At 40.4% G+C, this 284,197-nt stretch overlaps 3 protein-coding genes, 1 long non-coding RNA gene and 1 other non-coding gene across 8 annotated transcripts; 4 read left to right on the forward strand and 1 right to left on the reverse strand.

Moving 5' to 3' along the window:
- The first annotated feature begins 84,671 nt into the window (after positions 1 to 84,671).
- Positions 84,672 to 170,747, forward strand: LOC110072807 (bifunctional heparan sulfate N-deacetylase/N-sulfotransferase 3). Of its 2 annotated transcripts, none has more exons than XM_073001718.2 (14): positions 84,672 to 84,809; positions 89,936 to 91,069; positions 122,950 to 123,037; positions 126,569 to 126,723; positions 129,202 to 129,387; positions 130,456 to 130,584; positions 148,718 to 148,900; positions 150,802 to 150,898; positions 151,454 to 151,577; positions 155,078 to 155,252; positions 156,717 to 156,887; positions 157,889 to 157,998; positions 166,645 to 166,747; positions 167,830 to 170,747. In XM_073001718.2, exons 2-14 carry the CDS (start codon positions 90,086 to 90,088, stop codon positions 167,947 to 167,949), a joined length of 2,625 nt encoding a protein of 874 aa, XP_072857819.2. In that variant the 5' UTR covers positions 84,672 to 84,809; positions 89,936 to 90,085; the 3' UTR covers positions 167,950 to 170,747. The 2 variants fall into 2 exon arrangements, with proteins under 2 accessions (XP_072857819.2, XP_078232756.1); XM_078376630.1 differs by lacking the exon at positions 84,672 to 84,809 and adding an exon at positions 85,003 to 85,146.
- Positions 170,748 to 178,147: 7,400 nt separating this feature from the next.
- LOC110072808 (uncharacterized) lies at positions 178,148 to 182,061 on the forward strand. Its single transcript, XR_002299440.3, has 2 exons — positions 178,148 to 178,472; positions 179,385 to 182,061. It is a non-coding gene; the product is annotated as an uncharacterized LOC110072808 (long non-coding RNA).
- LOC140707931 (small nucleolar RNA SNORA24) lies at positions 178,716 to 178,852 on the forward strand. Its single transcript, XR_012088060.1, has one exon. It is a non-coding gene; the product is annotated as a small nucleolar RNA SNORA24 (small nucleolar RNA).
- Positions 182,062 to 184,511: 2,450 nt separating the features above from the next.
- On the reverse strand, positions 184,512 to 240,504 carry PRSS12 (serine protease 12). Of its 3 annotated transcripts, none has more exons than XM_073001715.2 (13): positions 240,019 to 240,504; positions 227,442 to 227,580; positions 221,112 to 221,290; positions 215,722 to 215,872; positions 212,080 to 212,258; positions 211,193 to 211,334; positions 209,307 to 209,503; positions 203,717 to 203,858; positions 194,427 to 194,617; positions 194,157 to 194,235; positions 190,656 to 190,778; positions 189,079 to 189,359; positions 184,512 to 186,313 (listed from the first exon to the last, which is right to left on the reverse strand). In XM_073001715.2, the coding sequence occupies exons 1-13, from the start codon at positions 240,437 to 240,439 to the stop codon at positions 186,006 to 186,008; spliced, it is 2,532 nt and encodes an 843-aa protein (XP_072857816.2). In that variant the 5' UTR covers positions 240,440 to 240,504; the 3' UTR covers positions 184,512 to 186,005. The 3 variants fall into 3 exon arrangements, with proteins under 3 accessions (XP_072857816.2, XP_072857817.2, XP_072857815.2); XM_073001716.2 differs by having other exon boundaries at positions 184,512 to 186,309; positions 194,412 to 194,617; positions 240,019 to 240,502; XM_073001714.2 differs by having other exon boundaries at positions 194,412 to 194,617; positions 240,019 to 240,502.
- Positions 240,505 to 263,060: 22,556 nt separating this feature from the next.
- On the forward strand, positions 263,061 to 281,026 carry METTL14 (methyltransferase 14, N6-adenosine-methyltransferase non-catalytic subunit). Its single transcript, XM_020781442.3, has 11 exons — positions 263,061 to 263,215; positions 266,781 to 266,869; positions 267,363 to 267,456; positions 268,788 to 268,868; positions 269,346 to 269,433; positions 269,821 to 269,911; positions 270,725 to 270,866; positions 272,018 to 272,110; positions 274,205 to 274,321; positions 276,966 to 277,176; positions 278,183 to 281,026. Exons 1-11 carry the CDS (start codon positions 263,150 to 263,152, stop codon positions 278,488 to 278,490), a joined length of 1,380 nt encoding a protein of 459 aa, XP_020637101.1. The 5' UTR covers positions 263,061 to 263,149; the 3' UTR covers positions 278,491 to 281,026.
- Positions 281,027 to 284,197: the final 3,171 nt, after the last annotated feature.

The raw sequence follows: 284,197 nt of genomic DNA on the forward strand, positions 1-284,197 counted from the left end.
AAGCTCAGTATTTTGACTTGGGTATTTGTGACACTATTTTTCCTCTGCTACCAATAACCTTGCAGTAGTGATGTCACTTGTTTATCTGCCACACATCTGATCAATAAACTTCTGGAGAAGGCAGAAGCCAGACAGCACTGTGCTTTCTACAGAAGATTAGCTGAGCTGAAATGTCTGACAGCTCTGTGTCAGCTTTTCACAGTTACCAAATGAAACATTATTCCATTCCCTTCACACACTCAAAAGGAAGTGAAAGAGATAGTAAGACTCCTAGACATTTAAGTCACAGCTATTCATTAGACATATATATATATATATTCTAATTTTGTGAGATCGAACCTTTTTTACAAGAAGATCACGTTTAGTTATTATAGCTTCATGATTAACTCTTTCCTTGCTTTGCCATGCCTCAGGTTTCACACCATTGTTCACTCAAAAACGTATGAGACAATACTATTGTCAGTAAACGATTTATTGATAAAGAGGCATCTTCCTTGTATATCCACAATTGAGGGAAGGGGAACACACTTTGCATTAGCTAGGGCTGACTCAAGATATTTTGTTGCCCAAGGTGCAGTTGACACAAATGCTGACACTTACTGACCAAAACCCAGATGCATGACACTCAAAAGTCAAGTTATTTTGGCATCTGAGGGAGAAGAACCTTGAAAGTAAAGACATAACAAGTATACAATTAAGTAATTAAGCCGCCTAGAGTGGTCGAAATGACTAGATAGGCGGGGTATAAATACAATAAATAAATAAATAAATAAATAAATAAATAAATAAATAAATAAATAAATAAGTAAGTAAGTAAGTAAGTAAGTAAGTAAGTAAGTAAGTAAGTAAGTAAGTAAGTAAGTAAGTAAGTAAGTAAGTAAGTAAGTAAGTAAGTAAGTAAGTAAGTAAGTAACCATTTATTGCCTTTTCGTGACATCCGCGATCTGCCTGAGGTAGCTGCCTTACTCTTTTCAGAGTAATGAATTTCTGGTAAAAATCCTTTTTTCCTATGCAGAAGAAGTACAGAGATCCACAGAGAAGAATAGCTACAAATTCCCCGGAGTCCACCCTTTTTTCATTAACAAGCACTTAATGTCTCAGCAACTTACTTTGTAGAAGAAAGAACAATGTTCTTGTTCTTCTATTATGTATACATAAACATAATAAATAAATCATTCAACAAGAATTAAACAAACATTACATCCTATAAAAATGTTACAAAAGCATATTTAACTATTAAAATATGATGAAGACCACCCATAATGGAGCTTCAACATGTCTTAATGCAACTGTGATATCAGTGCTTGCACATAGCCACAAAAGACTACTACCCCATTTTCTGTCAAGCACTTTCATAATAACTATTTTGCATATAATTACTATAATAACTATTTTGCATATTATTATTTTGCATAATAACTATTATTGCATATATGTGCAACAATATTTTCCTTGTGCAACAATATTTCTTTGACATCTTACTAAACATTCTCCTGGAACTTTATTTTTTTAAAGACCATTTAAAAAGAATGGATTTTTTAAAATATCACTTTTGTCATAACATGCATCACAAGAGTGCCCCTATAATATTGTGTAGCAGAGCAAATAAGCATTCAAAAAGATAATTATAAAAATGAGGGCAGCCTGAACAAAACAAAAAATATAACTTTGGAACTGGAATTCAGATCAGCATTAAATTTGGGGAGGATTAGGCAAAGGGTTTCTGAGTTGTGATTTTTTTTTTAAAAAAGTATAACCATTTTGCCAACCTGTTGAGAAATAGGTGCCCCAAATGACCCCACAGATTTAAAATAGCTCATACAATTTGAAAATACCTCTCTTGCTTATCTTGAACACCCTTTTTTTTTAATTTGGAAAGAATCCAGGCTGCAGGGCCCTAAATGCTGGTCTTCAAAAAAAAGGACTTTCAAATGGGAGAACTAGTGATTTTGTTGTAACACTGAGTATGTGTGATACAAACTTGCCAGGCTTGCGCACATTCCCAGTTGGAAAAAAAGATGCCAAACTTTATCTAGTAAATGGCAGCCTGAATATTGACAACACCCATGTCAGCAGTCAAGAGGGTCTACAGGATACCTTTGTGTGCTCACTACAAAGAGACTTGAAGCAGGGGAAATCCCAGAACCTGACGTCTTTTTTATTAGTTAACCACTTTTTACCCAAATGCAAAGCAATTTTCAAGGCTGCTTTTCAGTAAGTAAGTATCTATCCATTACTTGGAAAATTAAGCGCTGTGGTGAAAGCTCTGCTTGGGGAGGTAACTGATCAGTCGCACTCATGAGTGAACTGGCATCTGATCTGATTGCAGATGTATATGGAGAAGAGTGGTTTTGACTTCACATTTCAGATCTTCGATTTTGCAGAAGCAGAAGGTCTTTCTGCTTTTGTCACATCTGCATCAGGATGCAAGGAACCTTCTTTCTCTTTGCTGAAGCACGGTATCAGCTGAACTTGATCTTTCCTGCTGCTCTGTTTTTGGATCTATTGCTCCCATTGCTTAAAACACAAGATGATGGTTCATAAATTCTGGTAATAAGGAAGAGACTGAGAGAACAACTAACAAAAGTTGCTGTTCCATTCATCTTGATGTAGAGCAGAAAATTAGCAAATATAGAAAGATGAGGGTGTTGAACTTAAATCAACATATTTTTTTCAATCCAAAAGAGGCAGCCCATCAGAGGGCTAATTAAAGTCATTTCACTTCTTCCCAGTTTCATGTAAATCCCCAGTAAGAGTCATTTCGCCAAAAAAAAAAAAAAAACCACTCACACTGCATACACCTGAAAGTGATTTAAAATGAGGTTAGGCAACAAGGATCCGTACCTTTCCTGTAGCCTTCTCTCAAACTCTGGGCTATCCTGTGCTCCACTCTTGAATATAAAAGAACATCAGCCCCAAAGAAACATGGCTGAGACTTCTTTCCCAATACAGATGGATGGGTGTGCTATGCCTGAGGTTGTGTGCAACAGAAGCACTCCAAATTTACGCAGATTCCTTGGAGATTAACAAGCCAATAGCTATACTTGATGGGACGTGGTGGCGCTGTGGTCTAAACCGCAGAAGCCTGTGCTGCAGGGTCAGAAGACCAAGCAGTCGTAAGATCGAATCCACGCAACGGAGTGAGCGCCCGTCACTTGTCCCAGCTCCCGCCAACCTAGCGGTTTGAAAGCATGCAAATGCAAGTAGATAAATAGGGACCACCTCGGTGGGAAGGTAACAGCATTCCGTGTCTAAGTCGCACTGGCCATGTGACCACAGAAGATTATCTTCGGACAAAACGCTGGCTCTACGGCTTGGAAACGGGGATGAGCACCGCCCCCTAGAGTCAAACACGACTGGACAAAAATTGTCAAGGGGAACCTTTACCTTTACCTTTACCTAACTATGCTTGAGTGCACACAGGTAATCTGAAAGACACATGTCTTCTAGGCATTTTGATTATTTTGTGCCTTCTGTCATGAGTTCAGCCGAAGATCTGGAACCTGAGGGGTTAACAACAGCTGAGGAGAATGCTGAGCAGTTAGAAGCACAGACAGCTGAATCACCACCAGATTCTCCTCTCCCAGTAGCCAGGGTTACTAGACTTTGGCAAAGACTTATGATGCAAAGGTCAGAGGATCGCTTGAATGCTGCCCACAGAAACATCAGGTCAGCTAGTCCTGAGTTTTAACAGGATGAAAGGCTTCCAGGAGCTCAATGACTGTTTTGCTATATAATCAGCTCCCAGATGGCTGGGAAGCTCGTGGAAACGACAAGTCAATATTCTGACTCGCATCTATGCTCCTTACTACCTTGAACCTTGTTCTCTAGGCCCCAGGCTTTGGACTCTGACTCTGGACTACGTTGTGTGATTTGGCTTTGGACCTTGACCTCGGATTACGGTTTGTGATTTGGCTTTGGCATTTTGGTATTGGCTCTGCATCCCCTGAGCTTATTGGACTTTGCTGTTGAAACCCCTGGGAATGTGACATCTTCAAGCACAAAATACTTACAGGGTATCCTGTAGACTACCTTGACTGCTGACATTGGTTTCATTAACATTCAGACTGCCTTTGCTCTGTAAAAAGTGACATCCTTTTTCCTGCTGGCTACAAGGGCATGATATTGTGCAACAATATTAGGTTTTTCCCAGTGTTTTGAATCATGGATACAGAAGCACAATATTCCACAATCATAAAATTGAGATTTTTTTTGAAGAACTGAATTGAAAATAAAGCTTCTGTTCTAACTTCTTAAGGACTATCTATAAAGAAAAAGATATAAATGGAATCTTAGCTGTTAGTTTTCTGTTTTTGAAGGCTTGCCTGTAAAACACTACGTGCAATAATGGGATAGATGTGTTCTATTTTCATATCTTTGTCATTATTCAGTGTTTATAATATATTGCTGTGCCAGTCTCTTTGGAGATTTCTTCTGTGGAGAACTGCAGAGAAGATGTCAATCAAATAAAAATATTTTTGTTATAGTAAGATGCAACTTTAACTCTTTCAGACACTGGTCCAACAGGGAAACCAGTACAAAAATCCCATTAGAAAGGTTTTGTAAAAAACACTTCTGCAGCAAGATAGTGATATAAAGCCCATAATAATTCCACGTTCTAAATCAAGTCAGATTTTCATGCAATCTAGACCCCAAGTCATGGTTTGGAGGTAACAAGTCAAAATACCAATTTTTTGTTTTTAAAGGCAGGGAAATAAGAGAAATTAAAATGTATATTAGGCAGCCTAACTGTTAGAAATATAAACTGCACCTAGCAGCCTATCATGCCTCACAGAACTGGAAGTGCAGACACACCAATTTGCTCCTTAATCAGAGAAAACCAATAGGAAGTCAAGTAATCATTTTTTTAAAACAAATGTTATTTCCAAGAATGACCATAACAAAGTGCTAAATCTAATCTTAGTTAGAACCGAAACACCCATTGAATTCAAAGGGACTTACATTAGTGTTGACTAAAAGGACCCACCCATGTCAGTGTTTTTTATGTGCCAGGGATGTTGGCAAGTCTTTGTGTCCAAGTTCTGAGCCCCAACCCTTGAGTCTGAGTCCTTATGAAAAAGTGATTAATTTTTTAAAAAAGTTTTTTTTAATTAAAAAGCTTTAAAGTTCCATCTCCTCCTCCCAACCAGTCCTTCTTTTCTCTCCTCCCTCTTTTAGCCCTCCGGTGGAGCCCAAAGGACTTTCTTTGCCCAAAGGGGCCCAATGAGGAGACAAAGGAGGAAAGCGAGCCTTTCACCTGCAAAACTCTGGAACACCTTTATAATTAGCACACTTCATAAAACTCAGCAAGCAAGCAACCATTCTGATCTCTACATTTTTTGCCTCATACATGAAGCATGTGTGGGGCATGCCGGGACATTTAGGCTGAGGAGGTGTGACGGCAAAGGGTAGCCAGTGGCTGGGAGGTGAGCTGGCAGCTCCAGAGTGAGGTAAATAAACAGCCACAGAGAAGTGGGTGGAAAGAATGAAAACAAAGAAATAAGGAGAGTGGCTTTGGTTTTGTGTTTGAAGGCCGAGAACCTGAGGAAAAAATAGATAGGTGGGCAGACTGACAAAAGTCCTGTCTCTATTATAATAATAGGTCTCCATTAAAATAAAAGGGACTTGACAATGCAACTTGGAAACATTATTCCGAGTCGCAAGTCTAGTCCATGTCTTTTTTAAAAAAAGTTTGAGTGAGGTCCTAGTTGAGTCACCAGTGCAAATTAAGTCTGACTTTACAGTGAGTCACAAGTTGCAAGTGACCATCCCTCTTATGTGCCATCCAACTTGTGGTGACTCGATGAATTAATTATCCTAAAATGGTATATCTCTAACAGCCCTGTTCAGATCTTGAAAATCAAAGGCTGTAGCTTCTTTTACAGAATCAATCCATCTCATGTTAAATCTTAATGTTTCCCCGTTGCCTTCAACATTTCCTTCAGATTCATTTTAGTGTGTCTGCAATGACTGGGATTTACACTGAAATCCTATATCTACCAACTACTGAATTTAGCAAGATTTGCTTTCAAATACACATGCACTGGATTACACTGCCAAGATCTTAAAATTTTGAATTGCGACATTAACACACCATTACCAAATAGTATGCAATTATTTATGATGAAATGGAACAGTTTCAAGTCACATCTTACTGAGTAATTGTAATATTTTCCTCTTGCAATAGGCCATACACAAAAGCTTATTTTTACCTAAATCTTCTGTATTACCCTATAATTAAATGGAAAATTATTTTCCTTGGTTAAAAGAAACAAAGCTGTTTTGGAAAAATAATTCACCTGCAGTTACAAGAATCAAAATGAAAGGTTGCAATCATTTATATTATCCTACTCTTTCCAAAAATAGATAAAATACTTATGTGTCTTGACCTTAATGGAGTTATACCTGGGGTGAAAACCATTGTGTTTGAAAATAATCAAGTTTCTTTGTAGAAATGTTGATACAGTTTGTGACTTCTCCTACACTTGCATTACCATTCTATTTGAAGCAACATCTGAACTAGTTAAAGTCTACTAAGCTTCCATCCATACAACATACTTTGATTAAATACATTATTTGTACTGTTACTGTTAATATTAGCTAGTTAAACATCGGTCATATTCTCTGATTGTATTCATCAACCCAAATACCAGCTGAGCAGTCTAATATAAAGCATGGACTTTCTTTATTGCATGTCTCTTAATCATACAATTAGGCTAGGAGTCAAAGAACAGTACAGCATTTTCTGCATGACCACGCGACGTGGAAAAGCACTGTCCCCAGGCTGTGGGGCAACTCCTTCTGAAACTAGGGGAAGCTTCAAAAACAGTTTACAACACTGTGGCATCACAGCCGCCGGCACAAAGAATAAATGAAAAATCCTATGGAAGGTGCTAAATACTTGATCAAGCCTGAAGTAGCCATTTAGATTTCAGCCTTAATCTCTATGGAGTCAAAAATCCTTTGATATTCCTCTTCAAGCCAGTTAGTCCTGTCTATGTGCTTCTAGGGGGCTTCATGTAAGAGGTTTCTGAATTCCGGTTTGACCACATCGGACTCAATGGGTAAGCAACTGCTGTGTCTATCTAAACTTAGATCTCATTGAAATAAAAGCACCAGACTTCCGGCTTGACGTCGCGACGAGACAGCAGCAGGAGGACAGAGCTCTGTCCCCTGGGCTGAATTCTGACCCGTTTTGGGACACCGTAGGGTGTCGGAACCACCCTGGAGGGGTGGTGAACTGGGGGAGAAAGCCTGTTGATCACGGGGGGCGGTGGCCACCCCGGTTCGATCCAGGAAACTCCCTAATCAGCCAATGGGCAGAAATAAGCAGCTTCGGCTAGCTTCCAAGTCGCTGGCAGCCGTCTGAGAGAAGCAAGGAACAGCACCTGGCATCGCTGCTTTTCCATCGGGTGAGAATTCTTTTGCAACTAATTGCCTACATACCCCTACATATGGAAAAAAAGAATTGCTATCTTATCTCAGTAACTTTTTAAAGCGGCAGAAAATCTGGTGAGAGGGATAGCTGAAGAAAGTAACTTTTTTAAACTATACTTTAAGAATATTTACAACCTGGCGTTATAAGCTTAAGAGACCTTCCTGCAAATTAAGTGTGGACATTGTTTTGTCTATCTAAAGTGTTTGGAATGATTCCCAGAAGAGGTGGCCTTGGACATTCTGTTGTTGCTTAAGGCTGAAAAACTGTTTATCTCCTCGTGAGCTTCTCTTTGCATTTGGCCGGAATTAACCCTAAAGTGAACTTTTCAAAAACTGTTCCTTGGGTCGAATTTGGTTCAACTCTACATAGCCAAAGTGGAACTCCTGAAATGACTCTGGAAATCTGGAATATCTGTTTATAAGCATCTAGGCAGCAGAAACAGAATGGCACAACAAGGACAATTTTGGAATGAAGAAAAATTTATGCTTCAACAAATATTAACGACCGTGACATCTCATTATGAAGAGGCAAATTTTTTCCAATCAACATCAGAAGGACTATAGTCCACAAGCAACTGAAAACAACAAGGAAGGAAATGGGAGTATCACAGATGATGTATGCCAAACCAAGCAGCAGCTTGAGAAACTTAATCTAGGAGAAACATCATTCTTGGACCAGAGGAGAGTACCAAGGGAAGACAAAGGGAAAAAAACAGCAAAATTAACCAAAAAAAGCCTGGAAGACTCATTGAAGATAGACCAAGTACAAAAAATGGACATAAATCAGATCTACAAAATGGTTTTAGATGACATGAAAGATGACAGCATGTTTAGAGATATAGCAGGGAATGAAAAAAGAGGAACCAGAGAGGGAATTACCTAGAAAGATGAAAAAAGGGAAAACAAGGAAGGGCCCCTTAATATTGGAAACATGTTTATATTTATCATTTGGATCTGTAAAAGGGTATATTCTATATATTAAAAGGAGAACTAAATTGGAATAAGGGAGCCCGGATCAGGGTAAAGATGTAATATGGTGACTTTTTATTTTAGGCAGACTAAACTAGATATAAAGCTGGGTCATGGATCTGGAACCACTTTCAATAAGAATGTTATTAGAAGATCTTGAGAACTTTATATAATATGAGAGTAATATTATGATAGTAGCTATACTATATACTAAAATCTGTACAGTGGGGTCTTGACTTGAGAACTTAATCTGTATTGGAAGGCGGTTCTCAAGTCAAAAAGTTCTCAGGTCAAATCTGCATTTCCCATAGGAATGCATTGAAAACCATTTGATCCGTATCTGCTTTTTTCCTTCCATAGAAACTAATGGGAAGCTGCTATTCTGCCTTCGACCTCTAGAGGGGGATATTTTGTTTCTTTTTTTCTTAGGTCAAGAAAGGTTCAGGGAAGGCAGGGAAAATACAGTCCAGGCAGTACAGTACCAGGCAGTCTGAAGACTGTCTCCCAATCCACTCTCTAAATGCTGGGAGGAGTGAGGAAGCAGACAGGCACCCTTTTCACTGGCCAACAGTTAACGGAAAGTTCACATTTTGCACTTTCCCTGCCTCCCACGTGGTTTTTTTCAGTTCTTAACTCAAATCTAAGTACTTAAGTCAAGTCAATATTTTCCTACGAGAGTGGTTCTTAAGTCAAAATGTTCTTAACTCAGGCCGTTCTTAAGTCAAGACCCCATTGTATATGAATGGTTTGAAAGAAGGTCGGAATTTGGGGGGGATAATCGAGAAGACACTGAGATGTAAAAAACAAATAATTGTAAGCAAGTATGTAACATGATGTGTGATAAGCACAAACAATGTAGATAGATTGGAAAATTAATTAAAAATGTTTTTTTTTAAAAAGAAATAAAAGCACCACACACACACGCACACTGTATTTGCCTTTCCTGTATATGTCACTATAATTTCCATTCCTTGTAATTCAAGCATGGATTTGAAAATGGCTGCTTTCATTTTATTCTCCTGTTGTTTTGTTTTAAGTTGTTACTCAGTTAATCTTGTTTTATAATGTTGAAATCTGTAAACTGCCCAGAGTGGTCTTAGTTGCCAGAATAATTAATTAAATATTGTTCAGTCCTGTTTTCATCAAATGGTCACTTGTTGGTGTAAGCCTTAAGGCAGAGAATGAGAACAGGATATATAGAGAGAGATGGATGCATGAATTTGAAAGGAAAGATCCCTCTGAGAGTTCCCACAGAAAGTATTTGTCATTCTCTGATGTCAGAGATTTGATGTCAGGAGGGGTAAAAAGGAGAAAAGAAGACAGATTGGAGACAGATTGGGGGAAAGGAGACAGATTTGCACAAGCAAATCAAGACAGGCTTCACATCTCCCATTCCTAGCTACAAACATCAACGTGAGGGAAAATGTCCCAGACAACATGAATACTTAACATCTCATTGCCTGCAATGGGAGAGGACTATGTCAAACTTTTCCTCGTCCTGCGCAAGAGGGAGAGAAGGGTGATGTTCCTTCATGGTTTCTGCCATGTCATCATGATGCCAACAAAGTGTCAGACTTGTTGGAGGCTTTGGTGCTGAAGTATTCCAGATCTAAAGGCAAAACTGCCCTGTCTAAGCAATGAGACCACTTTGAGTGGTTGAGATTAATAGTTCAATAGTTAATTTATCATCAAGCTGCTGTTGCTGTTGTGGTTAACCCTGGCTCTTCTGTTTGCCCTCTCTCCATCATCCTTGTGTCTGTCATTATCCTGTGAGTTTCTTCCGGTAGGGATCCCTCCTCTTATTTTTGTAAAGTGCCAAGTACACAGAAGATAGTGTATTAGCATGTAGCTAAGGCAAGCCAGCCTCAGAACAGCAAAATGGCAGAACAATTAAAAGCTTATTTCAGACTAGATGCCACCATAAATGCTCATTTAGAAATTCAGGCAAGGACAGAAAGCTAATTATTTTTACAATTGCTTTTGGCCATCTTTCCTCAATATGAAATAATTTAATCAATACATTTTAGAATCAGTGTTTGCTGGGCATTCTGGTCTTGAGCCAGTTGGACTATGCACAAATCTGTTTTCAAATAATGACATCCATAGTCAGTTGAACCACAATAAGTGGATTTATGCTGTTTTAATCAGGTTCAACCCAGTGTACCCGATTCATTCATTTATGTTGTGGGACTAAAAAAAAGAATTAATGCATCAGGCATAATCCAGCAAAAGTTAAACAGTATTATATTGATTTTTGTTTTAAAAGGTGTTGGTCTTTCCCACTGAAATCCATGAGATTTTAAAATACATAGTTTTAGCCCCATGTACTTTATGCAGTTATGCTGTAGAACATCCTAAGAGAAAAGGTTTGGTGCCCCAAACTGTTAAGTCCCATGGGCAGTTTCACAATTTTTCTAATACTATACACTTCTAAGATCATTTTGGCTAATCTTAATACAGGATTAATAGTATGAAATGTGAAATTTCACAAAATTATCCACAGTATTCATTTTATTTAAAGCTACATTGTTTCATTTAATTAGTCCCTGCTGCTGTATACTATCTTTAAACAAGATCTAAAGATAATTAATTCCACCTGATGCTACTAATATACACATTGAATTGTTTACACTGAGATGGGAAGTAATGTATGTTGTACCATGGGAAATGAATTTCGATGTATACTCTTCTCTTGCCAAGAAGTATATAACAAAGTGGAGCATTACGTACTTCAGTAGAGAATGTTCATTTGGTTCTTTCCCCACATTCATGTGGTTCATCTCACTAAGAAATTAAAAAAAAAACAGATCAAATGACAAAATTAGTTAATTTTAATCAAATGGTTAGCTGAAATTATTGGGTTTTAGACTTTCAGCTACACATTAGCATCTTCTCTTAGGGGGTGCAAAATAGTATCTTCCTTTATTATATGACTTTTGTAGTATTTGATTTGCAAATGATTGTGCATAGTATGAATAATAAAGGAATATTATAGACTATATGAAGTCTTGTCCCCTTTTATAGGCTAAATAATATAAAATCCACCCAGATTTTCAGATCAGTTTGTTGGATAATCTAATCTGTTTTTTCTGTGTGGCAAGTAGTAGAAACAACAGGAGAAACACATACACATAGTCATCTATTTGTCATCAAAAGGATTAAGCAAATTCACTGCATGTGAACAAATCCCCAGGTCACTAAATCTTTAGTCTACAGATCCCTACAATAGCACTCAAGGAGAGCACAGAGCTCTAAACATGGATTTCTCATCCTTCCCCTTGTAGAAAATGCCCATGTCTTTCATCTATGTTATATTGAGGAAGGTGAAAAGAGCGAAAATGAGGGGCCTAAACCTTGTTCCATAAGATCCAGACTATTAATGGTCCATATTCTCAACACAAGGACACACTTAGACCACCCCTGCAGTTGGTTTAAATCAGGAATTGGCAACATGCTGCTTACAGCTGCACAAAACTCACCTGCCCACTTTTGCAGCCTCCTTCACCCTCATTGATGGCAAATTCAGCAGTCCAGCAGGAGCAAAATCTTTATATTTTCAGTCTAAACCAGGGGTGTCCAACCTTTCACCTTCCCTGGGCCACATTAGAAGATGAAAATTTGGTTTGGGCTGCATATAAATTTGGTTTGGGCCACATGGGGGGGCAGCCCTGCTTACCGAGAGCTGCGAACTCAGGCAGCAGAGGCTGCCAGCTTCAACTCCGGTGGCTTTATGGGGCCGGGAGGAGGTCCACCTATTGATGGGGATGGCGCAATGCAGTCACGCAGCCCCCCTCTCCCTCCCCTCCCACTCCCTCCCTCTCCCCCCCCCCCCCCCCGTTGTGATGTGCCCCGGCCGCATTCTGGCCGCAAGCGCCGGCAGGGTAACTTGAAACTTTGGAATTTCTTTAAAAATAAAAAATTGCACTGGGCCACATTATAAGCCGACCTGGGCCGCATGCGGCCCTCAGGCTGCAGGTTGGACAAGCCTGGTCTAAACAATATTTAGTGGCAGCATGTGCTTTCTTGTAAAGGAGAATCACATTCCCTCAAGCCTCTCTAACTATTGTGTAATTTGGTCTTGGCAGCATACTCTGGTGGTGGGAAAGACTGCAAGTTCTAGGGAGTAATGAAAATTGACGTTTGAACTGGCCAGGTGCATATGCCCCTCACTGAAATGTGTATGCCCCTGTCCTGCCATTGGGAGTAAAATACACAAACATACCTCCCAAAAAACAGGGTCCAAATTAAAGTTCAGGTACCAATGAACACTATTCTGTCAAAGACTTTTGAGTGCCAATACATGAAGTTAAAAATGTTTAAATATAAACAGGATTGTTTATATTTAATTCTTTCAAGCAAGGTTCACCATCAAAGCATGAGCTTTACATGTAAAGGATCTCACATTCTCTTCAGGGAGGGCCAGGAGAAACTGAAATCCTGGAAAGGGCCAGTTAGCGTAGACAGTACTGAACGCGAAGGATGGATGGCTTGAATCAGTTTCTTATGTTCCATAATTCAGTAGTCCTTATTTCAAGCTAGCTATAAGCCCCTCAAAATTGACAGCTGATGAAGGGACAGGGGTAGGCGAGCGGCTCATTTTCACAACTTCCCCTGCTTCACCAGCTTCCTAGACTTGATTCAGTTTCTGTGTGGAATGCATCTCAAAACATGGCAATGAAAAAACAATTGGGTCTCCAGTGGTATGTAGCAAAAAGAAGAAAAATAACATGCCTAATGATGAAAGGGAGGATTCTTTCCATTGACTTTGCACTGAAAAACATTTGAGGAAGAGCTACTATGGCAAGTGACAAACGTGGAAATATCAGCAAGGACAAAATTTCCCAACACCACAACATTTGCAGTGTATTAGAAGCAGTGGAAATATTTGTTCACCGCTCTTTCTTTTTCAATGTATGCATTCTCTTTGCGGATTTGGGAACCAGACTGAAAGAGATCTTCATCATGAATTCCTAAATTATTTCCTCTGAAGAAGGACATGGTTTGATTTGGCCAGAACACATTCAACAATTTAAAAAGCATTATAAGCTTCTTCTTTTTTCAATGACCCAGATCCTAGACTGTCCTTCATATTTGTGTCCAGTAGATGTTTCCAGTCTTTTGGCCTTTAATTTGTAATACCTTTGATCTGGCATTGAAAGTACTGAAAGTAACAAGTTAACATAGTAGTTTTTTAAAAAAAAATCCACTTCAACACCTTAACATCATCAGGTCCTTTCATGAGGAAATGAAGGGCACTGTAGTTTTTGAGGGCTCAACATCAGATCCCTTTGACATCCGAAGCGGAGTGAAACAGGGCTTTGTCCTCACGCCAAGTCTGTTTGGGATCTTTTTTGCTGTTATGCTGAAGCATGCCTTTGGAACTGCAGCAGAAGGTGTCTATCTCCACACTAGATTAGATGGAACACTCTTTAATCTCTTTAGACTGAGAGCGAAGACCAAAGTCCAGCTGAAATGCATGTGGGACTTCCTCTTCACTTATAATGCAGCTGTTGTTGCCCATTCTGCTAAAGAGCTCCAACAGCTCATGAATCTCCCTAGATGTCGAGCTGGATAAATGCATTGGCAAAGCAGCCACCATGTTCTCTAGACTCATAAAGAGAGTATGTCTTAATAAGAAGCTGACGGCATGTACCAAGATCCAGGTCTATAGAGCCTGGGTCCCGAGTATACTCCTGTACTGCAGTGAGTCCTGGACCCTTTGTGCATGGCGGGAGAGGAAGCTGAACATGTTCCATATGTGTTGTCTCCGACACATTTTTTGCATCACCTACTTTTTTTTTTCCTTTTTTATATATTTATTTAGGAACAGGGATAAAGGGTACAAAAAGAAAGAGGGGATAGAGAAGGAAAAATGGTTTTGGGGGATAGGAGAGCATAAAGTATAACATCATCCAATCAATTCATATTACTAATACATATCAACTTTTTGCTTTTTCACAGTTTGATTACCCTCCTGCTTTTATCTTATCATTTAATTTTAATTTTATTCTATGTTATTCCAACATTGTCTGGTAGCTGCTGCCATTTATACAATACATCCCATCGTTCAGTTTCTTTTTGAATTGAACAGTCTTTCAGCCCATCTGACAAAATATCCATTTTTTTCACTTCCCATATTTTCACCATAAGATTGTCTGGTTTCAGTATCTCTGCCTCCTTAAGATTTTTGTCATAATGCTTTTTAATTTTGGAAGCTGCATGGGTCACTGGATAACACCCTACTGCATTCATATTACCTGGTGTCATGTCTAATACAGACGATTCTAAAGTTTGTACAACTTCATTTAAGTTTTGTTTGGCATCTACTGTCCCCTCTTTCGTCCCTTTCATCAAATCTTCTATTTTGCTAAGACCTGCATTCACTCACTGGAACCCTGTTAATATTAGCCTTTGTATATTAATCTGCCATTCCTTTTCTATTTCTTGCACCACTATTCCAGAACTTTGGGATTGAACAGACCAAGTCTCCATTTGTTCTTTTGAATTTTTGGGGTCCATCTCAGGCTTTGGGGTTTGTATAAATACCACAATAATCACCCCCTAGAAATCCTTCCACAGTTTCCACAATTTTATCAACAATTCAAACCCCTCATCATAATCCTCCCCTTAGATCTCCCTCCAATCTTTATCCAAATATTGTAATATAAAAATCAACTTTTAGCCCAGCAAATACAATATCAAATAGAACCGTGACGCAGTTATTTCTTCTTCTCCTGGGTTCAGCAAGCTTCTGTTATTAGACACACGTGGTCTGCAGTCCGACAAACAAAACAACAATCATAAAGTCACAAACTGTCCAGTAGATTGTCCTTGGAGCTCGTCTTGTGATCTTCATTAACCCCTTAATGCTCCTTAGTCCAGTCGGCCACGTCAGCTCCTTCTCCCGAAAACCACCAGATTCTATTATTTATAGTTCCCAAAGTCCAGAGAAGGCAAAGAGTAACGTATCCCAGCCACACTGCATCCACCGAAGTCTCTTAAATCCAGTCAGACGGTGTTGCTGTCTGGGATTCTTTTCCAGAAACATAAGATTTATTTTTCCATCTCAGACTCTCGGCTTTAGAATCAGCCTGGTGTTTTAAGAGTTCACTTGGAGAAGCTTAGTTTCGCTTTTGAGTCAGACTGATAAGATAAACCCGCCGCTGCATTTATTCTTTCAGCCAAATATTTTCATTCTTATTTTTTGCATCACCTACTGTAGCAGGCCCAAGTTCCAAATAGAGTAGTCCTGAAACAAGCTGGAATTTTTAGCATGTATACATTACTGAAACAGCAACGTCTACCTTGGCTCGGGCATGTTGTAAGAATGGCTGATGGTCGGATTCCAAAAGATCTCCTGTATAGCGAATTAGTGCAGGGAAATTGCCCCAGAGGGAGACCACAGTTGCGATACAAGGATATTTGCAAGCGGGATCTGAAGGCCTTAGGAATGGACCTCAACAGATGGGAAACCTTGGCATCTGAGCGTTCAGCCTGGAGGCAGGTGGTGCAGCATGGCCTCTCCCAATTTGAGGAGACACTTGTTCAGCAGGTCGAGGCAAAGAGGAAGTCCTGAAACCAGCACAATCAGGGAGCTGGACAGGGGACAGATTGTATTTGTCTTCAGTGTGGAAGGGATGGTCACTCTCGAATTGGCCTTCTCTGCCACACTAGACACTGTTACAAGTCCTCTATTCAGAGCATGTTACCATAGTCTCTCGAGACTGAAGGATGCCTACTACTAACATAGTAGTTACCTGCAAGGAATTACCTGTGAAAGACAACAGGGCTATAACAGAGCAACATTTCCAAAGTAACAAATAGTGCTTTTGTGCAGCAAGTGATATATTTTAGCTACTTTTACAGTTATTTTTAAAAGCTATTATTAGGTATTTTAGCGTCATTTTGACAAGAATTTTTCAAGATTTTGTAAACAATCCATTGCATTGTTTATGGAGGGTATCAGGGTAGGTAGCCATGGAAAGAAGAGCAAAGATACAACCAATCAGCAGCAAAACTTAATTATGCAAGTTGTTAGATGTTAGTTACCATATTGCAGGGAAGCTTTCCCCACCTTGGCACTTTCCAGGTATTCTGGGCTAAAAATCCCACCACCCCTAGCAACCAATCAGCTTGTGGGTTTTGTAGGGATCCAGAAGATGCCAGGTTGGTGAAGTCAGCATGGACTCTCAGAGCACTTTAAAGGACAACAGAATGTGCAATAGTGTTGGTCAAAGTAGCATATGTTATTCCTCTATCATCATATGACTTTATTTTCAACATTAACAATGTAACAGCAACGTAATGTTTTAAAATAGATGTGTTAATTCTCCATCCAACATTAAACCAATAGATTATATTTTTCAGTTCAACATCAAGCCTTTTCTACTACGTCTCCAGATCCTGGTCCTTGATGCAGAAATAGCTTAAAAAGCAAAGCATCCAAGCCTGGAACACTATTATTATATTCCATCTGTTTTAAGGGTAAAAATACCATGGACAGTGAACATACACTGAGCTTATACTGTAAATCAGTTCTGAAATATAAAAATCAGTGAAGCTCTACAGGAAATGTTTACAAGAGTGTTCTATAAAGCAGTAACACAAGAGACATAACAGGTAGATGATGATTAAGTAGTTGCTATCAACAATAAGGAAAATTGCAAAGAAGCAGCACCTTTATTTCCTACTGACAGGAACAAGAACACAGGCATTTCTGGTTTTCCTGTGAAAGAGAGAGAGAGAGGATATGAGCACGTTTAGTTGCTTTGTCAGGCCATTCACAGATTCTTTACCACCTGGAACATATGGTATGTCCATATTTACCTTTAACATGTGTGTGTGATAGATAGATAGATAGATAGATAGATAGATAGATAGATAGATAGATAGATAGATAGATAGATAGATAGATAGATAGATAGATAGATAGATAGATAGATAGATAGATAGATAGATAGATAGATAGATAGATGGGTGGGGGGTGGGGGGTGGACTGGTGGACTGGTGGACGGACTGACTGACTGACTGACTGACTGTGGATAGCCTTCCACTGATCTTTATCACATTGGCTAAAATCTTGTTGCTTAGTGTAGTAAGTCACAACTAAAGTTGGTGCTTGAATCGATGGGGATTTTGTGAGTCAACTCCTCTGTAAATTCCATTGAATCAGTGGGCCTACCTAACTATGATTTACTACACTAAGCAGGACAATTTCAGCCATTGTGTTCCTAGTTGTGGCCAAATCATCTCTGATGATCAACTTTCTAGTGATGAGCTTCTCCACACTTAGTTAGGCTGCTCCTTGGAAGGCAGACATGGAGCCTGCTGAAAGGGCTATACTCATATGAATATTTGCATATGAATATTTCATGTCTCGAGACAGCAATGCTTGCATTCTGAAAATGAGTACTTCAGTTTAAACTTTTAATCTCATTCCTTCATTTTCAGAAATTATCTTGGGGATTGATATGTGACTCTGTTACTCCTATCTTTGTGGTAAAATCCATATTTCCCCTACTCAGCTATAGAAGTCTTACTGTTCACCATAAAATTATAGATGTAAGTCTCAGTGAGGTATAATTTGGAGGAGGTATGGATACACTGCAAAACATTATTGTGTGGAATGCTTCTGATCAGTCTGCCATTGAGAAAGCCCTTCTGTTAGGAAATTCAATTCCCTTAAGCGACAATTATCAGTCTGTAGCCATCATGCACACCTGTTCTCACTGGATCATTTACAGGGTGAGGAAAGATTTCCTCCTTTGGATATTGTCCCTAAACATTTTTCTTCTTATACAAACCTTGGTGTTTCCCTTGCTTTCCCTCACTACTAGCTTCATGCTGACTTTATAGCCACAGCAGCCCAGCATATGATGATGTATAAAGCCCTAAACAGTTTTTGACCTTGTTATATAGCAGATTGCTTTCTCCCACCTAGATCTACTTGAATCACTCGATATAGCCAGTAAAGATGGCTGAGGGGCCTAACGCTGAGGGAGGCCCAGAAAGAAAGAACAAGAAACCAGACCTTCTCGGCAGTGGCCCCTCGACTTTGGAACAGACTTCCATCAGAGATCTGCCTGGCTCCCACGCTGGGTGTTTTTAAGAGCCAACTGAAGACCTGGCTCTTTAGGCAAGCCTTCCCCCATGTCACTTCCTGATTTTTATTTTTATTTCCTCTCTCGATCCTGATTTCTGTCTTTCCATCTTGAATGTTACCAATATTGCTGTTTAAATTGTTCCTTTTAATTATGGTTTTTATGATATTTTATTGTAAGCCACCCAGAGTAGACGTTGTCTAAATGGGCAGGGTATAAATTCAATAAATAAATAAATAACTGGGCAAATACTTTCAAAACCTGGCAATCCACACTGATGGTTAAATCCAGGAATACACCCACAGTGAGAATTTTCAAGAGGAATGCAAAGCAATAAGTCACAACAGTCCATTCAAAATCCCAACCCAGGCAGCCAGTCAATAAGGGAAAGCTTGACTGAAGAAGAAGGTCTTTGCCTGCTTATGAAAGGACAGCAAAGATGGGGCAAGTCTGGCTTCCAGTGGGAGGGAGTTCCAAAGGCTGAGGGCATCTTTGAAAAACAGCTGCATGTTTGATTGTGCAGGGATGGTGTTAAAATACTGTGTTTCAAACACTTGGGATTTTTTTAATTGGCTCCTTATACTATCTTTTTGATGGCAAGGACAAGAAAAATTGTCCAAAAGAGGCAAAAAGAGAGAGAGAGACCCCCAAAGGGTCAAAGGCTGCATTGTGTTACTGTGTCCGTCTTTATTCAATTATTAACTTTCATTTTTTTCCCCTAGCTCTGAAAAAAAGTTCGTTTTCATGCAGATGCTGGAAGATAACTTTTTGGAGTGCAGCCAAGAATCCTATCAGAAGGTCAACATGGGGAGTTAACAATCAGAGGGATTGGTGACAGGTGGCACATTTATAGGACACTAATAAAAATTATATATTTAAAAGCATATAAAATGCAAGCTTCTGTGGGTAAATCACATGATAAGAGGGACTGCTGATATCATCTTCAGGACAGCCAATCCTGAGGGTGCTGCTGCCTTGGGAACCCAACCCCATTCTCCTGGGTCTTTGTGACCTCACAGGGGCCCCACCTCTCTGCTGGCAAATAAAAGGGGCTTGCTGGGCTGGGCAGGAGACCAGAGTGGAGGCCAGTGGCCAGAGGGCAGCTCAGCAGAGAGAGTTGCAGTGGTCACTGCAGGCGACCCAGCCCTTCCGCCCAAGGCAAGTTCTGAACTTGCTAAGTGGGCTTGCGAGTTAACAGCTCGATGCTGGTGGAAATCCATGGCTTGAAGCTGGCTGATGTTGGCAATGGACCGGGGGGAAGTCAGTGGACGTTGGCAGACAGAAGCTGGTGGAATCTGTCTGCAGAAGCTGGCTGATGTCGCAAGGCGGAAGCTGGCAGAGGTTGGCAGATGAAGCCGGTGGAAGTTAGCCTCCAGAAACCAGCTGGGGGAAGCTTGGTGGATATTGGTGGATGGAAGCCCGGGCATGTTTGTGAATGGCTGGTGGGAGTGAATGTGTGTGTGTGTCGGGGTGGCTGGCTGGTGTGTGTGTGTGTGTGTGTGTGTGTGTGTGTGTGTGTGTGTGTGGGTGGGTGGGTGGGTGGGAGGGTGGGTGGGTGGGTGTGGGTGTGTGGGTGTGGGGGTGTGTGTGAGAGAGAGAGAAGAGAAGAGAAGAAAAAAAGAAGCAGAAGCAACTGATATAACATCAGGCTTATTAGGGAGGCAACTAACCATCACACAGAACTCTATAGGTGTTTCATGACCTCACAGGAGCTGCATGTCATCCAGGACCTGAACCAGAGAGAGAATGGTCTGGCTGGCATTCCATGGGGATGTCACTGGTGGATATGTGTGTGTGTGTGTGTGTGTGTGTGTGTGTGTGTGTGTGTCTGTGTCTGTGTCTGTGTCTGTGTGTCTGTGTGTGTGTGTGTATGAGAGAGAGAGTGACCCAAGCATTCGGGAGCTGGTGGAGGCTGGCTTCAGAAGCGGAGTGGAAGAGATGAACGGGTGGATATTCCTGGTGGAAGCCAGTGGATGTTGGCAGGCGGAACTTCGGGATGAAGTTGCCGGAACATTGGTTGGTGGATACGCCTGGGTTGAACCCAGTTGACGGCAGTGGACGAGCTTGCCCCTTAGTTGTTGTTTCTCTCTCTCTCTTGCAGGGCCAGAAGCTTCCTCTTCCCCAGGGGGATGCGAGGGACCAGAAGGCAGGTGTCCTGCTGGACCTGAGCTGAGCTGTCTCCACTGAGGACTGGGATACCCGTTTAGCCTCTTTTCAAAAACCAATAAAAGCATTTTTGTGGAATGGTTTTGAAGTGTTGTCTTGTTTGTCAGGGGCTTTCATTGGAGCATCTTCCCCATCCCCTCATTATATCTGGGGCCCAATGCCATGGGATGGGTCTCTGTGAGGTCATGGTGTGGGGCCTTGTGATGTCACAAGAGGCAGGAGCCTTTTCAACAGTGGGAACGCAATGTGTCTGCAGGTGTGAAGGAGTGGGAGAGGCACTGTTGGTCCCCTATACAACTTCCTAAATATATTACAGTATGTGTCCAACGCATGCAGGAAGCCAGTGAGCCCTGGTTGGAGTTGTGTACCCAAACACTATGACCACCCCATAACAATAAATGAGACTCGTTCCTTCCCTTCCACCTCAGCTCCTACTATTTGTCTGCCTGGCCTGGAGATTCAGGGAAGCACAACCACCTCCTGGCACTGCAGCTCACTCTCTGGCAAGCCTCATCTTCATCAACACCATGAGCGCTCCATGGACAGTTCCCTGCAGAGTACAAATGGGGAGAAAATATGCCACTTCAAAGACGTTTACAGTCCAAACTCTCACGCCAGTGCCACAAGTGAGGAAATGGAGATGGGAAACAATTTGCATGGGCAAATCAGTTGTGCAGGGGTGAGTGCATGGACGGGGGGCGGCAAGTCTGTCTCCGTGGCCCAGTTTGGCTCAGGCCACGGACCAGCACCGGGCCGCAGACCAGAGATTGGGGAACTCTGCTCTACAAAACACTGTGATGTTCACTGGTAGATACATTGGTGTGTGAAGGCATTCTTGAAATTACAGCCTGTGATAACCACTGCCCAAGACCAACCAGAGTAGTACAATCTAGAATAAATCTTACGTCAAGTGTGCCATGCATGCAAACCAAAAGCAGAGCATCAGAGAGAAGTGGCATCTGTCTGACAAAGGAGTATTTTTAAAAGAATCATATCTTGTTATGCAAGCAGCACAGAATAGCTGGCTTGCAATTAAACACCAGGGAAATAAAGTGTAACAGCAAGCTTCATTTTCAGTACAGACGTCAGTCATAACTTTTTGCTGGGAAAGCTAGCAGATATCTGCAGTCAACCTGGAAGAAAAATATTGGGGAAAGCTGTGTGGAGTGCCACACACCGTGAAGAACTGGAAAATGTGAGGCGACACATGCCTGCTTTTTCTGTGTCATTCCAAGGGGTCACTGAGTTGGCAATTGTAGAGCAGTAGTCAGCTGTGGTGCCCTAATTATGTGAGACTGGATAGAAGTGATAACATTCCTGGGTGGTTGCTGGGTGCCCGGTGAGAGCATTCGTTGCACCTGGACTAGCCTTTTATTATTTTATCCATGGGCAAGAGAAGCAGCCAGCATCACATCATTGTCTTGGGGAAAGACACATTTTAGATGCTGAAGTAGATGACATTTTGTTGGCTCAGACTCAGACAGTACCATTGTTACCTCTTCCCTTCCTGTTTTTACCTTTTAGGTTTCCTCTTCATACAGAGTGTTGGGTGGAGAGGGGGGTGTTGCATGACTTTGTCTGCCTTTGGTGCCAGATTCCTGCTGCAGATGTCAAAGGCCAACTCTCTGCTGTATGGGGCTTCTTTGCAGCATGAAAACAAACTGAGTTTACTGATTACAAATTAGATGTGTATAGTATGAGGCTTATTACAAGATATCATTTTAAATTATTATTTCTGGTAACACAAGATACTTCTTTCAGATTCAGACATTGCTAAAAGTACTGATTTCAGTTCTACCCCCAGTGATGTTCTGCTCACATAAAGAGCAATCCCAGATAGAGGCAATGTATTTTCCCATAGCTCCATCCACATCCAGATAATATGTAAAAATTACACAGGCTGCAAGACAGAGCAAAAAAATATTTTTAAAATTGCTGCCTTCTTGTTTGTTAGTGAAGGTCTCCCCTCAATGCAAGTTCCTTGTATTTAAGGATTACTATAACTGGTAGGACAGCTTTGTTGCATGCACTAACACTGGGTATCAGTGGAAGGGTCTTTTGCAGCCTAATGTGATTTCCAGTAAGTTTACTCATAGAATTCATTTTTGGCCTCTGGCATTTGAGGCAACCGCTCCCTCCCCATTTCCTGTGTGTCTACTTGTTTCCATTGTCTTTGCTATTGATTACCTTATTCTTCCTTCAACCTCCAACCAAGCAACAGGTATGGGAAGCTCTTCCTCATGGTGGAGACTTCATTTCCCCCTTTTTTATTCTACTGGCTGTAACCACAAATTGTAATCGTAAGTAAAGATATTCTTTTCTACTATAAATGCCTATAGAGTACTTTAACATAGCAAACTGTTTGTTTGTGTGGCAAAGAAACCAAAGGGGCGGGTAGGGGTTAAGCCTGATCGGATCTCTCCACATTTTTCTCTGTGTTGCTGTTGTGTGTGGGTTTTTTAAATCCCATACTTTGCTAGCTAAAAAGAATAACTAACATTCCCCAATATCTTTAGCTTACCATAAAGGGTGTCCAGATTCAGTGGTCAATATAAAGTATCTACTTGTGCAATGATGGAATAATGGCAATGACAGAATTATTCAAAAATACCAATGATATCCTAGTTTGGGAGGGGAACTATACTAGTTTATATAATTTTCAAGAACATTTACTGCTCTAAAACATCTGCCATAAATAGCAGGAAACAATAAATATATTCCTAAACTCATAAGGAAAATCCCAAGATTCAAGTAGGACATATTTCTAAACAGAGATGTAAATATTCCTCACTAAATGACTTGTTCTCAGATGAGACAATCTGCTTCAATGCATGAAAGCAGTCAGGTCTCATCTATACTGCTCATTTTGGAGCAGGCTGGTGTGGGCTACATAAGGTCACTTGGAGTCAGGTGGAGGTGCCATATCTGGTACAATCCTTGCATCCAAACAAGTTATCACAGCTCAAGCAATTCATTTGGGTCTCACTTCTTCTGTTTCGTGTCTTAAATCACTGGTTCTTAACCTTGGGTTACTCAGGAGTTTTGGACTGCAACTCCCAGAAGCCTTCACCACCAGCTGTTCTGACTGGGGTTTCTGGGAGTTGCAGTTCAAAAGCATCCGAGTAACAAAGGTTAAGAACCACTGTCTTAAATGACTGGTTTAGAGACTGCCTCATCTGCAGGCAGTTTCTTGATCAGACCTTTAGAAAAGGAAAGAATATATATATTTATAAGTGACACAGCACATCAGTGATGGTGTACCTGGAAAAAAAAAGTTACTTCCCCTGACCCTCAGCCAAGGAACAGAGGAACTGCTGATAACTGGAAGCAGCTCCATTTTGAATTATTAAGCTACTTCGCGATACTAACAATTCAAAATGGAAGGAGCCTTGACAGCTAGAAGGCTCCTTTTGGTCCATTCCCAGCATTCACACATGCTAAAATATGGACCAAACTAGAGCTATCCTATCCGCACTGAGAAAGCAGAAGCCCCTGAAATGGACTCAAGAAAGGGATGCTCTGGAGGCAGTTTGGTTCACTCCAGTGATTTATATTGTACAATCGCCAGAAAAAAAGCAAGCCAAACCATTCCTACAACAGACCAAACAGCAATGCAAATGCCCTTCAGAGCACCCTCTAAGTCAAGGAGTCATTAATGTCTGTGAGAGTTTTCACCTCTAGCTTGAAAAAAGATGAAGCAGTGCTTGTTTTTTTTTTTTATTGAAGCTTCTGTATTTTGCACAAAAATATATGTACAAAACAAGAATTTTCCCTCTGCAAAGCTAAGCACACACAGAGTAATCACTGAAGGAATGACTAATCGATCAAAACTGCAAATAAGCTATCCATTTAAAAGTGAATGCAAAAAGGCTGCAGCTATTCTAGTTTTCGGGGCCAGTGGAGAAAATATTGCCATCTTTCAGACAGGAGAACAATGTTTTTATTTCTCATTTTCATATACAAGGACAATACGAATGATGATTTACACTGCTGCTTCTAAGTAGGATGTATTGAGGCTTAGGGCATGTCTATTTAGGCAGGATTCTTCTGATGGCGGGAGGAAATGCAGTCTTGTGAATCCATTCTCACAACTGCTGCTAACTGCTTCAAATACTAAATGAGACATTAGTAATACTATGACTAAGCTCATTTAACACAGTTAGCACAGTTTGGTCATTTGTTATTGTTAAATGAGACCAAAAGATCCTAAGCAAATAATAACCAAGTGTGTATATTCTTTCAACCAGTTAGAGTTGTCTTTGACTCATATTAGGAGGAACACTGAGACATCTTTATTTGTATTCCAGCTGAAATGATACATTTCTGATGGGCCATCACAGCCACCACACCATCTGCTTTCTCCAGGCTATTTGTTCCAGCTCTTCTCTATCTCTTTTCTATTCCATCTTTAAAAATAAATGTTTCTGTCATGGACTTGATCATTCTGCAGATTATTTTTGGGGACTGCCTGTGTGTCGGACCTTAGAAATGATCTGACTGCAAGCCAGGCCTGCACAGCCTATGATCCAGAAAGCCAAAGCTGTCCCCTTCTGGGACGTATCATGAAATGTCAACGATGTTTTTAAATTCCAGCTACAACAGAGGAGACACAAGTACCGAAGGCATATGGAATCAGTGCAGTATACAGACCAGTTGTGTTAAAAATGCATTCATTTAGCTTATTTAGTGGCCAAACCATATTGAATATTTATACATCTGCAAGAGGTACTGTAAACGTTGTCACAGGTAAAAAGGGCTGACAAGATGCTGGACCATGACAATGCCATGGATGAAAAATAAACAGCGGCATTGTCAATTTTCTGAGGAAAAAACACAATGAAACACCCTAAATATAATATTGAATGAGAAAAAAAATACTTGAATCCTTGTAAATTGAGTTTCTGTGGTCATAAAGACTGATGTCAGCAAGGTAGATATTGTGAGGTCCTCAAAATTAGCCACCTTCTGGAAGGCAGCTCTGCTATCCAGCATGCAGTATCTGGCTTGAGGAAGCATTTGCAAATGAGGAGGAGGTGGTGAGACATGTTTTTGGATGTACAATGTATGGTGCATTGAAGCCAGGACAGAACTTTATGGGCTTTAAGTCAACTGTGTTCTGGCAGCTGAAAAATAGGGCATTGTGCTGCTTACAGCCTGTTGGTCTTAGGAGCAACTGCATTTTGACCTAGTCAGGGCCCAATAAGGTTTAGGGCTGGCACATAATGAGAAGACCAGGTTCTCTGGATAATACTGTACAATAATGCTAGGAAAGGTTGAAGGCAACACAAAAAGAGGAAGACCAAATATACAATGCATTGCCTCCCTAAAGGAAGCAACTGGGATCGGCTTTGGGCTGCAGATGTTTATCTGCGGCCTGAGGGCAACTATTTGGGTTCTGATTCACTCATGTATGGAATTACACAGGACAGTTGATTCCAGAATGTTTCAGGCAGTACAAATGAACAACAGAGTACATATATTTGTTCATTCCTTCTCTCATTGTGGGAAAACATTTCAGAATCCCAGGATGCTGTGTCCACTGACTTTAAGGTGTCCATTCTAGAGCATAAACACTTCAAACTGAGGGACTGCTGAGCTACAATTCATGAACAGTTTCGGTTCTGTCTGATGAGATTAGATTCAGTTCTGCTTTAGTTCTGAATATGGATAAAGTGATCTGTGACAATCATCTTTCTATCCAGTGCCCCTGTATCACGTGGCTCCAATCTCAGGGACACTGGCAGCTTTTCCCCCAAGCACATGGAAACCACAGTACTGGTGGCTCAGCCACAAGTCTGTTTTCTTTTCTTTTTCTTTTTTAAGCAGATAGCCCTTGTGCTACCTTATTAAATAAATATGTTGCTCCTCAACACACATTAGTATCCAAATTTTTCCTCCTAGCTTGATCAAATAACTGGAAGTGAGGGAAGGATTTTGCATTATTCTAAGTGGAAACACTGCTCATGGAGATAATCCTGGGGGAAAAGGGGGAAAAAATGACAGATGCTGAGGCTACTTCAAAGAGTCAAAGTCCATTCCAGCCACCTGGTTATTAAACTCTTAGTCTTCCCATTTGTCTCTTTCCAGCTGTCAAGAAAATACACCCACAGAGAGAAGAATTCAGGCCATCTTCTTTGTAAAAATATAGAGCTTGCAAATTGGCAAGGATAGCCATTCCTCTGGTGGCATGGACCCCATAATTGTGTACAAGACGGCAAATTGCAAGTATCAGAAAAGCTAATGGCAATGAAAGGTTCAGAATCCCTGCAGTAAGACAAGCTGAATTCAATCACTTCCCTGAGGAAAGGATGGGATGTCTGCAACCCAACAATAAACCATATCCCCAAAAAATGACTACTTCTTACCAGTCACTGCCTAGAAGACCAATAGCAGAAGCTTTTCACATTCAGGCGGAAAAATATTTATGAGATTCAGCACCCAGGCTTAACTCTTTGAGGTTTTCAATAGTAAAGCTCCAGGTTCAGATTTCTGTTTATTCAGCCATGTTGCTGTTCAATTAAGGTAAGGATGAGCAATTTACACATGTCTAGGAGCTGTATCAAAATTAAAAGACGTCTGCTTCTTGGGAAGAAAGTGATGACAAACCTAGACAGCATCTTCAAAAGCAGAGACATCACCTTGCCAACAAAGGTCTACATAGTCAAAGCTATGGTTTTTCCAGTAGCAATGTATGGAAGTAAGAGCTGGACCATAAAGAAGGCTGACCGCCAAAGAATTGATGCTTTTGAATTGTGGTGTTGGAGGAGACTCTTGAGAGTCCCCTGGATTACAAAGAGAACACACCTATCCATTTTGAAGGAAATCAACCCTGAGTGCTCACTGGAAGGACAGATCCTGAAGCTGAGGCTCCAGTACTTTGGCCATCTCATGAGAAATGACTCCCTGGAAAAGATATTGGGAAAGTGTGAAGGCAAGAGGAGAAGGAGACGACAGAGGATGAGATGGTTGGACAGTCTCATTGAAACTACCAACATGAATTTGACCCAACTTGGGGAGGCAGTGGGAGACAGGAGGGCCTGGCGTGCTCTGGTCCATGGGGTCACGAAGAGTCAGAAATGACTTAACAACTAAACAACAACAACAAGGGCTGCATATACCCTTTCCTGACCTAAAGGCTACACCCATTTCCATGCCCTTTACTGGGGGTAATTTTTTCTTCTGAAAAAGAGATGGGGATATTGCACTAAAACTCACCTTCTGCCCTCTAGTGGCCAAACGTCAAACAAATAAAAACATTTGGTGCAGAGAAACTGGGCCTCTGGTGCAGAGAAAATTGCCCCATACCATAAATGGTACAAAAATATTGTTTCAGACCCACCTCTCTTTTTCAAATAAATGTGGGTGCTGGGTTGACCTGGGGTTCTGAGTTGGCCAGCCCTAAATGAGGGCTATCACCACTTCTTTTCTTCATGTGGCAAGATATTCTTCTCCATGCTTATAACTATTGTACATGGTGGAAGCAAATGGGGTTGAGGATTATATTTCCTTTTATTTTTGGAAAATACTACGATTCATACATTTCTTTATGTTAAAAGATCAAATGCAGGAGAAAACAAATCTGACAAGATTTTTTTCACTTCTGGTTGTGTGGGATGGTGGAAGCTCCTGAATTTCATTGTCCAAGCCTTAGTCAACACAAGCCAAATTCACTGCAATTAAAAGTATTCTAAATCTATAATCTATAATTGGTTGAATTATCAATCCAAAGAGAAACTGCATCCAAGAAATCATAAGACTGAGGCTCAGAAGGGCAGCAATGAAGGAATTAGAAAAGATTGCCAAGTGTAAGGATGTGCCATTGGAGACCAAGACCAAGATTATCCACACTCTTGTATTTTCAATCACCACATATGGGTGTGAAAACTGCACAGTAAAGGTGAGAGGGAAAAATTACTCATTTGTCATATGATACAGAAGGAGAGCTTTGCAGATATTCTGGACTGCTAGAAAGATGAACAAGTGGGTCAGACAGTGTGATGTGGCTACAAAAAAGAGCAAATGTTGTTTTAGGCTGCATTAACAGACGAATAGTCTCCAAATCCCGCAATGTACTAATTCCCCTCTATTTGGCACTGGTTAGGCCTCATCTTATGTATTGTGTTCAGTTCTGGACACCGCACTTCAAAAAGGATGCGTACAAAATGGAACAAGTTCAGAGGAGGGCAACAAGGATGATCAGGGGGTGGTAGAAACCAACGACAATGACAACGAACCTCTAGTCAAAGTGTAAGGTAGCGCTAAGTTTTCCAGACAGAAGCATGATTGAGATATATTATTTTTATAACAGCCCATTTTCTCTGAGGAAAAAAAAGTCTCATTAACCTTAATACTGTACTTTTTAGAAGAAGTGGTTTTGTGTATTCCTTTCTTGAATAAGCATTTTCCGAGGTGCAGGACTTAAAAGTTCAGCTATCAGGCAAGTCCATTTGAGCCATGGTAGATATCGATCCAATTGATTTAACATTTAATCATTTTTAAAAGTATGTATTTTGAGTAAATTGTAGGAAAAATGTTAAACAAACCCTTCTGCCTAAGTGGAATCCAAATGTTACATCACACCCAGAGTGGAAGGATAAGGATGCTGGACAGGAAAGGTTGATCTTTAAAAGTCTAGGGGCCACACACACCTATCCCTGGACCCATTCTCCCATAATGCCCACTCAATTATTTTCCCAATTATTTTCCCTTTATATAGCTATCCCTCCCTTTACTCCCTATAAACCTAATGTTTAAAATTTAGCTAAGGGAAAATTGCAAGAGGCCCTGCAGTGCTGGATTCACCACATAATATGGTCAAACTGCTCACTATGAGTTAAAAAAATGAGTCAGCAATAGCCATGAAACTTTGGGACTTTAACAATACTGCTGATTCACTCAGTGGCTTGGTTGGGAGTGATTCCCCACTTTGCCTCCTTGACAGGGACTGAACTTGATCCATAGGATCCCTTCCAGTTCTGAAGTTCTAAGATCAATATTAAAGTATATAATTTTCTGAACTATCCACAAGAACTTGGTGGACAGTTTAAGGAAGACGAATGATCATTGGGAGCAAGCTGTCTATTGTTTGCTTGATTATTTTAGTGGTCTAATAAAGGTATCACCTGGTCCTGCATTTGTATTTTTTGGAGACCACACAGCCTTTTTCTGATTTGTTCCCTTTTTTTAAAAAAAAACCCTCCCCCCCCCAAAAAAAATCAACTGTTTTCAAAAAATGTTGAAAATAGGATATGGGTCCTGGGGGCCAGGGCTACTGTGACCTGCATTTGAAGTCTTGGGGGCTTGCAACATATTATCCAACTTTAATCTAGATAAATAGCTAAAAGAATCCTTAGGTCCCCCTTTTATGCTATTTTAGTGACACAAGCATGGGGAGCTTGCACCATGTCTGCCCATATGACCCAAGTCTGATGACATTGCCTGATGTAGGTTATGTTGCAACCCCCTCCCCAACACTACTGCTGCCTTCATCCCTGGGCTACAAGGTTTCAGTTTCTTCAGACAGACAGCCATCTTTCTGGCAATTCAATCCCATCAACACCCTCTCCAATACAGATCCGAAGGAGGGAACCTTTCCATTCCTTTATCTCTTTCCCCTAGACGTGCTGTCCCCCTGAAACGACAGGTGATAGGAATATTCCCCACTCTCCAGGTCATTATGCAGGCTCTGTGGTCTCTCTGGGAGAAATGTTCTAATTTAGTCCTATCTTTAGCAGGTTTTCATGTCCAAGTTTGGGAAGACCCCAAGAAGCTCAAGACAGGTTCCTTGTCTCAGTGTGTATGCATGTGTGCCATATCCATCCATGTACACTGTACAATATGGTGTCTGCTCAGTGGAGAACAGTGGGTAGTTCAAAGCCTGCCTTAGTTGGAAAGTCTGTTGATTAGTTAAACGTGTGTTGTGGAGGATCAGGAGACAGAAATGATCGAACCTGAGGCTGAATGTGGGACATTTTCAGGGACATTCCTCAGGAGGAAGCGGTGAGTTACACCCTGGATGTATAGGGAGAGACAATTTAACCATAAAATTTATCTTCTCTACTTACCCTGTTTTTCCTAAAATACGACTGTCGACTCTGCTGTCGCCATGCGAAGTTTCTTTGCCGTTCCCCCCCCCCCCCGGGATAGTGCGAGATGCGCTATTCTCAGTTTACCTCGAAGGAGGGGGAGCATCCTTAAAAGGACACTACCCCATGTGTTCAGCTTCTTTCAAGACTTGTGTCCTGCCCGCCCGCCCTATATCCAGTGTGAGTCTGACTGGTTGTCTGATTGGGGGCCGGATAGGAATTTTTGTCCTGCTACTCATTTGGCAATATAGTTGCAGGGATTTTTTGCCTATTCCACACTGGTATGGAAGTTAATCAGTCCCACTGTTATTGTGTTAACTTTAGGTCATATGGTGGGTAGTATGGAAGGAAACTGAATTGGTGAGTGCCCATTGAGTCCAAGCAGTGCATAGCAGGTCTGAATGTCTGGTGCTGCAGATCGTGAGGTTACAGTGCTGGGAGGAATGGCCTGCTGGGGTCCTCCCCAGGCTGAGGGCTGCCAAATCAGGGGGCTCGCAGGCCCGGGGGGGTTGATATTTCACCGGCCAGGGTCATGCTGTCCTAAGGACTGCATGACAACAGGGCATGGGACTCGCCCATATAGGATGGTGAAGGGGTCCTGTGAGACCTTCAGCACCAATCCTGATTCTGCATTGCTGCAGGCCCCTGGTTTTGAAGCCTTAAGTTTAAGGCATGTTAATTAATAAAGTGTGGCCCTGTTTATATCCACCACCTGCATCTCGCATCATTATTCCGGGGTGGGAGGGCAAAGGGTTTTATATTAATTTTTGCTCCAAAAAAGCACATTAGGACTTATTTTCAGGGGATGTTTTATATTTTTCTTGTACAACAATCTACATTTATACAATCTACATTTATTCACATACAGTCATGTCTTTTTCTGGTTGCTGCACAATGGTGGAGGGCGGGGTTTCACTTAACTGGCGTTTATTTTTGGGGTAGGGCTTATATTACAAGCATCCTGAAAGATCATAGTAGGGCTTATTTTCGAGGAAACAGGGAAGTAATGTTATATGTTATGAAGCATTTTTAATGCCCAACATCAGAAATATTTCAAGTTTCATTTGGCAGAAAATCCATAGATTACAGTCGTTTCTAAAGCAGAATCATATAGGTATGTATCCAGTGCATTGCTTATTCTCTCTCCTCTGGTTTCTTGAGATTTCTCAGAGAGTGCTGCATGATAGGGACAGATGGGAACCTTATTTAAATCAAGAAAGCGTGAATGCCACATGCTGAGCTAGACAGAACAATTGAAGAGGTTGGTTTCCTTCACATGAATTTTATTTAATGCAAACTTAAGTTTACAAAACTTGTGAATAGCATAAATGCTTGATAGGACAGGCTCAGAAATACCTGGACTTCTCAGCTATAAGGGTCGCCTGGCTTGTGAGGATGTTTAAAAAAATGTAGCCAGAAAAGATAAGCTTTTTCAAAAGCTATCCAAGAAGACATTAACATTCTGTTATTTATTGGTGTCATTATGAGAGTCCTGTACCATCCCCAAAGGAGCTGGCGCGAGTGCGGGATCTGTCATGGTTGCCAAGAAAAAGGGGGCAGAAGGATTATCCTTGAAAGCAGTCAAAGGATAGAATAGTTTTTACCAACTCATCGCTGAAGTTGCCATGGGTACCGTCTAAGAGCCTGGGTTTAAATGTCAGTTTCCCCCATGCTTTACTGTCCTTTTTAACCATTCATCGCTGCTGTATCCTTCAATTATTTTCTCTCCCTTTTTTTTTGTTATTATTCACAATATGTCTAAATTCATCTTCCATTCTCTTTCTGCTCTTTTTTCCAGTTTCCTACTTTTATGCTTGCTTTCTGAGAAGTGTAGAGAGAAAGAGCTGCTTCCTGGCAAATTGGCATCAATCATCATGTTCTCTTTTTGTTAAAAAGGGGTGGAGCATGGCAACACACTTTGAAATATCCTTTTGAAATCAGTAGCGAACTAGCAATGAGATCAGCCCTTCCCATGATGGAAAATGACATCGTCAAGAGTAAAACATACTATGTCCTGAACAATGACAGGCATTGCAGTGAACATAATTCAGGCTGCTTTTTTTCACAGTATTTGATATGAGGACATGCTCACATTTATTTTCTAGAGGGAGGAAACAGCAATGAGGAAATGGCCTATTACTTTGGCTATAGCTTGGCAGGGGGTGGGGAGCCATTTACAGAAGGCATGCATTTGTTGTCAGGTAGATACACTGGGCATCAATTAAATTAATGTATCAGTCAAGTCAGGATAAAAAGATTAAAAGGCTCACTTTAGAGAAAACTCTCCCCCCTTCCCTACCGATCCCATGTAACAGCACTTAGCTGGCATGAGACAGCTGGCACCTGTCTGGACTTTGTCAGATTAATTTATTGAGGGGAGGCGGCATTTAGTAGGTCTCCTTTGTGTAAGCCTAACCAAAACTCAGCTGTCCTAAACAAGGAAGGGTGGACAGAGTGATAGGTGGGTAAAAAGGTAGAAGAGAGAGAAATGTTGTGTTTGTAATTTTGCAATCTTGTGTTTGCCTTTTAGAGTCTGATGTTAATAGCTTACCATATACTGCTGGATAGTTCAGTGGTTTAAGTATCTGGCTGCGGAGTTAGAAATTGTGACTTTGATTCCCCACTGTACCTCCTTAACAGGGGCTAGACTTGATGATCCATAGGGTTCCTTCCAGCTCTGCAGTTCTAAGATGATGATGATGATGATATAAATGAATACTAATAGCCTATAAAAAAACCACCTACAATGTTACAATGTCTCAGCCCTATTGATCCTATAAATCTCTTGACTATCCCCCACTGATGCCTAAAAGGATCCTAGAAATATTCCTAGAGAGTCAAAATTCCGTTTTCTGGGATGGATGAACAATCCTTGTGTAATGTCTAGCCTAGAACACAAGAGGAACACTATTTTGATGGGCAAAAAACTCATTCCAGCCTTATTACATGTTAGTTTCAAATGGTTTGGCTTTCCATTATAATGCTGATTATTCAAATTACCAGATTTGCACTCATTTATTTAAAGATCTATAGTCTAAGCATGCACTACTTTCATGTTCAATGAAGTTTACTTCTAGGAAAAGTTTTCAAGACAGCATGTATGTAATAATGCAAACTGATACAGATTTACTCATCATAAATAAAACCCACAGTGTTCTTACTCTTAAGTGCACGTTCCTTTGTCAGCTTGCTTATTACATATATAATCTGTCATATCTCCAAACATTTTATTTATTTTTCTGTAAACATTTTCTTTTTTCAGTAAAATGCATGTTTCTGGAAATGTTCAATGTATAGAGAGAGAGGCTGAAATGCAAAGATGTCATTCTACAGCCACATATATGGGAGTAAATCCCATTGGATATTTTGTGGTTTACATCTAAGGTATCCACGGAGGTGCACTGTTAGAATCTTTTTAATCAAAGAAATTGACTCTGTTACATAAACAGCTGCATTAGGCTGCACTATGACTTGGTCTCTGCTTACTGTAAGTGTTGTTTTTACAGGTCATTTCCAACATATGGTGTGGTGACCCTATGAATGAATGACCTCCATAAGGTCTAGTCATTGAAAGCTCTGCTAAGGTCTTGCAAACAAAGTATTAATAATGAATTAAGGTTGCAATGTTATATCCACTTATCTTAGGGTACTTATTTGCAGTGAATTTATTGGAACTTATTTTTGAGTAGACATATAAGGGGCTGTGCCCTAATTGATGTTAACGTTCACTTCAGTCACAATAATGCAATTTAAAAAGTAAGGGGACATTCTATCTCCTTTCAGTCATCTGGATGTGAGTACAGTAATTGCTAACTCTTTTTTTTTTCAGACAGGAGAAAGACAATACTTCTGGAGAAATTTTCCCAAATCCTACTCTTTGCTACAGGTTATGGGATCACACACACAATATCAGGAGAATTGCTGACCGACAGAGATTTGCTGTATGGAGAGATGACAGAAGCCATCAAACAGGAAGTGACCACCAATGTCCAACATGAATTCAAAAGGGAAATCTGCAAGCAGTTCAGATGCAAATTTTGATGACCTTATTTCACAACAGAGATGACACCCATGAACAAAGCTTTCTTCACATAGCCCTGATCCAGTGCAAAATTCTGAGGCCCTTGCCTAACACAGAGAGAGATTTTTCATATGCGCTAAAAGTGAATTCCAGGTCTTGAACACATGGCTTTCTTCTCCTCCCCCCTCTTCTGTAACTCCTAGACCGATCATGTATCTGGCTGAGGAGCCAGAGGCTGGGAGTTTGATTCCCTACCTCATTGACAGGAACTGAATTCGATGATCCATAAGGTCTCTTCCAGCTCTGCAGTTCCAAGATTATTAGTATTATTATTATAGGATACAATTGGCATATTATACATATTCTGATGTGAAGATTGCTCTGTTATGGTTACATGCATACTTCACTGAGACAAAGGACAGAAGCAAGCCTGCTATTACTTTACTGTACTCAGAACTCTCGTTATGAGAGTCCTGATACACATACATTTGACCACATATACACAGATTGATTCTTTGGCTTTTACTTTCCTAGAACTTGTCACTTATTATTTATTTTAACTGTAAAATCTTTACAGTTGCAGTTTTCTATTTTTATTGAGGTTGTTAGCACAACCACACTTTCTATGAGCAGACTTGCTGAGGGTGAGGTAGAGAACTAGAAAGGAAGAATGGACTCAAACCCACTCCATGTCAAGCATCTCACCTCTCAACTCCTTATTTTGACAGACACTCTGTCCTCGCACAAGTAAGCCACAGATCACGTTTACTGGGGATTCTAGGATATGTAGTTTTAAAAACCCATTCCAAGCTCTTGTAAGTGGCTGCCTCTTCCTCTGCTAATCCTGACATATTTCTGTAACAGGGAGGCCAATACAAGAACAAGGACAAAGGAAAGGTAACCTAAACCAATGGGAATACATGCTGAAAGATTTGTCTGTTCTATTCAGAGCTGCTTGATTGCATTTCACATCCGTATTTTTTCCTGTTGACAAGCAAAGCTTGAAAGTAATAAGTGCTGCATGAATTAAATACATCACACTTGACTGCTTGAATGCTGGTGGAGCTTCAAACCAATCTGGGTTCTATCAATGTGCCACAATTGATTTCCCTACCTTGACAGAAAATGGCTGAAAAACAAATTATGAAAGGAGGGACTAATAAAAGTTAATTTTCATATTACATCTCTTTCTCATGCAGCAAAAACAATGCCAGACTTGTAAACAAGGTTTTGCACTTGTACCCTATTGACAAAATTAAAACACTGATCTTTACTTTCACTCGGAAGACTACACATGCATTATCCAAAAAGAGATGTACCAAACCAGTGTGCTCCATTTTTACGTGGGCCCCTAGCAGAATGTAGCTATTCTCTTCGTTGAAAATGGTACTTACTGTTTCATTTTGGTGTATTTTCTAACTAAATCTTTTTATTCATTGCTGAATATTTCCTGTGGAGTTATGAGGTTGGGGTAGAGGAGGTTGCACAGATTCTGTGGTTCTCATGCTGGGTGTTCCTTGGCAGCCTGAGGTTTTTCAAATGTATGTCAGAGGCTCCCTGGTGACAGAAGCAGTAACAACAGGCCAGCGTCCTACAGCGTGTCTGCCATTACAAGCTTCCTCCTGCAAAGTACAGCCATTAAAGAGTGTCCAGGGATTCTATGATCAGGGTTTGAAGTAGTTGTTCTGAGAATCCCATAGCTAGTGAGGGTGGTGGGTGGATTCTGGGAGATGTAGTCTAAAAACAAACTTTTACAAGCTTTGTCTACAATGCACTCCTGCACATAGTAGTAGACACTTAATATAAATGAGCAGGGTTGATTCTGCCATTAGCCTGAGTGAAGTGGTTAGCCAAGGTGGGAAAGTGCTGGGAGGGGCAAATTTCCATCCACATCCACCACCTTCCCCGGGATGAGCCTTTCTGCTTCTGGATGGAAGAGGAAGAAAGAATTGAGCTGCCATCATCCTGTTCTATGCTAAAGAGCAGAGGGGGAGGAAGAAGCAGAAGATGATAATGAGCTGCCCAGTTGTCAGCAATGACAGCAACAAGGAGGTGGGTGGTTATCTACCTACAGGTGGAGAGAAGAGGGAGGTGGTAGCTATGCAGGATATTCCTCATGTCATAGGTCAGCTCTATATATAGGCAGATGGGCCTGTCCACACTGAAATTTGATGCAATCTGACCAGTGCTTAAAGGGTCAAAATCTACAATGCAATCTATATTTACTCTTAGTACCCAACTGTGAAAGGAGAAGAGCTAGTTTGCATCTCAATGAATCATCCTAAAAAAATAATGCATGCCCTAGCCCTATGCCAGAACGATACAGGCCAGTTCTTAAAGGGGAAGGATGGATCATTTAAAGAAGAAACTCTAGTGGATGAGATCCTTTTTTCCATGCCAAACTGTGCTATTATCACCTTTCTGTTCCAGCACGGCCTTTTCCTACATGGGCTTAAAAAAAATAAAAATGTCCTCTCTTACAGAAGAGAATTGAGGAACTGAAAAATAATCAAGCATATATTAAAGCAGCAAAAATGCACTGCACCACTTAAAAAAAAAAAGACAAATGGAAAACTTCCTTCCAGAGATTTTTGTTTGCTTTTCTTTTAAAGGTCCAGTTGCAAGCCTGCCTGATTCAGCTGCAGTTAGGTTCTTCACCAAAGCTGTTAAAGAAAAGCAAACAGAAGCTTCCAAGATAAAGTTTTCAATTTGTCTTTTTTTCCCTTTCAAGTGGTGCAGAGCATATTCACTGCCGTAATACACACTTTTTTTAAAAAATCACTTCCTCAGCCGCTTAAGGAAATTGAGGAAGTGATTATTTGGCCATATCCTGAATTGGCTGTCTTACTGAGTCACTTCACAAAACTGGCAAATTAGAGGAAGGCTCACTTTTGGTCCGACTACAGTGATTGCATCATGTGACTGCTGTCAAAAGGAGCTAACCAACCCGTTCCTGCAATGATCCAAACAGCAGGTTAAATGCTCAGCTGACTACACCTATAGAAATATAAATTATTAACTGGTTCATTCTCATGTATAATAGAAGAAAATGTGTACACACGTGCGCGCTGCACACACACACATCTTTTCACAATATGTGAGATGATTCTGGAGAAAATTGAACATTTGCAATACTAAATTTTTGCACAATTAGGTAAAAATGAAAACAGAGATACAGTAGCTGCTTTTTTTTTTTTTTTTTTTGCTGCATGAACTTTTAAAAAGGCAAACAGTGAGATAGGTTCTTTGCACTTTTGAGATGAATCAGCTTATATTTTTGCCCTTGCTTGGTGTATGTATGCTTAGCTTCAGAAAAGGACACCGGGTACCTCTGTCACAAACTGGGCAAATCACCTCCTGCAAAAGTGCTTGGCATTTCTCTCCAATGCTGAGGGTGCAGGTTAAGGAACCTTTGACAGACTGCCTTGTGTGGTTGAGAAAGATTGTCTGATCCATAAATGAGAGACTGGAGAGGTTTCCTCACATCCTTCATCTCAAGGCTGCTAAGGCCTATTAAGAGCAAACAATATTGTTTCTAGATTGACCAGTGATTATACTGCAGCACTAAAACTTCAGAATCAAGTGCAAATATCACTCAGTTCACTGGTGCTCAATCCCAAGTAAACATGCTGAGAACTTCAGTCTTCGATCTGGTTTTGATTCATATGTTATATCACAGAGTGTGGAAATTGTAGATCTCCAGATGTCACTGAATTCTAACTCCCATCAGCACAGATAGTGTGACCAAAGGTGAGGTATGACAAAGGATATGCTCCAATAACACCTGGACAGGTTTCCCACACCTATTTTATCAAATATTCTTCTGAGGCAAGGACTTCACATGACATAGCTATTAGCACAGGATTACACAGCTCAACATTACACACACTGAGTTCTTAGCTATAGAATGCTACACCAAAATTAACTAGGTATTCTTCCCCATGAGGTCAATTAGACATGGTTAAACATGCAGATGCTCTGTTCTAAAGAGGTTCCAGGCAGGAAAGGTTTGGCAGTAAAGGGAAACCTTTGCTTGCATATGATTTGTGTACCACTGTTTTAAAAAGTATAAATTCAAAATGTCACCTCTCAATCATTATAACAATATGTCATTCTTCCCAGTGGATGTTTTTATGGAATACATAATTTATCGTTGGCTTCCAATAATTCTTTAGTAGACAAGCAGAAAATAAAATAGAAAAATTCTAGAAGCAGTGAGGCGTCCTGTCGATCAGGGGAAAACAGCATATATATTGTGTTTCAGAATGAAACTACAGTTTTCCCCAACACAATGGAACAGTGGGAAAAGCTGTATATAGCATAACACTGCACGCTATATATCAGCTTTTCCCACTGAAGGGAGAAAAACTAGGCTGAAGACATCTGCACTATATAGATGGCATCGCAAAAAGATGTCCTTCTGAAGTTTTTATTGCCAAAACATAAACAGGATAACAAAAATGTACACTGTCTGTCATTGGAATGTAAAGAGACAAGGCCATATAATGAGAACTGCAATGCTAACATCGCTGATAAACCCAGGTTTTATCAGCGCAACAATTAATTGCCTCACCCCATGAAGGAGCGAGACTTCTCTCAGTCTCTCGAGAGGCTGAAAAGAGCAGGAAGATTACCTCAGGTTTAAAAGGGGGAGTCCTCCTGACTAACCGTCTCTTCTTTCTCAGGCACCCGCCCGGCTTATAATACAATGTAATTCAGTTGCGAGACAAGGTATCATGGAAAATTTACTGACAGGAAGAATGAGATTTAATCACTTCACAATGCTGGTGCAACTGTTGCTAAAGCCAGGTAGCTTCACCGTAAGGGAAGGAGATATCTGTCAAGACTGTAAGCAAGTGAATCACTGCCAAGCTGTTCTTGCCTCCTGACAACAGACGATTCTCAAAAACCATTTATTTCATTTGTGTACCTTCTGATCTGATGTGGCATTGCTTCTGTGAACTCTCTGGTTTGCCAATGGCCACAAAAGGACCTTGGAAAAGTCCTAGAATTAAAATGCCATGCCTAAGTATACATTACCGTTCTCTCTCACACACAAGGGGTTTTGCCAATCAAAAAGCCACCCTCTCAGATTTATGAAAGCTGTTGCACAGTTTAACTACCAACATCACATCAAAAAGTTAGCCATTATTTTTGGGAGTGGCAAAAGCTGGAGAATTTCTCCAGCACAAAACAGAACATCTTTGTCAAGTGAAATGTTCAAAAACCAGGGGAAGGGCAGACTAATAATAGTCCATCAAGAACAAAGGTGTCTCCTGGATAGCCATGTTTATTTTATTTATTGTGTATGTTAAACCTTGCTTTCCTCTATTGAGCTCTAAGAGTTGCTTTTGCAATGAATCTATCAGGAGATCCACTTGAATGAGTGACAGGCCCAAGATTACCTAGTGGTTCAATACGATTCAATAGGCATTAGCCCCAGTCTAACACTCTAACCACTGCACCGCATTGGTCTTTGGTATGATCTAGAAACTCTGCATGTACATTTGTAAGTTCAAAGGCCTAATTTATAATATCCTTTTCTTTCAAAAGCTGAATTAAAAAGTAGGATGTACAACTCCTCATATATATGGACAGATAGCAGCCTTTTCAAAGCAGTGCCGTCCGGAACGTTCCACTACAACTTCCATTAGCCACACCCAGCACAGCACAGTCAATGGCCAATAGTCAGAGGTGCTATCGTCCACAATATCTGGAGAGCATCACCTTGGTAAAGGGGGACATAAAAGTATTTATGATACATAGGCCACCATCGTATAGAGATAATTATCATCAGCATTAATGTCTGAACCATCCAGAGAAGACCCTCCCTTTATAGGGAGTAAGGCAGCTGCCTCAGGTAACAAGTAGTGAGGGGTGTAAAATGGATAGCTGTATGTGCAGTGTGTAGTGGGAGAAGTTGTCCTGTTGTCAGTAATAAAATTTGACTGCCAGTCTGGTCAGTGGAGTGTCATCTTGTCTTTTGCCTTAGGCAGCATGTGTTTCAGATTGGCATTGTGCTATAACCATCCTTTGGAAAACATATAAATATTTAGTTCTTGTTATTACTATGTGAGACATAAGGGGTTTCTTCTGTTTCTTTGCAGACATGGCCAGAAGTTGACTTCATTTTAAATTGCCTCCTACTTAATACTCACCCTCTACATCCTGGAAATAAACACAAAGACACAGAAAGCTTTTAGGAAGGAGGGCATAGGCTGGGTGACTAGAGGGGTCATTTAGATTACTGAGCTTCTCCTTATTGAGATGGGAACACTGTTCCCCTCCTCCTTCCTAAGAAAGGATTATGAGGGATTGCTTGTTTTTCTCAGTGCTGTGAACTTGGCAGATGCTATAAAAGTGCTAAACATTATCAGGACAAGTGTTCCCCCTCCTCTCCCCACAATCTGTAGTATTCTCCATTGCAAAATGGGTAATTGGGTTCCTTCTTAGTGCCATTAGATAAGAAATGTTTCACTTCAGTTCATCAGACAAAAGATTAAGAGTCGTTGTTACACTGAGGGAATAAAAATGTATGCGGTAGAGGAAGTGAATAATAGACAATGTAAAACTGTCATTCCCAACTAAAACCTGTTAACGTACACAAAGATGTTTCTAGTCATGTAACCCATTCCCCTTTTCTTTATAGTTATACTCCCAGTTTAACAGACAGTGAAACACTGCTTCATGTCAGACAAAAGAGTATAAACTGGCCCATTAATTGTAGCTCCAATTTATAGCAGACTGTGTTGGGAGTTTTCACATCTATTGTTTCTCTGCCTAGCTCTTCCATGACTCACTGCAAAGACTTGGAAAGTCATCTATATGTGACTATTCTCATTTTTCATAGAATCATAGAATAATGAAGTTGGAAAGGGCCTATAAGGTCATCAAGTCCAACCCCTTGCTTTAATACTTTTTACTGCCAGCGTTACCTTCTCAGTTACATAGACTTTAATGCATCTGATGTTTTCTTCTCATGCAGTTCCCCAGCCACCAAATCCAAGACAGTATATATTCATGCTAAACTTGGTAAACAGCCATTTTGATAGGGCCACAGACACAGCCCTGTCTCTCTACGCAATTGTGCTGTAGGGTGAGCACCAACCATTATACCTTGAAATTCAACACAGAATGACTATCCAGATGTCTTTCAGCAAAAGAGACATATGCAGGAAAGCAATTATCCTGAAGACCTCTAGCCTTGTGGTAAAATTTGGAATGGGGGAAGTTTAATTTTAAAAATTAAGATTCCGTTTCTCAGCATTTATTGCCTTCAAAGTGATATTATAAGAGAACAAGCAGAACATCAGAACTGAAGAAGCATGCATAAAGAAATCCACAACCATAAGCAGTAAGTCAACCTCTATTGGGCCATATATTGTGCCCTTCGAAAAAAAATACCTTAAGTCAGGATGAAACCAAATATGACATTGGGGATAGTTAAGTCTCCCCATATTTTTAAAGAAATTCAGAAGTTGTTTTAATTATACTAACTCTTCATGAAGTGGGCATTTCCCCTGTTCTTGCCTCCCTTAGGTGCTATGGAAAGAAAACATGTAGATGTATTGTGTCTATAAGCCTGCATGGAGGATTTGGGAAGTTATCATCTCCAAAAATAACTTTCTTGAGCTCTGTCTTCTACAGATGGTTTTTAAAAATTAGAACAAATTTCCCCTGGTTATGTGTAATTTTGCCCTTGTTTCGGAGGAAATGCTTTCAGGATGAAAGGGAAGTCATGATCTTTCTGCCGCCCCTTTTAAGTCATAGAAATTTATCCTTCCAAAGTCTTCAAAGAACACTCTCCATGAGACAAATAATACCACTACTTTCCTTTGCACTATCCAAAAGATATTTTTTTTATCTCAACAACTGTAAATGGAAGGAATATCAGTTCTTCATTGTCGTTTTTAATGTGCCATCAAGTAAACTTCAAATTATGGTGACTCAGAATCTCCTATTATTGACTCTTGCAAACTCACACTATGGGTTGTTTTATTGAGTTAAATATGGGCTAGAATTCTACAAATGCTTGCTTAAAGTTCCCGCAAGTGTTTATGCTGTGCAATATCAAAGTGATTTTACGGTGGCTTTTCTGCATCCATTTGTGCAAGGATGCAGTGCAATCTTTTATTCGCTGGAAGTTTCACTGTGTTCAGTAGGAATTAATTCCAGAAATGTACAGTATATATGATTGGGGCCTGATATTCTGCTTTCTCACACATCACTATGACATAAAGTATAAAGCACCCCATCCACAAGTGGAAGACATTTTCCACATGCAGAAATATATTTTGTTTTCAGCTCATGAGATCTGGACTAATAGCTGTGAAAAATAATAAGAATTCACAATACAAATGTGCTTGTTTCAATAAAAATTGGAATTTTTCTTTGAATGACTGATGGAAAGAAAACATATTTTATTATTTTTACATTGAAGGAGACAGGAGTACATTTTCTTATGATTCCTTTGAGTTCACCCATTGTGGATTTAAAAAAAAAAACATATGAATAGAGAAATAATTAAGAATAATAGTGGCCTCAAGCACAGTGCTGCTTATTAATGCATTCATTTCACACTCCTGGTTTCAAGATGAGCAATCATTTCTTTTTGTACTCTGGCAAAGCTCTTCTCCCACCCTCTTTTCCATCTATAGAACAGAAGGCCTTTTTTTCCATGGTAATCTAGAGTTCATCTCTACAGTAATGCAATTCATTTGCAGATGTTATCACATAGCACAAACCAACATGCCAAGATTGTGTGGAATATCGGATGTCTCGTTTTTTACCAATTGCAGCATATTCAGATGGGACAAAATTTATGATCCCATTGGTCACATTTGGCTCAGCAAGAGGGAGAGCAGGGTCAGGATTTATTAGGATTTATGTCTGTTCTGCACTGGAAAAATCCAATAAAACCACTTCTGCTTAGGAAGTCTTCAAGTTTCTTCCAAAAACAAATTGGAAAGAAAAATACTTCCCTGATGAAGCTTTTCTGCTGGGATGGGGGGCGGCGCAGAAGTGTTAATTAAAAGCTTAATTAGTAGCTTCTGACTGGGACTGTGATGAGAAACTGAACTGGAAAATGCCAAAAAAACTGCTAAAATCTGCCTTCCCAGAACAGATTTTTTTTTAAAAAATACAGCCTTCAGGATAGGACAGCAAAGTGCACAAACTGAAGGATTTTGTCACTGACCATATGGAATTAAGGCTTACATTGTATGGATGGAGGATCAGTGATGAAATAGGTACTCTATAAAAAACAAGTATTCCATCTGGATGAGCTCTTGATCCCTCCAAAACAACCTGAAACTGAATCAGAAAGTGAATTAAAGATGCAGACAAACTTTCATCTCAGGTGATTCCATGAGAAGCAGAAGAACAGTGTTCATTAAAGTTTTCCTTTACTTTTGTTTTTTCCGTTGTTTTTGAATACATACTGGCCTTCAAGATATCATATGCTCCCTATATGACAGGGCTATCTGGTGACTTCACTCACTTAACAACTTTCCATGTTTTGGAGGGCATGTGTCAACAGCAAAAGGCCTATCTCCCCTTACTATTAAGAATTCTGCAAAGCCTTTGCTTTAGAGAGAGATGCCCACCATGGCAACAGATGCTTCATGGAACAGCTATGTACAGTATTATTGAAGGACATGAGCATACTTCATAGCCTGCCCTGCACCCCATGATCTAACCTGTTCTCTGATGCAGGACAAGACTTGGTTCCATCACTAGATTCTGCTGACAGTCTGAATGGCTTCTGGAACGGCATGAGCATCATCTTGTCCCTTGTCCCATAAAAATGTTTTGCATCACCTCTGGTTCTAAATGGAGCAGGGAGTCTATACAGGTTCAGTAGGCTCCCTATTGCAAATCTTCAGTATCTGGCTTGAGAAGGCCATTGATAAGGGATCATGATGGAGCAGGTGAGGAAGGGCTGATGCAGCTATGTATCTCTCCTCTTTCCCCTCATGCAAGAGGGAATATATTAGTAGGATGCCAGACCAGGACAAAAGAAAGTCAAGTGAAGATAATTATGGTTGTGGTCATTTTATTATATGATTACCTGGGGTGTGGGGGAAAGATTCTAAATGGATCGCCCTGCGAGAGAATAGCAATTCTCTAATTTGATGAGGTTATACCTTAGTGAGAGACGAAGTCTCAGGATGTAGAAAGTAGAAACAAGCTCTTTATTCTGCAATTCTTTAAATGAGTCATTAAAATCTCTGGCTCAACATGTTTCATCAAAGCCTTCTTTAGGAGCTGAGCATAACACAAAGTCACTCATTAGATACTGAATCATCCACATTTTCTTTTTTTAAAATTATATACAGTGGTACCTCGCATAGCGAGCGCACAGTTTAACGACGAATCCGCATAGCGATGTCGCTTTTGCGATTGCAAAAGCAAACACATTGCGATGTTTACATAGGCAAAAACTTGCATTGCGATGATCGGTAAGCGTTTTGCTTACCAATCTGCGCATTGCGATGTTCTAAAAACAGCTGATCAGCGGTTCCAAAATGGCCCCTGGAAGAAAAAATGGCCACCCGCTCCGTTTTCGCTCCCTGCCCTCGCTTACTGAGGTGGCGAAAATGGTGGCCTTATGGAGGATTCCTGCTTAGCAGTGCGTTTATCCCCCAAAGGAACGCATTAAACAGTTTAATGCGTTCCTGTGGGGTTTTCCCCCTGCATAGCAACGTTTCCGGATAGCGACGATTTATCCGGAACGGATTATCGTTGCTATGCGGGGCACCACTGTATACGTATACACCTGGCTTAGGACTGCCTAGTCATTTATTTCTTAAATTACTGAGATGTTCACCCATTCATACTTCAAGAGGTCTAGAGGTTTTTCCTATGTACAGTTTATTACATGGACACTTTATAGCATAGATTATTTCCTTGGTATTATAGTTAGTGAAATCCCTCAGGGTGTAAACTTTTTTGTTCTGTGGATCTACAAATTCTGACATGTACCTTGTATTACTGCAATAAACACAACACTCACATGGATGATGTCCATGGATGATGGGGGAACAGGTAAAACACTGGGAAATAGTGATGGTGTAGTATTTTTCTACTCACTTCTAACCAACATACTGTTAGCAGTTTAAAATCACAGCAGAATATTTTCTCCTTACTACGGTTTGGACCAGAGAGTAAGGCACACAGGAAGACACCAGGAATAAGTGCAGATAATATTTACTTGCTGTACATATTTACATAGTGCTCACAGGAACATAAACATAGGCATTCAGCAGTCAGATGGCCAGAACATAAGCATGACAGTCAAAATAGAACTGCAAAGAACACACTAACCAGCCTCTTAATTTATACTGCCTCCAACCATTCAAATTAGTGGTTCATCTCATGTTAGTTAATTCCACACAGCTGTGTCCTTCTTGTCACGTAGGCAGTGACTAAATAACTCTACCTGCACTAAGCAATTGTTAAATTACATTTCTTCTTCTTAAAGACCTAACATATATCTCTTAGATTTTTAGTCTTTTTAAAGGATATCTGTATTCCCTCTTCAAACCTCTCTAGATCTTCTAGAATGTTCCAGTGCCTTTTTATGCATTTGGTCAGCTGATCTGTTACATGGTCATATGTCAGTATACAGTTTACATGGTTCATAGGTAATTGAGGAGATTGCTGTGCCTCGTCCTGGTAGCCTTAACAAGACTATTTTCTATGACCTCATCTGGATAGCCCCTATCTTTTAGTTGGTCTTTCAGCATCTGGGATTCCTGCTCACAGTCCTCTCTCATAGTGCAATTTCTTTTTATTCCCAGAAATTGGCCATAAGGGAGATGCTGACGCAGAGGTCTAGGTTGGAAGCTATGAAACCTCAGGTAAGTATTGCAGTCTGTTGGTTTTCTATATAAACTAGTGTATAATTTCCCAGGCTCTTTTTTGATGGTGAGATCTAAAAAGTATATTTCATTAAAGTTGCATTTGGTATCAAAGCTGATGTTTTTAATGTGTACAGTATCTAGCCACCCACAAAAGAATATCAATGAGCTCTCTGAACCCCTCCAAATCATAATGTCATCAATATATCTGAACCATTTGATCAATTTTCCTTCATAAAAATGTGTTTCAGAATACATCCTATCTTCATATGACTCGATATATAGGCTGGCCAATTCTGGAGCCATCGCACGTCCCATAGCTACTCCTTTTATCTGCCAATAGAATTTGTTGTTAAATTTAAAATAGCTCCTTTTCATGGCTATCTCTGTGAGGGAATGTAGAAAATAGGTGGGAGAATCTTTTTCTGTTCTCCTGTCTAACATAGTCCTAAGAACATCTAAAGCTTCTTCCTGAGGTATATTGGTGTATAGAGATTTTACATCCAAAGTAACCAAGATGTCCCTATTTTTTATTATGAGTCACTGTAATTTATTAACTACATCTCTGGAATCTTGAACATATGAGCGAATCTTGGGTATGAATGGTTTCGAAAAGTGATCAATAAATTTGGATAAGGGTTCAAGGAGCCAGCAACCACTCTGTCACTTCCTTAATGGTTGAGCCTTCTCCACTGACATTAGGGAAGAAGGATGGAATAATGGTGAAAGGCATCATATCACAAATCACCTGGTTTTGATTTTTTTTCCAACCCAAACCATAACCTTACTTTCCCCTCTCTTTCCTTTTTATCTAGACATGAATGCTATACAGTGGCGCCTCGCAAGATGAATTTGATTCGTTCTGCGGTTAATGTTGTCTTGCAAAAATTTGTCTTGCGAAATGCGTTTTCCCATAGGAATGCATTGAAATCTAATTAATGCATTCCTATGGGCAAAAAAGTCAAAACAAAGTCAAATTTTGTTTACAAAGGGTTTATTAAGTGATCTTTAAAGCCATACATATTGTGCAGATGAATTTAAAAACTCAATCAAAAAACTTTAACTTTTTAAACATTATAGAAAAATATTTAAAAATCAGCAAACATGAGGCAGTAACAAAAAACGGAAAAATTCATCTTGCAAAGCACAGCCATAGAAACATTAGTCTTGTGAGTCATCAACCCCATTGCCAAAACCATTTGTCTTGCAAGTTTTTTGTCCTGCAAGGCATTTGTCTTGCGAGGCACCACTGTATTATTATTTCCCTGTCTGTAGTGGCAACTGTAGTAGGAAATACTTCCATCTTCATTCACACAAGTTCCTGGTTCCACATGGAAAATATTTCAGTTCCCACTGCACCTGCTCTAATACTTGGTGGGCTTGTAATTCATACAGACTGAGCCTGGGATATATGTACCACAGAGCAAAAACGTATAGTGGGAAGCCCTTCTCAGCAGGTGAAAGAAGCAAACTGCCCACATAAATATCACTTCATGATTGCTCTCATATTTTTCCTATTAAAAATTGGAATTTCAAATTGTTAATCATTCTCTTCCTTCTCGGAGCAGTCCTCAAAAATCAACTCTAATGCTCTTCATTTTGTTTCCCACATAATCAGCCATGAAAGAAACCTGCATAATAGATCCATGTTTGATACTTCCGTCTGATGTAGAACATTGTTCTCTTAATCATGGGTGAGGCATATACCCTTTTCATTCAGGAAGAGCTTTCCAAGAGGAGGCAGTTTTGAACACAAAAGCAGTAGGAAGAGGAACACCTAATCCTTTCTAATAATTATTACTGTAAATTTGGCTGCTTGAGATTCCAGTAAGAGGTGAATCTTATAAATTAATAGTATTATTTAAAAAAAAATCTATTATCAAGCCTACGACAAAATCATTTTTATTCTCTCAGCTTTTCAGTTAAGATATCCAGCTAATCACTTCAAAATGTTGAGTAGGAAGCTTTCCAAGCAGGTAGAACAAGGAGGTTGTAGGTAAGGTGATGAAAAACCACTTTGAACTACTATGCACCATTATATACATATATACCAATCACCAATTTTGATCTTGTCAGTATCTCAGTAACAAATTTTAAACAGTTTAAGATCCCCCCCCATGTCCAAAAAAGAGACAAGAATCAAACGTTGACCCCTAACACCTCATTAATGGACTGAAAATCTAGAGAAATCAATATAGGGTTTGTGTTTTTTTGCTTCATTCTACCACCCTCACTTCTCCTCTCATTCTCACACAGTTACACGGACACATCTATTTTGATAGATGTGCCTTTAAAGGGGAAATGCCAGCTTCACACGCATCTGATGGAGAGACATTCTGCTTCACACTCATTTAAGTGAAGCAATTTTCTGTTTGGGCAAGGTAAAAAAAACTCCACAAAGCATATGCCCTGGAGCACATGAAAAAGCACAATTCAGCTTTTGGCTTTTAAAATCAGTTTTGCTTTCTTTGCATAAGAATGAGGTGTGGGCTTGCTGTGTTCTAAATGCACATTCATTATAGAACAAGAACAGACTTTTGCACTGGATTCTTTTTTGTGGCTGCCCTTTCCCATGCATGAATCTCAGTTCTATGGAAAGCATGGTGGGAAAGGGACTTGATAGACTAGGTTCAAGTTAAATTGGCTTTTCTAATTATTTGAATCACGACATTTATATGTATCTTCATGAGCCAAAGAGTCAGTGCTGAAGGAGCAATGAAACATGCATTTTCAAGATGGGGCAGATAGTGTTCCAAAGCCCATTATTACAAAAGTTAGCATTTGCTGCATATGCTATAAGGGGAAAAAGTATAAACAGCGCAGAGTATTTGGCATCTTAAAAATAAAAAAAAAATTATGTGGCACAAGATTTCCTCGACTACAGCTCACTTTTGATGAATAAAATGTTAGTAGACATTTATACACAGGGTAAAATGACAAGATGATGGCGGAGAACAGAAATGGGAAAAGTACAAGCATGGAAGGAGATCTGAACAGTGGCCATTTTACAAACAGTGGTTTGGAAGTGAGAAGGATCTCTTAGCAGAGATAAAAGATTTGCAGGTGGGTTGTGATCAAAAGCCTTAGTCCAGTCCAAGGTAACTTTGTGCCACTCTGTCCCTCTCTCGGCCTTATAGAGATGTTATGAGGATTCAGTGCAAAGAAGGAAACTCATACAATAAATAAGGCAGAGTTTTAAATTCTTGACTGAGTGACGTAGGTGGATGTTAGTAATAAGAAAGGCTAAAGGGAGCAGTAATGCAAAAACACAAAGAGCCTAAAGGCAGATTTACAGGCCAAATCACAGAAGTCTATATGTTTATAGCTGGCAAAAGTCTTCTAGGTTAATCATAGCTGATATTATCCCAATAAAAGGTTAATACCAGAATGCAATCAGATAGTCATTAAGAATCATTTCAAAATTCATCTGGGTATCTCAAATGTTGTCTTTGTTGCAATAATTTCAGGAAACTTCCAAAGCTTGTATTTGTTTTCAAATTTTATTTTTATGTAGTTTCTAGGTTCCATAAGCATAGCATTATTTCAGAACTTCCAAATATCTTACAGCTCTAGAAAACATTAAGTACATAATTGTAGTACCGTATTTTTCGCTCCATAAGACGCACCGGACGTTAAGACGCACTTAATTTTTAAATACCAAAAATTAAAATAAAATAAAAATATATAAACAGAGCAAGTCCCACACTGGGACTGCCAAAAAAATCACCAAAAAACAAAGCAACATAGAAACATGCCCCCCAGCCCAAATCTACCCTCAAAAACCCACCCAGAACATTTTTTAAAAAGTAAAAAGCAGCAACTAAATTTTAAATACCAAAAAATAAAGTAAAAATAAATAAACAGAGCAAGTCCCATGCTGGGACTGCAAAAAAATCACAAAAAAACAAAGCAACATAGAAACATGCCCCCCAGCCCAAATCTACCCTCAAAAACCCACCCAGAACATTTTTTAAAAAGTAAAAAGCAGCAACTAAATTTTAAATACCAAAAAATAAAGTAAAAATAAATAAACAGAGCAAGTCCCATGCTGGGACTGCAAAAAAATCACAAAAAAACAAAGCAACATAGAAACATGCCCCCCAGCCCAAATCTACCCTCAAAAACCCACCCAGAACATTTTTTAAAAAGTAAAAAGCAGCAACTAAATTTTAAATACCAAAAAATAAAGTAAAAATAAATAAACAGAGCAAGTCCCATGCTGGGACTGCAAAAAAATCACAAAAAAACAAAGCAACATAGAAACATGCCCCCCAGCCCAAATCTACCCTCAAAAACCCACCCAGAACATTTTTTAAAAAGTAAAAAACAGCAACTAATTTTTAAATACTAAAAAATAAAGTAAAAATAAATAAACAGAGCAAGTCCCATGCTGGGACTGCAAAAATATTAACAAAACACAAAGCAACATAGAAACATACCCCCAGCCCAAATCTACCCTCCAAAACCCACACAGAACATTTTAAAAAAATTTTAAAAAGTAAAAAGCAGCACCTTATGGTCGAAAGCCTCCTGGAGGTCCTCAGAAGCCAGCGGTGGTGGTGGTGGTGGACCCCCCAAGGGGCCTGCTGAGGCCTCCGGAGGCCTGTGGAGCCAGCGATGGTCACTGGAGGAGGCCCCCGCGGGGCCTGCTGAGGCCTCCGGAGGCCTGTGGAGCCAGCGATGGTCGCTGGGGGAGGCCCCCGCGGGGCCTGCTGAGGCCTCCGGAGGCCTGTGGAGCCAGCGATGGTCGCTGGGGGAGGCCCCCGCGGGGCCTGCTGAGGCCTCCGGAGGCCTGTGGAGCCAGCGATGGTCGCTGGGGGAGGCCCCCGCGGGGCCTGCTGAGGCCTCCGGAGGCCTGTGGAGCCAGCGATGGTCGCTGGGGGAGGCCCCCGCGGGGCCTGCTGAGGCCTCCGGAGGCCTGGGGAGCCAGCGATGGTCGCTGGGGGAGGCCCCCGCGGGGCCTGCTGAGGCCTCCGGAGGCCTGGGGAGCCAGCGATGGTCGCTGGGGGAGGCCCCCGCGGGGCCTGCTGAGGCCTCCGGAGGCCTGTGGAGCCAGCGATGGTCGCTGGGGGAGGCCCCCGCGGGGCCTGCTGAGGCCTCCGGAGGCCTGGGGAGCCAGCGATGGTCGCTGGGGGAGGCCCCCGCGGGGCCTGCTGAGGCCTCCGGAGGCCTGGGGAGCCAGCGATGGTCGCTGGGGGAGGCCCCCGCGGGGCCTGCTGAGGCCTCCGGAGGCCTGGGGAGCCAGCGATGGTCGCTGGGGGAGGCCCCCGCGGGGCCTGCTGAGGCCTCCGGAGGCCTGGGGAGCCAGCGATGGTCGCTGGGGGAGGCCCCCGCGGGGCCTGCTGAGGCCTCTGGAGGCCTGGGCAGCCAGCGATGGTGGCATGGAGGGGACAGTATTCGCTCCATAAGACGCACGCACGTTTCCCACCAGTTTTTTTGGGAGAGAAAGTGCGTCTTATGGTGCAAAAAATACGGTATATTGCATATGAAAACAGAACTTAAATTGTAGGCTAGTATGGATGGAGGCTCGTTACATTGTACAGGAGGCAGCAATAAAAACCATCCCAAAGAAAAGGAAATACAAGAAAGCAAAATGGCTGTCCAATGAGGCCTTACAAATAGCAGAGAAGAGAAGGGAAACAAAATGCAAGACAGAGAGGGAAAGTTACAGATAATTGAATGCAGACTTCCAAAGAATACCAAGGAGAGACATGAGGACTTTCTTAAATGAACAGTGAACCGAAATAGAGGAAAATAATAGAAAGGGAAAAAGCAGAGATCTGTTCAAGAAAATTGGAGATATTAAAGGAACATTTTGTGCAAAGATGGACATGATAAAGGACAAAAAAGGGAGGAGGGACCTAAAAGAAGCAGAAGACATCAAGAAGAGGTGGCAAGAACACACAGAGGAATTATACCAGAAAGATTTGGATATCCCAGACAACCCAGATAATGTGGTTGCTGACCTTGAGCCAGACATCCTGGAGAGTGAAATCAAGTTGGCCTTAGAAAGCATGGCAAACAACAAGGCCAGTTGAGGTGATGGCATTCCAGTGGAACTCTTTAAAGTCTTAAAAGATGGTGCTGTTAAGGTGCTACACTCAATATGCCAGCAAGTTTGGAAAACTCAACAGTGGCCAGAGGACTGGAAAAGATCAGTCTACATCCCAATCCCAAAGAAAGGCAGTGCCAAAGAATGCTCCAACTACCGTACAATTGCACTCATTTCACACGCTAGCAAGGTTATGCTCAAAATCATCCAAGGTAGGCTTCAGCAGTATGTGGACCGAGAACTCCCAGAAGTACAAGCTGGATTCCGAAGAGGCAGAGGAACTCGAGACCAAATTGCTAACTTGCGCTGGATTATGGAGAAAGCCAGAGAGTTCCAGAAAAATATCTACTTCTGCTTCATTGACTATGCGAAAGCCTTTGACTGTGTGGACCACAGCAAACTATGGCAAGTTCTTAAAGAAATGGGAGTGCCTGACCACTTTATCTGTCTCCTGAGAAACCTATATGTGGGACAGGAAGCAACAGTTAGAACTGGTCATGGAACAACTGAGTGGTTCAAAATAGGGAAAGGAGTACGGCAAGGCTGTATATTGTCCCCCAGCTTATTTAACTTATATGCAGAATACATCATGCGGAAGGCTGGACTGGAAGAAACCCAAGCCGGAATTAAGATTGCCGGAAGAAATATCAACAACCTCCGATATGCAGATGATACCACTCTGATGGCAGAAAGTGAGGAGGAATTAAAGAACCTTGTAATGAGAGTGAAAGAGGAGAGTGCAAAAAACGGTCTGAAACTCAACATCAAAAAAACTAAGATCATGGCCACTGGTCCCATCACCTCCTGGGAAATAGAAGGGGAAGATATGGAGGCAGTGTCAAATTTTATCTTCCTGGGCTCCATGATCACTGCAGATGGAGACAGCAGCCCTGAAATCAAAAGGCGCCTTCTTCTTGGGAGGAAAGCGATGACAAATCTGGACAGCATCTTGAAAAGCAGAGACATCACCTTGCCAACAAAAGTCCGTACAGTTGCACTCATTTCACACACTAGCAAGGTTATGCTCAAAATCCTCCAAGGCAGGCTTCAGCAGTATGTGGACTGAGAACTCGCAGAAATACAAGCTGGGTTTCAAAGGGGCAGAGGAACTAGAGACCAAATTGCTAATATGTGCTGGATTATGGAGAAAGCCAGAGAGGTCCAGAAAAACATCTACGTCTGCTTCATTGAGTATGCAAAAGCCTTTGACTGTATGGACCACAGCAAACTATGGCAAGTCCTTAAAGAAATGGAAGTGCCTCACCACCTTATATATCTCCTGAGAAATCTATACGGACAGGAAGCAACAGTTAGAACTGGATATGGAACAACTGATTGGTTCAAAATTGGGAAAGTTGTATGACAAGGCTGTATATTGTGCCCCTGCTTATTTAACTTTTATACCGAATACATCATGCAAAACACTGGACTGGAGGAATCCCAAGCCAGAATTAAGATTGATGGAAGAAATATCAACAACCTCCGATATGCAGATGATACCACTCTGATGGCAGAAAGTGAGGAGGAATCAAAGAAAATCTTAATGAGGGTCAAAGAGGAGAGCGCAAAAATGATCTGAAGCTCAACATCAAAAAAAAACTAAGATCATGGCCACTGGTCCCACCTCCTCCTGGGAAATAGAAGGGGAAGATATGGAGGAAGTGACAGATTTTACTTTCTTGGGCTTCATAATCACTGCAGATGGTAACAGCAGCCACAAAATTAAAAGACGCCTGCTTCTTGGGAGGAAAGCGACGACAAACCTCGACAGCATCTTAAAAAGCAGAGACATCACCTTGCCGACAAAAGTTCACATAGTCAAAGCTAGGGATTTTCCTGTAGTGATGTATGGAAGTGGGAGCTGGACTATAAAGAAAGCTGTCTGCCAGAGAATTGATGCCTTTGAATTGTGGTGCTGGAGGAGACTCTTGAGAGTCCCCTGGACTGCAAAGAGAACAAACCTATCCATTTTGAAGGAAATCAACCCCGAGTGCTCACTGGAAGGACAAATCCTGAAGCTGAGGCTCCAATACTTTGGCCATCCCATGAGAAGAGAAGACTCTCTGGAAAAGACCCTGATGTTGGGAAAGTGTGAGGGCAAGAGGAGAAGGGGACGACAGAGGATGAGATGGTTGGACAGTGTCATTGAAGCTACCAACATGAATTTGACCCAACTCTGGGTCAAATTTCTTTCACCTCTGTGCATATCAGCCACTAGCCATCCTTTTAGTTTTAATCTAGTTGTGTCATTAGTGACAGCATTATTTGTATTTGCCCGTTGCTTTTCCCTAGTAGCTGACTGAGTGCTTTCTGACCCAAGAGTCTCATCTTCCAGCACCATCTCTTGTTTCATTTCATATTGTCTTATCATATGATTTTTCAAAGTAAGAAAGGGTCAGCAGTGGTTTTATCATTCTGTTATTCTGTACAGTATGAAGAAAAGTTTGCTTGAATGTCACTGCTGTTGTCTGTGAAAGATACCTCTCTAGCGTCAACCTTCAGCTACCACTGCTGCCTTCCAGATGTTTTTCCACTCTCATCACCGTTGGAACCAAGGTTCCCTCTGAGCTGGGCACATGTGCAGCCATGCAACTCCACGTCCCTCTGCACAGCTCTCTTTCTTCTTCACACAGCAATCACATTCAACTAGTTTGTTCAACATGTTCAACCCTGTGTGAAGGTGAGGGGTGGAGTTGCGCATGCACACAGGGGTGAAGTCATGTGCAAGAGAGACAGAGCCCCACCCAGCGGGACCAAACATTAGAGGCTACTTTGATTGGAACTATCCATTCTCCTGATGTGGGCATTACCCAGAAGAGGGTGGATACATCTTAGTCTGGTGCCCCAGTTGTGAACATTCCAACTTGGGTCACCCTGCTAGGCTTGTAATTGAAATCTAGCTTCCTGACAGCCTTGTTGGGTTTTCTGACATACACAACACCTTTCACCATGTTAAAGTGTGCAAGAATAGGGTACCTATGATAATACTATGATAAACTTCATATGTTTGTATTTGCTTTTCAGAGATTACCAATGTGGACTAATGATTCCCAGAACTTTTTGCCACTGGCCATGTTAGCTGTGAGACTAGGAAACTCTATTGAGAACATAATAGAACAAAATAACTTCTACAGTACAAATGTCTGTGTGTATTTGTGTGTCTGTGCATATACACACACTTGTCTGTGTTAACAACTGGAAAATAGTTATTTTGTTTTGGTTCTAAAGCCAGGAATAGCAGTGACAGGATTGGGGAAAAGAGAGAGATTAGGTTATGTTTCTCATCTGAAATCATGCACATGGCTATCTAAACTGAGTCCCTAGTAAGATCATTAAGACCAGAATTTAGAATTACCCTGTTTCACTACTGGAAGAGTCCACAGAATACTTAAATAGCTGAGAATAAGGTGTGTTAAACTAAGCATATTTATTTCTTAGTAAACTAGTGCAGAGTTTTGATAGAAATCTTTCCCTCTCACGACACAAAGGTATTCAATATTCTGTTATGTTTTGTGGCAGTTCATGTGTTGATATTAAAACTACAGAAAATTCACTGGTTTCTGAATATTTCTGCATAGGCAAATTGATTCAAAGGCCAGTGCACTACTAAGAAAATAATCTCTCAGGTTAAGCCAAGGCATTTCTAACAAATAAACCTAATTAGTTTTGCCTATTAATCCCTACTGTTAATATCTCAATAAATCAACTTGTTATATGGGAGTTTTGCTGCTAATAGCTCTGTTAAGCTTCTTACCTAACCCACTGTAATCTCTGGACCTGACCTAAACCCAAATAAAGCTTTGCAGTGCCCCTATGCTGCTGTGATGTTGTTTTTACTCTCCTTTGTTCTAACAAAACATCAGTGCCTTATGAACATTCTTCTCCCAGACTATTACATACTATATGCTTTACTGCTCAACAGCTTTGATAGGACTTTTTGCCTTGTAAGGAGATGTTCCCTTAATTCTTTTTCTGATACCTGTGCATATCCAGATATAATTTGACCTGATTATTTTCTCCCAAAGTCTCCCACAGTTAGTGAAAAACACAGCATGTTGAAGATATGAACAAATAGGCTTTGAATTCTACTATCTGTTCCTCTTATTGTTTTCCTTCATTGCTGCTTAAATCTCTCAAGGATGTTTTGCATGGCTTGATCCTGAGAAAGAAAGTTTTCAGTTCTCACAAAAGATTTATAACAACCTGTAATATTCTGGTGGTGTGTTTCACTGAGACCTACGATGGCCGTATGAAGAATAACTGTTAGGTGAAGAAGACATCTTATTCCTCTTCTAAATAGGAAGAGATCAGATTTGCATATGAGGAGCAAAGAAAAGGACAAGTGTATAATTTACATGGCTTGTGACCAAATAATTTTGGGATGTGACATTCCCCTTGACCCATCCTGGTCCACAAACTGCCCCTCAGGTAAGCCCTCCTAAAAACCTAACCTGGAAACAGCATCTGTTGAGGTATTGATGCTGTAAATCTCACCTTATCTTCAATGTGTAATACAGTACATCTATAAATCAGGGTGAGAATCATGAAGACTGTTGGAAAGCCAGAAATGGGTCTATTTTATAGAGAGAGCAGAGGGGAGTTGGCTTGATCCAAAACATTCAATTCCCGATGTGAGCATATGTGTCAATGTTACATGTGGACAGATTCTCCAGGCTGAGGAGCCTAGGGAAACTGTCCCATCACTCTCTGTGTAGGACTGGTGAGGAAACAGTCAAGTGGCCTTGCCATTGCTCATCAACCCCAGTCAGAATGGCAGTTTGCTATAGATATTGGACCCTAGTGTTTGAGATCAAAATGTTACTCACCATGTTTTCTAATTTCAACCAGGGACAAAAAGCAACTGCAAACTCATGTGCTCATGTTGTGAAAATTGTAGTCTATTCCTTTAAAGAGCTTGTTCTTCAGTTGCCTTAGGACTTTGCAAATTACCTTGAATAATAGAAATTGATTTATAAATTGTTTTTCCTTCTTGATTTGATCTGACCAGCGGTAGATCTCCAATCTGGTGCGGAGAAATGTCTCATTGTCCTTTGTTCCTTTCTAAACAAAGAAATCTGGAAGTTTAAGTCAATGTGATCCTGCTGTGAATAGTGCAGTAGTAGTAGAAGAAGAAAGGCAATTTCCAATTCCAAATTAACTGTGCCTATAAATCTTAGAGCTTTTATTTTAACACAGCAAGAGAGCCAATCCAAGGAGAAAGAAAAAAACAATAAATATCACTCCATGTCAGTGTTAAGATTTCTGACAAACTCATTTCTCATTGCTGATTTGTACATTTTATCCATATAATTAGTTCTTTGAATACATATATAATAACTCAGGTAATACCTGTACCATCACAGAAATGAAATCTCTAATGAAACTAATAGTGACAGGCTCTACACACCCAAAAGGAATACCAATGTACATTTCATTCTAGATTAATAAATACAATGGGATGCTCTTCTTGAATGCATAAATGGGATAAATTCCTCATCTGAGGGGTGGAAGTTGAACTTCCAAAAATAGCATCTAGGAAGAAAATGGAGATTCTTAAATGCTTATTTTTTAAAAAAAAAAATTAAAATGCTGTGTCTAAATTCTGCAAGACAGATGTCTCCATAATCTCAAAACTATTACTTCACCCATTCACCCCAAAATTGTTATGGTTCATCAGGTATGAAAGAAGGGCATTCTAAACATGTTCAGAGGCATTGTTATTTCCAATACTTTTGAGGGATTGAATAGTGGCACTGGGGAAAAAATCTGAAGGGCAATTGTGTGTCTGAATTTCTGCAGTTCTCAAATTTGGAGAAAGATGGGCACTACTAATAATCATGCCATGAAGAATTATTGAAATGTTATTGTTCCTGATTAGGGTGGTGTCACATACAGCACTGATGGTACCTGTCTGTCATGGGTTTGGAGGGAAAGTTCCATCCTATGGGGAGTGGAAGGCGGGACATCAGGGGGGAGGAGCTGTACTGTATATATATTTGGAGCTTGTGTGGAGAAGAAGAGTTGGAGTCTGTGTGTCAGACTGAGTACAACTGTGTGTCAGTTAGTACATACCTGATAGGTTCAGGTTTCTTTCTAGGTAGCCAGAACTGATAGGTTCAGGGTCTGTGCGTTACCTTAAAGGGTTCAGTGGGAACCAAGCTGTTGTATGTGCGTGATTGGGGTTATGCCACGTTCCAGTTTTATATTTACCTGATCCTTTTATTTACCCTGTTTGTTGTTTCAATAAACCTTGTTCTTTTATTTATTAAAATCCATTCCTGGTCTGTGTGACTCCTTACAGGGAATGGTTGGTGGCAGCATAATTACAGGGTGGCATACTCCAGTAGGTCTGGGGTTGTCACATTGATTGGTGTCCAGCGTGTGGGATACGACTGTTCCAGTTGTCCAGTGGTCCAGCAAAGCCTTGGCAAGTGTGCCCAGAGCAAGGGGGGTCTAGTCAGGGAAAATCTGAGGGCGCGTAGGTAATCTTCTAGGCTTACCTCACGGGGAGGTAGGCTAGTGGAAGAACGTGCAAAACTCAGGTTGGGGGACTAGATTAGGGAGCTCTGAGGCAACCCGTTTTGGCGGGAAAGGGCTGAGGCAAAGCTGCGTGTAGTAACAGTGATCTAGCCTGTCTGCTGAGAGGCCTAGCAGAGGGGGTGGATTCTGCCTGGCAACAGTTGCAAGTTGGTGCTGAAGGAACAGCAGCAGTCTATAGAAGGCTGTTTCTGAGGCAAAAGGAAAAAAGTCGTCGTTTTATTTTGAGGCTTGACTTTTGAAAGCAGCCTGTTCTGGGGGGGGATTATGCCCTTGACTCGAAGCCAGATGGCAGAAATGGGGGAAGTGAGAGAACCACAGGGAGAACAAGGTTCTGAGGAGGAATTTGGCTCAGTGCAGGATGAGAGCACAGGAGAACTGACCTCAGAACTCAGAAAAATGCTCCTAACCCAACAGCATGAACTGAGGGTGAGGGAGATGGAGGAAAGGGAAAGAGAGAAACAGAGACAATTTGAAATGGAAAAGGAAGAGAAACAGGAAAGGGAAAGGGAGAGGCAAAGACAATTTGAAATGGACAGAGAGAGAGAGAGAATGGAAAAAGAAGAAAGATTGGAGAGAGAGAGAATGGCGTTTGAGTTAAGAAAATTGGAACTGATGAATCAGAACAATAATAACAATAGAGATTCTGAGGTGGGCCCATTGTCTAAAACTGACTTGAAGAAATTCCCTGTGTACCACAAGGGAGATTGCCCTGAGGTGTTCTTTTCCCTCGTGGAAAGAGCATTTGTGGACTTCTCAGTAAGGGAAACTGAGAAGATGACCATTATGCGATCTTTAATCAGTGGCAGCCTGGCAGAAATCTATGCAGAGATGCCAGTGGAACTGCTGAAGGACTTCGCTGAGTTTAAAAAACTGGTGTTTGCCCGACATGGGATAAATGCGGAACAGCTGAGGCAAAGATTCAGGTCACTCACAAAAAAACCAGAGCAGACTTTTACCCAAGTGGGGGCCCAACTGGTGAGGTTGCTAGAGAAATGGCTGTCTCAGGAGGGGACAGAGACCTTCCAGCAGCTCAAAGACCTGATAGCGCTGGAACAATTTTATTCAGTCCTGCATGGGGAACTAAAGTTCCATGTGAGGGAGAGGAAACCTAAATCGGTGACAGAAGCGGCAGAGATCGCAGATTTTATTTCCCAAATAAGGAAGCCCTTAGGTGCTGAGGGGAAAACTGTGGGTAAGCCCAAAGAAACCTACAGCAGGTACTCTCAGGGACCAGGGAAAAACCAGTAAGGGGGAGGGGCCCATGTTGAAGGGAAGCCCTCAGACATGAAACCACCAAGACCTCAGATTTTGGAGGGAAAACCAAAACCAGATGAGAAAGACTCCAAGTACAGCAGAAAATGTTATTTCTGTCAAGGAAAGGGCCATCTAATCTCAGAGTGTGAGAAATTAAAGCAGTTAAAGGGAAATTTGCCTCGTGATTCGAGTGGAACCAAGCCAAAAGCTGTGTTCTGTGTCCAGACAGAGCAAAGCTCCTTGCCACTGAGGGAGCCTGTTGCCATGGCGACTCACTCTGGACCTGTTACATCTGCTGATCAGGCTGAGGAAAATGGTCCTCTTGTGGAGGTCAAGCGCTGCTTACTAGTTAGGACAGATTCGCAATTGTTTGAGACCGCAGGGGTGGACGTGGGAATACTTGACCATCAGTATAGGGGGCTAAGGGATACTTGTTCCCAGGTGACCCTGTGCCACCCAGACATTATTCCTAGGAAGCATATAATCCCAAATGAGAGCCTGAAGGTGGCAGGGATTGAGGGGCAGGTGATCTCACTGCCAGTAGCTGAGGTACCTGTGAGCTTTCAAGGCTGGAGGGGAGTTTGGCGGCTAGCGATTTCATCGACTCTGCCAGCAGCCGTGCTCGTGGGAAATGACCTGGCTGAACATGTGAAACGGGTGCTAGTGATTACACGCTCACAAGCTACCCCGGGGACAGTTCAGGGGGGTACTGAAGAGGCCGAGGTTGAAGCAGATGAGGGTAGTCCCGAAGCCGTGGTAGAAACCTTAGCCACGGACAGCAAATTTGGCCAAGAGCAAAAGGCAGACGCCACTCTCCGAAAGTGTTTTGAAAAGGTGACAGACACCCAGCTAACACCTGAAACCCCAGCGAGATTTCGTGAGAAAAAGGGAATTTTATATAGAGAGACCCTGATGAATATCTCAAAAGGGGGAGATGGGATCAGAAGTCAGCTAGTTGTACCTGAAAAGTATCGCCCCATGATCTTACAAAGGGGGCACTCTGACATGTTTGCTGCGCACTTAGGGGTGAACAAAACACAGCAGAGAATCACACAAAATTTTTACTGGCCTGAAATAGGGAAGCAGATCAAGGAGTTCTGTAAACAATGTGATGTGTGTCAGAGGCAGGGGAATAACCGTGACAGGACCAAAGCGAAGTTGTGCCCTTTGCCTGTGATTGACACCCCGTTCAAATGTATAGGAGTGGATATTGTGGGACCTTTGCCCAAGGCCACAAAGAGGGGGAACCGGTTCATTCTCACCATTGTGGACCATGCCACGAGGTACCCCGAAGCCATACCCTTGACTAATATCGAAACTAACACAGTGGCAGATGCCTTGGTGGGGTATATGTCCAGGATAGGATTTGCCTCAGAAATAATCACAGATTTGGGCACATCGTTTACATCAAAGCTCATGAAACGGTTATGGCAAATCTGTGGAATTAAACACAAGGAAACCACTGCCTATCACCCCGAAAGTAATGGGTTAACAGAGAAGTTCAATGGGACTCTGATGCGCATGATTAGGGCTTACTTGGCAGAGAATCCAAACAATTGGGACCAGAAGCTGGAATCCCTTTTGTTTGCTTATCGATCAGTGCCACAAGCCAGTACCGGGTTCAGTCCGTTTGAACTTTTGTTTGGGAGAAAAGTAAGAGGTCCACTTGATTTAATCAAACAAAATTGGGAGCAGATCACCCAGGATGACCCACAAGATGTTGTGACGTACATAGACACTTTAATGACTGACCTGAAGAGAAACCTAGAGCTAGCAGCAGAAAACCGGCAAGCTCAGAAGGTCAGACAGAAAACCTGGTATGACCAGAAAGCCAGGGAGAGGCACTTTAACCCAGGGGAGGAAGTGCTTTGGCTTAGGCCCTGCAAAGAGAACAAACTGCAGCTCAAATAGGCAGGACCATACAGGGTCATTTCCAAGATGTCAGATCTGAACTACCTTATAGATCACCTGAAACACCTGGAGATAGTGCTGCAGAGGTTACGTGCAGCAGGGCTAACAGTAAAGGCAAGCAAGTGTCAGCTGGGTAGCCCAGAAATAAAATACTTGGGTCACATAGTAGGGGGAGGAGTGATCAAACCCCTAGAGGCCAAGATAGAAGCCGTTCGTGATTGGCCCAGACCCAACACCAAGAAAAAAGTCAAATCATTTCTTGGGTTGGTGGGCTACTACCGAAAGTTCATTCCGAGGTTTAGCGAGATGGCGACTCCGCTGACCGATCTGACGCGGAAGAAGACTGATGACCGCATCCCGTGGACCAGCGACTGTGAGGAGGCGTTCCAGAGGTTGAAGGAGGCGCTCATCCATTATCCAGTGCTGCGTGCTCCCGACTTCGACCGGGAGTTCATCATCTACACCGATGCGTCTAACAGCGGGGTAGGAGCAGTTCTTTGCCAGGAGGATGAAAATGGGGACCAGCATCCAGTGTCCTACCTGAGTAGGAAACTCCAGAAAGGTGAGAGACATTTGGCAACCGTGGAAAAGGAGTGCCTGGCCATAGTATACGCGATTCAGAAGGCCAAACCTTACATCTGGGGAAGACATTTTGTTCTGTGCACTGACCACTCACCACTGCAGTGGTTAAAGACAATGAAAACCCATAATAGTAAACTTATGAGGTGGGCTTTAAACCTGCAAGATTTTGACTTTGAAGTGAAGGTGGTCAGAGGGTCAATGAACTGTGTTGCTGACGCCTTGTCAAGAAGACCCGACGAGTGAAGACGGCGAAGAAACCATGGACTATGTATATTTTGGTGACCAAAAGTTAAATGTACCTGTTTATTGAACAGGCTTGGATTGTATTAATAAAGGTAACTTAATGTATTGAAATTTTAATGTTTAAATGCATAAGTGATATGTTTGACCTAGAGTGAGTAAGTATGGGTTATGGGATTGTGTTATAATGTATAAATGTTTATGTGTTTTGATCATGGTTGTTTTTTTGGAGAAAAGCACTTTAGCTTTTCCCCTGCAAAACAACTTATAAAGAGGGGAGGTGTCACATACAGCACTGATGGTACCTGTCTGTCATGGGTTTGGAGGGAAAGTTCCATCCTATGGGGAGTGGAAGGCGGGACATCAGGGGGGAGGAGCTGTACTGTATATATATTTGGAGCTTGTGTGGAGAAGAAGAGTTGGAGTCTGTGTGTCAGACTGAGTACAACTGTGTGTCAGTTAGTACATACCTGATAGGTTCAGGTTTCTTTCTAGGTAGCCAGAACTGATAGTTTCAGGGTCTGTGCGTTACCTTAAAGGGTTCAGTGGGAACCAAGCTGTTGTATGTGCGTGATTGGGGTTATGCCACGTTCCAGTTTTATATTTACCTGATCCTTTTATTTACCCTGTTTGTTGTTTCAATAAACCTTGTTCTTTTATTTATTAAAATCCATTCCTGGTCTGTGTGACTCCTTACAGGGAATGGTTGGTGGCAGCATAATTACAGGGTGGCATACTCCAGTAGGTCTGGGGTTGTCACAGGTGGGAATGGAAATAATTATTTAATAATTTTAGCTGTTACCTCTTTAACCTGCAGCCAAACCTACTGTTGTGGATTTTACTCTAGGAGGCTTCTTGACCAGTCTTTTCAGGCAAATAATTTAAATATATATATTTGTAACTGATGTTAGCAAATTAGAGTGGCTTGCTTCTTAAACCACTTCTTAATATTGGCAAATTGAAAGAGGAAAGCTTGCTTGGGATTGGTCCCCAAGATCTCACGGGCTGGAACCAATCCTAATCAGAATGATTCTACCTGCACCAGAAAAGCAGAAGCCCTTTGACAGGGGCCAGAAAGGTGCAGATAGGAATGCTCTGGGTAGGGGGGGGGCTGATTCTCTCTAGCAAAGACCTCATCTGATTGCCATCTTTAAGAGTGCACCAGACTTTCCCTGCAGTGTTACAAATAGTGGACTAAACAGCCCACGTAGTCAGCTTCTTTAAGTTGCATGACTCTTTCTTAGTTTGCTAGAAACTTATGACATGCTCTTTGGTCACAAGGAGAAAAGTCTAATTGAGTTTTCTTCTGTGTGGTAGGGGGGCTGCATGCTCTGAAGATTAACTTGTTTCTAACTTTTAAATTAATCCAGTTCCAGTGTAGTCTAAAAGTTACATGCCAAGAAAGCCAAACCAAGCTGAGCAGAACATTCCTATAAGGGTATCTACTGCACCTCAGAGAATTTGTTTGTATATCAGATTGTGAGTCATTTCATGCTTATTTCAGGCTCACTGCAACATGCTTCCCAGAAAGCAAATCAAACTGAAAAATTCAGAAAATGCCAAGGTTGGCTGGTATTGTAGCTCAGCACAAATAACTAAAAAACAAAAACAAAAAACCAAACATACCTGGGAAACAGTGCAGCTGAGAGCACAAGGGATGGGTCTGTATGACAAGCACTGGGCAAAAAGAAATCTAAAGTACTGTAGTAGAGAAATGAAGCAGACTTCACAGATGTTTGTTGTGGCTATTTGCCATTCCCCATTTTCAAAGGAATTCTGAATCTCTGCATGCACTTACTTGTTTATCTGGGGTCCCAGAATAACTTGCAAAATATATATATATATATATTTGTAATTAAACTCAATAAAATACTTCTAATTCTGGAGGGGACTCCAAAGATCATCATGTCCACCCCCTGCCTGTGCAAGAAATTCACAGCCGAAGCATCCCTGATAGGTGGCCATCAAACCTCTGCTCAAACATTTCCTGTGAAGGAAAGTTCATTACTTCCCAAAGCAGGTGATTCATTATCAAATGGCTCTCACTGTTAGTAAGTTCTTCCTAATCAAGGCTCCCTCTAAGCCAAGCATGTGGGTGGGTGGGCATGACTGCACTTCCCTCCACGCAGCTCTCTTCCTCCTCTGCTCAACAATCACATTCCCGTTGGTTCCGGTTGTGACAGGACCCTGTGCAGGGGGGGGGGTTGGAGTCACTCGTGCAGGCAGGGGTGAAGTCCTGCACGTGAGCGGTGGAGCCCCGCCCAATAGTGCTGAAAATTAGAGGGTATGTTGTTTGAAACAATATAACCTGAAACAATCCTACCCTCTTGAACCAGAAAAAATAGGCCTTCTTCATCTTCCATATGTCAATTCTTCAGATACCGGAAGATGGCTATCCTATAATGTCTCTCATTCTGTTCCCCAGGCTAAACCTGCCAGGTTTCCTCAAGCTTTCCTCATAAGACATGGTGTTCAAAATTCGTACAATTTGGGTTGCCCTCTTTTGGACACATGCCAGCTTTTCAGTATTCTTCAACTGTGGCATCCAGAACTGACCACAATACTCTGGATCAGCCATTCTCAACCTTTTTTGGCCATGGCTATAAAAATAATTTTGGGCTCCATGTTCACTGCAGATGGTGACAGCAGCCACTAAATTAAAAGATGCCTGCTTCTTGGGAGGAAAGCGGTGACGAACCTAGACAGCATCTCAAAAAGCAGAGATATCACCTTGCCAACAAAGGTCCGCATAGTCAGAGCTATGGTTTTTCCAGCAGCAATGTATGGAAGTGAGAGCTGGACCATAAAGAAGGCTGACCGCCAAAGAATGGATGCTTTTGAATTGTGGTGCTGGAGGAGACTCTTGAGAGTCCCCTGGACTGCAAAGAGAACACACCTATCCATTTTGAAGGAAATCAACCCTGAGTACTCATTGGAAGGACGGATCCTGAAGCTGAGGCTCCAATACTTTGGCCATCTCATGAGAAGAAAAGACTCCCTGGAAAAGACCCTGATGTTGGGAAAGTGTGAAGGCAAGAGGAGAAGGGGACGACAGAGGATGAGATGGTTGGACAGTGTCACTGAAGCTACCAACAGGAATTTGACCCAACTCTGGGAGGTAGTGGAACACAGGAGGGCCTGGAGTGCTCTGGTCCATGGGATCACGAAGAGTCGGACATGACTAAACGGCTAAATAACAACAACATAAAAACAATAAGAAACAAATACAGATTGAATCAGGATTGTATAAGCTATGCAAACACAGAGAGAGGGAAATGACCAAAATCCTGCTGAGTTTTTCTGCCAGTGTTAACACAACAGATGTATATCTCAGTAGCAAATTGATGCAAGTTAAGAAATTAGTGAAGGCTCTTGGTATAAGCTTCAGTGCAGGCAGCGCTGGTTTCCACCTTCACAACATGGCTGTCTGTTGGGCGGCTGTTTCACTAATGTCTGGCTCTGAGGGTCAATAGTATTTGGGTAGGGTGGCCAAGGCAACAAAATAAATAAATTATCTATATGCCATGGCAAAAATCATTTCTTTGACATCACTTCCACGACCCTTAGAGTCAGGCATTATTCAAATAGTTGCCATGTCCATGCTGTCAACATGGCAATTCAATGAATGTAAACTCCAGCTTCTTCTTCCTCTATGTTAGTGTTGCACGCTGAGGGCAGCAGTAGCAGTGACATGGGGTGGGCGCAATTTGTGTTTCCATCTTGGACAGCATCAGCCCCAGTCTTGACAGTGACCCACATCCTTAGATACCCATATTCACCAAGTAACAGAAAATCCATTTTATGTGAAAGAAGCTGATTTTCTCTGGGACATGTTTAACCAGATGTCTCAAATAACCGGCAAACATAATGAGATGCTGCCGATCAAGGATAAAAAAAATTGCAGAATGACTCCATTTAACAAATACCAAAGCCATGATAATAATGATAACGAATCTTTGGAGTTTTTCCCCTGAAGTTTCTCAAAACTCCCAGGAAACTTCTATTTTCAACTCACCCTTACGTACTTCTTCTTTCCTAAAGAATTAGCGAATTGACATTCCTTGAGGAAAAAGAAATAACCTGAGGACTTGTGTTTCTCTCAAATCAAAAGGGTATAAATATATATACAAGGCCATTATAACATTGCATTTATGCCCTACTCTGAATGCACTATGAGTCCAGATTGCCCCAGAATTCCCCCATTCAAATTATCCAGAAAAGATCTCTGCTAATCAGTTGTCTTGCGCTGACACATACATTTAATTCCTAACTGGTCTAGTAGTACGCACTAGCTTATATCAGTTACCTGGGCAGGGCACCTGGAGCCCATTGGCCATATCCCTTCATGGCCGTATCCCCTTCCCCATGAACTGCTGGAAAACTTTGCAGAGCCGAAGGTTGGGAGTTCGATTCCCTACTGTGCTTTTTGCAGAGGTGCTGGACTGGATGAACCAGAAGGTCCCTTCCAGCTCTGCAGTTCTAAGATGATGGTACAGTTATGTGCCCGCACTTTTTAAAATAAGTTTTCCTTATTCTAAAAGGTTGAAGTGCCTCCTGAAAATTCAGTTTCTGGCAGTAAAAGCTTAAGATTCAAAATGCTAGAATGCTTGATCTATCTTTTTTGCCTTTAGTCATAATAGAATGAAGCCCCCTGAAAAACCTAAAATGTGATTAATCTGTTCATCAGGGAAAGAAAATTAACTTTTGCTCCCCTGCTCTCACTCTCTTTCACACACAACCTGCATCTACTTGCATTAGTGACATTTCACTAGCATTTACATCTCTCTATGGCTTCCGCTGATTGTTGTTAGCCCAGTAAAAAAGCTTGTAATGTTTTACACCATTGCTCCCAGAAAAGCTTGTTTCTCACTTCAGACATTGTGCTCAAGAGAAGGAATAGTTTAACTCCAGTCACAACAGTGTTTGTGATCATACTTGCTTGCCTTTAGCTTTTTTAACCACTCTATATGATGTCATAGCTGGTGGGATAGTTTAGTGCGTTTAGTACCTGGAGAGCCAGAGGTTACGAATTTGATAATTGGAGTCTTTGTAACCTTGCACACTGCCTCAGTAGGTTTGACTGGAAGGGATCTTTCTGGGATAGGGTGACTGTCAATCTATTGAGCACTAAGCAATTGTTCCTCCCTCCCTCTGAATTCAAAGACTACCTTGCCTCTCTGCTCTTAGAGTCTTCCCTCTCTTTAGTCTGTTGGAAGCATGTAGTGAATCTGTAGAGGCAAAAATCAGTCAACCATGTTTTTTTCCTTTTGCTGTTGATCTGTAAGTAAATGAAGTGTTTTCTATTCTTTCTAATATTGTCACGGATTGAGTTATTGAGACTGTAAATGCCAGTTGATAAGGGAAAAGGGGTGGACTAATCTGAAGAACTTGAAGCTATTCTGCTCTGTGAATCCCTGCACTTCTGTTGTGCAAACAGAAGAATTTAACCAAAATTCAAAACTCTGTGACATTTGATTCTCCACTGTGCCTCACAGGAGAAAGGGCTAGCCTATACTGTATGGCCTTGGGCAACCTCATAGTCTGAGAGCTCCTACAGAAGAAGAAAATGGTAAGGCACTTTTGAGTACTTGAACCCTGAAATGGCTAGCTATAACTCAGAAATGATTTGACAACATGTTGTTGTTGTTGTTTTTGTTATACAGTGCCATGGTTTCTTGATATTTAAACAACCAGAACAAATGTATAATTGCAACCAGTGGCCAGGGAACTGGGAAGAAGGGTTATGCTTCTTCTCCTCTGCAGTTCCCTGCACTCCCAAAATCTTCAAGAGGACTGGAATACCTTCTGGAGTTTGTTTTCAGGCATCACAGAGACTGTGAGAGGATCATGAAAAAGGTTTAATCAGACCAATGGCTGTCCGGGGAGGTGACATCAGGAGTATGCAAACACCAGGGTGAGCTGCAGCAGACCCCCTAAGGCCTAAGTGACTCTGGAAGTGGGCAGAAGTCCACTCCTGGTTTTGTAAGTCTTCATTTGCAGGGGCAAAACAACATCATGGGGCTGTGCTCTGTTTTGAAAGAAAATTCCTCTTTCTTGAGGCTCCCAGGAGTGTCAATTAGTTTTGCCTTAGCAGTGGGAGAGGGACTGCATGTCACCCAGAGGCTGTGCAATACCCACCTCTGTTTTGATGTAAAATGCTAAGACCCCAGGCTGCACATGTCCGTGGCACATGGCATAAAGATAGCTCTGGCCACTGAAATTAGCTGTTGGTTCTGAAACCAGGTGCCCTTTTCCTCTTGCTTTCACATCAGATTTGGCCTTGTGACAGTGCTACAAGTATGAAACCTCTCCAGAGAGACCAGTCAGGCTGACATGCTTTGTAACATTAGACATTAAATTGGAAATAGCTTTTGTTTGCTCTGTCAAATGACAAATGCAGGATTTGCTATTTGGTTAGTGATGTTGTTTTCAGTACAAGGTTTCATTGAACTGTTTTAAAATGAAGTTCAATATTTCATCCACATACTGCATTTAATATCAAAGTTGAGAGGCAGTCAGGAGATTTTAAAACAGGTGAATGAGGAAGGATCAGTGCAGGACCACACAGTTCAAACAATTGTACTGAATATAAAGATGGAAAAGGAGAACTCTTTCTTGAAGAAAAAGCCAGAGTGACATTGAGAACATGAGAAATCATCCCTTAGGATTTTGACTTCCTCCATCGAATAATTTTTAAGACCAAAGCAATAAACAGAACTCAGTGAAACCTAGGGTTTGTAAAGAGAGAAGAAAGAAGGTAATTTAATAAAATAACAATCTTCTGCCATCAATACTGACTTATGGAGAACCTTTTCAGAGGTTTCTAGATAGAGAATACTCAGAAGTGGTTTACCATTCCCTTTGCCTGGGGACATCTTGGGACTGTGTGCTTATCCAAGGCCACAGAGGCTGGCTCTTCTACCTGGAGTCACATCGGGGAATCAAACTCTCTATCTCTGGCTCTGTAGTCAGACATCTAACTCACTGAACTATCCCTCCAACACATTCCAACATAAGGTTGCCATTTTAATAATAATACTGATAATAGTAACAATGGCTGGAAAAATAAGACGGGAAAATCACTAATATGAGAAACACTGAAACATGTATTTTCTTTACCTACGAGTTAGTTGGAGAGGGAGGGACATTTGGCATTCAGATTCAAACCAAGTTGAACAACAGAGGCAAAACAGAAATTCCCAAAATGTATATGCTCCACAAAATATCACCAGCAAGAGATCAGCTATTAGATTTTTGTGCGGTAATCAAAGAATATCTATTACAACATTGTGTTTTATGGGCAATGTAAAAGGCACCCTGCACACTTAGTTAAGTTTTGAAAACCAGTAACGTGCAAAATGTTTATCGTATAACTCTATTTCATATATTCCTTTTCTTTTTCATTAAATAAGTGTGGACACCCTCTTACAGATGTTGATGGACTCCCCATCAGTTCTAGCCAGCACAGCTAATGGTGTGTGAGATTGGGAGCTGCAGGTCAGTAACATCTAGGGAGCCACTGTTGCCTATAACTACTCTACATTTTCATGGGAATGCGAGCCAATGACTTCCATTACCTTTAGAGTACTTTGGAATACTTTTTGAATACTCCAACAGGAGGGACATTTCCAGATTGTCTAAAACCTTGTGCCAGAGCTTTCTATGAGAAGCACATACATGGATCAGGGTAAGCAAAATATAGTCCTTCAGATATTGTTGGACTGCAATTTCCCAGCACTCCTTGTCATTGGATTTACTGACTATAGTAGGCCTTCTCAGTGATAGCTCCATGTTTTTGAAACTCACTTTCATCTGAGGTTCATCAGGCCTCCTCCCGCCAGGCCTTGCACAAGTTAGTTAAGGCAGCGCTCTTTAAAGAAGCCTTTAGTAATAATCTTCCCTTACAGCAGTTTTCTGTTGACCCTTATTTGCACCATCTATTTCAGTTGTCACCACATGGCTTCATTGTTGCCCTTTTATTATTATTATTTATTTATTATTATTATTATTATTATTATTATTATTATTATTAGTAGTAGTAGTAGTAGTAGTAGTAGTAGTAGTAGTAGTAGTAGTAGTAGTAGTATTTTGCCAGTTAGGATGGTGCCTCGAGTTTTAACTTTGTTGCAAACACCCAGGACAGTGGCTCCTTCTGAATGGGTTAAATAAATAAATAAATAAATAAATGAATGAATGAATGAATGAATGAATGAATGAATGAATGAATGGCTGATGGGTGTGAGCATCCAGGAGCATCTAGAGGGCATACTTTGCCCGTTGCAAATGTAAACAGAATTTATCACTGCTACCGAAATGCTAACAATTCTAGCTGGCGCTGCAATCCTATGTATAATTTCTTGGTACCAAGCAATGCCAATGTAGCTTGTGTTACATCTGAGTAAACACCCATAAAAACAGGCTATGCAATGAAGTCCAAGTTCTAACACTTACATGTGTGTTTGCAAAACAGTACTTGCAAGTATTTTCTTTTCATTTGCAGTTGTTTGGATCACAACCTCTGTATTTAGAATCATGCCCTTCTTGTAATAAAAACTGGCTGGTTAGATTAGGGGTTATTATAAGTATCCTACTGGCAAGGCTGTGGTTAGACTGTGTCAGCAATAACAGTACTGCCATTATATACATTTTTTTCCTTCACAGCTTCATATTGTAGCTCTAAAAATTTCTTGTGGGCTGGAACATGATGCAACACACCTTTACCGAAATCAAATTTATTTATTTATTTATTTGCTGAAAACAAAGCAAAAGTAATCAGTCTTTTTAATATCTCTTTTGCTAATTTTGGTTCTTTTTGTAATTATTTTGTAACTCAACATGTAGCTTTGATTTTAATATAATGTTAGCACATGCCCAAGTCCTTTGTTTCCTTCCCTTAAATACTCTTTTCAACATATAACAAAATAAAGCCCTTAAGAACAGGATTTGTGGTTTCTTTTGTGACCAAGTACAACAGCAACAAAACAAAACAAAAAATCCCTCAACCCTACAATTTTTTTTGGCATATTTCTGTTCCTGGAACTAGAAAGACAAGGCCAGCAAGCCAGCAACATGAAATTATATCAAACTGAATGCTCAATTAATCCATGGTGGATAATCTTTGCACCTTCAAATAATTTGGACCACAACTCTTAAAATACAGGGGTGAGCAAAAGTGTGCCCATGGATGTATGCAGCCCCTCCAAGAGGCAAGGGGTGGCTCCCCCCTAAAAAAAAAAACCTGGAGAAATTGCTCCATACATGCACTGGTGGTGTCAGGGGCATTTTGGGTATTATCTGTTTTTTTTAATCACGGTCTGGAGGCCCTTCCAAGGCTCACAAGTGGGTTTGTGTAGCCCCTGGAACTCTGGACATTGCCCACCCCTGCTGAAAAGAGAACTGTAGACCAAAATATCTAGAACACTACTGGTTCCCCATTCCTGCAACAAACACTGCAACAGTATTTCTAGTGTTCCCAAGCTTCCATACTGGTATACGGAAAGATATGCTAACTTAATTGGGTAATGTTATCTGGTGATCTTAAAGCCTTGATTGATCCTGGAGAAATGTAATGACTGTTTCCGCTTTGCACAGTATTTTTTTCCAAATAAACTGACTGGAAGTGTCTCCTCCTCTTTCATCATTTGAAAAGAGGGAGAAAACGGACTGTGTCCATAGACCAGAAGATGTAGCTTTGCTGATGTAGATTTTCTGATTTTATTGTTAAGTCAACTTTCTGAATCTTATTGCCAGGAGGGAGAACACACATCCATACCCAAGAGATCAAGAAATGAGAGGTAACTAGAAGAACTTTCTAAACAGTCTTAGTGCTGCTGTGCTTCGCAAGACTCATAGATAACAGGCAGGGAACTGTTTCCTGCCCATAGGGCTAACTACAAGTTGGAAAATATATAGAGGAGAAGAAGAGAATCGATCTCCCAACTTCTTCCTAGACTCCTGAATTATCCAGCAGTTCGTGTATTGCAGCAGCTTATGAAAGTCACCCAGTTGCCAATTTGATGCTTCAAAAGTGAATGTGAATTAAACCATCTTGGGGGAGGGAAAGCAGTACCAAACATCACCAGCCTATTTTGGCTCACGTACATTGACGATAAGATTAAAAATAAAATGTTATTCTTCACACATCATTTTCATACAATATATTTTATTTCCCTTGCTGATTGTATAGGATTGGAGAAGCTATTTGTTTTCAAATAATGATTACATGCATATGCTTTTGTAGAACTGCTTGTTGGAAATATATTAACATATCTGTGTCACTTAAAGAGATTGAAAACATCTGATTTATGACAGCGATAAATTGCTGTAGTATTTTAAGGGGAAAAAATGGAAACCTAATGCATTCAGAGTCTTCAAAATGCAGTCACACAGATAACATCCCAAAGTGGTGTGGTTTCTACTTAGATGGGCCAGGTCCTTTAATAGAGTGTAGCAGGAAGTAGATTTATGTTTTTTTATTAATTGGAATGTAAAGGTTGAAAATGATTCTAACAAAGAACTATTGCATGCTTATAAGACATGAATACTAACTGAATATCAAGAAGGCTGATCTTTAACATGAAACTTTGCAAAACTTCCCAAGAAAATAGCCCACTGTATTTTATAGCATGCCTGTATGAGACCACAGAGTGAGAGAAAACTGTCATCACAAGTTCAAACAAGTGAGTCTCCTTTTTAACACCCATGCATCAAAGTTGTCTACCATCTTGACTGCAATGTACATTTATATGTAATATAAACATGGAACATTAAAAACAGAAGTAAAACATAGGCATAACAAGAGCATCCATGAAGACCATCTAAAGGAGACTTTTTGGGTACTTGACAAGAGCCTAAAAAGCAAACAGAAAGGGGGCACATTACATACTAGTTCATCATCTAAATGACACATACCTTTTACCAGCATATGGTCTGTGAGAAATGGGAAGAAGAGAGGTTTCTCCACTCTGGAAGTGAGGGCTATAAGATCCATACTTAAAGAGGAAGATGAAACATGTGGTTACCCATTTCATAGTGTAGCAGAATAACAGTGGCTGGCTGGCAGTGGAGAGGGTGTCTCTACACTGATTTATATTTCCAGTTAAGGAGGAGGGGAATGCTGATCTGCTTGGAATCAACTGCAAGATGATATATCAGGAAACATGGCAAAGGTTTACAACAAACTACAATATGATAGGAGTTCATAGTCGAAGGTCAGGTAACTCTTTATCTGGATTTCCCCAGTATCTGTCTAATAAATTCCAAGGGCATACAGTAGCAACAGAAAAATGTTACAATCAACCCTTCTGATCTGGACAGATGTTAACAAACAGATCTTTCCTGAACAGAAAAACATCTCACTCAGCCTTCACCAACAGCTTCCAGATGCATTGGATTACAGCTCTCATTATCATCCTCAAGCAGCATGTTCACTCTGCTTTCACCAGGCAGATGTTTCTGACACATATAGACTGAAATCCAATAGTAAGCTGCAAGTAAATTAGGCCCTACACTCCTTGCAACTTACTAGCATTTCAGCAAATGATTAAAACATCTATCTATCTATCTATCTATCTATCTATCTATCTATCTATCTATCTATCTATCTATCTATCTATCTATCTATCTATCTATCTATCTGCCTGCCTGCCTGCCTGCCTGCCTGCCTGCCTGCCTGCCTGCCTGCCTGCCTGCCTGCCTGCCTGCCTGCCTGCCTGCCTGCCTGCCTGCCTGCCTGCCTGCCTGCCTGCCTGCCTGCCTGCCTGCCTGCCTGCCTGCCTGCCTGCCTGCCTGCCTGCCTGCCTGCCTGCCTGCCTGCCTGCCTGCCTGCCTGCCTACATGGATGGATGGATGGATGGATGGATGGATGGATGGATGGATGGATGGATGGATGGATGGATGGATGGATGGATGGATGGATGGATGGATGGATGGATGGATGGATGGATGGATGGATGGACAGACCAGAACTTTCTCAGTTTCATGGCACAGCCTGAACCCTCATTGAAATAGAGCAAAACTAGGGGTGTTCTCCAAGACCGCTTGCAACTGGTGAGCCTCCACTCTCTTAATCAGTTTACCCATTGGCAATAGAATTATAGTTACCAAGTTGGCCTTTTTAATAATGGACTGTTTCCTTCAAGCAGGAGGGCATATATTCCCCCCGCAAGGAGGGGTTTATGATGTGAGTGGCCATTTAATCGTCACCTTATTGGCTGATTTTACAAGCCAGGAGGGGCACAGATCTGATCAAGATGGCCTTGGAGCATGCAAGCACATCATCAGGTATCACAAGCTGAAACTGATCCAATATAACCAGGCAAAACAAGATATCTCGATATGACTTATCACCATTATGACAGTGTCAAGATCCCTGTGGGTGACCACAATCTTAGTATGGAAAAGGGCTGAGGAATGCTGATATGTAGAAACATCTGGTTGACATGCAGGTCCTGGATGACATGCAGCTCCTGTGAGGTCATGAAACACCTATAGAGTTCTGTCTGATGGTTAGTTGCCTCCCTAATAAGCCTGATGTTAATAAGCTGCTTCTGCTTCTTTTTCTTTTCTTTTCTTCTCTCTCTCTTGCTCTCTCTTTTTGACAGATTGAACAGCATTGCAATACCCGCTGAACATTTTTATCACAGCCAGATTAACATCCGAGGGAACTTCCTCTCAGATGCTCTCTAGTCTACGCCTCGCTTGCTTCAAGGTTTGCAACTCATATGTGAGCAAGTGAAATAAGTGACCCTTGAAATGGAAAAGGCATTTACATGTGAGGGAGTCAACTGCCTGAGTCACCAGTGAGTACCATTTGGCAACCTGGACTTTGACACCATTGCCAATCAGCTCAGCTGTAAACCCACCCAATATATCTCAGAATCCAATCAGACTCAAGAGCCTCTGTGGCAGCACCATCCTGCTAGGTCCTGTCTCCCTCTGAGGAGAGGTTGCCATTGAAAGGCCAGATTTTTGCAGGTAGTAATCTGACTATGACAAGGTAGAAGATGCTAACCCAGTCATCCTCAGATCTTCCTTGCCTCAGCCAGCCAGAAATATCAGGTCTGGCTGATATCCATCCGGTCATGGATGTCATGGTATCTATGAAGTCTGAGGCTGGACCAGCAGCCAATGTGCCTCTGCATGTATGTTGAAGTCCCCCAGGAGTACAAGCAGTGCAGTGGAGACAAAGTCCATCATCCTTGGCAGGGACAACACTGGGTCTAAGCTCTGGCTCTTCAAACCAAGCTCTCATTCAGAATAAAACACATTCCTTTTGCACTGTCAGAAAGTAGTCAGTTTTAGGTGCCATATTTAAAATGGCTGCTTTGTATATATAGAGAGCTGCATGACTATAGCTATGTTTCCAAAAACAGCTTTCTCTTTTCTTTTAAGATAACTCATTTTCCAAAAACAAAAATATATTCTTGCTTGTGAAAACACAGTTAAAGTGCAACCCAGGACTTTGCCAAATGCACAGAACATGCGGGCAACAAGAAAGGAAAGTTTTGAGAGATTTTTCAAATTGTTGCTTATTAAGCTATCAAGAAGCTTTTCAGAAGTTTTTAAGCAAAAAAAGTGTAGTTCTTTTTCTTCTCTTTTTACTATTTCTCCACAAAATACTTCCACAGTCCTTTACAGCTTTTTTTTTAAAAAAGATAGTATTCTCCTAATTAAATACTGTCTCCTTAAGCATAACAAAGCTGTTGACTGAGAGCACAGTGTTTCCACTTCTCTTTAATCCCCTCTCTTTGCTACAAGCTGCATTTCTCCAACCAATTTCAGTTTTGCGAAGGACCTTTCAATCACATTGACATAAATTCAAAGTATCTCACTAAAATTAATACATTCTGAACTTCTACTGCAACATATTGAATATGTATCGACTCACGAAGCCCCCTGAAACTTAGAGATTTGGTATAATGGGTAAAAGGGTAGAGAGGATTTTTTTTTCAAGCAAGTAACTCTCTTCTGGTGCATCCAGAACAAAAGGAATTTATTCTGAAATCTTACCATTGATTATAGCAGGGCATATATGTGAGTAAATCTCTTCTCTGTTGTTTTAGACAGCAGGACTCAAATGAATACTTCACATTACAGGACAAGGATTTTGAAAGAACAGTCATAAGAACTAATTGATGACACTAACTATTGGAGTGGACTACCTCAGATTAGAGTATGCGAAGAGCATTACAGGAATCCTAGTGCCAAAATACAATTTAAATGGTGAATTTGAAGTCCACGTAAAGGATAAATTTGCATTAGCATTACTAAACTCAACTGGTCATGAACCAGAAGAACTGTGGATTGAAACTAGAGACATTATTAGGGAAGAATATAAAAAGACAGTTTTAGTAGTGAAAAGAAAAGCTGAATGATGGAAGAAACACTTAAAATTATCAGGGACAGACAAGAAGCAAAAGTAAAGGGTGACAAAAGTAGGACCAGAATCCTGAATGCAGCATTTCAGCAACTGTCATGTAGAGACAAAGAGAACTATTATAATGGACAGTGCAAAGAAATAGGAGAGAACAACAAAAGAGGAAAAACAAGAGAAGAGATAAAAGGATGACAGACTGCTTTGAAGAGGAATCCTAAAATGAAGAACCTGAAGTTCTAGAAACGGAAAACTGTTCGGAAAGCATCTGGAAGAAATAAATCACCAGGAGAAGACAGAATCTTTCAAAATCCTAACAAATACAGTATATGCCAACAAATATGGAAAACAAAGCAATGTTCTACAGACTGGAGATGGTTCCATATACCATTCAGTCTCCAAGAAAGAAGACACCAAGCAAAGCCTTTGACTATGTGGATCATGAGAAGCTACAGGTTGTTCTGAAAGAAATGGGTATGCCTTAGCACTTGAGTGTCCTGATACGTAATGTCTATTGTGGACAAGAGGTTACTGTTGGGATAGAATACTGAGAGAAAGAAGGGCTTCCTATAGGCAAGGGTGTCAGATGTGGGTGCATTTTATCTCCTATCTTGTTCAATATGTATGTATATTATACTGCTGCTATTTCTTGTTTCAGTGTATTTTATTATGACAGAGAAATAAAGATAAATAGAAAGGGTGGCTGAAAGCTTTGGTTAAAGAGCTGGTCATGTTGTTTTCCATATTGTTCCATATTTGTTAGCTAACACAGAATAAAAGGTTATTATGCTGAGATTAGCTTTTATATTGGATTCTGACCTTCATATATCATTTTATGAGACATTTTCAGTGTACAGAAGAAAATTGTTTTGAAAGTCAACTAGGATGGGTCCTGATTATCCAGAAGTCCTAGTAGTATCTGGGAGTCCACCATTATTAATTGGAAATAGGGGAAATTACAGTACAAGGAGTACAAAGGGAGGAAATGGAGAATTGTTTAAGGTGTAAAGATTAAGTTTTGGTTATTGGCTAAAATCCTGTTGCTTAGCATTGTAAGTTGCTACTAGAGTAGACCCATTGAATCAGAGGAGATTTGGAAGGTCATATTCTCAGTATATTCCATTGCAACAGGATTCCAGTCAATGATTTATAGTAAAGCCGGAAGATGATTTATTGACAAGCAGGTTTTCATCTATTGTGCACTGTGTCTTCAAAAGGTAATCCCCAAATACTCTTATGCTGATAGACATTGTAAGAGAAAAAGAAGGGAATGTTTTCATTTTGAGTGGTGAACTTACAGGTAGAGTCTTCACTGTCCCCAAAGGCTACAAAGATATGCCTGATCAATTAAATGTAATGTTTAATACAATAACAGGTTGCTCTGTGCTCTCTGAGATCTTCATTTATGACACCATTGTGTAGCACTGTTTCAGATATTCAAAAGTATCAAGATTTTATCACTGCAAAGTGCATCTACATGTAGAATTAGGCATGTGTATATGTATTTAAAACATACATGTATGTATATACATACATGAATATCCATCCATCCTTCTACACAAATGTTTGTGCATTTGTGCACACATTAACACAATAAAGGAGCAACAGCCTTACTGCAATTTTGAAGTTATTGACATCTAAAGCTAGCTCAATGACTTGTTTTTAAAATGATATAATGATTCTTGCAAAAGAAAGCAGAGATACAGCATGTACTTGCATTAAACACATTTGTGTTTTGTGTTTCATGCGGGTTTGTGCTGGATGCTCAATATGGATTTGGCCCTAGAGGCAGGCACTCATCTTTGGGACCGAGGATTCATCTCCCAGAGTCTGAGGAGCCTTCAAGTAGCTCCCGAGAAATGCAACTATTTTTGAAAATGAAATGTTGAGAATATGAAACAAAAGCAGGGGAAGAGAAACAGCCCATGTATTTTCCATCCATTTTCCATTGATCTCAACGATAAGAAAGTGTAGGAAGATGGATAGCCTCTGAAACTGCTTGTAGAAAACATAACAGAACAAATCTTCAGATAATACAGATATGAAATGAAGTGGAGCATAATAAAGGGAAGGGGGAGCCAATGTTTAAAATAGCAGCATGATACATCTTGACCTCTTTTGTACTTTTGGTTGCTTATTAACAATCCTTGGAGAATGAGTGTTTCAACAATGCAGTTGCCTCTCAGTGCCATGAATGTTTCCAAATCTAAATCAAGTATTATCATCACTATAAAGAGAGAGAGAGAGAGAGAGAGAGAACAGCTCTTGCTTCACCCCTTAGCCTCAATGTGAGAGTAATGAATATGAACTGTAGAGAATCAGCTTAGTATTTTGAGTGCAACACGGTTCTGAGCTTGTACAGATAATATGTCTTCACAGTGTGTAACATTCCTGTCCTTTACATAAGCATGATGCACACTTTTGATTTAGTCTTCCCACTACAGTATATTTTTGCAGGATTGAATGAGTTAGCCTTCAGCATTATTGGCCAGCTACTGGGGACTCAGCAAGACTCAAAACTGAGGCTGACTCTAAATCTACCATTTCTGGTGCCTGGAAATATGTATTTATATTCTGCGTTTCTCTGGTATCAAGAGCACCCGAGGTAATTCCTGTCACCTTGACAAGCACATTTAATGGAATACTAGAGAGGGCCTTCCCAATGGCTGATCCCTGGTTACAGATCTCTCTTACTTGGACTAGGCTGGCCCTCTCTCTGTTGCCCTTCCATCCCCAGCAAAGACATCCTTATTCACTCGGCATTCAGCAACAGACTGGCTGCTGGGAAAGAGACTTTTAGTAGATTGGTTTTGTACTCTTTATTTAAACTGAGATGTTTTGGAATTGTGTTTCATTTTTAAAATGTTTTGCTATCGTAATTTAGTTAATTGTGTTTTGACATCACAGCTTTTTTGTTTATTTCTGTCCCTAAATACTTTAGTCTATTCCTGTATCTCATCTTGCAGAACTGAACACCATATCAAGGCTGTACTTTGCCTCGACTCATAAGACTGGAGTACCCACTAAGCAAAAGGGCCAATTATTGGAGTTATCGGGACACAGTAGAGGTTGGTGACTCTGATTTCTGGGGGTCAGTGAACTATATTCTGAGTTTTAGAGTGATGTTCACCAGAGCTGCCTGAGGTGCTGAACCTGGTTTAAGGGTGGGTTACAGCGTTCCGTGTCTAAATCACACTGGCCATGTGATCACGGAAAGATTGTCTTCGGACAAACGCTGGCTCTATGGCTTGAAGAGCGGGACGAGCGCCGCCCCCTAGAGTCGGACACGACTGGACAAAAATTGTCAAGGGGAACCTTTACCTTTACCTTTTTCAGCTTGTAAAGACAAAACTGTTATGCTACCCAGTTTCATAATGCCCAGCCTGATGAAGAGTTCTGCAGGACTCAAAAGCTACTTCTCATTTGCAAGATTTTAGTGGTCAGATAAAGGTGCTTCCCATCCATGTTTAGAGATTGTGTATAAGAGCTACACAGCTTTTTAAATGTTTTTAATTTTTAATTTTAAAGGACACTGTGGTCCTGTGTGAGTTTATGCAGAAGGTGGCACACTTAGAAGTAGAGACCCCACCTGGGGCCGGATCGTCCACTCACACATCCGCCACTGCCGCTCGCTCTGCTCATCCTTCCAATCACTCCTGAGTGTTGTTCTCTTCCCAGTTGTCTAGCCACTCCTGGCAGAGGGAGGGAGGACAAGTCTCCCTGCAAGGTTGCCAAGCAGCTAGCCCAGCAGCACTCCGGAGCAATTGGAAGGAAGAGAGGGGCTACCACCACAGCCAGACGTGTGAGTGGACCCTCGTTAACTCCAGCTGTGCAGGGATATTCATATATGAATAGGAATACCTCCATCTCTACTTAGCAGTCAAATAGCCCCATTAAATTCAGCAGCACTGCCTTTTGTTGGGAGACCACAACAGTGAGACTGTGCTGTATGGATAGCCTGCTAGGGCTATTCAATAGTCAACTAGGGCAGTACCTACAACTGTGCAAGGACATTTAACATCAATCGAAAAGGGTTGCACTAAGAAAGGACTCCATCCTCCTCCAGCCACTGAGTAATACCCCTAATTTGGCTGCAACTGACTGTGTCTTGCCTAGTGTGTAAACTAAATTTTATCTGTCTGATATGGAGTTTGCCACATTTTTATGTGCTTTTGTTTTCAGTTTAAAAAGAGCTTAAATATGAGGCAATGAGGGGATGCTGAGTGACTGCCAGCTGTTTGGTTACACACACACACACACACACACACACACACACACACACACACACACACACACACACACACACACACACATACTTGAAAACCTGTCATACAGAGGAGGGGTAAAATCTGTTCTTGGTCGCCCCAGAGGGCAGGACATGTAATAATGGGCTCAAGTTATAGGTAGCCAGATTTAGGCTGAATATCAGGAAAAACATTCAAATCTTGGATGTTACCTGTCTTACCTTTCACTTACTTGGCATTTAGTAACAGCACTTTGAACCTAGGTGGTTGTCATCAAGGCTATCCAGAATATTTGATCTGGGAGACAATTTGGTGCAGGCAACCAGCACTCCATTTTGTACTCCCATAACATTGTTGATGTCTACCAACTTTGTATCTGCCCCTGCCCTCTTTAATTGTAATGGCTGTTTCCTCCCCCTCCCCCATCTACCCTCCTTTGAAAAACACATCCCTTCTCCACAGGTAAAGACCTCACAACAGCAGATAAAGACAGTGCCCATGGATCTCTGATGACATGGTTTAGCCATATCTGCATGTGTTTCTACTTATATTGAGTCATCCTTCCCTTTAAAGAGCTGTTACACGTCATTCTGGACCATCAGTAAACTCCTTGTTTAGCTGGAAGACAGCAGCCTCTAGCACCCTGAGCTTCCAACTGCCATCATGGCTGCAGAGTGGGAGGACAATGTCACAAATGTGTAGTAAAGTGTTAATTGCTCACTTGGTCCTTTTTTCTGTTTTTATTGCTAAGGAGTGAGAGTACAGTGGACCCTTGACTTACAGACGGCTTGACTTACAGACTTTTTGAGTTACAGACTTCTCTGGCCGCAAAATTTAGGTTTGACTTACAGCCTGAGAATTTACTTACAGACCAGAAAAAAACCAAAATGGAACAAAAACGGCCTGTTATGGGATTAATCGGTTTTCAATGCACTGTAGGTCAATGGAGACTTGACCTACAGACTTTTTGACTTGAGAACCGCCTTCCAATACGGATTAAGTTCTCAAGTCAAGACCCCACTGTAGCTTGCAGGATTTTCTCTTAGGAACACTGAAATAACATGACTGGCCTTGGAAAATATACAACTTGATTAGAGGAAATGATGGCTAAGGGAGGAAGGGGGAGGAAATTAAGAGATAAGCCAGTTACTGCTCTGCCTCAGGCAGCAAAATGCTTTGGGCCAGCCCCAGCAATTAAACACAAGAAAATGAGTAAGAATATGCATGAGGTTAAATTATTGGCCCATAACATTATGCTGCCTGGGGCAAAGGGCAAGATGGCATTCTCCCTACTCTGTATACTAAACTCAACCAGACTGGTCCTTGACGCTTGCTTCGAAAATGCTGCTGAAACAGGTGGTTAGTTTGGAAGGCTAAGATCAAGCTGTCTGGAATATATTATTCCTTCAACAGTGGAGAATGCATGGGAGGGCTCAGAAGGAACAGCTGGGGGGAGTAGGAAACTCCACATCATGAGTTGCCCCAGGCAATCACCTCATTAGGCCTAATGGTTGGGCCAACCCTGAGTTTAGATAGGAAGACTAGGACAGAAGAGGCCAGAGAACTAAGACAGCAAGAACCTATTATCTACGTTTAGTGCAACTCTTGTTAACTTACATGCACAAACAGGGCAATTTGCTCCGCCTAGTTAAGAACAGCTTCGATCCGAAAACACGCTGAAGCTTGTGATAAACCAGGTAAATAATTTCCTGAAAAGATTAATCTTGGCAATAGATTAATCATTGCAAACGCCGGTCCCCACTCGACTCCACGCGATTCCTGTGCTCGGGGGAATCAACCTGATTTGTTTTTTTGTTTCCTCTGTTAATTTTTCGAGACGGCGGCTGCGGCGGGATCAAGGCAGCAGCCACAATTTTAAAACACGGCAACACGGCGGAGCTGCTCGCTCGCTCGCTCGCTCGCTCTAGGGCAGGCAGTCCAAGCGCTGTGCGATCCTGCGCGAGTTTACGCAGAAGGGGGGGCACCGTTAGGGGAGGAGGCGCCCCCTTTAGATCCAGGGGGCCATGCCTTTCGGTGGGAGGCGGAAAGTGCGATAAAACGGAGCCGTCGGCAAAGATCGGCTCTCGGGAGAGCCTCGCAAGGCATGGCAGCATTTTTAAAAAAAGCCGAGGCGAGCCCCGTTTGTCATTTTTGCAAATACTCCGCTTGCGGGACTGCACAATTCTCAGCAACCGTAGGAAGCAACCTGGTACACCCCGAGGCATCCCTCTCCGAAGAGTTCCGACCCGTCTCCAGCTCAGCCTCCACCCGAACACTCCTGATTGGCCAGAGGAGGAGGGGCCCCCGACGAATGGGGAGGCAGCTCGGCTAGCGGCGTCCCTCCCCTCGGCTTCTCAAGTGGAAGCAAGCGCCACAGCATCCTCCCGTCCGGGCAGGCCCGTGGAAAGGGGGGTGGCGGCGGCGGCGGCGAGGGCGCTTCTCCTTCTCGCCGGGGGTCTCAGCTTGGGACGCTTGCGCTGCTACTGTGCTTTCACCGCCCCACCCGCCGCTTCTCTCCTTCCCGCCCTTTCAACCCCCCCCCTTTGAGGGACACAGAGGGACCCTGGCGAGGGAAGCTCCTTCGAGGTCCCTTCCGAAAGTCACCTGGCGCGAGGTAGCCCTGGCGGGCTTCTTGGCTCGCTGGCCGGCTGGCCTCGCCTCCCTCTCCGGGGGTGACTGAGAAGAGCCAAGGGAGGCGGGGGAGAGAGAGGGGAGGGAAAGGGGAGAGCAAGCAGCCGCTGCCTCCTTCTGCCTTTGGGGCAGCGACACGGTCCGGCCAGTCGCCCCGGAGAAGGGGAGAGAGAGAAAGAGAGAGAGACCTCGGCGAGCGAGAGGCGGCGGCGGCGGCTTGAGAGAAGCGCCCAAGTTGGGCGTGTGGCGAGAGCTGGTGGGGACGCGGGTGTGGGCCGGAGGCCGCCGAAGGTCGCGCCGGCGTGCGGGAGACACCATGGTTTTTCTGCAGAGCTTCCTCAGGTAAAGAAGACCGCGCGGGGCGCGGCGACGGGCGGCACTTTCCCCCTCGACGCGCGCAGCCGGCGAGGCTCAACTCCTGACCCGGGCTTTCCCTGCCTGCCTCCCCAAAGGAAACTTCTGCGAGGCTGACGGGGTCGCACGCGCAACTGGGAACCGGGAGGAAACCTCTCTCTGCGCCCCCCCCCCAACATATACACACTCACTCACTCACTCCCTCACTCCCCGCTTCCCTCGTTATCGTGTCTGCTCCGCGCTTGACTGGTGATGATGCATCCTGGGCACTTCTGGGAAGGCGAGTTGCGCGCGGGTTGATTGTGCTGATCGTCCCGAGGATCGGGTGAGCCGAGGAAAGATTTCTTTCTAGCAACAAACGCATCCCTCACCTCTTTTTTTTTTTTTTTTTTTTTTTTGCGGATGTGGGTGAGGGTGCATCCTGACGGTTTGGCGCTTGCAATGGTATTATTTAAATTTTATTAGCTTAGTTAACATCTGTCTTTCTGAGTTTGGTACCCAAGCGAGTCTTCCTGCCTCCTGGAGGAGGTTTTCGACGAGACGTGGTTGCCCTCTAGTGTTCTGGGATACGGAAGGCTGCTGCTTTGTGGCGCCAGTCAAAACTCGAAATATAATTGGGAAGCAGCTCGTATTTGTCACTGGTGTTACTCTTAGTTGGGATGGAAAAGAAGAAGAAGAACAAAAAGACGGTGGTTGTAGTTGTTAAAGCTACATGTATTGACTGTTCTCTTCATTTGAAAAAGTTGAGGGATGAGAAGTTGTGGGTCTGTATGTGATTGTAAGGAACGTAGAATTAAAATATGGACTGGGAAATAGTACATATTCAAACTTGGGGAATAGGTACTAGAAATATAAGATACAGTACATTAAAGTGAGCAGAAAGAAGTCAGGTGTGTCCCTCTCTTCATCCAGCATTTCTTAGTTCATGTTATACCGTTTTTCCACCCAAACAAGACAGAGTCTTATATTAATTTTTGCTCCAAAAATGCATTAGGGCTTATTTTCAGGGGATGCTTTATTTTTTCCATGTACAACAATCTACATTTATTCAAGTGGAGTCATGTCATCTTCTGGTGGCTGCACAATGGTGGAGGGTGGGGTTTCACTTAACTGGGGCTTATTTTTGGGGTAGGGCTTATATTATGAGCATCCTGAAAAGTCATACTAGGATTTATTTTCAGGTTAGGTCTTATTTTCTGGGAAATAGTGTATATGACAAGAATAATGAAGTGTTATTAAAATAAATTTAAAAAGTTAAAAATCAGATTGAAATATGGAGGAGGGGAGAGGATGGATATGTAGTTTCCTAGACTGCAGAACTGTGCCCTGTACCTGGAAATAAGCCCAGCTGAACTCAATAGAACTTATTTCTAAGTAGACAAACAAGATTACACTGATCGCTTTGTGTTTTCACTATGTTTCAGCATTTGTATTTGTGGAATGAATAAGTTGATTTCATATTAACAGGTAGATTTTATTTGGTATCCTTCAGGGAAAAAAAACTATATTAAAGGTGGAACAGTATTTCAAGAAATATAACATTTTTGCTTTTGAACCCAACAAGTTGAACTTGTTGGGTTCAAAATGGCAAACAATAATTTAAAAAAAACTTTAAATAAATTCTGTCCTCCCACTCATGTTTTCCAGTGCCTAGTATACAGGTATTTATAAATAAACAAGAAAATGTAATTATTTTCTTCAACAGTTAAGTATTTGAATGTGGACTGATTATTAAGCTGAAGTCAAGAATTGTTACTTCCAGGCAAGTCCCAAGATGTTTGATGGGGATCACTGTTTCCATTGACTTAAAGCTAGGCCAATGCTCATTTTTTGATGTATTAAAATTAAATATACATTTATTTGTTTATTTTATTTATTGATTGATTGATTTGATTTGATTTGATTTGTATCCCACCCATCTGGTCTATACGACCACTCTGTTTATATATTTGTCTATATCTTTCTCTCATACCTTTCTATCTCCTAAATATTTAAGAGAAAGTATTATAGACTCAAGGCTGCTCATATAATCCTGTAAAAATATGGGATATAAATTTACAGCATGCCACTGTGCTAATGCAGCAGCTCAAACTGTAAAATGTCTCATTTCACATTACCACTGCTTCAGAAATCCAAAAATGGCAAATCTTGTGACCATAAATGCATATCTTTTGGGGTATTTTTTAAGAGTACGGATATGTAGAAGTGCCTCATTTTGTGACATCCCTCGTCCCCTTTTAGCAACACTCCCACCTGATCCTCCTCTGGATCCATGATGGTAATTGGCTGTCTCCAGTTCACTGTCAAGACCCCATTGGTGCAAATGAGGAAACATAAACTGAAGTCCAGGTTATAGATTGATTGGTACTGGCAGGACAGAAGGCTGCCAACAGAGGTCTACAGAGCTAGTCATTATTTTAATTTTATTTTCCCCTCTTTTTTCCAGACTCCAGAAGAAAGGTTCTATTGACTTCCCAAGGCAGTCAAAGGGGAGGGAGAGTCATTAAAAGACTAAGGGACCAATTGTCCTTAATTCATTCATAAGACATGAGCAGGGAGACTGCTGTTTTATACTTTCTGTGCATCCCATCCTACCTTGGTCCTGTATATTGGATCTCAAATCAGTGATACTGTGGTCACAAGACTTCGAAGATTTAATCAATAATTTTTGCAGTTGGAAAGACAAGGAAGGTATCAGATATAATATCCACAAATATGTCACTTAAACACTTTTTTGTTGTGTTATGTTTGCCTACTTTAGGCCAGAACTCAAGTAACATCTCACTTGTTTAAGCATGATTTTAACATGTTTTATAGATAATGTAAATACTGCCTCTTCAGGTTGATGGAATGGTGTAAATACTGCATTTACCATGATCTTTTCGTAACATGAAATCCCCCATGTCCTGTACTTTTAAACCATGATTAATGCTTATAAGCAACTATGCATGCTTATAGTTCTTTGTAGGAAGAAAGAAGGTGAATAGTTTCAGTTATGGGCTGGGTTAGTAGCCATAATCAGAAGGCTTGTCTTTCTACCATCCTAGCCAATAACTGAAATTGTTGGGCTTGTTTCCAAGGAAGAGCTTGAGGACTGGAAACCTACTGACCATTTTAAAGATGATAAGTTGGGGATAGAGAAGTGTGTGTTTGTTTTGGAAAGTGCTCTTAAGGAAAGAACTATATACAAGGATATCAGATCATTGGACTGTATTTATAAGGAGACACTCAAGTAGCAATTAAAAATTAGTATTGCTTTAATTGTAGTTAATAATTGGTTTTGAAGCAGAATTTGAACAATGTGCAGGAACTGGCTTGATGAAAAGAATAAGAAACCTGCGTTGGTATCATCATCATGTGCTCTCCAGTCAATTCTACTTAGGATGACCCTTTTCAGGGTTTTCCAGGTAGCAAATACTCTACCTGGAAAACCTTTTTCTGGGGATATCTTGGGAATACCATTCATTCCCCTCCTCTGTTTGACCATATTGCATGTTCTAGCCCCATTTTGTTATTGCCAGTGCTTCTGTAGGAAACTAAACCCCTGGAAATTGTGTACAAGGAGCTATGTATAGCCAGAAGGAATAAGGAGAGTTGAGGAGTCTTTAAAACAGCACCTTTGTGGCTGTGTATATGTAACTCTGGCATCAGAAATGGCTGAGTATAACTCACTAAGCTGCTATTTTCAGTCTGCCAAGCATTGGCATAAACTGGGTTGTGTTTAACAAACAGCACCCACTAATAGAAGAGCACCATTTAGCAGAATTTTTCTTCCCTACCACAAACTCCTTGTGCCACCCCATGTCTGCTCCTGAGTGCTGAGGGACCTGCCCCCCAGCCAGATTCGGAGAGGTGTGGGGCCAAAGAGAGGAAAAGTTCCAGTGTGCAAGTAGAAGCCTGCTTGTGCAAAGCAGAATATATTCTTGTGTTTGTTTATTTGTCTGGAAGGGTGTAAATATACAGGTAGATGACACATTGACGATACAGCTAAGGCCAATACAATACCAAGCTATTCCCCCTGTAGTGCCACATGTCCATAGTGCAGAAGGATGCACACACTTCCTAAGGCTGATGTTTGAACATCTACTGCTTTAAATTAAAGTAACATTTTTGTCTCTAGTATTCAAAAATGCACATTTTGTCTGTGCAGGAAAGATACTGGCTGGTTGGAGAGCTTGATACCATCACCTCTGAGGAACTACATGAGTGCTATAGCAATACCTGTTGTACTTGTAGGGGTTACTGAAATGTATTGAATTCAGTGTTACTGAAATTCACTTATGATTTGTTTCCCTATGGAAGGTTTAGTCTGTGACTCAGCAGGTACAAAATTCTTTCTCAAAATAAGTTAGACTGGTTCCATCTGTCTTGGCTTTGGTGTGGGAAAGTGCAGTAATTTTTTTTAATTTTGTTTGGCTCTCGGTGGGGCTTGAATGTGTTAACTTATTTAGCCTCGTGACGCAGTGGTTAAACTGCTGTACTGCAGCCAAAACTGTGCTCACGACCTGGGGTTCAATCCCAGGTAGCGGCTCAAGGTTGACTCAGCCTTCTATCCTTCTAAGGTCAGTAAAATGAGTACCCAGCTCGCTGGGGGGGGCAATGTGTAGCCTGCATAATTAACTTGTAAAGCGCTCAGAGAGTGCTTGAAGTGCTATGGGGTGGTATATGAGCAGCACGCTTTGCTTTTTGCTTTAATCTGTTTATAATTTCCCTTGAAATTATGTTCTGTAACTAAAATTGTAGTGATGTCATTGGTTTTAATGTTTTTGTATACTATCTTAATGGGCAATGCTAAGGTCAAATGGTAGTCTCCAAATGCTTTCTTATAAATAAAATAAGATAAGTAGATTATATAGATTTCTGGTTTGAATTATGGTTTGGAAGGAATTAAATTAACCTATGTATCCCTCAGACCCTTTTGTGATTTTCCGCTATAATTATTCTCAACCATCTTTTTATTTTTCTATTATGTATCTCATTTTTCTTTGGCTATGTTTCACCCTTTGAGTTTTAGTTCATATTAAAAAAGTTTGTCATTTGCTAGATTAGATGCTGTCATATATTAACATAGGAATGAAAATCTCAACTCTCTTTTTTTTCTTTTTTTTTCCTAGCATGTATTTTCTGTGAGTTGTGCTGAGGATAGATTTACACGCTGCAATGGTGACATAAACAGCTACGCTGGACTGGAATAAATTTTGAAACATCTCTCTTTAATATAAATGTTGCTGCCATTGGAAACCATATAAGGCATTACTTACAACATGACTTTTATTGTGAAGCTTCATAGACATTTTCAGAGAACAGTTATACTGCTGGCTACCTTTTGTACGGTGAGCATAGTTATTTCAGCATACTATTTGTACAGCGGCTACAAACAGGAGAATGAACTTTCCGAGATCTCTTCAGAAGTGGAATGTGGAGATCTTCCAGTCCTACTGCCCTACAAGTTAGCACCATGGAGGACCATGAAACCCATTGATCCCCTAAGAACAGATCCTGTGGTTCTGGTTTTTGTGGAAAGCCAGTACTCAGCACTTGGACAAGACATAATCATGATTTTGGAGTCCAGCAGATTCCAGTATCATATAGAAATTGCTTCTGGGAAAGGTGACCTTCCTGTGCTTATAGATAAAAACAGAGGCAAATATGTTCTCATCATATATGAAAATATATTTAAGTATCTGAATATGGATTCTTGGAATCGAGGCCTTCTACATAAGTACTGTGGAGAATATGGTGTAGGGATGATTGGGTTCCATAAAAGCAGTGAAAACAATTTGCAGACTGTCCAGTTAAAAGGTTTTCCTTTCTATATCCATAGCAGTGTGAATGTTAAAGACTGTTGCATCAATCCTCATTCTCCTCTGCTCCATTTGACTAAATCATCTAAATTTGATAAAGGCCCTTTACCTGGCAATGACTGGACTGTTTTCCACATAAATCATTCAGCCTACCAACCTGTTATATTTGCAAAAGTAAAAGCTCCTGAAAACCTCCCTCCACCTGTAATTAAAAATGCAGTCCATGCAACTGTCATTCATGACTTGGGACTTCAAGATGGGATTCAACGTGTTCTTTTTGGCAACAATTTGAACTTCTGGCTACACAAGCTCATATTTATAGACGCTATTTCATTCTTGACTGGGAAGAGGCTCATGTTGTCCTTGGATAGATACATTCTTGTTGATATAGATGACATCTTCGTTGGCAAGGAGGGAACAAGGATGAAGGCCAATGATGTTCAGGTAAAACGTGTGAAAAAATTTCTCCCTTATTATGTTGGTGTTGTTGAAATTTCAAGAGCAGATTCTAACTTTTAACATGATATTGTGGAGTTGCAATGAAAAAGTGCCATTGTCTTTCATTAGAACAAATTATGGCAAATATAATTTCTTGAAACAGAATTGCTGTCTTAGGCAGCTCTATCCAGAAGACAAATACAGTATTTGGCCTAACTCCAATTGTTAGTCTCAGCCACAGTAGACCTATTAAATAAATGGGAACATTAACTTAAGAAGTCATTCAGCACATCTGTTCAAGCTGGAACTAACAATAGAATGTAGCCTTTGATCCTAAGTCAGTTTGGATGAAATCTCTACTCACATTTTTTTCCACACCATGCACAATGTTAGACATTTCTATCATGTATCTCTCATTTTCTCCCTTTTTGTTTCCCTATTTTTAAAAACTTACTAACAGCTCAGTGAAGGGTGAAATCTAGATTTCTCATGTTCCAGTTCAACATTCTAACCACTACTTGACACTGATTTTCCCAGTGTATAATACTCTGACACACATTTGACATTTTCCACATATAGGGAGAACTATTTGGAGGTCTTAACTATCCCTTTTTATTTTAACCACTGGGGATAATTTGGTGACGGCTGCAAATGGGACCATCTCAAAGCACTGTGGGAAAGTCTTGGTATACATATTCCATAGTTATACAGATGAACTTGTCTCACAGAGGTAAAGGGATGGGACTTTCAGGAAAAAAGAACTCTTCAGTCCTATAATTTGGTAGGAACCCTCCAGGCTGAATTATGAGACTGGAAGCCATGATATAACAGGAGGCATGCCATTGCAGTACCATTTCTTCATGCACTTTGCAAAGTGCCCCTGTGCACCTTTGCCAGTTGTGAGAATTCCCAGTGACTAGCAAGGGTCCATGAGATAATTAGTTCCAATGCAGGCTGCCTACTCTATCCCGCCCCCAATACTGATCCCAACCATTACATTGTTCTAGGCATAATATCTCTCTTTCCTTCTGTATGTCTTGTTCACTGTTTCTAAGGATCAGTGTATGCATTGTTTTGTGAGAGCAACAGGGGTGATGTAGTAATTGCTACAAACTGAAGACTACCTTTAGCAATTCCATAATGCACACACAATGCAACAGTCACATGCATCCTGAAAGCACAGAAGGAAGACTTTAATCAGCTGCAGTTTGTCACTTCTGATGACATCATACCTATTGTGCAAGTGAACCCCATGCAACAGGATTTCGGCCAGTGCATCACTGCATTTTACACATCCTATATTTTTAAATTAGCATGCTTTATTTTGCAAATTTTTTATAAGAAAGTCAACATGGGCTTCAATTGCAAGTATGATTATGCAAATCCTAAGGTCTGCCACAACCATGCTACTGGAACACTAATGTGATTTCAGTTTCTAATGGCAAGGTATCTGTAATGTATATTATGACCCTAAGGATGGTGGGCTTGGCATGCAAGGAATTCATTTTAAAGAAAATGTCCTGAGTGCTACTAGATAACCTGTTAAGTCATACTGTTACATTGTTATAGTTTTGCTTCTTTATCTAATTTATGCCTCCATTGTTTTGTAAACATTTTTAGAGATGGTTGCTGTGTTGTTGATTTTTATTGCAAAAAGTTTTGCAAAGAAAACCCTGTACAGTACATTTTCTTATTTTCAAATATGTTGATAAATTTAGTGACAAGTTGAAAGGTTTTAAACAGAATGAGAATACATTTAGGTATAATAGGAATTATGCAAACATACAGTATGCTCAGATTGACTCTAATCCTTGACAGAAATCTCCTCAGCAGAAAACTGCAGATCTTTATGTAAAACTTTCTGAATCCATGTTACAGTTTTACTACCTTAAAAGCCAGGCAAGAGAGACATCTATTATAACCATTTTTAAAGCCATATAGTCCATATCAGCATTCAGATCTGTGGGCACATTTCCACAAATATAATTACTTCCTTAGCCTGGTCATTTCAGCAGCATTAAGGAGAGTCACTTCTTTTGAACTACAGCTTCCAGAACTGCCAACATCATGGCGACCTGAGCATATTGGAAGTTGCAGTCCAAAAGCTAACTTATGCTACAGTACTTAGATATCAGTGGGAGTTTTAAACTTGTGGATAAAATCCTGTTGCGTAGCTCTGCCTGTGCAAGATGAATTATATCATACTTTGTTGTTGCTTAGTCGTTAAGTCGCGTCCGACTCTTTGTGACCCCATGGACCAGAACAAGTGGGCCCTCCTGTCTTCCACTGCCTCCCGGAGTTGGGTCAAATTCATGTTGGTCACTTCCATGACTCGTCCTCTGTCGTCCCATTCTTCTCTTGCTTTTCCCAACATCAGGGTCTTTTCCAGAGAGTCTTCTCTTCTCATGAGATGGCCAAAGTCTTGGAGCCTCAGCTTCAGGATCTGTCCTTCCAGTGAGCACTCAGGGTTGATTTCCTTCAAAATGGATAGGTTTGTTCTCCTTGCAGTCCAGGGGATTCTCAAGAGTCTCATCCAGCACCACAATTTAAAATCAATTCTTTGGCGGTCAGCTTTCTTTATGGTCCTGCTCAAACTTCCATACATCGCTACTGGAAAAACCATAGCTTTGACTATGCGGAACTTTGTTGGCAAGATGATGTCTCTGCTTTTTAAGGTGCTGTTGAGGTTTGTCATTGCTTTCCTCCCAAGAAGCAGGCATCTTTTAATTTGTGGATGCTGTCACCACCTGCAGTGATCATGAAGCCCAATAAGGTAAAATCTCTCACTATGTCCATATCTTCCCCTTCTATTTGTCAGGAGGTGGTGGGACCAGTGGCCATGATCTTAGTTTTTTTGATGTTGAGCTTCAGACCATATTTTTGTGCTCTCCTCTTTCACCCTCATTAAGAGGCTTCCTTAATTCCTCCTCACTTTCTGCCATCAGAGTGGTATCATCTGCATATCTGAGGTTGTTGATATTTCTTCCAGCAGTCTTAATTCTGGCTTGGGATTCATCCAGTCCTGCCTTTTGCATGATGTATTCTGCATATAAGTTATCCAGTTCTAATTGTTGCTTCCTATCCCACATATATATTTCTCAGGAGGTAGATAAGGTGGTCAGGCAATCCCATTTCTTTAAGAACTTGCCATAGTTTGTTGTGGTGCACACAATCAAAGGCTTTTTTGTAGTCAATGAAGCAGAAGTATTGTAGATGTTTTTTCTGGAACTCTCTGGCTTTCTCTGTAATCCAGTGCATGTTAGCAATTTGGTCTCTAGTTTCTTTGCCCCTTTGAAATCCAGCTTGTATTTCTGAGAGTTCTTGGTCTACATACTGCTGAAGTCTACCTTGTAGAATTTTGAGCATAACCTTGCTAGCATGTGAAATGAGTGCAATTGTACGGTATATATCATACTGGTGCTGGTTAAAGGTTGCTTTATTTATTTATTTCAAGGTATACATAGCTCGCATGCAATGAAGCAAAGTCATGTGCACCCCAAAAATGAAAAAGAAAGTTTTCAGATAGCAATAATTTGCTGCTAATGATGACATCATTTTCATCACATAGGCGTAATCTGGCAAGTGGAATTTTGGCCTTTTTTACTTTCTGCTATTTGGAATCAACAGCCTATAAACATGTTTAACTAGCTTATAGTTCATCTTAAGCCTGAATAATGGGCTATATGGTTGCCATTTCCATGTGATAAGGCAGACTTCTCTGGTCCGGTGCCTCCACCAGATGTGTTGGACTGCAAATGTGGGTAGCTCATGACCAGTGCACACAGTGCTCCTCCAAAACATTTTGGGCCGAGTTGCCGTCACTTCTGAGTCCACAAGCCATCCCTGACTCCAACTCCAATGATCCCACAGCCATTTGGAGGGTAGCTAGTTGGAGAAGGCTGTAGCAAGGGCTCTAACACTGCATGGGTAACTCTTGAAAACACGAACTGATAGGAGATTTTATTTGCAGTTATCCTGCCTTCTTCATTGTGAGAATTTATCACACAAACCACCAAACTATGTGGATGGGTGGTTGGTGTTTAAGTTTTTGATTTATTAGACAAGAAGCTGGTTGGGATTTATGTCATGCTGAATAAATAAAAGATAGATCTCTGGTTTGTTTACCAGCTGCCATTTGCAGGCAAAGCCAATCATGGACAGTAAAGCAGCTTGCACACTGATCTGAGCACAATAAGACAGAAATTTCAGATTTTCAGCTGGAAGGCAAATTTAAACAACTTCTTTAGTTCCATTGATTTCAATGTGAGGCATTTAAGCACATGCTCAGCTTCTGCCTGTGAATGCAGCAAACCTTTAAATACTGACATCTTTGTCTGCATCATAGCCAGGATTTGTAGGAAATGGAAGGATTCCCACTAGGTTTAAACAGTAGATTAAGTACTTACATCTACTTTTTACCGTATATTTTAAAAATCAAAGTTACACCTATATTCAATATGCGGGTTTAGCCATTTGTTCTTTTCATAGGTCTGTATTAAAACTCATTCTGTTATGAAGAAGAAAATGGCATGAAGATGTACTTGTGTAGGAAGCACTCAGATCTATTATATATGTAAAGCAAAAAAATGCCTACTATAATTTCAAAACTATCATTAACTTGAATTATTAATCTAAAATCACCTCTTCCACCCTCTTCACAATCTCTTTTGTAAAGCAAAGTATTCAACAGTTATTGTTGCACAGTATATGTAATGTCAATACAATTGAGGGGTTTTTTTACTTATAGCATGCATCGTTAAAACCTGTGATTACTAAGCAAACTAGCATCCAGGGACATAGTATTACCCCCCCCCCCCACTCTTTACAGATTTTACAGTCTCAGCTATTGAAAATACTTGTTGATATTCCATGCAGAGATAATTCAAATAATAAAATCCTATTAAATTCTTAAACCACATTCAAATGTTATAAGCAATCCTTGGGTCATTCATTTTACTAACAGATTTCTCTTAACAAAAGAAGAAAGGATGAAGACGGTAAAAATAGATTTCTTCAAAAGGTGTGCTTGTTCACACAAATCCATGATTTACTTCTGTTGGAGGAAAATGTGTGTGCATGTGCAGACACACAAATGTACATACAATCCATGAGGGGTGAGCATCACTTGTATTGCTAAAGCATTTAATTTATGACTCACCAATAATAATGACACCTTCATTGTCATTCATGACTCATCCAGAAGCTTTTTCATTGTCATTGGTGAGTCATCCAGAAGCTTTTTTCTGCTATCCATTAACTTTCAGGAACAGGGTAGATAGAGTGTGGCCTAGGGACCCAAATGCATCCCCAGCCCCCAGCCCACCCCAAAATTAAACAAATCTTTTAAATTATTTTTTCGAAAAGTTCCTTTGTGCACTCTAGGGGATATTTGAGGCATGTTTGCTATGTTTGGGCTGATCCCCAAACACTCTTGGGACTTCCACACCTTTTTTTTATTTTTTAAAAATTCACCATTAGAGAGGATTTTTCAATGTGGATATGCATGACCATTAGATGTCTGGAGGTTACTCACGCCTGTTCCAGGGATACAGGGAGGCCCTCATAGAGTCTTCAAAGGGAAGTAAAAATAGAATATTTTAAGTCATCTCCCAGCCTACTGGCCTCCACATGTTTTCAACTCCAGCAGGACCAGGAGTGAAGGAGGCTCTAAGGAGACCTCTGTGTTGTTGTTGTTTAGTCATTTAGTCATGTCCAACTCTTCGTGACCCCATGGACCAGAGCACGCCAGGCCCTCCTGTCTTCCACTGCCTCTGTAGCTTGGGGCTATTTGAAGAACCATACCTCCCAGTATGAGTTTCCTTGGGTATTGCTATCTGTGTGGGAGGCCTTTATTTTGATTTCTTGCCATTAGAAACATATTTGGACAGAAGATACAAGAGGGCAAAATAGAGGAACTTTAGGTAGGTGATTCCAGGCTGCAGAACGCCCATGAAAGGTATTTATTTCCCCTCTCAACTGTCTTTCCATCAGAAATCAGTGATCTATATTGGCATTTAAATGGGCTGCTGAGAGAGGAACTTTCAGTGGGAGATGCAGCATTTTTCTACTTTCCTGGTTGGGTTTTTCAAGGCTTTTATGTAGCTATAAATCAGTTGTCTTTTCAATATTGTATGTTGAATTTCATGTTAATATTGTGCTGTCAGTTTTGGTTGTTTTGGAATAGTTTTGTAAAGTGCTTTGAGAGAAAAGCGTGGGAGAAATGAAACAAATAAATATAATATATTTGAAATAAATAAAATTTCTGGAGGACTCCAGGTTGGGAAATCAGGCTAAGCTCAGTTCTTAGCCTTCCAGATATTTTAGATTTCAGAGTCTTTGACAATTGCCCATGGCAGCTGGTGTTTCTTAGAACTGAAATCTAAAACACTTGGAGGACTAGAAATTTGAAATATTTTGGTCTAGGTTATCCTTATGTCAAGCAAAGGAGTTATAGTACCACATCATGTCTAGAATCCTACAGATGTTTGCACAAGGTTTGTGTAACTTACTGTGGCTAATTGATGATGTGCTGGCGAACATCTCCATTGTACACTCAGGCATGTTACCAAGACATGCCCTGGCACCTCAACAACTTTCCCATGGCAAGTTATACAAACCTTATATGAACACCAGTAGGTTTGTGGCCATCAAGTAGTTTATCAGTCTGGTTGTTTCTAGGCTGGATGCGTGAACATGGTTAAATAGGTATCCCATGGATATACTAAATGTATCCATCTCTGTGTCCAGTTAGAGATCATAAAAAGTATTCTTGTGGAATGGTTGAGGACTTTCAATTAATATACTTTTCCTGTGTGCTTTCGAGATGAACTTGGGCGAATCCTCTAATATGCTGAAATACGCTAGAGACCCATTCAGAAGGTTGCTGCAACTAGAGTGTGCTTTTGCTAATCCTGAATGAGCAGTCAAGAGTTTCAGGTGCATTTTCTCCCAGCTATCCCTCCCTAGTGCATGAAAGGAAAAATGAAGACTGTTGATTTCACTTGAAGAAAACAGAACATAATGCAGAATTATGTAGAAACCTGAGGAAATGTACCTAGCTCTAACCACAGTTACTTAAAACCAATGTAAAGGATATGGTCTGATAATCTGAACAGGGTCAATGTGCATTGTTCCATTCACTAACACATGAACTAATATTTGTAACAACTAATACAGTCAAAATTATCACAAGTGATGTATTAAAAAAATAAGTTGGGCATTAGGAAGGCAAATATGTTTGTCCAGTTAAGGAAGAGACAAAAGGTGTAATAAGGCACATTACTTCAAAGAAAAGTTTTCACCATTTAAAAGAAATTTTTTAGATATTAAATTTTAGCCTGGAGTGAAATTATGAAAAAATAGAAGCAGCCATTTAAATAACTGTTATGCTACACAGTGAAATCTGAGCAAAAATCTCTTTAAACCTTAATTTATTCAAAGCTAATGCATTCCACTAAAGATGTTAGCAATGTCAGAAGCAATGCATCTTCATTATTATTAATAAAGAAGGAGTTGTCCTCAGCAGTATAATGACACACTGAGTGAATAGAATAACCTGAATGTAAATTAACTGAGAAATCTGGTATTGAGAGCCATATTTGCATATTAATATCATTATGCTACATAGTATGATTGTTCTACTCAGTATATCACTTGCCTCAAATGAAAATGAACTGCTTGACAGGAAGGCTGCACGTGATCGGTACCTTTGCCTTTTTTGTTTTACAATAGTACAGAGAGGATGTGTCTATCAATAACTGCAAGTCATGATAGCTATTTGTTATTGCCACCTCTAGGATTAGAGAAGACAGTCCTTTCAGGGTCAAATTGTACAGTATAGGTAGCGTGTCTGAAATAATGTCAATATTCCAAGGAGATAATTACACCATACTTTTATGCTTGAACAATTCTACTTGCACACAAAGCCTGTATTTACTTTTCTGATGACCAGTCACAAACCACAGCAAGCTAATTTGCAAACTACAGTATGTGTAAAAAGTTCATGTTGTGACAATCAGATGTCTTTCAGCACTTAAGAAATTCTGGAGCCCATTCTTTATCTGTCTCCCTGGATAAAATGTCTCTTGCAGCTGCCTCTTCTGATTAGAGTGTAAGAAATATTGGTAATTTATATTCTATCATTTATCTAGCCTGCCATGACAAGCATTTCAAAATTGATCTGAGTGTCTAAGCATTATTATTTTCTTTGTTGCAATAATTCCAGGCAATTTCAACATGAATTTCTACAAGTTTTATTTCTACTTAGCTTCTAGGTTCCATGTTTCAAAAACAGAAAGTTCAAAATATATTGAAGACAGTATTTCTGTTCTGAGAAAACTAGGCAGAAATACTAAAAATCCAAGTCTTACAGTTATGTAAGACTGTAGGCACATAAGTTAAAATACAGGAACATTGAACTTAAGCTATAAGTACACACTATTTTCCTGTTTCTTGTGTGTAAACTGGATTAACAAAACAAAAGAGCAGTGTCAAAGAAATGTTATTATTTCAATGACCTTGCTCACTGGAGCCAATTCATTGTTTTTAAAACACTCATAGTAAACAGAATTTTCATGCCACAAGTTTAGAAGTTTTGTGCAGTTTTAGGGCAATTTTCTATACCCTCCATAACTATTCTAATACTCTTCAACAGACAAGATATCAAACTTTGGCAAGGTAATAGCTACAAAATACTTCAGTGAGCATGTGTAGCCAGATTTTGGGAGGGAGGGGGAAATCCTATACGTATAAAATAAGGAACTTTAAGGTACTTTATCTTCTAAGTAACAGGATGGATCAAATTCAGATTTTAACAAGCTTGTAGTAGGAATAATTTCTTTCTAAGGAAATAGTGATAGGCATTTGAAAAATAACTACTGAACTTGCTACAAGTGAACAAAAATGGTATCAAGATGTGTTAATAGTGCGGTGGGAGTGTTTTAAATCAAAAAATAGATCTTTAAAGTACTTCTTCAACTTTCTCCTAAGATGGCACAGAGTAAGCCCACACTGCTCCTGTAAATCTCTAATAAACACCAGAAGACAATGATTTTTTTTTATTCTCCATAAAATGTACACTTACAAAAAGAGCTACAGTATAGTGCAGAGCTTGCCACCAACAGGAGTATTAGTATTCATTGGAGCCCAAGGATCAGTGTATGGACTCCTTCAGAGTAATTGGCCAGTGCTAAAGTCTCTCAAGTGCAATAGAAACATCAAGAACACTTGGATCTGAATGGGTTACATTTGCTGCACTTCTGTGTTTCCAATAGTGTAATATATCATCAGCAAAATAATCTGACAGCCAGAACTCAAAGAGTGAAGCCTTCTGTTGCTTTCCACTGTTTAGTGGGAAGCAAGAGAAAGCTATATCCTATTATAATTATAAATATGTACTGTAAGTGACTGTTTTGAGATGCTATTTGTTGTGTTTGGCACATAAACTAAATTAAAGTACTGTAGTTGGCTTGTTCATTTCATTTTTAGATTTAGGTTTGACAGAGTTACACTAGCATGTATATTGTGTGTTAATCCTTCTTCCCCCTACCATTAAAAAGAAAAGAAAAATGGCTGCAGTTCTCTTATTTTCTTGGGAGTAATCACCACCCAATCAGGTTTACTGCTTAGTAGATGCAAATAACAGGATCACTATCACAAGATCACAACTAAGGATGATTTTATTCTGTTATTGATTATGACAGAGAACAGATCTGTACTGTAATACCAAACATTTATCGAATATTGTATTTACAAGGTAATGCTCGAACGTCATGCTAAGTTGTGGTTCAGCAAAGTAAAAGACCATGCCTCTTTTGGGGTTTTCCATGTCCCCCCACTTTCCCTTGTGATCTTCTTGCATGACAAAAGAAAGGAGTTTACAAGCTTTGTTCTAACCTGATAAATTCTAGTTTGCATTAATTCTGATTAGTTCCAAGCAAATGAACTCCACATCATGGTTTCTGAAGCTGGTTTATAAACCAGCCATCATAAGTGGCATGTGATCCAAACGGAGGGAATATCTCAACTTAAAATTTTGGGGTGATCCCCCGCCTGCTTTAACCAAAAGCTGCCCATGGTAAACATAGGCAAAGTTAACTGTAGTTCTGGGTTCAGGCTACATAGCAAGCTATGGTCACTTCCAAACTCCTCTGTCTAGTGATACAAGAGGAAAGAAGTGGAGGAATATGTGATCCTGAGAGAAGCCATCTTACTCATGGTGCACTAAACCAATGCCCAGATGCAGAGCTTGTGTTACAACAACTGGGTTGTCTGCTCAGCAGAACCTGCATAATGGCAACTGATTTACAGAACCCAGAAAATGCATCCTGGGTTTTGACATGGTTGTTTTCAATTTATAAGTTTGACTGCACAGTTTACTTCTAGTTCTTAAAGTTTACACAATAAAAACACCCTGTTTCTATGTAAATTGACTGTCATCTGCACATGGAAATTCAGCGTTTTTGACAGATTTTATGTTTCATTTCATTTGTTTTAGCTATAGGCTATAACAAAGTTACCGATAAATGAAACCATTAATGAAACAGAATGGATGCAGCTGTGAAACAAAAGGAGAGGCAACAGAAAGATCCAAGATTATATTATTGTTTTTAGTATCTAGGTTGGACATTGCCATCAAATGTAGCCCAAAGCAAAATTTCAAAGTGAATTTGGAGGTTTCTATTTCTTCAAAGCATTACAGAATTTTTGAAGGAAACGTGCAGTCCCATAAGGCTAATGCAATTTCTCAGGAGGGTTCCACAGGTTCCTAATATAAATTATTTCTTTTCAAGCAAACCCAAGTTCAGAAGGAGAAACAATAAGCAAATTATATTACTGTAGAACATATTTTGATGCTGCTTATCTCCAGCAGCCTCACTGTTATTTTAACTTTGAAATGCTCTTTTTGGTTATTCAGTGTCTTATTCAGCAAAGTGAAAAAACAGAAATGGGCATTGGAGGGTGTCTCTAGTAAACACGGCAAATAACTGTATTTCAGATCCAGTGCTGATCCCATCCAATTAATTTTCTGTTCATTCAGCATTCATTGGCAGGGGAGAACATTATTCCTTCTTCCTTTGTCCTGTTTCAAAACTGTGTCTGGTAATATTGTTTCAGCAGCAATTTTGATAACTCTTGCTCTCTTTGGGTATTGCCTTACATACCAGTAAGAAACGAGTGCCCTTTGAAGTTACATTCCATTTATCTTACTGTTAGTGACACGTCCATCCTTGATGATGGCTGATGATGAGCCTCAAGAGAATTCAGGGCCTGTCTTCATGCAGAGACATAAGGGGAAGGAATTGATTTGTTTGCTTTTTTCACCTGTGGCAAATAGTCCAAGTGCTGCTTCTTGAGCACTTTTCTATTTAGGAATAAATAGTAGCCATTCAGTTTATATGGGAGAAAATAAAGGGGAGTAATGAGAGTGCCACTGAGATTGGAAGGTTAAATCTTGTCTCCCACTGCTGGTAGCCTGAATCTCTTGGAAATGTTTTTCCATCCCCTGGTCTTTCTAAGCAAACAAATAAAGTATGAAAATAATGTGAAATGCATCCATCTTAACATTGTCTAGACAGTCTCCTTGTTGTAGCTAAGACATGGGTGATAAAGCAATTTCGTTCAGCTTATCTTCATCCTCAGGGCTTAGGCAATGCTGCAGTCTGCCTTCTTGTTTTGAACTTCTTGTTTTGATGTCTGAATCCTAGACCCTTTGCAACACTCTTTCCTAATTCCAGTTTCTGATTTCTAGTTTTCCAAGCATTTTCTCTCTTGCTTGCCAACTTCATTTAGTTATACTATTTCATGGTTTCTTCCAGTCTCCTAACAAGGATGGGAGAGTTTTGTTAAATTTTTAGTTGCTCTGCTAATGAGCCTGGTTCAACACTATTATCCTGTGCCTACATTTCAGTTCCATGGACTCACCTGTTCTGCACCCAAAATTTGGAACCCCCTATCAAGAACAGCCGCAGAACTGGGGTGGACCCTTGTGATTCTCCAGATGCTCATACTACAATGCCCATTAGGCCTTATCGGTATGGCCAGTTTTTAAGGATGATGGAAGTTGGCAGCCATACAATATCTGGACTGCTCTCTTGCTTGAAACAGACAGGCACCACTGAACAGAAAATGGCTGAGAAAATTCTTTTTCTTCGCAGTGTTTTTGGAATTGATACACATGTATTTAATGAAGCTTTCCTCCCGCTGTGAATAGCATATGGAAAGAGGGGAAATTGTAATTGAGGCTACAGTGAGGACAATGGATTAAAGCTTTATCTCACACCAAGGTCCTAGTCAGGGCAAGACTGTTTTTTTTTCCTCCTGGACTTCCCTTTACTATTTAACTCCTCCATGTCCCCGAAGCTAGCCCCCAGGTGAATTGGAGGAGACTTTCCCATTATTGGTGTCAAAGTAAAAACAAATTGAAGATACTGCTGATAAAAGTACATGGAATAAGGAGAGGGCAACCTCTTGTGCTCTTCTGTTTCTCAGATTTCTTGGGATGGCCCTGCTAAAGAACAAATATATTTAAGATTGTCAGTGTACAGTGCCATGGCAACCTCCCCTTTGCATGTGTGAAAGAGTGTTAATTATTTGCATTTAGTTTATCATTTTATCTGTTATGTTTATGAGTTGCCCTATAATACTCTTTGGGGTAACATATCAGCTGTAAATAACCACTGTGAATAAATTCATGTAATTTGGTGCATTCTAATATTTGAAAACTACTAAACCAAGACTGAAGAGACAACTTGGGGTGCTCTCACACCCTTAAACCTGGCTGCCTTGGGTTTAGGCTAAAATATCTGCTACTGACTGTTTTTTGATCCCTGTGAACTCCGTAGGAAACCTAAGAGTAAACACATTCTTTTTGTGCTGCAAGAATCACACATCATCATCATATTTGAATGGCAGAGCTGGAAGGGAACCTATGGATCATTGAGTCTCGGCCAGTGGTCAGGGAACAGAGGTAAATTACCCCAAATGGGATAAAAATGAAAATCCTAGGGGTAATGAAGACACAACCCTAATCCCCTTCCCTTCTTCTCCTCCAATTCTTCCTCCTCTGCCCAGACGGGTGTCGCTGGCCGTTTGATTGCCCCCTTCCTGCCCCCTTCTCCAGCCCAGCTGCAACCGAACCACAGTGGATGGTGCCCGGTGATGGGCCCCAGCCGGTGGCATAGGGCAGCCGAGGCGGCAGCGACACCAGCCATGGTGGAGGGCAAGGCCAAGAGCAGCCTCTCCTTCCAGCGCCTGGAGAGGTGGATCATGGTGGAGGGGGGCAAGCGTGGCCACGACAGCAGCCCGGGCTAGGCTCAGCCTCCCTGTGCCAGGATGCCACCCCCGCCACCCCATTCCCCATCCCTGTCCCCAGAAGAGCCTGTCAGGTGGCAGTGGCACTCACCTGGCCGCACGGCTTCCTTCGGTGGTGCCTCCGCGCCAGCCGGCTGGGCCTGGCAGAGCCTCTTGCCCTCATTGCAGCAGCTGTCGCGGTGCTTCGATGGCCAGGCTGGCAGAAGCCCCGACGCCAAGGCCTGATGCAGTCGCCCCGGCGAGCAGCCGCCAGTGCTGGTGCTGGAGGTGGTGTCAGGCATCCCCAGCAGGCGAGCCACCTGCTGCTCTTCAACGGCCCCCCAGGAGCCACCCGCCAGTGGAGAAGGGGAGCCACCCCATGGTGCCAGGGACTGAGTGCTGCCCCACCAGGCAGAGGAGAAGGTGGCAGCAGCGGCCCCGGCATGGGCGGTGAGGTTGCGGCGGCGGCACTTGACTAGCCATGCGTGACCAAGATCCTTCCTCTCAAATCAAGGGGGTAATGTCAGTGTATATAAATTGGGGGGGGGGGGGAGAAGGTAAAAAAGTTCCCTGACCCCTGGTCTAGACCCTGTCAAGGAGGCACAGTGGGGAATCAGACTCCCAACCTCTGGCTCCGCAGTCAGATGCCTAAGCTACAGAGCTATCCAGAAGTTCATAATTCTTATTTGAGCCCTGAGAGACATAATGACATTTGTTAACGAATTCACATTTTACAGCAGTATGCTTTAGTTGCACTCTGGAACTTGGCTACACAAGGCAGCTGTAAGGTCAACAGTGACACGTCTAAAGGAATTGAAATGCTACTCCACTGTTGTTTTATTATCTCATTTTAATGTCCAAAGTAGCCATTCATTATCTTACATTGCTCCTTTCATGTCTGACAACTTAAAGTGCTGAAGTATATTGGAACAGCTTTTCCCAAACTGTTGCCACCCAGATCAATGGACTACAACTTCCTTCATCCCTCACCTGCCATAGCCAATAATGGTTGGAAATGGTGGGTGTTGGATATCTGCAAAGGTGCAAATTGGAGAAAGCTGAGCTGCTGGTGGAAATATTATTATATCCATATTGCAGCGTGGGTGAGTGGATAGTTTTGTAGTTTTGTACAACCAGTTTAGTGTGTGTACTGAAGTACAATCTTTGTGGAGTGAGAAGGCAAATATAAAGATAGCCATTACCTTTATTGGGTTATTTTTTTTCAGTGTGGAAAAAAAATACCAAACCTGAAAGCTGTTTGGTTGTTTATCAGTTTAGTATTGCGCGTGAAGATATTGTTTCTGAACTGCCTGCATTATTCTTTGCTGCACCTTAGAAAAGGTACCTGAATTTATCCAGTAACAAGTAAATGTTTTTACTGTTGTAGTTGTTTTTCATTTTTCTAATGATATCTCTAAACTATAAAATGAAATTGAATTTCAGCTACTTCAAATGTTTTATGGCCTGAAGAGCAGATGGACAGACATACAAGAAGATTGTTTTTGAGATTCTAGTTTTCTCTGCATTATCCTTTGGAAACAATGGAGATTAAAATCTGTAAACCATGCTTTGTCATAGTTTTATAAAGTGATATATCACATTTTATGGTCCTCCTTGATATTTTAAGCTCTTTGCAATTGAACGCTCTTGTATTAAGTTGTGCTGCAGTCTATTTGCTCACAAATGTAAGTTTGGTGTCAAAGCTAGGACATTGTTCCAACTGGCCCAGGTCTTTGGATTCTGGTGAAACCTATAAGAACTAAGTACCATGCGGGCATTGGTCCAGAAAACTAGATGGATAAAGGCTCATGTAAGAAAATCCAAATGAAAGGCAGAAACATAGACTAAAGCAGGTTCTGTCTGGAATGCTAACTGGCATTTGGCATTTTGCAGTTGCCTCCTCCATTGATTCAATAGGGCCTGCTTTAGTTGCAGTTCTGTGTTCTTTCATCTATTCCATTTCATTCCTCAGATTAAGGCCTTGTTGTTCAACTGGTGTGTTATTCTACAGATCACTTGCAGTACCACCAGTATTCCACAGGCTAGAAGTCAGAAGCCATGGTTCCAGGCATGCACCACGACAGAGTTGCAACTACCATAGACCTATTTGAATCAATGACATTTACCAAGGGCTTGACTCACCAAATCCCCACTGATTCTGTGGGCTTATTCTACTGCAATTTACTCTGCTAAGCAACAGGATTCCAGTCAATATGCAGCTGCTATGGCTTTCCATCTTTAACAGTTTTCTTGATATAAGAAAAAAATCAGGGAAAAATCAGTGAATATAGGAAGGTTGCAAGTGGAAGGGGCCTACAGTAGTTCAACTGTGCTAAGCAACAGAATTTCAGCCATTGTCTTTTCTTTAATAGGGCTAAGAACCACATAACTCTATAGTACAGATGTGGTCTTTTTCTCTTTTTTTAAAAGATTGTTTCACAATGTAGAGATTGTCATTTATTTTTATGTATATTTTTATATGCCTTTGAGTTATGATGGCCCTATAGGTGAGTGGCCTCCAAATGTCCTATAATTAACTAATAATCCCTAATAATAGACTAGTAATAGTCACATTCAAATGATCATATATTGGCATTCAAGGAAGAAAGCCAGAAACCATCCTATCAACTACTTTCCTGATTTTGTTTTGTTTTGTTGTTGTATAAATGGGAAGTGATGCCTAACAGATTGTAAGAATATATGAAACAATGGAACTTGATTTAGTATCCTGGTTTGTTCCAAAACTGTTAAACCGGGTTTCTCAGTTCAGATGAAACAGGAAACTACAGTCCTTGTGTGTTGTTATTAATCATCTAATATTAATACAATAATAAAAGGGGGAAAGAGAAGGAAATAATGTGAGTTTGCAACTCCTATGAAATATTGATTTAACCCAAAGGGGTGGACTAAGAAAGAGCAGAGCTGTGAGTAAGAGATTCAAATCAGAAAGAGTCGGAGAGCTGAAGACTCCAGAGTCACTGTTGCCACAGACTGCTAATACCTTTGCCAATTTGGTCTAGACAGGTTTTGAAGACTCTGCATGTGGAGCAGATTCTTCAGTGTTATGAATTGAGGAAGATATCTTTGATTTTTCTGTTCTGACTTGAATTCAAAAGAAAATGCAATTCTACATACAGTTTATGTTCTGATGCTGTTGTCTAGGACTTGTTTGCACAAATTGTTGCATTTTATATAAACAAAATGCTCATGTCGTCTGTTATACAACTTTGAATAAGAAGGGATTTATTTTGTGAAATTGTGTTTACAAGGTTCATCATCATCATCATCATCATCATTATTTATTTATTTATTTATTTATTTATTTATTTATTTATTTATTTATTTATATGCCGCCCACACTACCCAGAGGTCTCTGGGCGGCTTACAACAATTAAAATTCAATACAGTAAAAGATAAAATAATTTAAAAATAATTAAAATACAATTAAAATACACTGGTGCCTCGCACAACGGGTGCACCGTAGAGCAATGAATTCACTCTACAAGGCCGGTTTTGCGATCGCAAATGCGATCGCATACCGATGCCTGCATAGAGCGAAAATCGCAGAGCGAAGGTCGGTAAGAGGTTCGCTTACCGACCTTCGCTTTGCGACCTGCCGATCAGCTGTTCGGCGGGTCCAAAATGGCCGCCGGAAGCTCCAAAATGGCCGTGCGCAGCGTTTTCGCGCCCTCATTAAGCGAGGGGAGGGCGCGAAAATGGCTGCTGGCCATTGGAAAAGCATCGCTGTACAGTGAGTAAAGCTGCTATTGGAACGCATTAAACTAAGTTTAATGCATTCCAGTGGCTTTTTCCTTCCTGTACAGCGATGTTTTCACACAGCGAGGGTTAATCCGGAACGGATTAACCCTCACTGTGCAAGGCACCACTGTACAATTAAAATTGCCATCGGACCCACAGCTAATATTATTTCAATTAAAAGCCGGGAGGGCATTCCATAGTCTGGGGGCAGCTGCCGAAAAGGCCCTTCGTCTACAAGCCGTCCCTCTTACTTCCTTAAGGGACAGCTCTTTCAAAAGGGCCCCCTGGCTAGATCTTAACTGCCGGGTAGGTTCATATGGAAGGAGGCAGTCCTTCAGGTATCCAGGGCCCAAGCCGTTTAGGGCTTTATATGTCAAAACAAGCACTTATATGTCAAAACAAGCATATTGAAGTAAACAAATAGCCCCATAGAACTTTAAAATGTTAGAAGTCCACAGTGGTATTTGCTATGCCATCATGACAGAAAAATATTGTTAAATGAAGTTTTGCAGGACTGTTTGTCAATTCACATGAGACAAAGCAGGAAAGGGACACAACCGTTTATTCAATTCACTATGTGTGTCTTTTTTTTTTTAAGTCAGTGTTTGTAAACACTTTTTTGCTCAGTATTTTCCATTTTATTAAAATTAGTAATCTATTTTCCCATCAGAATTACTTTGTTACTTGGTTTTCTTTCCTGTGCCACCAAAGAATTGGTGGGGGAAAGAAGCCAGGAGACTTCCAAGGAGGATTTTTTGCTTTTGTTTTGTGTATTTATAAAGAGGTGCCTTTTTCACTTATAGTATAACTGTTAGGTTGATATAGCTGTTAAGTTGTCATTCAGTTCCTCTGTATGGTAAAAGGCAGCTCCCACAGTTCCAGTATTCTGTCCCATCTGTGCGTTTACTTGCTCTGAAGTGTTTGTGAGTGTTATAACCCAATTAATTCTCCATATTTTAAAAATAACTAGAATATGTTTGGATGATATGTGAACCAAATATCAGTCTGTGTTAATATTTCAGAGTCTTTTGCTTTTTAATTAAGCTAGAGTCATTTTGATTTCATCTTTATCCTGAAACTCAAATTAAGCTGTGATATACTGTCAAGATTTTGCAAACACTGATAGCCATCTAATGCATGCAGTGTTGTTCGTTTGGGATTTGAGAAATTAGCATAAAAGGCCTAACTGGTTAATACTTTAGTTGGAGGATGCAGAACCATAATACAGCGTAGATTAACAGTAGTGGATTTTTTTCCAAATTCATTAAGTAGAAGATCAGATTAAGTTATTAATTTTAAATGGCATGTGTTACTGTGGTAGATGCTATTCCCTGGAGGTATTTTGCTGTCTGCTTCTTTTATAGTTCAAGTTGTTTGGGGGGGATTCAATAAAATTTAAATAAATAAAATGCTATGATGGAATCAGTTTATGCGAAAATACCTTGGGAAGAGGCTAGTTTATTCCAAAAGGAATTATGCAAATATATTTGCACCCTGTAGAACAGAGGTCCCCAACACCCGGTCCATGGCCTGGTGCTGGTCCGTGGCCTGAGCCAAACTGGGCCGTGGAGACAGACTTCCTGCCCCCCCTGCATGCACTCACACCTGCACAGCTCATTTGTGCATGATGTGCACACCCATGTGAGCACCGTGCCGCCATTTGTGAATACGCACAAGCGTGCACACACCCCATGTGCACGAATGAGCAAGCATGCATAAACATCGACCACCATTTTTCCATGCACACGCTCAATCGCAGTCACTCATTTGCACTAGCCCATGAGCTTGGGGGTGCCCCGCCTTCCCCAGCAAGTCCGGGGGTGAAAAAGGTTGGGGACCCCTACCATAGGGGATTGGTTTTATGATCCAAATAGGTTTGGCTCCTGTGCGAAATCAGTGCAGGAAGCAACTGTTGTTTTTGGATGCAATTGTTTGAACACTGCTTTGTGAAATCTTCTGGAGGTCTCTTGACCATCGGACCGGACCTTGATGGAAGTCATTCATGACCATTGTTGTTGAAGAATGCATAGCATGGTCTCTGGGTCCCTCAGTTGACCAGTTCTGGTGATGCAGGTAAAAATACATATTCTTGGATTTTATTTTTATTTCTTGACCATGCTAGGTATAGTGGTCATGATTATCCAGAGTTTTCAGCATCTGTGAGGGGGGGGGTTGTAACCATTCCCCTGCAGATACAGGGGTCCTACTGTGCTTTCTGACTCAGAAATGCTACTTCTATATTGTGTTATGCATACCCATACAAATTGCTTCCTTACCAAAATGCTGATATCAAGTCACAGCCAGCTGAACTCACACATCTACTCACACAAGTAGGAGAATACACTATAAGGAGCTGAAATAACCAAAGCCTCCCAATGTAATAATAATATAGGCATATTCAGAGTTAATACCTCTGGAGTAGAGCATTAATGATTTTGTTCTCTTTGTCACCTCAAAAGATGATGCACATGATTGTGGAATTCATAGAATCATAAAATAATTGAACTGGAATGAGTGTATAAGGCCATGGGGTCCAACCCCCTGCTCAGTGATGTAATCCAAATCAAAGCATATCTGACACACAGTTGTCCAATTTTCTCTTGAATGCCTCCAATATGGGAGCACTCATCACCTGTCAAGGTAATTGGTTCCATTGTTGTACTGCCTTCACCACCAGCTGTCCTGACTGGGGTTTCTGGGAGTTGCAGTTCAAAAGCTTCCAAGTAACAAAGGTTAAGAACCACTGTATAGGGGACCAACGGTGCCTCTCCCACTCCTTCACACCTGCAGACACATTACGTTCCCACTGTTGAAGAGGCTCCTGCCTCTTGTGACATCACAAGGCCCCACACCATGACCTCACAGAGACCCATCCCTCGCATTGGACGCCAGATATAATGAGGGGATGGGGAAGATGCTCCAATGAAAGCCCCTGACAAACAAGACAACACTTCAGAACCATTCCACAAAAATACTTTTATTGGTTTTTGAAAAGAGACTAAGCGGGTATCCCGATCCTCAGTGGAGACAGCCCAGCTCAGCTCTAGCAGGACGCCTGCCTTCTGTTTCCTTGCATCCCCCTGGGGAAGAGGAAGCTTCTTGCCCTGCAAGAGAGAGAAAAAAACAACAACTAAGGGGCAAGCTTGTCCACTGCCATCAACCGGCTTCAACCAGTTGTCCAATGTTCTGGCAACTTCATCCCAAAGTACTGCCTGCCAACATCCACTGGCTTCCACCAGGAATATCCACCTGTTCATCTCTTCCACTCCGCTTCTGAAGCCAGCCTCCGCCAGCTCCTGAATGCTTGGGTCACACACACACCTTGGCGACATCCCCATGGAATGCCAGCCAGCTCATTCACACACACATTCACACACACATACACACAGCAGCAGCCAGCCACCCCGACACACACACACGTTCACTCCACCAGCCATTCACACACGCACCTGGGCTTCCATCCACCAATATCCACCAAGCTTCCCTCAGCTGGTTCCTGGAGGCTAACTTCCACCGGCTTCATCCGCCAACCTCTGCCGGCCTCCGCCTTATGGCCTCAGCCAGGTTCCACAGGCAGATTCCACCAGCTTCTGTTTGCCAACATCCACCGGTCCATCTCTGACATCAGCCAGCTTCAAGCCATGGATTTCCGCCAGTCTTGAGCTGTTAACTCGCAAGCCCACTTAGCAAGTTCAGAACTTGCCTTGGGCAGAAGGGCTGGGTCCCCTGCAGCGACCACTGCCACGCTCTTTGCCAGGCTGCCCTCTGGCCACTGGCCTCCCTTCTGGTCTCCTGCCCTGCCCAGCAAACCCCTTTTATCTGCCAGCAGAGAGGTGGGGCCCCTGTGAGATCACAAAGACCCAGGAGTAAAGGGGTTGGGTTCCCAAGGCAGCAGCAACTTCGGGATTGGATGTCCTGAAGATGATGTCAACAGTCTCTCTTATCATGTGATTTACCCACAGAAGCTGGTCTGTGGCCTGAGTCGAACTAGGCCGTGGAGATGGACTTCCCATTGATTTCAGCAGACTTCCACTCCATGTGTACTATAGCTGATAAAATGACATTCAAAACTAACTTACACCATGGCTGTTTGTCTGCTATTAGAATTTGATTTTTTCTGTTGACAGGAACTCCCATCAAAACTCAATAGAAGTAATGCAGCCTCTATTGCTGTGATTGTGGTCTCGGAATTGCAGTCTAAAAAAGAAAATCTACACAGCTCCAGTTGAAATCTTAAATCGAGCCTGTGTAATGTACAAAACTAATTCAATTTTTCTAACATACTGTGTCCTAGTTTTACTCCCACCCTTTTTTCCCAGACAGCAGCCCACATCCACACCCAAAAAAGGAAGGTCCCCACAGAGGTTTAGGAGGTTGTTTCCATATGGAAATTTGGTGGATTACATTCAGTTGGTTAACTTTGTGAGTCTGAAATAAATTGAATAGCTATTTATTTCCATCTTAAATCCAATATCATTGGAATGTATGTGGACAAGGAAATTAGATGATCTGGGTGCTTATTTCTTCTCTAGTTTTAATTGGCCAGATGTGGGGAGGGTTACCTTTAATTAAAAGAAATTGGCGGTTTGCATCTCTTTTAACATCAGGGAAATGAAATCATCTAAGGTGGTGAAGCAGCACCCAAGATCTAGTAACAGGAAAGTAGATAAAATCCTGAGGACAGCATTGTTAATTGCATTGCTTTATTCAGTGAAATTGAAAAGAGATAACTTGAAAGCTCTGGCCTGTGTTGCTGTAATTAGCCCCTTTCCTCTGGCTTTTTCTGTCATATATTTCACATTTTTGGTTGTGCAAACGAACGAATTGGGGAGATGAAAGCATCATGTCAAGATATAAGCCGAAATAATTTGGCAATCAAAACCAAATGCTATGTATGTGCTAAGAATGCCAAGAGGAAGCATTACTTCCAAACGATCTGTTTTAAGATATAAATTCTCTGGGCTTTAAATAAATGTATCCATAATTTATTCTAATAACAGTAATGATCATGAAGCTTAGCAATGGCATATGCTGATCATTTAAAAAAAATCCTACACTTCATTACTCCCTTTTGTCACAAATATATCCATCAATCTTGAACAAATATTGGATTCAGTATTTCCAAAACCTGTTTAAAGTCCATTTGTACTAGATGCTACTCTGTATGCAAATCTTTGTAAATAATCTGATCTGCACCAGTGAATATGTCACATGGCTAGCATCAAAGAAGAAGAAGAAGAAACTGTTGGAGTTTTCTTTGCAGTCTCACAACAAAATGCTATATGTAGTATCAGTGACTGGGAGGGACTTTCAGCACTAACCAATAGTTCCTTCCAGCTTTCAAAAAGAGCTCAACCTCTCTACTGAGTGGTCTATCCCTCACTTCATTGGTTTGTGGAAATTGTTTGTTGTTTATCTGTTTGTTTGTTTATTTGGCTGCTAGTATGTGTGAAGTAAAAAAAAAGAAGTATGCACAATTCTAATTTCAACCAGTTATAAGTAACTATAAGTCTGTGAGGAAGAAAACTCGTGCTGAGGTACTGAGATTTTAAGTGTCAGCTAATGAAAAGGGGGTGGGGTGGGGACTCTGGAGAACTTGTTGCTATTCTGCTCTGTCTATCTTTGTACTCCTACTGTGTAGCAAGAGGGAGACATTGAGAGAGAGGGAGAGAGAGAGAATTTTTACTAGAAATTCAAAACTCTACAACAATACCAGAAGTTGCACCAGAGATTCATAAACAGTCTTCCAGTATTTTTATTTTAATGAGATACAGCAGAAACAGCAGTAAAAAAAAATAGTGGGAAGGGAACTGTTTTTTGACAATTTTCCACTTAATAATGCTATCTCTAAACTGCAGCACTCCATACAATAGAAAAAATAGGAATTCCTAAAATGCATATAATCTCCCTATGCAGCTCTCCAGTGCTAATGAATTTGTGCATTAATTTATTAATTTATCTTGTACATAATTCCTTTCTTTAAAGCTCCTTCCTCAGCCCCACGCTGAGTGGGAATGGCAAGGTTCATTTATAAAGCTTTCCTTCTCTTGGTCAAACCACAATATGGATAAAGTGACTTTTCTGCTTTTAAAACAATGTTGCTCCTCACTGGGTGGAAAAGGGATTCCCGTTTCAAGGTACCTTTTAGATCCCTCACTGTGCCCTGTCACAGAGAGACTGCAGAATAGCGTAAACCCAAAGCCTTCCTTCCCCTTCCTTGCTGGGAAACATCTGGTATGTGCAGTGAAAGTAAAGCCACTGAGGCATCCCTGATATGTATAAGCAGGAATTAAGTTTTCTTGTATACTGTATAAGAAAAGGTACAACACATTTCCAAAGTCATTCTGTGGCAGAATGTAAATACAGAACACCTTCCTTGGAGATAGCAACATGAGAAAACAGGTGCAAACATATTATGAGTTAGGAAACACATCAATAGGGCAATCAACACATTTTCTCTGATGTGACTAATTCTGCTCTTCAGATTACTTACTCCCACGAGTGTCCTCCTTCCTTAAGGCCCCTTACCATGACTAAGGACAGCATGGTAGCCCTATGCTCTTCTTTCTCTGGCTAAATAGCCAAAGCTGCTCCTACTATAAATGCCCTTCAGTCTCTGATTAACTAGACCCTTTTCATCACTTTCTTTGGGTCATCAGCTGTGTGATGATCTCTGTGATCCAGAAACAGTAGTAAAGGTAAAGCATAAGCATAAGCTATCATTGGTCAAGTCTGTGAGGAAGGAAACCATCACATTTATTAGTTTACAAAAGCAAGGTTAACACAAGCAAAGTGAAACATACAAAACATAGTCAAAAGAAAAAGAGGTAATCTCACTATGTACAGTATTCTGTAAGCTACTTTAAACTATAACCTTGGAGTCATTTGAAGGGTAATGTACCTATATAGGTATGTCAGACAAAAGCCTTCTAGATAAAATGGAGAAATGGCTAGGCATATGCACAAGAGAAGCTTTCATATTTTTTTGTTTTGGCTTCTTTCTAGGGGCTCATGTTTTTCATATATACGCTAACATGGGAAGAAATACAAAAAAGAAAAAGAAAACCGAGCCCTTCTCTCCAATACAAAGAAAAGCAAGCAAAGGCAAAAATTACTATCAAAACCCAAACAAAAGAACTAGTCATACGGAGAGATTTCTCTCCTTCCTATGACTTAATGCCTTTTCTTTTCTTGTTTGAGTTCAGTAGACAGGAAGCAAAAATGATCCAACTAAAGAAAAGACTAAAGAGGGGAGGAAATCCCCAGAGAAATGGGGGGGGGTTTAAAAAATAATTCTAAGAAGACAGACTGCCTGTCAGTAGAAGCAAAAATAATACAGAAAAAGGGAGATTCTCAAAAAAATTAAGACAAAAGGCAAAAAAGGAAAGGGTCAAGATGAGGCCACAGAGACATACAGGCTGCACAATATCGAAGAGGGAATGCCACAGGAGTTCACACATGCGCAGGAAGAAAACTGTAGCAAAGTACATTCTTCACTGGGTTTCAACAAATCCAGCTCCTTTTATAGCCTCCTATAATAATTCCTATTCCCCTGGACGCCCTAACTGACTGCTAACAGCAGCCGTTGCAACACTATTGGATGAGAAATTTCATGGGCCATTTGACAGAGTGAAAGAATGATTAAAAGAAAGAGGAAAACATGGAGAAAAAACCAATGTACTTCTCTTTTGTTGATACAAAGCATTCTTGCTTAAAAGGTTCTCATTCAGCAATTGATGAAATAAGTGTCATGGAAAAGAGCCCATTTCATGTTTTCCTCTTCATTTAAATATTGCTAGATATGGTAGAAAGTAATTTTGGGGACCTATAAGAATAATTACAGATCCTTAACTATAGGCAAAACTGCACCTATTAAGAAGAACTAAAACACGTGGTGGCGCTGTGGGCTAAACCGCAGAAGCCTGTGCTGCAGGGTCAGAAGACCAGCAGTCATAAGATCGAATCCACACAACAGAGTGAGCTCCCGTCACTTTGTCCCAGCTCCTTGCCAACCTAGCAGTTCGAAAGCATGCAAATGCGAGTAGATAAATAGGTACCACCACGGTGGGAAGGTAAAACGGCGTTCCCTAGTCATGCTGGCCACGTGACAATGGAAACTGTCTTCGGACAAGTGCTGGCTCTACAGCTTGAAAATGGGATGAGCACCACCCTCTAAAGTAGGATACGAATGGACTGAAAATGTCAAGGGGAACCTGTACCTTTTAAACACAGCTTTCAAAACTGGCAGTATCTAAGAATCCAACAAAATGGTCTTAATTGATTCCTTTTCTGCAGATGTTTTCCCCGAGTAATCTATGCACCCAGGTAGTTGGGACTCGTTAGCCTTGGAAGGCAGACCATTTAGAAGAAGAAAAACTCTGATTTCAAACTTCCAGTGCCTTGTGGCTATATCCACCGATGGAAAAAGCTTCAGGAGTCAACCTCAAGGCAAAATCCGGAGCCGGAGTCCTGGAGGCAGTTTGTGTCATTTTGGCAATTCCTGCAACATCGCTGGAACCAGTTGTATTGGCTCTTGCCTTTCCATTGGACTATTTCAGTGGCACGGAAAGGGGCAATTTTCTGCTTGGGTAATAGTCTATCCTCCATATTATTTTATCTAGGCTTTGTGCTCTGGAGAGGACACTCCAGCTTTGCATACAGCGTCGAAATAACATGCGTCTTTGCTCGATTGGCGTAGAGCATGATGCCAGGAGCTACTTCCGATGGTGGGAATATGGTCATTGCATCTCACTAGGTAGCTACCACCTGCCTTAAGCTGGGCAGCCCCCAGCCAGTAAGGTGCAGCCTTGCCACCATCTGTTAACCTCACGGGGTGCATGGGGTTTAGGGTGAAACCCGAAAAGCAGATTGATAACCCTGCACCATGCAACAAACATAAGAAAACTTCTGCCCTAAAGGTGGGCACCTGGAATGTTCGGACAATGACCCCTGGCTTTTCTGATGACCTGCAGGAAATAGGCAACGCGTGCAAGAAAGCTGTCATCAACATGGAACTAGTAGGCTACAGATGGACATTGTTGCCCTGCAAGATATGAGATTGCCAGACTCGGGTTCTGTCAAAGAAAAAAAATCTCATTCTTCTGGCAGGGAAAACCATTGAATGAGTCCCGGGAATATGGTGTTGGCTTTGTGGTTAGAAATATTCTGCTGAGATCCATTGTTCCACCTACTGCGGGGAGTGAAAGAATTCTGTCTCTGCAGCTCCACTCATGAGCAGGACCAGTCACCCTCATTCGTGCATATGCACCAGCACTGTCATCTACAACAGAAGTCAAAGGCAAATTCTATGACGATCTGGCAGCTACTATCAAAAATCCCAGAGAGAGCGCCGCTGTTCATTCCCTGAGACTTTAACACTAGAGTTGATGCTGATCACAATTCTTGGCCCACGTGTCTAGGTTGTTTTGGCATTGGGAAGATGAACAAAAACCACCAATGTTTCCTGCAGTTTTGCTGTTATTATGGTCTTTGTGTCAGCAACACGTTCTTTAATACGAAGCTTCAACACAGAGTCTCTTGAAGACATCCAAGATTGAAGCATTGGCATCAGCTCGATTTGATCCTCACTAGATGCTCTAGCCCTCCTAGTATCATGATCACACACAGTTATCAGGATGCTGATTGCGATACTGATTACTCCCTGGTGTGTAGCAGAGTAAAACTGTGAATAAAGAGATTGTATCACATGAAAAAGGAAGGGAGACCACGTGTTGACATCAGCAAGACTCGCAATCAGAGAGAAGTAGAGAAATTTGTCCAAGTGCTTGAGGTAACTCTTCCAGGCCCAGCTGTTGCAAAAGCACCTGAATGACGGGAACATTTCAAGAATGCTATTTATAACACTATCTTGTCCACACTTGGCAAGAAGACCAAAAAGACGGCAGACTGGTTCGAAGCCCATTTGGAGGAGTTGATGCCAGCCCTTGAGGAAAAGAGGAGAGCTCTAGGAGCATACAAAGCCTGTCTTAGTGGGTACAACTTGCAGGTCCTTCAAGTTGCTCACAGCAGAGTCCAACAGACTGCCAGGAGATGCTCCAATGACTATTGGCTTCAGCTCTGCTCTCAGATACAGATAGCAGCAGACACAGGTAGCATCAAGGGAATGTATGATGGCATCAAGCAGGCATTAGGCCCAATACAAAAGAAATGTGCTCCTTTTAAGTCTGCTACAGGTGTGATCGTCCAGGACTGAGTACAGCAGATGGAACACTGGGTGCAGGACTACTCTGAGCTATATTCTGGAGAGAGTGTAGTAACCGAAGAAGCATTAAATAATATTGAGAGCCTGCCTGTCTTGGAAGAGTTGGACAGCGAACCAACTTTAGCAGAAATAAAAGCGGCCTTGGATTCCTTCGCCTCCAGCAAGGCACCTGGGAAGGATAACATACCTGTTGCAGTGCTGAAGTGCTGTAAAGAGATCATCACCATTGAGCTGTATGAAATCTTTTGTTTTTGCTGGAGGGAAGGTGGAGTACCACAGGACATGAAGGATGCAAACATCATTACATTGTACAAGAACAAAGGCCACAGGGGCATCTACAATAACTATTGTGGCATCTCTCTTCTCAGCGTTGTAGGGAAGCTGCTTGCCCATGTTGTGCTGAAGAGGCTCCAGGTGCTTGCAGAAAGAGTCTATCCAGAATCACAGTGTGGATTTTGAGCTAATAAATCCACCATTGACATGGTATTTTCCCTCAGACAGTTGCAGGAGAAATGTAGGGAACAACGACAGCCACTGTATTCTCAAAGGCTTTCACAGCCGGGATCTGATGGTTGTTGTGGGTTTTTCGTGCTCTTTGGCCATGTTCTGAAGGTTGTTCTTCCTGATGTTTTGCCAGTCTCTGTGGCCGGCATCTTCAGAGGACTCTTTGTGACTTTCATAAATCTTACAAAGGCCTTTGATTTGGTTAGCAGGGATGGCCTTTTAAAATACTTCCCAAGATTGGATGTCCACCTTGACTCCTTAACATCATCAGGTCCTTTCATGAGGAAATGAAGGGCACTGTAGTTTTTGATGGCTCAACAGCAAATCCCTTTGACATCCGAAGCGGAGTGAAACAGGGCTGTGTCCTCATGCTGACTCTGTTTGGCATCTTTTTTGCTGTCATGCTGAAGCACGCTTTTGGAACTGCAACAGAAGGTGTCTATCTCTGGACTAGATCAGATGGAAAGCCCTTTAATCTCTCTAGATTGAGAGCGAAGACCAAAGTCCATCTGAAATGCATGTTGAGCTTCCTCTTTGCCAATGATGCAGCCATTGTTGCCCATTCTGCTGAAGACCTCCAACAACTCATGAATTGCTTTAGCAATGCCTGCCAAGACTTTGGACTAACAATCAGCCTGAAGAAAACACAAGTCATGAGCAAAGGCATGGACTCACCTTCCTCTATTACCATCTCTACAAAAGAATTGGCGGTTGTTCATGACTTTGGGTACCTTGGCTCTCCATCTAGATGTCAAGCTGAATAAATGCATTGGCAAAGCAGCTACCATGTTATCTAGAATCACAAAGAGAGTATGGCTTAATAAGAAGCTGTTGGCATATACCAAGATCCAGGTCTAGAGAGCCTGTGTCCTGAGCACATTCCTGTACTGCAGTGAGTCCTAGACCCTTTGTGCACGGCAAGAGAGGAAGCTGAACACATTCCATATGCGTTGTCTCTTACGCATTTTTGGTATCACCTGGCAGGACAAAATTCCAAATAGAGTAGTCCTAGAATGAGCAGAATTTTTGGCATGTATACATTACTAAAACAGCAACATCTACGTTGACTTGGCCATGTCATGAGAATGGCTGACAGTCGGATGCCAAAAAATCTCCTTTATGGAGAATTAGTGCAGGGAAATCATCCCAGAGGGAGATCACAGCTGCGATTCAAGGATATCTGCAAGTGGGATCTGAAGGCCTTAGGAATGGACCTCAACAGATGGGAAACATTGACATCTGAGCGTTCAGCCTGGAGGCAGGCGGTGCATCATGGCCTCTCCCAATTTGAAGATATCCTTGTCCAGCAGGCCGAGGCAAAGAGGAAGTCACAAAAGCAGCAAAATCAGGGAGCTGAACAGGGGACAGATTGTATTTGTCTCCAGTGCGAAAGGGATTGTCACTCCCGCATTGGCCTTCTCAGCCACACTAGATGCTGTTCCAAGACCTCTGTTTCGATCATGTTACCATAGTCTCTTGAGACTGAAGGATGCCTACAGGTCTGCAGATGCATTTCATATTTTGCTGCGTTTTATATAACCCTTTATGTGAAGCTTTCTAAATCAGTAATACATACTGTATAGCAGTGGTCCCCAACCTTGGGCCTCCTGATGTTCTTGGACTACAACTCCCAGAAGCCTTCACCACCACCTCTGCTGGCCAGGATTTCTGGGAGTTGAAGTCCAAGAACATCTGGAGGCCCAAGGTTGGGGACCACTGCTGTATAGCACTTATTTGGTTATTCATCTTAGGAAAGGCATTCAGAACTAACGATAACCCCTAGACTTGTTTTAGTAGAAAGCAGAATTTGGAGAAAATATATATATAGTTGCATAAAGAAAGTTGCCAAAATTTCAGAATATGTTGCCACTCATTCATGAAGTTGCAAACAAAAATGCAACAAGCACACCTCACTAATATGCAGCATATATAGCCTGCTGTGTATTAATGAGGTGTGCTTGTTGCATTCCTGGGTGCAACTTCGTGAATGAGTGGCAACCTATTCCGAAACTTCGGCAACTTCCTTTATGTAACTATAAATCAACAACAGATTGTGGGCAAAGTGGTATAAATGTTTTTCATTCTGTCAGCTTTCAGTGTCATCTGTCATTTAGAACTCAGCAAACAATGCTAAGTGCTGTGCCAGTGGACAAAGTTACAAATTTTATTTTTTGCTTTATTGTAATATGTCATTCGCTGAAATCCTGTTGCCATGTTACACGAACAATGTAATATTTAGGCATGAAGTGCCATATGTTAAAAAATCTACTTATGATCTCTTCCAAACTGCTAAGTAATACGAAGGGAGTTTAGTTAGCTCTCTCATTTTGCATATGCCCCTTTTCAACTGATGTAATTATCAGTTGTGGGTTTCTTCTTAATGATTGAACATTGCTGGTCTAATACTTGTAATAAATTGTTGGTCTAATACTTGTAATAATGTACTTGAACACATTCATCTATCAATGAGCAGGTTATAAAATATAGCTGTTAGCACTAGTACATTTATATAGTTCTGTTCATAGGTATAAATATTCAGAAGAAGAATTCATGAAGACAATGATTTTAAAGAAAAGTATAAAAATCTTAACAGTTTTCCTTGAGTGTACAAAGCAACATTTTGAAATGACAATCTAGTTTCAGCCCCACATGAAAGTATACTCTCCCTATCTGAAATTCACACAGAGTGAAATAGTTTCTGCTACCATCTGCTGCAGTATATTTTTTATGAGTTTTAACATTTTGGTTTTAGAACTTAAATGACGAGCAAAATGTCAAGTCATCCAGAAAATACTCATAAGCACGACAACCAAAATGTTAGTTCAGCTTGTCTGCCTAGAAAATAGTTCACAGGAGAGCACTATCCTCCTACTTCAGAGATATTACTTTGTGCTTTTCCTTCCAGGTAAATTTTCAAAGAGTTCTGCAGGGTTTTAACACTCTTATTGATTTTAATGAGCATTATGTGGCTTAGAACCCACCAAACTTTGAAGGTGTGCTGCAATGCACAAAGTTCCCTGGATCATTTGGGAGATTGGCAAATATTGTTTATAACTGGGAAGAGCAGTAACAATTTGTTTAAATGGAGTTTCTTGTGGTATTACCCAGATACCTGAGCGAACTAGAGTTTGGGACTTCAAACCAGTGCAAGCTGGTGGCTCCAGTGTGATTAAGCTAGTGAATCTTCTCTGGGTTTTTATAGGAGCTATCAGAAAGTGTGGAACACTAGCTTCAAACTAGATTCAGCATCTTGGATATCTCTTCTCAGGTTCAAAGTAAAGCATGCAGCAGATTCACCTCCCCACTGTCATCTGAATAGCCAGCAGCCTCCATTGCTCAGACTAGGACTCTGAGTTCAAATGCCAGCTCATTTGTAGCCTACCTAGTACTTATGGAAAATAACGATTGCAGCCTGAATTGCCTGTTTATCTCCAATAGAAATTACCATGTTTTGCTTCTTAGTTTGGTCTCAAGTATTATTTCAGACAATCCCTCCTTTGACTCCCCCAGGTATTGTTCTCATCATTCTTCACCACTGGTTTATGCTAGCTAGAGTAGCTGGGAATTTCAGCCCAGCAAGATCTGGAAGGCTGCACTTAACCCACCACGTCCCTTTTGGTTTAAGCAGGTAGAGTTTAATTTTATGCAACTGTTCCAGCTGATTTCTCTTCTGGGTGCAGGTTAATGAGGTACCGTTAGTCATAAGATTATTTGACTCATGTCCACACTAACTAATGAAGTCAAGTGGATGATCTGGAGACTAGTGGCTTGAATCCAGTGATGTACAGCATGGGCAGAAAGACATTAACACTTGTGCAAGGGAGTAACTGATTTATGCTGCTTAGCTGCGAACCATTGTGGCTACAATCTCCAACCTGCAGCTTTTCAAATGTTTTAAGAAAGCTGCAGCTGAATGATGGGCAATGGAAAACACCTTTAAATTATCATACATCTATTAATATTTCTATATAACTAATCCATTGGTTAGCTAAGCAGATCCCCAGAGCTAAAGGCGCTGTGCTTGAAGAAAAGGTGCCCCATATCTTCTATTCTGCACTTATGTCATTACTACGTATATACTTATATTTTTATAAATCTATATTTATTTCAGGCACTCCTTGATACTCAGAATCTTATGAGAGCTCAAATTACAAATTTCACTTTCAACCTGGGATTTTCAGGGAAATTTTACCATACAGGTAAGTTTTTTTTTTTAAAAAAAGAAGAAGTTAAAATCACTTTCAATTTGTTTATGTTCTTACAGTGCATATGATACGAAATTGATTTTGCTGCTTAAATTCTCTACTATAAAATGAAATGAAATAAGAATGAAGAACTTTCAATCAATCTTGAAGGAAAGAAAAACTTCTCCTTCAGGGGGACAGAACTAGAAAATCAGTGAAGTCTTCCTTATTTCATGAATTAGTAATGTTTTTTTTTAATTCTATGTGTTTATTTAAATTATTTTACCCCACCTTTCTCCTTAAAAGGATCAAATGTAGTTTTAATAGCAGTTCCAGTGTCTCATAATCCATGTGCAATATTCTTGCAATTTACTATCACAAAAGGAGCAGATTGTAAACAGCTGATATTGAACATTTCTGATCTTAAAAAGTCATTAAAATACTTTACATCTGTGATTGAAACTAGTGAATTTTCATGTTTGACCCAGAAAGTGAGTTCTGGAACAAACTTAACTGAAACTTTTGTTCTCTCCCTCCCAGAATTGTGGCCTCAAGTTTTTAATTTATTTTTCTGAAGTAATAATGGATTTGGACATTGACTACATCTGCACAACATTTCAATAAACTTGGATCTATTTTCCCCAGATACATCAGATGGGTTCCTTGTTAGGTACCTTTAGCACTTTTTCATGGCACACAAGTTGAATACAAATTGAATGAATCGGGGAGATCCTGATATTACATGGTAGCGTATCAATTGTACATTTAAGAATTTGTGCATTTGTTTAAAGTTCCCTTTTTTATGACTTGAAATCATTTTTGAGATATGGAAGTTGAAATATACCCAAGGGACATTTGAGCCTGGAAGTAGCCTGTCTCATCATCATCATTATATTAGAACTACAGAGCTAGAAGGTATTCTATGGATCGAGTTGAGCCCCTGTCAAGGAGGCATAGTGGGGAATCAAACTCCCAACCTCTGGCTCTGCAGCCAGATACCTATACCACTGGTTCTTAACCTTGGGTTACTCAGGAGTTTTGGACTGCAACTCCCAGAAGCCTTCACCACCAGCTGTCCTGACTGGGGTTTCTGGGAGTTGCAGTTCAAAAGCATCCGAGTAACAAAGGTTAAGAACCACTGACCTATACCACCGAGCTATCCAGCAGTTCCATAATAAAGGCAAAATCTTTATGACATGCATATAAAGAGAATATCATTTTCAACCCAGATTTTATGTTATGTCTGTGAGATAGGATATGCTAGATATTTTAAATCCTAGCTGGAAATGGACAAATGGTGTGAAGCTTGTCTCGGCAATTACCTGAGTTTGTCACAGGGGATGGGAAGGTGTATGAAGAGTTTCACGAATCATTCAGGGACAGTTCAAGGCTTTGAGGTACTTTTTTTTTTAACCATAAGGAATGAATAGATTTACGCTTTATAAACAGCAGGCATCTAAAACAAACTCCTACATGCCAGATAGTTCTACTTTCTATTCGTACCCATCACAATCGATAAAATAAAGCTGCTCCGTTAGTTACTAGGGAAGGGGTATAGAAAGGGGGTTCAGGGAGCATGAGGTAAAATGCCATGGACCTTTTCATTGCTTTTTTTTTAATATGGCATATCAAATTGGCAATATGCTTGTTGGATAAATGGGTGCATGGATACAGTGGTGTCAGCTGAACATAAGAAAAGTAAAATAAAATTTCAACAGTGACAGAAGCAGAACAACAGGTAAAATGAGCTGATAGAAAGAGAGGACAAGATGGAGTATTGCAGATTTATAGTGAGATAGGTTACAGACCTTGCTTTCTCCAAATTCAATTATGAATATTAGATTTTCCAAGAAGTGCTACTCTGGAATCTGGATGCAGCCCAGTTTATAGTACTTTCAGCAGCAGCATCACTCTGTCCAATAGCCATGTGAAGAAGCAGGAATCAGAAGAGCTAGTTTGCATGATTGCTACAGTGTGAACAAGATCTAAGCCTCTCTGATGGCATGGGGAAAGGAGTATATCTACATAATTACCCCAGAATGATCCCTTTATGTTGGTTCACCCTGAAAGGACCATATTGTTCAATGACAAAGTCACCGGTTTTAATTAACTCTTAAAATTTAATGATCCCAGGCAGGCTGCTGCTGCATTATTTCAGCCTCCTGAATGCCATTTCTAAAATCACTTTCTTCTTCCAGACTGAAAGAATGGGAGGCAGCATGGGTAGCAAAGTAGTAAACAGAATGGTGAATTACAGAGAAATAAGTTATGCCAATAGAAAGACAGACATGGGACACATGAGACTGCAGAGCTTCAGAAATCAAGAACTTAAATAAGTAACCACATTAGATCCCCAAAATAAATTATTTATAAGTCCCAGAACTATATCATTATTTAAAAATAGCAGAATAAAATCAGTTTGCCTCCTCTTCCACTAATGTCAATGAGAAGGTAACAAACCTCCCAGAATATGCTCAGCTAAGACTCATGGGGAAGAGGGTCTTATTAATATAGACAGCTATTCTAACATGATCACTTATAATTTGTGGTTTAGGTCTCTTGTTCCCCAAGCACACAGCTGGCTCCACTGCCTCAGTACCTCTCTAGCCCCACATAGTGATGTTCCATTGTCATCATCGTTTAGTCGACTCTCCATGACCCCATGGACCAGAGCACGCCAGGCCCTCCAGTCTTCCACTGCCTCCCGTAGTTGGGTCAAATTCATGTCGGTGGCTTCGATGACAACTGTCCAACCATCTCATCCTCTGTCGTCCCCTTCTCCTCCTGCCTTCACACTTTCCTAACATCAGAGTCTTTTCCAGGGAGTCTTCTCTTCTCGTGAGATGTTCCATTGTAAGCTTCAGTAATTCTGGCTTACTGCCAGCTGTGCCTTGCTGGTCCCTATTCTAACCAATTCTCGCCAGTGTCCTTAGCCTTAAGGTTCTAGAAAGAGCTATTCTTTAAAATGGTATGTGTACACACACACACACACACACACAAACACACACACACACACACACACACACACACACACAGAGAGAGAGAGAGAGAGAGAGAGAGAGTAGAAGTAAATCTTGATTCTGATTTCCTTTTTCTGGATCAGTACCTAATCACATAAGGAATTCTTCATACCTGAATAATTCTATAAGCAACCAATAGCCTCCTGCTTTAGGTTGCTTATGAATTTCTTCTGAGGTTAGATTGAATTTCCCTGGCAGAATTTGGTGTGATCTAATTTTAGGGTTCATCACCATGCTGCCTAGGGCTAAATGAAACCATTGCCTCTGGCAGCAGATGCCAGGAGATCAGAAAATTGTAGTAAGATATTGGTAGACAGAAGTCCTGTCCTTCATGCTGATGCTATTCCATTACCAGTGCTGCTGTAGTCTTCTTGGCTTTTCAACGTGGAATTGAATGGGTATGCCATTTTGTCCTTCACTTCAGGCAGAAAAGTGCCAACTCTGGTGGTTTTATTAGTAGTTGTAACAAGGATTTCTAAAAATAAAATGAGAAGTTATTTCGATATTTTAAAATTTATTTGTGCAGGAACTGTAGAAGAAGATGAAGGTGATGACCTATTACTGGGATCTGTGGATGAATTCTGGTGGTTTCCTCACATGTGGAGCCACATGCAACCTCATCTCTTCCATAATGAGTCATCTCTGGTGGAACAAATGATTCTCAACAAAAAATTTGCTTTAGTAAGTTAAATATATATGCTATGAGTTCAGCAGGGATGTTTTTATCATACTTTACTTCTTCCTCCAATCTTTTCAATGTAATGCTTTTTTTTCTAACATTTATGCAAATGTATTGAAACACATCTTTAGTTATCTGTACTGACACTATCAACATGTAATGAAATGTACTCAAATGCAGTTATGTTTATACAATGCCACTGGATGAATGCAATCAAATCACTGAGCAGATGCATTGTTATTCTAGTACCTTCATACCTCAAATTGAGACCAACTGCTGATACATCTCTTCCTGAAAAAGTCCTGGAGCTAATTAGAGGGGCATTGACCCTGGCCATTTATGTGATCTTAAAGGCTATTTTCTCACTCTTTGGGAACATGGAAATTGCTACCAGCTAAAAACCGTGAGTTTTGTGCTCAAGAATGGCCATGATCAGTTAGCAAATTTGCACTTGAGTAAATATAAGAAATATCTGAACCGGACTTTACCGTTATATGCCTCTGGGTCAAAAAGTGCTATCCATATTGATACATCCTGAAGTAAATAAGGGTGTGTTGTCTGATATTACATTTCAGGCTTTTAAAAGGAGCATTTGTACAAAAATAATATATTACATTCAACCAATGTGCTATTTCCCTCTTTCTTTACATTTGGCAATTGCATTAACATTCCATTTATAATGCATATATCACTTCACAAGAATTTAGGTGTATCGGATGTGTATTCTATTTTAGTGGTATCTTTGTGGCCTGAAAAATTAAACTATGCTGCTACCTCTGAACAGATTACAAGAGTACAATATGAAGTAATAGCGACCCGTAGAGTTAAGCTTCAAAAACACTTTTCCCATTACATAATTCTTTATAGTGCCATCCTATACATGTCTTCCTAGGATTTGTGGGGTTTACCCCAAGCCAAATGACATTTGTGTCTTTAACTTTATACAGTTGCCATCGTCTCTCAGTTTCTCTAAAACTTAGTTTCTTCAAATTGTTTTTTCTAGCTGTGATATTTTACATCAGGGGCACTGAATATCCTTGCAGTAATTCAGTACTGAAAAGATTAAATATACCAGTGTTTGCCATGTAGGTACAGAAGTGAACTATTTCAATGAACTGAAAGCATAGGTCATTTATCTAAACAGTATATGTACAGGAGTATTGAAAATGTGTTAAAGGAATGATACAATACAATTTTATCAGGTACACTTCTTTTGTAGTATCTAAGAAAATCCCATTGGGAATATTGGTTTTATTATTATTATTATTATTATTATTATTATTATTATTATTATTATTATTATTATTATTATTATTATTATTATTATTATTATTATTATTATTATTATTATTATTGTGCAGTACTTGAAACACAACATAGCAGAAGGTCAAAAGCTTTTTACCTGTAAAATCTACCTTGTGATCTAGTTGGGAGTGGGCTTTTTGCAAAATTTCACATCTCAGGACCTTTAGGGTAAATGAATAGACTGCTAACAAGGGTTTGAAGAAAACTAGTATACTTATTTATTGCTATTCTACATGAATTATCCACTGTGATTTGGGATGGTGCTGAATCTACTCAATAGAACTCTTTGGAAGCCCCAAGATCCTGTTTTTTCAATGCTAGCCTGGAATTGTCACAGCAACCAACCTTCCTTAACTGGAACCTCTTCGTATAAACCCCACAACCGCAATTAGAATTATATAACAGGTATTATTCATTACTTTTTACATACTTGGAATAATTACTTTGTTAAGACTTTGACTCACAGATCTTAGATGAGCAATAAGTGCAGTAAATTAGTTTGCAAGAAAACTGCCTTGTAAAGCCCAATGGAATTTGAGATGAAGGATTCAAGCTGACACTTGCTCTAAATTCTTAGAAGCTCTAATTTATTCCATTCTGAACATGTGGTGAAAGATCAACATGCATTTTATTAATACGGTATTATAATGCCCAACATACAGACATTACAGGCCACCTGAATCCACTGATATAGATCAACAGTAAAGAGAGTTGTAAACGTCATTGGATTATTTGTTGGATTTATATTTTGTCTTTCTAATGGGACTCAGGGTTGCTCCCAGTAACATTATATAAAAGTACAATGTTGAAGTAGTGACTAAAGTCACAGTTCAGAACATTTAAAAACACAAACACAGCACTAGGAAAAATATATCACCCAAATCCTAACCAGCTCCTTCAACATCAACCACTCAGTGGCCAAAAATCTACCTTAATAAAATTAAAGCTCTCTGGCTCCCAGTATATGGGCCAAAGGGAGAGAATTCCTTATTAGGGAATTCCAGAGCTGGTCTTGCTGCTATTGCCTGTAGATTCTATTTCTAAGGGGCCAGTTTATCATCTGCAACTTTTGTCGTCTTTTTACTGACAATGTCGTCGATAGCAAGATGTGAAAAACAATATTGTCACAGACAAGCTTTCATTACTTATTCCAACCTGATTATATTTACTTTCAGGAGCATGGCATTCCAACTGATATGGGATATGCTGTAGCACCACACCATTCTGGTGTCTATCCTGTTCATGTTCAGCTCTATGATGCCTGGAAGAAAGTCTGGAATATCAAAATCACGAGCACAGAAGAATATCCACATCTAAAACCTGCACGGTACAGAAAAGGCTTCATCCACAAAAACATAATGGTGAGGTATCTTGTTTCAGGTTTTGAATGTTCTGGTAACATTCCCAGCTTCTTGTAAGTAATCTTAAAGGAGAAGATTATTGTAAACCTTGTGCATACCAAAAGATCACATTGACTACAAAAGTGGCCCTGAAAATTCATGCCTTACTTACCTCCAGATTAGGTTATTACAACGCTGTCTATGTCAGTTGCCTTTGATTACGGTCTGAAATACAGTCGAAAATAAATGAGAGTTCTGATTGGGGCCATTGACTGGAACATATAACTTTCATTCTCCATGATTTTTTTTAATTTATTTTTTTGCAACCTTTTTGTTTCTGGGTCCAGTTCAAGGCAATGTTGTCGATTTACAAGGTCATGTTGTTGATCTTGCAGCTTCAAAGGACTCATGAGGGTGGATTTTCATGCTGTCTGCACCCTGATAATCCTGTCCCTGCTCTGAATTTCACAGAATGTGTTCCACTGCTGCTAGGGTTATGGCTGATAGATATGAGACACAAGCATTTGGTAGCTCGTTAAAGCTGCAGTTCAAGTGGTTGTGGTGGCCTTCTCTACTGCTATAATTTATGTTCCTAGTGTTGATTCATTGTTTTGGTAGTGCCCTGCTCATGTAACAACCTGAAACCATGTACGGCTGTACATATGGTGTAGATAGAGATACACTTTTAAATTGTGTCTCCAGTTTTCTTCCCACATCTGGAGTTTGCATGTTCAGTATAGAGGTCTGAGTAAATTCTTGTAAGGAGAAGTCTGGGGGTGGGACTTGCTTGAGTACATGCATAATAATTTTAAAAATTTCCATCTCTGCATATTAGCATATACAAAATTTTATAGCTCTGTTAATTTTTTATTTTTGCTCTCTTTTTGGTGATACATTTCTTCTGGTGGGAATGATGTGTAAATGGCCACCCTAGACCCAAGGGAATCACCTAACCATGTTAGGAGCATTTAACTCTTACATTCCATGTATTCTTTCATTAACAACATTGTAATTTAAAGGGCTTGGCATCAGCTAGACTAAGCTCTCTCCCCCCCGCACTTCTTTGTTTAATGTTTTATTTCTATTCAGGTTCTTCCTCGACAAACATGTGGTCTTTTTACTCATACAATTTTCTACAAGGAGTATCCAGGTGGTCCAAAAGAACTTAACAAAAGTATACAGGGAGGCGAGTTGTTCTTCACAGTTGTCCTCAATCCAGTAAGTAATTCAAATATTCAAAGAAAAATAATCAATAAATGTATACTGCTAGGGGCCAATCTTTTTTTTTTTAAGTTCTGAATTTCATGGCCATGGTTTGGTTTTATTTTCAACCTTGTTTTTGACATACACATCTCTGAAAATTTCCACATTGGATGAGCCCACTAAGTGGTCCTACAGTGCAATCCTATGCAAGTCAATTCAGACATTGTGTTGATTTCAGTGTAATCTATCCCTAGATAATATGTATAGGGTTGAGCTCTGATCCTTTACAGCTTGTTCCTACAAAAGCAAATCATAGGGTACATACGGCCCTCCTGTCATATTGGAATGCCATAGTATTTCACCATTTACTGTATTGGGTAAGACTGATGAGCATTGCAGAGAAACAAAATCTGGAGAACCACGTGTACCCTTTTGCTGCTTAGATAATCTACTAGAGGTCACCTGAATCCATTTGGGATGAAAAATAGAAGTGCTCCCTGTGATGACTGTGCAAGTGCGGGAAGGCTTTCTGTAGCCACTGAGCCATACTACTCTGTTTGACCTGGGGCAGATGAACCCAGGAGAGTGAGTTGTCATTAGGACTACGGAACCAGCCTGGCATCAGTGTCAGGTTAGGGAGTCTGATGCCTGAAAATCTCCCTAGGAGCCCTACAAAATTTAATGGACCTCTATGGAAAAATCAGAAACCACTGTTCATCACAGCTAGTATTTTCCCCAGAAGGGTTAATTCCTGAATGAAATCAGACCATTTCTAATCATATGTTCTGAGACTGTGACCAACCCCCAATATCGAGGTAACCAGTTCAGCCAGCCTTCCACTCTATCCCTGCTGCTGTTGAATGCCAGGTCTGTGTCCAATAAATCCCAGGTAATTTGTGACCTTATCCTGGAGGAGGACGCAGACCTGGCATGCATAACCGAGACGTGGATTGGCGGGGAGGGGGGTCCTCCCCTGGCTCTTATCTGTCTGCCCGGTTATGCCGTCCAGCACCAGGGTAGACTGGAGGGGCGAGGGGGGGGAGTAGCCATTGTGTATAAACCTAGCTTACAGGTTACCAGACGCTCCTCGGTGGTAAGGCCGGGTCTAGAGGCACTCCACGTGTCGGTTGGGGCCAGGGATGGAATTGGGATTTTGCTGTGTTATCGCGCTCCCTGTAACCCAGCGATTTCCCTTCCGGAGCTGACCGACTTTGTCTCCGCGGCACTGTTGGGATCCCCAAGGCTTCTGGTCTTGGGTGATTTCAACGTGCATGCGGGGGCAGAGGTTACCGGGCCAGCTCTTGAGTTCCTGGAAACCATGGCTTCCTTGAACATGTCCCAACATGTAAACGGCCCCACCCACGTGGGTGGCCATACGTTGGACCTGGTCTTTTCCACCAATTGGAGCGAGTGTGGTCTGGTGGTGACCGACCTTGTGTCGCTCCCCTTGTCATGGTCAGATCACCATCTGGTAAAATGTAAGGTTTCCGTGGCTCTCCCCCCTCGCAGGGAGCAGGGACCTATTTTCATGGTCCACCCTCGAAGGCTACTGGATCCGGTTGGATTCCAGGATGCCATGAGAGGGGTCACGGCTGACCTGGCTAGCGCTCCTGTTGACGCTCTGGTTGACAGCTGGACCATGGCTGCCACCAGGGCCGTAGACATGATCGCACCTAAACGCCCTCTCCGTTGCAGAATGCGCCCGGCGCCTTGGTTTAACCAGGAGCTCCGAGCGCTGAAGTGACATAGGAGAAGGCTAGAGCGTAAGTGGAGGAAGGACCCGACGGATTATAATTGGATAGCTGTCAGGGTCGCAACTAACCTTTACCTCTCTAAGGTGAAGGCTGCTTGTCGAACTTACTTCGCTAACCGGATAAGCGAAGCGTCCAATCAGCAGGCGGAGTTATTCCGTATAGTGCGCAACCTATCCGGAACTGGTCTTGGTGATAGGCCTCCCCCTAGTTTCTCACCTGACCAGTTTGCAGCCTTTTTTAAATCTAAAGTGGAGGCCATCCGCCGGGACCTCTCTCCTTTTTTGAACACAGTGAGTCGAGCAGAGATGTCCAGCGCTCCGTCTTGCCCGGTGATTTTTGACACCTTTCAGCCTGTCACGCCTGATTCGGTGGCCAAGGTGCTTGATCGCTGCCGTGCCACCACCTCCTCCCTTGACCCTTGCCCGGCCTGGCTAATCAAAGCAGCCAGGCTGATAACAACCGAATGGGCCACTGTAATAATAAATGGGTCTTTCCTTGAGGGCAGGTTTCCTTCTGCCCTCAAGGAAACACTCATTAGGCCCATAAGAAAGAAACCTAGTTTGGCGGCGGACGAAATTGGCAATTATAGGCCCGTCGCCAACGTTTCTTTCATGAGCAAGGTGGTGGAGAGGGTGGTGGCCGACCAGCTTCAAGCTCACTTGGAAGAAACGGATGCCCTGGATCCATTTCAGTCGGGCTTCAGGCCGCGCCACGGAACAGAGACGGCATTGGTCGCCCTGTACGATGACCTACTGAGGGAGGCTGACAGGGGAAAAATTTCTCTGTTAGTCCTTCTCGACATCTCAGCGGCCTTCGATACCGTCGACCATGGTATCCTCCTGGGGAGGCTCTCCGAGCTGGGAATTGGAGGCCTGGCGCTTGCCTGGCTCCGTTCCTTCTTGGAGGACCGTCCCCAGAGAGTACAGCTTGGGGACAGTGTCTCGGCCCCGTGGAGCCTCAATTGTGGGGTTCCACAGGGGTCGATTATCTCCCCAATGCTGTTTAATATCTTTATGAGGCCGCTGGGTGGGGTCATCAGGGGATGTGGAGCGTCGTGTCATCAGTATGCGGATGACACCCAGCTCTACATCTCCTTTACTCCAACTGCAGGTGATGCCGTCCTGTCCCTCCAGCGCTGCCTGGGGACCGTACTGGAATGGATGCAGGAGAACGGGCTGAGGCTGAACCCGGACAAGACGGAGGTCTTGAGGGTGGGTGCCCCCACTGTTGGAGGCTTGGGTGACTCCCTCTCGTTTGGGGGGGGTGACTCTTGCCGCAAAGAATGGGGTTCGCAGTCTGGGGATCCACCTGGACCCGGCGCTCTCCATGGAGACTCAGGTGGCGTCCGTGGTCCGCACCGCCTTTTTTCATCTTTGGCGGATAGCCCGGCTGCGACCCTATCTCGATGTGGGGGCGCTCACCACCCTGGTCCATGCGCTCGTAATCTCAAGATTAGACCACTGTAACGCGCTCTACGTGGGGCTACCTTTGAGGCTGACGCGGAAACTCCAAGTGGTGCAGAATGCGGCGGCCAGACTCCTAAGTGGAGCTCGAAGATACCATCACATTTCTCCTATTCTGGCCGCGCTGCATTGGCTGCCCATTCGGTTCCGCGTTGACTTCAAAGTTCTAACGCTTACGTTTAAAGCCCTAAACGGTTTAGGGCCTCGATACTTGGCGGAACGCTTACTCCCACCCAGTTCTACCCGTGTCACCCGTGCGAGTCAGGAGGTGAGGCTGAGGAGCCTGACGCCGAGGGAGGCCCGGAAGGAAAAGACAAGAAACCGGGCCTTCTCGGTGGTGGCTCCTCGCCTCTGGAACAACTTACCTCCTGACATTCGCGCAGCTCCCTCGCTGGGTATTTTCAAGAAACAACTGAAAACATGGATGTTTAGGCAGGCCTTCCCCCTTTCTACCTAACACTTTCTTTTTCTGTTATAATATATCCCGTTTCTCGCCATCTTTGGGGAAAAAAATTTTTTTTTAATTCTATCTTAATTTATGTAAATTATTATTTGTGATGTGGTTTGTTATATGTTTCTTTTTTAAATGCATGTTGTAAGCCGCCTAGAGTGGTCACAATTGACTAGATAGGCGGGGTATAAATGAAATAAATAAATAAATAAATAAATATCAAAATTCATCTGGCTGTAAAAGTACAAGTCTTTTTCATTGTTGCAATGATTATAGGCAACATCAGCTTGTCTAACTATACTAGCTTTATTCATCTACATTGCTTCTATGTTCCATAGGCACAAAATACTTCAGAGTTGTTGGAAACATCCAAAATTCTTAGGTAAAGGTTCCCCTTGACATTTAGTCCAGTAATGTCCGACTCTAGGGCGCGGTGCTCATCCCCATTTCCAAACCATAGAGCCAATATGTTAACATATTACATAATACAAACCAATTATTTCAATACCCGTTCAATCCTCTCCTTAATTTACTTTTTATCATTTGTAAACATGTTCAACTGCCAGGCGTGAAAGAGATTCTTTTGCAGGGGAATGCTATTGTACAATGGCCTTGCTTCCAGACTTGTCTGGAACAGACCGATAGTTTTGCAGAAACTTCTAGTAAACTGTTATTCAAAGCTCATATTTAAAATACCCTGTATATTTTCAGGACTGCTGTTTCTACCACACGCACAAACCTTAATTATTTTAAGGAGCATTCAAAATTCTAGAACATGTGTGACTTCCAACATGCCAGACTTTACAGTGCTCCCACAAGGCTAGACCCTTAGGACCAGTACACCCATCTTGTGAAGTACAGCTGCTACCACATCCACAAAAATACCAAAATTGTTCAAAGGAAAGACATGGAATTCGAATCACAAACCCTCTGATCCAAAAATCCAGTTTCTCAGTTGAGAAGTTTGTGTGTTTTGCTAAAGACAGTAAAAAGACAATAAGGTTTTTAAAAAAGGTTTCAAAAAGTATTTAGAGCAAAAATACAATTGAAACAAAACTAAGACAATCAAGAGAACACACCAGAAAATAAGAAAATTAGACTGTTCTACCTAATACTCAGTAGCATAGAAGTCAGCATGGTCATGCCCAGAGTACATCCTCCATACCAGAAAAGCATCATGATTCATAAAGCCCATAAAGTAGCTTCTGAACTCCTTTTTATACATTAAATGTTCCATTCTAGCCAATGATCTTCCAACTAGGCTTTGAATTCCTTCAAATATTCCAGAAGACCAGAGCACTTTCTGTCCTCACCTCCTTTTCTTACAGCTCAAGTCATCTCCCAATAAGTGTAGTACCAGGAAACCAGTCAGATTAGGCTTGAAGGCCTCTCTCGGATGAGATGAGCTGGCGATATAACCCTCTCTTTGTTAGCAAGCAGACACCGTTAGCAGTTTTCAGCCAACTTTCCAAGTCACACACAAAGAAGCTTCATCTTTTTAAGATGGACTCAGATTCCCCAATTTCTCATACTCTCCTCTAATTTAAAATTCTAAATGGTTATTAAATTGAGGTTCTATGTCTTTATCATTCTAGGATGCATCTGCCACTTCCTTGGCTGCACATGTGTGGGTTAGCAGTGGTCCCCAACCTTGGGCCTCCAGGTGTTCTTGGACTACAACTTCCAGAAGCCTTCACCATCACCTCTGCTGGCCAGGATTTCCAGGAGTTGAAGTCCAAGAACATCTGGAGGCCCAAGGTTGGGGACCACTGGGTTAAAGGACTAGACCTTCCTCTCACCTCATAAAACCTTGAGCATTTTTCCATTCTGTCAAGTTAAGCATTAAGCCGGTGGTGCTGAACCTTTGTCCCTCCAGAATCTTTGACCTGCAGCTCCCATTGAGCATGACAAATGAGAAAGGACTGTGAAAATTGTATGCCAAAATATCTAGAATTCAGCTCTCACAGTTCCTAGCCATTTGCCATACTCATTGTGGCCAATAGGGTCTGTACACCAATGTTTATAGTTCTACATTAATGGATAAAGCAAACATCTTCTTAATTATGCTTTCACTAAGCTACTGGCTTAACTGATAAAACAACCTTCCTTTGATAGTGAACACACTATGTTATGTATATTTTTATTTCCTAGCTTTATTTTTTTCTTTAATACCTTGTGTAGATAAGTCAGTGTTTAGGAAGACAGTGAAAGACTGTTAGATGTTTACTTGAGAGTGCTTTCTGTTTCTTCTTGCCGTCAAATGTACCTCTTCTTTATCGCAAGACACAGACTATTTCATATAAATACATTCTTAAACTTTGCCTGCCTGAGTAATTAACACTCCATAGTTGAAGAAAGTAGAGGGTTTTTTCCCCTTTTTATTTTTGACATGAATCTAACATTTAGCATTTTAGGTACCATTTACTTCACATTGGAGTACCTCCAGAAATGGCTGTTTGGCATGCTGATATTTCTTCTTTTTTTCAGGAAAATGACACTATTATACCCAGTGATGGCATTTCACTTTGACAACACTGTCCTGGTTTTTGAATGATAGGGCTGTCTTGCTGAACCTTAATGAGAACAACTCTGCCTTTGGGGGTTTTCTGCTGTTTCTGTTTGTTTTTTTGAGCTAACCCACTGCTAAAACATAAGGAAGTTAAGGTCTTAAAGCCTTAGTGAAGTAGTTAATTGTTGCTGCAGTAACCCCTTAAAGGCATAAGTGATGGCATAGTTCATTGTTTTGAACTATGTTATGTTATGAGCTTTGAGATCTGACAGAGTCCCTGCATAGGTCCCTAGTGAGATGAAAGAATAAGTTTGCAGAAGGTGGATGCACTGAAAGTTCTCATGGCGTTGTCTGGCTTATGGAAATTTGCATCACAGGGACGATCTAGAATCTTTGTTTTATTAGTTCTTAGCTTCTACAGTATAAAGTTCTCAGATCCAATAGAGACTAACATTGCAGAATCACTTCTTTGCTCTTGCATAATTATTTTTGTTTTTGAATATAAGTATTTTTGTCCTGGTACATTTACTATCCTTAATTGCTATCTCACTGCTCCTTTTGATCTATCTTCCAAGTGTGAACTAGCAGAAGAATAAGACCTAGCAAACAACTCCAGCGGTACCAATGTGTCCGTGATACTTTTAAATCCAAGCAAAGTTAGATTCCCAAAGAATACTGGGTTGGATTCTAACATGAACCATGGAACTTTGCTTGGGGATGGGTATGCAAAGACATGTCAGATGCAACATACACTAGTTTACCCTTCTGCTACTGCATCTTGCATCCCACAACAATCTGGGCTACTCCAGAACAGCTTTGTGATGACACAGGAGGCTCTAATGAAAAGGAGGGAATTAGCTAGAATTTCCCCTTTCTGAACAGAAGGACTCTTGGATTCATCCCAGTGCACCGATCCGTCTTTGTAGGATAAATAGGATAAAGTAACAGAACTGTACTTGTGTACAGTGTTTCAAAAGATGAGATGCTACCAGTCTCCTAAGGGCATTGTGAGAATGAAGAAGAAACTAAACATTTCGGTTTGCAACCAGATATGTGCAGATAGAGTACCCTGCAGTTTGTTTTGTAAGTTCTCCTAATAAAACATGACAGGAAGACATTATCAGTCTCTCTGAGCCTGCAGAAGAGCAATTGCACCCAAGGGCCAAGTTGAGTTCAGAATACAAACGCACCTGTCTATAAATCTAGGGGAATACTTCTATGTCTGTTTGTTTTTCAAATGTTGTGTACAGGTGCTATATCTTACCTATTACAGGTACAAGAACATTCTTTTCCCTTATGCAGTAACTGTTTATGTTAAACATATGTGGCAAATGTGACATTTTGTAGATGGATGGATGGATGGATGGATGGATGGATGGATGGATGGATGGATTTGTTTGTTTGTTTGTTTGTTTGTTTATTTATTTATTTATTTATTTATTTATTTATTTATTTATTTATTTATTAAACTTATATACTGCCCATCTAGAACGTGTGTACTCTGGGTGGTTTACGTAAAACATAAAAAAATAAACTAAAGGAAACTAAAGGTAAAATCCAGATTAATCACAGAGTCCAAGTTGGGAAAAGAAACAGAGGATAAAAAGGAAAGAAATAGGCTAGGTGATGGCTGCAGGGGAAATACACATTTTAATATACATTTTATTTATTTATATTTAATATACATTAAAAATGTACATTTTTAAAACTTAAATGGACTGAACCATTTAGTTTATCCTTAGCAGTGACTCTTCCCATATGAAGCTAAGTTATAAGATGTATTTTTTTCCTATGAAATCTCTGTGCCATCTAAGATCATGGTGGGCAAAGTACCACCCTCCAGATGTAGTTGGACTGTAGCTCATTCTGTTTTTTACAATTGGGTATTCTTGACCTTTGGCTAGGGATGATGGGGGTTGCAGTCCAACACCATAAGGAAGGCTGCTCTTTACCTGCTTTTCTTCTAGACCAGTGGTTCTTAAACTTTGTACTGTGAGCTCCATTAAGATGTTGTGCAAAAAGACTACTGGTCAGGAATATACTGTATGTATTTGATACTGCACATTTAAAAAAAATATAAATGGGATCAAGGGCATTTTGACTATAGCCACTTTACTGAAAGGCCTAAAAAGTTATTTGTTTGGAGCAAATACATCTGTGAAGCTTCTCAGTCATTCAGGTGAGCTTATCTGGAAGTTGAGTCATGGCAACTGGACCTCTTTGTTATTAGGCTGAAACATTTTGCTACTCATTCAAGTGGCTTCTGAGGGGAGTTGGTAGGAGATCCCTGATATATCCCTGCTAGATCCCACACACCAGAAAGACCATTATTAACTATCATTAACGACTCATGACAGCGGGTGGAGAAGGACTGCAGAAGTGGAAATTTCACTCACCCCGAGTCCTTTGTCCTTCCAACAAGCCTATTCAGACCAGGGGGAAATGAAACCAATGTGGAGGATATATCAGGGATCTCCTACCAACCGTCCTCAGACTGAAGAAGCTACTTGGATGAGTAGTAAAATGTTTCAACCTAATTTTATTTATTTATTTATTTAATTTATACCCCGCCCATCTAGACCAAACTCTACTCTGAGCAGCTAACAGCAATCCAAATAATAATAAATATAAAATAAAACAACAGCATAATAAGAAAGAAGTCCAGTTGTCATGACTCATCTACCAGATTTTCAGCACATAATTGCTATACTGTATCTTAGAACTGCAGGGCTGGAAGGCTCTAGCCCCTGTCAAAGAAGTATAGTGAGGAATCAAACTCCAAACCTCTGGATTTAGAGCCAGAGACTTAAAGCACTGAACTATCCAGCAGTTCTTTTATGGTAGTGATGCAGACCACTGATCTTTCTCCAAAAATGCACTAGTTAAAATGAGGTGGGCATCATGTCATCTCTAGGGTAAACACATTGAAACCCCTTCAATGCGTTCCTATGGGCTTAAAACTGACCTTTAAGCGAAGATCCTCCATACGGCGGCCATTTTCGCTGCCCGGTAAGCGAGGAATCCATCCCTAAACACAGCGGATGGCCGTTTTTTTACCCGGTGGCCATTTTGGAACCGCTGATCAGCTGGGGGAAAATCATCGCTTTGCGATAATCGGTAAGGGAAACAGGGTACCGATCATTGCAAAGCGATTTTTCCCCATTTAAAACATCGCAATGTGATCGCAAAAGCAATCGCAAAAAGTTCGTCAGTATGCAATTTTGTCATTAAACGGGGCGCCCGTTAAGTGAGGCACCATTGTATCTGCTGACAATTCCTGGGCAATAGATAAATATTACATGGTTATATTTGTTCCTTCATATTTGTCGGGGTCTCTGGAAGGGACGAATATCTGACAAATCAGCAGCACTCAATGAATATTGCGATTCATTTTTATATTCGTCCCCATGTCTAGTAGTACTAACCTTTTCAACCTCTGTTGTGTACTTTCTCTGCATAGACTGAGAACAAAGTATCAGCATTTATGTATCTCTGTGTCCTCTATAGCAGCAGTCCCCAACCTCTTTGGGACTGCGGACTGGCTGAGCCTCTGAGGGAGGCGGGGCAACCCCCCCCCCGTGCGCTTGCGCAGGCACATGAGCACTCTCGTGCGTATGCATGAAGGAGTGGAAGGAGTGCTCATGCTGGCACTGGCACACATGAGCGTGTGCAAAGCAGTGTGGGGAGGGGAGTGCATAGGGGGCAGGAGGTCTGTCTTTGCGGCCCGGTCCGGCTCAGGTTGCGGGCCAGGGGTTGACGACCTTTGCTTTATAGCCTAATAAAAGTAAAGAAAAAATTATAGTTACTGAAAAATACAGGATGTCATTTAACAAAATATCATTAGAACTGATTGATATGATTGAAATGTAAATGAGAAAGGCAACAGGCCAGAGGAGGTTTTAAACAGTATTAAGCATATATTGGAGAACATTTATTGTATCTCTAGTGAATCCATGAAGCTAGATCACAGTACAGGTCCAAAATGTTTTAGAGCAGAAAATCAATAAAGATTCATTACAACACATCCTCAGCGACAACAACAGCAGTTAAATAACTGACAGCTTTACACACTTTAATAGCACCAAAAAATCATGGCCTGAGGCAACAAACATCTCTTTTTCAGATTCCACACTGAACTTCCCTGAAGTCTTATTTGGCAATCCTGGTTTTGCTGTTACCATGCTCTGCTACTGTCTATGCTTTAGGCAAATTTGGAATAGTCTATGGGATAAATTGTTCTGGGACTCTTATAGACCATCTGTTGCTCTATTTCATTTTATATTATGGATTATTGGAACTAGAAATCAAGGACACAAACCGTTAGCTTAGATGCAAGAATGTTTGGGTGGATGCAGTGGTGTCAGTGGACGCTATGTAGTGTTTGCACCACTGTCCAGACACCACATAGAATCCCAGCATAACTGCAGAAGTGGAAACAATTTTGCTTTCCTTCAAATGTACTGTAATATTTTTCCCCTACCTGTATAGATATGGATATGTTCCCACACTTGCTTTCTACAAGAATATAAAAGGTGAATTTCTGCATTACAGTGGTGCCTCGCTTAACGATTGCCTCGTTTAGCGATTAATTCGCATAACGATGTGTTTTTAAAGAAAATAATATGCACCATATAACGATGTTTCCTATGGGCGATTTTCGCTTAGCGAAGTTTGGGACCATGCTTCGCATAACGAATGCGATTTTAGGTCCCCTGCTTCACTTAACGATGTTTCTTTTTTCAATTAAAAAGGTGTCTTAGAAGGGTCAAAAACGGTTCTAAATGCTTGGATTCATTAGAGGACCCCCTAAGTCATGTGCAAACCTGATTTGGCTTTGATCTGACTTTTCGTTAATTTATGGTTAATTTTTTTTTCCGGCCCATAGGAACCAATGAACCTATCAAAATCTGACAGCTCCATGCTTTCCTATGGGGGAGAAAACAATTCGCCATAAATTAACGAAAGTTCAGATCAAAGCCAAATCAGGTTGGCACACGACTTAGGGGGTCCTCTAACGAATCCAAGCATTTAGAACAGTTGCTGTGTCTTCATTAATTTTTTGTGAATTTTTTCTTCCCCCATAGGAAATAATGGAGCTGTCAGATTTTGACAGCTGTCAAAAGTTGGGGGAAAAAAATTCACCATAAATTAACGAAAAGTCAGATCAAAGCCAAATTAACTTTTGCATCCGTTTTAGAGGGTGCAGAAGCTAATCCAAGCATTTAAAACCATTTTTGACCCTTTTATGACACACTTAATTTTGCAAAAATTGACTTCGCAAAGCCATTGAAATGTATTGAGTCAGCTACAATACATTCCAATGGAGGAAACATTGTATCGTTTAACGATGTTTCCTATGGGTTTTTTCGCTTAAGGACGGCAATCCGTGCCTATTGGAACGGATTAACCGGTTTCCAATGCATTCCTATGGAAAATGGTGTTTTGCATAACGATATTTCACATAACTTTTTTTTTTTGAACCAATTAAAATCGTTATGCGAGGCACCACTGTATTTCTGTGTTCCACTTAGTTATGTGGTGGGGGACAGTTAGAGGGAAGAAGATTCTTTGTACGTGTTTACCACTGAACATCTATAACAGTTGACAGATTATCATCTACAGTGTGAGGAAGTAAAAATGTGAAACCTCACACAGGTTTTTGTTTCAAACAATGAGTACAGTGTCATCCAATTTTTTTAAAAAAAATGAATTTCTCTTCACCAACTTAAGGAAATATATTCAAGCAGAGGCAGAAACCTAATTCATTATTCTGTCACTTTGTGAGTCTAATGGAGTAAGAGCAGCTGCTGCTAGGTCTCTGAATACCTGAGATTAAACTCTTCAGAGTAATATGGAGACAATATCAGAGACCTGCATACATAGTGTACACAATGCAAAATTAATTGGAAAATAGATGGCCTGAAAGTTAAACGTACTCTTGTGGCCTGTAAACATTTGTTCTGCAATTAAAATAACAGCACCATATTAAACTGAAAAGATTTCTGCTTCTAGTACCTAAATGAAAAAGAGCCATTAATCGTCAGCAACAAAAACAAAGGTGTTTAAATTCAGTGTTTTCACTGTGGGATTTCATGGATTACAATCCACTTCTTCATATATGTGTGTTTTGTTTTGTTACTACTTAAAGAGATTAACATGGCTACCTCTCTGAAAATTAATAAAAAGTTTTGCATTTCCAACCACTAAATTTACCTCTATCGTTCGTATACAACATATGAGGTGAATCCACCAATAACCAAACACATACAGAAGGGATTTAACAACTGGAAAAATATAGTTAAGATAGTTTGAAGTTGATATGTTTTTGTACTCACAGCAATTTTCTAGAGTGGTCTGTATTCAGTTAACTAGTGTCACTATTAGTGTGCCCTTCTTTAAAGGAAGTTACTACTACCCTTGAAGGTTATTGCTGCAGAAATGTCTATAGTCTTCCTCTTGCTTGGAAGTCTTCTTTTCAAAGCTCACCCGTAAATGTAAGGTGGTTTTACATATTTGCCAAGTTCCATTAATATAATTTCAGAATACAAATTCTCCATCTCTACCTGTGGATGAGCGTCCACTGAAGCAATAATGAATTGTGTGTCTACAATTTAGAGTGCCATAATCCATGCTATGTGGAGCTGGCCATTGAAATGTGCTCAGAACCTGGTGAAAACGTGGTGGATATAGTTATTCTCAACTCACGCATGCACACACACACTGATCTTGCACTTAAAACTGCACTGATTTCTGATTTGTTTCTCCAACCAATTCAAGATGCTAGTGCTGCCGATAGTGCCTTAAATGGCTTAGGACATGGGTATCTGAGTGGGAGATAGCCATATCTTAGGCCATCAATCGTAAACTGAGCTAATCTTCAGAGGTCTTCTTTACTGTGTTCTATCAGTTCCTTTCCTGAGCACATTTTTGTAGTGAAAGCATTCTTGCTCTGTTTGGTTTTTATACTGGTTTGTCATGTAGAATTAAAGGTCATTTTGATTTTATGCCTAAAGTTTCAGTTTTTGCTATTTGATACCATTTTAATTTGTTTTGTTTTGTTAACGTAAACCACTGTCAGAAGTGTTGTCAGAAGTCTCAAAATGATGCAAAAATAAAAAGTGGGCCCGCTCTAGGCATGACTAGGCTTGAGTCCAACCGAATGAGTTTAAAGACATACGGTAACTAGATATTCAGACAAAAATATTATGCAGTTAGTCAGGAATCTGTGATTGAATTGAGCAGGAAAGATGGGGTTAGAAAGAGTGAGCGAATTATACATTTGGTTTCCCCATAGACGATCTTCCTTCTGTCAGTTGAGACTCTTCAGGAAATTGTTCTGCTCCCACCAGCAGGAACAGCAGCTCTATCCAAGCAGCAAAGAGAGTGAGAAAAGAGAGTAGGCAAGAAGCATTTCACACAGCTTTTCACTCAGTTTTGTCATGAGCCACATTCCATACTTTATATTTATTAAAAATACAGAAGCATAGCTGGAAAATAAGTTGGTATTCATCACAGATACCAGCTCCATTACACAAATATAAAGTAAAAAGTAGCTGTTTGTCCAAGGCCCTCAAGTAAAACAGACAGTGAAGTTGTAAAATTGAAGCGTACACAGTTACTGGGACGAAAAGGTTAGCACGTTCTTTGTTTTCTTGCTTTTTATGAAAAAGAAAAAGAAAGGCCTTGCTGGAAAGATACTGCTTTGAGAATAATTTCTTCAACAGCATGCATTTGTTAGGAAATTACTACTCAGTTTCTGGATGAGACAGATCATTTCATTCTGTTTGAATCCAGTCCGAGGTCTCATTGTGGAATGGATACAGTTTTGGTTGATTTGTTAAATAATCTTTTCCCATTGTATGTTGCTGCAATGAAGTGATGTGACATTTGGTAGAATTCTTATTTCTGTAGCACTAGGTTAAAGTCTTGGTATCTTGCAGGCCTTTGACCTCATAATATTACCAATGCTTCATAGATCATTATCCTGTTTAGCTATGCCATAGTAGTGTAATTCTGTTAGTGTAACTTTTAGCTGCAAACTGCTGCTAGTTTAAAAGTCAGCACTGATTCTTCTAGTCACAGAAGAACTGTGTGACTTGGCATGCAATTAGCTGACACTTTATCTTGCATTTTAAAACACTTTGCAAATGGGATGGTTCATTCCTTTTTCTGGAAAGCACATGATGCGGTCATGCCCGCAATCACAAACCACCTCAAGCTTTCTCCATGTCTGTCCAAATCTTTTTAGGTCCCTGGCAGAGAGAGAGAGAGAGAGAGAGAGAGAGAGAGAGAGAGAGAGAGAGAGAGAGAGAGAGAGAGAGAGAGAGAGAGAGAGAGAGAGAGAGTGTGTGTGTGTGTGTGTGTGTGTGTGTGTGTGTGTGTGTGTGTGTGTGTGTGTGTGTGTGTGTGTTTTGAGCAGAAGTAGCCCTGCAATGTTTCCTTTGGTTTCCTTATGTGTGATCAATTCAAACAGCATTTGTAGGTGTTTCCCTCAGCACTTCAGTACTGTGTCATTTGAGTGCCAAACCAAAAGAGTGGCAAGTCACTTTCCAATAAATGGAGAGAGAAAAATCAGCTTTCTACCACTCCGCATGGAGGGGTATCCAAAATAGGAGGTGAGGGGGAATCTTTTTTCTGCCCCACCCTTCTTCTTCTTCTTCTTCTTCTTCTTCTTCTTCTTCTTCTTCTTCCTCTTCTTCTTCTTCTTCTTCTTCTTCTTCTTCTTCTTCTTCTATCTTTTTACTGTGTAGCATTGTTTCACTTTGTTAGCAAGTCAATGAAGGAATACATCACTTACCAATAATTATATTTTTAAAATTCTACCTTTCCCCCACTTCTCATGGTGAGGAAGACAGGAGAGGATGTGGGGGCATGGAAGCTGAGAAGGAGGAGCAGTCTAATAAAGTCATTTTGAGATACAGTGTGGTTTCTTGTCCAAAAACCACCTGGTCTGTGCATCCATTTGGGAAGATCATTCTAAATCTCAGACTGCAATTTCAAACAGCCCTGTTTTGCCCAATCTAACCTGAGATAACTTCACTATCTAGCCAGAACCTTGGTGTATGATCAGGAGGAAAAAGTGCTGACTTCTCAGCTGGTGACTCTTCACTAAGTGGAAAGTTAAGCCAGTAGAGTTCATGCCAGCATGTTTATTTAATAGGATTCTGGCCATAGATTAATTCCCCCTTGTGTTTCTCTAGTAGAGACATAGCAGTAAGCATTTTGGACTTCTCAATAAAAAGAAATCACTTTAATACAAGGTTTGAAATGAAACATTTGATTATGTATATTTTGTTACATATGAGTTGAATTATGTGTACTATAAAGAGACAGAACGGTAGTAAAACTGAATTTAATATTTGTATTTTCTCTCCCTGACAGGGCATCTTAACATTGAAGATTATGTATTATGATCTATTCAGTTCACTTAAAAATATACTAAACAAAACCCCAAACCTCCACTTCATAATATTTTTAGGATTATAGTGAGATTCCCTTCAGGGGAAGAATAATACATATTTTCCCCGAACTACTAACCTTTCCAAGTTATCTTCTTTTTTCTTTTCAATGCAGTCCTAAAGTTGTTGGCAGGTTACGAATTGCCAGGAGGTGAACTGACATTATAAATGTCAGAGGTCAGTGCAGGTGTAGGAGGAAAAAGAAGCTGCCGGAAGGAAGGGGGGAACTCCTTACATTTTTGGAGGAAACTTTTCAATTATATATTTGTTGAAACCAACAGTCCAGCTTCTAGTCTCCTTTCTGGTTTAGGACTAAAAAATAATAAAGGAAATCTGAAAAGGTTATGCATGTGACAAAAAAGCCACAGCATTTTTCCTTGCCTGAAGGGAACAGCTGCATTTTGAAAATACATTTTTACAATTCTAGCTTAAAAGAGGGAGGATTGTGTCCTATGAATTATATCTTCTTGTATCTCTTTATTCTTTGAGCCAAAACAAAAAACTGAAGCCATAGGGTTAATCACAAGCCAGGCAGTCTCACAAGATGACGTTCATTAAACAAATTCTCTGTGAAATTATGCTCGTCGTAAATTCTTCTAAAGACAGAACCCAAAAATAGAGTTGCAGAGCTTTATGGTGTAAAAGTACGTACCAATGTACATATACATGCAAGATACCACATTTCAAAGTGTATTACACCCTAAAACATGTTTTTCCCCCACTCCAGACCCTGGTTTTGGGATGGGGATATGATTCAAGGAGGAATTTAGTAAAAAAAATTAAGATCTTTTCTCTTATGCAAATATCTTGTCTCAGAATGATTAATTGGAAATATGTTATAGAATTAGTTTGTAGTTCAGCTTCCTGTGTAAAAAGAGTTACATATTTCAGTGTCACACCTGCATGAAATGTGAGTCATTGGAAGTCTCTGTGTCTGGTTAATCCGAGTTAGAAATGAAAATGCTGATTCACAGATTGCCTCATACACAGATGTGCCACAGGCAAAATTAGTAACAGTCAGAAGTTGGTGCGTGTGCGTGCGCGTGTGCACACACGCACACGTGCATGTACACATTTATTTTTCTAAGAAACTCTTCATTGGGGCTGTGATTCTTAAGAAGCTAAGTGGGTTTGCTTGCTCAGATTCAAGTCATTAGCAGTTGCCACTGCTATAATTATTCCATTGATAGGGTTACATTTGTGTACTTAAGTATTTTTGATTGAGATTTTCTCCATTGTTGAGCTCTCCTTCTCAAGTTTTTAGGTTCCTGAAGAACTTCATGGAAATACCACTTCTTCAGATTTAAGAATGAGGTTATATAACTGCCATATTTATGCATGGTCCCCTGACCAGATGGGGATACAGAAGGTCTCGAGCAGATTTCAGGCGGTGGAGCTCTTCCATATGAGGCTTTTGTTATGCACTTCCCCTTCTTTATTCACTAAATATTTTCTATATGTAAAGTGTTCCTACTATTGAAGCAAGCAGTCATGCTTTAAATAGAGGCTGCTTTAAAATTATAGTTTTAAAAAAATCTAATCTAGAAGCATCTATTTGTCTATCTTGGCTACTGAGCTGTCTTTGACAATAAGTCACAGGCTTCCCCCTCAACCCTTAGACAGCACATGGGGAGAAGAAAATTTATATGATCCATGGAAACAGAAGCTTTCTCATACCCAGCTGGAGTGTTGTTTCATTCAATCTTGTATTTGACCCACCCGCCCCTCCTTAATCAGTGCCAAAGCTAGAAAGTTTGTCTGAGTTGTACTTGTTCTTTTTGACATGGAGCTAGAGTAGATGTGTCATTTCATCTCTTGGTTATCTAGTTCTCCAATCTCCAGCAGTGATCATTATGAAACCCCAAATTTTGGTATGATCCTGAAGCTTTTTATTAGTTGTGCAGAGTTGTGTAGTTTAAGCCCAAGTTTTGTAGCATCATCAAAACTGTGTAACTGACAGATCGAAATAGCATGCCTAACTAACTCTCTCTCTCCCAAAATATGACATAATCCCAACCCTATGACAAAGTTCTGTATTAGTTTTGAAACTCAAGCCCTGTTTCTTGCAACACCAATTATATCTGTTAACTGATCTACCCAATGTGGGGTTCTCCTAAGCATCTAAAATGCAACACTACCTATTTCACTCATTGCTTTACAAAATGGGCTTAATAAAAATAGTATCTTTGTGGCTCTCCCTTTTTTCCTTTTCTGTACACCCATTCTACATAAAGGGCAACAGGCATGGTCAAATATGTAATATTGTTATTTCAAAAATAATTATAAATATATCCACCTTTCTGCATATGTTTTTAAATGAAATATGGAATAATATTGTCCCTTCACTGCCATCTAGTGATACAAAAGCAAAAAATGAGCTTTTGTGGATTGTGTGATGATTTTTCAGTGGCCTATAAATGGATTGCCTATTTTTGCATTTGTATTTTATTTTATTTGGACCACACAGTTAATCTTTATTTCAAAAGCAAAAACATATATATTTTGTTTTTCAGATCAGTATATTTATGACCCACTTGTCTAACTATGGGAATGACCGGTTGGGTTTGTACACCTTTGTCAATCTGGCCAATTTTGTTCAGAGCTGGACGAACCTGAAGCTGCAGACACTACCTCCGCTTCAGTTGGCTCACAAGTACTTTGAGCTCTTCCCTGAGCAGAAAGACCCTCTTTGGCAGGTAAAATGAGAAGAGGAGCACTAGAGGCACTGCTGTCAAAGTGCAAAAGTATTGCCCTTGAAAAGTATAAAGTTGATTGTTTTATTCTTTATCTAATTTGATGCACAAAAAGAGGTTCTCTTGGATAACATGCCAGTGGACAATTTCCTTAGCCTTCTGTATTGTCAGACTATGTTGCATAAAATCAAATCCTATGTTCTTGGTCGAAAGTCAGTTTGTTTTCTACTGTTAATGGATGATATGAATTTATATCTAACCAAAAAAAATTTTGCTCACTGAGTGAATGCTTTAAATAACATTTCTACCATACCAGTCCCTTAATTCCGTTTTGCTTTGTTTCTTAATAATGGAGCAATAGGAAGATGTTATGCATGTTTAGGCACATGTAAATACAGAGGATTGTATTCTGTAATGCCTTTATTATAATAGAAGGTAAGAAATTGATCCAATGGACAGTTCTGCTAGATGCAGGGAGCCAATTCTGGCCAGTTTCCACGTAGATTCCTATATCAGCATCCCTGTGTTGTTGCAAAGCATTGCTCACCCCCAACCCCAACCCTCTGGAACAGATTTGAAGAAAAAAGGGGGAACTACCATGACACTTTTTTTCTTTGCATAAGGATCTATTGGATCAAAAGCCCTTCCATGAATGGAAGAGTTAGGTTAGATTTACCCCACACAACTGCGCATTATTCAGAGAATGTTGGGTGTTACTAGTGATATGAAAGAAAGGAGAGCCAGAATTCTATTGAGTTTGTGGAACATAAATCCCAAGCAGCATAACAGGTGTGTGTTATCCGGCTATCTGTTGTGCACTCAGTTGCACATTCATTCACATGCACAGATAACTGATGGGTGGCTAGAAAACTGTGAAAACCATTTGCACAATTTCCCTTACACACATGGTATTTCATAATAGTATTCTAGCTGTTATCTTCTATTGGTTTCTTTTGGACTATAAGAGGCTTTGACTGCCTAATCTGTTTTTGGTATCATTATAATAAATTTATTGAAAGAAACTAAATGAGTTCTGTGAATTCCAAATTGATATACTTTAGGTCAATTGAAGTATTTCAATATCTGTCTTTTTTTTCCCCTTCTTTAAAAGGCTTGAGTTTAAATAAGGCTACAGTCCTAGCCCCAGGCAACTCAGTGGGGCTTTCTTGTAGTAAACATGCACAGGGTTCAGGTTATTCCAATAACTTCTTGGTGTGGATGCCAAGCACATGCTCTTTCCCCATTAGACAGATGAACATGTACAATGGTGCCTCGCTTGATGAGGATAATCTGTTCCAGCAAAATCGCTGTAGAACGAAATCATCGTCAAGCGAAAATAAAAAAAAACAATTGAAATGCATTGAAAACCGGTTCAGTGCATTCCAATGGGTGAAATACCTCAGCGTCCAGCAAAGATCCTGCATAGGGCGGCCATTTTCCGGTGCCTGTATAGCGAGGAATCCATCCTAAAACACAGTGGGGAGCCATTTTGCACAGCAGGCGGCCATTTTGAAAACCCAACGAGCAGCTGTTTTGATCGTTGTTAAGCGAAAAATCAGTTCCCGAAGCAGGGAACCGATTGTTGTTAAACGAAAAAAACCCATACAAACATTGTTTTGCGATTGCTATAGCAATCGCAAAATACTCATCGTTAAGCGATTTCCTTGTCTCACAAGGTAATCGTCAAGCGGGGCACCACTGTAATTAACTTATGACAAGGTAACATCAGTACTGATACTTGTGTTACATTTATCATTTATCAATTGAGACTTATATCTTTCAATGGAAGTTTTAGTTTTCTCTTTCTCTTTTTAACATGCATACATGAGCAAGATAGCATAATCAGTATAGACTAATAGGGAACAAAAGAATTGTGTTTGTTTGGTGTGTTTTTTTTAACCTAGAACCCTTGTGATGACAAGCGGCACAGAGATATCTGGTCTAAAGAAAAAACATGTGATCGTTTGCCCAAATTCCTGGTGATTGGACCCCAGAAAACAGGTGAGAGATTGTTGTACATATGAGTTGGTTTCATAGGTAAAAAGTTGGCAGCTACAAGAACTAGAGCTTAGCTACACTGCATCAATATAGCACATGCCTATACTGTTTGGTTTGTAGATATTGTAACCTCATTATAACTGTCTAACATACCAATAAACTGTCCCAGACACTGCTTGTGTTCTTCCCCTGCTTACCTGAATGTCTGTCTGCATGGATTTTTATACACTTTCATTTTTGGCAAGAACATTTACTATTCCTTTAAAGAATGGCATACAAGGGATTGAAATTTGATATCTTCTCATTATAGCTCCTGCAGGTCAGCCATTGAATAAATAAATTTCTTTTTGCTATTGATTCAAGAAAAATTACAACCATTTTCTTTTATTCACTGAAGAAGACTTTGTATACATTTTGATGTGTTTTTAAATTTTTTTCTTAGCATAAATAGGGATGATGCTCTCTTTATAAGAAAAAGCCAGCTATTTTACCTTACATGTAGTTAACAGTGTAAATTTAGTCTTTGTCTCAGTTCTTTAATTTTCATTCTTTTTGCAGGCACCACAGCTTTGTATTTGTTCCTGATTATGCATCCTTCCATCATTAGTAACTCCCCCAGCCCCAAAACCTTTGAGGAGGTACAGTTCTTTAATAGAAATAACTACCACAGGGGGATTGATTGGTAAGATGGGTTACTAGTATAAATCTAAAAACAAAATCTATGCTGTGCACAATACAAAAATGGCATTACCATATCTAACATGAGCATGTATATGAAGTTAAATGAATGTTTACTCAGATACAAAACTGTATGAGAGTTTTACTCTTATCTCTTTCTATAATTAGAAACTATTGGGTGGGAATTTCATCGTAATTTATTCAATCATATCTTAAATGAAAATAAGATATTTTGTAAGCAGCTCAAAGTTTTGTGCCTATCAAAACCAGCGGGGAAATCTTTGGAGTTGAGGTGGCAGATCGTTAACATAGGCAAGATGTAAGAGTCATGGCCACACCTCCTAACATTCTCTGGTCCCTGGCTAAAGTGCTCACTAGACTTTCTCTCCTCCTCCTTCTCCACACAGGGAAGAGGGAAGAGAAGCAAGGTACTGTCTGCTGGCATATGCCAAATGTCAGCTGAGTTCTGAGTGTAGGGCTCAGTCTTCAGTTGAAGAGCAGGCAGGGGAAAGAATTCAACTTAATTCACCAGTCTTGACAGAAATAGTGTTTTTGCATCTTCCAAGGCACACTGCAAATGATTCTAAATGATTTTAAAATGTGAATAGCTAAAAATGTTCCTGATTTGAGAAACTATGCAAAAAGCACCTTTTAGTCAGTGGGGAAACATAGTGTAATTTAAGTAAAATGGGCAAATAATGGTTCACAATATAAAAAATGTATAAAATTATATACAACACCAGGACGGAAAGAGAACACAGTCACACAGTCCATTATTAAATAGACATTGGGAATAAAATACAGTTGGGATTTGGAAAAATACCCAAAAATAGAATCAGAAAACTTTTGCATCCTTAGCTGCGGCATGTCCAGCTTTCCATTTCTTCCCTCTCCTCTGTACAGGGAAGGGGGGATGAGTATCAAAGCCAGGAATCTGTTGCGCCCCAACTGAGCATGGGTCTGGGGCAGCCCCTGTGAAAGAAGTAGACCCAAGAGTTTCTATAAGCTGGATTTTTGCTTCTGCAGGCCACAAAGTCATTCCCCACAAGCAAGACTTAATATGCACAAAGAATACATATTTGTTTGCTAAAATAGTGAGTAGAAACTTCCAAGTAAAACTTTCTGAACATTTGCAAATCACAGTGAAAATTTCTACATATGGTTCAGTTTCCAACGAAAATAGTTCTTGAAGTTGCAGTGTACCTCACTTCTTTTTGTTTGGGCCTGTAACTCTTCTACTTCTTTTCAGATGCGTTGAGTTGGGCCATCCCACTTCATTTTAATTCCACTTTGAAACGGTCCCTTTTGCTCCTAACTTAAAACATAGCTGGTGAATAACAACCTTAGCAGAGTTTTAGATATTTCGTTTTATAACAGTGGATCAGGGCAAGATTTTTTTAAAAGCAAGGGAAAGAATTCTCTTCACTTGTGTGATTGTGTAAGGATGTACCCCTCCTCCAGCAGACTCTCGCTTCTGCAAGTGGTCACATATTGGTAGCAAAATCAGGCATGGAACCAGTTGCATCAATAATTGCACAAAAGGACAGTCTAGAATGCAGAGAAATCGCTGCACAACCACTTTTCTGCTTGCGGTTTTTCTTAAATAGGTTTTTAGCCATGGGTCCAGAATCTTATAAAGCTCTAGTGTATAAATTTGAATTCATCTAAATTAAGATGACAGGATTATCTACCAAAAGAAAAAAGAAAAACCCTCCTCCTATTTGGTGCAAGTGAACTTCATTTGGACCATGTCCTATACTTAATACTGTAATAGCATTAACAGTGAGGAAAATATGTGGATACCAGGTCTTGCTCCAGGATGCATAGCAGATCAGCAACTACTCCAGAAAGCCTTATCAGCTGCTCTTGTGCTGCTGCACTTGTCACATTAGAAAATCAGGGCTTTCCAGAGCACCCAGTATGGTGATAGCAGCCCTCCTAGGATGCTGTTATTTTATGCAAGGTCTGTTCTTGAAGGGTTTCCCTGCCTCCTTTGAAAGATGTTTAGATATAGGAAAAACTTGTTGTCTGGGTAATTCCAAGAGAGACCCGTTATAGCAGGAAAGAGCAGCATTGATCATTATATAATTCTAATTTTGAATTCTGATCATAAAGACCAACTCTTGAATTATTATGTCAGATTTGGACAACTGACCCCCACTAGGAGTCCTATAAGATTTACAGACTTCCCAGGCAAAAAGAACAGATTCTGTGATTTGTCATAGCTGACATTATCCCAGTAAAGGGTTAACACCAGAACAAAATAAAATAATCAGTCACGAGCTGTTTATAAAACTCCTCTTGGTATCTCAATATAAATGTCTTCATTGTTGTAATAATTCCAGGCCACTCCAGAACTTGTTAATTCTATACAAGTATTATTTATTTACATCATTTCTAGGTCCCATGCTTAAAAGTAGCAAATCCAAAAACCTATCAAAGAAATTATTACAGTGAAGAAAAATTGTAGGCACATATACTTAAATTAAAAAGTCATACAGGCATGCAAAAATTGTTAGCTTAAAATATATAAAAATCAAACTTAAGTTTTGAACATTCCTCCTGCCGTCTTATCTTATTAGTTCTTTGTGTGCTGAAATCAGAACGGCCATGTTTTGGTTTTATTCCCAGCTGTAGTTTTTCAATAATACTTTCATTTTTAAGGCATCTCTCTAAGGCACATTTTAAAAGGACTTTTCAATTTTAGAGCAACGCCTTTGCACCCCATTCAAATTACAGCATATACTTTTACAGTATATACTACATATTTCTAATAAATAATCAGAATTGACCATTATTATTAAATATCCTTTCATTAAATGTCCTTGCTAGTACTAACCAGAGTAGACCCCTTAGATTAATGGGATTTACATTTACATAAGTACTGACTTTATCATTCAGTAATCAATTCAAGGCATCTACTCTAGATGAGATAAGGATATTGTTGTAGACCAGTGTTTCCAAATGTTCCTTTCCAAGACAAACTGTGTACCATAGACTCTTCCTATTCATCAGGGATAATTATAGGGATGACATATAGCACTGTCTATGAGTCAGCCTATCTATGAGTACTGAAACCAAATGGAAATAGCCATTGTATTTTCACAGACAAACATGTTGTCTAGTCTAACTAGTGAGATTGTCAGAATTCATAGCAGACTTGTGTTTTCAGCCAAATACCTTTATAATTTCTATGGTAAAAAAAAAAACTGTCAAGATGGTTGCAGCTTCTGGCAAGCTTAAATCTAAATGAAACCAGAACGCATCAACAAAATCTCCTGCTCCAAAGGCTCCATTTGTAAGCTTCTTATCATCTATTTAGCAAATACAATTTTGCCAGCAAGTGCAACAAGTTGAATTATTTTCACATAACATTAATATCTCTGATTGATTCTGTATATGTGAAACCAAGCATGTATTTGGTTTTGCTGAAAAAAAATTATATATTTCTGTAGTAGTAAGGGCTTATAAACTATTCTAAAAAAACCCATATTCTTTCTGTAGGTATATGGAATTCTTTCCCACACCATCTAATGTCACCACAGACTTTCTCTTTGAAAAGAGTGCCAACTATTTCCATTCTGAAGAAGCCCCTAAACGAGCATTTTCTTTGATTCCCAAGGCAAAAATCATCACCATTCTCATTGATCCATCAGATCGAGCATATTCCTGGTATCAGGTAGGAAATTTAAGAATTAAGAAAGGCTGTGGATGACAGTTTTTTGTTGTCATATTACTCATAACCCACTATGCATGTGAATTATATTCTGAACTATAAAGTGTTGTTTAGATGTTAGCCTTTGTCAGCAAGTCACTAACTAATCCATAGGTTTAGATAGGATTGTGTGTGTGTGTTCTGTGCTGTCAAGTCGGAACCAACTTATAGTGACCCTAATAGATTCTGTTTGAGCACTAGGGTGAGCTAAGGGCATGGTACAGCAGTTGGGCCAAAGACAGAGTAGACATGGCCTAAGAAAAGTGAGTGGGACTAGACATTATTCATACAGTTTGGGCATTTTGCCATCAGACATCCAAAGCATTGCTGAGTTGTGTACATGTCTGTTCAGGAGTAACTGCTATCTTAAAATTTATTTGTTTGTTTACTTATTTATTTGTTTGTTTTGTTTACTGTCCCATTAGTGCAATGTACTCTTCTGGCCATTTTACAGCATGATAAAATAAACAGACATGACAGTTACATGCAAGATATGTAGAGTCTAAATTTTAAATACACTATAATCTCTGAACACTCACCAGAGAAGCTGGACAGCTGGATGGGAAGGCATATGGGCTAGCTAGCGGGTCACTCATTCTTGAAATAAGGCAATATTTTAACAAAGCAGTTCATGAGATTGGTTAGATGTAAAAGCAATAAAGTAAAGCTTATTAGCATTTAACTTTATCTAGTTTTATATAATTCTCTCCAATTTTATCATACTGTTTTTCTGTACCTTGTTTGTCAGCAAATTAATTTAAACAAGCACCATGCCCCCCTTGTCAGGCTGAAATCATGTTGCTTAGCACAGTAAATCACAACTAGAGTAGACCTGTTGAACTTGCATAGGAGTTGGTTCACCAGAACCACACTGATTCAATGAGCCTGCTCTAGTTACAATTCACGACACTATGCAACAGGATTTCAGTCAATAACTGTTTAATTTAAGATAGATTTAACTAGTTATTTACCACAAATTTAGAACCTAGGACAAAAAAGCCCTGATCTGAACAGGAATAACAGCTTTGCAGAAAGAACTTCAGACAGAGCACGTTGTATGAGATGAACTACGTGGACCCTCTACTTACAGAATTAATCCGTATTGGAATGGTGGCTGCAGGTCGAAAAGTCTGTAAGTCGAGTCTCCATTGACCTACAATGCATTGAAAACCGATTAATCTGTAACCGGCCGTTTTTGTTCCATTTTTGTTTTTTCTGGTCTGTAGGTCGATTCTCTGGCTGCAAGTCGAATCTAAATTTTGCAGCCAGAGAAGTCTGTAACTCGAAAACTCTGTAAGTCGAGTCGTCTGTAAGTTGAGGGTCCACTGTACTTATTGTCAGTTAACTATTAAGAGTGCAAGGGAGGATTCATTTAAGACAGTGAGCTGGCCAGACTATTATACAGTGACCTTCCAACATTATTTTCAGCATCAGCGATCACACAAAGACCCGGCTGCACTAAAGTTTACCTTCTATCAAGTGATCACTGCTGGTCATCATGCTTCATCTGAGCTTAAGGCTTTGCAGAAGAAATGCCTGATACCCGGGTGGTATGCCACCCATATAGAAAGATGGCTGACCTATTTTCCACCTTATCAGGTAAAACATCTGTAAATCTTTAAAACTCACTCTCTGTCTTTTTGATAATTCCATTGTTTCAGGTATTCCTTTACTCTTTTGCAGTTTGGAATGTTGCATTTCATGAAATTGCCTTGAAGTATAAATTGTTCATCTGTAACAATCCCCTGAACACTTGCTGGATCTTTCTGGATACTACAGATAGCAGAGTTTTTATCACCAAAAGGCAAAGGAAGAGTATGACCTTTTGCAGACCATTTTAAAAATCTTACACTTTCCACCTCACAAGTCCCACTATTGTCCTAGGAGCTATAAACAGGACCTTATGAAAGAGGTTTGATACAATAAGTCACTGGCCATTTCCTCACTGCTTATGTTCTGCAGTTTCTAGTTAGGATAGTGACTCACCATCTGTCAACCAGTGGAGACCTGGAAACAAATCTTGGTCTTGCAGCTGTCAGTTCTCAAATCTGCAAGCCAGCTGTTTTACATCTTAGAGATTCTTGCTCAACCATGGTGGTCCTGGAGGATAACAAGCAATTAAATTATCGCTCATGCCTAAAGTACTGAGTTTCCTGTTTGGTTTGAGATGTAAACTGTCACCAAATGACAGATGTTTTTAAAGAGGAAAATATGTGCATCTGTGTTTTATAGATTTCTCTCTTTCTTTTCAAAAGTCCATTTGATTGCATTTTTTCAATGCAAATCAGATTTGGTTTCCTACTGATATATCTAATTTCTTCAGCTCCTTCAGCTTTATTTCTCTGCCACCAATGGTGTGCCAAGCAGCTTCCAATTTAATATCATTTCAGATTTAATTACTGAGCCATTTACCTTTCTCCTAGATCATTAAAGGTGGTGATAAATATGAATGGACTTATTACTGATCCCTGGGGCACCTCTTCCTTTTAAAGACTGAACTTCACATATGTGAAAAAATGAGTTTGAAGTTTGACATATAAAGAATTTTAAATGCAGTATTCACAGTTCACTCTTTTTCATTCATTTTTTTTTTTGTGCAGTTACTAATTATTGATGGACAGCAGCTAAGAAATGACCCAGCTATCGTGATGGATGAAGTACAGAAGTTTTTGGGAGTTACTCCTCATTATAATTACTCAGAAGCCCTAACGTAAGTAAATTCAGGAATTTTTTAACACAGTAGCTGAAATCCATCTGGAGTAAGTTACACTACAGTAGGACCATTTGAATCAATGGACCCCATGGAGGAGCTGATTCATCAAATCCCCATTGATTAAATGGGCTACTTACTCGTAGGGCAACTTGCTACACTAAGCAATAGAATTTCAACCAGTATGTCCAGTAAAGTAGTATAAAGTAAACAATTGTAAGCATGAATCTATTTGGATGATTAGCAGAACAAAGCTGTTTCTTCTGTGCATGGAGCCTTTTCACCTCTGCATTTGTGTAACCTACAGTTAAACAATAAGTATCTAATTGGCTGTAATTCCTCATTTTGTGTCAACTGGAAACAATGTCCATTGGCTTTGGAACAAGCCAGAATCTTAGAACACATTTAAACCACAGTTTGTTCTAAGGTGGTAAACTCACTTTCCTAATTTAGACAAAAAGGAAAATATTTTAATTAGAGGTTCTCGCCTTTAATTTTGCTTAATGCAGTGGTCCCCAACCTTGGGCCTCCAGATGTTCTTGGACTTCAACTCCCAGAAATCCTGGCCACCAGAGATAGTAGTGAAGGCTTCTGGGAGTTGTAGTCCAAGAACATCTGGAGGCCCAAGGTTGGGGACCACTGGCTTAATGCAAAGAGAGAGAGAGACAAAGAACTCTGTGTGTGAGCCAAGGACCTGCTCATGCCTCAGCTTATTAAGCTGAGATTTATTCTAATTAAATGTTAGGGATCTGGATACTATGAACATACAAAAAGGAAGAGAACATTAGCTAGTTTTCCAGCATTTGAGATCATGTAACAAGCCTCCCCAAAATACATGCTTTCGTCTTAAGAAAGTAGTGTGAGAAGAGTGACATGAACATATGAAGGGGCAGGCTAGCACGTGCATGCTTATAATACCTTGATCCATAACATTTGAATAGAACTATATTCATCTAAGCCGCTTCATTGTTTCTAAAAAGAAAGTTGAATCATATTTTGTTTTTGTCTTTTAAAATATAATATAGTTTAATTTGCACAGAAAAATTTACACTTGCATATTAACTGATGGCATCAGGATTTTCTCTTTTTTTTTGGAATATTATGTCATAGTTCAGTTGAGGCAGAATAACACTGCTGGCTGGGAAGAAAATCATTGCTATAAATCCTGATTTACAGGTGCATATAGTAAACTAAACTAGACCATAATGTGTACATGTTAGATAAATAAAGCAAGGACTGACTTCAGTAAATTGGTTCTGCCTTTTGAATGGTTAGAAAGAGTGGAATTCCTTTTCACCTCCTTGCTCAGCAGCAAAAGATTCATCATCCATGAGGAGGAAGGATAGAAGCTGCTTTTCTTTTTTTCTTTGCTTGAAAGACATAATGCCAGTGTCAGGGATACAGCAACTGCTGTTTATATAATAAGAAGTTGTCTATACAAACCATTTGGATTTAAATATTATTTCACTTGCTCTTAGAGTAAGATCGATAACCTTAGTCTGCTACTTTTTATGTGATACCATTGTCTGTTTTCATAAGAAACTCTCAAAAAGAATGTGTCCATTCCCAGTTTCCTATTTAATGCCTCATACTCAATTATTCTAGCTTTTTTTCAAGTCTATGCAGCAAAACTGTCTTTATCTTCTGTGTGATAAAGTCAAGTGGATTGTAAAGACACAATGCGTTGAATATACTCCCCTAGAGTAATTCTATTGAGCTGTCAGTTGCTTTTATACCATAGCCCTTGACCTGGATGCTGTGAATTATTCCCATCTGCACCTAATTCCAATGCATGCTTTTTTTTCTGTCTGCCTTCAGTTGTGAGAATGATTTGGTTTTGTGTTGGTTTTATTAAAAAAATTAAAATAATTTGTTTTATCAGCTACTTCGCATACCTCCATTCAGAATTAATTTAGCTTGGATGATCTTTTTGTTTACTAGTGGGGTTTTTTCTGTAGTTCACTTACGTAAGTTGATAAATGTCCATATTTGCTTAAACTAAGGATGAGGGATTTGTGGCCTTGCAGACGTTGGTGGACTGTAGCTACCATCAGCTTGAAACACCCTGACCTGGAGGCCCATCAGCCCCAATAAGTTGTACATCAGCATTTGGAGAGCCAAAGATTTTTCAACTCTTGGCTTGTACATTAGCTCACAAAACTTTATGGCTAAATGTACCCCAAATTAAGTCAAAATAACACAATATTACTGTCACTAGTGTGCAATAACCATACATCTATTCCTGTTCCTTGGAAGAATGGCTTTCTTATTTACTAAATATGGAAATTGGATAGCTCAGTGGTTTAGATATCTGGCAGGGAATTCAATTCCTCACTGCGTCTCCTTGACAGGAGCTGGACGCAATGATTCACCTCATAAAAGATTAGATTAGATTAGATTAGATTAGATTAGATTAGATTAGATTTAGACAAGAATAAAGCGGTATTCTCCTGGGGAGGCTCTCTGAGCTGGGAATCGGTGGTTCGGCACTAGCCTGGCTCCGATCCTTGTTGGAGACCGTCCCTAGAGAGTACAGCTTGAGGACAGTGTATCAGCTCCATGGAATCTTAATTGTGGAGTTCCGCAGGGCTTGATTATCTCCCCACTGCTGTTTAATATCTATATGAGGCCGCTGGGTCAGGCCATCAGGGGGTGTGGGGCTTCGTGTCATCAGTACGCTGATGACACCCAGCTCTACATCTCCTTTTCTCCAACAACAGTGGATCCCCTTTTGTCCCTTCAGTGCTGTCCGGTGGCCATATTGAAATGGATGCAAGTGAATGGTCTGAGACTGAACCCAGACAAGACGGAGGTCCTGAGGGTGGGTGGCCTCAAAGTCAGTGGTTTGGGGAACTCCCTCTCTTCGGGGGGGGGTGATTCTCACCACAAAGAATTCAATTCGCAGTCTGGGGGTCCATATTGACCTGGCGCTTACCATGGAGACCCAGGTAGCATCAATGGTCTATACAGCCTACAGTATTTCCATCTTCAGCAGATTGCCCAGCAGTGTTCATATCTTGATGTGGGGCCCCTCGCCACTCCGGTCCATGCACTTTTGTCTCTAGATTAGACTACTGTGTTGCGCTCTACGTGGGGCTACCTTTGAGATTGATGTGGAAGCTTCAAATGGTACAGAACATGGCAGCCAGACTTATTACTGGGGTGAAAAAATGTCAACATATCTCCCCTACTCTGGCTGCCTTGCATTGGCTGCCTGTTCGTTTCCACATTGATTTCAAATAATGATGACATATAAAGCCCTAAACGGTTTAGGACCTCAATATCTGGCAGAACGCCTCCTCCCACCTAGATCTACCCGAATCACTCGCTTTAGTTAGGTTGGGCCGCTGAGGGAAGCCTGAAGAGAAAGAACAAGAAAGCGGGCCTTCTCGGCAGTGGCCCCTTGCCTCTGGAACAATCTCCCCCCAGAAATTTGTCTGGCACCCTCGCTGGGTATTTATGAGACCAACTCAAGACCTGGCTCTTTAGGCAGGCCTTCCCTCCTGCCAATACCTAATTTATTTGCTATCTTCAATTGTATTAATGTTGTTGTTTTGGTTGTTGTGGGTTTTCTGAGCTCTGTCTGTGCTCTGTTGCGGTTTGTTGAGTTTTAGAATTTCAACAAAGCCTGGCTCACAGCAATGAAAAATACAGCCTGCAAAAGGTCAATGAACTATACTCAGCTACAAGGACCAGTGATCACTGCACACAAAACACCAGCTAACGACACCCATCCACAGTGACAGATCATCTCTTCCCCCTTATCACAACAATACACCCACAACAAAAAACACGCTGATCACCATAATCACCCAGTCACCTGAAAAGGACAAAAGCTGATCCCACAGCTATAAATGCTCAACTATCCAACACAGTGCACCAGAGCACAGACAGAGTTTTGACTCCTATCCTCTGAAGAGGATAGGAGTCAAAATCCACATAAATCCACATAAGCATAATCCCTCCGGTCACAGAGACTGGCGAAACATTAGGAAGAAAAACCTTAAGAACAGCCAAACTACTGGAAAACCCACAACAACCATCGGATCCCGTCCGTGAAAGCCTTCGAGAATATGTTGTTGTTTTATTTTATTTTATTATTCTTGAGTGTTGTTAGCCACCTGGAGTAGACTTCAGACTAGATGGGTGGGATATAAATTAAATGAAATAAATTAATTAATTAAAAGCACTGCAAAGGAGAATTAAGGAGTCTCGGCCTGGCTGTACCATAGCTAGGAGCACTCTGCTGCTTCTCAGAAGTGGCATAATGTCCGCTACTTCCATGCTACTCACAGATTAAACCCACAAATCAATATCCTGAATCCAGTGTTTTGATTAATTTTAATTATCTTTACCAGATTCGTTCTGGGAATATGTGTCACTTCCAACTTTATTTAGACACAGAATTCAGCTATTCTTTTCTCCACTGCAAAGGTGAAATGAGAAACTCCAGTCCATGTAGAGCTAATGTATACTGGAGATTCTACCCCACTCCTGGGGGCATTAAATCCACATAAGCATCATCCCTCCTAGAAATTAAGGTAGAACTGGCAGACAAGAAGTGCTACAAGGATTTCTCATATCAAATTTCATGTTTTTTGTGTTCGTTAATGGCCGGTGAAAGAATTGCACTGGACTGTCTCCAATACCATAGAAAAAACCTAGCCACAAATTTACCACAAGAAGGGACTCAGTCTTCTGCCAAGGTGGGGAAGAAGCAATGGACTTTAACAAATTATATTAATGTCTCAGAGGGAGAGTTCACATATTAGCATATCAGTGAAGTCCTCAAGAGAAGCCTCCATTTGTCTGTAGAGCCACCAAAATATAACAGTAGTTTTATATGCAAATTCCTGCTGAATGATAATCATCATCTTACCAGTTTGCTTAGAGACCAAAGACTGGCCAAGTCCCTAATCCTCAGAAGAATAAGAGAAAAAGAGGTTCACTTTTCAATAGATCTTTTGCCAGATTTCTTTTTCATGTTAGAAGCACTACAGTAGAATTAGCAAATATATCGGATTACTGTATATACTTAAGTATAAGCCTAGTTTTTCAGCACAATTTTTTTGCTGAAAAAACGCGCCCCCCCCCCCAGGCTCATACTCAAGTCAGTATCAAAACTGCATATTCTCCCCTGCAGTGCGGGTGTTCTCCGGACTCCCCCGCTCATCTATGGGCACCTGCAGCCTCTGTGGGTGGTCTGATGATCCAGGTTAAGTACACTGCATTTCCACCTCCAGGACACTCCCATCCTCCTCCTTCTGCATATTCTATGTACCGACCTTCCTCCTCCCACCTTCTTCCTCCATCGTCCGTATTCCTCCATCTTGTTACGCAGCAGTAGAGCAGTAGATAAGTGCAGCATCCGGTCTGAGTCCTTCCTCCGTAAGCAGCAAAGTGTGTCTCACAGCTCAGAAGAGTAGTATCTTCAAAAACATTTAACCTACTGATGCCTCAATTAATGTAATTTTATTGGTATCTATTTTTATTTTTGAAATTTACCAGTAGCTGCTGCATTTTCCACCCTCAGCTTATACTCGAGTCAATACGTTTTCCCAGTTTTTTTGTGATAAAATTGGGTGCCTCGGCTTATACAGTGGTGCCTCGCTTAACGAGCGCACCGTATAACAACGAATTCGCATAGCGATCCTTTTTTTGGATCGCTAATGCAAAGGCATACCGACGGTTCCAATGGATTTTTTCAATCAGCTGTTCGGCGGGTCCAGAATGGCTGCCGGATGCCCGAAATGGCCGCGCACAGCGTTTTCGCGCCCTGCCCTCACTTACCGAGGGCACGAAAATGGCGGCCGGATGGGGGAAACATCGCAGAACTGTGAGTTTTGTGCCCATTTGGAACGCTTTTCCGTTCCGTATAGCGATGTTTTCCCATAGCGAAGGTTAATCCGGAACGGATTAACCTCACTATGCGGGGCACCACTGTATTTGGGAAACATCAAGAGCATTTGGTTCAAGCTAACATCAAGTTACATGTTGAGGGAGATAGATTCCACTTAGTATAAAATTCCTCTCTGTAAAGGACTGTATGGATACGAAAACCTTATTTTCAGAGTTTCACATTGGTTTTGCCAACTCTACTCTGTATCCTGTTTAGTAGCTTCCAAGTAATTCAGTTCCCCAGGTAACCATGTGCTAGACTTTCCTCAACTTTAATCTGTTTTATGAGGTGAATCGTTATTTCTTTCAACATTACAGTCCTAGCATGTTCTGCTGTACTTTTAAGATGCACAGACATTCGGGGGGGGGGGGGGGAATTAATCTAGGAGGGCCAGGATGGTAGCCCAAGAGAGGATGCTCATTTGATGTAGATGCCTTATCACTGTTAACTGCTACTTCCCCATGTGTCACTGAGTGCAATACCTGCTAGGTGAGTGATTTCATCAATAGGAGTTGATGTCAGATATTTAGTAATGATTCCATAGCTTTCATTGAGTGCTATAGAAAGCTTCCCCAAAGCATGTGAATGCATGCTGATATCCCCTAGGTAATGACAGTGCCTCTTGCTTAATCTTTCTGTTCCAGAAACACTAATGTTAGGTGGTACATACACCGTCTTTTACAACAGAACCCCACCCACCAATCTGCATTTTATGTAGTTACCATGAAACAAAATAGAATCAAATAGCATAAATTCTTTATTGTGCCCTAGATTGCATTCTTACACATACTGTACATGTACTTTGGTAGGCCAAACCAGGTGCAGTATGAAGATTCAGAACCAGAACATTTGACACTGCTCTCGTGGCTCCTTATTTATGCTGGATTTTCCTCCTAAAGTTTCCTTATCCCAGAGCTATTTTATCATTCTGTGTCCAAATTCAGTGAACATGATCTCATAAGATAGAGGGAAAGAAGCATTATTGCAGGACTACAACCACTAGGTAATATTACTTTGACTTTAATCTGACCCCAGTTGGCAAAAGCTAGTGAGTTTACTAAATTAATACTCCAATTCTCAATTGGAAGACTCGGTTTTTTCTGTGTCATCCTCCCACCAGCAAGCAGAAACATATCCGTTTCAAAGAAAGGTCAAATGAGGAGGTGTGTTTGTGCACATGACATGTGCTTCATTGTTGGACTAACTGGGGCATAACGTCCAATCCACATCTTGGACTGTAACTCTAAAACAGCAATCACTGCTTCCTGCACTTCCATCTAAGAAAGATGTTCCTGGCAAAATCCACTGTGCCATGTACTTTTGGACGTTGAGTCTTCACACTGGTGCAGCCTGATGGAAGTGGTGTTTTAATTCATGAAAGCTCGCATATTGTATGATAAGTGATTTATAAAGGTATCACCTTTTAAATTTGAATTTTATTTTGCTCTGACCACATGGCTCCCCTTTTATTTCAGTTTGATAGGCAGTGTGATTTTATCTTCTTAGCTCTTTTCAAGACCCTGAGAATCGTTTGTAGCCTGCATCGATGAAATGCCAGCTGAGCATACTACTATATCTTGAATTGTCTCCTCCGTCTACCACGACTCCTAGTCTATAATGTCTAAGATACATTCATTAACCCATATTCTGTATGCCAACTAGAATCTGTGTATGAAAATTGGTAGATAAGTTGTCCTTGTTGAACGATTTGCCAAAAGAACTCCCAAAATATACTGCAGGGGGTAAAGTAGTCCCATTTTTACATTCTCATAAAGAAGTGGGAATATAGTGTCAAATTCTATGTGTTTGAGAAAAAGGAAACAAAAGAAGAAGTTATCATGACTGTCAAATACATAATTAATGGTATATTAATTGATATAGATACTGTGTTTTAGTGTGTTGGGGATATGTATCAGGAGCTACACTGTATGAGAGATGGAAATAAGTGGTGGAGGAAAACCTCTTATCAGTGCCTACTGATTCATTGCAATCTATTTGACAGCTGTCATTGCATGACAGGTTTCCTGGACTTCAAAAACATAGGAATTGACAGCATGTTACTGTGTTCTACCCTTCATGATAAGGAATTTTAGAAATTATGATGTATGACTGTCCTCCAACTCTAATGCATTGGTAATGGCAGGCATCAATCTATGAAGAGGCTCAAACTGAAACTATGAGCACATGTTGCTCCAAGTCCTCTGTGGTCCAAAGAGTGCCAGTGTTGTCCACTCACTGCTGTTATACTTGCTTATAGAATAATAGAACAGATATAACAGGATATTAGTTGACTGCTGTGGATGGTTGTTGTTGTCCCAGTGTTGGCTGTTTTTTCATCCCCTTCCTCTTCTCGATTGTAGGCATGAGCAGCTGATAACAAGAGAACAAAGCAGGCAAACAGCCAGGCAATGACTTCTATGGTCCTTCTGCCAAGTAAAGGCTAGGCTGCTATTATAAGGGGTGCATGGGGAGGAGGAGCAGCTTTCTCTTTGCAGAGAGTAAAAGAGAGCTGGAAGGAGATGTTTCAGCCATAAACACTTACAGTCACTTGCTTAAGCTTGAACCCTCTATTCAGAATGCTTCAGTTAGTGGGTAATGTATTTACTAGTTCTGCATTCACGTAGATGAGGCAGCTATGTTATAGGACTTGTTTCACCATTTTTAAATGAAATACCAGCACATCAGTAAATGAACAGTTTTCAAAATGGCATGATGTTCATTGTGTCTAAAGATACTGTATGCTTCAGGTTTGACTCACACAAAGGCTTCTGGTGTCAACTTCTAGAAGAAGGAAAAACAAAATGCCTTGGAAAGAGCAAAGGCAGAAAATACCCTCCAATGGATCCTGAGGTAAATTCTTATTCTTCATATATAATGTGGATGAGAGCCAATAAGATAAATGCTTAAAGTTAATTCATTTCAAGGGAATTAATTTAAGCACAAACTTAACTTTCCCCTTGAAATTAATATGCCTTAGAAATGCTAGACTTTAATGTTGCCAGCATGCCATTTGTTTCACAATTATTTATCCATGTGGATTATGCTTGAAGCCTCTATTATGTAGTAACTTTATTTAACATGAGGATTCCATGGAAAGGATGTAGCATGATGATTTGACAAGCTTTTTGTTCCCTGAAAACACACAGAATTTTACAAAAGAATTTCTTAATTTAAAATATTGATATGCCACCTTTCTCCTAAGGGATCCAAGTTGTCTTATAATATTTGCTTCAAATTTGTTTCTGCTGTACCAAAGGGGACAGAGAAAGATCTTGAGATTTTGAGTTACCAGCATTATATTTATAAACGATAGTACAAGTGTCCTCATGTATTTATAAATAATAAAATGTAAATAAATTGGCAGACAATTTCAATGCTATTACATCCTACGAATATTCACTGTTTTAATACATTTAGAAAACATCTTGTACACTTCCACATAATTCAATGTTTCATTTTTTTCTGTGACCTGATTTGATTTTACTTCTGTTGCACCTTATGGTTTTTGGCTCTGGGTTTTTGGAACACACTTGATTCTGCACAAACACAAACACTCATTTGGACACAGTGCATTTTAGTTCCTGGAATACGCTGGAATTCACACTGTGACCAGAAAACACCGCGCAACTCATTCAGTGCAGGTTTTGGGGATAAAATCTTAGTGCATGAGAATTAAACGTGTTCCATGAGTGCAGTCTCAGTTGGTAGAGAGGATAGAGGAGCAATATATGTAGAACCCATTTCTGCATATGATTCTCAGTCGTGTCTTCTTGTACTTTGCTAAGGCTATGTTTATTTTAGTTATTCATTTCCTAATATATATTGTGTTTTATTTTGTTTTACAAAATAAAAACATACATGGTTCTGGTCAAGATGAAGTAAATAGAAAATAGTATTCCGCCAAATTAAATGTGAGTTTTTATGTCCATCAGTGCAGAATTTTCCTGTCAAGCTACTACAGAGATCACAATGTGGAACTGTCAAAGCTGTTACACAAATTGGGACAACCACTGCCGTCGTGGCTGAGACAAGAATTACAAAAAGTGAGATAGCGCAGAAAGAAACTTTCTTGGAAAAGTTCTTCTTCACTTCAAAAATCATCAATCCTACCATCTCTGGGAACTAGCAGAAAGCTTTTGCAAATTATCTATTTTGAAAAGAACACATGCGTTTTGTGCCATAGGCTGGCAAGTGGACTATGAAAAAAGATGTGCAAATATCGCAGGAGGCACGTGGTATTTCCTAGTAATCTCTGGGTAATGTAGATTCAATAGGGCAAAATGCACCAAAACGTTCATTGGTGCCAGCCCCATTAAAATGGGCACTTCACAGCTATCCAGAAGTACTCATGTACTTCCCACTCATTTCAGTAGGGCAGGCACAGGAAAAAATTAAGCGGATTGTGCCTGTAAAGTTCTGTGATCACACATGGAAGTAAATAACTGGTTTACGTTTCAAAAGCAAAGCTACATAGCTATCCAAAAATCATATGGTAGTAAATATTTACAATTTTATATATTATATTAATATCAGATTAAGGATATTGTGTCTCATGTCGATTTTGTAACCCACTGTCTGCCTGCTCAGTTTTAAAATTGTTTGATTACAATGGTGTGTCTTATATTTTTAAACAATGAGAAAATATGTAGCACAAGTGTATTTCCCACTTTACAATCTGACTTCTAAATGTGGAACTAGTTTTTTAAATTATTATTATTTCACAATCTGTGGTAAAAATATATTTTGTTTGGAAGTACCCAGTTGGTTAGAAACTGTGTGATGAGCTAAAACATGACATGAAGAACTTCTGGAGGACATTACATTATGGATATGATTTGTCTGGCTGAATCCTTTCATACCAATCCATAGAGTTGAGAGTTCTTGCAGGCTTATAGGAACCATCTCTTCCTGAACAGATGGCAGCTGAGACAGAAAATAGTACTGTACTTGAACTGATTTTCTGTAATGAATGCTTCAAGTTGCTATGCTTGCAGATCTCTGAATCAGAGCAAGAACTACATATCGAACCAAAAGATACTGCTATAAACAGCAGATCTTCTTCCCCCAGCCATAATCTCTTATACATTCCTTTCCTTTACTGGAGTATGGCTTTTGGAATTTGACATTACAAAAGGGTTTATTATGATGATTTTGTCATTTATTTGCATATCAATACAATCTATAGATTATGCAAATGAACAACATATTATCTATGTTGTCTTTTCAAAATGACATAAACAGTAAAATCCCAGCTTGTACAGGTTTACATGTATGGAACTTTGAAACACTATGGCAGCACAATACCTGTGATTTTAATTTATATGGATCTTTGTCTGCCTTTTGCCATCGGTGAAGCTAAGTTAAAAATATTCAAGAGTTTTTGCAGTTGCCTGGAACTGGAAAAGAAGAACTGAAATCAGTCAGTATTTCCACATCAGGGGGAAAATGTGATAAGTCACCTTAAAGAAGACACATCTAGTTTCTCTTACACTATTACTTGTTGTCCACATTATTGATTTTTTAAAAACAGCATAGACGCCTAAATGTTCCTAGAGATGGACTGATTTTCTTTTCATTGGGCTGTGCTCACAGTTTACGAAGCACTAGATGAATGATGAACTTTCTTCAGTCATTGGTCCCATTTGTGATATTTTCATTACCTACCATCATTTATTGCCTTGCAAAAATTAGGCCTTTAATCAGTACAGACATAGAAGGAGAGCTTCTGTTGTATCTCTGCCATTGTTACATTATAAGCAAATGTAAAATTGTTCCTGGATATGTATGCAGTTTCTTCTTCATCTGTGATGGAGTCACTGCAGAACTGTCAGTTTATCCTTTACCATACTGTGCAGTACTATAGGAGATTTCTTTAATGTTTTTCAAATTTAGGATTTAATCCAATATTAGTCCTACGCAGAATGGATCCACTGAAACTAATGAGGTTTATTGGTAACAACATATTAAACTCCCTCTGATTTTAATCAGTTAAGTAGAAAGGCCATTGGATTTAAAATGCTGATGCACTATATCTTTTAACATTAAAATATTGAAAGCTTCCCAGGAGGAGGGGGGGCAAGGAGTGGGATTTTGTTGTTCTTCTTTTCTTAAGGGAGGTGGGCCAACTAGGGTTGTCTGAGGTGTACATGCCATGTGAATGCAACCTTAAGCAACCCTAATTAGGCTGCTGTGGCCTGCTTCAGTAGACCTGTGCAGTCAAGCCCTAAGTTTCAATAAACATAACGAGACTTAAAGGCATATATATAGCATTGCAAAGCCTGTCATTTAACACTGGTTAAACATTTAAATAAGGTCACTAAAACTCCAAAGTGATTTGACAGCACACAAAGTTATTTAAATGCCAGAACAAATATGAGCATACACTTTTACATTTTTAGTTTAACATTTTTATTATGAAAACTCATGGGAGATGTTGAGAGCTGCCGATCTGAAATAAAAAACTGAGTGTGATTATTAGCAGAAGGGAAGTGTTAAAGGGACATAAACATATGGAAAACCCCACAATGTGTGTCAGTCAATCTAAGCAAATACACATGGTTTTGCTGAAGTATTTGCCCAGCTCTATACATGTGAAAATGGAGAATAGAACCAATCTTCAGAATATATTGTACAGATTATACTTTATTATTGCTGATAAATGTGAAGCTTCCTCAGGAAGAATAAAATAGCTATTTCAGTGTTTATAGATGTAATATTCTTCTCATTCACATTGAATGAAAATTGCTGGAAATGTTTTTCTCAATTTTTTAAAATAAAATATGAAACTAGACATTATTCTGATAGTGGCATGATTTCTGCTGTGCAACAATAAACTCTGATAAGAAAACAACCTCACCACTTGGTAGTGACTTTATTCTCATGCAAATTCACTTACTCTTTCTCCAGCATTTATGGAATCCTGACACCAAGATATAACATACTCTAGAAGAAACAGAGCTTCCTGACATAAGTTTTTATTTTTATTTATTTATTCATTTTTAAATGCTGCTTGCTGTTTCCATATGGTTAATATTATTCTGTGTGTGGCTGCTTGTTTTACAGCCTTGACACTTTTTTTATCTTTAGTGTCAGAATTTCTCAGCTGTGCTATACTGTAGTTACACGTTCATTCTGTTGTAATAAAGCAGAGCAAAAGCAAAGCCTATAAAACTACTTTAAATAACTATATGCCAAAAGAGAGAAGGAACAGCATTTACAATTTTAGAAGTGAGAGGTAGAACAGCTTGGGTTTGTCTAAGTAGGAACTGCTCAGATGGCATCATGCAGAGAAGGCCCTGTTGCTCTGTTGTAAAAGTCATGCTAGCATCTCTCCAGATAAAGGGCCTCAGGTAAGTATTAGAAATTGAAAACAGATTCATGATTGCTGCTGAATCCCCCAGAAACTTCTCATAGAATTACATGCATGATGTACTCCACTCTATTATGTATGCTGCTCTCTGGAGATGGAAAGTTTGCAGCACAGGGACACTGTTCCCAAGATTGTTAAGATGCTGTGACACTGAGGTGTTCTTTCTAATATATATATATATATTTGAAACTGTCTGCTCTCACTGGCTGCTTCAATATCTAAGCTGCCCTTGTTTATATATATATATATATATATTGTTTATATATATATAAAAACAAGGGCAGCTTAGATATTGAAGCAGCCAGTAAGAGCAGACGGTTTCAAATAAAGACTAAAGGATTGGCTCCAGATTTCATCACACATAGCAGATCCACTGATATCGGCAGATTGAATTTGGTCATGAGACTTAAGGCCCATTAATGTCACTGGGTCTGTTCTAAGCATGACTATTTTTGGATTTAATAAGCTTGTGTGCCCACTAATAAATCTTTTAGATGCACAATCCAGACAAACCAAGATGGCAGAGGGCCAATTGAGTTGACACTGAGCCATCTGAAGCTATGCTGAATCCATCTCAGTCCCTCAAGATATTGAAAAACATTTGGACGCCTCTCAACTTGGACTACATTTGGACTACATAGCCTAACTTTATGCTGGCATAATAGCTGTGTCTCTTGCCTTTTTGGAACTTAATTCACCTCCTCCCTCACCCCAGCCCATCTGCCTTCCTATTTTGGCTCTTCTTGTGCCAACACAACAGTTGGGCCAGTAGATCTTTCTGCCAACAGATCTCAGAGGTGTGCCAGCACAAGGCCTATTCCAAAGCCACAATGACCTGGTTTTTAACTGATTTTTTAAAGAAACTCATACTGGTATTGTCATACTATTGTAGTTATTTTAAATGCTCTGATCAACTACCTTTATTTTTGCTGCAACTATCATAGTTATTCCTGTCTATTACTCACCTGATGTATTGCTCCATTGAAGAAAACCAGAGAAAGTGGCTACCAAAAATCTATTAGATTATGAAGCTATAAAGTCCAATTAACTTCACTGTAGTACTTGGATTCTTGCCTAGACTCTTGCAGCTTTCAGTCATGAGGACAAACTTGCATGGAACAGAACCTCATCCACACATTATCCTTGTTCTTTACAACCAATACATATCATGCTTCCCTGAAAGTATGACAGGATCTTGTATTAAGTTTTGCTGCAAAAATGCATTAGGGCTTATTTTCAGGTTTTTTTTTCATGTACAACAATCTACATTTATTCAAATACAATCATGTCATCTTCTGGTTTCTGCAATGGTGGAGGGCGGAGTTTCACTTAACGGGCTTATTTTGGGGTAGGGCTTATATTATGAGCATCTATAAAATCGTATTAGGTCTTATTTTCAGGTTTGGTCTTATTTTCGGGGAAACAGGGTAGTGCCTGGAATCCTGCTGCTTAATGTAGCAAGCTACACTCAAGTAGACCTATTATCTGTGGGGATTTGGTGTGCCAACTCCTCTGTAAGTTCCATTGATTCAAATGGGCCTACTCATGACTTACAATGTAAGCAACAGGATTTCAGCCACAGAATCTAGCTTGATTCGGGGGGGGGGTGAGGGTGCTGGAGACTTTATCAGTCACAAATCACCCACCGCCAGTGGTTCCTACCTTGTCACTAGCAATCCCGAGATTTTTTTTTTTTACTCTTCTATCCCAAGGTTCCCCCCAAGCAAAAGGGAGCCACAGGGATCTGCAGAAACTGAAAAAAGGATAAGAAGCTTTCAATTAATGTAAATTAAATATTACCAGCACTGGACCTGGTTTGCATGATGTAACTTTATGCAGCAGGATTTTGCCCATTGTGTGCCATTTCTTCACTGTTCCCTTCATTCACTCTCTTCTTCCTCAGCTTACTTTGTGACAGCACACAAAGGGGAGATGAAGAAGTGCAAAACAAAATATTAACTGTGTCTTCGTTTGGCACCTAGAGCGTTTACAAAAATGAGTACTACCTCCAGATAATAATATGATTGGCAACCCTATATTAGTCCTGGAACTTGGAAGCCAAGGGTGGAGTGTCAGTGGCCTAAGGTTCAGAAAAACACCTGCAAAAAGAGTTAAACGTCAGGAAATAGGCGAGAGGGAATCTTAGATCATATGTGATGCTTCATCCTTAGCCTTTTCGAGAGTTAGGAGTTCTAGCTATTAGAGACTTAACAGCCTTATTACAAGATTACAGAAGCAGTAATTAACTGGTGTGATTAAGTATTCAGTCACGTGAAGAATCATTTGTACTGCAAGTCTGTCAGATACATGACTGGTACTGGGGAATGACTGCATTAGTAGTAAATTTTTGTATCCGTTACTCAAAGCTAAATTACATGGCACAACAGTACATCATATCTGGTTCAGACTCTTACTTACAAATAACTGTACAGGGCACTAATGTGGCTTGAGACCCATACCATGGATGAGTATGGGAGGTTTAAATCTTGCCATAGCTTCTTGCTTTCCTAAATCTCCCATCCTCATTCATAGAACCCAAATGGGTGGTGTCTCTATTGGCACCAACAGTAGGCATAACAACAAGAAAACCTCATAAGAACAAAACAAAAAAAACCCTAATGGAAATTATGAAAGACATGTTCAGGATTTTTATAACAGAATTTAAAGCCTTACTATGATTAACCTAGCTTACACAACAGCAATAAATACATTTATTTCGTTTCGTTTAGTCGTGTTCGACTCTTCGTGACCCCATAGACCAGAGCACGGCAGGCCCGCCTATCTTCCACTACCTCCCGGAGTTGTGTCAAATTCATGTTGGTTGCTTCGCAGACACTGTCCAGCCATCTCATCCTCGGTCGTCCCCTTCTCCTCTTGCCGTCACACTTTCCTAACATCAAGTTTTTTTCCAAGGAGTCTTTTCTTCTCATGAGATGGCCAAAGTACTGGAGCCTCAGCTTCAGGATCTGTCCTTCCAGTGAGCACTCAGGGTTGATTTCCTTTAGAACTGATAGGTTTGTTCTCCTTTCAGTCCAGGGGATTCTCAAGAGCCTCCTCCAGCACCACAATTCAAATGCATCAATTCTTTGGCAGTCTGCTTTCTTTATGGTCCAGCTCTCATTTCCATACATCACTACAGGAAAAACCCTAGCTTTGACTATTCGGACTTTTGTTGGCAAGGTGATGTCTCTGCTTTTTAAGATGCTGTCAAGATTTGTCATCACTTTCCTCCCAAGAAGCAGGCGTCTTTTAATTTCGTGGCTACTGTCTCCATCTGCAGTGATCATGGAGCCCAGGAAAATAAAATCTGTCACTGCCTCCATATCTTCCCCTTCTATTTCCCAGGAGGTGATGGGACCAGTGGCCATGATCTTAGTTTTTTTGATGTTGAGTTTCAGACTGTTTTTTGCACTCTCCTCTTTCACTCTCATTACAAGGTTCTTTAATTCCTCCTCACTTTCTGCCATCAGAGTGGTATCATCTGCATATCTGAGGTTGTTGATATTTCTTCCGGCAATCTTAATTCTGGCTTGGGATTCATCCAGTCCAGCCTTCCGCATGATGTATTCTGCAAATAAATTTATATTTACTTTTATTTAAGCAGTCTTTGAGACAACAGTGGGACTGAAGCAATTGGTGGACTACAAATATGATCCACAGCCTTTTAAAATGTATCAGTGTTTACATACCAATGGGAATAAAAGCACAAACTGAAACAATCTCTTTTGCTCTTGGACTTTTGTTTATAACCATTGTTCTCTTATTTTTTTAAAAAAAAATGTTGCCACAATTGATAAGTCTATATTTTTGCTTTTATACATCAACCATTTAAACATCTCCAAAGAAATCTGTTGTGAACTGTAAAATGCAGGACATTAAAGTTATCAATATGTAGTGATTAAAGGCATTGTAAATTGCACTATTCCTATGGGCTATATTTGGAATATGCTTATATATACTTCCAATGTCAAAGCAACTTCTTCACTGAATTAAAATGTATAGTCTTCAGCCTATATTTGGTGAAATCTATTAAACAAAAGTACCACCTAGTGGCCATATTGATCTTTACACTGGTGTTTGCTATCAACATTTTTTTAAATTTTGGAGCACAGTAGATTTATCACAGAATAAATTTATATATGATCATAAAGACAAATCTGGTACTGGCAAGTGTTTAATACAATTCTATGGGCATTTATAACTTTTTCACATATCACACATAGCCTATTTTCCCTTAGTTGCATTTGTGCATGTTATGTGTCATCAAGTCACATCTGGCTTCTAGTGACCTCCAATTTGGTTTTCAGAATAAGTGAAATATTTAAGGTGTAGCTTCAAAAGTGCCAGCATCTCCATTGGTGAGTTCCCACTCCTGAGCAGCTATCTGAACCAAAGTCTTCTGAGTCCCATGTAAATTACAAGGGTGTTCATCATGCTTAGTAGTCTCTTGCAGGAATCATCTTAAAATGTCAAGTACACAATGTTTTGTTAGAGCATTCCAAACCATCCCCTAATGTGGAGCAATCCATTACAGTTTGGTCTAGGGTTGGAGACTACTGTTTACTTGGAACAATTAAAGATCAGTCCAAATAAACATGTTTTCTTGATGTGTGATCACCTAGATCATTCCAGTTAATAAGCGAGCCACTTCTGGATATTAGCAAATTAATCACTTCCACTGTTTGGCAGATGGCAAGGGAAGTGGGGGCAGGATTCTGTTCAAGACTATCACTGATGCAATACATCAGTTAATAAAAATAAATTAAAATCTCTTCTCTTTTTTTGCCTTGCTGGATTTGTCAACTTTTTTTTTTTCATTTCCCCTCCCCTCTGCCGAGCACAGCAAGTGATTAATTTGCCAGTAATCAGACATGGCTTGCTTAGATTGTTCTATTCAAGCCCAACCATTCCAAAGCTACCCAGGCTGGATTCCTCTGGGACGTTAGTGAAGCTGCAATCATTGGCTGCCACTTTTATCCACTACATCACAATCATGCAGCACCCCAGTATTGCCTTATAAATAAATATTTCATATAAGGCAGTGGGGTGCTCGGTGACTGGAAGCTTTGTCCACCAAAATTGGAAAGAACAATTAAATCTGAATTGCCTGAAGTAAAGCCTGAAACCTATTACCCCTGGCTGACTGTACAAGGTTGCAGTCTTCATTTCAGAAACTGCCCTAAACGGCCTTTTAGTTGCTTCTGCACACACATCCCTCTTACTGCCTTGACTAGAGTCCTGCAAGGCTCTAAAGCAGGGGTCTCAAACATGCGGCTCGGGGGCAATTTGCGGCCCCCCCAGATGATAGTTTGTGGCCCTCGCCTTGCCTGCCCCCCCAAAGCGCCCACACATCCTCTGCTGTCAAGAGTAAAAAAAAGCCTTGCCTCACTCGCCGGCTCTCTCCCAAGACAGCACCTCTTGCACCCTCCATCCAGAACTGCAGCCTGCCAGCCAGCCCACCTGTCTGTTGGCTAAGGAAACTCCTGGGCGGCTTCCTTGGGCTCTTGCTCCGCTTGGCGGAAAATCTGATGTGGCCCAGCATCACCCAGACTCTGCCTCTAGCGGCCCCCAGGTAAATTGAGTTTAAAACCCCTGCTCTAAAGCTTAGGCTTGCTTCTGATATTTTAGTGGTATAGTCTTGGACTTACAACATTTGGTTCACTGGACAATTACTGTACATACAAAAGCCTTCAACTATCTCTTGGTTTTGGTAATTTCCATCCCCTCCTCCTCACCCCAACATTAGAAAGTTAAGTATATACAGATCGATACATTTGAAAAAGTTACATTTTTGGATTGGCAATTCCAGGATGCTCACATTGCATGCAGTACTGTATTTTGGAAGCTGGAAACCAAAAATGATTTTGCCAGTCTCTGTGATTGGGGCAAGAAGCCCAGTAAGGCTTGCTTGCTTATGGAATCAAGATGAGGATGCTGGCAAAATAAAGGCAGGAAGAATGGAGGAAGAGGACAGAACATTGTGGTATCTTAAAGACTAACACATTTGTTTCAGCAGGAGCTTTCATGGATCAAAATCCCCTTCTCCAAGCACAGATGAAGCTGTTGGCTGGGATTGGAGTCTCCCAAGAGAGATACAGTTGGTGGATTAGCACTCTGAACAGAAACATCACCAGGTCCTACAGTACTTGCACATTCTAATACCAAACTCAGATGCTGAAATATGGTAACTCCTGCTACATGCTGTCAAGTGAAGCCAATTTACCGCAGCTCTAATAGGGCTTTCAAGCTAAGTGAGATATTTAAGGAGTAACTTTACCAGTTCTACAGCCTCAGTATGTTTTCATGGCTGGGCTAGGATTCAAGCCCCTGGCTCCTAAATCCTAGTCCATCACATTATTGCAGTGGTTCCCAGCCTTGGGTCCCCAGATGTTCTTGGACTACAACTCCCAGAAATCCTGGCCAGCACAGTTAGAGGTGAAAGTTTACTGGGGGTTGTAGCCCCAGAAAATCTGGGAACCTAAGGCTGGGAACCACTGCTCTATCTACTATATCACACTGAATATTTCGTGATGACTCCTAGGTGGTCAAAAATAGCGTTACTGAGAAACAACAGAGACAAACGTCAGTCGACCACCTGAAGTTCTGCAACATTTTTTAAGAGCCAATTTTTTAAAAAAAACAACAGCTGAATGAAGACCAAACACTTTTACTGGGGCTAACCAATTCTGAAAGACTGTTCAACGTGGCCAGCAAAAAGAGGGCGCAACGCAACCTCCGCGAAAACCACAACATCGCCCGTTTCCAAACGAAACCCTAGAGCGCACGCGCAGAACAGACGCAGCTCCCGTCCTCCTCTGCGCGGGCCAAGAGGGGAGGGGCGAGGCGATTTCCCCCGGTATAAAATGCTCGCGAGGAAGCGGTTTCTTTCTTTTCTCGGCGGGCGGACGGGTGAGTGTGTGGTGTTCGAGGTGAGGTGGGGGGGGAAAGGGCACGAAACACAAGGCCTTTAGGGGTGTGGGCCATAGCCCATTGTTCTCAACGGGGCCTGGTACAGGTTTTAGTAGCGAGTTGTAAGTTTTGTGCGGAAGTTTCAGGGTCCATGAGAGGCCTTACGAGGCCTCTCCATTTCGAAATGCAGCTCCCGCGCATGCGCCTCGTTTCCAGTTTCCGATTATGAGGTGAAGATAACGAGGAGAGGGCTGTGAACAAGTCCTTCCGAGCGTAATGGTGAGCCTTCATTTTAAGGTGAGGAAAGCGCTGTTCTGGTGGAAGCGGCGCCGAACGAGGGGCTGCGAGGAGGAGGAGAAAGCCGTTAAATTTGCGCGTGTGGGACGGAGGAGGCGGGATGGCGGCGACGGCGGCTCGAGTCCCTGCGCTGGGTCTCGGCGGCACCAGCCGTGAGGGGGCGAGTCACAAGCGAACAACAGGAACTCGCCTTCCTCCTCTACTGCAAGATGGTGGCCTTGACTCGTGGGGTCCTGGGGCTGAATCCATGCTTCCATGGGACCTGCCAGCGTGGCAGCCTCCCTTCCTATTCATGGTAGAGCAAACGGCCCCCCTTGCCTCTTGGCATAGCTCCTCCGTGGTCAGTTGGTGCGAGACTCTGACTTGGGCAAGGGACAGGTTGCATTTGGTGGAGTGACCGGGCGATGGGTACTCTTTACGAAGTGACTCGAACATGGCTTAAAGGCTCGCCATGCATCAGTCTCTTAAGATGGTGGAGAGACTGCAGATTCAGGCGGTTGCTTGGGTGGCGTTTGCATATCTCTTCTTGACATCCACCAGTTCTAGGAGTCAGTTTTCACCCAAACGAAGCATTTTGAGTGATACTTTTGGCGATTTCTGAATGACTTTGTACCAAAGGCCGATAAACTCCTTATAACAGACACATATGGTGAAGGTGGTCCCTTTATTAAGTTTTGAGCTGAATCAAAAAGGCTTGAGGTGTTTTGAGTAAGTGACATGCATATGAATGTTCCTTTAAAGGTAGTTATTGGAATCATATCAAGATTAAATATGGAACTACTGTAGCTCTTTTCATCAGTGCCTTAGGTTTATGCAGAAGGGTTTGGTTTGATGCATGGAATTGAATACTGGTTGATTACAAATTTTGGGATTATAAAATCTGATGATCTTTTTCTTTTCTATTTTTTGCAGGGTTGATACGCTTGGCAGTTTTGGGTTCAAAGATTGGCAGTTGACAACAGTCTTCTGAAATACATTAAAACTACTGACAGGTGAAGTGAAGTAACACTGAATATATCATCATAATGGCACCTGTCAAGGAGTGGGATATATTAGGCAATAAGCGAACAGTCATTTCTTGAATTTTATGTGTTTGAAGCAGGAAATGTGGGCGAGAAGATCTGAGTGACCTTAAAAAGGGCCAAATAGTGATGGCTAGACTGGGTTAGAGCATTTCCCAAACAGCAAGTCTTATGGGGTGTTCCCCAGTGTGCAGTGGTTAGTATCTACCAAAAGTGGTGCAAGGAAGGACATCCAGTGAACTGGCATCAGGGTTGTGGGTGCCCAAAGCTTATTGATGCAAATGGTGAGTGAAGGCTAGCTGATCTGGTTTAATCACATAGAAGAGTTAATGTAGCTTAAGTTGCTGGAAAACATAATGCTGACAATGATAGAAAAGTGCACAGCAGTTTGCTGCATAACTGCAGACGGTCTGGGTGCCGATGAAGACCCCTGCCCACCACTGAAAGCGCCTGCAGTGGGGATTGAGCGTCAAAAATGGACCATGGAGCAATGGGAGAAGGTTGCTTGATCTGAGGAAACACCTTTTAGATCAGGTGTATGGTCAGGTGCATATGTATCGTTTATCTAGGGAAGAGATGGCAGTAGGGTGCACTATGGGAAGAAGGCAGGCCAGCGGCAGCAGTGTTACATTCTGGGAGCTTTAGTCTGCTGGGAAACCTTGGGTCCTGGCATTCATGTGGTATTTGACACATACCATCTGCCTAGAGTTTGTTATAGATGACATACACCCCTTCATGATGATGGTGTTCCTTGATGCCAATGGCCTCTTTCAGCAGATAATGCACCCTACCATAAACAGAGTTCAAGGTGTTGCCTTGGCCTCCAAATTCCCCAGATCTCAATCCAGTTGACCATCTAGGGCAGTGATGGCGAACCAATGATACATGTGCCATACCTAGCACACACAGACACGAGACACAAGTTGCCGGATTACTACCCCCCCTCCCCCAGCCAAACCTCAGAAATTGCACAATCTTAAGCCACTTACCCCTGCTACCTTCCCTGGCTGTGGCACTTGTAAATCGGTTCTTTTGGCAGATTGCAGATACCACTGCTTTACCGTTTATAGCTGTAAAGGAGTTGGCAGCAGTCAATCCAGCTTGTGAATTACTACTTCTGCTGGACATGACTGCAAACCGGAAGGAAGGTTCCAGTGAGGGCGGAAGGAAGGTGCAAGAGAGGGACGGGTGGATTGGTTTGTATAGCAGGAGGTGTAGACGAAAGGGTGGATTCATCATGTTTGTTTACATGTAATTAGGAAATGGGGACCTACTGAACTGAAGCAACTGATTGTACATATTTTAGGGTGTGTGGGTGGGAGAGAGAAACAGAGGCTGACTCATAAAACCATGAAAAAAGAAACCTTCCAAAATCAATCTCTACTGCATTGAGCTCTGCAGTTTCTGCTGAGCTCAGCAAGTATTTCAAGATTCTGTTTAGACTAAATTGAACTGAGCAGAACTGGAATATTTAGCAGAGTCAAATTAATAGCAGACACCTAGTAAGACAACTGACACCTGGGTCTAGATGTCTGAAATGTGTAGCAGTTGTGTTTCTTTCTCATCTGCAAAAACAGGCAAGAGTATCGCAGTTTATTCATCATATCTGAATTCCAGTCTCTGCTCCTGGTCCTATTTTGACTGCCACACCAAGCAAAAGGTTATACAAAAAAAGACTGGCTTTCTTTATTGAGTCACTCCATCTCGTGTGCATTCTTCCTCTTTTCCTACTGCATTCCACTTTTTTCTGCATTGCTGCCTTTTCCAGTGAGCTTGTCTTCTCATGATGCTACTGTAGTACAATACCCTTTGTTTTGTTATTTTAGCTAGTGAGAATCCACACTTAATTTGCTTTACTTATCTTTCTGACAAGTCATATCTGTAAAATTATTTTCCAATACTACATTTCAAATAAGTGAAATGTGTGTATACACCTTATGTAGTGTATAAAATGTGGGTATACACTTTAAAAGTTTGCACTCCTATATATAGCTGCTTTTCTGAGAGTGGCTTACTTTGGAGGAAGCAAGTCCAGGATTTCAGTGTACTTAATAAACTTGTGCATTTAATTCAGTGTAGCATTTCGCACTTGACTTTTTCCAAAAAGGAATCAAAAAAGAACCAGACAAAATGTGTAAATGTGACAATATTTTAGTAGGGATAGATCTGTATTGGTGTTTCATCCATCTTTATATATAAAAAGATGGATGTGCGTGTGTATATGTCACATGCACGTACGTTTTGTGTTTTTGTAGATTCCAAATCTTGAACACAAAAATGAATAAAGCAAAACAAAACTGAAAGCAGATAGTGGGAGATAAGTCACTTTGAAACCAACCATAAAAGTTTTGCCTAACTTGATGAAGCTGAAAGGAGTTTCTTAAAGGGAAACTGAGGAAATAACGCTCCCAGCATCTTAGTTTTTGCGAATCTCTTTCTAAAACAAATCATCTGACAGATTTCAAATTTCACTGTGCATAGCAAAACATGGTAAGCCCCTCTCCGATGGGGATTTTATCAAAACAGCCATGTTTGCTGGGAGTAATTCCTTTTTTCATGATTTCCCAAACAAGGATAAAGTTATGCAACACATCTCTGAGATGCCACTTAGCAGAAATACTGTTAATGATAGAGTCCTGCATATGGCAAGTGATGTTAGTCAGCAGCTCACCAGTGACTTACAACAGGCAACCTATTCTCCATGTGCTTGGATGAAAGCACAGATATAGTCATTCAAGGCTAGCAGTAATTTTGCATTATGCTGTTGGCTGCATTGGCTCTCATCATGAGAGAAGAGCTGGTAAAACTTGTCTTTGCCTAGAACAACACAAGGGATAGATATCTACAATGCTATGATGGAGGCTTTTTGTCACAAGACGTAAGACCAGAAAAAGTCATTTCAGTTGCTAGTAATGCTTGCCCCATACAGTTTCAGTGTGGTATATAGTCATATTATGAGTTGAGTATCCCTTATCTCTTACATTGACATAATTATTTTAAAAGTTTGCATAAATTACCTGACTTCAGGCTATGTGTACAATGTATTACTTTAATAATTTTTTTCCATTTACTAGAGTTGGTTTTTTTCAATAAAAAAGTATCATTGAAAGCTCTGTTACTGTGTTTCTTTTAAGATAAAAGCTTGATTAGTTTGGACAACTATAGGAGTTGTTTCTAAACTAAAACCTCAGTCGTCGTTTAGTCGTGTCTGACTCTTCATGACCCCATGGACCAGAGCACGCCAGGCCCTCTTATCTTCCACTCCTCTTGGAGTTGTGTCAAATTCATCTTGTAGATTCGATGATATTGTCCAACAGAGTGGTCGACCAGACCAGATGGGCGGAATATTAAATAAATAAAATAAACAATCTAGTCTTCTGTCATCCCCTTCTCTTCACACTTTCCCAGCATCAGGGTCTTTTCCAAGGAGTCTTCTCATGAGATGGCCAAAGTATTGGAGCCTCAGCTTCAGGATCTGTCCTTCCAGTGAGCACTCAGGGTTGATTTCCTTTAGAATTGATAGGTTTGTTCTCCTTGCAGTCCAGGGGAGTATTGGCACTTTGAAATAAATAAGTTGGTTTTGTGTTGCAGTTTGGGCACTTGGGCTAAAAAAGGTTCACCATCATTGGTCTAGGGGGATGCGCTGGAACACCATATCCAGTTCATAGAGGTCGCAGTTTGCAGAATTTAAAGGACCTGCTGCTAATGTCTTGGTGGCAGATACCACAGAATATGTTCAGAGGTCTTGTAGAGTCCATGCCTTGGCACACGAGCTGTTTTGGCAGCACGGGGCAGGGAACCTACATGATATTAGGCAGGTGGTTTTAATGTTGTGGCTGATGAGAGTATGCATTCTTTAACATAGTGAAAGCATGCATCTCCCTTATTTCTGACTATACATTGTGACTCATGCTGTGCCTTTAAAATATTGAAATAATTTTTTATTTGTGTGAGTATTCATTTGGTTATCCCAGTTCAATTTGGAGCTGCATGGAAAGAGTTCATAGGGAAAAAAATACATAATTACTTGAGTGATGGGGATTTATACTGCCAGCCCTGTTTTTTTGCTTTTTGTGATTTAACACCTTTTTAAAGCTTTTAGGAGTTGCCATGTGTTGTGTGGTGCTTTGCAAAGTGGATAATTATTGTAGAGTTCATCTGTGCAAGGCAGGGACCAATTCCCCCCCCCCCCCCCAAGATTTTGCAGTCTAAAATTCAAAATGGGGAAACAAGCATAGAAGAGGACAAGGACAAATAAGAACAAAACCTGTCGAGGAAGCATGGAATCCTTATGTGAAAGTAGAGTGAGGATGACTTACAGGTGAGGTATGAAACTATATTTAAGTGCCCACTAGAGGGTAGTATTGCTATATCAGTTTTTAGAAAACTGGTGAACCTTCCAGTTTGCTCCTAATTCCTCTGCCTTTACACTGACATCAGAGTTGAGATGTAAGTTTATATATATGAATTGAAAAAGAAATGTGTAAGCAGGAGAATCAAACAGCAAGAGATAATTAAGGGGCAAATGTGAATACTACGATGGGCAGTTCTAGGTGCAGGAGGCCCATGCAACTCCCTATTGTTTTCAGAATTAAATAGAATTAATTTTCAACCCTAATAGAAGGGTTCTTGATTTTAAGTTCACTTGAAATGAAGTTCTGTTGTGACGATTAACACTGATAACTAGAGAAAACACTGGAGGATGCACTTGAATCATTTAAAAGTATTTGTATCTTGGCAAAGCAGAAAATGCAAGCTAAAAGATTTCAGGCTTAAGTAAAGAGGAAATTTTCCATGAACAATTTGAAACAGAAAAAGAATGATTACAGTTGTATAGTGCTCTTAGTATAGCTGTCATCACTCTAACAGCAGTGAAGCTTTGCAGCTGAAGATCTGATCTAGGATTTACTAAATTCCATACAATGTTTATAGTGACCTAAGAGTAAGAATAGCTGTCACATGGCAGATTGCTGTCGAGTCAGTTATTCTTTTAGTGGAGCATATGACAAGAATAAGGTTTCCGATAAAGGGCAGCTTTTATTATCAATAATAAATGGATTTGTTGACCGAAATATAAAGCTACATGAGACTTGGGTTTACAAATAGAAAGCTTTTGAGTATACTGCTAAACTTCCATTCATAGTAATACAGTCTGATATCAGATGAACTCTGCAACAGTTTTAAGCTGAAACTGAATTCAACTGTTAGATATTTTAAAAAGCTACACGGGATATTAATTTTCATTATTCCAATATATGCTTTTTGAAGAGTCTTTTTCTTCCCCACTCCCACAGCTGTGCCCATTCTTCCTAAGAAACAGCAGTAAATCTGTTGAGCTATGTAGATTTTGGTTTGAGTGCTTTGTTAAAAATGTAGTCCTCCAAAGCTTAACATAAGCTTGAAAGTACAGAATTATCTAGCACGACTTACAGGTTTAAAGTTTTGTCATTGCCCTTCATGCTAATTTGGTCTTAACAAAAAGGGGCCAAATATTATTCCAAGGGCCTCTGTATAATTGTGAGATGCTAGGTAACTATTGCAGCACAAAGTAAAGTCATACTTGTTGAAACGCTGATAACTGATATAAATTCACATCTGTCACACATGTACAAGCGTAGACATTGTTTCTAGTGGTTGCAGATTTAACATTTACATAAAATGATACAGAACATCCACATCTTAACTTTCTAGCATAGCTATTGCTGTATCTTTAAAATACTTCCTCAAATTAAGTTGGAACAGGAGCTAAAACTTTCAGTGGTTCTACAGATGCTCCTACATATATGTCATAAATAATGTGCAGTTATATTACACTTTCAAGGAACTAGCACAAGTGACATTGATCAGGTTACTTCACTAAGTTAAGCCCTTTAGGTCCTGTCATGATGAAGTTCTTAGAAAAGAAAGACATGTCAGTGAACATTTTCTCAAATGTTTATATCTGCTAAGGACATATCCCTACTTTTGCCACCTTCATTTTGAAAAAAGGAATGGATACTCATGACTTTAGTACAGAAGGTAAATGATTCTTAGAGGATGAATTCTTAAAAATCTAACCTAATTGAGCAGAATCCAGAGGACTTTGTCTTACGCAGTAAAACACTTGAGTCCTTAAACTGTAAAAAAATCTGATTGTGAAACCTAATACAGCCTAGTGCATGTGACGTGTCTGTAAGTTCTGTTGCACAAAAGACAGACTTGTTCCACCAATGAGGGGAGCCTTTGTGGAGCCTGCATGCTCTGAGTTTTAGGCTGATGAGATTAGTGTCTTCAAGCAACAAAGCTATAAAACTGATTTGTGCAGCTGTTTATGCTGTTAAGGATTTCATCCATAGGGAACAACAGAGAAATATTAACTTCCCTGCCTCTTGTTTAAATGTATGAGTGATACCCAACATTCCAGCAACATTTTAGCTGAAAATGCCATAATACGCAGAAAGTAGCACATGCAAAAAAGGGGGTGTTTTGTCCACTGTGTGTCCCCAGTTGTTACTGAACGGGCCAGACATGGTCATAACTTAGTTATGCTTCTTATCCAAGGTACAAAAGAAGAAACTTTGGTATAGACACCTGGAGAGTCTTTGACTCCACACCCGTAACCCCAGGAGGTCACTCCATACACAGCCCAACTTTCTCCTGGGCGTTCACACATCAGTGGTCCACCACTGTCTCCCTGGCAGCTGTCCACACGTTTCTGGTCTTGTAGGCTGCCAGCACACAGCATCCTTCCTGTGAACCTTGTCCGATAACGTTCTTCACAGATTCTCTTAGGAAGTAGAGGGATGGCAGCTTGTTGCAATGTTCTTGAGTAGGCCCTTCCTTGATGGAAGAAAATATTGGTGTTAACATTCTGAACTGGAAAATCTTACAAACAATATTGACACAGACATGCATCATTTAGTAATTTGTAGGTATATGCTATACTGACAGCAGCTATATTTGATATAATACAGTATAACTTCTACTTGGATAAATCAGTGCTTTCCAAATTTTAAAACATGCACAACAATGACATGTTAGGGTTTGAAAGAACTTCCTTTCACAGAATATTCCCATTCTGAGCTGGAGCCATCTATCCTTCTGGTGCTCACTCCATCTTAGGGTGCAGCTACACTGCATTTCATCCCACAGTTTGTGCTAGAGTTAGCATGATTAGATTTGATGTGTTCCTCATTGATTAGCTATTCTCAATGGCTGCCATTTAGCCCCTGGGGAGCTGTGAGACATTTGAAGCAGTCCACAAACTAGAAACAGTTCTTTACACACCATCTTTCCATTTATACCATCATGATTTAGCCTATATTTCATGTGTTTATGGCCATGGCAAAAAAAGAAAGAAAATAGCTGACTGATGCATGGCTAATCACAAGTAAGCCTGGTCTTTTTTTTACAGTCAGCATGAGATAGTAATTTTTTGTAGCTTTTTTGCTCTCAAAATGTTTTTTCAATTTTGGTATGTCTGATTGCTTATCGGTCCAAAGGAGATGTAGTAGCTGTTTCCTATAGTAACATTGATATCTTCAGGGTGCAGTGTACCAGTACAGCAGGAACATTCCCTCAAGTCCTTCATCTCTCTTCCAACCAATGTTTAATTATTAAAAATTATGCTTGCAAAATAAAACAGTGTGGCAGGTAAGTGCTATAGTTTCACAAGTCATTGTATCAATGTAGCGGTATGTCACTTGCAAAAATGAAAGAACTGTACAATACCTTGCAGGGTTCACATAAATGGTTTTAGTATAAAAATTCATATTAAAAAAGAAATAAATTAGTTGTATAGTTTTCTGTTTTTCCCCCTCCCATTTTTATAGTTTCAAAGCAATGAAACTGTTAAGTCCCAAGACCTGGGTCATCACTTAAATAGTTAGGAAATACTTTGAAAGTGAAATTTCCAACTATTTGATGTGACTGAATATATAACACTGTAACACATCTGTGGGAAGGAGGAAGCCTCCACCAGAAAGGAGGAGGGTGAGCCTTCCCCTCAAACACCTACCATGGAGAGTTATGAGGCTGTATGCTGTTAACGGCGATGACACAGTTGGGAACAGAGGAGACAAAGAGGGAAAAGAGGAGAAAACGAGTAGGAAAGCAACAGTCAGGGCAGAGACACCAATAGAAGAGGGGTATCTGGTGACTGAGGTGGAAGGAGGAATAAAAGGATGAAGTAGATTGGGAGATGGAGGGAGAACAGGAGGAGGAAAGGAAGAATAGGCAAAGGAAGATACCCTTAGGATGGGGATGGCTGGAAATGGAGGATCCATGGACCAGAGAGAGTTGGGATCAAATTACTGCTTCAAAAAACAGGAGAAAACAGTGCTATATGACTGGTCCGGCCAAGCAGAAAGAGAGAGGGAGAAGAGGAATAGCTGTGCAATTGGCAGAAATAGAACCTGTAGAATGGACTGCTTATGTGTGCCCAAAAAGGGAGGATCCTTGGAAGAAGGGAGGCAGACCAGTATCCAGCAATTGACCAACAACGCCTACAGAATGGGAGTGGGCTCAGCCTGAGGAACCTGGCTCAGATACTAACAGATCAAGAGGGCTTTGGGGTGAACCCCCATTGGTGAAATCTTAATTAACACCTGAGTTTAAAGACAGTGGGCATAAAAAGGACCTATTAGGCAGACCCTTTAGTCCTATAGAAGTTCATGGTTCTCTGTTGTCACATTTTAGGGAACAAAAGGAAGGGAATTGACCCTATACACAGGTAGTATAATAGTATGGCTGATTTCAGAAGGAATGTAAAAAGGGAGAGTAAGCCACAACCCAGAGAACAGTAAGTACAGCCAGCAGTGAAAACACATGAGATGAAAGAAAACAGAATAGTCTTTCTCCATTTCTGTCCACAAAGGCCCACTAGTCATTCAAGGCATTATCTGCAACAGGACCAAGGGACATTCCCCCGTCATGTAAAAAGGACTGCACCACACAGGGCTCTATATCCCTGTAATCGTGATATAATACTCTCAATTTGGCTCTAATTGACTGTTTATTTGCCTAGTGTGCCAAATTAATTTAATCTCTTAACTTTATTTTAATGAGAATGATCATTTTTGGGAGAATTTGTATGCCCTGCCAAGCAGGAATTATATGATGTCATGTGAAAGGATAGTGGAGAAGGCACTGAGTGACTTGGCAGAATTTTCCCTGTGGAGAAAGACCACTGATTTTACCAAGGAAAAGATTGACTTTGCATATTACAAGGAAGTTTATTTATTTATTTGTTTGTTTGTTTGATTTATATCCCGCCCATCTGGTCTGGTCGACCACTCTGGGCAGCTTCCAATAAGGTGTATACGATAAAACATAAGGATTTTACAAACAGTCCATAACACATACAATAATAAAACAAATAATAAATGAAAGAAAAAATAAAGAATTAAATATTGACAGGAGGGAAGCCCTGAAATACAGCCATGTTTTTAGTTGACTCTTAAAAGTGCCCAGCGTAAGGGCCGCACAAGTTGTGCAAAGTAGAAACATATCAGTGGTAATTCACAATGCATATTTGGAATATTGTAAGTACATTGCCCAAAAACTTCCATTAGTGAGCATCCTAAACATGTACTATGCTTACACACCTGTGTCACCCCAACCAGTGATGTAACAGTTAGGAGCAGTTTTCTGTGGCCTCTCGCGCCTGAGTGGCAAGCAGGCAGGTAAGACATGAGTGCTAAACCGAGCACACTGTTCTTCAGGTCCTTCCAGCCTTACTAATGCAATGTCATAATCACTGCTATCAGGCTTATATTCTTTGTGCTGCACAATCTCTTGTACTCCGATTTCTTCCTCATACTCCTCAGGCACCAATGTGTGGTAGTCCCCAACACGTACCACATAGTTCCGAGTGTTATTGCCATATCTAAAAAGACCCCATAGAAATAACATGTCACCAGCACAGATTTGGGGGGAGGGAGGGTTGAGAGAAAAAACATCTAACAATTTCTAAATCTACTGAAGTACAGTACTTCAGATTCAAAGGGCAGCAACACCGAGGACACTGGGGAACTGCAACGTGTGTTGGGCAGCAGACTAACCCCGTTTGCCATCTAGAAACCTAGTCTCCAGAAAAATGTCCTGGTAAAATTATGCAAGATTTGTACAAGTGTTTGTTCTAGAAACAACTTGTTTCTGGAAATAAGCCTTGACAAATTAGTTCTAAAAATTGCCACAAAAACAGAAGACCAGTTAAATAATTCACGATCAGTCTAATCAGTTCAGCCTGTTTTTGCTCAAGGGAAAATTGTTTTAGAGAAGTTAAAATAATTTTACCCAAAAAATCAATGCATTGTTTTAAGTGATTTACAGAGTTTGCATATTTTGAATGTGTTATGAATGTGCTGCAGCACTATGGAATAAAGTAAAAGAATAGGAAAGTCTCTTTCACAAAACTAATATTTTGCATGATTTTCTCTCAGCTCCCATAATATCATGAAATATCTTCAGATGTATAAGGCTAGGAAATAAGAAATAGTACAGGCATTACTTTGCAGCAAATGCAATATAGTTGGGTGAAGAAAGCTGAAAGAGAAGTGCTGCAGGGAATTTCACATGTTTTCAGTTTACTCTGAGTGAGATTATTTTTATATAGAGCAGATGTAATGCCTGGACTGTATAAAAGATTATGACAAGGGCAAGGATTAGGTTCCATGCTGCCGTCACTTCCTCAATGGATGAGATTATATACTAGAAGTATAATAATTTGGCTGACATTACTAGTCCCTTAGCCAATTCTTACCATTTTCAAAAGATGACAGTACAGTATGCAAAGAATACAGAAATACAAACCTCAGTATGTGCACATATGTGTTAAAAAGCACCAAAAAATTTATTGCAAACAATTTCAGTGTGTTACCTGAGATGTCACAAGGATGTATTATTTTTTGTTTCTCCTGCACTGATCTCCTTAATATATTAATGTGATCTTTATTATAATCTGCTAAGTATAAAAGCTATTAATTAAATGATGGTGAATAATATATAATTAACATGATTAATAATACTGATATACTAATTTGAGGCATTAATCCATGTCTTTGATTAATCACTTATGGAAAATAAAATTTGTGGTTAAAGTGCAATAAATACCGTTAGTTGTTTTCTTTGTAATAATGCCGTAGCCTGGCAATGTAACCATTTATGAATCATGCAACAATACCTCTTAAAACAGTGTGCTGCAGTCAGTACCCAGCAACTGCTGATGAGAGTGGCACCACACAACAGTCTTCCATCACCATGGGATGATTTTAGCCGCAGAGCAACTTGCCAGGGCCACCCACCCCTACACAAAGAGTAAGAATAACTCATTTTAATAATCCGTACAAAAGGGAGGCATGTATACAGTGGTGCCTCGCTTAACGAGTGCACCATATAGCGATGTTTCCGTATAGCGATCCCTTTTTCGGGATCGCTATACGGAAACATAACCGATCTTCGCAATGGGGAAAACCCGCATTGCGAAGATCGGGTATTGCGGCGGCCATTTTGGAGCCGCCGAACAGCTGATCGGCAGTTCCAAAATGGCCGCCGGAAGCCCGGAAATGGCTGCCGGCAGCCGTTTTCGCGCCCTGCCCTCGCTTAGCGAAGGCGCGAAAATGGCTGCCGGCACCTGGAATCCTCGCTGAACGGGTAAGTAACAAAGGTATTGGAACGCATTAAACGAAGTTTAATGCGTTCCAATACATTTCCCCTACCCGTTTAGCGATGATTCCGTATAGTGAGGGTTAATCCGGAACGGATTAACCTCGCTATACGGGGCACCACTGTATTGTGACTGGCATTCTAACTTGCTGTCATTGGGCAACATCACTGTTGGAGCTGTTATCCCATACTGAATAGGAAACAAATTATGGCTTTCCAACTCTACAAAATGACGTGATGTCTTTCAGGAAATTGTTCCAGTTTCTCTTACTCTCCTTGTTAATAGTGCCTCATTCTAAGCAATCATACTAATGACAGCAGTTGATACAGGGTATAGATGGACTATAAATTAAGTATCCACTCATGGATACTGGAATTTTGTGAACACTTTAGGCTTAATCCAATGAGAGTTCCAATTTGAGAAGACCCACTACTTAAGGGGACATTAGATTTAGCCACACTAATCTATGCCTTTAATTACCTCCTGATTAGCAATTGTTACTGGAACACTCTCTACACTGGATTACTCTTGCATAGTGTACAGTGTTCTTTCACCTGCTAGAAGCTACAGTGAGTGCAAAACCCAATTTAAAACATGGTTATTTATTCAGGCCTTCCCTCCAGCCAATTCTTGATTTTCTTCTTATTTTTTTCTTATTTTTTAGTTTAATCTAGTTGTTTCGTATTAGCCATGTATCTGTTGTATTTTATTGTTTAATTTTATATTGGAAGCCGCCTAGAGTGGTCCATTGGTCCAGATAGGCGGGGTATAAATCAAATCAATCAATAAATAAAATAAATAAATAAAATAAGACGGCTTAAATTTGCCCAGTGTGTGCTTTGTTGTTAAGTCGTGTCCAGCTCTTTGTGACCCCATGGAACAGAGCGCGCCAGGCCCTCCTGTCTTTCACTGCCTCCCGGAGTTTGGTCAAAGGTGTGTGTGCTTTACAGACCATATATTGGTGGGCTTGGCCCAAACATACTGCATTCAATTTGTTTCTAGAGCACTGCTTTTTATCTACAAAAATTCTAACTGGGCTGAAAGACTGCTCCCTCCTTCCTCCACTGAAGTCCTCTGTGTCCAGAATTGAGAACATCAGCAGAAGTTTGTTGTGTGTCCCACCAGCCTGAGAGTAGAAGAGCTAAGGTTTTCTCTCAAACAGCTCTCCCATTAAACAGTTCACTTCCAAAGGAAGTCAGGCTGGCTCTATCCTGGCAGGAAGCCAAAGCTACCTGGTTCCGTAAACTGTTGCTCCTTAAAATTAGTTTTTAATTAGCCGTTAAATAATAGTTCAAATCCGCTTTTAAATCATGCTTTAAATCTGTTTTTAATAGTTTTACTGTGTCTATTGTACATCACTTTGGGAACCCTAATGGGCAGAAAAATACATTTTTTTAATTGCAATAAATCTGCTCTATTTGAGAGTAACACTGAATGTATCCAATGAGCAAGATCCATGGTATCAATGGATCTAAAGTTCCAGATAAATAAACTATTTAAGGGGAGAGATCCTAGAGCTTTTATTCAGACTTTTCCACATAGAGTTGGAATTGGAAGACAAGGAAAATAAAGCCTTCAGCCTGTGCTTAGTACTTTCACACAGATCATTAATAAACTGGAATTGTTGGAGAGGAAGCTCATGAGAGCTCAGCAAGCATGTTCTCCCTCCTTCTTTGGTATCTTTGTTCCCAAGTCAGTCCCATCATATTTCTTCCATCTAACTATTCCACATTACTGCCAAGCCTTTTAATATGCAAGATTGGATGTATCTTTGAGTGAGATGTAAGAAACATTGTCAGAACGACCTTACCCATGAGACAACACTAGGCGGGATACTTTTGTACACATATACAGTGGTGCCCCACTTGTTCCTATACTACTAGAAGACAAACATCCTCATTTTGGCAACTGCTAAATTTATTGTGCTGTTCAGTCGTCAAGATAACTGAACCATTTTATGGTATTTAAATATTTTGTTTTATTCTGCTCAATAATTTTTTTCATGAGCTTCTGAAAGGAAAGGAGAGGAAATATCACAGAAGCAAATACAGTGGTGCCCCACATAGCGATGTTAATCCGTTCCGGATTAATCGTCGCAATGTGGAAACATCGCTAAACGGAACGGAAAAACCCATAGGAACGCAATAAACTTCATTTAATGCATTCCTATGGGGCTCAAACTCACAGTTCAGCGAAGATCCTCCATAGCGCCGCCATTTTCGCACCCTCGGTAAGCGAGGAAACCTCGCAAAAATGGTTGCAGTGGCCATTTTGGGCACCCGGCGGCTATTTTGGAACCGCCGATCAGCTGCTTTAGAAACATCGCAATGCGATGTTTTGCCCATTAAAACATTGCAATGCGATCACATGAGCGATCTAAAAAAATAGATCGCTATGCGGATTTGTTGTTAAACGGTGCGCTCGTTAAGCGAGGCACCACTGTAATGGCAAATGATTAGGAGAGTTCACAGATTGCTCATAGCCTACATTTCAGCTCATTCTCTTCTGCAGAGTTAAAGAGGGCAGGAGAGTGCAAATGTCATCCAGGTATCATCACTATGATGTAGCAAATAAATATAGGGAATATATATATATATTCCCTATATATATATAAAAATCCCTTCTGCAAGATTGTTCATGTTTTGTCATGAAATTTGATTGACCCCTGCACTTTCTATATTAACAAAATGTTTTACTATTTGCATTGCATTCAGTAAAAAGCAAGCTCAAAGATACTAATCTATGATTTAAAGTATTCAATCTCAATGACATGAATGCATTTAATGACTCACCTTAGGTAAGCATGAATTGCATAAAGCTCTCATACACATACAAATGTGTTTGTATATGACACATACAAATGTGTTTGTATATGTCATCAGGCATCTAGCATGCTTATTTGGTAATGCTGTATTTTAAGGCTTTACTCAGTCACGTGGACAAGAAAAGGGACTATGGTTTTGAACCCAAGGTGACGGGGGTGTGTGGTTGCACTTATATTTGCTAAATACAATTTACCTTAAAGAATTTTTCCCTCCAATGATTCGCTTCTGCCGACGATGCAGTAATCTCAAACCACACACGGAAGCAAGAGAATCTGAACAAGGACAGAATCACAGAGATTAAATTCTCCCATCAGAAATAACTCTTCTATTGTCTTGGGCAATTACCTCTTACTCCAGTTTTTCTGAAACCACCCTTCCCCCTTAATATGTCTATTTTCACCACATTTCCTTCTCTTTTCAGCATTCACAGGAATCGTACCCATTTTACCTTTATTACTATTACCAGATGTCTTCTTGCTCAGATAGTCACATATCACACCAGCATCTTCGCTATGACGACAGTTGTGCTTCCCAATGTCCTGTTTAATGCAGTCAGCTAAGGATCGTTCATTTCCAGTACATTTCACATTGTCTACATGAATGGGTCCTTTTCCTTCTCCAAAATAAGCCATCGTCCTTGCTCTTGCTGGACCTCTAGGAACAGATTTTTCATGAAGACATTATAGGAATGAAAAAACAGAAAGCTTCAACATATAGAGGCCAACATCCTATTGAATTTACACTGAGCAGGATATCCTTTCAGTGTAAATGTAGTAAATGTAGGGTTGCACTGATTGCACCATAGTTTTTGCACAAGTGGTGATCTCCGCAAAGAAAATCCACCCTCTGCTTTACAGCTGCTGTAGTTGTACAAGTGGCATGAACCCACAATACTGTGCTGCCTGAATATTCCACTAAGCGGAAGCTCAATGGGATACTGGCCAGAATCTTTAATGTTATCCATTGATAACTATAATAGTCACTAATTAGTGATTTTTTAAATTTTAACTCACATCCACCCTAGATTTCAGCAATGATATCTCTCTGTACATGTCAGAGTGAAAGTGAGGAATTCCCTTTCAACAGAAAATATGGTTATGTTTTAATGTTTATTAATGTTGATTATGAATTATGATTTTGTTTCCTTTTATGAACTAGGGTTTTAACATGTTCAGGGGAGGCTTTTCTCTCAGTCCCACCAGCCTCACAAGCACTGGTGAGGACATGAGAGTGATAGTTGCTCCCAAGCTCCTGTGCACACTCCCAAAAGAGGTCAGGTTGGCCCATTCCCTATTGCCCTTCTGTCAACTAACCAACACATTTCTGTTCAGGGAGAAATTCTATAACTGACTGGCTGTCAAGGCAGGGGCTTTAATGGGGATGCTGAATTTTTTAGACTTTAAAAATGTGCTTTAGTTGTTTTTAATTTTAATTAAATAGTGATACTATTGTATGTTTAATTGTGTTTTAATAATGCAATTTTTCTATTTGTTTACTGCATTTATCTTTACCTATTATGTAAGCCTTGAGTTTCTTTACTGAAATAAAGGTAGAATATAAATAAAATGAATGAAAAAACAGTAAACTCAATCCAGCTGTGTCATCCAAGCTCTTTGATTCAGCCAAGACCTCCATAAAAGGAAAGACAAAAATGACTATTTCCATGTTCCCTCTCTCCTAGCCTCCTAATACCCACCCATATACCTCAACAGTCTACTGGCTGGTTATCCCTCTGTACATCACAGGTAGTTGTGCAGAATTGGGGCAGATTGGAATCGTGAGAATCACTCCCCTCCCCATTTTGTTCAACATGAGTGGAAGCACTGGAATGAAACTCAATGTTTTTGCCTTCTGGCAAAAGACTACCTGCTAGTTGTGTCTGAATATTGAAACTGCATGAGAAAAGTAAATTGAATGGATTTCTCCCAGCTGATCACAGGCTAGGAGAAATAAAAGCAGACAAATCCGGTGGGGACACATGTGTAATATTTATTTATTTATTTCATTTATATGCCGCCCACTCTACCCAAATGCACTTCATTTGTCACTTTGGCATGGGATTGCATCATGAAGAAATGTTTATGCCATAATAGTGATTTCAAATGAGACATATATGAGACAGAATTTGCAAAAGACACTGCTTTAGGATCTAAAGACTACCTAGTCCAGTGGCAGAACCACCCACCCACTCTGACTCTCACTGTCCCCAATTCTAACACATCAAGTCTTGGTGTTGTGTGATATAAGAATCCCACATCTTTGCATTATAATGATTACCAAAATAACGTTGTTTATATGCAACATATTGGGATCTGCAAGCTGTATTTTCTCCCTTTAATCCATGTAATCCTTGCATAAAATCAGCAGCTGTGCAAATTAAAAATAATATATCTCATTCTCTTTTCTGGAAAATTAAACTGGTTCAAACAAGGAAAAGTCCTTATACTACATTTGCTGCAAATCTGGTCTGCGGATATGTCATTTAAACATAAACCCAACAAAAACCCATCATAATTTTATTCTGTTGCTAACACTGACATCAAAATGGATAATAAAACACTTTGGAATTCAGATGGGGTCCAACTGCTTAAATGTTATTCCATTTTAAAAAAAGAGAGATCTGTACTAGAGTTGGCTGGTCAGCAGAATCCTGTTCACTAATATTTCAGGAGCATGGTTTGGCTTCTTCATATGTCATGAGCAAGAATTAAGAGGCGGACCATAGATGCTTCTGGGTCATGTGACTGGAATAAATGAGTTGAGTGCAAAATCTGGGTTAAAAACAGTTAACTCAAGTTATATGGCAACTCACAATCAAGAGTACCACTGTCAGAGTATCTCTTCTCAATTTCATCTGTCTGACCCAGATGAAGGGTCATCCACAAGAGATCCAGACCTTCTTCACAGTGGAACTGACCTTGTGGAACTAACTCCTGGTGGAAATACACCTGGCCCCCTCCCTGTTGATGTTTAGAAGGCAACTTAAAATGTTACTTTTCAGGGAGGCCTTCTGCACTGACCTTGCCAGATTTTACACCTCTTGTCCTGCTATCATATAGAGCAGCGGTCCCCAACCTTATTGGGACCCCGGACTAGCTGAGCCTCCGAGGAAGGCAGGGGGCCCTGTGGGTGCGCATGGGTGTGCACGTGCTCTCGGGTGCATGCGTGAAGTGGTGGAGCACTCGCCTGCCCACCAGCACATGCGTGAGTGCCTCCCCCACCCCTTAGCGCATGCACAGGGGCACCTGCACACCCACCTGCGCGCCCACCCACCCCTTTGCGTGGGCACAGATGCATGCATGAAGGGGTAGGGGAGCGCTCATGCCGACACTGGCACACACAAATGTGCACAAAGCAGCTGTGGGGAGGGGAGTGCGTTTCCGGGGTGGGGTGGGAGGTCTGTCTTCACTCAGGCCACAGACTAGCACCGGGCCACGGACCAGAGGTTGACGACCTCTGATATAGAGAATTTGCCTTTGGTACCATTTGCTTTTACCGTGTTACATGTTTTAATTTTTTATTTATCATTTATTACCACATGTTTTATTCATTGTTATAAACCACCCAGAATAGTGCATTTCACCAAAATCCTTCCACCAACATCTAATTTTCTATATGCAGATATTCTATATACAGTGGTGCCTCGCATAGCGAGGTTAATCCGTTCTGGATTAACCTTCGCTATGCGAAAACATCGCTAAACGGGAATAAAAAAGCCTATGGCTTTAAAACTCACCGTTAAGCGATGTTCTGCCATAGCGCCGCCATTTTCGCACCCTCAGTAAGCGAGGGCAGGGCGCGAAAATGCGGCGCGGACCTTCCGGTGGCCATTTTGGAACCGCCGATCAGCTGTTCTCCCGGCTTCGTTATGCGATATTCGCTAAGCGAAACGCTTAGCGAATATCGCAAAGCAAAAAATCCCCATAGGGGCCATCGCTGAGCAAATGCTCCAGCGATGGCCCAGAGCGCCTCGTTAAGCGATTTCATCGCTCAGCGAGGCGCTCGTTAAGCGATTTCATCGCTCAGCGAGGCGCTCGTTAAGCGAGGCACCACTGTATTTTAATGTAATAAGGAGAATCATTTACTCATGTCTACCATCTCCACACTTTGGTCCCACCATATGAAGACATGCAACTGAGAAGCAGCTTTTTCACCTCAACTGCTGTTCATGGAAATCAGACCACAGTTACCGAAGAATAAGGCATGTTTTATCATCATTGTACTGTTTCTATGGCCACATTAAATATTTTTGTTTTAAATTGTGTCCCCAGATAGTTACCTATTATATAATATTAATTCAGTGTTTATTAGTTGTAAAGAGAAAGTGTGATACATGTTTTATTTTGTTTTTATAGTAAGCTACTCCTTTCCCTGGTATCAAAAAGAAAACAAATCTATTGTGAATTCATTGATCTTGCAAAGTTCCAGCATGTGTTGTTGATGCAGTTGCCAACTGCATTAAATACTATCCTTATCAAACTTTTCTGATAAAAATTATGAAAATTATTATTCAGTTATTACATTTTATTGCCTAAATCTCCACCAGTCCAGGTTTGGGTAACTAGAGGATTTCAAAATGTGTCTGCTGCCTTTGCCAATTCTAGCTTTACTATAAAATCTAGTATAAAACACTATACAGGAAGCTAGTGTACAACTGTAATGCTCTCTTAGGATATCCCATAATCTAAGTGGATAAAACACAGTTCTATGGAAATTTCCCAGCCTCAGTACCTAAATGTGAAATGCAGATGTTCTATTTAGTTTTTTTTTATTTGAGACTCACAAATTCAGCTTTCTTATAAATACTGTGTGAGACACCCATTAACCTGTTGGTTTTGCTAATTCTCTTTGCTAATTTTTGAGTAGCCTTTGAGAAAACAAATCACAAAATCATTTCTGCTTCCTTTGTTGAAAAGTGCCACTTTTATGCAGTTTCTTGTGACACCAACTACAAAGTGTTACTTAAGAGGTGTATGGAAAAACATTCTTCCTGATCACAAACCAAGATCTGTATTTTTTTTCTGGCAGCTTTCTTTACAGTACAGCTTTCAGTAAAAACTTGTGGACAATCTTGCTCTTGGTCTCCAGTGTGACACATCCTTACAGTTGATATTTTCTAACTCCTTCATTGCTGCCCTTCCTACGCTCAGTCTTTTGAGTTCTTGGCTGCAGTCGCCCTTTGGATTGATGACTGGACCAAGATACACACAATCTCTTAACAATTTACATTTCTTCATTGTCAACGCTAAAGTTGTGTAGTCCTGTAGTCATAATTTTTTTCTTTTTAATGGTCAGCTGCAGGTGTGCTTTGTAATTTTCTTCTTTCACTTTCCCAAACGGTCATTTCAAGTCATTTCTGCTTTCTGCCATTAAAACGGTATCATCTGCATATTTTAAATTATTGAATCTAGGTCCCTGTGTTCGTCCTAATCCAGCCATAAATATATACATATATGTATTTCAGAATAGCACTTGATGCATCTACTGAAGTAGATTACACGTTCATTCCATAATAAATGTGTTTAATGCCCATAAGACATTTTGGTATATGTGCCAAGAAACCCCAAGTTAATCTTTACCAAATAGTCCTAGAGTGGTTTCTTTAACTTTTTGGCTACATACGACTTGTCTCTTCTTGTTCCAAGAATTTTCTCCCCATAAACAATTATACTGATTGCAGATAGCATAAGGAATGTCCAACGCCCTGACAAATGTTCATGGATATTCTCCCCTGCCCCATAGATGAACTTGGTGTGCAATTCAGTGATGAAGTGCAGGATACAGCTTTAAGATTATATTTAGCACTGGAATCCAAACTTAAGAAATCTTCAAAATTCATCCTGCGAGAGTCAGCAATTTCCTTAGGTACCATAAAGAAATTAGTTCCTATGGAACAAACACTGCATTGCTTGAAAAACATAACTGAAGGTTACTTAACCAAACCATCTGACCATTTAACCCCTTCAGAAATATAGCCATATTCTACCATCTTGTCTGTTGCTCAGTAAGAAAAGTAATTCAGTCTCTTGTAAAGGCTTAAGGATATTCAACCTAGAACAAGAACTTTGTTATTACAGCTTCTTGTAGACTTCTGTTCCATCCACTGACTCTCATTTCAGTGACTGCAAGTATCATACTGTGTAATCTGCAAAAAGAGCCCTGTAAACAAAATACTTCTACTGATAAGTAAAAAACTAATGGCACATTGGATTTGAGATAACCAAATCTTAAACCTTCAAAATTAGTAAAGCAGCAGCAAATAAAACATCTCATTCTGAATGCACTTCAACTAAGAACCAAATTGTAATCAGATCTTCCCTCATCACAATTGTAAAGCATCTTAAAATGAAACGGGGGTTGTTTTGTGTTTTGTTTTGTGTTGAAATTTAATTCAGAAAATTGTGTCTTGAATCCACACATGTTCTTTCTGTTGCTCCTGTGTCTGGTTATATCTTCACTCATAAACAATTTTATATGAAAATTGTTTTTCACATTACAATAAGTATATTCTCTTCATATTACTGTTTTAATTATAAATGTTAGTAAGCAATTGTAGCAATCAATTAATTATACCTTAATCAACAAGCCTTTTCATTCCATGTTCTTTGCTTATTTCTTTACAATACTGTCATCTTAACATTTAAATTTTGTTGCCACATTTGGCAGCCACAGTTACAATAAGCATTTTTCCATTCCAGTATATGTCTCCATTGATGGACTCTATACTAATGGCTATCCACATACTTCAAGAAAAACAATCTAAAGCCAAATAAAACAATACTGAGCCACATGGTTAGTACTACAACCTCAACTGAATGTAAGATTTATAAAGCTCAAAGTCAAATTATTCATTACAGTGATGCAAGACAGCCACATGTCAAACACCCATACATATTTAGCCTCCACTCTTAACATCTGTAGTGTCTCATAGAAGTTCCTCATGTCCTAACATTTGGCATTTTCCTATTCCTGCTCACATCACTGACTCTATACATTGCAATAGTCTTCAAGAGAAAATCTAAAGCCAAATAAAACAATACCGAGCCACATAGTTAGTGCTACAACCTCAGCAGAGATTCAGATTTGTAAAGGATTGGGGGGGGGGATGAAAAATGATGCTATCTCAGTACACAAGTAAGTTCAACTAGACATTGTTTAATTAGAATGTCGATATATCATCTACCACTTTTGTACTCTAGACCAAAGGTTGTCAACCCCCGGTCCGCAGCCCTGTGCTGGTTTGTGGCCTAAGCCGGACCGGGCCATGGAGACAGACCTCCCACCCCCCGTGCACGCACTCCCCTCCCCACAGCTGCTTTGCACACGCATGCATATGCCAATACCAGTGTGAGTGCTCCCCTAGCCCTTCACACATATGCCCAAGTGAAGGGATGGGCGGGTGCATGCGCGAAGGGGTGGGGGAGTGCCTGCCCATTGGCACTGGCAGGTGGGCGCTCCCCCACCACTTTGCACCTGCGCCCGAGAGCACCCCCACGCGAGCGCAGGGGGGGTGGGGACTGCTACTCTAGACAGCTTATGAATGCAGTATGGCACCAATTAAGGTATCAACAGCAAACACAAAAACAGAAGTACCAACGGAGAGGAAGCAAAACAGTCCACAAACATATAATGGAAAAGACTGTCAGCCACTGAAACAAATCAATTTAAATAGTATTGATACCGAACAAGGCAGATTTAGCCTCAAGTAAAAGAAAATAGAAATGTCAACAAATATACCTAGAAAACATGGTTCACAGTTGGGGTGCAATCCCAGATCTGAAGACAATGGGGAATAGGGAACTTAGAAACTTGGCAAGATTTTTAAAAAATAGAAATTACATATTTAGTTTTAGGTTAAGTTTAGCTAATAAACAGAATACACCTACAATGCACAGCAAACTGCTTTTGAAATTTCTGTTATGTCATTCAGTATTGTGGCTCAGAAAGGAGAATTCGCACTCACTGCATGTAAGTGTTGGGTGTATCAAGGAAGCTCTATGGATTTCGGCTAAAGAAATTATATACCTCAGTTCACGCTTGTCTCTGTCCCTACACAGCTGTGATTTATTTGCTACCTAAGCCACTATATCTGAGACAGAGATTGGTTGATGTCAGATTGTTTTTCCTAGAGAGGACTGAAACTATAGACTACATAAACAGATGTATTGTGAAGAAAGGAGAAAGCACTGAAAAAAGCCTACTGAGGTTACCAGGTATTTTGCCATAAATTCTTTTTCTATGCTAGGGTAAGGACTGTTCCTTAAACTGAGGCTCCAATACTTTGGCCATCTCATGAGAAGAGAAGACTCCTTGGAAAAGACCTTGATGTTGGGAAAGTGTGAAGGCAAGAGGAGAAGGGGATGACAGAGGATGAGATGGTTGGACAGTGTCATTGAAGCTACCAACATGAATTTGACCCAACTCTGGGAGGCGCTGGAAGACAGGAGGACCTGTCGTGCTCTGGTCCATGGGGTCACAAAGAGTCGGACATGACTTAACGACTAAACAACAACAACAAGGAGTGTTAATTACTCATTAGCTACATTTATATCCTGACATTCCCCTAATGAGCTCAAGACAGCTACAATGCTTCCTTGAAAAGCCCTGAATTCACAGAAAGAATGGGGAAACAAGGCAGAGGACAATTCAGTGTTGTGCAGATTGTGTCATATGCTACATTGTAGGACTTTGATTCAATAAGTGAAATCCTACTACACTCGTGCCACGCTTAACGATTACCCTGTATAATGATGAATCCGCTTCATGACTATGTTTTTGTGATTGCAATTGCGATCGCAAAATGATGTTTTAATGGGTTTTTTTCGCTTCCCGATGATTGGTTCCCTGCTTCAGGAACCAATTCTTCACATTACGATGATCAAAACAGCTGATCGTCGGGTTTTCAAAATGGCCACCGGCTGCTCAAAATGGCTCCCCGCTGTGTTTTTGGACGGATTGCTCACTTTACAGGATCTTCGCTTTAAGGTCAGTTTTTTGCCCGTGGGTTTTAATGCATTTCTATGGACTTTTAAAAATCGCATAGTGACGAAATCACTTAGCGATTTTTGCTGCACGGATTAACGTCACTATGCAAGGCACCACTGTAATTGTTTCAGGCAAAATTAGCTTCTTTGTCTCATGGGTCTGTCATGTAGACCACTGGTTCTTAACCTTGGGTTTCTCAGGAGTTTTGGACTGCAACTCCCAGAAGCCTTCACCACTAGCTGTGCTGACTGCGGTTTCTGGGAGTTGCAGTTCAAAAGCATCTGAGTAACAAAGGTTAAGAACCACTGATGTAGACTATGGAAATCATAATTTTTCATATTAGAAATGCATTTGGATGTTACTCTTTTTAACTCAAAGTACGAGCCCAGAAAGCACTGAATTCATGTTGTATGAGAATATAGGGTTGGGAGAAAACAGCACAAACCATGATCAATATGCAAATCACTTTACAGTTCTGTTCTACTACACCCATTAACACTGAAGCTCTTTGAAAGTTTTAAAACTATTCATAGCATACTAGAATAAAGCTCCATGAATATTACCATAGGGAAAGTATTTTTCAGACCATTCAGAAGGGCTATATTATTTCACAGCGAGTTGTAAAATACTATCTTGAAACTGAACTGAGGTGTTTTTTTTTAAAAAAAGAAAAGAAAAGCAGGATCAAAGGAGAGAGCCACAAGCTTTATCTTATTATCTGGAAAAGTCAGAGGAAATATTTGAGAACAACAGGAAAACTTTTCTTACTTGTAGCCGAGTTGGCGACATACTACAACTGCATCCTTATCAGACCATCCATCATCACAAATTGTCCCCCATTGGCCGTTGATAAAAATCTCCACACGGCCTTCTTTTTTATTCTCACCATCCATCAATCTGACAGGAGGCCCTAGAAAAAAGTTACAGCTGTTAAGGCACCATAATAGTAGCAAAAACTAGTAGCCTAGCTGATTTTCATCACTTACAAGGAAACGTGTCCACTGAGACTCAAATATATTCAAAAAACACTACAGTTTATATAGCAATGGTGAATATACTCAGCTCTTTTTAGCTGTATAAATTGAATGGCAATCTGCTATTCAACAAAGCTACATTTTAAGATAAAACAAATTCCTTTCTGGTACCCCAGGAGAAAATCTCTCTTCTTTGCCTGGTGTTGCAAAAGATTCCTAGCTTGGAAAAGAGGGACAGATTTTTCCCATGAGAAAAAATATAATTACATAGTTTGTGAAGAAGCTCTGTGAGTCTGATACAGTCAAACCATTTTCTTGCAAAAATTGTGCACCTTCTTTTGTCACAACAGCACATGGTTGCAAGCTGCCATGCACAGCTAAGCAAGTACAGCTGTCAAAGCTGGAGAAATCCTACCTCAAGTGTGAATGGAGGGCAAAGCCAAACTATGATCAGCAGCAAGCCCACACAAAAAGCTGTCTGTTTCACAGTAGCAGATATAGGCTAACTGGTTTGATCCAATTTATTCAAAGGCCCAAATCCTGTTGCTTATCATAGTGAATCACATTAGAACAGGACCACTGAGTCAAGGGGGAATTTAGTGAGTTAACTTCTCCATTATTTCCATTGATTCAAATAAGCTTACTTTAACATAAACCTCGGTTAGATCAAGATCATTTGAATCAATGGAAGCTATCACTAAAATCCCATTGATTCAATTGGCCTACTCTAGTGCGATCTACTACACTAAGCAACTGGATTTTGTCTATAAAGTATGAGACAGAATCTTAGTCAAGAACCTTATGCTTGAAATTCTAGTTTTACATGTGCAGGAAAGTTGTTGTCACAGAGCACTCAAACACACAATCAGTCATCTATGTTTTAAATGGCAGAACACCCTCCACCAAAAAAACAAAAAGGTATTGTATAGTTCCAATCGAACATCCTCCAATGCTATACACTGATATTGTTACTGTACTTTGTTTTGTATTTCACTGTTTAATATGTCTGCCTTAAACCCTTTTCTGTCTGAAAGTTTTCAACAGTGATTCCAAACTTTTCCTGAATGAAGGAGAACTGAAAACTAGGACTGGCTCAGTTACACTTCTACCTTTTCTCCAGAGAAGTATGGAGGATTGCCAACTCCCAAAAGCCTTTGCTACAGCCAAAGGCTGATCACCATTACACAATGAGCTCATAAACACAATCAATATATTCTCCATTGATCTTACATTTCTTCAAAAGTTTATCAGTGAAGGGTTATTGCAATGTGTTCGCGAAGGCTTTCACGGCCGGGATCTAATGGTTGTTGTGGGTTTTTCGGGCTTCTTGGCCGTGTTCTGAAGGTGGTTCTTTCTAACGTTTCGCCAGTCTCTGTGGCCGGCATCTTCAGAGGACAGCAAACTGTTTGCTGTCCTCTGAAGATGCCGGCCACAGAGACTGGCGAAACGTTAGGAAGAACCACCTTCAGAACATGGCCAAGAAGCCCGAAAAACCCACAACAGCTATTGCAATGTTTCTGCTAGTAAGAATTTGCCATTTTGATAAAATTACCCCTTTCCCCTAACATATACCAGAACATTAACAAACAAAAGCAACCAGCAATTATCTATTCATTATTTATACTAATTATCTCTTATTAAAATGATGTATGGGACATGCTGACTTTGTTTTAAATGAAGTTGCGTTGGAGTTTTTTTATAACCTCACAGGCTGGGAGGGACCTTTCTGGGCTGGGGTGACTGTCAATCTATCCAGCAGTAACCAACTGTTCCTTCCTGCCTCTGAATACAGAGAGAGACCCAGCTCCTAGCTGAGTGTTCCTTTCTGGGTTTTTTTTAAGCTTGTTGGAAGCAGTGTTTGTTACCATATTTGCCAGCGTACAAGATGACTTTTTGGCCCTGAAAAACATTCCTCCAAGTGGGGGGGTCGTCTTGTACGCCGGGTGCACTTCCAGCAAACCCTCCCTCTCTCCCAGCGATGTCACTTACCTGGCAGTAAGACCGAGTAGACCGAGCCGGGTCCTCCTTGGTAGCCTGACTCTAGCGCCGAACAGCTGACTGTCGGGAACAGCAGAGAGGTGGCAACCATTTTGAGATGCGACCACATGGCTGCTGCCTCTCAAAATGGCTGCCGCCTCTCCAAAATGGCTGCTGCCTCTCTGCTGTTCCTTCTTCCAGCAAACCCTGGCTCTCTCCGAAAAGGAACCAAAAGCGGCAAAAGGAGCTCTCCCCATGATGCACCCAAAGCAGAATCACGCATGCGGAAGAGGGGGTAGTCTTATACAGCAAGTATATAACAAACTCTACATTCTGAGTGGGAATGTTGGGAGGTCGTCTTATACACCCAGTCGCCTTATACAGCGGCAAATACGGTAGTTTGCAGTTGATCTGTCCACAATTGTAAGTAATGAAATGTTTTTATTCTGTCTTCGATTAATGTCTCAGAGTGAGTTACTGAGACTGTAAGTTTCAATTAATGAAAAAGGAGTGGACTATCTGGGGAACTTGAAGCTGTTCTCTTCTATGAGTCTCTATATTTCTACTGTGCAGCAAAACAGAAATTTTACAAGAAATTCAAAACTCTACAAAAGTTTGTTAGCCTGCATTACCTGTATTTAATAGCAAAATCCTGTACATGTCTGGCCAAAAGTAAACCTCACTGGACTGAACAAAATCTATTCCCAAGTAACTGAGCATCAAAAGGACTCTCCACATGAACGAGACATTCTGGCATGGCAAGTTTTTGAACTTACAGTCATATTGACTGGGGTTCTGGGAGTTGAAATCCAAAACATCTAGGAGGCCAAAGGCTCCCTTCCTGTGGTCCACATGATGCTGGATACAAATTCCTATAATCCCTAGCCAGTGGCCATTTCAGCTGGAGTTGCCAGCAGTAGGAATCCATGAACACCTGAAAAGCCATAGATTTCCACACAGGATGGTAGCCTTCACTCACATAAAGGGAGTGCTGAAGCCCGAATATATCAGGAATGCCCTAAGCTCACCTCTTCACTACATATCCAGCACACAACTCCATATATTCTATGCAAAGTAGGATTTGGCCACAGTTCACAGAAAGTAAAGCAAAAAGCGTGCTGCTTATATACTGCCCCATAGTGCTTCAAGCACTCTCTGGGTGGCTTACAAGTCTACACATTGCTCCCCAATGAGCTGGGTACTGATTTTACCAACCTCGGAAGGATAGAAGGCTGAGACAACCTTGAGCCGGCTACGTGGGATTGAACTCCGGGCCGTGAGCACAGTTTTGGCTGCAGTACAGCAGTTTAACCACTGCACCACGAGGTGTCCTACGTTTTAAATTGCTTGCAAGGTGAAGTACGTGCCTGACACACCATAAGAGGCTCATGATCAAAGCAAGCAGGTACCACCTTCCCTGCCTCCCCCCACTAAATTTGGTGCACAGTATGTGCTCCTACAATCAGTCCTCAAGTCACCCTGCTGACACACTAAAACAATTAAGTGCCTGTTAGGAAGCAGTCTTGCACCCAGTCTGCACAAATTAAATTCCATCAGTGGAAAGTATGGCTGAAATGTTGCAGGAGACAAAAAGCTGAGTATTTCAGACAAGTATTACAAAAGGATATCAAACTGTTCAGCTATTTAATATGTGGCTGCTGTATTTCTATTTCCAGAAAAGGTACTTATGAGATTCTCTCTTCCATGTGCCAACTTAATGTGGGCAGCTTTGTATCCTATGCACCTTGACATGAGTAGACTGTTGGAGGCAGAGGCACTACTGCCATTCTGCCTCAGGTAGCAAAACATCTTTGGCCACGTCTGATCATAACAATTCCTTTGAGCATATGAATATTTCTGTGAACTAAGCCTTAAGATTCATTGCTGTACAACTACAGCAGAATAGTACTGTATATCCACCAATTACACAGTCAAAAATATTGCTACAGATAACAAAAGATGGAATACTTTAATTAATTCAGGTTTCATTTAATTCAGTTGTTCTTCTACCAGAACTTTGCCTAGTGAATGTTGAGTTACAGAGCATGAGTACTGAAGATTACATCCCCTAAATGCTTAAATGTTCACCTCTTGTCCTCACCCAGAAATACTTGTTCCTAAAAAATGTTACAATAGTACAGGCTTTACTCAAATTACCTGTGTAGGAACACAGGATAATAGCTATTTAAGTGTGCAGATTTTATTGTCAACCAATGTGTTACTATTTTAAAGATTAATTCACAACTGCAAAATCAACACAGTTCCCAGATGTCTAAAGGGAATCTTTCCATCTGGATATACTTAGCCATACCAGATCTACTTATCTCAGGTTTAGGTTCCATTAAATGCTTTTTGTCTGTGTGAACAGGCACCATAATATGAATTCCTGTTATTCTGAGTCTGAAATTTTCCACTCTCAAAAAATCCATTTTGTTTCACCCACACATTTATACTGTTTACATGAAACTGTTTGATAATAAAACTTACAGGATACTGGGTAGTTAAAATGGATAGCAATGCAAAGATATGATGTGAAGGGATAAAAATACAGCTGCAGAAATAAGTGCATGATTACAACTTGGCTTTCCTGTTCAGTAAAACAAACCTTTCGATCTTACAACACACTTTGACAAAGAAAATCATGATTTAACAATATGCCTCAAATTACACTGTTAGTTCTAAGATTTCTCTAGCAGAGCTCATTATTAAGTTCAAAAACAGGATGCAATTTTTAATGTAGAAAAGGGCAGAACAATTCTAGTACAAATACTGTACCTATGTATCAACTGTAAGTGCCAGGAATAGGCAGAAGCCTCATCCTGACGACACAACCTTCTTCTGTTTTCTGAGCTCAGATAACAGAGAGATCTACTGGCAGAAGAGCCAAAAGTGGTTGGAGGGGACAAAGGAAGAAAACAGCCAAGTCATGCCAGTTGGGTGAAAACCTCCTCCAACCCATAGACACAGTTGCAAAACCAACACAAAATTAGGCCAGGGTAAGACTAGCCCTAAGTACTTTCAACAGCCCTAGACCAGGAGCGGGTTAGATTCAGCACAGCTTCAGTGGCTCTCTTGCCAGTCAAGCCTGTGCTCCATGCTGCCTAAAATTTTTACCGAATACTTTTCTGCCTCATTCAAATACTGTTCTTTGAAAATGATAGCCACCTCCGAACACAAAGGGAAAGAACCTTTTTGTTGCTTGGGACTAGGGATATAATTGAAGCCAACTGTTTTCATCAGGATACTTTAGAGAAGAGATAGACAACTTCTGCAGGTCAGGGGGACACACCAGCTCTAAACCGTCCCCCTTTGCCCCATCCACATTCAGTTCTGGAGGTTTGCCATGTGGCATAGGAGATTAATACTGAAAAATTGCAAATCCAATTTCCCTTCAAAGAGTGACTTACCCAGTGAGAATCTGTGGCTGTCATTCTCTCTATAACAACTTATGCTGACGTCTTCCTGGTGGCTGCAGTCATGCTTTCCCCACTCTCTCTTTGAACACTGCAGAAGGGCAGTCTCCTTTCCTGAACAGCTGATGTCATCCAGCCAGATGGGTCCAGTGTTTTCTTCCAGGTAGTGTTCTGACATACCTTTCCCATTCCTATTGACACCATAGATTAACATATATATTTTTTTCGTATATTTCAACGTTGTATTCACACAAAATTTCAGCACTGACACTAGCATTAAGTGCAGTGCCATAAACTTCAGAAGAAAATTGCTACTAATTAAGAAGTTATTTCCCTCATTGTGAACTAACTCATGCAACTGTTAGCTGCAACAAGAAATGGCAATTTCTTGTTGCAGCTAACAGTGCTGCTTTTACATCAGCATAAGTGATCAACAAGATCCTGGCCTTTGGGTTCAATTTTAATTAAAATCTGTATTTTATTGCTAAATGACCATCACCCTTCAATAAAATCCTTGTATATATTAGTATATTATATTAGTATATACTACAATGCAACGGAACTCAAAGATGTACTGGTTTACAGTGTTAAAGGTTATCCTAGCAGCAAGACAGAAGTGCCTTTCTGTGCTGGCAGAACCCACTTCTGGTAGGTGATCTCAGAGATCAACGGAATTGTTCTCCTGCCTAGGATCTGCCAGTAGATGAGCTAAGAAAGAGGTGGAAAGCTAAATTATGGCAGATCCAACCATCTCTACCTCCATCATAGCTACATAGCTGCCACAGTAGCACAAAGTTCAGCAAGGCCAAGGGTATTTCTAGGCAATTTCCAGAATCCCTAGCCTGGAAAGGATCTAGGTTCAGCACACCAGCAGCAGAACAGGTGTCAGCTTAGCTGGCCTTCAGAAATCTTGGCTAATTAGGCATATGTTCCATGTGTCTAATTCAGCAGAGGGTTTAAGCACATATCTAACATTATGTACTGTGTCCTATATTCCATCCTCTAATAGTGAATCCTGCTACAGAAGTAATGCTGTTCATTGCTTAGACATGTGTATTCCGTTTCCTCTTTCCTTTCTTTTCAAGCACAAATCCTTCCTGTTGGACCTAAACATGATTAAATCTTAATGATAACTATGGTAGGTTTAACCATGCTTTAATCTAGGAGCAGGATTGTTGGAAGGAATATAGCCCAGTCCAGATTGCCTACACATGGCAGAATGATTCCAGGCTCTAAATCTGCACAAACCCCAGTTATTATCTCAGTTTCCATTTTTCACATTAGCCTCTTCCTGCTAATGTGAAGTTTGGACCAACTATTTAAAACCAGTTGTTTAGCTGGTGTCCTCCAGGTGAGTTGGAATACAACTACATACTGTACTGGCATGGGGATGACTGAAGTTGTAAAAGACACCAGGGGAATACCCTGCTGAGGAAGGCAGAATTAAACTTTTCTTCCAGCATAAAATGTTTCAGACACCTGGACTCCTGAACACTAGGTGACTTGCAAAATAATGATTAAATTAATAATACTGCACACCCACCCTTTCCAATTCAGAGAAAACTAAGAAACTATATTAGAGTTTTCAGGCTTATTTTTTTCTAAAGCATTGCCATGGCAGATTAATAAAAGTGACTAAACCTGGCTATTTTTTCCATCTTGACTTAATTTTCGTTTACCTGACTTCTGCTTTACTTTAAACATGGCTTCTGATCCCAAAGGACAACATGTGGAAGTGATTAGAATTTAACTGCGAAGTAAAGAAGTGAAGCAAGTGTCTGTGAAATTCTGCATAATATATAGAAGCATTCGGCAATGGGTTTTCATCAGCATTGCTCTGCAAAGTGATTAGCAGCCAGCTTCACATAAATTGACCTTACTTAAAGCCCAGCTGCCGACAAACCACTTGTGTGTTCAAGTCAGTCCACCCGTCATCGCAGACTGTGCCCCACTGTCCACTGTAAAGCACTTCCAGTCGTCCCTCATGGCTGCCTTTTCCGCCTGTTAGTCTGATTGCACCATCTATGGCATTAAAAATAGGAATCAGCCCTGCTTAACAGAGAACTACAGGGAAAATTATGTGCACTGTATCATTTAATGCAATGGAACAATTATATGGCTAGATGCAATTTACTTGCAAAATAGAAAGAAAGAAAGAAAGAAAGAAAGAAAGAAAGAAAGAAAGAAAGAAAGAAAGAAAGATTTATACAGCTTAACTGTATGGTAATTTAAACAGCCTTTCATTTCATAATCAGTTATGTCATAATCTTTTTCAAAACTACTGTGCACTTGCCTGATTTGCAGCCAGCCTTATCCTAGTTTATATAATTATGAAATTACAGAAGTGTATTACATGATTCCCAGTACTATTCTGTATAAAAATACTATAGTGATAATTCAACCACTTACAGGATAATTACTGCTTATAAAGAACATCTTCCTGTACTTATATCGATGAAATATATTTTCTTCTGTGCTGAAGTGCTTGTTACGGAGACTTAAGATCTAATCTTTAAATAATTTTTTTACATTAATATCCCACCTTTCTCCCAGAATAGGACCCAAGACCACTCATGTTAATTTAAAACGGGTATATAGTGTATTTGAAGCCTTTCCCTATGTGTAGGGGTGGCATGCTTCCCCCAACACCAAAGGACTGTTCCCACTATGTTTCTTCAGCACTACAGGAACAGCTCACTAGTGATTATCATGAACTTTCTGCTGTACACTTCTAGCACTTCAGTAATCTATTTTCATTGCTGCTAACCTGCCAAAGGTGTGCAGGAAACACCTGCATCTTCTTTGTGACCACAGTTGTGCTCTTGCCAAGAACTCTTTGGACACTCTTCTATAGAGAGCTCATTTCCTGTACAACGCACTTCGTCCAATAGCACAGGACCCGAACCTTCTCCAAAATAAGCCTGGCTCCATGCCTTGGCAACTCCTCTGTCCAAATACAATAAATAAAGAATCACTTATGGCAAGCAGTCTGAAATCATCTCTTGCTGAAATAATTTTTTAATATGGTATGCATTCAACAACCAAACGTGATATTGACTAGGGATCCTGGCAACCTTTCAAGACGATTACTTAAGGTGCATGTTTTTTTTTAAAAAAGAATTATTTTCTTCTAATTGGGTGATTCAAATCAACGGGATTTGATCTGAATTGTCCATTTATTATGTACACTTCCAACAGTAAATTAGAATGTATCTGTCATTAAATGTCTAACCTATTCAAGTTCTGTTTACATAGTCAGGAAGTCAGGAAGGAAATTGCCAAGTTTTATTTTAGTATAAACATAATTGAAATGAACAGATAATAAATACCAATAATCATATAAAGAAGAAGACATACCCCCCAGCCCAAAAAAGAGCAGGCAAAGGATTGTCGTGTATACAGGAAGCAAGGGAAGTAGGAGTCAAAACAGAAACTCATTTTATATACAAAAGGCCAGACACTTATGACATCTACAGTTGAAAATCCAGTCTTGTGTTTATAGCAGTGATGTGCACATTACATCTTCTTTTTCAATTACTCCTTCTAAAACATTCTACTTCCAACCCTTTCAAGTGGGCATGACTGTGGGTAGAGGAAAAACTATCCCCAGAATTGGGCAAAACCACTGTCCATCCAAGTCATTCAGCTAAAAAAATGTGCCTCTAACTGATTTATGGAAATCCCTCAAACCAGAAAACAGTGTCTTCATCAGAGTCCAAAAGAGTCAAAATTATTAGTGTCCATTTGTCCAAATACAATGATATTTCAGTAATCGAGTTATTCAGATTTAATGCAGTCATCTGAAAAAATCCTTGGAAAATAATATTCCTAGTTAAATTCTATATTGTTTTCCACCAATGTAAATTCAAATTATAATTAGTTAATCAAAGTTCTTTGAGAAATCAAATCTATTTATTTTATTGATTTAAAATATTTTTAAGAGATTTAGAAGCAACAAAATATAAAGTATCCTGTTGATTGTATCCTAGACAGTCATTCACTAACAAAAAGAACCCCATCACATGCTGGTTCATGAAAGAACCTGTCAGACTACAAAGAGTTTGGGTCACCAAACTTTCCACAAACTTGTACACTATAGATGTGCTGGACTACAAGTCCCATCATCCACATTCATTGAAAATATGACACATGTCAGACCAAGTTGGAAGAGACTGATGAGTGGTCATCTTTAGATCTTCTGCTTCCCACAAAACTGCTCTTCATACCACACATGTAATGCACAGACACTAGAAATCCAGATAATATAATGGATGGATTTTAGCATAGAAAAAAATTTAATTAGATGCACAGAATTTTCTTCCTGTCAATGGCAAAATAATCCTGCTGGATTTTATTGCACTATAATGCCAAATGAAATATCTGATGGGGTAAGAAGGATATTACCAACAGGCTTTATTTCACAGTTTGCAGAACATTTCCCACTGGATTAAGTGAATCAAACATGCTTCCCAACCCCATCTATTCTCCAGCTGATATACCTATAACTCCCCTCTCTTAGTAAATTTCAGTCCATGGATAATGAGTCTACCTGTTAAGGCATCCTGCTGCTCTTTCTGAGATCACATGTCTGTAGGTTCATATTAAATATCTGGCTGTTTAATGACAGCTGTCATTTACTAAACACAGCAAACAGATGCAAGCTAGTCAGTCTCAAGTGAAAATAAAATATACAAATACAAGCTGAAGATTATTATTTTTTTCAGTGTGGCATGAATTCAAAACCCATACATTTCCAAAAGATTGTGGAGTGCTCATTTAAGCTGCTTTTCTGGTGTAGGCAACAACACTAAATCTAATCAGCCAAGAAGGGCTCCTGTTGAAGTCTTTGGGGATTACTTTGCTTCCTTTGGTATCCAGGAAGGGAGAAAAACCTCAGAGTTAACAACACTGCAGAAAATTTGTTTCTTGTGCGTTGAACTGCTTTAAAGACAAGGTTCAGAATAGGTGCCATTGGATCAGCATGATAAGTGTTTGTTTGTTTGTTTGTTTGTTTGTTTGTTTGTTTGTTTGTTTGTTTGTTTGTTTGATTGATTGATTGATTGACTGATTGACTGATTGACTGATTGACTGATTGATTAATACCCTGCACCATCCGGCAGCCAGGCCACTCTGGGTGGCTAAAAACAAGACAACACAATATTAAAACACAATAAGAATAAAATAATACAAAAATTCTAGTTATGCTTGTAGAACATCTGTAAACAAAAAGAAAGGAGTGAGGTGGAATAGGAGAGAGATTCCATGATCAGATGGCCCATTTCCACAGTCAACCAGCCCAGAAGCAGGTTGAACCCTCTCTCAATCTTTCCCTATCTCACCTTTGTGAAATCACAGTGAACCACTCCCCAGTTTCAGGTTTGGGCCCTGAATCTTGGGCAATGGCACACTGCTAACCTTGCAACCCTAGCTGTTAGTCCAGTGGTCAGGCCTCTTAAAAGAACTCTGTCTAGATCTCCAGCTGACAAATTTCAAGTAACCCATTTGGGGAAAAGGAGTGACAACAGGTACCCTGCTTTCTACCAGTATAAGATCTGCAGCCATCATGAAGACTCTTTTCACTGCTTCACACTGCAAACTCTATTGGTAAGCCAACGAAAAGCAGCTGAAATAAATATATTAGTATAACAGTGAAACAAGTCAGTCCAAGGTGCAACAGAATTGAGTAATTTGGTGTGTCAGCATAGGATGAGGAGCTAGAGAAATGTTTAATTCTTAGAGGGAGATAGTGTGGTATTTTAGAATGTAGAGGGAACATGTTGATAGAGGGTTCAGGGAAAGGTTTTAAAAGATGCAAGTAAAACAAATGAACAATTGCTATCCTTCAACCATCTTAATATGCTTTTTTATTTTGCACCACTTTTTTAAATTGAGTTATATCATTTCCTCTTTGCCTAAATCTATTTGCATAAAGAAAGCTGGAGGAACCCAGCCCTACATATACAATCATATTCTTTGCTGGGGTTGCTTTATTCACTTTAGAAATCTGTGGTATTTCCGAGAGAAGAAAGTGGAGCCACAAGAATCCAAGAGAATAAAATGTGTCTGCTAAAGGCATGTCCAATCACACTCCATATTCCTAAACAGATTAGGGATGTGAGATTATACAGTTGTGAGTTTTTGGTCCCTGAAAAACAACAGCTGAGAAAAGATGTTATATTGTCAATATCTTTACATATGAAGATGAAATGAGATAAAATGTACAGCTTTCATTCTCACATAAATGGTTTTTAACATTATTCTATAAATCAAGATCATATTTTTGCTCAAGTGGGTCAGTCTTCAACACAATCACAATCACATTTTAAACTGCAAAGTATGTGCTTTGGTTTGTTCATTAGCAATTAACAAATTTACAACAGAATACAATATATCTGGGGGGGAAACTAACCCAAGGCCAAGTTGCCTGCAGACAACCTCAGCATCTGCATCATCCCATTGGTCATCACAGATGGTTCCCCACTGACCAGCATAGTATACCTCTACTCTTCCTTCATGAGCATTTTTCCCATCAACCAGACGGACTGGGATAAAATCAATGGCTGAAGAGAAATATATAACAAGAAAAGTTTTAATTTCACAAATACTGATATTTGATTGCTAGCAGACAACAAACGTTTCCTGACTTTCAAAGTTTCTTTAACAGCTTGATCTATTCCAGGTTAATTACAGATGAACATAAGAGCACATATGGGCAGCACACAGCCTTTGAAGCCCAGCTGTGCCACCCATAGCAGGTTCCAATCTGAAGTGCCTCTACTTTGAGATCCTATCTCCAAGCTGCTGGTGCTATCATTTTGCTGCAAAAACCAGTATAGCCATCCTTGTGTACCACTTTTCTTGAGTGCTGTCTTCCCTTGATGATCTTTTTCAGAACAGCAGTACTACTGCAGTGGTACTTATCCCTGGATGTTATCTTTCCCAATACAATCACGTTTCAAACAGTGTGCTGGTGGGCTATTGGAAATGTTATTTAAATAAACCACTTAGATGAGTTCTATTGTGGGTGTTTCTTTTCTGCTTATTTTGTTTCTCTTTTTTTGTTCTTCTTTGTATTTGTGTTTTGTATGTTTTCATAATTCAAAAGCAAAGCAAAACAAGGAAGTGCTATCTAAATGTGACCTTCACCTCTATTTACACTGCATCCCAGACTAGCAGGCTGGCAATGGGGATCTGAATGTATGAAGTGATATTGGGGAGGGTATTTAAACCTTCCAGTCTCTGTGTGCTGAGATGGAGAGGTAACAGTACATATGGACATTTCTGCACATGGGTGTGTGTGCGTGCAAAGTGTGCTGCCTATACTGTACACCACCGCACAGCACTTAAAGCATTCTCTGTGTGGTTTACAATTGAATGATACAAGCTACACATTGCATGCATGTACAAACCCCAGATTACTGCCCTTTTGCTGCATGCAGCCCATGCCTGACATACACTAAAATATGGAAGTTATTATTTAGGACAACAGCTGGATTCCCTCAGCCAGCACGGTCATATCGGTTAGAGGATTCTGGGACCTGTCATCCAAAATAGTAATTTCTTGAAGATCAGATTCGAACTGTTATCATTCACCCTGCCTCTTCAAGGTATGTATTTCAGATTCAGAAAAGGAAACTCAGTGTTGCATGTGTCATAATTATTTTTTTAAGGAGGAGCAAGCAGAAACACATTCAGTATAACTGATTAAGAACACAAAAACATAATAGCCAGAATCCTGTTTGATATGCCAGCCAGTGTAAGGCTAACAGTGTAAATCTCAGTGTGTCAAATTGCTGCTAGTTAAGTAGTCAGCTTTAATATTTCTTGTTGTGTGCCAAGTCACATGACTGACATGCAATAAGAAAAACACACACTGACTTCTGAACTTTATGTTGGCAGGTATAAGTAATAGGATTCTGGCCAGTTTCTAACTATAGCCCAGCCTCATGTCTCAACCATGCCAGATTTTGGACAGATCCATTTTAATATGTCTCTAACATGCTGAAGAAATGTTAGGGATGATTTTAATGCTCTTGACACCTTGTATGGTAGTACCATATTTCAGTTTCTTGGCTTTAGCCATTTTTATATGTTTGCATGTTTGTTTGCTTTGCTCCAATAAATTATAATTTTATCTTAATTGCATTACTGAAAATGTTATTAATATCATTATCATTCCAAACAAACAGTTCTCAGTGAACCGCACTTTGGTTGAAATCTCTTCAGAAATATGTCCATGAAATAAATAGCCATTATTCACATGAGATTTTCCTAACCAAAAAAACAGGAGCATGGAGGTCTAGGGAGCATGAATAATTGAAACTTGACAGTATAAAGACTGGATTGTGGTGTATTGTGATCAGAAATACTGTAAGTACCTACACATCTGGGATGCAGATCTTTTTATAAACAAGAAGATATCATAGAGCTTTAAAAGTTACCAAAAATGGCAACAAAAATGATCAAAGGATTAGATCACCTTTCTTGCAGGGAAATCTGAAGTGTCTGAGGTTTTTTAGTTTTAAACTACAGTAGGGTGCTGGGGTGACCATAACATGCTACAGGTTTATAATACGTATTCATGCACGAAGGAAACATTCAAATATATTGCTCCTCTCTCATAATAACAGAGCAGTAGAAATTGGATATAGATCTGAGACAGACAAAATGAGGTGTTTCTTCAGAAAAAGCATCGTTAATTGATGGAAATCAGTGTTGAAGCTGTGGTGATGGCCATGGGCTTAGATGACTTCCCCAGGAATTTGTATTCATGGGAATTTGTATTAGCACAATCTTAAATGTAGTGACATAATTCATACTAACCTGACCATTTCAACTTTTGCAGCTACCCAACATGAGGTTACAAGAGTGTTACCTTCACAGACCTTGGCTGTGAGTTATTAACCTCCAGCCCTCTCTTTCATTGCTTTCCAAATGCAAAGAAATTTACATTTCTGAAAGAGGGCATGTTCCTACTTTCATGCAGGCTTTACACATGAGTATGGTCCCTGGAAAATATGGGGTACTTGCTCACATGGAGAGCCTAAACAGAAGCAGGAGTCTATTCTGCAGATGCCTCACTCTCCTTACATAGCAAGTGATAGGAGCTAAGCAGCTCCTTCTAAGCATAAGCCTATCTGTGAATGTAACACCTGAATAGGGCTCAGCTGTCCCCACATCAGAATAGCTGTGGAGAGAGTAGGAAGGTAAAATATTTGGGATAAAACGTATTTAGATATTTTTCTAAACATCCAAAAGAATTATACTTTGGATGTTTAGAGACCCTGGAAGCTCCTGCCTCCTGTGCTACTTGACACAAATTAAATAGAGTTTCAATATAAATATTCTATGGTTTTGGAATCCAACACTTCTCAACAGTCCTATGCCTTGCATCCTTTCCACGTTATCAAAATCTCACTATTTTAATTTTGGATTTCACTTACATTCTTATTTCATTGTCTCTGATATTTTTATCTTGTTGGAGTTGTGCAGGGAGCTCTTTGTGCAAGACTGCCATGATCTGGGCCCACTGTTGTGCAATTTCCTTGTTCCTCCAGGAACATCTAGTCCACACCTGATCCTCTCTTGCATGAAGTATTACCACAATAACAGTGGCTATAAAGGGCTACTGAAAATAATTGCTTGCTGTATGTGAAATATGCAGCCTGTTTCTCTCTGTTATAGCCATCATGCGGCCAAGGAAATGTCATGATTCCTCACAAGTCATAAGTAATTACATGAACCAGCCAATGGAGCTCTAAACACAATCTCATTCCAGGCTTCCTCAAACAGCTGCTTAAATCAATGCTAGGCAATGATCTCTTACCAAAAAAAAACAAAACAGGACCCTTTTTCAGTGAATACGATTCTATGGTTGGACAACTTTCTGCATTGTTTTATTATTCTTATATATAAATATATTGGAGGCCTGACAAAAGGTAAGTTAATAAAAGAGAACCTTGCAAATTGGGCACCTCTATACAGTTCTTTCCTATGCAGAAATATTTTCTAAAAAGGCAGTCAAACTTGTCTGTCACAGACAAGTGACCAGAAAAATACTGAATACAGAATCTGGTGGCATCTGAAATACTAAGATTTATTACAGCATGAAATTCCATGGCTGACATACCACTTCTGATAATAAGCTATAGTTCATGAAAGTTCATGCTATAATAAATGTGTTAGCCTTTAAGGTGTTGCAGGATTCATTATAATGATGACTGTGAGTACCATACATTCTTCCAGCTAGACAAATCTATGGAGGAAAACAATATTGTAAATAGCAACCACTGTTAGGTGCCCCATCAAGGAGACTTCATTTGGGGGAAGGGAGAATACAGAATGCACTGTTCCACAAAGTTTATGAACTACCACACCAAGTATTTCTGGCCTAGACAAGCACACACATATATATGCAACATACAGCATCTTTAGGGATATAGATGAACCTTTTATAATTTTTCTATTTTGAAAGGTTTTTTTATATGACTGTAAATAGATTTTGGCTAAAATCCTGTTGCGCAGTTATGCAAACAGCATCACTGTTAGGTGCAAATTGCCACAAGCATTATCTATGGGAAGTCAAGTCGTGTGACTCAGTAGGCAACAGATAATGTCTATAGAAATTACTTAACTTATGGCATTTCACCAGGGATGTTGGCAAATCTTTGGGTCAGAGTCCCAAGTCTGATTCCGAGTCTTTGGAACCAAGTCCCAAGTCTGAGACCCTATTAAAAACAAGCTTGTTTCTCCAGAAAAAAAGGGAGGGGTAGGTGGGTTCTGGGTCATGAGTCAAGTTCAAGTCATTGAAAAAAAATACAACTGAGTCAAATCTGAGTAAAGTTGCCGGTGTGTCTTAAGTCTGACATGACAGCAAGTCCCATGACTTGAGTCCCCATCTCTGCAATTCACTTCCAAAAAAAGTATGTTGTTTTATGTAACTGCACAACAGGGTTTCAATCATTGTCCCTTTCTCTTCGTGTTCTATATTATTCTTTATTTAGGACTTCAATGATAATTTGGTGTCTCCTAGTTTGACTCTCATGATTATCACATCCCTGTTGTTGAAAAATTCCAGGTGGTTGTAAAGGTTTGTAAGACCGAACTAAACATGACTATACTAGAGCCACATGTTTAAACCTAGACCTGTCATGATCAAGTGGGATATAGAGGTGGAGTCTTACATAATGACCAAAAATGGTATAAGAAATAATACAAGAACGTAACTTACAAGCAAAAGCAGAAAAAGCAAATCATGCTGCTTATATACCACCCCATAGAACTTCATGCACTCTCTGGGTGGTTTACAAGTTAATTATGCAGGCTACACATTACCCCCCCAGCAAGCTGGGTACTCATTTTACTGACCTCGGAAGGATAGAAGGCTGAGTCAACTTTGAGCCGGCTACCTGGGATTGAACCCCAGGTCGTGAGCACACTTTTGGCTACTGTACAGCAATTTAACCACTGCACCACGAAGCTCTATAAGTAGTGTAAATAGCAGATCTGAGCTTTAGCACACAGATCTGCTCTTTAATTTTCTATGCTAATTCATGTTTACTCCATACATGTTTAAATCTTTAAGCTGATCATACCTTACTGTAAAAAAAATGAAAATACATATAGTTTAATGCTATTTTCAAAATCCAACAATAATTGTCTTATTATTCAGCATAACCGTGATTTACCACCAACAATTCCCATCAAAGCTATTTTATACCGAGTCATGTAGGGCCTAGGATGAGAACTTTGTTGTTTACAGAATATAAAGTCAAATCTGTATACATATTTATATTTTACCCTGGGAAAAGCTACATGTGACAGCAGCTGCCATATTTTGAGAACACGTTCCACCCTGCCAGATACTTTTTTCGCACAGCAGGATGTTTTCTTCATCTCCATGACAACGTACATTGCTCCAGTAAACAGGGATAAGGCCCAGTCCAGGCAGTGTGGTCTGCTTTGCTGTGCCTCTCTCTCTATAGGAAGAACAAACAGAGATACTTAAGAAGATAACTAAGACAACAACAAATCTCATACTAGCAGTTTTAGAAGAGGTAACTATGATCATCTGTGCTAGCATATTAGACAAAAACAAAAGAAAAATAGACAACACAAAAAATATAGTGGGACCTTAAAGACTAACTGCTATATTTTAATGTGAACTTTTGTGGACAAATCCACTTAATGAGTGGAACTACATGGCAAATATTTATACATTTATACATGGCCTCTAATCAGTTACTGAATTTGACCACAAGTTGTTGACCTGGCAATGATCTTTAAATTCTTTATTGATATTCATTTTCCCTCTCAGGAAGCACTGTTCTGTAAACAATGACAATGATGGGTGACTAAATAAATCCCAGGCTATAGTTAATGAGCAGGAACAATATGCTAATGAGTATCTCTAATCACCAATGGGCCTTGTGGGGTGGCACTGATAGTAAGGAAATTATTGAATTTGGCCACAAGTTGTTGATCTGGCAATGATCTTTAAATCCTTTATTGATATTCATTTTCCTTCTCAGGAAGCACTTTTCTGTATACAATGAAAATGATGGGTGGCTAAATAAATCCCAGGCTATAGTTAATGAGCAGGAACAATATGCTAATGAGTATCTCTAATCACCAATGGGGCTTGTGAGGTGGCACTGATACTAAGGAAATAGCATATGAATCCTTGGATGGTTCAATGGCATTGTTCTGTAAACAAAGACAACAATGGATGGCTAAATTAATCCCATGCTGTTATGTTGTTCCAAACTAATGAACCCAGACTTCACTGAGGTCTCTGCTCTTCACTTCCAAACCTGGAAGAAGGCCAGAGGGGCAAAGCAAACCAGGAGCGCATGAACTGAGTTCATAATTTTACACATCCTTCTATCACCAGCTCTTCCAGAGACTGACTTCAGAGATTTATTTTAAGACTTCCCAATACATGAAGGGCATTGAGCAGAAGTTTCAAAGTAAACCTAAATTATTCATATGATTTTTCTTTGGTAACTTTAGGAAGAAGTCCCTAGACTACTTTCTCTTAATGTTAAAGGAGTTTTAAAAAGATTCAGGGTGGCAGGGAATCAATAGACCAGCTCTAATATACTGCTGCATATTACAAGACACCTTAAGTGAAATGGCCATGCATGCTGTAGGATCATATATGTTCACAGTAATGAAAGCCATAGGTGAGTTGCACCAACTGAAGCTCTGTCAGTTGTACATTCTGGTGAAGATGGTGGGAGTAGAATGGCACAATACATTTGTAGGATAAAGGTTGTTAACAAAAGTACTTAACCAAAAATCAGCCACCATCAAATTCTAAAAGCAATTTATATTTTGCATTGCTGCGTCTGTCACATACGAGTCATGAATTATCCTACTTGGAAGTTGCTGTTCTGGGCCACTATGGTACATTCTTGCAGATCTGAGGTCTACAATACTGTTCTGATATATGTCGTTGTATCCAACTATTTTTGGCATCGTTTGTTGTTGTTGTTGTTGTTGTTGTTGTTGTTGTTGTTGTTGTTGTTGTTAAGAAGCTCCTGTTCCTACCCTTTCCATTCCATTCTGGCTTTTACCTAGTCCCTGTTTTAGCCTTTTATATGAAGACCAGTTGATCATTTTGGAATTATGAGAATTTTCTGTCATACAATTAAAGTTTGCTTGGCGATAACCTATATTGCTCATAGAGAAATCTGAAAGTACAAAATTTTTGCTATAAAAACCAGATAAGGACACAGCACGTAATACACTCAAGCCATAAGCGAATTGCAACTTCCAGATGGGCAGACCTTTGATCTCATCTAATCCACATATTTGTATAAATTGGTTTGGTGTGTGCAGATTAATATTAGACATCATAAAATAGCTTAGAGTCAGTTCAAACTGGCCGCTGCTGAAGAGTAGAATAATCTGAAGTTAACGTCACTGTGCAGATATTCTAACCCACTAAGACATGGCTTAACTAGAAGGATGGGGGCATAAAACAAAGGGAAAACAAGGTATCTTTAGTCTGTGCAACGTGGCCAGGCTTTCATATCCATATGAGGAGAACTGCTATGAAATTAAGACAGTGCAGATAACCTTAGCCAGTGCAGCTGCTTCTATCAAAGCAAAAGAATTCTGCAATGCCATATCTTAATGTTGTAAGGTTGTTCATTACACCATTCAAAATTTTTAAACCTTGAAATAAATTTAGCTTATAAAACAAATTATTTCAGAATGATAAACAAGCAGGCAGGACTATTAGTACTCAATCCATCAACTTCACCCAGGTGCAGTATTTCCTGGAAAATATTCCGACAATTGTAAATGGTTAATGCCTCATATATTGTAACAATAGAAAACTACTGATTATGTCATATAACACTGATTAAATATTAATATTCCATTAAGATACCTTGAAACAAATAATGGTTTGGATACAGATCTAGTCATATTTAGAGCAGACATACTGAAATCTATGGGACTCAATTTCCAGGGGTCCAGTGTGTCTATGTTTACTTTCAATCCAGTGACAGGAAAATGGAAGACCTATTCACAACAATTTTCTACCCTTTTAATGAGTAAAAGGGCTCTTACTTTAAGAGCTTGTACCTGGACCACATTCCTGGAAAGGACAGAATATTGAGACAGGGAGAGAGAGAAGTACAAAAAATAATGACAGTAGTGGAAGTACAAGTCTGTCCCTCTGTCTCTCTCTCTCTTACACACACACAAACACACAATTACACATTTACTTTGTTGTATGAGCTGGAAACCTGCAGCCAACTGTGGCATTCATGGTCACTTACCTAAAGGTAAGAAACATGCACATTCACAAACATTACTATTAACAAACAACTATTAATTGTATTGCTAAAATCCTCTCACACCATAGGAAGAACATTCAAGCGCATGATTTGTCATCCCAGTTCCCCCGCTCCATCACCATCTTAGAAAGTCATAAACCTGCTGAAATGAGAGAATGGCAGAAGGGTGGAGAGAATATTCTTAAATAGATGACTTTTTCCACCTGGCTTGCTCCCGCATCCACTATTTCTGAGAGATATAGAGTAATATAATTTGTAAGCAAATGTGTCACTTGAAGACAAAGCACGAACTTTACATCCCCAAGTGAGAGATGGAGAAGGGACAGAAACAGGAGGTCCAGACAAGAGCTGGGAAAAAAGACTGCTGCAAGCAAGACCTGTGGCTGTCTGTCAAAGTATATGGACTAAGGGAAGGGACTCCATTTTGCCTTGTTTGGATTTCCAATGTATTTGCCCTTCTCTCTAATACATATGAGTTAAGATTTCATCTGTTTCCTGTTTAGTTTACATTAGTGAATTACATCAGTTTATTTATAAATTATTCAATGTTGTACTGTTATTTTATTACATATTTATTTTCTGGTGTAATCATTACTTGTAGTTCCTCTTACTGCTTATCAATTATTATACTTAGCATTATTTAGCATCTTGTGAAACTTTGGGTACTGTTATCGGAAAAGTAGGATGCAAATAAATAGATGACGACAACAACAACAACAACAACAACAGCAATGTAATAGTTACAGTGGTGCCTCGCTACACGATGATAATCTGTTCCACTGAAATCTCTGTTTAGTGAAATCATTGTCTAGCGAAAAGCATTTCCCCATTGGAATGCATTGAAACCTGTTTAATGCATTCCAATGGGGAAGAATCGTCGTTGTCTAGCGATCGGCCATAGGAAAGCCGCTTTGTGAACCACTGATCAACTGTTTAAACAGCTTAGATCCCGAGAACACCCGTTTTGCAAGTGTGGAGGGAGCTGTCAAAATCGTTGTCTAGTGAAAATCGGTTTGCGAAGCAGGGACCAAACATTGTCCAGCGAAATTCCCCCACAGGAATCACTGTTTTGCGAATCGCTATAGCGATCACAAAAAGTCAATGTCTAGCGAAAAACCTGTCATGCGGGGTAACTGTCTAGCGAGGCGCCATTGTACATCCTAAAGACACAGAAAAGATCTCGAGCAAATACAAAGGACTAGTTCTGGGATGGGCTGGACTGAATGGGACAGGCATTGGCCCATCTCAGGGCTCACTCACATACTAGAAAAGGACCCCAGTTATACTGATTCTTTTCATACCTCTGCTGTACTGATACAATTTTTTTCCAGTAATGTGGTATATATATCTGTAGGAGCATTTGCATTGTTTTTAACTGCATCAATTCATTTCTTTTTAAATGAATCATTATAACAGACTATACTGCTCTTAATTTTGTATAGATTCCTTTTCTTTACTGTTTCTTGGGGCCATCAGCCCCCGCCCATCCTTTTAAAAAAACAAAAAACAAAAGTGATACAAGGACAGAGCAATAGAGAAGTCCAAGTGTTGAGAGGAGGAAGCCAGTTTTGAATGACTTGCAAAGTACCCTTAATATCAGAGTTAAAAAAAGAGAGAGGAGACAATACAATACTCCTTTCTTTACAATTCAGTCTCTCTTTCTAGCCCTCTTTCATCCACAAGGGAGTGGGGAGAAGGCTGTCTCCTTCAAGCTACTGTATCTCCTGAGCAATGTATTCCTGTCCTTTATCTTCTGCAAAGCTCTCTTTCCCCACCCGCAAGGGTGCTTCTGGGCAATGTATTCCTTTTTATTTTTGTGGTGGGTGCTTTGATGTATCAATATGCTTTTAAAAAGAAAAAAAGGGAGGGTACAAGCACAGTGGCCATGAAGTGGCCACAGTGCCCAGAAACCTGACCCCTTTGCAAAGGAAATAAATCAACAGCAACTTTCACACACAATGAAATGATAAAGAATGAAGCAAATCATCATCAGTACAATTTAAAACCACCCTCCCAGTAAGGGGGAAATAAACTGCTGGCCAGGAAAATGAATCAATGTTCAGAAAATTATGAAACAATCTAAAAAAACCCAGCCAAATCAGTATAACTGGGATTCATTTGACAGGTGTTATCAAGTCCTCAGTTAAATAACAGCCTTTGAAAAATAACCTTTCGTACCTTAAGTTTCAACATTGTTGTCTTTCATCCTACCTCAGAGATTTCAGTGCTTTCTTTGGTCTCAAATTCTCTTCCTATTGTGAAAGCACTACGCAGCGCAACCAGAATAGTCATTTTCTCCTCAGTTCAGACAGTTATTAGTGGATACAATTCTGACTTAAATTATCCACTAGTCAAGGCTGCTGATTAAATTACAGTTTGCATATGAGCAACCACTTCTGTTTAAACAGCGAATTAGAAGACTGCTTCTATCTTACACGATAACAATTTTCCATTTTAGTCATGTCCAAGCAGGAAATTGTAGGCAGCCCAAGGATAGACTGTCATTTTTATAAGGGTGTAAGTGCTTCATGTGCTTTGGATGAAATTTACTTAAAGAGATATGCAATATAAAAATATCACATACATTTGTATACTGCTTGACTATGCATGATTACGACTATCTGTATGCACATTCTTATACGGAAATTATTTCTGTATGGAAAGTCTATCAATCATGCAAAACTGCAGTATTGGGCCAACTGATTTATTAGATGTCTCTACTTCCAATAGCATCTTACACTTTTCTGAATCTTTGAAATGAACCTCTAAGAACAGCACTGTATAGAGACAAATAGCAAGTGTGCAAAGGGCACAGAAAAAGGGCAAGGAACTGTAGAGAATGCTAAAGGAGGATTGCTGAAGAATCTATTTGAGACTCCAGCAGCTGAACACAGACTTTCAAGCTACCCCTGAAACCCTTCAGTCTAAAGAGTCAGAAATGTGTTTGATTTAAAGGGAAACCAGAAGTGGAAGTTTTTGAGACCCCCTCACAGAGTCTACTTTTCAGATTATAGCTGAAATATTTAAAAATTCTGGTAACTTAATTACTAAGAGAAATTTGGTAACCACTGGTTTTATGCCTAAACATTCTTAAATTCTTAACTGCCCTTAAATATTCAAAAAGAAATATTTTCTCTAGTCATCTAGAATTTTAGTCACACCATTATTTCAAGTCAATGCAATATGATTATATGCAATTTTGACTGAGTCATCATTTCGTTTCCACACCATGAAAACCTTCCGAGTTTACAGTAAATAATCCATGTAAAAATCCATGTACTGTACAATAAATAAACCATGTAAATGCTAATTCACTTACCCAAGTTCAAGTTGTTTGCATATCACTGATGCATCAGTGTCATCCCAGTCATTACTGCAGATCATTCCCCATATTCCATTCAAATATACTTCAACTGTGCCTTCAAACTCATTTTGGTCACCTCTCAGTCTCACAGAACCTGTTTTTTTAAAAAAAGTGGTTTTTAAAGTCTTTTTCACAAGTTATATGCTGGAAAGTGCCTATATCAATCCCTTTTAAAAACAGCAACAAATACATCCAAGAAACTGGCATTGGTAACAAGGAAAGACCCTCCACATGACATTGTTGAAGAAGGGTCTTTCTTTGTTACCATGCAGAAACAGGTAATGACAGGTTGGAAAGGAGAGGAAATGCAATCTCTCTAGGTTTTTGATATGACACACTGCTACCCAGTTCCAGAATGTCTGGAGAGGTTTCTCCGTTTTTGTTCTTTGAAATAACAGCCCCAATGCCTCTTTTTTACTTCCATGGTTTAAAAAAAAAATCAGGACTAGCTGGAACATTTTGAAGAAGATATATGCAAAGTGACTTTGGTGAGGAAACTTTGCAGGATGGAAGATATGTCTGCAAGATCTGTGGTCTATTGTGTAGCTAGCTTATTGCCCTCACCTGCTTGATGGACTTTGGAGCAGGGCTAAGACCTTAAAGGAGTGGAATATTCATAGGCTTGGAGCACTTGATACTGTAGTAATTTTCTTCGATTTCTTTCTTGCAATTTTCAGCATCTTTGCAGCAGGAAACCAAGGAGTATATGCTGACACTTCAGACAGGTTAAAAGTTCATAGCTCTATCAAGTTCACAATTTTTAAATACAAAAGAAACTTTTTTTAAAAAAAATAGATGGACTTGAATTATAGTTTTCATCTAATGCCATCATGTTCAAAGGAAACAAATGGATAGATTGCACAGCTTTGTCAGTGACCCACATAATATTATATGTGGCATAAATGCCAGGGGATTATGTCAGGCCAAAGAATATAATTACTCATACTCAACTACAAACACCACTACACTAAAGCTCATGTGAATTTATGATTTGTAGTTCCTTGCACCCAAAAATGAAGTAAACACTCCCACTGCAACCCTGACAACCATGTGTACCAACAAGAAATGCATGACAAAGAGAACATAGAAAGCAAGGTTCATATGAGTAAGAAACTCCTTGGCATGTTTCTTCATGTAGCAAAGTATTTTACAGTATAAAATAAATATAATATAAAATATTACATTATATATTTGTAGCTTTAGTAACAGCCACTGAGAAGGCTGGTACATATTGCAAATGGAACACGGTTCACACCAGCTGTGTCATATTCTATACAGAAATGCATTCCAAATGACCTTTTGTCATATTTGGTCTTTGGTTTGCTTGTTCTCCATTTCACAGAAAAGATTATTGTTCACTGTGCAGCTCCAAACAACTGAAATGATTTTCCTAAGAACTACTCATTGTAGCATTGTGCATATATCTGCACACATACACCCACATTAAAAGCATGTAATATAAAGCACTGTGAGGCAAGTAAACAGAATAACCTTGTCCTGGTCACCAGTGAGAATGCTGCTACATTAGGGCTTTCACAAGTATACAATTAATTGGGATGGGAAGCCTATGCACTCCAGGAACAAACCAACCAACCAACAAAAGAAGTTCATATAGCAGCAGCACCTGCTGCTGCTGCTTCAGCAGAATTTCTGAAAATTGCCCTGAATCCCCAAGGACTCTACCCCTTACGAATAACACTTGTTCAATTCAAGGAAAGCATCCAGTCAATATATAGCAACTACAGAACATGATGATGTCTTAGAACACAGAACATAGCACCTCTGACACACAATGTGCAAGAAGGCTGCATAGCTCCTTTCACATAGTGGGCACCTGCTGAAGGAGACAGGGTTGGGAAGCCACACTGCTGCCTCTGAATGGTCGCCCACTGGAGGAGGGGTGGGTGGGAATTTAGGATGCCAGTGGAACTGTGGTGTGCCTGAAATGCCAAGCCAATAGTTCATGCTCGTCTCTAGTGGGAATTTGTTGAAGTAGGATTTGTTTTTCTAATGAAAAAAGGTTGAATAGGCAGGCAGAATGCATACTAAACACCACCATCACAAATGAAATCACAGGAGACTATCTGGTAGATCAGTGGGGAAGTACACATTTAAAGTTTCCATATGTAGTTTGCATTTGCATTTACTAGTAGACCCAAACAGAGGAGAGTATGATGTATTCAGCCATAGCATAATAGACCAGGACCAGAAGCCATGTCTTGATTCTGCTTTAACTAACTATAGATTAATTAATCACTGTTTCTAATATGTGGACCTACAAATGAACTAACTGGAGCTTGTTTCTACAGAAGGAGATTTATATGGATTTCCTCCCTTAATAGCACAAAGTAGGAAAGAAGAGCTTGGCATGGTACTTTCACAAAAAAGGAAATAGTGACTTCCCATTGTCTCCTAACTCAGACACAAGTTTACAGATATCTGTCACTGAAATAAATGAGAGGTACATACTTGTTATAGCAGGTTGGCAACTGCCATATTCATTCCATGTAAAACAAAATACTTTTGGAAATGGAGGTCTAAGGATGCAACATTGACATTCCAGATAATTTTACCTCAGCCCTGAGAACCTGTTTGCATAACATATCTGAACAGATAATTTCAGGTTATAATTAAGTTCTGCTAAGATAACCAGCCCTAAATGCCCAGCGGTCAGCAATTTCACAGTCTTTTAGTTATCTGCTGTTGCTGACTACATATTTTATACAGAACTTTATGCTTCTCCAAGGAATCCTAAATTGGAATTGCATAAATCTTTCCACTCTACCCACCACAGAATTGTATTTACACAATATCATTCCTGTGTGAAAGTGAGGTGAGCAAGATGGAACCGCTGTTCTTGTCTGGCACATTTGAGCTTATTTCTAACTCTGATTCCTCCTTTTCTAATGTAAATACATCAGGGGACAATATGAATTTAAGGGTAAACTTATAGTGAAGATACTGTGGATAGGAAACAGCCACAAATGAAAGCAGAGATAGTCAGGCTGGCATGAAAAGAAAATTCCAAGCTCTATATTGAAGTGATACTTTCAAACAAAGGCACATAAAGTACACAGAGATACATAATAAATACATAAATATTGTCACTTCAACAGCTGAGATGTTAAAAGTAAGCAGTGAGGGGGTCTGGAAGGCAAATCTGTTGGGGCGGGGTGGAGGCCAATCTTAAGCCCCTGAAGCCTGCCTGTTGTCCTTCAATGTGGCACATTTTTGAATTTATAGGGAAAGGCTTCGATTGCTTGTGACTGAGAACCTAGTTTCCATACCAGTCCTCAGTGAGTCTAACAGTCCACCTTGAGTGAAGCCTAATAACACTGCATCAACTATTGGAATGACAGGTATTGTGTGCCCAGGAATGCAACCAGAACCTTGTTTATGAGTTTGTCACCACAACTTGCAGAATTTCTCTTAAAAAGGTAAAGGTTTACCTTGACAATTTTTGTCCAGTCGTGTTCGACTCTAAGGGGCAGTGCTCATCCCCGTTTCCAAGCCATAGAGCCAGCGTTTTGTCCGAAGACAATCTTCCATGGTCACATGGCCAGTGCGACTTAGACACTGAACGCTGTTACCTTCCCACCAAAGTGGTCCCTATTTATCTACTTGCATTTGCATGCTTTTGAACCGCTAGATTGGCGGGAGCTGGGACAAGCGACGGGAGCTCACTCCATCGCGTGGATTTGATCTTACGACTGCTTGGTCTTCTGACCCTGCAGCACAGACTTCTGTGGTTTAACCCGCAGCGCCACCACATCCCATAAGAATTTCTCTTATGCAAACATAAATCAAGAGTAGGATTCTGGCCATTAAGTACTTCACCAGGGAAACACTGGGGACAGAAGTCATTGCAAGAGCTTCATAAGAAGACATTTGCTACAGAACTTACTTAAAGTAACCATGCTTAAGATTCTTAGCATTAAAGTCCTACAGATCTCCAGAGAGGGAGTGACATGTGCCTTTCTCTGGACTGTGCCCAAACTTTTAAACTTGAAGTCACTGAGAGCCAAATCATGCTGTTTATATTCAGACTAGCAATTACAATTTTTTGGATCAGCCCCAAGCAGAAGCATTTGATACCTCCTGTTACCCTTCAGAGACGATTATGTTACACTTTCCAAGAGAAGCTGGAAGGGGAAATCCAGACTAGCACAGACAAGATTTATTTTGTTAACACTTGCCAGAGGCATTGGATGAGGCAAGATTAAACTTGGGAGGATAGGTAAGGAGGGTGGACAAGAAGCAACTCTCAGCCAACTCTGATCTCTTCTAGCACCGCGAAAACTTTGCTTACACAGTACATATAACTCAATTTCATCCCATGAAGAAAGTGAACAATTCAGAATGAATTGCAATGCATTTATTGTTCCTGAAACATAGACATCGCAAATCAGTGCACATACCAGCTGCGGAGTTGACTAGAACAACTCCTGCCTAGCATAACAGGTCAGGATGTCATTAATCAATGATTTTTAAATTCCCCAGAAATAATATTCACTAAATGACCTGCAGAATATGTCTCATGTGCCACTCAGCTAGGAATAATCCTGCAGGGCTACAATGAAAATAGACCTCTAGAAACTTTCTGTGTTTTGCAAAGTGAAATACAACACAGATATTTCCACTTCAGTACTCCTTCATTATATATTGATTCAGTTATTTTGTTCTATAGTTGATGTAATTTATTGTGTTTTTAGTTTTTAATATAACTTGTTTTAGCATTGTGAACTGCTTTGGGTCCCCTCACCAGGAAAAAGGTGGCCTACAAATGATGCAAAATAAATAAATAAAACAAATGAATAGGCACGGGGGAATTGTAATGGAATTTTAGAAGGCTGGTAAATGTAGTCATTTTTTCTGACAAGTCTTTGAAGGATTAGGCCAATGAGAACAATGCTTCCTCTTACTTTCAACATGTATATTTTAAAAACTCTTTTATTAATTTGTTTGGTTTTCATTAATTCATACACTTAAGATCATATATCTCCTGACTGCTGGAGTACGCCAATGAATTTCAGAATAAAAGCCTTACAGACTACAGAAAAGCCCATGACTATAGGGATTATGAGAAATTATGGGTTGTTCTGAAAGAAATGGGTGCGCCTCAGCACTTAATTCCCTTGATGTGCAACTTTCATTGTGGACAAGAACCTACCACAGGCATCCTTCAGTCTCGAGAGACTATGGTAACATGCTCTGAATGGAGGAGTGTCCTCTCCAGAGCATGAAGCCCGGGTAAGGTAATATGGAGGATAGGCTGTTACCCAAGCAGCAGATCCCCCCTCTCCACATTGCTGAAATGGTCCAATGGAAAGGCAAGAGCCAATACAACTGGTTCCAGCAATGTCGCAGGAGTTGGCAGAACGACACACGCTGCCTTCGGGACTCCAGCTCCGGATTTTGCCTCGAGGTTAACTCCTGAAGCCTTTTCCATGAGTGGATATAGCCACAAGGCAGTGGAGGTTTGAAATTGGAGTTTTCCTTCTCCTAGATGGGCTGCCTTCCATGGCTGACGAGCCCCACCTACCCGGCAAGAACCTACCATTAGGACAGAATATGGAGAGACAGAATAGGCAAAGGTATCAGAGAATGGTGCATTTTATCTTCATATGTTTAATCTGTACACAGAACATTTCATGTGGAAAGCCAGACTAGGTTCAGATGAAGGAGAAGTGAAAATTGAAGGAAGAAACATCAGTAGTTTAATAGCGTCATCTTACTGGCAGAAAGCATCAATGACTTAAAACAACTTTTTGTGAAAGAAGAAAGTGTCAAAGCAAGACTGCAGTTGAATATTAAGAAGACCAAAAACATGACTACAGAAGAACCGCACAAGTTTAATGTTGACAATGAAAAAACTGAAATAGTGAAAGATTTTGTATACCAAATCATTATGATGATTGATGATTGGTCAATCATCAATCCAAATGGAGACGGCAGCAAATAAATCAGAAGACTGGGGCCCAAAAGGGTGGCAATGAAGGAATAATTAAAAAGATCATCAAGTATAAGTATGTGTTAGTGGTTGATCACCATGTATGGGTGTGAAAGCTGGGTAGTTAAGGAACCTGATGGGGGAAAATTGATATGTTTGAAATATGGTGCTGGAGGATAGCTTTGCAAATACCCTAGGCTGCCAGAAAAATGATTAAGCGAGTTTTACAGCAAATAAAGTCTGAACTATCTCTGGAGGCAAGAATGATGAAACTGAGACTGTCCTACTTTGGACACATCATAAAAAGACAGAATTATCTGGGGGGAAAATAATGTTGGGAAAGTTTGAAGACAGCAGGGAAAGAGAAAGACCAAATACAAGATGGATTGACTCTGTAAAGGAAGACACAGGCTTGAGTTAACTGCTGGATAGCTCAGTGTTTTAGGCATCTGGTTGGGAGTTCAAGTGCTGGACTTTATGATTCATAAGGTCCTTTCCAGCTCCGCAGTTATAAGGTTGAGTTTCCAAAAGTTGAACAGGGCTACTGAGGACAGAACATTCTGGGGACCTCTCATTCATAGGATTGCCATACATCAGAGGCAACTTGATGGCACATAACAACAGCAAAAACTCCCCCTACATCATCTCCCCAGCATTCTAGGAGCACAGTGCTCTACCTTAATAGTAAACTGGTGCAATGTATTTGTTCAGCAGCAGAGGTGAATGCAGCAAATTCCAGATTTAACATTTGTTGCCTATGTTAAATCTTTGCTGGGTTTTGCTCATTATTATTAACGATCCATACTATATATTTAGTATATGTCAAATTTATGACAAGTTCTCACTTTTTGAAGGATATTGGGAAATGGTGTTTTAGACCTCATGCATAACAGTTCAAGCAGGGGCCATCATTTGTTCCCATATATATCACATACAGATGGAAATGCACTTCATTCTTCAAGTCTTCCATGAAGGAAATCTTTATACCTAGGTCTTAGAGTGCCTATGATTGCCACAAATACATGTGATGCCATGGAATACAGCCAGTCTGACAAAGCACACAGCTGGTCTACTGATGTACTTTAAATACTCGAAGAGCTGCTTTGCATAAGAGCCTATGGATGCACTTCCATGTGATAACAAGCTTCCCGATTACTGCAGCAGCCAGCAATTTCAACAGCTGCTAATACCCCTGCACAGATACCATGCATCTCTCTGGGTTTCCAGCTTGTTCACTCGCCCTCCATTTCACAGCACTAGGCATCTTGTTGGATAAGCAGCCATAAACAAACAATACTGATGATGTAGGATTTAATCTAGCAAAATTCTAACTATAGCACAAGATACTGGTTTGAAGCACACATGGTGCAAGCCAGGAGCACTCCTAGCAGTTTCAGGAAGGAAGGCCTGTCAGCCACATAGAATTCTGCACAACACTCCTGTCTGGTTTTTTTTTTTTTAATTATTATTCCACTGTTACCTTGGTCAGTATTAGAGAGGGGCACAAACTAAAAAACTGGTGGTTCATGATGGTTCATAGTTTGTTTTTACGGTTCGTGCCAGGGAGGCCACCTCCTCCTGCTGCTTCTGTCTCCACCACAGGCACATGCTCAGAGGTAGTGGCAAGTTCCTGACAGGGAAGCTGGGTGCTGCCTCTGCACATGCGCCTGCCACCCAGCTAATGGGCAGGTGCATGTCCAGAAGCAGCAGGCCCAGCTTCCCTGCTGGGAGCCAGGTGCTGCTTCTGTGCCTGCGCCCACCTATCAGCTGGGTGGCTGGCACATGCGCAGAAGCAACACCCAGCTCCTGGCAGGGAATCTGAGCCAGCTGCCTCTGATGGCATGTGGCAGCGGAGGCAGTGGTGGAGGCAGAGGTGATGTGGGAAGAGGACAGGCGGGCATTCCTTTTTGCTGAAGCAAACGAAATGCCAAAGGGAAAAATATTCAGTGATTCATTTTGCTTTGGCAAACCAGGACCCCCAAACTGGTACATGAAACAAACCACAGGCCAGACCAGTTTGTCAGGGTGTTTTGGTTTGTTGTTCATTTTGCACCTATCTCTGGCCAGTATACTAGAAACAAGGCCAAACAACAGGAACTGCATACATTGTGTGTCACTAAAACAGTTCTGTATCTCACTTTGGATGTAACCTGGCAAACCTGCCCAAGAACCGGCCACGAGTGCATCGATTCAAACTAGCACAAGAATCTAGCGCTTTTGCTGGTGAGTGCAAGCTAAAATTCTTCACCATGTCAGTTTTAAAGGTAGTTCATATTTAATGATAAATATCTGACATGCTGTCAAATCGCTTCCAACATATAGCAATCCTTCCCAGGGCCTGGGTGAGGGAAGGACTGGGAATACTTTCAGTTTACATGCCAAAGATGATGAGGAAAGGGGAAATTATTGGCTCTTGGACTAGAAGCTTTGAAAATGGATTGCACTGCAATGCATAATAGTTGAAGGCATGAAGTTCCTGCTATGTATATGATGGTTCTTTTGTAAGCTACCTTGAGCAAGCTGTGCCCTAAAAGGCGGCAGGAAAGTACTCTAAATAATGGCTGAAATCCTGTTGGCCCCCAAAGTAAGTTGCCATTAGAGTAAAACCATTGACTAAATGGAACCTATAGAAGAATTAACTCACCAAATCCACATTCAATACAAAAAAGACACTGACAATGCAAAAAAGTTGCCGAGGCCCTGGAAGGGGTGCAGAGAAGAGCAACAAAGATGATAAGGGAACTGGAGGCTAAATCCTATGAAGAATAACTAAAAGAACTAGGTATGTTTATCTTAAGAGAAGACTGAGGGGAGACATGATAGCAGTCTTCCAATATCTGAAGGGTTGGCACAGGGAAGAGGATATCGATTTATTCTCCATTGCACCTGTGGAACAGCTTGCCTCCTGATGTTGTGGGTGCCCCATCGCTGGAGGTTTTCAAGAAAAGATTGGACAGCCATCTGTCCAGGATGGTATGAGATCTCCTGCCTTGGGCAGGGAGTTGGACTAGAAGACCTCCAAGGTCCCTTCCAACCCTATGACAATTCTATGATATGATTCTATGATTCAATGGACCTACTCTAATTTTTACTTACTACACTAAGCAACAGGATTTCAACCAATGACTACAGTAAAATTAAAAGGTATGGAATTACAAATGGTGTGGAATCTTCCAGATACATAAACTGTATATTATTAACAGAAAAAAGATTTCTATATCCTTATTTGTAATTAAATCACAGCTTTCAGTACGTCCCTCTTATTATTTCTCACCTCTTTATTAAAAATTTCATCCTATCTCCTGCTTTTCAGTCAACTGGGAAACATATTGAAAAATGAGAACCAACTGAATATATACCCTTGCTAGAAATAGTATGTCGCCCATACAGAATCTGGTGTATTAACATGTTTTAGATTTAAATTATAAAATATTTGATAAAACATTTTCAGTTATTGCATATAGTTTCTCTATTTTTACATCTTCCTCATTTGTATGTGATTCCCAAAGCGATTAATAGAGTGAGGGAAGAGAAAGAAGAAGATAGGTCTAAGAAAATAATTTTGCCCCTCTTATCTTTTATCTTTACCCTGCACACCTGTTCACCATAATCCAACTGATAAGATCTGTGCATATCCCTTGTTCAAGCAAGATCTGGTAGCATAATGCACATTAAATGCACATCATTCATTGCAAAAGCATATATAGTACTTGCAGATGTCATCCATGAAAACATCTTTCAGGATGTGCACTGGGATGTGTACCTACACATTACATTTAAAAAAGTGAATTAAAAAGAGCAAGATCTCTGCTCAATAAAAGGGGCTTTCCTGGTCTCCTATGTAGTAGGAGGCATACAGAGATTTATAACCCTGGGCTTAATGTTCTGTAAGTCAAGACCAATGCTTTAACCTTCCCCATGTATGTAAATGTGGATTTAGCCTTTGAAATTCATAATTTTGGTTTCAAACATATTGTTTGCTTTCCTTTAACCTATCTCCCAAATTCTGTAATGTCCACAAGCAGTCCATAGCACTGGGAGATTTGGGAGTAGGGAGTAAGATCATTCCCTGCACATCTCAAGGCATAAGATGAAGGAGCATACGCCAACCCTCCTTCTTCTCTGGTTTGCCTCCCATAACATCACCTCATGACTTGGTTTGATGGCACTTGGTTAAGCAACCTTGCTAAATCTAAGCAAGTCTAATTTCCATTCACTCCTTGGATGAAGGGATGTCACCTGAGAAGGAGTCCTACAAGGAACCTTCATAGAGTTCTGAGCTGCATCATGAAGGAATAGTGGGATGTAAATGAATAAATAATGATCCACTGGAAGTGAGTGAAAGTTTTCTATTTGCAAATACCTAATATGCAATCCTGTGTTTGAGTGGGTCTCATCTGAATTCCCAAGGGTTTTATTTCCTCACAATAATATGTATAGAACAGTACACACAGGAATCAATATGTGTGTGTGACTTCATATACACTCAGTATATGGTAGTCTACAGATGAGTGTTTTCTGTGCCATCAGGTCAGAATTGATTTATAGTGACTCTAATGGGACTTTCAAGGTAAGTGATATATTTAAGGAGTAGTTTTACCATTTCTACTCCCCCAGTCACTTTCCATGGCTGAACAGAGATTCAAAGCCTGTTTTTCAAAGTCCCAGTCTGTCACTCTGTCCACCACACCATACTGGGAAACCAGTCTGCAGATACAAGATATAAAACTAGAAATGGAGAAAAGTACTTTTCGGAATGTCCTAGCCATGCTGGCTGCTAGCTACTGGCCAGGGCATTCTGGAGTTGTAGTCCACAAAAATATATTTTCTGGAAAGTCAGGTTCACAGCTTGCTCCTGGACTCAATCCTGAGCTCAGATACCCAGGTTCAGTAATGGCCAGGAGTGCATTTGCACAGTTAAACCTGATGCACAAGCTGTGCACATTCCTGGAGAGGTCCGATCTGGCCATGGTGACACACATGCCTTACTTACATCTTGTCTGGATTACTGAAAGACACTCTACACAGGGCTGCCTTTGAAGAAAGTTTGGACACTTCAGCTGGATTCAAAATGCTGCAGCCAGATTTCTGACTAGTGCTGGTTACAGAGAGCATGTAACTCCCTTATTACAATAGTTTCACTGGCTTTCAGTCTGTTTCCAGGCTGAGTACTGGTTATACATATAAAGTCCTACAAAGCTTGGGTCCAAGCTATTTGAATGATCAATTCACTCCATAGGAAGCTATTCAACTTTTAAGATTTTTTGGCAAGGTCCTTATCTCAGTTCTACCACCTTCTCAGGTTTATTTGATAAGGACATGAGAGAGGGCTTTCTCAGTGGCAGATCCGCCTCCTCCCGTTTGTCCTTCTGACATCAGGCAAAAACCTTATTTTTCAGATTGGCTTTTAAGTACAGTAGTAAGTTTCTAGGGAATGCTCTCTTGGGTCCTCGATGACGAGAAAGGCAGCACATATATAAAATGAATGTATTTTTTTCCCAGTCTTGTTACCTGTACAATCAGAACTGAATGTGCACAGCTGTCATTGCGTATACAGTACAGGACATCAGTGATGGGGACCATGGCAGTCTGCAGATGTTACTGATCTGCAAACACATTTGTCACTATCCACTATGCTGACTAGGTTGAATGGGAGAGGCAGTCCGATAACATCTGGGAGACCACAAGTCCCGAAACACAGCCCTAATTTGTCAGCCACAATGACATCTGAAATCTAACAGGTATGCTTTTTTTCACTCTGCATTGCATCTCCTGAACAACCCTGAAAGACATAGACCTATTTAAGGGGAAGCAGGCACAGACACATGTAGAGAGATATCTCTTCCTCACAAAGCAAACGGCACCCTAGGACAACTGCAGGGGAGGAAGGGGTTATTCTCTGTTCTTCCCCCCCCCCCAAAAAAAGCCTCTGCAAGCTAAAGACAATCTTTCTGTTAATGCTCTTGAGCAGGGCTGCAAATAGGAAAGAGAAGGCTTTGCTCCAGAGCACCGAAGCTCAGAGGGCGCTCAAATCTGGATCCAGCAATACCTCCCTCACGTTATCCACTTCCCTCCCCTATTTTTTTTTAATAATTTCCCCCTTTCCTCTGGGAGGGCACCTTGGTCTCCCTTTTCGGGGGCGGGGTGGGGAGGGGGCTCATGCCTATTCGTCAAGGGAGGTCAAAAACGGTGCCGTTTGTCCCAGGTGCCAAAAGCGCAAGCGAGGGCTCTGCTCTTCGCAACTTTTCAGAAGGTGCCCAAAGTCGCGCCCTGTTTAAAGCAGAGAGGCTCTTGGGCACCCCCGGGCTGGCGCGCCCTCCCGTATCGGAGGCGGAGGGAGGGCTGCGACGCCCGAACCCCTTCCGCGGCTTTCTCCCGTCCCTTCAACTGTCCGGAGAAGCGGCTCTCAGGGAAGGGAAAGCGAGGGACGACGCCTTGCTGAAGCTCACCGTTCCTCTCGAAGGCACGGCCGGGCAGCGCGACGGAAGGCGAAGCAGGGCTCCCGCCGGCGTCCGGGCGTCTGCCCCGGCAAAGCGTCCCGCTTCCTCCCCGCCCCTGCCCGCGCCCGCCCTCCCGCCTCACCTTGGCGGCAGTCGCAGTAGCCCCAGTCCACCCTCCCGCGCGGGTTCCGGTAGAAGCACCAGGGCCTGCTCCTGCCGTCGGGGTTCCGGCAGAAGTTGCGCTGCCCCCTCAGCCCGCGGCCCTGAGGCGTCTTCTCCAGAAAGGTGGGCACGTCCGCCCAGGGCAGGCACTCGGCGCCGAACTCCGTCACGTTGACGAAGCGCCCGCCGCCTCGGGGACAAGCGCCGCCGGCCGGCTGCTGGTGCTGGAGCGGCAGAGCCGGCGGCGAGCGCGGCCGAGAGGGGGCCACAGCCCGCGGGGCCGACGGGAGAGCCGGAGAAGCCGAGGAGGAGCGGCCCGGCCCGGGGCTGCTCGCTTCAGGGAGTGCCCCTGAGGAGACGAGCGCCGCCACCGCCAGGAAAGCGCGGGCGGACACGGCCATGGTGGTGCCCGTCGCGCTCGCTTTGGTCCATCGCCCCCTCGGCTCCGGAGCCCTGACTGGGAGAGGAGAGGGCGGGGCCGAGGCTTCCCTCTAATCCTGCCCCACTCAGCCTGCCCCCCCCCTCGAACCCCACCCCGGCGGGTGAGCGCGCGACTCCCCGCTGCACGCGCTCCTGACCGACTCGCCGGCCTCCACTTCGCCTGCGCACCGGGGACGGAGTTATCCCGAGAGCGCGAGACTATCCTCCTCATCATTACATGAGTCTTTTTATTAATAAAAATAATAATAATAATAGTCGTTATCTGCGCGCCTGCTTTCAGTGACCGCGCGATCCTAGACATAGGCACTCGAAAGTCAGCTCCGATTTCCTCCAGTGGAACTTGCTGCCAGCTAAAGTGCGCGAAGGCTTTGGAAGCGCGCGTGCACCTCGCATCCCGATCGAGAGGATGCTAATGCCTTGCATCGTTATGTCATCAGCAGAAGTTCAACGGGTTGAGCGTTTCCTCCGCGTCAGTGCACATCTAAGCCGAAGGAAAGCTGCGCCGGTTTCTTTCGGTCTGACCGGGATCTGTCCGGTCTTAAAGGGGAACGGAAGCTGATAACCCCGACTTCATATTCTGATACCTTCCTTTAAAATAAGATGTGATATATATGGAAGGAAGCCAGCCGTCATGGCTGTTCACTAAGAGGATCATCACTTTGCACGTTCTCAGAGAGCTAGCATGACCAGCCTGAGCCCTGATATTAAATGAGGTGGAATGGGTAAGGTATAGGGACTCCTTAGCTCCTGTTGAAACCTGAATAAAAGGAGGGGAGATATTCAGACTGCAAGAAAGATACAAGAATGTTGTGGAACCTAACTCAGTAATAAAGCCCGTGCTCTGCATGCAAAAGATCCAAATTCCCCTCCCGTGCAATCTCGAAGTACAGTTGAGGGATCAACCCCGCCTGGCAAATTATGCTGAAGGTTGTTTGACAGGCGAACAGGAGAAGGGATCTCGAGCAGCCGGATACTTTCTCCGTCTGTGTGTTTAGGCATTGGGGCGCTGGCGTGCTGCCAAACGAGATAAATAGCGCTCGGAGGCCCGTTGGCCCCATGCACTTTCGTGGGATAACATATTCTGAGAAACATTTTTTTTTTTTTTGTAGTCAAGATCAAACCACCACCACCACCCCCGGTGCTGCATCGCTGGCAAAGAGGAAGTCTCCCCCATTGCAGTTCTTGCCTTCTTTTCTTCTCGGGGAAAAGGAAAGATACCCTGGGAAAAGAAAGTGGGGTAGTTTAAAAGACGATCCAAATGGCAGGTTGTCTTTCTGCAGTGACCTTGCTTCGATCGTTTTGCCCTAATCCACACCTGAGCAACAATCCGCGAATGAAGAGCTGCCGCGAACAGGTGAACGTCTAGTTTACGATCCGCCTCTGGGAGCGCAGCCTTGGAGAGGTTGAAATCTTCGTGCGCACTTGCGCGCCTGGAAGAAAAGAATCCGCGGGTCAAACTGGTCTACCCAGCGCGGAGCGCCTAGGCTCCTTTTTCGCTCCTCTCTCCCGTGCTTGTTTCGCCAAGATCCTCTTCACTGACACGCTTCAGCTTATTCACTTAACAGGTGCAGATGGAGTTCACCGCGTGCCTAAAGAGTACACGCCTCTACCCCAGTGGTCCCCATCCTTGGGTAGGGAACCCAGGCGTTCTTGGACTACAACTCCCAGTTGTGCTAACCAAGATTTCTGGGAGTTGCAGTCCAAGAGTACCTGGATTACCCAAGATTGGTGACCACTGCCACAACTTGGAAAAGTAGGTTTGGAAATAAAGGGTTCCCCCACTTTAGTAACAGTATTGATTTATTCACAGTATTTTCTTCCCATAAAGAGACTTCCAAAGTAATGTACAGAAACACTGTTAAAAACAATTTTAAAGCTATTTTTAAAACCATTTCCCAAGGCCCTGTAAAGTAGCTATACTAATAGGTACCGTTTTAAGAAATAACTATTTTCACATTTCTCCCAAAATAACCCCAAATGCTTCAAGACACTCATGTATGGTACACAAAGTCCTGTCCTTCCATTTGCCCCATTGTCCTCTCAATAGCCTTCAGCAAGCACTTGAATGTGTGATATGCCTCCTCCACCAGTGAAGCCACATCCCTGAATTTAGTAGTTACAAATTTACTAGTGTCCATCAATAAACTACCACCACCATGTGATGTTGTTATGCCCAACGACCACCAGCAGGCAGTGTACTTAATCCTGCTATAGTTGCTTACACTAGGTGCTGCCAATATTTTATTTGTATTTTTATTATTTATTTTTATTAAATTTTTAAAAAAATAATGTGTATACTACCCCATTAATATGATGCACTCTTCTGCCTCAAACTATTGGTTTACAACAATAAATGAAATGAGGTAATAACAAATAAACAATAACAAATTAATATATTTAACAAGATAAAAACTGTATTCGCGAAGGCTTTCACAGCTGGGATCTAATGGCTGTTGTGGGTTTTTTGGGCTCTTTGGCCGTGTTCTGAAGGTTGTTCTTCCTAATGTTTCGTCAGTCTCTGTGGCCGGCATCTTCAGAGAACAGCACTCTGTGCTCTGGTGTAGTTTGCTTGGGAGTGGAGTGCTCTCCTCTGAAGATGCCGGCCACAGAGACTGGGGAAACATTAGGAAGAACAACCTTCAGAACATGGCCAAAGAGCCTGAAAAACCCACAACAACCACAAAATAAAAATTAATGGCGCCAAAGGCAAATTCTCTATATTATAGCAGGTCAAGAGGCATAAAATCAAGCCAGGTTGATGTGGATGGCCTTTCTGAAGAGCAGCTTTTTAGGTTGCCTTCTAAAGGGCAAAAGGGAGGGGGCCAGGTATGGCTACACCAGGAGCTGGTTCCACGAGGTCCATGCCACCACAAATAAGGTCTGACCTCTAGTGGGTGACTTCCAGGCCTCCTACTGTTGTTATGTGCTATCAGGTGACTTCTACTGTAATGCAACTGTAACAGGGTTGTGGAAGTATGTATGATATTCAAGGAGTGCTTTTACTGTTCTGCCTCCTCTCCCCTGGTGAGCTTCCATGGCTGAACAGGAATTTTATGCCAGGTCTCCTCTGAGTAGAAGTCCAGCATTCTAGGCACCACTCCACACTGGTTTTCACATCACTTAATTACTTTTCCCAGTAAGTAAGTAATTCATTATTACTAGTAATCAAGTAATTAGTTACTTCCAAACTCTGTGAATCCTACGTACACTTGCTGGGAAATCTAGAAACTGGAATCCATGTACTGCCTTTTAATGTATTTTAGGATCTCCAGGGTGTTTACACTTTAGGTCTTCCAGCCCCCATGCTCCATAGCAAATTGACAAAGACCCATTGAGGTTAATGAGATTACGCTAGACAAAGCCATTCCATGGTTTCTGCTTGGTAATGTAATTCCACTGCACTCATTGACTCCAATTTCACACCTATGTCATTTGGCTTCTCTTTTTTGCCTTGATTTCTGTGTGCATTCCAGAAGCCTCCTTTGCTTTCAAATCCAGTCTTGCTTTTCTGCCATTCATTTCAGTCTACTGCTATTTTCCCCACATCCAAGATTCCTATGTCAGATTCCACAGTGCCTGAAAATGATCTGATCCAGAACTATGGAGATGTTTATTTTGGGTTACTCTGTTAAAAAAGCTTTAAATGTGTCCATCTAGTTCCATTGTAAAGTTAAGCATCCCTAGCGAAACGTTAGAAAGAACAACCTTCAGAACATGGACAAAGAGCCCGAAAAACCTGCAACAACCATCCCTATTCAGCTTTGCAAACAGCCTTCAGTTACTTCTCAGGGAGCTGATCCAATCCATCTCAAATTAACATTAAAAATTCCCACTGAGATCAATTTAATGTGTTACTAACCCTAAATCCTGTTGTTTTAAATGAAATGTGACAAGAAGATGCTAAGCAGGTTGGCTCAGAAGTTCCATTTATTGGACTTTTTCTCCCATAAGGATGCATAGGGTTGGGATTTATATAAGAAGCCTAACAAAGCAAACTTCTTCCTGTTTACACATGGTTAACATGCTCAATAGATTATATTTTCAAGCAAAGATATATCGCAAATGTGGTTCTTCAACTCCTACAATTTCTCACCATTGACTATTCAGCATAGGGCTGATGTGAGATACAGGCTATAGCCATCTGAAGGTCACAGTGAATAGGACAACACATCCCTCCCCAAACACTCTGTTTTGGCCCTCACTGTCAGTGTCAGGAGGGAGGTGACCTCTGGCAGCATAAATACCATATCACTGTCAGTCCACAGATACAGCAGGATCAATCAGAGGCATTTTGTTGCTGTGTAGAACAGCAAATGATGCCCCTTCCCCCTAAATCATGGCACATAGTACTTCAGACCAATGAAATTGACCTGAGGCAGAAAAATCTCAAAATCTCCCCCACCCTCATGGTAAAATATACAATAATTCTAAATTAATACCCAACAATGTGCTGTGTATTCTTGACTTCAGAGACCTGCTGCCTGAATGAAGTCAATGCAGTTTTCATGACATCATTTGAACAAGTATTGAAAGCTTCTAAAGTAAATAACTTATCTGCAAATTGGTTTTGAATCTTTTATAAGCACAGACTGGTAGGTTTCTTGTACAAAATAAAACAAACATATTAAAGCTAAGTGTGACAGGGGTCATTTAGGGCAGTGTTGTTATTTAAGATTTTTTTTTAAAAAAATGGCACACAAGAAAAGAAAGTGTCTTTTGTTCTATTATATTACTGAAACCTGAAAAAAAGAAACACGCCAAAGAAGTGAAAATATATAAAATGTTTACCATCTGTTAAAACATTAACAGTCCTTTGAATTCTTCTTTCTAAAAAGAAAATAAAAGTAACAGACACATTAGAAATAACTGTGGAAGATATTTGCTGATTACGTATTTTGGGCAGCAGTCCAGAACCACAAGCCTGTGATGTATGTTTAATAAGGTTTGCAACAATGCATGAATAAAGACTTGCCTTGAAGCATCCAAAAGACCACCAGTGTATTATAGTCGTAGTAAGAGAGATTTGGCCCATGCCCAGAGATGTTAATGGAAACTCATATATTTAGCAAATATTCAGGATTTACTTGAGAAGTACTGATTGAAGAACTATAGAATCAGTTAAAGATTGTCCATGATAGCTTGGGGTATTCTGGGAATCCTAGTGCAAAGTAGCACACTTTATGGCATTTTAAATGACAGCCATGCTCCCTGCCTCACCCCCATGGGAACATGACTACTGTACACCCCTAAGGAACCATGCCAGTGATTATGATTATTTTTCATGCAGACATGTGGAGAGGCAACCAATGCAAGCTAAGCTTGGGATTCTCCTTCATATTTGTATGCTGCCATCCTACCTCAACTATGTAAGAAAAGCAGAGAACTAGACCCGGTGACATTGGCTCTTAAAGCAGTAGCGACAGATTTGAATTCTCCAATGGAATTTATACACACCAAAGCCTATAACTGAGTTATACTAAAGACATAAGAAGAAAAAATTAAATGGAAAATGATAATTTTTTAAAAAAAAAAGGTAGGCAGTATCAACATGGATTGACTCCTTAAAAGAAGCTACGACTTTTAGTTTGGAAGACCTAAGCAGGTTCTTAATAATAGGACCTTTTTGGGAAATTGTTAATTCATACGATTGCCATATGTTGGATGTGCCATCACAGCACACAACAATAACTCATATTAGGACTAAAAAACTCAATTTAGCCCATGGGATCTTTTCAGGGCAACTGAGATTTCACAAGCTAACCCACCCCTTTTTTTGAACTGGAAGTATTTGGGACTGAGGTGATGACCTTCTGCCAGCAAAACATTCTTCCACCACAACATCTCCTCTTTCAAAACTCCCCTCAGTTTCAATGGGAGTTAGCCATGGAGCATGACCTGTACCATGTGGTGAGTCATCAGGGCTACAAGTCCAAGCATCTCCCTAGTAAAACCCTCCCAGGTGTTGTAGTAGTGTCTCTACCAAGCTAGGCTGGTTTCAACAGGAAAAGCTATAAACCAAAATATTTGTCTTCATTTTGGGATTTTGCCTGGGCAATAATAGTCTGTCTTGGTTCTTTCTCTAGCCTCAAGACTGGCTTGCACTTCCACCAAGCAGCTTGTTATTCAGCTTGGACAAAAATGTAATTACGTTTTTAAAAAGCACTTTTGAGATTAAAACAACTGCTTTAGATTCACAAAAGGTCTACATCTGAATCATTGTTTTAACACTATGGATTTCCAGTAGTACTGTAAAACAGAAATGGATAAAACTGCATAGATAAATAAGATAATGTTTCCTTTTAATTTCTTTTTCGACTTAATGAGCTATCAGCTCCTTGTTAGCAACAGTGGTACTATGGCATTTCTGATATTTCTTATAGGAATTTTAAAGGCATCTTTAGGAAATGTAATAGCAGTCCAGATACAAAATATAAAGGAGATTAAATATCTGCCAAGGCATTATAGCATGTCAGAGGACTGTAAGAATTAATTTAGCAGTAATCTACAGCTAGATACATGAAATGGCCTCTTGAACATTCTGTTATTTTGACAAGTTACTATATTACCGAGGTCATGAAAGAGTATACATTAGCTCAGAAATATGTACATATTTGAGTACAAAGATATGCTCAGGCTCATCTATTTGAACCAAAGTCTTTCCGGTGAGTTGAAACAGAGTAACTCGGTACAAATCAGTATCAGTGAAAGACTGTATATATTCATACATAGGCATGAGTAAGTTGAAAAAAATGTTTCTATTCTAACCACACACAAGAAATATCAATAAAATATGAGTCCCAGATGCTGAATGGTGGAAAGAACAGACATTGCTCAGTACCATTATCTGATTCAGTCTAACAAATACAATTAAATATGTTTCCGCTGTATAAAGTAACTGAGTGCAACCCAATAGCTGAGCCCCCAGAGGACTCTGAAACCACAATGAAAACTTAGGTGCTGCTGTACCTGCTGCTATCATCAATTGTACCACAGTCTTGTGGTTCAGAGCAAATTTTCAAGTAGGGAATGTGTGACCTTTCCAACATTACTGAAATGCAGCTCCAATCAGCTTTAGCTGACTTCGTCGGTGATACAAGATGAAAGGAGCATCAGTTCAACAACATCTCAATAGCTACACACATTGTCTTCTCATGTCTGAAAATTCCATCCTGTGATATACCCACGGATGTACTCTAGAAATGTTGAAGAAATGCAGCAACACATTTTGCCAATGGGGGAATTGATACTGAGATTTCACAACCTAACCCACCCACCTTTTTAAACTAGAAGTATTAGGGAATGAGGTGATGACCTTCTGCCTGCAAAACATTAGTGTAGTTAGCCCAGTAGAATCTTGACCTCTCTTGGCTTTTTCTAAGTACCATGATGTCACTTCCCTCATCAAGGAAAGGTGGATGGGTGGCCACGAGTCTCTGTCTCCATGATAGTCATTGACATACTGGTATACATAGAAGCCAGGTCTAGGGGCTTATCCTGAATGACTTTTGAAAAGCAGTATGCATGAAATGCTGCACTCCCCCTTTTTACTTGACTATGAACACCCTGATTATCCTAATTAACAGTCAAGCTCATCATACTAACCTACTGTATTCTGCTAACTTAATTACAACAGTTTGCTACAAGAAGCAAGCTGAAGCATGACAAGCTCTGCCTTCATACTTTCAGCAGGGAAAATTCCTGTCTGAATACAGGGCTGTTTTTGCAACCAGATTACTTCTACTCTGCATGTTGGGGATCAAGAGAATGCACAGAATTACCTTCCTACGCTTGCATATGGTTTTAGATCCTTACTGACGGGTCAGGGAAAGAATAATGTATTTGTAAATTATGTTTAGCAATGAATTAGCAATTACAGGTAGACCTGTTATAGCCAGAAGTCTTGTCTTACCTTGAAAAACAGTGAAACAGTGATATAACGCAATAATAATCATAGAACAGCAGAGCTAGAAGGGACTCTATATATCATTCAGCCCAGTCCCTATCAAGGAGGCATAATGGGGAATCCAACTCCCAACCTCTGGCTCCGCAACCGGATACTAAACCACTGAGCTATCCAGCAGTGATATGTGGCAATTGTTGGGAAAAATGGATAACTTAGATCCATTTCAATTGAGGTTCAGGCCACACCATGGGTCTCAAACAGCATTGGTCGCCCTGCAGGACAATCTCCTGAGGAAGTCAGACAGAGAACGCAAGCCTACTGGTCCTCCTGGATTTTTCTGTGGCCTTTGATATCATTGACCATGGTATCCTTTTGAGACAGCTAATGAGTTTAGAATTTGGGAGTCTTGTTCTTCAGTGTTTCCAGTTCTTCCTTGAGGGCTCATCTCAGATGGTACAAGCTGGAAGAGATGTGCACTCCGTGGGACCTCTGTCATTGGGTCCCCCAAGGATCAGCCATTTCCCCAATTAAAAATTGGAACACCCATGAAGTCCAAAAAAGCTAACACCAGGAACCACTCTTTCTCAGTTTCAGTTCCTTCGCTTTGGAACAAAATTCCTATATATGTTCATGAGACCCCCCCATTCTTCTCAGTTTTAAAGAAATTATTAAAAACAATTATAGAAAACTGCATTTTACTGGTGATTTTAATTGTTGATCTGAGATGCCCAAATTGTTTTTAAATTTGTCAATTCTATTTAAATGCAGGGTTTACGGTGGTGACAGGGTTTTATTGTATTTATTGTATACTGTACTATAATTTTGTATTGTTGATTTTAATTATGATTTACATGTTGTGGACTGCCTAAAGAGTGTTTACACTAATGAGGTCATATACAACTTGAAATAAAAATAGACAGTGACAATAAGCCTGAAAACAATATATGAACAGCAGTGAGCTTTTCCTGTTATTTTATAAGATATAGATGAGTTTGTTTCCACAGATACATGACACAAGTAAGTAAAACATTTCCCTCAGGGAGTTGTTCTATAAAATGCTTTACTTAAAGGTTCACTCACTGCCCTGCCTGGTGGCTGGTGTTCTTTTGAACATGCACATTGAAACTGTTAAATGAAACAAAAGCATTGAAATAAATGTGCTGAGGTTATTGTCTGGGTTAGAGGGAAAGAAAGTTCACCATTGAATCAGCCTTTTGGAGATGTAACAATGCTGGCATTGTTCCAAATGCAAGACCGCAGAAAATGTTAAATGCTCATTGGGGTTCTTTGAAGATCCAAGAGTTGGAGAATATAAAATAAAGGGGAGAGGGGAATGAAAGATTTATCACCATTGCCACAAGTCTGAGACACAGAAGCTTTCAAATCTTTCTTGTTTCCCAAAATGATCTCTCTTTTTTCTTGTTAACTTGCTGACTCCTAGTTTAACATAAGCCATATAGTTCTGGATAACTGTAGCAGTAAACCAATGTCAGTGAGCACAATGTGCATCTTATGGCTATTCCATTTCTATTCAAGACTGTAATCTGGGAGGTAGATTCATTTCACACAATTCAGTTTTTCATAGGATAGCAACGATTACATGACCATGGCAAAGTCCCATCAAGTGTCAACCACAATGAATAGAATCTTTTCATCCTATGCAAGCAGTTGACGTTCACAGAGAACGTCATAGTTCATTAGCTTGCAACATGATAACAGTGACACAAACTGGTTGTGTGAACAGATCCTGGCAACAGACAAGAAATAAAGTAGATATCAATCACACTAGACTTTGTCAGGATGCACAGCAGAAGGAAGATTGAAGTAAAGGTAAAGGTTCCCCTTGACAATTTTTGTCCAGTCGTGTTCGACTCTAGGGGGCGGTGCTCATCCCTGTTTCCAAGCCATAGAGCCAGGTTTTTGTCCTAGGACAATCTTCCATGGTCACATGGCCAGTGCAACTTAGACACGGAACGCTGTTACCTTCCCACCGAGGTGGTCCCTATTTATCTACTTGCATTTGCATGCTTTTGAACCGCTAGGTTGGCGGGAGCTGGGACAAGCAACAGGAGCTCACTCCATCGCGTGGATTCGATCTTACGACTGCTGGTCTTCTGACCCTGCAGCACAGGCTTCTGTGGTTTAGCCCACAGTGCCACCACGTCCCCTCAGAAGGAAGATTAGATAGATCTTATCTAGAGTGATTTGCAGCAGATTCACATGGAATGGATTTCTGACCCCACTTGTTAAGCTATATAGCAACAGGGTAACTCTTCCCTCTTGCTAAATTATATTAATGAAAGAATACAAATAAGGGGAGGGAGGGAGGGAGGGAGGGAGGGAAGGAAGGAAGGAAGGAAGGAAGGAAGGACCAATCCTATTGTGTTTGGTTTTGTTACTCAGAATAAATTACAGTGGTGCCTCGCATAATGAGCGCACCGTACAACGACGAATTCGCATAGCGATCCCTTTTTTGGGATCGCTAATGCGAAGGCATACCGGCAGCCCCAATGGGCAAAACTCGCATTGCGATGATTGGTAAGCGTTTTGCTTACCGATCTTCGCATTGCGATGTCGGGAAATCAGCTGATTGGCGGCTCCAAAATGGCCGCTACACGACCCAAAATGGCCACGTGCGTTTTCGCGCCCTGCCCTCGCTTACCAAGGGTGCAAAAATGGCTGCCAGATGGGGGAAACTTCGCTAAACGGTGAGTACAGAAGCCATTGGAACGCATTAAACTAAGTTTAATGTGTTCCAATGGCATTTTGCGTCCTGTTTAGCGATGTTTCCCCATAGCGACGGTTAATCCGGAACGGATTAACCTTGCTATGCGGGGCACCACTGTACTGGATTCTAAATTCTTTAATTTTAAATACACGAATATTTTTAAATACCAGGTTGCAGTAAGTGGATCTCGAGTTTATACTAAAAAAAAAACAAAGGAGATCACACAGTCATGCAGTCTGCTCTTTCTGAATATAAACTGGACATTATTTCAGAATAGACTAATTGGGTTCTAAAACACTGGATTTTTTAAGTCACTGTATAATTTTTTATAAAGGCTAAATACTTTTTTCTTTGTCTTTGCCTTAATCCAGTTGCCAATTTCCAACTAGAGTAAACCCATTGAAACAGTTGTGGAACGAGTCAACACTTATGTGAATCCCATTGACTCAATAAGTCTACTGCAGTTGGAATTACCAACTGAATTGAGGCTCCCCCCTTTTATTTTTGCCCTAGCTTGCTAGAGGAGAAAATTCATTGTAATGTCATGCAGGATGACCTCCAGCTTGTTCACTTCTATGTTTAACACTGAATAATAGAGCTGCCATGTTATCATTCACCACATTCAAGAAGTAGCAAAAGCATTCCTGCAACACTGAAAATACATTCCCATTTAATTAACATCAATATATCTTGGTTGGACACGTGGATAAATGTTTCTCCTTTCCTGGCTAAGGCAATCTCTCCTTTGTTCTTGACAGCTTACCACTTCAAAGCTCCGTGATACATTACCTATTTGTGTAGAGTCCCATGGTATTTTTTGTTAGAAACTGAATCTTGGTAGATGTGACATTTCTATGGAGAATTTGCTTACATCTTGGAAATATGAATATCTACACTTGATAGAGTATGATAGTGATTGATTTAAAATGGTGGCTAGAATCCTATTGGTGTTCACATAACATCTGCAAAACTTGCCAAAGTTAATTGCAGTTAACTGATAGCTAATGTGTGTTTCAGCCGGTTACATATTCACACATCTGCTTGTATAACCAAGGTGTATTCTGGCACTCCATAAATTAGCTAAAATTAATAGCCAGACAGTTAGGCAAACCTTATGTGAACACCAGTAGTACTTCACATGATGTGTACATATACATGTGCTAGCTTTTAAGTTAGGAACATATGCAGCTACTTAATGCTAAGCCAGAATTTTGGTCCATCTAGCCCAGTTGTACAAATTGACTGCCAGCAACTTTCCAGAGTTTCACTCAGGGGTCTTTCCCAACTTACCAGGAAATGAATCATGGGACCTTATATATGCAACATATGCAGTCCTGCCACTCAAATGGGCAACTGTGATGTTCCAGATGTTTTTGAAATGCATGTCCCCAAAAGGCTCATATTGGCTATATACTGGAGAGGAGTAACAGCAGTTCTTGAGCAACAATATCTGGAGAGCCATAATTGCCCACATCTCATTTTAAGCTGAAAGGATTGTAGGGAAACAAATGACCTGAAAAGTCTCCAGGAATTGTGCCTGTGCAGGTGATGCTTCTCTGACTAGAAGCATGTAAATCTGCAGCCATGGAGTTGCTTCAAATTATAGTTCAGAAACATCTACTTTTCGCCTTGGGTTGTTGACCTCTAGATTTCTAGCTTCTTCTACCAAATGTATCACATATTGAATAACAAATTAGTTCAATATATGTTTACTGAGAAATACACCCCTATCAGGTTCAATGGGACCTAGTCCCAGGCTAAGAGTTATATGGCACATTTTTCTTTCCTATGTCTTGGCAGTAAGTGTAAATAGTTTTAAAACTCAGACACACTGAGGAATGTTTTTAATTTAGTTATACGAAGCACAGCACAAGGCAGCATTTGAACTGTGTGATATTCCATCTCTACTCATCAGTTGCACATAATCAGATCATGTGGCCACCCCTGAAATTTTGTAGTGGGGAACTCATATCTTTGACCATAAGCCTTCTTTTTCTCAAACATTTAGTGAGGATAATCCCCTACTAACTGTAGAAGTAACTTCAAAAGTTACAGAAAAGGAGTGAAATTATTTCATGCTATTACAGTCATAATGTAATGCATTCATTCCACAGGAATCAATTGCACATAACTAATTAGAAGCAACCAGATACTTCAAAATTGTGGAGTATCTGAAAATCCCTGTTTGTTATTAGTTGCACCTTTCGGGAGTTGGACCAGGATGTAAATTATCAGGTTTAATAAAAACTGATAAAGGTTATAATCCTGCCCATGCTTTGAGGCATTAAGTACAGTACTCTTTCGTAGAACTGCTTGAGATTATGCTGTAAGTGCAACAGGAAAACATAACAGAGGACAGAAGAATTACAGTAAATTAGACAAGGTTTTATACATCAAGGCTCACACAAATAAAGCATTAGAATGGCTCTCCAGTCTCCTGTTCCAAGGAGATAAGTCTAAATTATAGCACAGAATCTATGCACATATAATAAACCCACACTCAATTAAAATAAGCACCAGATGTAATGTTATTATGTTTCAGTTGCCCTTGAGAAAACAAACTGTAGCTTCTCTGTAACAATGAAGCAACTCTTGCAAGGTGCATAAAATTGGTTCCTCGAACAATGTGGTTTCTTGAACATCCAAATACAGCCACTGTCCTCAGCAAACTGGAGGCTATATGCCTGAATTACTTGAAGGATATTGCCATAATTTTCATGATTTTACATAAACTTAAATACTTTAGGACTTTCTGTAAGTCTTGTTATTTTTATTTGTGAATTATCATTGCTAGATAAAATAGATTTTCAAAATCGTGCTTTTACTACATCTCCTAACATGTTGTTTATTTGAGAAGTGCTAGCACTCTGTTTAAACAAATATAGAACTGTCACATGACTGTGGATGATACAGCCAGCAAGACATGCCAGAAGGCAATTTGCAAAATGCTTCAATGCAAGATCAGCCTGATGCCTGAAAGGAACTGGAGGTCATCCTGACTGTTTGTCCTTCAGACGAACCTAACAGAGATATTCTTGGTTAGGTGATTTTGACAAAAATAATAATAATGAGACTTTCCCCATACTGGTGGTTGCAAATTAAAGACTGACCATACTGGCAGATGTTCATCAAAGGCTAAAAAGGCAACATTCTAGGTTTCATTTAGATCTATATTATGCCTATTTGCAATCATTCTTAGGCAGGATGTCAACCAGGTGTAAAGCACTGTTGTGAAATCTCAGGACAGTCACAGCTCCTGGGCTGCCTGAATATTTTTCTCATATATACCCAATCAACCAAATGAGTACTATGGGAAACTATGAGACAACAAGTTAATCTAGCTCAGCCTTGCCCATGCTGACTGGCAAGTGGCTCTCTGTTCTTTTCTGTTTTTTAATCATTCAACACAAGTTTAAGCTATCTTCAGGGCTTCTGCCTTTGTAGAGTAGGCTAAATATGTAAGAGGCACAGACCTGCAAACAGTTTGCACATCCCATTTCTCAGTGCATGCCAAGCACACCCTCTTCCCTTTTAGTGCTTGGAAAGGATAAAGGTTTTTTCAAAACTGCTTAGAAGTTACCTTTGTGGAATTCATGGCTGGCTAAGCATTCTTAGAGTCTAATAAAGTAAACTTTCCAGGCTCTGTTCACATCAAACTTTGCTATGTCTCGTAATAAGGTCAGAACAGGAATTCTACTCTTGTTTGATTGAATGTAACTTTGTGTGGAACTCTTCACACAGTCCTTCAGGCTTACTGTTCAGCACAGCAGGGTCTGAACGGTGGCGCTGGTGCACACTGAGAGGGTTATAGGAGGTAGGGCCTACATGTACGGCCCCATGCCCTAGCCGTGCTAGTAGCCCATCCTATTCAGACTTAAGTGCTCTTGCTGCAGGGGAAAGTGCCGAGTATGTAAACAGTCTAAATAAATAATTAAGTTATAATTCAGCTTCTAGACTGTAACAAGCCCTAACAGAAGGTTGTCCCAAAATATTTTACTGTCTGAGGCAGAACACCAAATGGTGCCCCCTCTTCAAGCAAGACGAGGTACATATTATTACCCAAGCCAGCCATGTTATTTTGGCATATGAGGCAGAAAAATCCCACTTGTGCCTCTCTCTATCCCTGGCAGCAGAATTCCAACAACAACAAATGAAAAAGCTCACCATCTGCTGCTCTTTCACGATATTCCAAATCTGTTGCCTGAGGCAGATACGAGTAGCTCCTTGTTCTTAACGGTATGGCCAGCCCTGGTCTAATAACAATCACCGAGCTCTTTAATCTATACCTCATAAAGAGAGAAGGGTGTCCAAGTCCCCACCTCTTTCCCTGTCCAAATCTGCTCCTTTTGCGCCTTCATTGAAGCATACGTTACAGTTTGCTCTAACATACAAAAACGTTTCTTCACAATGATAAATCTTGGGTTCTTTTGCAATAATACAAAGCAATAGCTTCCATCTCTTAATGGGATATTTTTCCCCATCTCCATTCCAGCCATTAAAAACAGAAATGTCCTCCAATTTTTTTTTACTCTGCTTTTTATGGTTAGCTGACGTCTGCCAAATGCTCTTGCTTTTTACTAGGTGTATCCCTAGTACAAGACTGCTGAGCATAGGATGGCTAACATTTGCTGCAACGTTCATTGTGCAATCCCATGATGTTTAAGAATGTGATCCTAGCTAGTTAAAGCAGCTGAGGGTCACTTGAGCTGACACTGAACATCTGTGTTCAATCCAAATGCCTAGTGGTGTAGAGATGTTAGAAATTATTTAGGACTACCTCTGTCTGGCCTGTCTTTTTTCTGATTAAGTGTCTGTATCACTGGACTACAAAAGGCTTGGATATGACTCAGCTCTCCTCTCTCTCTTCGCCCTCCCCCCCCCCCACTTCCCCACCGTGTTTTGGCTCTTCTGGTTAACACAGTTGTGCCAGCAGATCATTTTGTCAGCAGATCCCAGATGAGTGAAGATAAGGGATGTTGTGCCAGCAAAATTGGTTTCCACCCACTCCAAACTCACTGCAGTCGGCATCTTTTTGAATTAGGATTGTACTATCGACCTGAATTCTGATGCACAACAAATCCAATGCCACTGCATTTATTTTTGAGAAGACACAAATAAGGCTGCCCTCTTAAAGATATTTAGCTCTGAGTCCATTGTGCCCCTGGCGCTCTATTGTAAGCCAATTTCACAGGGGGAGAGTTAAGCATATACTCTAATCCCTCATTTAAATCAGCTGGTCCTCAAAGAATTCAGCTTTGTCTAGGCTGTACTCTACTTCTCCAATTAAAATCTGAATTACTGTGACCCAAGCTGATGGGCCACTGACAAAGTTTAGCTCAGCATTTCTTTAAACTTAAGATAATTCAATGCAGCTTCCCTTTAATGACTGTACTTTGAAATTTCTGGGGAATGCACATTTTCACTGACAGGATTTTACTCCGAACCAGTGGCACAAACATGCAACATGATTCCACCCCCTGTTCTACAGTCATCAGGAGAGCTATAAAATTACCTTGTCTTACCAGACAGTCCTAAAAATAGAGCACTCCTGCACACAAATCTACCCTTCATCATTTCTCTCTCTGTCTGGTGTGTGTGTGTGTGTGTGTGTGTGTGTGTGTGTGTGTGTGTGTGTGTGTGTGTGTGTGTGTGTGTGTGTGTGTGTGTGTGTGTGTGTGTGTGTCTGTGTGTGTGTGTGTGTGTGTGTGTGTGTGTGTGTGTGTGTGTGTGTGTGTGTGTGTGTGTGTGTGTGTGTGTGTGTGTATATATCAAGTCTGAATATCCAGGAGGAGGGAGTGATTTGGTTACTGTGTAGGGACCCTCCACTATATTAATTACAACACCACAAGGGGGTCTACAGTATGAGATGAAATTTCTTTCTCTATGAAGTTTCCATCACCAACATAGTAAAAGGAGCAAGTTGATAACTCAGGAAGTGCTAAATCACATAATGGCATTTTAAAAATACGGAAGTCAAAGCTCCATTACGTTGGCAGCAAGTCTGCAGTCGCTCCTCATAGACAGGAGCATCCTGTGAATGGGGTTCATTACTCTCAGCATTAGAAGCGGGGGGGGGGGGGAGAAGAGTTTTACCAATTCCTCCCTATAAAGCAAAAGCTTTAATTTGCTGGGCATTCTGAAGGAGGCTGGGAATGATACTTTTAAATGTCATAAATGTATGCAGGCATTAGTTAAGGGGAGTTCTATTACTTGTCTCTGTTTACATCTCAAGGAACATCAAATAGGTACATGCAAGACTAAAGCAGTCATATTCCACAGAGCATCTGTTGTATCACGATTGCATATATCTACAACATGTTTTTCACATCAGGCAGAAGAATATCAATCACACAGTATTAGAAATATTTAGTAATATTGCAACAAAAATACAGGCCAGTGGCAAGACCTGTTTAGTGCACACAACAAAAGGACAATTACAATCAGCCAGGATCATACTGAGGAAATCATGGATTGGACCCAGTTATAGTACAAATGTTGGAAGCAATACATTTTCCATGAGAGGCATCAGCCGTAGGAACTCTATGAGAAGAAATGCAGTCATAACTCAAAAAGATACATCAGCTGGAGGCAGTCAGGATTAGCAACAAGCCTCGTCTACCAACAGAAAGGCATTTGTGCTGGTAGAACATTCTTCTGCCAGCCAGTCTCAAAGATCTGCCAGCAGAGCAGAACTACAGGCAGAATTACTCTGCTGGCTAAGTTTCAACATCCCTAGGGTGGCAGGAGCTTGCATCTGGCACAGCATCAGCTGGCCCTTGGCCATTTTGGCCCAGCTAGGACTGTACTCTAACACTGGATCCAACTCAACACAAGTTATTTGATACGTGTTTGTTACATCTGGCATATTGGCACTTCCAAATGTAGCAATGTTTTTTTTCTGAAAGTGCAGCATTTTATCCTTTCATGTCCATGGAACATCCCAACCTTTTGACATGACTCTGTGTTCTCTCATTATTTGACAGCAATCAAATGCTTTCTGATCATATCACTCATAAAAGAAAGGATAGGTGGCACTGATGCAATTAAAACCTAGAGAGGAAGTTTAGTCTCTCACAGCAGGAATATCTTGGCTACTTCCTCAGCATGTGATGAAGTGCCAATTGAGCACCTCCTACAAGAACAGCAACCAAACACTATCTGCTAATGTGTCTAGCGGCTGCTTCCTGATATGACTGTATATATCCATGTCAAAATTAGCTTGGTGACTTCATATTTTATTTTGCTTACATTTTATCCAGATCATCATAGCTTCCTGTACTTACAATGCAATTTTCCTCTCAGAAAATCTGTTCCTAATCTGCACATGCAAAGATGTTAAATAACCATGCACTACTCACTTCAAAACAGATGGCTTCTCAGCGCTCCCTTGAATTCCTGCTTACTAGGCATTCCTGCAAGGCTCTTTATGCTTTGCCTAACGGCAACACTCGGTTTGTAGAACTGATTTTACGGTCCTTACGGCAGAGAAACTGGACCAGTTCATCAAACTATTATTTTTTCATGTGAAGTCCAGTTTAAGAAATGGAAAGTCATAACTCAGAACTTGGTAAATTGTTTTTGTAAAAAAAAAATTAGTTATAGTAATTAATAATTAGTTATAGTAATTAGTTATAGTTCCAAGACTTGACAGTTAGGGTGTGACTACATTGACATTTAATGTGGAAACTGCTCTGGGAGTGGGATGGTCAAACTGGATTCACAGTTTCCCTTGCTAATCACACGGTGTAAAAGCCAATGTCAATCACCCGAGATATTTGCCCCACCCCCATCCATAGTATTTTCCTCCACTGTTGGGGCTCCTACTTTTTTTGACAAGAGATCTATTCACATCAGAAGCATGATTGCTTGAGCCAATGTGGAAAGGTTTGCAGCCATTGTACCTGAAGCTATTTCAGATGGCTCCAGGAGGAATGAGAGAGCAGGGCTGTATGGAAAATGACAGCCAGTTGAATCCTCTCCTCACACCGTGTCTTGGTCTGCTTGTTACCCTATTCCTTTCCCATTCCATTCCATTCCAGTCTTTCCATTTTTCTTTTAAATACTTGCTGGCCTAGTACTAGGCCAGCAGGTCAATGGGGGGGTGGGGGTGGGGGTGGGTAGGATGGGACATTTTATGGCAGCTGTGCTCTAAGTAGGCCAGCTGTAAATCTGGACGGCCAGAGCACAGGAGAACTATCTTAAGAAGCTGCAAATAAGTCAAATGTCCTCCTTCCTCTCTGTAAACTCCCCCTCCCCATGTTTAGTCAGCCAGCTGGTCTAGCACAAGTCTTTAAAAGAAATAGAAAAATAAAGAAAGCAATAAAAAGAACAGGAAGGGAAGAGAGAAACAAGCAGATGATGCACAGTGTGTGAGGAGAGGATTCAAATGGCTACCATGCTGCAAATGAGGCTGATTCCCTCTTTTTTCTCTGCTGACTCCTGTGTGGTTGGCAGAAGCAAATTAACATGGGAAAATTCAACTTCCCAGTGCAACTTCACAGCAGATTTATTAACATTTTTCCTGCTGTGTAGTCACATCCTTTGTTAGCTTCTTTTGCAGTTAGAAGTTTAAAAATGTTTTACTTTCCCATTTTCCCAAAGTAACTAAAAAAGCCACACTTTTAGTTACTTTAAGAATGTGAACTACTGGCCTGTAATACGAAACACATGACTTCTAGCCACCTCAACATTTAGAACACTGCATCACCTAGCACTCTGTTGGACAAAGAGGCTGCTCCCATAAGTATATAACTAAGTAACTATTTACATATAAACTATAAAATGAGTGAAGTTATGCATCATTATGTTACAACCATAATATAACTTAATTGTATCTTAGTTGCAAATAATTATTCAAACTAGTTGCTTCCAACTTCTGAATATGATTTAGGAATGCAGACTGCAACTGTCCTTGTGTTGGCTTTGATTACAAATTACTAGAGGTAGATATTACAGTAATAAATACAACAGTGTAATCCACTGAAATCGAAAGGGCAAAAAATGCTCTGCTTTTATCGAGCAGTTCCTGCTCTTGAGTTTAGATGGCTTGGATAATAAGTTAAAATTAAACACCATTATATGATAAGTCTACAAACTCATATTATTTCATATTAGTGTATTTCCAACAGAGTACCACAAGATGCTTAGCGCAAGCTTCTAGGAGCCACTGTAATATCTAAACCCAATTTCCTACTTGTCTGGATATTGAATTTACTAGCTGGGGTGATTCAAAGTCCATTCTGAGACACAGAGACAGTGAACCTCCAGTTCCTTCTTCATATTTCTGTTTCCAGTGTAAGGGTCAGATAGTTGTCTGGAATGTGCAACTTTATGCAGCTGCTCACAAGGCACAGTTTCCTTATGATCTGGTCATAAGATTTGAGGGTAAAATATATTTGTGGAAGAACAGCTGTTCAGATTCAGTTTCCCCATTGATATTTTGTTACTGCCACGAGGAGCATGGGCACCCCATTAGGAAGAACGGAGAACCCATCATCTCTTATCAGACATTCTCCCAAAGGTCCAGCTACATTGTATTTATTTATTTATTTCCATTCCTATACCACCCCATTAGTGCTGCCACTGTTTGGGCAATTCACAATGTACAGTAAAATCATAAAATAAAACTGCAAAGATATATTAAAATACAAAAAACAAACAAACCCCAACCCTGTCACTAACTAAAAAAAACTTTAAATAAAAATATGCAAATTAAAAAACATTTGAACATCTCAAGACAATATTTATACCAGTAGACGTCAGCTTCATATAATTTGGTCTTAATTTGCCTCCTAAAAATAAAGAGGGTTGGTGCATGGTGAACCCCTGTAGGAAGCTTGTTCCATATGGAAGGGGCCACCACCAAGCAAGCTTGGTTCTTTGTGCCGGCTTTTTTGGACTGCCTAGGTGTCACGATTTTTGACATGAAGAACTGGGAAAAGCATGTTAGATGGGTAGTTATTTTGTGGGAGAAATGTTCCACCTGATATCAACCCAGAGTGCCTCAGTACACATCGTATGGTATATCAATGTCACTGGAATGCCAGATGCAGTGCACCTCAAAAACTGTGAGCCTAGGAGGGAGGCTTGTTCTGAAACAAAAGGGGGGAGGGCTGCAACCCTACAACTCATTCCCTTGGATTACCTCTCCCACATTCAAACTGTCTGGATTGCTGCTTAGGGGAATCTGCCTCCTAATGACTGAAGATGGTAGTACAGGGCTTCAAATAAAGCAGCACATTTTAATTAATCAAAAGTACTGATTTTCAGAACTAAATCACACCCAGATACTAACCCCAGTGTTCCATTAGTATTTACCCCAAATTTCAGGTGTCTAGGTTTCATGGTATCATTTATTAAATTTTAAAATAAAGTGTTTCCAGATTTTATCATATGAAATAATATATAAATGCTATACAATAATTAAAATAAATACAATGGCTGAAATTCAGTTGGCATAATTTACACCATGCAAATCTGATGTCATCATCACCTGCAGTGACTATTTTTATTTTGAAAGTAAACATTTTTTGCTTCTCTCCTGAAGATTCTGAGGCTCCTATGTAATCCCTTTCTCCATTGGGAAACTGTGGGGGCTGTGGGAGAGAAGGGGGTAGCCTTTCATGACTGAAAAGAGCTGCTATTGGGATGACTTTACCACCAGCAGCTATCTTCAATAATTAAAGACTTTCCATTCCATCTTGACACTAGAAGGGGTTACATGGGAGTCTCCGGACCACTGAGTCAGGACTATGGGGGTGTGTGTGTGACCTGACACAATTGACAACATCATCAGTTTTACATGGCATTAAATTATGCCAACAAGATTTCAGTTGATATGTATTTGAAAATGCTCCCTCCTGGAGGCAGTGGAAGACAGGAGGGCCTGGCGTGCTCTGGTCCATAGGGTCACAAAGAGTCGGACATGACTTAAGGACTAAACAACAACAACCATCAGAGGACAGGGAAAGTATGTGAAAAAGAAACCACAGAACTACATTTGGACAAATTATACCTATTATCTTAGATTATGCAAAATGCCATACTAATTTCCTTTGTTATTTACAAGCAATCAAGGACTAAATCACGTTTTTCAACATGTTTTATCACTTCACTTGTTTTGTAAATTTTGCCTTTTGTAGGTTTTTTTAACAATCCTGCCACCGATCATGAAAAAATTTAAATTAGTGATGAGAGAAAGTAATCATCTCTGCATTCAAAGGTCCTTTTGGAATTTCTTTTAGCAATGGCCTTTAACTGTTGGAAATTACAACACAAACCTACTTACACTTACTTACATCTACCTTACTGCTTTGAACATGTTTTGGCATTGCTTATGCTTTTAAATATAGTATTAATTTGATCTTTTTTTGGATTTGCCTACTGTTATAAACTTTAAATTCTGTCCTTTAATAATGTGAGCTGCTTTGGGTCCTTTTTAAGGAGAAAGGTGGGATATAAATAAACGAATGTAAGCTCCAGTGAGCATAGCAATATAGAGGCACAGGCTCTCTCCCCCCTACCCCTTGCAGTGGATTTTAATGCAACATTTCTCTTTCGATGGTCAAACATTGTTAGGACACTTTTTAATATTCAAATACAAAAACAGGCGACACCTTATATTTAGTCTACAACCCTATATCCACTCACTGTTGGAATACATCGTACTTATTTTGGCACAGAGATGCATAGAAATCTTTGCAATTTTAACTTTGCAATTTTAGCACAACGATAACAAATCTGCGGCTGTCAACTAAGTACAGTCGCTGGATACTACCTAGAATTATTCCTGGGCTATTAAAGCCGCCCATACCCAACCGCCTCAATGCATAGCGCCCTTCTCCCTTCCACCACAATGACTGCCACTGCTGTCCGAACAGCTGTTCCGATTATATTCGGTTCCTATATATATATACAATGTATTTGTGTGCCTGACGTCTATGGGGCGAGCCAGAGAGGAGGCGGAAGTGACGTCTTAAGCGTGCGCTGAAGTAGGGACCCTTCCTTAGCCCGCGAGTGTGTCGGGGGAGGAAGAAGAGGATGAATAGCCGGTTGCAGGAGATCAGAGAGAGGCAAAAGTTACGCCGGCAGCTCCTGGCTCAGCAGGTAACGAAAGACCCGGAATGATCGTTACCGGACGGAGACCCAGAAAAAAGAGGTCGTTCCTTGTCCAGGCTCAGTGGCATGCTCCTGATTCAGATTGTGCGCGGCGGCGGAGGAGGGATGTTAGGGGCAAATGCTTGGCACTGCCGCTGCCCTGGAGGTGAAGGGTGGTGCAAAGGGCTACTTAGTGCAGGATCAGTCCCTACAGGTACCCAAATTTTAGGTGTGGGGGGAGAAGCTTTCTGGTTTTGTGCAGCGCCTAGCACGTGATTAGGCGCTCTCTAGAAACGGCCAAACCTTGGTGTTTCCCTGATCAGTATTTCTAAAACGATTTCACACTTTGTCTCCTAAGACAGATTTGCAATTTAGGGTACAGTGAGCTGAAACTGTGATCTGTACTGGATAGAGAGCAAGGGGCAGAGGAAGCTCCAGTCATATACTTTCAGACCAGCTTTAATTACAAGGATGTTGTGAGAAGAAAAGGAGGGGCTTTAGTTTCCCAACATTCCAGGTGTCCCTGAGGTTTTTTTTTTTTTTTTTTTGGAAGAACTATAGAATGAAAATATAGGAATAGTGATAAAAATACACTGAATATCAGAGGGTAAAACACAGGAAAGTTGATGATACTGGCCTAGAGCTGGGTACTTTTTTTAAAAAGTATTTGTGTGGCCCAAGAAATACAACTTTTCACAGTACCTGATGTCCTCAATACCACATGTTTATGCAGACTGGGTGGGTTATGAAAGGGGAAAGCATGATCTGTTTCCACTGATAATGCAGTATCAAACCATTATCTTTACTATAGATCATTTTAGTTGTATATTACATGTGACTGTAATGTGTACAAATAGAGCTTCTAGAATACATTTGCCCACTGTGTGTATGTGCATGAATGTGCTCCGTTGCCACAAAATTTCTAACCCTATGCAGAAGGGCAGAAAATTGTTTAATAGTCTGACAACACTAATATAGAAAAAATGTACTGATGTTTTACAAAAGAGGCATACTTATTTTCCATTTGGGATCATGATATTCCTCTTGATCCACAGCATGTTGATAAGGCTTTTACTAAATGTAGGTTTGTACAGAACAGTTCCAAGTGTATTTATCTTGATGTGTAACATCCAGCCTTATACTGTATACCCATACGTAGTTATAGTTTTCTATTTGGATGAACAATGCTTTATACAGAAGACTTCTAGTCTGTGAAGCTACTGACCAAAAATGATGATTTGTAGCCTCATTCTATTTTACAATATATAAAAAAGTACTCATCCCTTTGTCACTTTCATTATTGTTTGGGTAGCCCACTCTGTTTCTGTACTATACTGGTATCATTTCTATAGTCTGCTGGTATTGAGACTTCCCTCTGACAGAGTTCTAACTCCTGTCCTCTGAAGATGCCGGCCACAGAGACTGGTGAAACGTTAGGAAGAAAAACACCCAGAACACAGCCAAACAGCCTGAAAAACCTAAAACAACTTCCCTCTTTGTTTTCAACTTAGAAATAAAGGGAGCTGACAGTGAAACAAACAAAAAAAAAGCATTTCTAAACACCTCCAGCCTGCACTGGTTTTATGCTATGTATGTAACAGGCAACCTTCCTGTTCATCCAGCCCAGAAATGCAGGAGGTTTTTGGCAAAAAGATAAGAGTGATTGGTGCCACTGCTATTGGCCTGCTTAGGTTTTGTTGGCCTTTTATTGAATATGCAGAGTGTGGCTTCGCATCTAGCATAGGAACTGGGTGAGTGGTGGCAGAGACAGGCAATCTGTACTTTTGCCATCAGCTCAGTGTCAGGCATGCAAGAAGCAAAGCTCCGTTTTTTGTGTCCAGTGTATATCCGGTGGGCTGATGGCAGAAACAGCAGATGCTCCATTCTGCTGCTTGCCAGCCTGTTAGACTTCTAGCTTACAAAATGTTTAACAAGTCTATGTTTTCCCAAAAGAGTGTGAATGAATGCTTTGTTGCTCCTGCACCAGCATGAGAGTTCTCCCCCCCCCCCTTTTTTTTTTTTAAATGTAGAAAGCAAGTTAGCAATCTGGGTGAAAATTAACAATTCTTTCTGTATTTCAAATCTCATGTGATCTGGGAATTGCTTAGGTAGACTTAGCAACGTGCTGTTGTGCTGTTCTCTCAACATTGACTATTTAATTAGTAAGAATATTCTTAGTTTGCTTTAAAGCTTACAGTAATAAAATTACATGTGTGGACTGCATTGAACACTTGTATAATTCAAATAATTTATTATTATTGCCTTTACATGGGATCCATAGCTAAGCCACTGGACCACCTTTCTTTAGCTCTCCACTTCCCACTCCAGTCTCTAGTACCACCTGAAAATCTGCTCCAGAGGGTACAGAGGTGTCTTCAGGGGAAGAAGTCATAGGTATTTGTTCCACTGATGTCAGTAGTTGGAGCAATAGAAAATGTCCATCATATTTCCATGTCCACAAGAAGAAACATAGGGTGCCTTTAAATCCTTTCAGAATTAGTAGTAGGCATCCTTCAGTCTCGAGAGACTATTGTAACATGCTCTGTATGGAGGTTTTGGAACAGTGTCTAGTGTGGCTGAGAAGGCCAATTCGAGAGTGACAATCCCTTCCACACTGAAGAAAAATACAATCTGTCCCCTGTCCAGCTCCCTGGTTTTGCTGGTTTCAGGACTGCCTCTTTGCCTCAGCCTGCTGTACAAGTGTATCTTCAAATTGAGAGAGGCCATGATGCACCACCTGCCTCCAGGCTGAACGCTGAGACATCAAGGTTTCACATCTGTTGAGGTCCATTCCTAAGGCCTTAAGATCCCACTTGCAGATATCCTTGTATCGCAGCTGTGGTCTCCCTCTGGGGCGATTTCCCCACATTAATTCTCCATACAGGAGATCTTTTGGAATCCGACCATCAGCCATTCCCACGACATGCCCAAGCCGACATAGACATCGCTGTTTCAGCAATGTATACATGCTAAAAATTCCAGCTCGTTCTAAGACTACTCTGTTTGGAACTTTGTCCTGCCAGGCAATACCAAAAAATGCATCAGAGACAACGCATATGAAATGTGTTCAGCTTCCTCTCCTGCCATGCACAAAGGATCCAGGACTCACTGCAGTACAGGAATGTGCTCAGGACACAGGCTCTATAGACCTGGATCTTGGTATATGCTGTCAGCTTCTTATTAAGCCATACTCTCTTTGTGAGTCTAGGGAACATGGTAGCTGCTTTGCCAATGCGTTTATCCAGCTCGACATCTAGAAGATTGTTGAGCCACGGTACACAAAGTCCTTGGTGTACCTTGGTGTACCTTTCAAAATTAAAATAGAAATAATTACCTCTAAACTTGCATAAGTCAATTATTTCTGCTTCTAATGATTAGACATTTTAAAGTACTACACAAGTATGGAGATCTTTATTTTTCAACTATACTTTCTAGAATTCTGTAGGCGGCATTCCATTGGTGGCATTGTCCAAAACTTCCAATCTGTATGCATACTTCAAAGTATTTTGTGCTTATACTGGATCTTTTATCTTTGGCTTCATTATTAATTATAATTCTTTTGTATTTCTTTTAGCTGGGGGCTGAAAGTGCGGATAGCATTGGTGCTGTATTGAATAGCAAGGATGAGCAGAGGGAAATTGCTCAAACAAGAGAAACATGCAGGTTTGTGCAGAAGATTTGTCAACATTTCTCATAATGGAAGTATTTTGGTTGGAGAAAGAATGCTAACTGCTGCTGTGCAAAAGAACCTGAGTTAATTTTACCTTCAACCAACTTAAGCAAAGTAGAATGATCAATTTCTGAAGAACAATATCAGGAACAGTTGAAAAACAATGATGTGTTCATTACTATAATATCTGACAATTATTTAGAACTTTTAAAAATAAGTTCTTTAAAATCGGTTTGAATTTACACTATTTCCATGATAAATCAGAGTTTCATTGCATTGTTCAATGAAATATTCTGCAAAATAGGAGTATTTGCTCATTTCACAAAAGGAAACATATGTGCCGTAGAAGAAGAAACGTACCAAAGCAAATGAGAGGAGAATCAATACAGGATCCTAATTTTGAGGGAAGCAAGAGTAGAGCTGTTTTTCAGACCATATGTATGAAACATGTTCTGGATTAGTACATTGTTATCTTCATATTTCCAGGGCTGCTTATGATACATCTGCACCAAATGCAAAACGCAAATGTGCAAACACAGACGAAGGGGAGGCTGATGAAGAGGATGTGGAAGAATACAAAGTAAGGAAGCAGTGACCTGGTGCCTTTTTCAACAACAGACACTTATGCATGTGAACATTTGTAACGGAATTTGTGCAGTAGTTCCCAAATATGGAAATGTGAGATGATGACATTCCCATTTTAGTCTCTTGACTCTTGGATCACAGTGCCTGTGTGATGCAATCCTCTTCTAATGCTTGTGTTAGGGGAACACCTTTTCCTTAAAGGCATTGTTACATTGGGGTAGAATGAAGCAAGAGACACGTACCTATCTGGTTGCTGATGAAAGTGAGCTGAGTGGTTACTGTCGAGAATTTTGGTGAAATATGTATTCTCAGGACATAAGCAGAGTTAGGAGATATCGGGTTGCAAAGACACTATAACACAGAGAGTAAAATACCAACTGAAGTCTATTAACATATATACAGGGAGAATAAAAATTCATCTAGCATCATAACATGCTACAATACATAGTATAGAAATAAGTGATCTGACTTACAGCAGATAAAATGTCCCCTTTACACATGACTTATATACATTCTTGGGACCAATCAGAAAATAGTGACTTTGTTTTCTACTTACATAAGATTACATCATTTTTACAGCTGTACAACATCAAGTCCTTAACCCTTGCTACCCACACCTGAGTACACTTAGCACATGACTCGGGTAAAATGGGCCATTTTACTTTCACGATGTAGCATTTATATTTAATGCATTTTGAGATCATAATCTCAACAGTTACTTCTTCCAGTTGCTGTTTGCTGATTTCCCCCCTAGAGCCCCCCTGCTATATTTGGGCACTTTCATACTGCCCCTGCCAGGTCTCTTTGGACAAGAAGATAATGGTGACATCAAAGACATGGGGAACGTTTTGCCAGTGTCAACTATGGAATTCATCATGCTCCTCCCCCCCCATCCTTGCAGGATGCATTTTGCCATGCCCAGTGAAGTGACTTGCCTTATAATTAGAGAACCGTAGTTAAATGCCAGGAATCTGTAGCTGCCGAGTTATATTTCAAAATAATTCACTTTATTTCCAATGAGAAAAAAATAGTAGTGTGTGATATGTAATGTATAAAGTTTCTGACTCTTGGTCCTCGTTTATGGCAGTCAGCATAAAGCATTATTTCTGGTAAAATCTAATCAACTTGCTAGCTTCAGCGATGACAGCAGGAGCTTCAGATTTTGTTCTGTTTTCCCAAACTTGCATTGGAACTACTCATGATCTGCTGTTGCAGGAGGCTAATGTTCATAGACAGCCGTCTTCTTCCTTCATTAAGAAGCGGAGAGATAATGAGAAGATAAACATCCTGTCTCTACATGCGTATAAAATGTGCTTTATTCCAAAGGATGAAGTAGAGCTGCAACAAGATGAGGAGAACCTGCCATATGAAGAAGAAATTTACAAAGATTCCAGTACTTTCCTTAAGGTGATCAAGTTTTGTGAGCTCATTCTGGGGTATTTCTTGGATGAACAAACAGAGCCCTCATTAAGGTGGCTTAATTTTAAAAACAATTTTAACCTGTGTGACTTGCTTCAAATACTAAAGCTGCAGCAGTGTACGATGTAATAACTTTTTGAAAATAAAACATGTTATCTGACAAAATTGTTATTCTTTTGCTTAGTTTGCTCTGGATCATGATAAATAAAGATTGTTACAATATGTGTCTAGCTAAGCTGCCTTCTCCTTGTTGCAGAGAAGGGACATTAGCAAATGTTCAGCGTAATAGATTTAAATAATAGATCAGTTATCTGAAAAAGACCTGAAAATAATATAGCCAAACTATAGGCATGAGATTGGGGGTGGGGTGGGGTCATCCATGTACAAATAGCACTATTATTAATTTAGGATGTCTGCGAGGTGCCTTAGTTGGTTGATCTTTGTTTTGTTGTTTTTCTTCTGTAGGGGACCCAGAGCTTAAATCCTCATAATGATTACTGCCAGCACTTTGTGGATACTGGACACAGACCTCAGAATTTCATCAGAGATGTGGGTACGTTCATGCATGCATGCGCAGACAAACTCCCGAAAACAGGAAAAAAGACTTGAACCATGTGTTTATTACATTTTTATCTTGCTTTCAAGCAATAGAATAGTGTTAAAAATTACTTTGTGTAGTGTCATCATTTTGCATAACGTATTGGAATGTAGTGTAAAGACATAAGTCACTATTGTTTAAAAAAAGATTGGGGAAAAATGTCTGCACTAAAATGGCTGGCCAAACTCTTACTATGTGTTTGGCTTAATTGTGCAACTGAGTTTAGACCTTGAAAAAAGGAAACACATTGTTCCGGTCTGTGATATTGGGCCTCTTTCATTATAGCCACCTGTTAACGAAAGTTTAATTCTGTAGCATAACATTTGCATGTTTTCCCCTCAGGCTTAGCAGACAGATTTGAAGAATATCCAAAGCTCCGGGAGCTCATCAGGCTGAAGGATGAGCTAATATCTAAATCTAACACTCCTCCTATGTAAGTACATGCAGAGGTCTGCATTCTTTTCTCTGCATGTTAATTTTAGCTTTGTACAAACTAAGAGCCTTTCTTTCAGCACTTGCATAACACATGTGTATTCTATTTCAAGGGTTCATTGGTAAAATAAGCAATGTAAACTTCAAAGAAATGAATACATTTTGTTTTGGTTATTAGATTTGGTGGCTTAACTGATGTGTTTAAAGTTGTATTTCCTCAATAGACCCTGATTGTTGTTGAAAGCTATCCCAGATTCCTCTCTCATAGACTAATCCAGTAGGAAATGAGACTATTATAAGGTGTCAATCATCTGTAATAGGAATCATTTTAATCACTGCAGTGCTCCTTAAAAAGCTGCCCACATAGTCGTCTAATCAATTTCCTGTGAGCAAAGGATCTGGAAAAACCTGCTGATTGATGTTCTGGAGCAACTGACTTTTTGGGAGATTTAAATTGATTTGTATTGATAATTATGCTGATTTCAAAAGCACTGCTCCCACATTAAGTTTTTAATCTGGTTTGAGTAGCAATTTTGTTGTCGTCTTTCATACCTTTAACAGGTAGCTAGTTCTGCTTGCAGACTTAAAATGTCTGGACATATTGAGAAGATGGTAAGTTTATTTACAAATCATGAAAAGTTTGTGTGGGTTCACCTAGCAACTGTATTCCCAGAAAGTGTGCTGTTGTTCTCCATTTACATCAAAAATACTCATCCAGCATGTGGAAGTTCATGAGATCTCTATCCTTGTTAGTGAATGCTAAGAAGTTACCGAAACAGAAGATACTGATTTAAGCATTTTCTCCCCTGGACAGGTATTTACAAGCTGACCTAGAGGCTTTTGATCCCCGTGAACTCAAATCCACGTTTGATGTGATTCTTTTGGAGCCACCACTAGAAGAGTACTACAGGGAGACAGGCATTACAGCTAATGAGAAATGTTGGACTTGGGATGATGTGAGTTTGTTGTGGAAAAATATAACTAAGCATGACCTGTGGTGTTGATGGGGTTTTCTTGTCCAGTGTGGATTGCCAAACTCTTGTCCAATCGTTTTTTCAGGAATTTAAGATAGGTGTGTCTACCCATTCATTGGTTAGGGTACACTCCCCTATCTGGATTGCAGTGGATCGCTCTTTGCCAGAATCTCAATGAGTCCCTCAGATTGCCTCTCTGTGGTGTGTGCTGGGAATCTTAGGAGTTGTCACTGAACAACATCTTCAAGCTTTGAGACAATGGCTGAAATGTACTGTGTTACCATAGTAAATTGCATTGAGTAGGTCCATTGAATGAGTGGGGATTTGGTGAGTCAACTCCTCTGTATGTTCCACTGATTCAAATGGGTGTACTCTAGTTGTGACTTACTGTGCTAAGCAGCAGGATTTCAGGCAATGAATGTGTCAGGACTAAACATCTGACTAATTGGGCCATTAATGATGATTAGTAGAAATCTGAGCCAAAAGAGCATTTCCCTTCCAGAATAATAAAGCATTAATAATTGGTGGTGGGGAATCTGATGCCTGTTGATTTTAACTTGCTTTTTGTTGGATAGTAGAATGACTACTCTATATCGCCATATAAGTGAACTTCTGAGATAGGAGAGCACCAGTAGCTATTTTTTTTAAAGCATTATGCAAGAAAGAATAACTTGTTATTGTATTCTGTGTTTTGAGATTTTTATAAGAATGAATTAAAATGTGGAGCAAGGCACATTTCTGCTTGAATGAAGTGGCATTATGCTAAAATAATTCATCAGGGATGTGAATTGGAGGATGGAAATACTTTTCCACCTTTTTTGAAGCCAGTAACAATCACAGTGTAAGGAGTTTGGCTTATGTTAGCCTGGTCTAAGACTGAATAATTTAACTGAAATATTTCAGTTTACATTTACATCAAGGACAGATACTGTACATGAGGAATGACTTATGTAGCAGTTTTGTTTGGTCTAAGGACAGACTGGAACATTTTGAAAATTGCTGCATCTACTGGAAGAAATATGCATTTGAAAAAGAATTGCTTATTGGGATCAACAAAGTATTTCTAGCTGTGTGGCACAACGTGCTTATTTAATATTTTTTTCTGAACACATTACCTTTTTTACCTTTTGTAGATTATGAAGCTAGACATTGAAGAAATTGCTGACTTGCGATCATTTGTCTTTCTTTGGTGTGGTTCTGGGGAGGGTCTGGATCTTGGCAGAGTGGTAAGAGGATGCTTTACAATGATATTTAAGTCGTATAATTCTTCAGAATTTATAAGACAAACCTAGCCCTAGTCAGGTGCCATATTGATGTGTCACTTCAGTATGGGCGTGGAGCTACTCTGAGTAACTAATACATGCAATGAGCAGTCCCTTTACCCCGGTATTCTAGCTTATCTCAGAACTGTACTCAGAGTTAGGCTATAACTGCAAAGGTGTTTCCCTAGAGACATTTGTGCATAATCTGGGGTAGAGTTACCAGGCATAGCCTTGCTCCCTATACCCATGTTTGGCTTACTTATGGAGACGTGACCTGAACAGAACATTTGTTTTTGACAATTATTTTACAGATACAGTGGTGCCTCGCATAACGATGTTAATTGGTTCCATTAAAAACATTGTTATGTGAAAACATCGTTAAGCGAAACACCATTTCCCATAGGAATGCATTGAAAACCGGTTAATCCGTTCCAATAGGAGCCTATTCAATACATTTCAATGGTGAAAAAAAATCACCCAAAATTCAAAAAGACTCAGAACGAAGCCAAATTACTTTAACGAAGGTTTTATTAGGTGCACTAACGATTCCAAGCATTTTAAACATTTTTCAAACATTTTAGAATATTTTTAAAATAGCAAAAGCAGGGCTGTCAAATAAAACATTAAGCGAAACAGGGGACCTAAAACTGTCATCGTTAAGTGAAGCAAGGTCCGAAACATCGTTAGGTGAGGCGGCAAAATTTCCAGCAAAGACCATCGTTATGCGAATTCATCGTTGAGCGAGGCACTCATTAAGTGAGGCACCACTGTACTTTAGTAATGGATTATGGCAAATATGAATGTTTATGTTAACCTTTATTTTCCATATGAACGATTGTCAAAAATGTCATGCACTGTTTCAGTGTACCTAATTTCCCATTTAACTTTAGAACCAGAGTCCTGTTGCACACTAGGAACATAACTACGCAGTCACACAAACCATGGATGCTCTCTTGCTGGCTGGCTGTTGCCCATGTGTTCATGCTTTAGATGTGTAGTTGATTGTGCAATGGTTAGCCAGCCGACACTGAAAACCACTTGTATGGTTTCCATATTCACATAGGTTTTTTGACCTAAGTGTTTTGAAGCTTCTCCAGGACCACACTGCTTTTTAATGGCAAATTCTTGTGTTTTCTTTTGAAGGAGTTGTTGGAGGCTTTGATGTCCTAAGCATTTATTTATTTAATGTTATTAGATTCATATCATGCCTTTCTCCCAAGAATCTGAAACAGTAGCTTACAGTTAAAACAAACACAAATATTTTTCTTGCTAAATTAAGAACTTCTCTCACCCACTGCTGGTCTGCTAACAGAGAGCGGATGCGCTCTTTCTTGAAGTGTCTTAAGAACAGTCTCTTCACATGGATGTAGTGATGCATAAAGCCATTAAAACTGCAATTAGTTATATACATAGTAACAAGCCCCATTAAACTCTCTAAGTTTTATTTTCAAAGCAAGTATGTGCAAGATCATCTGTAAGTATGTGTAGTAGTATGCTAATGTTAGCTATCAAATAGTTGCAAACAAAGGCTAGCATGTACCCACCATATACATGCACTTTAGTAGAGATGTCCACAGCCTAATTGCAGTGGAGATTTCAAAGGGGTAAATTCAGATGTTGTAGCAAGTCATTGCTTAAAAACTTGGAAGAGATGGCTCTGTCTTTTGCGAATGCACAGTTGATGAACTGAAGCATACTGGGTTAGAGCCAGATCTGGGTGTGGGCAGCTGTGCTGCCAGAAGCAGAGCTCCTTGTTACAGGATCAGAGGATCCTGCTAAATGGAATAGGCTGTGCTCTAGAGAGGAAAGGTACAGCACCCCCCTCCCCAAATCGGGCAGAAACACCTATCCAGCAATGCCTCTATCCAACTTTTCTGGATCCTCCTGCATTGCATCCCTCCTAATCAGCAGGGAATCCAGAATGAGTGAAGTGACGAGGGAGGGAGCGGAGACATCTCTTTCCATCAGTCCGGTTAGGGCACCTAAATCCATCAAACTATTTCCTTGTTTTGTTATATTGTACAGACCTCTTTCTTTACCTTGTTCTAAATGTTTCAGTGTTTGCGCAAATGGGGTTTTAGAAGATGTGAAGATATCTGTTGGATTAAAACCAATAAAAACAATCCTGGAAAGACCAAGACTCTGGACCCTAAAGCTGTCTTTCAAAGAACAAAGGTGCATCTTTGAATGAATTTATTTCCATTAACTGTATCAGCGATTTTTTTAAAAAAATAGATATTTTGTTGCTGTTATACTATTAAAAAGTATCATTTGTGGAATCTTTGCTTCATCTGCATAAATATTGAAGTCCTGCCTGCCTGCATCTAACAGCTTCATGAAGTTCTCTTGCAAAACTTCTGAATTCACATTCACTCATTCTTATTGAAATGCAAATCAGATAGGGTAAAGCTTCATGGAAATACTTTATTCTTATGTCACAATTCAGAGAGATGATGGAGGAGGGGTGGGTTGCCTTGTATAGTTTTCTTTGTGGCATTCTATTGCTGTCCTTGAGAGTGAGATGTGATTGACTTTCATTCTGCTTACTACTAAGTCTCCTGCATTGAAATGTAAATCAAATGTGTTGTGAGCAAAGAAGGTCACAAGGATGTTCTTGTAATTTTCCCAAGATTGATGTAGGATTGTGATCACCTCCCACTACAGAACCTTGTGTATTTTTCAGTAGAGCCATACCAGTTGCTTAGACAACTGTACTTCTGAGCCAAAGAGCAGTCATCTTGGAAACCAGCAGGTTTGGGAAGTTTGCTTTGTGTTTGATAGAATGTCATTAGGAATTGATACGGTAAGGATATAATTTTAGGTAGTGCCATAATTGGTTAATTATGTAAAACTTAAGAAAGGTTAGTGCTCCCTACATATCTATCGATTTCTATCCTAATTTAGGTCCTTATTATGGTCTAAATCCAATTGCTAATCCCAGCTAGAGTAGACTCATTGAAATAGTGGGACCCTACATATCTGCAATGCGTAGAACAGTTGATTCATTGGGTCAGATGTAGTATGAAGCAGCAGTAAGATTTTGGTTTGTTACACATTTAACAAAAGCCCAGTGAAAAGCAATTTTAAATGGCAGCCACTGGGAAGTGTTACTCATCCTTCTCTTCCATGCCTTCTCTATTCAAATTTTGTTATTCTAGGAGAGGTTTTCCCCTAGAAAAGTAGTACCAGATTTCTGCTGAGTAGATCTATAGGGTAGGTATATCCGTATGGGATTTTTTTTAGCTTCTCTGATGGTACAGTGTTAAGTACACTGATTTACTACTACTTTGCTGAGTATGTAAAATAAGATGGCCTTCCTGGTGTCATGATTTTGCAACAATCTGTGAGAGCGAGGATGAGGAAGGGAAATGATTGAACAAATTCATTTGCTGTAATCTAGTAACGATTTGAAAGTATTGTTAATAGTATTTTCTCATGTACTCTTAGTAATAAATTCTGTGCATTAGTAATTAATTGTTTTTAATAGACTACTAAGGTTAAATGGACTTAATTCACAAATGCTCACATTAAAATATAGCGATAAGTCTCCAAAGGGCCACAAAGTTTTTGTCTCTTGGTTTCCTCTGTGCCTTCACCTAGTCGACAGCCCTTGGTCTCTCATTAGTTATATCCAGATTCCTTTTGTTCTTTTGCTTTCAGAGTTTTTCTGTCGTTTCTCTTTGACTAATTGTGTTCTTCACATTCATATATGTGCACTCACACATTAAAATCCTTTCTGTAGTCTGGCTGGACAGTGTCTTGCTGAGTCCACCAACCCTGTACATTCAGAGACCTCACCAGTTAATGTATGGTAGAGTCACTGGGAGCACATACGCCTTGCAAGAATGCATCCTGTAACCAACTTCCCACAAGAAATCCTATTTCCCTCTGCATCTGCCATTATACTGTAGTAACATCTACAGAGCCTTTTGGAATCTCCAGAAGGCCAAAGCCATCCTTTGCTTGGCTGCTGCCTAGTGGACTGACGTCATTACACCATACAGGAGACAAAAGCCACCTGATATCTGGCTGATGGCTGGCAGGCAGTGCTTCACTGCAGCATTTCGGAGAATGATATAAGGGTTTTTTTTGGGGGGGGGGGGGAATAGCTGACCTGTGGTCATTTTTCTTTCTATGGATTTGCACAGTTTGAAATGCTTAACAGCTGGTGCTAGAAATCTGGAAATGATTATTCATTCATTTTTGCAATTTTGTGAAAATACATCTGGTATGTTCAGTAAATCAGCATTTTATGGTCTGGAGAAAATTGGCCATTAGGGTGTCATTTTTTTCAAAGCCAGATTAATCTGCACAGCCACGAATAATTTTATACCAGCTATGTAGACGGCTAGACTTCCTGTATGTAGACTATCTCAGCCATGTCCATTTATCTTTAAACTTTAAAAAAATAATGAGCATCCATGCCTATTTTAATAGAAACTAGGTTGTGCTCAGGGTTAACAATGCCAATTTGTACTGACACCGTTGTACATAGTGGTAAATTTATGTAGAAGATGTTCTTGGAGAAGCCAGGCTATATGAACCAGAACTGTTTTGTTTTGAATTTATGATATATTCTGACTTCAGAGCTTGGAAAATTTGTTTCTGACCCACAACAGCCAGAATTCCCTACCTGGAGTAGTACTTTAAAAAAAAAAAAAAACTTTTCCAGGCTTGAGTTCTAAATATACAAGTTGCCTTCACCTTTCCTCTGTTTTCAACACAAGTATACCATGACATTTCCCCTTGCCCACCCCCACATGTTTCAGCTTTCTTTTTTCCTGAGAAGCTTCCACCAACTTTCTTTTCTTCCATTTAGGAACACTGTCTTATGGGCATTAAAGGAACAGTCCGCCGTAGTGTCGATGGGGACTTTATCCATGCGAATGTTGACATTGACTTAATTATTACAGAAGAGCCAGAAATTGGCAACATTGAGAAGCCTGTAGAAATCTTTCATATCATTGAACATTTTTGTCTTGGAAGACGACGACTTCATCTTTTTGGACGGGACAGCACAATCCGACCAGGTTAATTCTAGATTTACTTCCTAATCATTTCATCCTTTACAGAAGAGGGGAAAAGTTCTGTAAGGATAGTTATTGCACAGCTTTTTCCGTGGCTAAGCTTTGGTGACAAAAATGACCACCTTTTTCAAAATCTCCCAGCCAATATAGCCATGCTAGCTGGGTAATTTTGGGAACTGTATTCAAGAAAGTAGCTTCTCCGTGCTTTTAACTATCACAGTATGCACCAGTTCCTTTGGTTAATTCATGGGAGATATCAGAATTCATAGGCAAAATCCCACTTCTGACTATGTGGGCTGAAACATGATGGAGACCTATGCAGTTGAGTGTTAAATAATACTGTAAACAAAAGTGAGACCAAGTTATAAGAAAGCAATAGACCTATGATTCTGGACGGTGAAATATAGGTGCTAGTAATCATTTATACTTAGAGTCTCATAACTAAACAATGACTTTAATCACTGCAGTTATAAAGTTTCTTGTTAACGTTTGATTTCAGATGTTAAGGTTGGATGAGAACAATACATAGCAAGACTGTAATGCTTTCCTACAGATTTCAGTGCTATCTGGATTGATCTTGAGAGATTGAAGGGCAATATTTTCTGCCTTGGACTAGGGGTATCGGATGCTGCCCAACTGAAGTGTTTGTTTGCAACTGTTACATAATTGATCTGTTCCCTGGATGAATACATGATCACATTAATGCAGTGTTACTAACATAACACAAAATGTACTTATGTTCACTTGATCTGAGCCAGAATTATATTGCATTTATAAAGAAAAAGGATGCCCCAGACCCTGTTGTTTAGCATTGTAAATCATGCAAGAATAAACTCCTCTGTAAATTTCATGGATTCAAATGGACCAGCTCGTAACTGCAACTTTAGTAATTGTGCGTTTTGCTATAGTATCTGTAATGTTAACTTTATGTATTATTGTTGTAATCTGGAAATGAGGAATGTGAATAACTCTGTTTGCCTTTGACTTGCCTTCTGCTTGATTTTTTTAGGCTGGCTGACTGTGGGACCCACACTTACAAACAGTAACTTCAATGCAGAAACATACACATCTTACTTCACGGCTCCAAATTCCCCTCTAACTGGTTGTACAGAAGAGATTGAGAGACTTCGACCTAAATCACCACCACCTAAAGATCGAGGAGGTGGTGCACCCAGGGGTGGAGGAAGGGGCGGAACTTCAGCTGGCCGAGGGGAAAGGGGCGGCAGAGAGAGGAACCGAACTAATTTCCGAGGAGAAAGGGGTGGATTTCGGGGAGGACGCGGAGGCACCCACCGGGGAGGTTTTCCACCTCGCTGAACACTTCTCCATTGCATTTTTAGCCTGCCTTAATGCTGTTAGTTTTCCATTCTTTAAAAAATATATTAGTTCCAGGTATTTTTAATGTGTTCCAATTGAGACAGCTCAGATATGGTACCTCATTTTACTTGACAAATAATTATCCATACACTGAGGATAGATACTATTTACTGAGCTTGAAATCAAAAGAGACTAATCTCTTAATCTGCTTTGCATTTCCCTCCGCTTTTAACTTGGTATTTATCATTATATATGAACATTGAATAAAAATAAACCACTTGCCCTCTCTAGACTAGTCTTCCCAGTCTGGCATCCTCTCAGTCAGCTTGAGAATGAAGGTGATGGAAGTGGTAATCCATGGGTGGACCTTGGGCCCCCAAACCATTTTTGTGCCCCTGAACTTGCCAAATAATACTAATAGTTTTGGAAGCCTTCAGAATTGGTGGAATGGCTTTTGAAGCACTTTCCAGGCTTATGACTGGAACATGTTTATGTTACATTAGTTCCTAAGACAGGATGCATTGACTGAAATCCTGTTGCATAGTTACACACATGATGTAACTTTTTGAAGGAATTGCCATAAGTTATGAAATTTTCATAGACCTTTTTTTGTTGCATGCCAGTAATGCAACATATCATGTCTGAGGAGATATTCTAAGTTACAACAGTTTATTTCCAAAAGTTACACCTTTTGTATAACTGCAACAGGGTTTCATTCAATGTTTTGTGCTTTTTTCTTTATCTCCCAAAGTTGCCTTAATTGTTTTAATTAGATAAAGAAATCTTCAATTGGGATATTTTCTTCCTTTTAAATTGGATATTTCTTGGCATTTCCTATTATTTTGATGGGTAGGGACTGTTTAGGTATCAGAAAATCACAAAGCTATGATACTGATCCCTAAATAATTCTAATCATAGAGACATGTAAAAGGAAATAACAGTCTCTAGTTAACAGCAAGTAAATATTCTGGTTGAAGACTTCATCATCTGTTTTAAACACTTAGGGCACAGAAATGCATTTTTGGAGGAATGGAAAACCGCCAAACCATATATTGTTTTCATATAGTATATAATAAGCATGCTTCACCCTCAGCAAACGTAGGAAGGAATATGGGAAGCCAGACCATTAATTTTGGCCACTTTTCTCAGGGGCAAACTTTAGTCCCCAGGCTTCCAGTTAGGTCTCTTGGCCTAACTGAGATCACTGACCCCTCTTGTAGTCCAACACATTAGGAAGAGTACCAGTTGAGGGAAGATTACACTGGATAATCAGTTCTACTCAGGGAAATGGCATGTAGCCCTGGTTCCCATTACAGTAGTAGAAGATAGCTGTTCCTAAGAGAAACTTACTTCACACTGCATTTTAATTAACTTACAACTTCCATTGAATATTAATGATTATTTTAAAAGATGACTAATTTGGGGACTGTAATGACTCAGAAAGCACACAGAAGCTATTGTGAAAATTTGTTTACATCTCCTGTCTGCATAACAATGTATAATTTGCATAACTACCTTTCAGTTGATATTCCAAATAGTGTGTAGGGTGCTACAGCAGGGGGAGATCAGTCCTTCAGTACTTGGAAAATGTCTGTCATGATGTGCCACATTCAGTTTTCCATCTTGTAAAATGTAGACTTTGACTTGAAAAAGGTTCAAAATGTTATATGTGTGCAAGGAAAACACGGTTAATTTGGGTGGAAGAAATTTGGCATGATTTTCATGGAAGCTGTTGGGACTTAAGTGGAAGGCTGGCAATTCTTGCTGCCTTTGAGGAAGGCTCCAGCATCAGAACCTTGGTCTCAAGTATTGGTGAGCCATCACTGCAGGCATTTTCAGAAAACGTGGGATGCATCAGGCAATCCAAGCTCAGATCTGTCTCCATCCTCAGAGCCAGTGAATGCATAGCCCCAAGGGTACGCTTTGAAAAACCACAGAATTTCACTCTAGACTTTGACTAGATTGTACTGTAATTTGGAGATAGGAAAACAGTAGGAGGATAATTCTAAAATACTGCTCGTAAGGACAAACCTGTTCGCTGCTACCGTAGTGAAACTTTGTTTTCCATGTAAATATTAGGAACAATAGAGGCTTATTTTTGCCTCAGCTAATTTGACTTACGTAGGGCTTTTCTTTTATTGAAAAGACAGTTAAAATGGATCTGTTTTATTCAATGGCATCTGATCAAATTTTGGACATGATAGTCTCTGGAGCACTCAAAGCTGTTTTAAGAACTGAACATATCCAGCTCTTTTGTACTTTGGTTCCGGAAAACCAGCTTTTAAATGGCATTTTAAGTGAAAGTTATGGAATTTACTGTTTTTGACAAATACATTATTTTTATTGGAAGTTTGTCTTCATTTTGATTCAAAATCATTCCTTTAACCAAGTTTGTGCTTGTTGTTTTCTGCCTTCAGCTTTAGATACTTAACGTTGCCATTTTCCTGTATGAATTTCATTACTGTTTATACGTTAAAGGTATTTTAGTTCTGTATTGATGTCAATAATGGCAGTAAATTATAATTGGTGAGAAGAATTGTTATCTTGTGACTAAATGATTTGATGGTATGTTATTTGCGTACTAGAAAAATGTAGAAATTTTGTGGGTTTTAAAAATTTTATTTTGTTGGAACAATTTGAACATGCTAAGTGGTTTGGAATATATAGCAGTCTGAGCTATTTGTTTCAGAGGGAAATGTGTACAGAATATCATCATGTAAAACTTTTAAAGTAATTTTCATGGAAGGAATGAAGAGAATGCATATCATGAAATAGCTAACCTGTCTCTAAAAATAAGTTAGTGTAGTCCATAGATGTTATTCAGAGAACTTCTCATCAAATGGGTTTCTAATTTCATTTCAAATTTCTCCCCTCGTTTTCCCTCCACACACTCCTAATATTCTAGGCCATGTATTAGAAGGAGGAATGTTCAGCATATGACTTTACCTGTTTGCTGTTTTCAGTCTTCACTACTTGTTCCTTCCGTAACATACACTGATGATTAGAAAATGTAGAGTAGCAACAGAACTCTGATCATTTTTGTGAGGCTAGGTAACTCAGCATGTGAAATGACAGTCCTCATTCCTGCAGTGTTTTATGAATATTTTCCATGTTCTTTTGTTGCACTAAAACCACAAACCCAAACACTTTTAAAACTAATACATTTTATTTGGCAGGTGGTTTTGTAGACGTAACCCTCCTGGAGGAATGCATGCCAAATAAACTTGTTAGTCTTAAAGGTGCCACTAGACTCTTATTTTAGGAGCAATAACTTAAAATGCTACACTGAGTGGAGACTGGACTTTATTACCTGCCAGACATGTTAGAAGTATGGCAGCTTGCCAGTTTCAATTGAAAAATCTCTCAAATGTCATATAAGCAAACTGCAGCCCATGGAATCATGAAGTATTTTGAAGTGATCCTTGCTTTTAAACAAGTTGATATATCTCAGGATGTGTACCTTCTTGACAGAACAGCTTGATATTTCTTGCCATGTAAGTCATAGAGCTTGCATCTGGTTCACCTAACAGCAGGCAATCTTCCATGCTTCCTGTGCTTTCCACGTGCAGTCTGCATTTTTTTACATCTTCAAATTTTAAATATGTATATGAAGAAGAAAGAATTCATCACCTACAAACACTAAAACCAATATGTAATCTCTAAACAAAGCAGAGATCCTTGGCATATATTTTGGAAGCTGCTCCCTCAAGTGGTGAAAATCTTCTGCTTGTCACAGCAAAATAATTTCCTCTGTTTCCATGTTCAGCATTTGGCATGCTTTATTTTGATACTGGTCATTGGAAAGTAAACATGGGCTTGATGTGCATCTTTCACAAAATCCTGTTTTGGAAGAACAAGATAGTTGCACATTTCCTCCATGACTAGTTTAATTCTGTGTGTTCTCCATTTTTTTTTTTTTTGTAGAGTATTGGCAGTATGTTAGTGCCTGCTCTTTAGATTTCTCAATCCAGAGGAACAAATGTTTATAGTGGTTGTGTAGTTCTCTGTACATTTCTGTAGGATGATATAGCATACAATGTAATATACCTTACTGAATATAGTTTTGTACCATTTCCAGCAGGAAATTCCAGGCAGATCCATAAAAAGATCCTGTTATGCTTTAACTAGATTTATATGAGATGTAACTTTATCTTCATAGTCATACCCTCTGCACCTGGACAACTGTATGTATGTCAGACTATTTTGCCAATAGGGTAGATAATGGAGTTTCTTTTAGGAGCAATCTGCTTTAAACAGTTTCCACCAGTCTAACTGGTGTCAGAGCAAAGTGGGCTGCTTTTAAGTCCTCTTCTTTATGTACTTTTTTTTTAAAAAAAGGAAGAGTGGATGCAGCCATCGTGTGTTTTATTTGTGAACATAGCAGATATTGAGACAAAATACACGTATAACTGCACCATGAAGTCTAGTTTAATTATTGGTCATAATTACCATTAAGAGTGATTTGGGAAGAGGCACACATTCTTAACATTTTAATTTATCTGACATGGAAGCGATTTCTAAACTTGATGACTTTGCACCCATAGCTCTTGGCAGTAATTTTGCCTTTTATGGAAGGAGATCTCTGTGGATTAATGTGTCTTACCTTAATCTAGAGATTTATGGCCTATCATTACTGAGGTAATAGGTCTTGTTACTATAATAAAAAATATATGTTTCAGCTTAAGTGATAGGCTAACTTATGAAAAATGTAGGTCTGTGTCTTCCATCACTGTTAGTCATGCAATGGATTGTGGAATGGCTGCTAAACTGCAGTAGAAAGAAAGCCCTGGTCTTTTCATTCTTGCAGAGGAGTAAAATCATCATCATGGAGCAGTTTCTGTTTTTTTTCAAAGGGTGTCTCAATGTGTTGGACACTTTTTTGCCAATTCAATAAAATTGTCAGAATAAAATTAGAAGTCATCAGAAAAGCAAAGGTGTCAATTAATATTCACAAGAGCATATTCAAATCCTCCCCACCTTCAATAGTGAAGGAGGGGAAAATATTAAATCAGCTCCCCCCCCCCCGTTTTTTTCCAGGCTCGCTCTAGTGAACTTGGTTCTGGATACATGTGTTTGAATGTTAATTGGAGAATCCTCCCTCCTCAAATAGTTTAGTGTTGTTTAGTGTAATAAATGTCTCGCATATGGCTGACTGAGATTTCTTCCGATTCCCTCCCCCAAATCACCTTGTGAACAACACTACATCCTTAGTGTGCCAATGTTCCCATGGGTGGGTGCCCTTAAATGGTCCATAAGCTAGTGTAGCACAATGCGTATCGGGAAAAAGAATCCTAACTTAGTCAGTGGTAGGAATTTTGCTGGTAGTGAGAACTAAGAACAGATACTTACAGTTGTGGATGATAACATGGTGAAGCTTATCAACCCAGCATATGGCTGGTGCAACACAATAATGTAAAGGCAAACTCCATGTTTGGCATAATGAAGAAAGAAATCACAAATAAAATTGCCTGTACCATATTGCCCTTACACAATTCTCTGCTGATAACAATTGGAATACTGTGTCACTGCACCCATAAAAGAATATTGTAGAGCTGGAAAATCAATGCAAAATCAGGCAAACCAAATGATCAAGAATACCTACCCCCTTGCCCAGCTCAGAAGGAGAGGGACACTGCTGAAATATATTTAGCTATGCACAGTGGACAAGAGGTTTTCTCCTACACCTGAGGTGATTCACAGCAGATAA

This window comes from Pogona vitticeps, chromosome 5 (assembly GCF_051106095.1).
Source record: "Pogona vitticeps strain Pit_001003342236 chromosome 5, PviZW2.1, whole genome shotgun sequence".
Classification (NCBI taxonomy): Eukaryota; Metazoa; Chordata; class Lepidosauria; order Squamata; family Agamidae; genus Pogona; species Pogona vitticeps.

Coding starts and splice junctions, on each gene's coding strand:
- METTL14 (XM_020781442.3), top strand. CDS start 263,150: ATGAATAGCCGGTTGCAGGAGATCAGAGAGAGGCAAAAGTTACGCCGG. Junction 266,870..267,362: donor CAAACAAGAGAAACATGCAG/GTTTGTGCAGAA, acceptor TCATATTTCCAG/GGCTGCTTATGATACATCTG. Junction 270,867..272,017: donor AATGTTGGACTTGGGATGAT/GTGAGTTTGTTG, acceptor TACCTTTTGTAG/ATTATGAAGCTAGACATTGA.
- PRSS12 (XM_073001714.2), bottom strand. CDS start 240,439: ATGGCCGTGTCCGCCCGCGCTTTCCTGGCGGTGGCGGCGCTCGTCTCC. Junction 212,259..215,721: donor TGCAGGCAACTTGGCCTTGG/GTTAGTTTCCCC, acceptor GTATTTGGACAG/AGGAGTTGCCAAGGCATGGA. Junction 190,779..194,156: donor GGAGGGAAAAATTCTTTAAG/GTAAATTGTATT, acceptor CTCTTTGTGTAG/GGGTGGGTGGCCCTGGCAAG.
- LOC110072807 (XM_073001718.2), top strand. CDS start 90,086: ATGACTTTTATTGTGAAGCTTCATAGACATTTTCAGAGAACAGTTATA. Junction 126,724..129,201: donor TCAACAAAAAATTTGCTTTA/GTAAGTTAAATA, acceptor ATTTACTTTCAG/GAGCATGGCATTCCAACTGA. Junction 130,585..148,717: donor TCACAGTTGTCCTCAATCCA/GTAAGTAATTCA, acceptor TTTGTTTTTCAG/ATCAGTATATTTATGACCCA.